General features: G+C 38.6%; 2 protein-coding genes across 14 annotated transcripts; both read left to right on the top strand.

The window, feature by feature from the left end:
* Positions 1 to 50315: 50315 nt before the first annotated feature.
* LOC127455959 (myocyte-specific enhancer factor 2A-like) lies at positions 50316 to 203280 on the top strand. Of its 9 annotated transcripts, none has more exons than XM_051724179.1 (11): positions 50316 to 50579; positions 67513 to 67654; positions 101813 to 102022; positions 114376 to 114579; positions 166737 to 166839; positions 166937 to 167070; positions 170152 to 170377; positions 188463 to 188650; positions 192490 to 192616; positions 193810 to 193933; positions 199405 to 203280. In XM_051724179.1, the coding sequence occupies exons 3-11, from the start codon at positions 101969 to 101971 to the stop codon at positions 199745 to 199747; spliced, it is 1503 nt and encodes a 500-aa protein (XP_051580139.1). In that variant the 5' UTR covers positions 50316 to 50579; positions 67513 to 67654; positions 101813 to 101968; the 3' UTR covers positions 199748 to 203280. The 9 variants fall into 9 exon arrangements, with proteins under 9 accessions (XP_051580139.1, XP_051580147.1, XP_051580141.1 ...); XM_051724187.1 differs by lacking the exon at positions 50316 to 50579 and adding an exon at positions 56972 to 57574 and having other exon boundaries at positions 166737 to 166868; positions 166936 to 167070; XM_051724181.1 differs by lacking the exon at positions 50316 to 50579 and adding an exon at positions 56973 to 57574 and having other exon boundaries at positions 188466 to 188650.
* A 4293-nt stretch (positions 203281 to 207573) lies between these two features.
* LOC127455953 (multiple C2 and transmembrane domain-containing protein 2-like) lies at positions 207574 to 285923 on the top strand. 5 transcript variants are annotated; one of them, XM_051724160.1, is made up of 22 exons: positions 207574 to 208296; positions 211251 to 211310; positions 214572 to 214686; positions 221716 to 221858; positions 221973 to 222049; positions 222534 to 222645; positions 222754 to 222789; positions 227807 to 227977; positions 231845 to 231975; positions 232667 to 232853; positions 233199 to 233292; positions 233378 to 233480; positions 233853 to 233955; positions 234266 to 234367; positions 234609 to 234683; positions 234950 to 235069; positions 266918 to 267037; positions 270341 to 270382; positions 275852 to 275961; positions 277201 to 277310; positions 280705 to 280802; positions 285107 to 285923. In XM_051724160.1, exons 1-22 carry the CDS (start codon positions 207613 to 207615, stop codon positions 285173 to 285175), a joined length of 2862 nt encoding a protein of 953 aa, XP_051580120.1. In that variant the 5' UTR covers positions 207574 to 207612; the 3' UTR covers positions 285176 to 285923. The 5 variants fall into 5 exon arrangements, with proteins under 5 accessions (XP_051580120.1, XP_051580122.1, XP_051580123.1 ...); XM_051724162.1 differs by lacking the exons at positions 266918 to 267037; positions 270341 to 270382; positions 275852 to 275961; ... (1 more) ...; positions 280705 to 280802; positions 285107 to 285923 and adding exons at positions 238056 to 238116; positions 240176 to 243508; XM_051724163.1 differs by lacking the exons at positions 266918 to 267037; positions 270341 to 270382; positions 275852 to 275961; ... (1 more) ...; positions 280705 to 280802; positions 285107 to 285923 and adding an exon at positions 249040 to 251521.
* Positions 285924 to 288358: the final 2435 nt, after the last annotated feature.

Here is a 288358-nt window from a genome sequence, read left to right as displayed (position 1 = left end):
GCATTATCAGCACTGAAAGCAGTTTAATTTTCTCAGCTGATATAAGATGTAATGTATGCTTGTGACACAAGGGATCTGACTTCAATATAGCTCTATGTCAACTATGCCAACATAATGCACATTTTGCTGCAGCTCCATCATGTGCCATGTGTAGGTGTGGAGACATCTGCACAACAGACCTTTATCATCTAGCTCTCCCAATTCCCTCTGTTTCAATGGGCTCTTAACAATCATGTCTTTACAGGGCTGGGTAATGATACAGGTTTCCTGATTCGATTTGATTCCGATTCACAAGCTTTTGATTCGATTCCGATCTCAATTTAATTTGATTCATGAGTACATTTCTGTTACAATCAGGGGCGTAGATTCTGGGGTGGGGGGTGTTATGGAGAAGAGGTACCCCCCCCCAAATAATCAAAACAAGCATGTACCACCTATCTCACCCCCCCCCCTCCCCCCGTTTACAATGACATATAAAAGAAAATCTCTCTCAGCTTATGCTCTTAATAATAAAGGAAACTTCTAGGCAACCCTTCTAGGTACAATTAGAAAATATTAATTTTACAATTATATTTTATTATAAATTTTTCATCAAATTGGTCACAAATTCATTCTGTTCCATCAATTAATATCTTGAAATTAGATATATTATGTTGCATACACTCATGAGCCAAAATATTATGACCACCTGCCTAATATTCTGTTAGTCCCTAACTGCACCTTGAACACACCTTGAACACTTCATCATGTTCCTCAAACCATTCCCAAACAATGTGTGCAATGTGGTAGGGCGCATTATCCTACTGAAAGAGGCCACTGCTGTCACGGTTTTTGAGGAAGGACCCAAACGCAAGAGGCAAGTGAAAAGGGCTTTATTTATAAAATAAAGAATATAAACAAAAACTCTCACAGGGAGAACAAGCAGAAAGCAAAAACATAAACCGACTCAAGACAGGACAGAAGAGGAACTGACTGACTATGGTTAGCACAAAAACAATCTGGCACAAGACTGAAAATGAAAGGGGTTTAAAAAGGAAAAAAGGAGATAGAAGACAGGTGCCACCGATCTATTAACGAGCAGCATGATTGCGCTGCTGAGCGGCACCTGAGGGAGACACGAAGGAGAGAGAAAACACAAGCACATGTACAAACTTAACCAATGGGCTGAGGAGACTGTCATGATCCCGCCATAACAAGAATAAACTAAGACTAAAGTAGCAGGATCATGACACACTGCCATCAGGTAATACCATTGCCATGAAGGGGTGTACCTGGTCACCTGGTCCTAGGTGGCACATGCCAAATTGACGTCCACATGAATGGCCGGATCCAGGGTTTCCCAGCAGAACACTGCCCAGAGCATCACACTCCCTCAACCGGCTTGTTGTCTTCCCACAGTGCATCCTGGTGCCATCACTTCTCCATGTAAACAGCTCACACATACATGGCCTTTCACATGATGTAAAATAAAATGGGACTCATCAGACCTGGCAACCTTCTTCCACTGCTCCAAGGTCCAGTTCTCACGCTTGCGTGCCCATTGAAGGCGCTTTCGATGGTGGACAGGGGTCATCATGGCCATTGCCATCAGGGAATACCATTGCCATGAAGGGGTGTACCTGGTCTCCAATGATGTTTAGGTAGGTGGCACATGTCAAATTGATGTCCACATGAAAGGCTGAACCCAGGGTTTTCCAGTAGAACATTGCCCAGAGCATCACACTCCTTCAACTGGCTTGTCATCTTCCCACAGTGCATCCTGGTACCATCACTTCCCCAGGGAAACAGCGCACATGTGCATGGCTGTCCACGTGATGTAAAAGAAAACGGGACTCATCGTTCCAGGCAACCTTCTTCCACTGCTCCAAGGTCCAGACCTGATGGTCGCGTGCCCATTTCAGGCACTTTTGACGGTGTACAGGAGTCATCATGGGCACTCTGACCGGTCTGCAGCTACACGGCCCCATCACTCTGACCGGTCTGCGGCTACACGGCCCCATACGTAGCAGGGTGCAATGCACTGTGTGTTGTGACACATTCCTCCCGTAACCATCATTAACATTTTCTGTGACTTGTGCCACAGTAGACCTTATGTCGGTTCGGATCAAACCTCCGTTACCCCTGTGCATCGATGAGCCTTGGGCACCCAACATCCTGTCGCCGGTTTGTGGTTTTTCCCTCCTCGTACCACTGTCGGTAAGTACTCACCACTTCTGACCGGGGCACCCCACAAACCTTGCTGTTTCAGATATGCTCTGACCCAGATGTCTGGTCATAACAATTTGGCCCTTGTCAAAGACGCTCAAGTCTTTACTCCTGCCCATTTGTCCTGCATACATCATATTGACTATGAGAACTGATTGTTCACTTACCATTTAATCTAAACAGACCTTGACATGTGGCCTTGTCAGGAGATGATCAGTGTTATCTGTTTCACCTGTGAGTGGTCATAATGTTTTGGCTTATCATTGTATATATTTTTGTTAAATTTGTATTGTTTAATTGGATAATTTGTACTATTTACAAGTATTTACACTGATATGTAGAACACATGCTTAATCGGTACTGTCTCTTTAAGACTAGCGGCATAAGCCATTAAGTGCATATAACGAGAGAAGACATGTGTGAGTTCCTTAGTGCATACATGTGTGATTAAAATTAAATGATTCTTTTTGTTGTTTTTAATCAACAACTGACTGTAAAAAACAGAAAGGGTATTAAAATTGACATAATTCAATGACATATGGATCCATGGATCTCGTCTTTGGACACAGAATGAGTTAAACCAAACTTTTACTCTCAACATGCAGAGAAAGGACCTCTGTGCTAATAACTTCTCCACTATACTACTCAATCACTGGTGAGTGAAATCGGAACATTTACTTGCCAGTGGCTAATCATAGACATTTTAAGTCACATAGTGTGAGATTTGGTTGCATATGTAAGTGATTTACTTGCACTATAAAGGGTTGCCACATAGTGTGAATGACTGATCTTGGGATTTAAGAATCGATATTGAGATTGTTAAAACGAAGATCGCGATACATCAGAAAATCGATATTTTTACACAGCCCTATTTACCAGCCTGATACCATGGATGATTTTATAATGAAGAATATACATGACCCACAGTATTTACAGTGTAGTGTTTAATAGTTTTATAAGTAAATCACTTTCAAATATTTTAACAGCTCATATAAACGGAGCCCAAGTCAAATATGACGACACATCAATAACATTAATCCTCATTGAGGTTAACCAGTGTGGTTTGATGTTATTGGCTTATCTCCATATTTGATTTGGACTCTGTATTAGAGTTGATCAATGATTTGGTTTGATTTGAGAGAGAATAATGACTTAAATATCAGTCTGTTCATCACGCAAAGTGATTGTATGCCTTCAGAAGACTTGGACTATTATGAATGTTATGAGTCGCATGAACTACTTCTATGACACATTTCTTTTTCAAGAAATTATAATTTTTTTAAAGTTTTAAAGCGAGGCACTATCCACTGCCATTGTATGGAAATCAGTGATTGCAGCATTCCTTAAAATATATCCTTATGTGTTCCAGAAAAAGTTATGTGGGTTTGGAAACCTGTGAGGATGAGTGAACTATTCCTTTAACTTGTCATTACTGTATGCATTTTGATCTGATTTTCCATGATTTTGATTTATTTTTTTTTGTTTTTGAATGATTTGCTTCTTTACACTATATGCTTCTACATGCTTTTCATTCATAATAAGAGGAGCATTTAACCCCTTTTGTACTACTATGAAATGCTTATGGTGGAGAAAATAAGTAAATGTGATGAGAGGAATGTAAAGTATTGAGCTTAATCTAACAATGGTGGTTAAGTCTTAAATTAATAATTGCAAAGCAGAAACACTCCAAGTTAATGTTCGACATTTATGTGAAATAATTATGCCGATATTATGTAAACACAGCTCATCTTAATAGATCTTATACACATCTGTTCCTAATTTTCATAAGGCCACAGACACTTAATAAACAAGTAAAAAGTATCTTGGGAAATATAATGTGAAATATAGAGGCAAGTTCAATATACATAGACAGAGGGGGCCTGGGTAGCTCAGTGAGTAAAGACGCTGACTACCAAACTGGAGTCGCGAGTTTGAATCCAGGGCATGCTGAGTAACTCCAGCCAGGTCTCCTAAGCAACCAAATTGGCCTGGTTGCTAGGGAGGTTAGAGTCACATGGGGTAACCTCCTTGTGGTCACTATAATGTGGTTCTCGCTCTCGGTGGGACATGTGTTGAGTTGTGCATGGATGCTGCAGAGAATAGCATGAAGCCTCCACTCTGCTCCATGGTAATGCGCTCAACAAGCCATGTGATAAGATGTGCAGATTGATGGTCTCAGATGTGGAGGCAACTGAGATTCGTCCTCCACCACCCAGATTGAGGTGATTCACTACACCACAATGAGGACATAGAGCATTAGAGGGAATTGGGCATTCCAAATTGGGGAGAAAAGGGGAGGAAAAAAAATATATATATATATAGGTGCATCTCAATAAATTAGAATGTTGTGGAAAAGTTCATTTATTTCAGTAATTCAACTCAAATTGTGAAACTCGTGTATTAATAAATTCAATGCACACAGACTGAAGTAGTTTAAGTCTTTGGTTCTTTTAATTGTGATGATTTTGGCTCACATTTAACAAAAACCCACCAATTCACTATCTCAACAAATTAGAATACATCATAAGACCAATAAAAAAACATTTTTAGTGAATTGTTGGCCTTCTGGAAAGTATGTTCATTTACTGTATATGTCCTCAATACTTGGTAGGGGCTCCTTTTGCTTTAATTACTGCCTCAATTCGGCGTGGCATGGAGGTGATCAGTTTGTGGCACTGCTGAGGTGGTATGGAAGCCCAGGTTTCTTTGACAGTGGCCTTCAGCTCATCTGCATTTTTTGGTCTCTTGTTCCTCATTTTCCTCTTGACAATACCCCATAGATTCTCTATGGGGTTCATGTCTGGTGAGTTTGCTGGCCAGTCAAGCACACCAACACCATGGTCATTTAACCAACTTTTGGTGCTTTTGGCAGTGTGGGCAGGTGCCAAATCCTGCTGGAAAATGAAATCAGCATCTTTAAAAAGCTGGTCAGCAGAAGGAAGCATGAAGTGCTTCAAAATTTCTTGGTAAACGGGTGCAGTGACTTTGGTTTTCAAAAAACACAATGGACCAACCCCAGCAGATGACATTGCACCCCAAATCATCACAGACTGTGGAAACTTAACACTGGACTTCAAGCAACTTGGGCTATGAGCTTCTCCACCCTTCCTCCAGACTCTAGGACCTTGGTTTCCAAATGAAATACAAAACTTGCTCTCATCTGAAAAGAGGACTTTGGACCACTGGGCAACAGTCCAGTTCTTCTTCTCCTTAGCCCAGGTAAGACGCCTCTGACATTGTCTGTGGTTCAGCAGTGGCTTAACAAGAGGAATACGACAACTGTAGCCAAATTCCTTGACACGTCTGTGTGTGGTGGCTCTTGATGCCTTGACCCCAGCCTCAGTCCATTCCTTGTGAAGTTCACCCAAATTCTTGAATCGATTTTGCTTGACAATCCTCATAAGGCTGCGGTTCTCTCGGTTGGTTGTGCATCTTTTTCTTCCACACTTTTTCCTTCCACTCAACTTTCTGTTAACATGCTTGGATACAGCACTCTGTGAACAGCCAGCTTCTTTGGCAATGAATGTTTGTAGCTTACCCTCCTTGTGAAGGGTGTCAATGATTGTCTTCTGGACAACTGTCAGATCAGCAGTCTTCCCCATGATTGTGTAGCCTAGTGAACCAAACTGAGAGACCATTTTGAAGGCTCAGGAAACCTTTGCAGGTGTTTTGAGTTGATTAGCTGATTGGCATGTCACCATATTCTAATTTGTTGAGATAGTGAATTGGTGGGTTTTTGTTAAATGTGAGCCAAAATCATCACAATTAAAAGAACCAAAGACTTAAACTACTTCAGTCTGTGTGCATTGAATTTATTTAATACACGAGTTTCACAATTTGAGTTGAATTACTGAAATAAATTAACTTTTCCACAACATTCTAATTTATTGAGATGCACCTGTATATATATAAACATAGACAGAAAAAGAACTGCAAGACTAAAAAGAGCAGTTCAGACTGAAAAAAAAGCAAGACACAGCACAATGAATTGAACAGAACACACGTCTCAAGATGCATTTTTAAAAGTTTAAGTTCGTTTAACTTGACACGGCATCTAAAAAATGCAGGGCTCCTGCACGAGATGCTGAAAAATCAGCAAGACATGGCACAGTGGTCAAAGAAGTCCGTCTAGCGCATCATAGAATAAAAGTGGAAAAACAGCGCAGATAGATGCAAAAACACTTTTGATGTAAGCTGCCCCTTAATTTGCTAATGCAAACATATGCCACTTTGTTTTTGTTTATATTTAACGGAATTATATTTCATTTATTAACAAGGTTTTCACAAAGTAACAGGTTTACATTAGCTATGTATTACATTATTTATGATTTTTGCGAGTTCTAATCCTTGAAAGAAAACTTAAATATTTTTGCTGGCTTCAAACTTAAAAGATTTTGGTATATTTACTCATGTAGTATATGTTGTAGATGGTATTGTTGTATTTTGGTGTACTGATATTTAACAATTGTATTTTGTTAAGCTCGTACAAAATGTTTTCATTTTACAACATTTATGAATTTTAAAACAGCAGTAAGAGGCATCTGGACTGAATCTGAATTATTTTCTGGCCTGAAGCAAAACAAAAGCAAGGGCAGGAAAAATATCTCCAACTCGCTAAAATACAATGACCTCGTATCACTCCATCAATCCCCCTGTTCCGTGTCTATCTCCATCTTATGATTATTCATAATGAACTGCGACCAAATTTTGGAAGAGAGAGAGCAGTTAGTTGGCTGTAAAATTGCATAAGTGGTTTAACACTTCAACAAAGGTGGCTTATTCTGACTCACAGCACGTATGCTAATGCATTCACAGCTGCCGCACTTCTGATAAATTCTATTCACAGAGCGAGTACGCAACGTTTCCCCTATGTTTTAAACAAGGTGTTTGTACAAGTGATGGGGTAGTTAAGAAGAACAAAATCAGCCAAACACTTAAGCCATGGGCTGTCACCAACCCTCCCAGAATGCTGCAAGTAATGGTTGTGATAGCTACAAAGAGATAAGCTGTGTTTTCGCCATGCAAAGCCAGAATTCCATTCCAGCTTGAAAGCTTTGCAATAGTTCAACATTCAAACTTGAATTGTGTTTTGCATTGCCCAAATCTTAGATTGCTTGGAGTGGTGTTTATCTCCTAAAACCATATCCTACATTTTGAAACATAAGCTGAGAACAAATACCTGATTGTTTCTGAACCAAAGCTTCTAACTCCATCTCTTGGTTCATGTCAGAATAGAAGATTAGAGTAAGCTTTCAAGGTGCCATTGTCTTCCCGTACACCGACAATGGTGCAATAAACCATCCACCATGTTTTGTTCATTCTCTGTATGTAAATGCTCTTGTAAAGAAATACTTCAACATGCTTGGAGGAGTGCACATGTGAACATCTTGTCAGCAAGGCGATGGTTGTTTACTAAAGCAGGGCTTTGTTGCGCGTGCCAGCCAGCTGATTCAACACCTCAGGCATGTCTAGCGGCAACATCAGCACAGAGTGGAGCTCTTCACTTTTCAGTGTTTGTTCTTCTGATTCCTTGTCGAGGCAGGCATCCAGGAAAGGGCAGGTCAGTTCTGTGTCATTGTGCACCTTGGTCTTTTTAATGGCCCTGTGTCGTTTTGGTGTTAACCACAGGCAAATGTGAGTGATGCTAAAGGAACCAGGAATTTGCAGTTTATTGTGCTTGTGCCTCACCAAAAGCCGTCCATCAACATGCCATAAGTCTGGCTCATAGAGCTTCGTTTGTTTGGCCTGGGTTGTGGAAATGTGCTGGAATTCTCTTAGGTGGAAAAATAAAGATATTTTTTTCCCTCTTTTCTCTTTGGACGACGCTCTCTGCAACCACTCTAGATTTACACTCAGTTTGTTTAACAAGATCTGTGAAAGAGGTGAAATTTTGTTTAAGAAGATCTGAAAGAGAGAGAGAGGTGAAATTAGGACCCCCTAAGCATAGCAGCAAAGCAGAGTTGCAACTGCATCTGGCTTACTCGAGCATCTGGTTTCATTTGTTACCTTGGAGAAAACAGCATGCTTTTTCAGATAATATGCCAGGTCCAAGGGCTGGTGAGCGATACACTTCTACAGGATTTCATGCAGCCCTTTGAGATGTAGCATCGCTTGTAATGCGCACCTTAATTCCACATCTTTTACAAAACCAAGAGAAATTATTGATTGCATGATAAACTTGTTTTTTTTTTTACGTTTTTGATGTTTAGCTAATTGTTTCCAGGGGTCTTAGGTCCCTTTACATGCATTACCTATGGTACCTTACTTGTGGCTGAGAACAGATATTAATTATTACATGGGGATTCAGTATTTACTTTGAAAAGTTTTGAAAAACAGAATGACCATATTAACCATAGAATGGACCAATTTTGGTACATTTTTACCAAACAAATAAAAATGATGGTCGCTATGTCTCTGCTATCGTTTACAATCAATAAAATGACTTTTTATTCTGATCATGTCACTGCGTTGCAACTCTGCTCTAAAGTGGGGGAGAGATGATGCTGCTGCGATAGGTAAGAGAGAAAAAGCATGAAAGAATCTGGTTCCGAGGTAGAGAAAAATAATTCTGAGCTAACCATGCTTGACTGTTTCCCTAAGTTATGACATCATAGAAATAAATGAATGCATAAGATATTTGGAAATAACATCATTTCATTTTAGCCGAACAGGAAAAAAGAAGCTTGATTTTAAAAGTCTTAAAACTATATTTTATCATCCAAAATAATTTATTTCAGAGTAGCTTAATTTATGCCATCACAAGCTGCTTTTGATGCAATGAACAGAAGTTATAATGAATAAAATTAATAATCAATTCATACATATGACATTTGTAATTAACATTATTTTATTATTTTCATTTTAACATCTAAATTTATTTAATTCAGCATCTTATGTCAATTCGGTCTAGTCGAGGAAAATAAAGTGGTTGGAGCCGCTGCATGATAAGGGATGTCCATCAACTGAACGTGCATCTCATCGCTGCATTGAGTGTTTTTATTGTAAATAGCTTTGTTGAAATGAGAGCGATCTAGTTTTGTTGTTTGAGCTGCTGATGTTTTGAAAGCTTTGAATTCTGACATTATCCAGCCTCTGACGTTAGCGTTTCGTGGTTCAAGGCGAGCAAGCTTTTGACTTTTGCTGGAATAGGGGCATAAGACAATGATTAGGTGGGCTTGAATGACAATGGGTGGCACCGGCCCACCCAGACCCACCCATGGCTATGCTAGTTGTCACCACTCACTTTTTTTATATTTTCTTTGTTCCATAAAATGAAAGTGAATGGTGACTGAGTCTAACATTCTGCCTAAGAACCCCTTTGGTGTTCCACAGAAGAAAGCCTACAGATTTGAAACAACATATGGGTGACAAAATGATGCCTGAATTTACATATTTGGGGGATCTATCCCTTTAAGTCATGTGGTCAATGGGTGAGACTTCCAGACTAAAAGTCTGCATGGGGTTCTCTGACCTTTCAGGGTCCTCTGCCGTGGTGCTGGATGTAAGCTGGAGTTGTGTGATGCAGAGGTATCAATAATAGAAAAAAGGGGCCTCCCTGCTGTAGGGCTGCTATGTGGGTCAGTGTAGGCTCTCTACGGACAGGGGGAGATTGATGAGGAGCACCAGGGAGAGCGCCCGAGCACCAGCCCCAGTGTCACACATTCACAGCCAGACTCCCTGCACGCTTTCCCCCAGCTCCCCTCTAGCACCACACAGCCTGATGCTCTTTAAACGACCTTCAAATTACCCTTGTTTTACTGGGCCTGAAATACCTGCAGGGCCTTCCTAGAGAGCCACTTTTTGGTCCTTTTGTCGGTTTGTTCCTTTGTGCCATTCTGTCTTACTGTCCATTGGCTTTCTGCTCTCTGTTTTGTAAAGAGGCTGACTGGGAGGAGGTTATGTTAAAGATCTGATACTAAATTATGGCGTATTTACACAGTCACTTCATGAATCTTGATTGATCACATTGCTTTCCGAATGTTGTTTGCACATACCAAAAATGTGTCTCCTCAAAACAGATATAAATATGATCTACTATTCCTGTGCTATCCACAGTTTTCTCTGACCAACCACAAGGCACCGTCCTGATGATTTTATTGCCTTTGCTAAGATTTGCCTTTGCAAACAGTGTGGGCATTTAAGAACAAAATGTATAAGCTTGATCTTTTGTCAAGACTGTAACTGGTACACTGACACATGGACCTTTATGTCCGTGTTGCAGGCTATGTTAGTCCACTGTCCAGGTCAGTGCATATACAGGGTATACTGTAAGCAAAGTCCCTTTCAAGGCATGTCAGTCCACTTGGCGTCCATCTTTGGAACGCTCTCGTGCAGCTATTTTCTATGGATACAAGTGGCATAAAAGGACAGCTCCCATCTACTTGAATGGGGAAAGAATGAAATCTCTAAAACAGTTGGTCAAAATTACAATAAAAAAACATGTTTTAAATCAGCAGTTAAATCTGACAACAATGGTATCATAAATTGACTTTTGCTCAGATCACACTAAAAACGCTATTGTTAAGGCTGGTCCAGCTAAAGCCAAGCGTCATTACACGACTTGAAGTCGGCACCCTGCGACTCACAGTCTTGTTTTTCGTTGTGCTGGTGCACACACTACAAGACTGTAGTGTATCATCTACACAAACTTTCATCCATGACTGAGGCCATGTATACACTGGTATTAAGATGTGTTTTGGTTGATCCGATAACAATGTACAAGCGAGACACATCATCGTTACACTTTGTCATCTCTTTTGGCCACTTGTGTTTGGATTTTGAGGAGAGAGCCTCTGATTTCATGAGGACATACATCAATCATTACGTTTGTGTTTTACTAAATGATAACAAAGAACAAAAAAGTAAAAGACAAGAAAGAAAGCACAGTTTCTCTTAATTTTTCACAACATGACATTTAGAGCAGAATTCTGAGTCATTTTAATACATTTTAATGTGCCTGCTGCTCATATACAGGTGCATCTCAATAAATTAGAATGTCATGGAAAAGTTCATTTATTTCAGTAATTCAACTCAAATTGTGAAACTCGTGTATTAAATAAATTCAATGCACACAGACTGAAGTAGTTTAAGTCTTTGGTTCTTTTAATTGTGATGATTTTGGCTCACATTTAACAAAAACCCACCAATTCACTATCTCAAAAAATTAGAATATGGTGACATGCCAATCAGCTAATCAACTCAAAACACCTGCAAAGTTTTCCTGAGCCTTCAAAATGGCCTCTCAGTTTGGTTCACTAGGCTACACAATCATGGGGAAGACTGCTGATCTGACAGTTGTCCAGAAGACAATCATTGACACCCTTCACAAGGAGGGTAAGCCACAAACATTCATTGCCAAAGAAGCTGGCTGTTCACAGAGTGCTGTATCCAAGCATGTTAACAGAAAGTTGAGTGGAAGGAAAAAGTGTGGAAGAAAAAGATGCACAACCAACCGAGAGAACCGCAGCCTTATGATTGTCAAGCAAAATTGATTCAAGAATTTGGGTGAACTTCACAAGGAATGGACTGAGGCTGGGGTCAAGGCATCAAGAGCCACCACACACAGACGTGTCAAGGAATTTGGCTACAGTTGTCGTATTCCTCTTGTTAAGCCACTCCTGAACCACAGACAACGTCAGAGGCGTCTTACCTGGGCTAAGGAGAAGAAGAACTGGACTGTTGCCCAGTGGTCCAAAGTCCTCTTTTCAGATGAGAGCAAGTTTTGTATTTCATTTGGAAACCAAGGTCCTAGAGTCTGGAGGAAGGGTGGAGAAGATCATAGCCCAAGTTGCTTGAAGTCCAGTGTTAAGTTTCCACAGTCTGTGATGATTTGGGGTGCAATGTCATCTACTGGTGTTGGTCCATTGTGTTTTTTGAAAACCAAAGTCACTGCACCCGTTTACCAAGACATTTTGGAGCACTTCATGCTTCCTTCTGCTGACCAGCTTTTTAAAGATGCTGATTTCATTTTCCAGCAGGATTTGGCACCTGCCCACACTGCCAAAAGCACCAAAAGTTGGTTAAATGACCATGGTGTTGGTGTGCTTGACTGGCCAGCAAACTCACCAGACCTGAACCCCATAGAGAATCTATGGGGTATTGTCAAGAGGAAAATGAGAAACAAGAGACCAAAAAATGCAGATGAGCTGAAGGCCACTGTCAAAGAAACCTGGGCATCCATACCACCTCAGTAGTGCCACAAAATGATCACCTCCATGCCATGCCGAGTTGAGGCAGTAATTAAAGCAAAAGGAGCCCCTACCAAGTATTGAGTACATGTACAGTAAATGAACATACTTTCCAGAAGGCCAACAATTCACTAAAAATGTTTTTTTTATTGGTCTTATGATGTATTCTAATTTTTTGAGATAGTGAATTGGTGGGTTTTTGTTAAATGTGAGCCAAAATCATCACAATTAAAAGAACCAAAGACTTAAACTACTTCAGTCTGTGTGCATTGAATTTATTTAATACACGAGTTTCACAATTTGAGTTGAATTACTGAAATAAATGAACTTTTCTACGACATTCTAATTTATTGAGATGCACCTGTATGTGTCCCTATTGTGCATGTTCATGCATTCGCTTTTTTAAATTTTCTGATCGTCAAACGGATCGCCCAAAATGCATCTTAAAATTAAGTTAATGAAATGTTTTCACAACCTTGTGCAGTTTATTCTTGATAACATGTCAACAAATGAAAAAGAACGGCTCTCGTCCGCACCCATTTTTACGCTTATTTGTGCTAATTTGCAAAGGAAGACAGACAGCTAATTATTTATTATTTTCTAATTATTTTTTGTCTCCTGCTACCTAAACCTTGCTCTCCTCTTTTAACAAACATGAAAGAACGGCTTGCACCCATTTAGCTATTTGCAAAAGGAAACATTTAAGAAAAACAACTGAAAATAATAAAGTCAGTGAGTTGGGAGATGTGGGTGAAATTGTATTTTATTTTTTAATAATTTTATTGTCTTCTGCTCCCTGCCCTCCTTTTGCGCTCTTTCTCTATATTTCATTGGCTGTAGCTCTCGCTCGTCGGGACAGTGCGCACACAAGACAACAAGACATTTAGATATCAAGCTGTTTTGAAAACTGTTGTAGCGTCTGGGACTACTCTCGGCATGTCGCAGGAATGCGCACCCAAGAAGACCATTGTCATGAGATCTGAGACTCCTCCTCACAGACCAGTCACCGTCTGGTGTAGTGTACACTAGGCTTAAGGCACATGCGCGTTTTCAAGTTGACTGACAGGCGATGTCGGTACCTACAGTTAAAGACAATTGACTCTTTTACCTGAAAGGCGGGACTTCCTTTTTCTACATCCGCCATGTTGGGCGTTCCAATTTCTCCCATTCATTGATACAAGTGGTCCATCTTGGGCTAAACAGTCTTTTGTATAATGCAACTTTTTTAACATATGACTCAAAGCAGTGTTTTCCCTCAATAAGACCACAATAGGTCCCTCCCTCTGTTTGTCCCAGTATTCCCACACATTCCAGAGAAATGACTGAAACCCAGTTAAATTTGAACTCCGGTATCTGTGCATTTTATTAATCAGCCCAGTAAACTTCACAGCTTCATCAATCAGGCAATACAGACTAAAAAATTGGATTCTCCATGGAAACAGTGAGGGCTGTTTGCTTTTTAAAAAATGTCTTGTTATTCACTTCAGCTCTCAGTAGTAAAGTACCTTTATGCCATCACTGTAATATTACCTCGGGTCTTCTAGCACATCTAAGGTGGTAATCATTGTCTTTGCTGAAGCGTACCTCACAGTTTTTGGATGGATAATTGTGTGTGAAACCACTGAGAAGCTCCTCTCCTCACCCACTGTTAGCTTCAACAAAAACACCCTAAAATGTAACTTATTTCTCCATCTCCAGAGGTGTTTTGATAAGGCAGATGTTTTTTCTGTCAGGATGAATATTATGGTAGAGGCCTATTGGAGGGAGAAATTAGGATTCAACGCCCTCTGTGTGCCAAGCTTGCTTTCAAGGTTTCTCTGCTGCCTGAGTCTACGGCAGACATTTGGAGCTAATTCTCCGGCTATTGAGATGGAAAAATCAGAAGCAAGCTATCGTTACTCTCCATCAAGAAAAGGGAAAGTGAAAACAATCAGAAGAGGAAATCGAGCTGTTGAAAAACATAAGTCATCATGTAGCAGAGGAGTGAGAGGAATGTTGTGAAAAGAGCCAAGCAGAGGCAGTCTGTAGGGAAACTGGGCTTGTCTCTCCAGAAGGGCAAACCTGGTCTGATTGATTAGAACGTCTTTTGAAAAAGGCTTAATGCCCTCCATTAATGTCTTCCTGAGGCATCTTACAAATGCTCTCTTGATTTTTGAGAAGCTTTCCATATGAAATAATGATAACAGTAGTTTAGGGTTGGTTAGTGATTTTCATGACTAAAATACTTTTGACAGTATTTTCTGTACTGCTGTTCAGCAGTGCTGTAAAATCCACTCCAAATCTGCCTTCTTTTTTTAATTGTATTTTTATATTTTTGTTTGTATTTAAATTGTATTACATTTATTTCAGATTTTTTATATATATATATATATATCTGTTCTGTTAATATCTGAAGTATTCTCATTATTTGGCAACAGCCTGCTTTGGCCAAGAAATGTAATAAAAATTGCATTTTTATTTTCAAATATTTCCTCAAAAATAAAGTGGGGTCGGACTATATGAGTGTTTGAACAACTGCAGGCAAGGGGCATATTCAGTAAACTGTTTTGAAAACAAAGTTACATTTTTCAGTTCTGTTTGGTGGCACTAGTGTTGCAGAAATTACATACTTCAGCTTTAAGGGGAATAAGAATTGGAACCAGAATTGTTAAAGGCACAATAGACCTTATTCACAGTAGCGCTGTCTTTAATTTTTGACGGGAATAATAACAAGGCTGTGAGGAATAGACTTGCAGTATCTTCAATGGGTTGTACTGTTGTTTAAAGTGTATTGGATTGTTCCACTCACGAAACATATAAATAAAATAAAAAAATTCAAGAAATTTCAGTTGTCAAAAAACATGAGACTCCAAAACATTCCTTTTGAAAATAGAATAGAATAGAAGAATGGGGAGCCCTGCAGCAGATGGCATGGCCCCTACAGAGCCCCTCACTGAACATCGAGTCTAATTAAAATCATGTTATTAAAATCACGTTATGTCATAGTGAGATTATTTAACCGCAAAAGCTGCAATTTACTGAGATAAATATATTGATTGCATGTGCTGCGCGCTTCAAATAAGAGCACTCGTGAATGTGTGGAGCCAGTGTTGTGCTGATGTAAAGACACAAAGTGCTTATACCTTTTAGAGATCCTTGGCTCATACACGGAAAACACCATCATGAGCATGGCAGCAGGCAGAGCGCTAATTCATTTTGTAGCATGAGACAAAAACAGACTACATATTTATTTAATTAAATAGCAGCCTGGGGGCTTGGGTAGCTCAGCGCGTATTGACGCTGACTACCTCCCTTGGAGTTGCAAGTTCGAATCCACGGTGTGCTGAGTGACTCCAGCCAGGTCTCCTAAGCAATCAAATTGGCCCAGCTGCTAGGGAGGGTAAAGTCACATGGGGTAACCTCCTCATGGTCGTGATTAAGTGGTTCTTGCTCTCAATGGGGCGTGTGGTAAGTTGTGCGTGGATCGTGGAGAGTAGCATGAGCCTCCACATGTTGTGAGTCTCTGCGGTGTCATGCACAGCAAACCATGTGATAAAATGGATTGACGGTCTCAGAAGCGGAGGCAACTGCGACTTGTCCTCCGCAACCTGGATTGAGGTGAGTAACCGCGCCACCACTAGGACCTACTAAGTAGATGGAATTGGGCATTCCAAATTGGGAAAAAAGAGGATAAAAAATGTGTTTTTAATTAAATAGCAGCCTTTTGCAGTTTAGTTGTCACTTTGAGTCACGTAGCAACTGGCTTTTCTGGACTGAGAACCTACCATCATAGCAACACAGAAACACTTCAAAATAAATGCTCCGCCAAAATAAAAGTTCAATTTCAATGGAAAAAAGCACAACAAAAATAGATGACTACTGTAAAGTCAATAAATCAATAGTAATTGTATTGTATTTAAGCAATATCTCATATATGTTCTGTAATGCAGCACTTTATTTGACAAAATATAAATCCAATGTTGTATTTTGGATTGTGCTGTGAGGTTCTGTATAAAAGCACTTACTTCAATAAAAATTATACAATATTATGTTGAAAATGAATTATTATATTTATTTTTGATTAAAGTTTTAATGAATGCATTTATTTTAACACTATTTTGATGATAAAATTGAAATAAACTGTTGGTATGGAATTTCAGAAAAAATAAAACAAAAAACAGGTATCAGACTCAGTATCGGCAAGTACCAAAAAGGAAGTATCGGTACTCGTACTCGTTCTAAAAACAAAAATGATATCGGGACATCCCTGATATACAGGGTTTAAAATTACCTTTTTATTTTTAATTTTAGTTTTAATTTGTTTTTTTTTGTTTTTTTCAGCCTATTTGGCTACACATTTTTTAAGTTACCAGCCATTCAGAAGATATCCTAGCCAACCAAAATCTCACAGCATAGATTTAAGTATATTTATTATTAAATCTGTATTTTATATTATTCAAAAGTGACAGGCACCCTGTTTCCCCTCCCGTCCTCTTTCATCCTTCTTCCTACTATGGTTAGGGTTAGGGGTGGGGGTGGTTTCAAACCCTTAATGCAGTATATTATATATTATATTATATATAACATCAAATCTCCTTGTGATCACGAAATTCTTTAAAATATATCCTTTTGAAAAAGAAAGTCATATGGGTTTGGAACAACATGAGGATGAGTAAATAACCAGAATTACATTTTGGGTGAACATTTATTAAATTCTTTACTATTCCCATCCCTACAGTACAAGCAACACTACTAGTAATACTAATTACTATACAGTAGTAAAATTGATGATTATGGAAAGTTATTTCCTGACTTGGAAGGAATACACCTAAAGGAAATGATAAAAATGTATCCTGTAAGTCAAGTATTTATGAGCTTTGCACAAAATTGGCAAATCTTAATCATTCTGCTTCCAATTCACACCATTTCCCTCTCAGTCTGCTCAAGGTGTAAATGTATTCAACTCTCTTCCCCTTCGAAACATGTGCATGGATGCCCTTTGCCTATATGAAGATGTATGTCACATGTAGTTCTGGTTACACCGAGGAGCTCGTAGCCTTAGATGATCTTATTGTAAGCTAAGCTGACGTTAACACATGTGACATAAGCCTCCAGTGTACGGACCTCTACAGGGTCGTGTCCAAATCCTGACTTCAAGCAGCTTCACTCCACCCAGGGACGTAACTGTTTGCAGTTCTGATCTCATCTTTACAGCGTATCTGCTTCTTAAGACCTATTGATAAAGATGAGACCCTATTGATTTAGACAGCGCTCACTTATTTAAACGCCCACCTTTACCCGCTCTCATTATAATACAAGAGCATTATAGTTATGTGCTCAAAAGGTTATGATTTATTGGCTCTTTCACACTTGATTAAGTTTTTTCTTTGAGTTTTGTGTTTAATCTGTTCAAACTTTCTTGATTACTGTACAGTACTGCTCCAGGCTGACTATCTGTGTGCTAGACTATCTTTGTCATCCTGGGAAAACATTTCTGCTTTTTAAGAACCCACAACTACTTTTCCCATTAGGCTAAGTGGGATTTTCAGGTTTTGAAATTACAGTGAAACCTGAGGTACATCTGAGCAGTTATTTGAGAATGGAAAATAACTTTCTTTTCACCGACAGTTGCTTTTCACAGGCTGTTTGCGTGGTACCATGCACTTCCAAAGCGAACACGCTCACATAATCATGACTTTCTATTCAGATGGTTCTTTGATTCCAAGAGTTGGCTCACTGTGGAAAATCTATTTACTCTGAACGTCTCTTCTGTGCATAAGGGTTAGGAGATTTTTGGTCTACAGTACAACATTTTCCTCTTCTGTTCTCAAGGGGAGGTGTGTGTGTGTGTGTGTGTGTGTGTGTGTGTGTGTGTGTGTATGTGTGTGTGTGTGTGTGTGTGTGTGTGTGTGTGTTTGGCTTGTTAAATGGGTTGCTTCCACATTGTACTGTAAATCCACACTCATTCCTTTTGAAGCAACTTCAAACAAAAGCACGAGTCGACTACAGTGAGTTTTTTGTTCTGTGCCAGCCATGTGGATGGCATATGCTAATGGTATGAGTTGAAGAAGTAGTGTTTTGTAAGAATGAATCCAGTAGCTGCTAGTCATAGCCCAGGGGCATGGAGGTCTTTGAGTGGCATGTGATGACTGCAGAAAAAAAAGGGAAAATGGACATTCTTGTGAGTGGTGGTTTTAACAGACGCCAAATAAAATGCAAAAAGGCAGTCCTCTGAGATGGACAGCTTCTGTCTGGTATACAGTAATCATAAAAAAGCCTCTTCCTGTCCAGATGTGAAAGTTGTTTTGCAGAGTAACAAAAGGATGGGACCCTTTAGGTTTTGACTGTGAAAAATTAGGTCTCTTCACCACACAAAGTGAGTGCTAAGGACACCTTGCTTATTCCAGTTTATTCCAGTGACATAAAGTCAGATCATTAATTTTTTCTGTGTTCTTATTATTTTCAGGTTGCAGGATAAGTTTCGTGAGGAGAGGGATCACATTACATGCAAATGGTGATTAACCTAAACTAAAAGGAACACAAACTCCAAAGTGTTAGAATAAACTGCTAAAGTGTTTGTATTCATCCAATTTTAAGGAATAGAATAGTGTGTTTTGTACCTGTCACTGCCTGTGGAACTTGCATGAAGCCCAACGAATGTCTTGTTTCAAAAAATGGGTGAGTATTTTGCTACAGTATTTTATGTTGCTTCAAAAACCTTAACATTGCCAAAGATTATGTGGTTAAATATGTTTGTAGTTTCTCTTGCAAAGCTATCATATGTCTTCAGAAGACTTGGAATATAGCATCGTATTTGCACTATGCAACAACTCGAGTTGCATAGATTACTTTTAGTGTGCGTTTTATTTTTCGTTTTGAAGCTTGAGAACCATTGTTCACTATTTCATTGTATGGAAAAAAGCAAAATGAACATTTTTCAAAACATATTTTTTTATGTTCCACAAAAGAAAGACAGGGTTGAAAATGAGTAAATGGTGACAGAATTTAATTGGTAACACTTAATAAGGTTGTATTTTTTAAAATTAATTAATGCATTCGGTATCATGAATTAACAATGAACAATATTTTTAACTGCCATTATTCATCTTGGTAAATGATGATTTACTATAAAGCTGCTTTGAAACAATGTGTATTATGAAAAGAACAATACAAATAAAAATGTCTTGAAATGACTATTATATATGTTGAGATTAACTAGGGGTGAGTAAAAATATTGATTTTCTGATGCATCATGATGATTTTGAACTACCTCGATAGCGATTCTATAATCCCAAAATCGATCTCTTAATCTGTGCGCAACCCTCCACTACAATGAGAGAAAATCGCATTTGCAACCAAATTTCACGCTATGCGAGTAAAATGTATATATTTTGCAACTGGCTGGTAAATGTTTAGATTTCACTCACCAGTGATTGTGTAGTATAGTGCTGGAATATTCATCAGCAAGATCCTTTCACTGCGCTTTGAGAGTAAAAGTTGTTCTGTGTAATGCATGTCCAAAGACAAGATCCATGCGACCCATTTGTCAATGAATACTGTCTCTTTAAATACCTTTCTGTTCTCTAAAGTCAGCTGTTGATCAAAAACAACAAACAAATAAACATTTAATTCTAATCATGCATGACACAGATGAGATAAACCATTATAGTCTTTCTTGTTATTATGCGCTCATCTACAGACACTCTTTACAGAAATGGTGTCAGTACCAGTTTTAGCATGTGTTCAATAAATCAATGTAAATACATGTAAATAGTACAAATTATGCAATTAAACAATAAACATGTAACAAAAATTATATATATATATATATATATATATATATATATACACAGTAATATCTTATTTATTGATTAAATACAAAGGTTTGTTAATTTTAAAAAAGTCAATATGTGACCAAAAGGATAAAAAACTAATGATGATGATTATTTCTCTTTGAGTTTTCTGATTAACTGGTTAAATGTAAATAGCAATTATACTGCCCTTCAAAGGCAAAAGGCAAAATTTGTGCCTTTTGTAAAGAGTTATGACTGAAATCAGGTCTTTAAGACTATAAGCTGTCCTGTGACAGACGAGTTTGGCTCATATGCTAAGATTCAGAGACAGCTTGATGTGAAAATGCAGTAACTACAAAATCCACATCAAAATAATTAGATGGATGGATGGATGGAAAGTAATGCCATGTCAGCACCAAAGGTTATTTTCATGGCAAAAACAGAGTAGTTTAAAGCGTAATTACAAAAAACAACAAAATATGTAAATAAAAGATGTAAATAAAAGAGATGTAAGATGCGAGGTAAAGAAATACCATTGGCACCAACAGTACCATCAGCTAATATTGGCGGGTATGGTGCTTTACAATTCAGGTCTAATATTTTGCGAACACCCGCAGCATGATTTTGGGGAACTGAGGTGGAGGGAGAGGGAGATATTTGATGAGCGGGAAGAGGGAAGAGCCTGTGGTACATTAACATAAACCACATAGTCACTGCTAGAGACACTACCAGGCTTCTTTACTGGCACTAGAAACCTATGCATTGCACAAAAATATCTCATATTACCGTTCTTGCTCGCATGACGTCTCTGACTCTCTGGTTTGCAGCAGCTTCTTGAGTGTTTCGTTGCTTTCATCCAATGAATAAATTAGAAAAACACTACAAATTTCTGGTGCTATTTTGTGATTGGTTGGGGCGGTCTACAGCCCACCCTCAGTGCGTGCAACACATAGCCCAACTGTATTTCTTTTAACCAATGCACAAATCGTAAAAATATTTCAAATATTTTATTTAACGTTGTGTTTGCCAATCGTTTGATTGGGTGGGCAAGATTGACATTTGAGTGGGCTCAGCCCACCCCTGCCCATGCCTGCATCTGGCCCTGGTACGATTTAGGGGAGCTGTGCTCCTTTGCCATGACACTAAATCTGACAACCAAGTGATAATAGTCCAAAATGTCCCTATTATGGCCTTTAATTTTTATCCTCCTTAGATTTTATGTAACACCAGAGGCAATGAAGCATCTAATTGCCTTACCTTCACCTCATGAGAAATGGCTTGACTTGAATACACAGTTTCACGGCACCCTCCCCTCTTATTGCCTGTCCACCAAAGCATATAGTTTTCTCAGATCCTGGATGAACCGCTGCCTCCCTGAGCTGGGATAATTGACTGTGTGGCTTAACAGCTTAATGTAGAGTGGGGACATTGAAGGCAGTTACTCATGTGAAACTCGGGGAGCTTTGCCCTGTAGTGTGCTACAGGTCATCCTAGTTTGTGCAGCTGAAAAGGGTGGGTTGAGGGAAAGATATGGAGAGGCGAGGGGGTGAGGTGTGCTTACTGTAGATCGGGAGGGTAAGATTTCAGAGTAAGATTGCTTTATTCTCTCCCAGGGGTCTTTGCCTGTGGGATGCTAATGAGTCTGATATGCTAATAGGGGTGGAGCTTTTGAGCAGTCTCCCCCAACAGCTCACTTTGCCTCCATCTTCCCGTCCTTGTCAACCATCCCTACATCCCTGTACTTCAAAGGCGTTCCTACCCATACTTTTTCTTCACCTTTGCATTACGCTAACACTAATTCTCAAGTGAAATGGGACGCCTCGTCAACAAATAAAGAGTCAGCAGTTTACTGTTTGACATTTATCGTAGGATTAGTGAATTTCACACCTCCTGAGGTGTGAGGTATTGCGCTTCACTGTACACGCGGCGAGTGCTTGAGAGTGGCATCAAGGAGAACATCATTAATGGACACCTGGAGATGAACAGCTTGTGGTTGCTGGTTGGTGTGACCCCGAGCAGGGTGCAGGCTGGCTCGGAGAATCAAATGAGGTGACTGATGTAGGGGGATAATTTGTCAGATCTGGGGCACTCCCAAGAGCTGCAGTTTGTCTCTGTTGACAACTGCGCTCACCTGAAGGGCTACTCATCCTGTGTATGCCGTAATGTGATCGCACAGTAAAGAAGACTGATGTCCTCTGCCGTGTCTACCCCACTGTCCTCTAGAGCGTCCTCTTCTTTTTTTTTTTTTGTCTTTCATCACTTTCACTGATAGGGATTCTCTCTTCGTTTGTGTCCTCTCTTGTCCCTTTTTTGCTTTTCCACCTTTTCTCACAAAATTTTCCACATTAATTCCATGTGGATTCTGGACAGGGATGTACTGGATTGGTATTGGCTCCGATACTGACCTTTATAAATGGATTGGATATCGGAAAGACAAGACTGATCCAAATCTGATACTGCGTAATAGACATGGCCGCAACTGTCAAGCTCTACAAATGACTTAAAAGAACCATAAAACCATTAAAGTAGTCAGTATGACTTGTGCATCATATTCCAAGTCCCTGAAGCCAAATGACAGCTTTGTAAATCACAAAGGGTTGCAATTTAATTCAATAAATATATTGTCTAGTATGTCTACACATGCTCCATTTCAAAGTCAGTGAGCGCTCTGTTGTGTCAGGCACTAATAGCATGCACTTAATCTCGGGAGACACACCAAATTCAGTTCGCTTATAACATGCACTATTGTTATTATTATTATTATTTATTTTTATGTATTTTTTTATGTAGAATTGTTTTCTTTTCCACTGTAGATTTTCAGGAATAGGTATTAGGTACCAAAATTAGTATCCCGAGAATTAGGTACTGTTAATTTTGCAGCTGCATTGTCCAGTTGACTAGTTAACAGTATAAATAGGATATGCATTTTCTATGTCATTGTTTTTCTGTTTTTTTTTATTTTATATTGAAATGTGTAATTAGAGGTTTGTGTTTCTTTTATATAAAACAGTGAGGTATATTTTAAATTGGTAAAGAAAAGAAAAACACTGGTATCAGGTCGGTAGTGGTCAATAGTATCGGCTGATACCAAGATTAGAGACCACAAGAGAAAAGTTGTATCTATTCATCCTTATTCCTGGAGTGTTTCTTTGATATGCATACATTTGTGAGGGATCTTAAAATTTTTGCTTTCATTTTAAGCCAAAATATGTACGCACATGTCCACAAACTTTGTATCGCTGTTCACCATTCTAAAATCCATTTCACTCCTTTAACGGATTCCAAACCGGATATGAGAACCATCTCTATACTAATAGCTAATGGCCAATGGATTGAACCTTGAATGCTGCACAATCAACGTTCAGTGGCTGGGGAACAAAGTGAATGAGAGATGATATGAAGGACACATGGATCCAACAGGATGCATATGGAACAGGACTGTAGAAAGGGTACATGTGTTTTGGCTCAGGCACACATCCTTTGGAACTGAAAGATGATCATATGTGTACCACTCATAACAACAATGGAATGATGTAAACCATTGAGGCTAGGCCTCAGAACGATGACTATTATAGCAAGTTACCATTTTGTGCAATATGCTCTTTGACCTTCCTTTTATGTTCTCTCACTAGTAAGTTCCCCATTAAGCAGTGTGTTCATACAGTCAGGACATATTATTTATATCACATGTGGGAATCAAGCACAAAGGTTGTTTTATTTAAGAGAATGAGGAATGAGCCTTAAATGCACCATCACTGCACATATTGGGATTCACACAGGGAATACTGCTCTTGGTGTAATGTTTATTGTCCCTTCAGGCAACCATCTTAACAGGATAAAATGGCGTGAAATGAAAACTCCAGGCGGACTGAGTTTTTTAACACATGTTGCCTCAATATGGGTTTTGCAGGTGGCAGATAGTAGATCTTTGGCCACAGTGCTGGTACAATGGTCTTCTGTAGCCTTGCCAACCACAAGGAGCTCGTTACAGTGGAACATCTATCTCATCTTCTATTGGAGGAAGATTGTCTGGGAACACATTGGAACAGATTCTCTCTTTTTTTATACTGTCTGGTTCTGTGCAAATGACCAATAAAATTGCTTTGCATTGGATTACAACATTTGGGTCTTCTGGTACTTGGTGTTTATCCAGAAAATGTGGTCCCCCATCTTCTACTTATTCCCTCTAGGAGTGTTGTATGTCATTTTGCCCCTGCTTTTTTCTATAGAAGGTATCATCGTCCTATATAACATCTCTTGAAACATTTTCTTTCAAAATATTGACTCTGGATCATATGTATGTCTGTTATATATGTTGAGACACTCTCAATAACACCATTGTTGTCCATAGCTGTCATCAGATGGCTGCTAAAGCTTCTTTAGGGTCTGCTGGGAATGGGATAGCCATGTTTACCACCCTCTACCTCAGGCTCTTCCCCACTGAGAGCTGCATGCCCAACCAGGGTGCAGCACACTGAATCCCCCCTGATTCAGGAGCTCACATAAACAACCTGCGGGCAGCACCTCCTCTCCCCAGACTGTCACCTGCTACTCCATTCTTACACTGGCCTGCTCCCCAAAAGAGCACTTACAAATCAGTGGCAGCTGGTGCTTTTCAAAAGTGGGGAAGCACTGATTGCATGGTTTTTGGTGTTTGCAATGTTGCTCCCAAAAACTGCTCAAACTACTACTCAAATAGTGAAATGTCTTAATGAAAATAATTAACTAAGTTCAGATTTGTTTTTGCAACAAAATAGAACATACACTGTATGAAAGCTGAAATAAATAGGTTACATCAGATTGCTAATAACCAGATTAATAATCAGATTATGTAACCAGATTACTTCAATGATTACTAAATCGAAAAAGCAATCACATTTTAAATTACTTTCTTTTACGCTCAAGAAATTCTAAATAATGTCTTTAATGAATTCATATTTCAAAGAGTTTATACATAAAAAAATTATTTTAGAAATATATGTAACCCAAGTAATGTACTTACCAAGTAATTGCCTTAATTGAAAGTAACTAGTCTGATTATAAGAATTTAAACACTTGAATACACTTTTTTTTAATTAAAATTAAAATTAGATTACTTTTATCAGATTACACCCAACATTGTATTTTATAGTTTTATTCGCTAAATTATTGAAATGCACCAAGAGTGAAATGTAATTTATATACTGTAGATTATTTATACTGCACATACTGTGTATTAAACTTGTGATTGCTGCATTTCTTATAAAGCTTTATGGGAAGCCTTGCTTCCTGTGTAGTCTTAAACAAATATTTTGGGTTCAATATCATTTAAGATCACCATCAACAGCATTTGTGGCATTTTTCTTAAAAATAAAATAAAAAAAAAGCATAAATCTGGTTTCCAGTGAGGCACTTACAATGGAAGCGAATGGGTCCAATCAGTAAATGTTAAAATACTCACTGTTTCAAAAGTTACGCAACAAGACATGCATGTTAACATGATTTTAATGTGATAAAATCACCCGCTAATCTTTTCTGTATAAAGTTAAATCCAATTTTACAACTTCATTGCCATGACGACGTAACACCTTAAACCCTTAAATAATGATTTAACCAACATTACAGCTCAAATAATATACAAGTTTTAACTGAAGAATTAATGATAATTATACATTTCACATTTTTTGCCATTAAACCCTCCAAAAATTGGCCCCATTCACATACATTCACATACATTGTAAGCTCCATTGTAATCTACATTTTTGCTTTTTTAAAGAAATGGAGGGACAAGTAAAAATTATATTTTGTGGTAATCAGCATTATGCCACAAATGCTGTCGATAGAGCTTAACATGTATTGAATATTCCTTTAAAGCAATCACCGCTCCGCTGCTCCTGAGTTGGCGAAATCATATGAAATTCATTCGTATGAATTTGTAAGAATTCTAGACTTGGAAATACCCAGTTGTTTAATGCTTATTAATTTTATTCCCTAACCCAAACCCCATATCTTAACCATAGAGTAGAGTCTGTAAGGATGATTTAAAACATAAAGAGTATATTTTGTATGTTGGAAGAAAGTAGCTAATTGTCTCACTTAAGAAGGAGATGAGGAAGAGTCACCTGATTGGCTGATACAAAAAATCTTACGAATTTGTACAACCCAACTCGTACGATTTCATACGATATAGCCAACTCGTACGAATCTGTACGATATCTCCTAGAGAGTGTGTTGGTTAGACGGCAACCTTACCTTTAAACTTTAGTGGAAACTTTTTTTCTTCAGAGTTACATAATAACCATACAGTTATTGCTTTTCTGCTCTGTCGCAGAGCAAGCATGAGGAGGTCTGGTTATTCAGGAGATTACATGCCTCATTGCTCCTGTCTTCCATCACACACTGAACTTAGTGGCTGCATATGCATGGAGTTGCACTGTGTTTACCACAACCACAGGGCCTCTCTCTGTTACAGAGGAACTCTGTGTTGACAGGCATTTGAGTCCCTGACTTTGAGGCTCATTACGCCATCTCTTCTTCCTTCTCCACCCACCTGCTTCTTAACACCAGTCCTTGATTTAGCGTGCCCATCATGGTGGCTGTCAGTGGCAGATGAGAGCTAATTGAAAGAGAAGGCTGCTCCTCACTGATCTAGACTGAGAGCACCACCTTGCCAGAGGTGACTGTGCCACCCCATGCTGGCAGTTTTCACAGTGAAAGAAAAGTGTGCGGTGGTGAAAAAGGCAGGCTCCGAATACTTGGGCTGCCTGCCAAAGCAAACGGATGAGTTTATTAGAAAAAAAAGTTTAGATCAGCATACGATGTAGGACTGACCCTTGTCATCATGGATTCAAAGATCAAAACAGTGAGACACGGCTTAGGAACGGAGGAACCAGCACAACTCACAATCAAGATAATTTCACATGCTGAGCCTGTCAGGTTTGATGTAATGAGCTCTGATTTTGTCATCTAGTGCTGTGCAGATAGGTTAACCATTTTCATTAACACAACCTCCTCGGAGAGACCTCTTACTCTTCAGAGCTGTCACTGGTGTGTTGACTTGGCGAACACTCAGACTTCAGCGCCCCTCAGATGTGTTAGTCTAGTGCCAGGAAAGACTGAATCGATGCACACAGACAGGCAAGGGCCCCTGAGTGGACAGCTATGATTACTGCTGACAATAATTTATGGGCCTGGCTGATTGAAAACATGAGAGATGTACTGAAGTTAGAGTTGCAAGTGTGATTAGGCACCACCTTAAGATACAAAGATGGAGCCACAGCTGCTAATGGGAAAAAGTCTGCTGCCAAGCACTGCATGCCTTCTGCCCCTGCAGTAAAAGCAGTTTACACTCCATGTCTATGCCCACCACGTCAGGCCTACAGACCAAATAATGTTCCATATTTATTTTCTTCTTGTGCTTTGTGTTGTATTATTTCTCACTCACACACACCTCCTTCTCTTGCATTTCTTTCCCAATCACCATTCAAACCAAATATATTCATTTTGAAGAGAAACAAACATCTTCATTTATTAGGTTGGCTTGAAAAAGCCAACCAACTGATCTACTATTTAGACATATTATTATTATTATTATTCTGAGACTCAACACTACTCCTAGAGATTTCAAGCTACATCCACCAAACTCGGGACATACCTTAAGACTGTTCTGACTCGTTTTGCTATATCCTTTCTAACGGAATTACGGTATTCCCGTAGCACACTTACGAAAAGGCTTGAGTTTATATTGACTCCCATTCAAGGTGTGAAAACTTTTACCTGTAATAACTCCATTAGAGTATTCAAGCTATATTCAAGCTACAGGCATCAAATACATGACAGACTTACTGTCAACACATAGCTACATGTAAAACATGCTAGCAACATGCTAGTGACATGCTAGAAAATGCTAGCAACATTCTAGCGACATGCTAACACATGCTTGCAACACCTTGCTAAGTGCTAAAACATGATAGCAAAGCCTAGCTAAGTGCTAAAACATGTTAGCAATGCCTAGCTAAGTGCTATAACATGCTAGCAACATGCTAGTCACATGCTAAAATGTACCAGCAACAACAAGTAATCTATCTATCTATCTATCTATCTAAACTTTCAGACTAGGATTTTTCAAGCCCACCTAAAGTTTGTCCACAAACGTTTCAATGTAGTTCCTGTTGTTTTAATGAACTCATTCGTTTTCAGCGCTTATTTGCGTAATGTGTGCTTCTCATCATAATCCACAATCCCCAACACGTCGGATCTGCTTTCACTAACACCTCCATCCTTTATATATTCAACTGTTCTTTCTCACCCCCACAGGGGGAATCACTGTTTTACAACAATGCCTGTGCATCTAATACAATTTTGACAATTAGAAATCAGAATTATTTTTTTTCTGGTGTTACTGATTTTGTTTGCATTTTAGAAAGGCCATGAATGAAATCATGTGTATTCATAGGGTGTGATGTAGAGATCTGAAATACAATATATAGTATTACTAAATGTGTTGTTTATTAATATTAAAATCTTAAATATTTAGGCAAATCAAAAATCTGTCATTATTTACTCACCTTATTATTGCAAACCCATATGACTGGTTCTTCCACGTAACACAAAAGGAGGTGTTAGGCAAAGTGTTAGCCTTATTCATCATTCACTTTCATTGTATGGAAAAAAGATGCAATATAAGTGAATGGTGACTTAAGTGAAAGTCATACAGGTTTGGAACAAAGAAAATATTGCCTTTAATGTTGTAATGTTAATCTGTATTCAATAAATCAGTTGGGGTCAAGATATTATGAAGATGCAGATGCAAAATAGTAAAAAATCAGTCTTACACACAAGGGCGTAGATTTGGCTTGAACACTGGGGGTGTTATGTTTCCATTGATCATGGTATAAATATTGGAGGGGGGGTGGAGGGGGGGGCGGTGTAATGGCTTGTTCATTACACTCGTGAATGACAATATGGTGGATTGACAATAAAATGATTTTATTTCATTTGACCTTTAAAAAAGAATCCCATAATGTCATAGATTTTAAATGATTGAATTATTTAAAAATATCTCAATTTAATTCTTATAAACATGTTTTAAACACAAATACTGCCCTATGTTTTGCACTGGAAAACATTTTACATTCCATGGTTAGATTTCATCTACAGACCTTTCAAAGGTCTTTAAAAGTTTGACGTCAGTTACACATCAAAACATGCAGTAACTACTATAGAGCTACCAGTGAATTATGTGTTGTGGAAACAGGAAATAGATTGATCTGGTAGATATAGAAAACAAGACACTTGCGTTTGTTTTGGAGTAGTTCAATCAGGGACAAAAATCATACAGTTTTTATTAATTTATTAAGCATTTTATAAATGTTTACCTAAATATCATTATAACTAACTACAAGTCATGTTAGTTTCCTAAACTGAGTTCTATGCATCTAGTATCTGAGCCTCTTGTTTCTTTCTAAGCATCCATTTTCTGTTCCATTTTTGCAACCTTATCACAAAACACAGTTATCATCAAAAATACGGTCGAGGTGACAAAGTAAACAGTCAGTCCCACCAACTGGAGACAAGTTCAGTTTGTGCAGTCATTTTTTTGTTTTGTTTTGTTTTGTTTTTTCTCCCCAAGCTGAGTGCTTTATCATGCCCTGAGTATTAGTACGTAAACAAATGGTATGTAATTGGGTCATTCATAAGGGTTATTCCCAAGGTGCTAGGCAAGGGATGAGAGATGCTGCATGCACAAATCCCTCTTTATGGTGAAACTCTGTTGGCTTGGGGCAATTTTACCAACCACCCCCTTTTTGTACACACAATGGATTGCATTAAGCTTATATAATAAAAACAACAACATAAATGGTCCTTTAACTAAGAAAGTTAAATCATGTGGTCAAGAGCATAAAGCAAAATTACAGCTATCTGAAGCCATATTGAATCTTTAATCATCTGTGTTTGAGGGAGATAAAAGGGAACATTGCTCCTAAAATGTGAGTTCAACCATCTCCATTTTGGCTTTGTCTTTGAAGTGCACAGACTGGTTGAACTGTATATTTCCTGCTTCCTCTTAATTCAATATCTGCAAGATTGAGTTGTTGCACAATTGAAGCTGAGAATGGTGTGCTCCCAAAGTGAGTGGTGGTCTTGTGTGGGCTTGTAGTTTTCCTTCATGCTTATTCTAGCTAGTTTATCCTGGTCTCCCAACCTGTCCAAGTTGGTCGCTTAGCTGAACAGTGCCCAAAACCCCTCTAAACCAGCCAACAGACCAGTCTGAACAGACTTGGGACAACATGATCACACAGGAACTAGACAAGTTGCTACTGAATGTTCTGGTATCCTGACATTGATCATATTCTGCTGAGTTACCCACAAGCACCATTTCCCATCAGACATCTTTGGATCAATTCAAATGTGTTTGCCTTTTCCTGTGGCGTGAGAGCAGCCTCAGAGACATGGTTTCAAAACCTACAAAAAATAGGAAGTATTTGTGTTCACATAATTAATGATGAACACAATTCATTACATTTACATTTTTACTCTACTGAGGGTTAGGTTTAGTGTTGGGGTTTGGGTTAGGGTGTATGGTTATTAAAATATACATTCCTGTTGACTGTAGTACATCATTTATAACTAAAAAAAAAGCTTAAATTACAACTCGCTTTTGGCGCCACTCTGTGGATATTTCACCCGGACTCTGGAGCTTCAGCAAGTTTAACAACACTTTCAACTTCGGCCACTGGGGCAGTGGTTCACATTTCGCTAAGCACAGTCCGACTTCAGCTGAAGAACTTTTAAAGGCAGTTGCCAAACTCACGGTGAGATCAGTCTGCTGGGGGAACAGCTAAAACCTGCCAGAGAGAAAAAAGGAAAATAAGTTGGTTGTGAATAAAGAAACCCCACTGCACTTTCGTACTGAGCCTTTTAAGCTTGCTCAACCCCATTACCACAGATAATATCACGTCCTTGTCGACCTGAAGATAGAGCCCCCTTTTCTTCCTTGAATACCTGCAGGATTTCCGTCACCTAATCCCCCATGATTAGCCTTTGCCACTGGGTCCAGGTCATTAATCCCATCCCCTACAGTGAGTGACAATAATCTCTGCTCACTGGACAGGGAAGCCAGCTCCATTTGTCACTTTGTCACCCAGTGCCACTCATATGGGAGAGGACAAGGACCATTTATCTACAGAATGTGCTGCAGAAACTGCAGGGCCGGCAAATATTAAAAAATGAAAAAAAAAAAAAAAAAAAAAACTAGCCTTCATCAGGATTGTACTGTAATATGGAACAAAGATAAAGAGCTTGATCTCAAGTGTACTGTCTGATCCTAATATCTGTCATTATAAATGCTCTTATCAGCCATCAATGACTAGACATAGTTTTATATTATACAGCATGTTAACATTTGTTACGGTGAGTAGTTTTTGTGTTCAGAGACACTATTTGTATACCTGTGCTGAGTCATTTATGTGTGCATTTCAGTTATTCAATAAACCCAGAGTGTGTGTCATACCAGGAAACAAATCAGTATAAGCGTGATTGACTCAAGAGGTGTGAGAAGAGCTCGTTAATTCTCTCTCTCTCTCTCTCTCTCTCTCTCTCTCTCTCTCTCTCTCTCTCACACACACACTCTTCCTGCTATAACTGAAACCACAGAGCCTCGCCAGACTTTTAGATGAATACATTTGTATATTTTATAGCATATTCCTCTGTGACCAAGAATTCTCCAGAGGCCTCTTCCTCTTCTCCCGTTGTTTCTCCCAAGTTTGCCTCACACCCTGTGGAGTCATTAGTCTCCTTGCCGTATTGAATCTTTAATCATCTGTGTTTGAGGGAGATAAAAGGGAATATTGCTCCTTAAAATGCAAGTTCAGCCATCTCCACTTTTGCTTTGTCTTTGAAGTTTGCAGACTGGTTGAACTGTATATTTCCTGCACCTCTTAATTCAATATCTGCAAGATTGAGACGTTACACAATTGGAACTGAGAATGGTGTGCTCCCAAATTGAGTGGTGGTCTTGTGTGGCTTGTAGTTTTCCTTCATGTACTGAACAGCCAAACCTGCTGCTATTCTCCAGGCAACAGTCATTTATCCACAGATAGATATTGGCAGAGCTTCTTCAAAAGGACAGCTGGCAGCATTTGTTGAACTCCTCTGCCTGGATACTGGATACAGTGGCACCTTTTCCAGTTCACCCTTATTTCACCTTGGATTATGAAATGTATAGTGCAGCTGACCTAGATAGTCTTCAGCATTGTTGTCTTTTAAATGTGTTCATATAGCTTAATCTCCAGCCAGACACAAAGACATATAAAAAGTCAAACTGTTGATGTATGTCATTCTTTTCAATGTTAAAATTATTTCTCGTCTCCCAGCTAAATATGCAGAGTCAACTATAAGTATGCCATTTTAAGGTTAATATCATCCAAAAGTGTGACGCTGTGGCGTGATCAGAACATTCGCCGATTTGTTTGAGAGGCACATCTGCGAGTTTTTGAAACATGCAATGGTCATTTATATTCATTAGGAAAGCAATACTTGATTGGTTGGGGGAATTGAGTTATAACCTTACCCCTGAACCTAACAAATTGGGCAATGCTTTACTCATAAATATGAATGATTCTTCCCTTGCCATCCTACGTTTCGGAATACTGCAGCCCGTCCAGCCCGACATAGCAATATTGGATTGACCAAAGGTGTGACTTTGGGGTGGGACTGTCTGTTTGTACAACCAATGGAATAGGGGGAGATTTCTGGAATCTATTCGAAAACAGATTTTTTTTATTTTTTTTATTTTTGCAATTCCATTTGGTAACGCTTGGTAATCTTTAAGGAGCTATTTCTACCTGATCTGACCTTTAAATTACTTTTGTCTGTGCTATTTAAAGGGGTCATGACATAAAGAATCAAATTTTCCTTGATCTTTTAGACATATAATAGGTAATTGTACTATAAAATACATACTCCAAGTTTAAGAACTCAAAACTTCCTCCTTACTGCAAAATTGTGATGTAACACTGTGGTAGACATTTGCATCTGACCACCTACACAACAATGCAACAATGCCTACTTTACCTTATCACTTCCGTAACCCCGCCCAGCAGCGGTGAGCAGTGAGATGGCAAGAAGATAGAGCAGGTCAGTCAAGAGCAGAAAGCCAATCATAACAGTGGGCATTTACTGTCAAGTCTTAAAGGAGAAGCAGCACCAAAACTGAGTGTTTCTGACAGAAGGTCAGAATGAGGGTGGAAAATGATCATGTTTTACAAATATATGACTAATATATTACTAATATTATAAGTGAAACTCAAGGAACAAATTAAAATAATAGAAAAAGGCATGTCATGACCCCTTTACTGTAGTCAGGTTGACTTTGTCCAAATAATTTTGTTACCACAGACATAACCTCACATTCTTTTCTATTTTTGTAATCACAGATGTCAGGGATACACAAGCATAATGTGTGACCTCATTTGAGTCTGATCTTACTAAACAATGGCACCACAATAGAGTAATCTAAGCATTCCCATTCTACAGACAAGTCTGGCAGATCTGCCCCAAATGTCACACAGTTGCAAACACAAACAGGATTGTACACAATAGGTTTGAGGTCAAGAGCAGGATTTGTGTCAGGGAATTCAGCTTACAAGAATAACCTGTAGTTGTCTGATAAAGTTTGAACTGCTTCACATTGTACATTCATGACAATGCCTGTCCAGATGTTTTGTTTACAGTGCCCTCCTCTGCCATATTCTTCTCTTTCATGATTAATAATCAAAGTCTATTATATATTCAGCATTATATTACAATATTTCATTGATTATTTATGAATAATAGACCTCATTAGTATTGTTACCTGGGAGGTCTGAGATAAAATAATCTGTGTGGGGAGATTAACATTGGCCGTTATCTTGAATAAGAGCGAAAATAATATTTCAGAAGTTAATGCTGCAACTTTGTTGAAAGAAAAAACTTAGGATATTTAGCTCAATATCAGGCCTTTTATATAGCAGAACTGAATCACATCAAGCCGTGACATTCTCTGGTTCCATAGGTTATTGTAGTTATTGCCGTGGAGACCCCGGCCCCTGTCTCTCAGCGCTGTCTCTGTGGCAATCCTGTTTCCCTTATCTGTGTACAGTTTTGCTCTGCTCATTACACAGAGCAAGAGAGGGAGACAGAGAGAGAAACAGAGAGCACACAATCCATTTTCAACACTTGTGCCCTGAGCTTGTTGAGCTTCAGACATGACATTTCTACTTTTGACCAGAAATGTAAGCCCATTTTCATCTACCACAGCACATTTGCAGTTTAAAATCAGCTTATGGCACACAGGATATTGTGAACAATTTAAAAATGGCTTGCATTCCGCATAAACTGCACTCACAATTGACAGATATGTTGCAGAACATAACGAAACAACTCGCAAGGCTATAATTGTGTACACGCGTCTCAAATTGCCACACTAATAGGCCCATCTTAATGCAGAAACTTGGCCTGCCAAGCAACCTTGGCAGCTAACTCAAGACCCCACATGCCCTCTGTGATAGTCCTAATTTAGCTTCCGAGTTTGATATAGCGCTGCAAATATTTGCTCGTGAAAACATTAAATCTGTTTGCCTGGGATGTTTCAACAAACAAACCGCAATGGTATATTAAATTAGGTAAATGTTCAACAGTGCATGCGATTATGTACTACATATATCTGACCCTCCTCCGTGAAAGAGTTTCTTTGTGGTCTCGGGTCTTGTTTGGACAGATGGTTATTCTTCTAGTCTTGATGTTAAGATAATTTTTCTTGTGTTAAAAGCCTTAAATTATTTATTTACACCCTGTCGCGCTATAACCTGTAAAAAAAAAACAAAAAAAAAACAAAAAAAAAGAATCCTGCAGTATTCATCAGGAACATTTTGAATACTTTGAACTGCTGCCTTGGTTTCTGCTGTGCAAAAGAGGCTCATTTTAGGAGGGTTTATAAGGCCTTCACCTAGGTAGAAAATGAGTTTCCTATCATTGTCACAGACTTCCTTCCTGCTAATATTCATCTTTAACAATCTATATTCATTTATTTCCTGCTCAAGGGTCCGCTATCAAGAGTCAAAGATGAGCTAAATCAAGTAGGTACTGTACAATTCATTTCAACCTTGGGTAACCATAGCAGTTTCATGGTTCTGGGGTTATTTGAAACACTATTGTGTGTATTTGAATTTTTGTGATGTATGTTATGTTGCCCTCATAATTTTCTAATAATTTCTTTTTACATATTAAAAAAGGATAGTTTGTTGAATTTATGCAGGACTGTGTGTGAAGTTGGAAGGAACTTATTGAAACAAGCATTTTGTAGTCTGTGCAATCCACCGTTGACATCTTCTGCATTTTACAATCCAGAAATGTAATTTGTAAACATTTTAAAGGAATATTCTGGGTTCAATACAAGTTAAGCTCAGTCGAGAGCATTTGTTGCATAATGTTGATTACCACAAAAAATAATTTAGACTTGTCTGTCCTTTTCTTAAAAAAAAAAAAAAAAAAAAAGCATACATCAATGTTATAGTGAGGCACTTACAATGGAAGTAAATGGGGCCAATTTTTTAGAGGGTTTAAAGACAGAAATGTTTAGCTTATAAATTTATAAAAGTACTAACATTAATTCGTCCTTTAAAACTCATGTATTATTTGAGCTGTAAAGTTGTTTAAATCGTCATTTTTACAGCCATTTTAGGGTTTGTTGATATTATATTATCATGCAAAGAAGTTGTAAAATTGGCTATTACTTTACACAGAAAAGGTTAGTAAGCGATTTTATCACACTAAAATCATGTTAACATGCATATTGTTTACATCTTGTGGCTATACTTTTGAAACAGTGTGTATTTTAACGTTTACGGATTGGCCCCATTCACTTCCATTGTAAGTGCCTCACTGGAACCCAGATATTTGCTTTTTTTTTTAAAGAAAAGGAGGGATGAGTCAAAATTTATTTTTGTGGTAATCAATATTATGCCACAAATGCTGTTGATTGAGCTTAACTTGTATTGAACCCGAAATATTCCATTAAGAGTGTTCAGTTTAGCCACAAAGTGACAAGTTCCATATGAATAAATTGCTGGATTTTTTTTTTTTTTTTTTTAAGAAGACAGGCATGAAAAGTGAGGTAACACTTCAATGTGAAGTGTCCTTTTGACTTGATGAGAATATAATTAAATATTTGTAACAAATGGCAGCTTAAAGAGAAATCTAAGAATAGAATAGAAAACAGTTTTTACAAGTAGTACGTTTATTGTTTCATAGACCACATTTAGGCCATGATACATGTATAGTAATACAGTTCCACAACCGACAAAATTTTCAACTCATGTGAAATCATTTTCACCTCCAGAATCATGTGACCGTCATCTTGCCTCCCCAGCATTCATCCTAAAGTTTCCATGGTCAAGGGATCTTCACTGATTTGGAGCTACAAAGAAATACTGGCTAATGTGGATTGCCAAGAACTTTGCCCTAATACCCTTAAAGGATTAGTTCACACAAAAATGAAAATTATGCCATCGTTTTGCCTAGTCTCTTGTTGTTGGAACACAAAATGAGATGTTAGGCAGAATATTAGCCTCAGTCACCATTCACTTTCATTGCATTTTTTTCAACACAATGAAAGTGAAAAGGGAATGAGGTTGTCATTCGGCCTGTGCTGAAAGTCATACAGATTACAGAATATTCATCTCTTTAAATGCATTGAAATGATAAAATCTTTTTGCGATCTTTGGTATTAAATATGTTCATTTATGCTGACTCTTTAAAATAAAATCCATGATTTCTCTATGTTTGCTATTTTTTAAAATAATAAACAAATTATTTGCCAAATTTGTTCCCACATTTTAGACAAATATAAATTAAAAACCTGTAATTAAAAACAAAATAAAAACACGTTTGCCTAAATCCATGTGCATAACAGAAATCAAAATAAGAAACAGTCAACACAACATTTACAGCACAACTTAAAAATAAAGTATCATGATTGCTTTGGCTCCAGAATGACATAACTTTAAAGCTTGGGTATGTTGAGGTTTTAATTAGATATGTTACACATGAATAAGTAAAAGTTGTATGCCAGCCAAAGTGGGGAGGACTGGGTGTTTTTTAAAGACATGCCATTCATTATATAAAAAGCATGCTCATATCATAGTCATATGATGTCTGCCTCCTTTGTGGGTCCATGAACAATGTCAGCCCCAAGGACTCCTTTTCAGCTTTCCAATCTCAGACAACACAAGAGGATATCTTGAGACACTCTAGCCCGGAAATACAGAAGAGCCTGAAACAAAAGTGGCACACACAGGGGCCCTGGATACCAATCTAGAGCTACTGCAATTGGTCAAGTTTATTGAGTTTAGAATATGACATACCTTGTGCTGATAACTCCTGCTGAGCCAAGAGTTTAAGGGAAGAGTGAATTATTTTAATCTTGTGAAACCAGAAGACCCTTCACAGATGGAAGACAGAGGTGGGATAGCGTGATACATTTGTGGGGGGCGGGGCAAGGGAAGGGTTAACTTCATTTTAATATATGATGTTACATTTCTCAGGGTGTCTAGTGTTATTGCTACCTAGAATCATTTTCTTGTTTAATGGCAGGCTTTATAGGTTTCAGATTTTATAATATAACTGTCAAAAATCAGCTTTTTCAAAAAACAAATCAAAACAGACAATGTATGAAACACACATCTACATGAGATTTGAAAACAATAGATTATTCTCTGCTTTTGACGTCAAACCTTAAACAATCATGCGCACAACACATTGGATAACCTGGTAAGATCGGCTGAAAAGTGTGTACAGTACATGCAGAGCAAAATCGGGATACTGGGCAAAAATCTATGTGTGTCGATCTGTGTTTGCTTAAACCGTTTATGAACTTAGCCCAATAAAGGAACACCATTTAAGGCGTTTACATAGGGTGGCCAGATGTCCCGTTTTTCCCAGGACAGTCCTGTATTTAAGCACTTTTTCTAGTGTCCCGACTTATTCTGAAAAATCGTGTTTTGTCCTGTATTTCCCCTCTCCTAAAATGTCTCTATTGCCTATGCGGTTTCTCAGTCACGTGAGTATTCTAATCAAAGGTAGCCAAGGATATGGCTTGTAAAATCAATAAAATCACACTGTGTTATTTGAAGTACATGATTGGATTAAACTATCACAATCCCTTATCAATAGATGTCCAGTTAGTGAACTGATTAAAGAGTCAGTTTGAAAAAGCACACAGATGAAATTGCGGCTGGAAAAATGTCAAGGAAGCGTGCATGTACATTTAATAAGTATCTTCAAAAAGAGTTTACATTTCTAAAAAAGGAATCACAGACAGAGCCTAGTAAAGTGAGGTGTGAGATTTGTGGAGCTTGCTTTTCCATCGCCCATGGAGGCTGCACCAACATCGTGCAGCATGTTCATACAAAAAAGCATGTGGATGCTGCTAAAAGTAAGACACCAAGCGTTAGTGATTTTTTTGTGAAGCAGATTTCAGAATGCAAGTGAAGGACTTTTTGCTTATCAATCTGTTGTGCAAGGCCATAGTTTTTGGTCAGCTGACTTCACTGCAAAATTGATCAAGAAAATGTATGATCCGAAATTTTCTTCTGCCCGCACCAAATCTGAAGCTGTCATATGCAACGTACTCACTTTTGTGCAACTGGACTATCAAAAATTACTGCAGCATGGCAAAACACGTTTTCTGTCTCTTGGTCCAGCTCTTGAATACTACACATTTTCAATGGTCTGTGTGCATACTTTCTTTCTCAAGAAAAATGCCCAAAGTTTCTACGAGACATTTTCAGCAATCCTTGCACTGGATTGGCTTCGCACTCAAGCAAACAGCCACTTTTAACTGTGCACTGGAGATAGTAGAGCAAGCCTACATATCAGCCACAGAAGTGACTTTGCACATTCATGACCTGAGAAAAGTCTTGCAGGCCAGGCTGGAGGAATCATTCATACCCTTTGACATTAAAAAACATTGTTACTCGTCGCATCACTGAGTGGAACATGAACAAGACGGCCGTGTCTGAGAGATGGACAGTTGTTTTTCGTGAGCTGGAGAGCAAGACCATCACCTTTGGAGTCTTAGCCAAGGTCGTGGAGTTTGTTTTATGCCTGCCTGGGACATCTGCATCTGTGGAGCGTGTGTTCTCATTAATGAACGCAGCATGGACACCAGATAAATCTTGACTTAGTGTAACAGTCATAAAGGCAATGCTTTTCATATGTCTTAATTTTGGACTGGACTGCTGTGCATTTTACAATAAACGCTTGAAAGACAAGCGCACACTGAAAAATTGCTGCCAGCGAAAAGAAAAAGGTGACAACAGTTACAGATGCGGATGCTCCCTCTACTTTGCATTGATCTGTGCCTAGGTAAGAAACCGTCAATTTCATTTTTGCTGGGAGGGGGCTGTCCCAATTTCCACAAGCAGGAATCTGGTCACCTTACATTTACACAACATGTTGCTAGCTTATTAAGCATAAAAATCTTTTCCCTTAGTTTTCATTTCAGTTTTTGTATAACACTCATAACACTAGGCGATGTTGGAGAAAGACCTGTCTCTGCCATTGGCCAACTTGAAATATGAATCTAAGAGGTGGCATTAAATAAAATGAATCATTGCTAATTAACTTTTCAGGCCTAATATACTGTACTTTCCTATTCATTTGCACTGAGTGACAAATACTGGCAGATATTCTGAACGCTACTGATCGCATGTGAGTTGGGGAAAGCCCAGAGGGAGAGACTAGCAAAGGGGCTGCTCTCTCTTGGCCTTACCTCATGTCTGTTATTCTTGTTCACCTGGTGTGTTGAGAGAGAATATCGTAACCATCGTGAGCTGCCCCATCCTGAGGAAGCAGTAAAGGGCTCCCAAATGGCCAAAGAGGGTGATACCAGACTGAAGACTTTGTTGCAGTTTCCAGGCAACATGTAGAATGAGCCTGTGGAGAAAAGGTGGAGGAGGTGCACCACGGGCATGATTAATGGCAGAGGTATGTGCTACAGCAGGCATCCTCCGAGAACCTACAGATCAGTCTTCCTGTAATACAAATCCGACATTCGCTCCCCTCCCCTCTCTTCACCCCACCCCAACCCACCTGCTCCTGCAACACCATCATCAAAACCTCAGCTCCTCACTGCCAAGTGCATCACCGGCATCACACTCATAAATCATTCCCAAACAAAACACGCTTAATCTGTGACGTGCAGGCCTGACACACAAATTTATTACCTATGTGAGATACACATAACATGTTCCAAGCACCTTCTGTCTGTCTGACAAAAAAAAAAATGGATGGAGGGGGGTGGGGGACAATTGCTGTTTGAAACTTCTCTATTGCCGTGTACATGCTAGCTCCTGTTAGTTAAATACGAGAGACAAAGCATTTATAAGACTTGTTAATTTCAATGGGCTTATTACAGCAAAGACAGTGCTTTCATCTGCAGTCTTTGCTCTTGCCAAAGGATTTTCCTCAAGCACATTTGTAAGAGCTGAATGCATAAGTTGTTTTCATGGATTAGGTTGGCAATGTGAAGAATGATGTATGGTAGGAGTCAAATTGGGTGACTGCAACCGGGTATTTTAAAAGGCACCATAGGAGGTTAATGAAACAATAGCGTACCTCTCTGTAATCCCAGAGCAAGGTAACAAGCAAATGTAAACTTGCTTTACAAGATTATCATTCATATTCGGCATGTTCAGCAGCAAGCTCTTCTCCATACAGTAGAAGCGCACTACACAACAAAATCAGGAGGAAAAAAACGACTTGGGTGGGGGAGCATTGGTCTATATTTTTGGAACCTTCGCAAAAAGAAATACAGTGTCTAGTGCTGTCACAAAAAAAGGACATCATTTTTACATCATCACAAATATTAGGCTATTTTAAATACCGCAACGATCAAAACTGTTTTTCCATCAAACGAAAAATGTTATTGTTAATTTGTTAATTTGGCTTGTTAAGCAGGGACATTAAAGAAGTTCAAAAAGTCACTATACGAATAGGACGCAGGTATGTTCTAAGTAACAAAGACTAAGGAAGATCAAAAACGTGAAGGGAACCTGTCTCCATTTAAGTGATAAGACAGCAGAAAACAATTAGGTACTTTATGCAAAAGAAAAAAACATAACCATTGTAGGACAACCTATACATAAAGTACAATAATTATTGAAAATAAATGCAAGATTTGGTAACACTTTATAATACAAAAGGTTGTATTTGTTAACATTAGCAGAGGCATTAAAGATCAGTAACTACTGTAACAATGAACAATAATTATTTATAGCATTTATTCATCTTAGTTAATGAAAAACACACAATTGTTCATTGTAAGATCATAGTTTGCTTTAGTTCATAATGCATTAACTAATGTTAACATATTACTGCTGTCAGTCGAGTAATTTTTTTAATTGCAATTAATCGCATCATTTTTCAGAGTTAATCGCGATTAATCGCAGATTTTGAAAGTGCAGAAATTTGAATATATATTCTTTTTTCTTGTCAAAATGCATTTATTTTCTAACAAAAATTATGTAACAATATAATGCTTTATTAACATTTTCTAAACAAAGCCTTCCATGGTATAAAGATAGAAATGCACTAAAATAGCACCAATTCAAGTAACATTAAACGTTTCTCAAAGTCTAAGTGGAAGGTTGACTAGTCTCCCCATAGGTTAAATATTCATTGCAATGGGCATTAAATCTCTTAAACTCTCATTTTCCTTGGGGCCTGGGTAGCTCAGCAAGTAAAGACGATGACTACTATACCTGGAGTCGCAAGTTCGAATCCAGTGACTCCAGTCAGGCTTCCTAAGCAACCAATTGGCCCAGTTGCTTGGGTGGATAGAGTCATGACCTCCTCGTGGTCGCTATAACGTGGTTCTTGCTCTCGGTGGGACGCATGGTGAGTTGTGCGTGGATGCCTCGGAGAATAGCAAGAAGCCTCCACACGTGCTAGGTCTCCATGGTAACGCGCTCAACAAGCCACATGATAAGATGTGTGGATTGACTGTCTCAGACGCGGAGGTAATTGAGATTTGTCCTCCGCCACCCGGATTGAGGCAAGTCACTACGCCACCACAAGGACTTAGAGCACATTGGGAATCAGGCATTCCATATTGGGGAGAAAAGGGGAGAAAATCCAAAATATTAATCAGCCGGCAGGCTGTGGCTATTCGGTACAGCAATCGTGAAGCCACATTCACGATTCATGTCAGTGTGTCAAAGGCAGCGTCAAGCACCGCTTTGATCTCCACATGAAAAGTGCAGACAGCATCTCATTCTGCATTTTTGTGATAGTTAAGACTTGACCTGCTTCTGTGATAATTAAATTGCACCTTACAGAGGCTGCAAAGTACTTGCTTTCTGTCACAAGTCTTGCTTTGTACATACAAATAGTGTCAAGAGGTCCTTTCCCATCACTGTTGTGGTGTGTGCGTCAGTGTAATGACTCCAGGCGGACACATCGCAAAGGTTCAGCCCTAGTCCCACCAGTGTTTTTACTGGTTTATGCTTTATTAATGGTAAATGTGTTAATCGTGATTAAGAAAAATGAATGTGTTAAACTTTTTTAATTAATCGCATGCGTTAATGCGTATATTTTGATAGCTCTATAACATATATAACTTAAAAACTAAATGTATTATTATATTCAAAATGTAACATTAACAAAGATTAATATGTCCTGTAAAAGCACTGTTCATTGTTAACTAATGTAGTGAACTAATGTTAACAAATACAGTGTTACCCAAAATACTTACAAAAAAGGAGTCAAATCCAACTCTTCATGTAATCCAGAAATTAGTTTTGCCTTTCAGTGAAAAATCCTATAGGCTTTTTTTGTGTGTGTGTGTGTGTGTGTGTGTGTGCACATTTTCTGTTTTTATCCTCCTAATAGTATTTATGTTTAAAAGAGAGATAGAAGAGTGAACTTAAAATTAAAAATATTAAAACTCAACAGAACTCTGAAGGCTGAATCTGAATCTGAAAAGAGAGCACCTGCTGGATTATCAGAGCAATAGTTTATGAGCTGCAGACTACATAATGTAATTATGAGCAATAAATGCCTTGAAGTGTCATTTGAACACCAGTTCACTCAGAAATCTGTACTTCAGGAAAAATTGTGAGATTTGAATTACTCTGTACAATCTTGTGTTAGTTTATTTGTTCTTGACAAGCTCTTCAAGTAGCTAAGCATCAGCATCTTTATGGAGCAGATGTATCATTCTCTAAAGATTCCTGATGCCCTATTTTATTATATATTCCAATCTCATGACAAATAGATGAATCTTTGTAGACAATAGGTTGCCATTGTTTAGAAATTCCCTCTTCGCATTAGAAATGGCATACTAACATTAGAAATGTTAGAAGAGTATGCCATGACAGTTTTGCTTGGCAGGGATTTGGTAAAGCAGTACTTTGTCAGGTGTTCAATGAATATTTCCTCAGCAAATTCTTTGGTCATAATAGGTGTGTTAATGATTTCAGTACAAACACTTTGGTCATAATAGGTGTGTTAATGAGTTCAGTACAAGGTCTTTGTGAAGTGATAAAAGCTTCTGTGTTTTAGTTCTGTATTTGGTCTTATTGATCAAATGCTTTTTATGGTTTCTACCTTACCATCCTAACTAAAGTTACTGCAAAGTGCAGAAGCATATTGATTGTTCATATTACAATTTTTTTTTCTTTTAAAAGGAAGGTGTTCAATATTTTGGTTCGTCACAGATTGCATTAGATAGAGGGCACTTTAATACAAGCAGAGGCCACCTGATCAAAACATTATCACGAAGGTTATGTCAAGGCAAACATGAATGATTTATTAAGTGTAGTAAGTACATTACAGATTAGGTAAAATCTCAAAATAATATAAACAAGCAGTTTTATAATCCGGATGCCTGGAGTTTCTGTGGAAATGTAATTATTAAGCACTTTTACTTTCAGTTTTATTGCATAAATTATAAGTAAATCACATTGTTTGACCAATTGTAAATTATGATATAATTTTCATTTTGGGTGAACTATTAATTTAACTATTTGCGTTAGAGCAAAACATGAGATAAAAATTTCCGGAACCTTACCTAGTTAAACCAGAGAAAATTTCTGTTGATGCTCCTCAGTTTTAATCTTGTTTATTAAGTAGAGCTCAACTCATGCCACTCGACAGCTATGTGTCAAAGTGAATTAATTTGATTCCATTTTGCAAGATTTATTAAATGATTCTTGATATTAAGAACCAAATGAAAAATGGGAAGAACAGTTTCATTTCTGACCTTGATCAATTTTTAATGAACTCGCTATGGTTCATACAAAATGACTCTCTTATAAATGGTGCTGTATAGTAACTTTAACAAATGATGAGGAAATTAAAGATCTTTTATTGTCTGATGGAAGCAGCTGTGTGTAAGTTGTTGAAATAAACTCAGCAAAAAAGAAACGTCCCTTTTTCAGGACACTGTATTTTAAAGATAATTTTGTAAAAATCCAAATAATTTACAGATCTTTATTGTAAAGGGTTTAAATAATGTTTTCCATCTTGTTCAATGAACCATAAACAATTAATGAACATGCACCTGTGGAACAGTCGTTAAGACACCAAAAGAAAGACTCATCTGCGTGAATGTGCCTTAGGCATGTGGCATGGAGGCATGAGAACTGCAGATGTGGCCAGGGCAATAAATTGCAATGTCCATACTGTGAGACGCCTAAGACAGCGCTACAGGGAGACAGGAAGGACAGCTGATCATCCTCGCAGTGGCAGACCACGTGTAACAACACCTGCACAGGATCGGTACATCCGAATATCATACCTGCGGGACAGGTACAGGATGGCAACAACAACTGCCCGATTTACACCAGGAACACACAATCCCTCCATCAGTGCAATGTCTGCAATAGGCTGAGAGAGGCTGGACTGAGGACTTGTAGGCCTGTTGTAAGGCAGGTCCTTACCAGACATCACCGGCAACAATGTCACCTATGGGCACAAACCCACCTTATCTGGACCAGACAGGACTAGCAAAAAGTGCTCTTCACTGACGAGTCGCGGTTTTGTCTCACCAGGGGTGATGGTCGGACTCGCGTTTATCGTTGAAGGAATGAGCGTTACATCGAGGCCTGTACTCTGGAGCAGGATCGATTTGGAAGTGGAGAGTCCGTCATGGTCTGGGGCGGTGTGTCACAGCATCATCGGACTGAGGTTGTTGTCATTGCAGGCAGTCTCAACGCTGTGCGTTACAGGGAAGACATCCTCCTCCCTCGTGTGGTACCCTTCCTGCAGGCTCATCCTGATATGACTCTCTAGCATGACAATGCCACCAGCCATACTGCTTGTTCTGTGCGTGATTTCCTGCAAGACAAGAATGTCAGTGTTCTGCCACGGCCAGCAAAGAGCCCGGATCTCAATCCCATTGAGCACATCTGGGACCTGTTGGATCGGAGGGTGAGGGCTAGGGCCATTCCCCCCAGAAATGTCCGGGAACTTGCAAGTTCCTTGGTGGAAGAATGGGGTAACATCTCACAGCAATAACTGACAAATCTGGTGCAGTCCATGAGGAGGAGATGCACTGCAGTATTTAATGCAGCTGGTGGCCACACCAGATACTGACTGTTACTTTTATTACTGTTACTGTTAATTTTGATCCCCTGCCCCCCCACACACAAATATTTACACACGTTAAGTTTGCTGAAAATAAAAGCAATTGAAAGTGAGAGGACATTTGTTTTTTTGCTGAGTTTAGTATAGACAGAGTATGTGAAGGATAAACTAACTTATTGAATTTATCATTTGAGAGAAAAGAGAAATTGTAAGCCAATGGGTATCAATATCTCAAGACAAACATCATTTCTACACCCCTAAAGCATTCAGATAAACAGGTTTTGCTGTTCATTGGCTACTCATGTGATTATAAAATAAGGATACTTAAGATAGCAAGTTTTAGATATCATTGGGCAGATTAGTGGGGTTTTCTTTACCTTTAAGATATAGACATCACCTGTCAATCAACTTGAGAAAACAAACTCAAGGAAAATAGCGTATTTTAGTGTTATCTAAGGTTTTGTTCCAAAAAGCAAAGACGTCACTTTGAAGACGAAGGTGCGTCTTACCCTGGGCATGATCTTTTTAGTTGCCTCATATGAACAGAATAGATAGAATGTCTTTATTGTCATTACATAAGTACAATTATCATTGCACAAGTACATCGAAATTAGGTTTGCAACTTCCTTACTCAATGCCATAAAACAATAATTAAGGTAAAATAAAACAATAAGATAAAAACAATAAATAGTAATAAAATAATGAACAGTATAAACAAAGTCCGGCAGTTGTAAATATTGCAACAACCCAAATGTATAGTGCAGCAACAGAATCAATACAGTGTGGAAGAGTATCAAATGACAATAGGTAACAGACAGTATACACGATATGCACAGTATGTGCATTATAGACAGTACATAACAATATAGACACTGATCAGCTGTAATATATAAATAATAAATAATGCAGACAGCTCAGCTGTGGCTGTTGCTCATAATTTCCAGACAGAATGAATGAGAGTTGGACCTTGTGTACCGTATGACTTATAGGTGTCATTGTGCATGTATATATGAAGTCAATTTGTACCAGACAGTTCTGTAGAGTACCAGACAGTTCTGTAGACAAACAGTCAGTTTTTGAGGGGGAAATTGGTGGATTGATTCAGGGCAGTTATAGCTCTGGGGAAGAAGCTATTTCTCAGTCTGGAGGTGCGGGCATAAAGGGCCTTATAGCACCTGCCAGATGGAAGGAGCTCAATCAAATGATGGCATGGATGTGTGTAGTCCTTGCAGATACTGATAGCTTTCCTGAGGCAGCATGATCTGTAGATGTCCTCTATGCTTGCTAAAGTTGGTCACTGAAAAAGGAAGAAAGAAGAAGAATTGATGCATTTGAATTGTGGTGTTGGCGAAGAATACTGAAGATACTTTGGACTGCCAAAAGAGCGAACAAATCAGTCCTAGAAGAAATACAACCAGAATTTTCCTTAGAAGCCAGGATGGCGCAGACGACTAGATGGCAATTAACATAACATAACACAAGGTTAAGAAGCACAATTTATAATATCATTGTTGTCAGATTTTACTGCTGATTTGAAATATGTTCTTTGATTATAATCTTGACATAGCGTTCTGGAGATTTTTCCAGAACTTTCCCCATTCAAGTACGTAGATATGAGCTGTAATTTTATGCCACTTGTATCTATAGAAAATAGCTGCCCAGGAGCATTCCAAAGATGGCTGCCGAGTTGACTGACTTGCCGTGAAAAGGACTTTGGTATAAGCTACTTTAAAGAGAACAAATGAAGAAAAAGTAATAGGTTGAAACTTCTGAGGTTTTGATTAGATATGTTACACAGATGCATGGGTATGTGACAGTTGTGTGCGGTGCTTCGCTACTTAGGGCTGGCAGGGCATGCTCAGTGTTAATTGCACGTGGTAATGAGAGAACAGAGCCAGACTGTGAGATACAGGTTATTTTTAGAGCCTCTGCAAAGTTATCTAATGCACAGGCTCAATCTGCACGGAGACAAACTACCATGCCTTTACACTATGTCAGATTCCATTTACCATTCCTACTGTACCTTTAGGCTCTGCTGTGGTAAAGATGATTTTGGCAAGTCTGTGAACAAGTTTTTTTATAAACGTATCTTCTAAAACAAATGCTTAGCAAATAAATCCAAATTCATGTTTATTGCCGAAGTAAGTTGCACTTATGAGGCATTTGACTTGGTGGTTTGCTCCAAGAACACACATTTACACCATTAACAGTGTACAGTATAGGCCTTACACATAAAAAATACAATATAAGATATTTACACAGAATGTGCAACATATAGTATGTAAACCAAAATTATGTATAATACACAATACAATGTACAGTATATATACAGTGCACATATGAGGTTTGTGGTTGGTGCACTGAAAAAATGATGTGTTGGATTTACTTAAAATATATATGTAGCATTTACGTATTGCGGTTTTTAAGTAAATTCAATTTATGGTCATTTTATGTCAGCATATCTAGAAAACCTTTGTTAGATATACACAAATGTATCAGTTCATTACAACTTTATTTACTTAAAGGTATGTCACACGAATAAGATTTAACAACATACACATAGTTTCAAATAAAAAAAAAATCTTGTTTTTTCCTAACTTAATTGGCTCAAAAGGTCAGTCATTAAACTTGATTGCTCAAAGAAGTGCAAATAAAGATGCTCTTCAGCTACGCACATTCACACGTGCACGGAAAAAATATATGGATTGAACAGGATCCAACTTCATTAAAGGGAACACTAATCACCCTAATGCATGGTGACTTTACACAAAACAATTAATTACCGTAAAACAACATTGATAATACTAAAAAGAGCTAAACTCTCTATGAATTCTTAATAACAACTAATTAAATACCCCAATAAGTTTATTTTGATCAAACAAACATGCTTAAATTATTCAAGCACAACTGCTTATGAGTATTCCCCACAACCTTAATTCTGTACTTGATCGTATGAGTTAGTAGAACTTAAAATCTTAATTTAATCTAAATTAATCTTTTACCTCATGTATCACTCTGAGTTCACCTTATAATTTACATTTTGTGCTGTTCTCATTAATGCAAATTAAGTAAAGCTAAAAATGTTATAAATATGTAGGTTTCTGAGTAGAAGCTATTTATTTTCTTACGTTATGGTTTTTGAGCCAACTAATAGTTTTTGCAGTGATAGTGCAAATGTAATAAGCAGAATACATAGAGTAGATAGCAGCAATAAATTGTTGTAAAATCAATGAATGCAATCAACTGCACTACACAACAGGTGTATGTTTTTTTTGTTGTTTTTTTTGTTTGGTGCAGTTCAATTGTTGATTAATTTCATAAAGAATATAGTTATTCTTTTACTCTGATTGTAATACATGAATAACTTATTGTTTTCAGTGATTTAGGAAGTTCAGATCACACTCAACATTCGGTTGGATGACAGAATCTACCTTTGGCGAAATAATCCAATGCACAAGTCTGACAACTGGGAACTGTGGAAGATGAGAGAGAAATTTGAAGGTGTTTGGCTGGCTCTTCTAATTAGCCTATGATAATGATGCACTAATCAAGAATCTACTGTCAAAACAATGACCTTAAATGTGTTTATGAGTGCTATGAGCCTGTTGTTCAAAAATGACAAAGTTCAGGTAGGCAATCTAACCTGACTATGGTGCTGTTACAGTCTGTTATATGAGAGATATGATAAAATCCTTTATTAAATTGGTGGCAAGGTATCTCAGCGGTCTAGAGCTATTTGTGGTCTGGTACAATGTTGAAAATGTCAGCTGTCTTCTATTTGAGTATGTTTCATAAACCCTCTCTGGGTCTTTATGACCTATCAATACTAAACTTAAACTTCAGCTGGCAGAGCCAAATTATGAAATTCTTTTTTACTGGTTTATTTTGTCATTATAATATTGAACCTGAATCTTCCCGGCAATATACAACACAAGAAAGTAAGAAGAATTGAAATTGTACTATGATGTTGGCACTTCATGTCAATATGTCTTCTGTTAACAATTAAAATGAGACTTAAGCTGGTTTGCTGTCTGAACTGGTTTAAGCTGGTCTCCCAGCCTGGCCAAGGTGGTTTTTAGCTGGTCTACCAGCCTGTTGTTTAGCTGTTTGGCCAGCTGGTCTACCTGATCATCTGACAAATGCCCAATACTCCCCTACAATCGGGTAATAGACTTTGCCCAGCTAACCGGTTAAAGTTGGTTTAAGCTGTTTTCCATCATGGTTGGTTATTGGAGGAGAAGCTGACATAGCTTTATTATGATAAAACAAGATGTGATTTTGCATCCTTCTCTCATTCATCTCTTGTGAACCACCAGGGAATGTTGTTCTCCGATCAGAACTATTTTTATTAATAATAATATCACAATACAAATACACAATCATCACCCTCAGTATTGGTGAGTGACAGTGGCGGCTGTACACCACTCCTCTGAGCCAAGCCCTGTCACGTACACGCATGCCCAGTATGTCAGCGTCCATCTGGGATCCTACTCTTCAAACTTCTGTCGCCCAGCTCCCTTCCGGCAGAAAGACCCAGAGACGAGAGTGTGAAGTCAGGCCTCACAGGGGCAAGAAGAAAGCCGTCCAAAGCCAGCTGGTCTGGCTTTGAGGAAAGCAAGAGAGATAGAAAGGGAAAGAGAGAGAGAGAGAGAGAGAGAGAGAGAGAGAGAGAGAGAGAGAGAGAGAGAGACAGAAGAGTAAAGTAATGAAAGGACAATTAAGAAAGTAAGTGTTGCACATCTGAGAGAGACACTATAGGAAGTCCTCAGCAGCGGGTTCTGTAAAGGTGATGGTACACTTCAAGAAACAGGTAAGATACACAGCCATTCACAGAGGGGGAGGGGCAACAACAAAGAACTTGTATTGTTTACAAAATATTAACACATAGCATGACCTGAGTGCTTGTGGATGGTACAAGTAATGGACTAAAACAAGTGGAGAAATCGTACTAGAACAATATCAGATTGGATGATCTAAAAAAATGTTTTAGTATTTTGAGTATACAGTAATATTTCTGTGCCATTCATCCACTGCTCGTCCTGCTTCACATATAATGATATTAAATGTGTCTAATAGAGCTCTGATATCTGATAATACATGCAAAGATGAATTCTGCATTTCATAAAAACAAGTACACTCTACTTACTGGGCAAATTTTCAGTTACAGCTAATTAAATACTAAATTGCTTGGAAGAAGAATAAAATGTTGTGTCTCTTTCTAATCTCTAGACCACAGGTGGCTGGGTGTGCAGTGTGGTTTCTTAGGGTTCTGGTGCCAATGGGTGTTTGCACAGTGGATCCAGAGTATGTGCCTAGCCCTAATGGGACTATTTTTATATATAGCTCCAGCTTTACAAGGCTTCAAATAGAATTTGAAAAAAATGAGAAGTCACAGAGGGCACATAATTTGGGATTTCATCAATAACGATAGCCATTTACCAGGGATTAGTTACAAAAAGTGATAGAACAGATTAGATACTGTTCTATCTTTTGGAACAAGAAAATACAATGTACTTTACAAAGGCATATGAGCAAGTTGTTGAACTTAACATGGTGTTGAATTTTGATCATGCTAGTGTAGCTAAATGCAATATAAGGTTTTACCTTTTGCCACTTTAACCATAGAATGCATATGTAACTTCATCCCTCTAAAATGCTTAAAGGAATGTTCCGGGTTCAATACAAGTTAAAGGAATAGTTCACCCAAAAATGAAAATTTGCTGATAATTTACTCACCCTCAGGCCATCCAAGATATATCTGAGTTTCTTTCTTCATCAAAACAGAATTTAGGACTTTTAGGATTTCATTTCAGGCCTCCTCCTCTAAACAATGCAAGTGAATGTCCTCCATTTTTTGATGGTCCAAAATGCATATTTAGGGTGCATCAAAATAATCCGGGAAGTCGGGAAGTCAGGAAGTCAGGAAGCGCGTCATTGTTTACAAGAGAAACTTGTGCTGTTCACAAACCAAAACAGTCCAAAACAATTTCAAAACAATATAAAATTTCCAAATAATAATAATAAAAAAACAATGTAAACAATGACGCACTTCCTGACTCCTCCTCCACGTGACGCGTGACCTCATGAGCGCACGTCACAGAGATGTACGGAAGCGAACATTTGTAGTTAAAAAGTATATAAGTATTGTTTTGTTTCTAAATATAATCAATATTTTGCATAGAGAAAAACTTTATTTGTCGATATGCATTTTGGACAGTCAAAAAATGGAGTACATTCACTTGCATTGTTTAGAGGAGGAGGCCTGAAATGAAATCCTAAAAGTCTTCAATTCTGTTTTGATGAAGAAAGAAACTCAGATATATCTTGGATGGCCTGAGGGTGAGTACATTTTCAGCAAATTTTCATTTTTGTGTGAACTATTCCTTTAAGGCTGTTAAGCTAAATCGATAGCATTTGTGGCATAACGTTGATTACCACAAAAATTTATTTCCACTCATTCCTCCTTTTCTTTAAAAAAAAAAAAATCAAAAATCGAGGTTACAGTGAGGTCCTTACAATGGAAGTGAATGGGGACAAAAAAGGGAACGTGGCCAATTTTTGGAAGGTTTAAATCACTGATATATATATATATATATATATATATATATATATATATATATATATATATATATATATATATTTATCTGCACCGCCATAATGCTATGCCCAAACATTCTGATGTCCCTAATGACTTTATAGAAAATCATCTAAGTTCAGCGAGTAAACATTAGTCATTCAATCACTGATTTTATATTTGAAATCTGCATGTACATCCCTACAACGCAAATGCTATATACATGTAATGATTTATTTAAAGTCTGTAATTTTTCCTTTTTCTTGAAAGCCCGAGTGAGTTATGTATATCTACTATATATCAAACAGTATCCACCTCTCACAAACTTCATCAGCGAACAGATCAGCTGAATGTAAACAAGTTAACTGAAACTGAGGTAAGATACAAACAGACATTTTCAGACTTATTTATTGTGATAACTGAAGTGTTTCTTCAGAGTTACTTGTTTTATGTTTTAATCAAAAAGTGCCTTGTTCTCACGGTCACTGGAATAAGAGCACGCTCTCTCCTTTTATCACACACAGCGGGTGCACTGAGATTGAGGGAGAGACACACAAAGCAAAGCTGGTTAAAATTAAACTGATATGGGTTTGACTGGAGGACAATGAATTAAACTGACTACAGAGAGCACATCACTATGAAAACAAGCAAATCCTGGGCATTTAAGGCAATTTAGAAATCCTGGTCTGACTTTTTTAAAGTCCCTTTCGGGGGTAAGGACGTGTTGTCACACTAAACAAGCAGATATTACAGCTTTTCCTACATACATTACAACTTGTGGACAGTGTTCCCGCTTCCTTTGGTGATTGTTGTGCTGCACTGATAGACAGAACACTGGGGCAGGTGAATGCTCTGACATCGCGATCCGCATATATCTTCTCCCTCGTAACAAATATTATCCATAACAAGCTAATTAAACATTATTGTCACAAGAGGGAGAATTGCAACTGTCGTATACACAGGTCGGAGACGGTGAAACTGGGGTGTTTTCGCCTGTCAGTCATTGATGCTCTATTAGAGTTTGGGCATACCAAGATGGCCGCTCGAACACTTCCAGTGGCTTCACCTCCTGCTGGCAGTTTAATGTTGCATCAGCGATCCACGGTATATATATATCAGTGGTTTAAATACAGAAATGTGAAGCTTATAATTTTATAAAGCACTTGCATTAATTCTTCTGTTAAAACTTGTGCATTATTTGAGCTATAAAGTTGTTTAAATTGTCATTTTTACAGTCATTTTAGGGTTTGTTGACATTAAATCATCATGGTAATGAAGTTGTAAAATTGTCTTTTTTCAGAAAATGTTTATATGTGATTTTATCACACTAAAATTATGTTTATACACATACCCTTTATGTCATTTGGTTACACTTTTGAAAAAGTGAGTATTTTAATGTTAAAAAATTGGCCCCCATTCCCTTCCATTGTTTGGGCCTCACTGGAATCTCATCATGAGTCAAAATTATTTTTTATAGTAATCAACATTATGCCACAAATGCTTTCGATTGAGCTTAACTTGTATTTAACCCAGAACATTCCTTTAATGTGCGTCAAAGAAGATTTACCCATGGTAAATCTGGATGCTTATTCTTTATAAATCGACTTTTTTTTTTTTTTAAGAAAATTTTAAATGTAATAATAATTGTATTAATAGTTTAAATTTTAAATGGTTGATATATATATATATATATATATATATATATATATATATATATATATATATATATATATATATAATTATTTTTATTTATTTTTTTATTCTGAAGAGTTTCAGACACTTTGAAAATGTAGAAGGAGTTTTAAGAGACAGCTAAAAAAAAACTGTAAAACAAAAATATGTGCAATTTCCATGTTTGGTGATAAAATATGAAATGTCACAACAACTCTACTCACACAAACACACATACACTGGTCAGCCACAACATTAAAACCACCTGCCTAATATTGTGTAGGTTCCCCTCGTACCACCAAATTAGCGCCAACCTGCATCTCAGAATAGCATTCTGAGATGCTATTCTTCTCACCAAAGTAGTTATCTAAGTTATCGTAAACTTTGTCAGTTCAAACCAGTCTGGCCATTCTCTGCTGACCTCTCTCATCAACAAGGCATTTCCGTCCACAGAACTGCTGCTCACTGACACCAACAATCATCCACACATTTATCTAATCAGCCAATCATGTGGCAGCAGTGCAGTGCATAAATTAAGCAGATACGGGTCAGGAGCTTCAGTGTATGTTCATATCAACCATCAGTTTGGGGGAAAAATGTGATCTCGGTGATTTGGACCCTGGCATGATTGTTGGTGCCAGATGGGCTGGTTTGAGTATTTCTGTAACTGCTGATCTCGTGGGATTTTCACATACAACAGTCTCTAGAATTTATTCCGAATGGTGCTAAAAACAAAAAACATCCAGTGAGCAGCAGTTCTGCAGATGGAAACGCCTTGTTTGTGAGAGAGGTCAACAGAGAATAGCCAGACTGGTTTGAACTGACAAAGTCTATGGTAACTCTGATAACTGCTCTGTACAATTGTGGTGAGAAGAATAAAATGACAACCTTATGTACTCTATATTGCTGTATGAAACTTTATATATTTATTTATATATATTCTATATTTCTCAGTGTAGCTATGTTTGTTGTGCAGAGTGGTAAGGGGTACTGAAGAAAGAAAAGTCACAAGTTTAAACATTAACATTAATTAATTTAGCAGATGCTTATTTCCAAAGCCACTTACAAATGAGGAATACAACAGAAGCAATTCCTCCCTGGGAGGCAGTAATAAGATAAGTGCTGTAATACAAAGTTGCAAATTGCTCAGAGAAACACAAGTAGAAGAAGGTGAGAAAGAGTGGTGAGATATATATATATATATATATATATATATATACAGTATATATAATTTATTTATTTATTTTAAGAAAAAAGAAGAGTTGCATTGGTCATTGGGTTAAGTGCTCGCAAAAGAGAAGTGTCTTTAGATGTTTCTTGAAGGTGGCTAAAGAATCAGCTGCTCGGCTGGGGTTCGACAGGTAAAACACACTAAGAAGTTGTTTAGGAGCTATTACCACTGTGCCCTTGCTATGAACTAGTCATCTAAACCTCAGTATAGGAGCTGGAGTTGCAGACCAAAAGACCGCTTAATCTAAAAATGATGTCTTAAAAGTAGATGCTGGGTCATTTTTGACCCACAGATATATGTTCTAGTGCTATTTAAACAAAATAAAAGCAGATGCTGAAACGTATTTAACCTGGACTATTTTTTTTCTTCTTCTATTGATTACACGCAATAACAAAACCTGTCCATTGTATTTGTGGATTACACTAAAGCATGAGGCAGGAAAAGGAAAGTTACTTCATGAAAACAAAACTCCATGGCTTTGTCCTGCCTAAAGTTTGTAATGAAGTCAAACTACCTACAATCTGTTTAAAACAGTCACAGATAAATAATTTTCAAGAAACATTCAATCATGTATACCATAGAACATTAGTAACAAATTGATGTATTTTGTCAATGTATATGAAATTGTATATAGGCACTTTTTGACAAACCTTGGCCAGTGGCTTTTCATATTGAACTGATATCAGTCAATTTTATCTTAACTTATGGCAATGATATACAGTAATACAATTTATCTAATAAATATAAGCATAGGTCAACCTGTTTCACATCCTTCAAAAACAAAAATAAATATTGTTCCAGTAAATATGCTATTAAACTATGTAAGCAAACTACAGAGTTTACTGTATGTTGATAGCAAAGAACAGGGAGGAAAAATCTGAACTTCTTATTTATTCTTTATTTATGGCAGTGAAGTCAAAATCTATTTGATAAAAGCAGCTGCAAAAATGTGTTTGTAGCCTATATTTTAAAACAAATATAGTGTCTACTGTAGGCTGACAATTTTAAATAAATATTTAGCCTGTTGTGACCATCCATCATCCTAGTTGTGTAGCAAAGGATTGCTTAAAATATATTTTAAAAAATGTGTTGACATGTTGACAGTGCATGGTGCATTTTCTAAACAGTTTGTCCAAGTAATCACCTGGAGAAATATTCTGTACCATTACACCACTTTAGAAGTGAAACTGAACTGCAGATCTTTCAGAAAGTTGTTAAATTGGTCAGAGCTGTGGTGCAGTGCATACATTTGCCAGATGTTGGCTCACAGTGACCTAAAAGTCATAAAAGAATGACAGTCACAATGTAGTTTAGATATAAAATGGGCCTTATACAAACACATTATATAAATGTAAATAAAAAGCCATTTTTAAAGCACCATAAATGAGTGTGATAGTTATTTTTCACATTTGTCTTTCTTTGATTTGGATATGCATAAAATTCTGTGAAACTGTCACTCCTTTGATATCCTGCATGTCCCATTTCCATTTGATAAAACAGTGGTAAGACCATTTCACTTTAAGTCCCGGCAAAAACAACTCATGTTCAGTACCACACCTCTTTCACAGATCCTACTTACACGTGACACTGACACATGCAACGTAAAACGCAGCTAGACCCCTTTCTCTGATTGGTCGCTGGCAAACCGCTGAGGTATGCAATTGGATACGAAACGCGTCACTTTAAAATCACTGACACTATTGTTACTGTTGTTTTATAGAACTTACGTCAAACGTCTAAGGTAGTGGCATTCTAACGACCGTAATAAATATGAAACGTGCTCTTTAGAAAACGGGCTCATAACCCACAATCGTTACAGCAGGGGACTTTACCCAACAGTGACGTCTTTCTGAACTTTTCGCGGCAGTGCTTTAAATATCACTTCCTTGATGACTATTCACTTTGTTTCCTCGCTTTCTCTAACTGTAAAACACGGTGATGTCATGATGTGGAACCGTTTCCTCTCCTTCTCTCCTCAAGAGTCGCGCGCTCACTCACTTTGCTGCCTTTGCCGGTTTTTTTTTTTTTTACCATATTTGAGTCGTAGTTTTTTAGTTTTTCTCATTTGTTTTTAAACTGGAGATGAGACACGAGTAGAGTAGGAGGAGGATAAGGAGGCGGCTGACTTTGACTACGTCAAGTTTTCGTCAGAAAGGAGGAGGAGCTTATTGTGCCCTGACAAGAGCCACTGCTGCCTCTTCTGAGTTTGTCAGCTCAGCTCCCGAAAATAGAAGCCGTGTGTCAATGTGACTGAAAATACACAGTGTATCCACGGGAATCACTGATACACAGTATCTATATACAGCGAGGGGGACCGCGAAGAAAAAAGGTGAGTCGCAAAAATAGCAACAATGTTACACAGTAGCGGAGTCTGAGAGAGGGAGAGAGAATGAGAGAGAGAGAGCGAGAGAGAGAGCCCTCCTGAGGGATTTGTGAAGTGAGACAGGAGAAGTACATATTAAAAGCTGTACAATTCGTGGAGTGTGTGAAGATGTTTGCTATATGTGTCTCAATAGACGGCAACATGGATGGATGGATGGATTGTTTGTTGTTGAGTCGCGAGCTTCAGAGTGAAGGACAACAGTGTTTTTCGTGCTCGTGCGCGGGGGTTCAGTCCACTTTGACACTTGGCAAATGCTGAGCTGTAGTCTCCAATCTGTCGATGAAGTTGGTCTTTATTCTTTCTTTTTAGGGCGGTGTAGAAAATCCCTGAAGGGGCGTTTAAAAGTGGACTGATATAGTGAGACATTTAAAGTTTCAAAGTAGAAATGTGTGGGCACTAAACTTTCTAAACCGTTCAGTTTTAGCTTCTGAGTTTTGAGGCGTCAGTGGTTGAAGAGGGCCACCTGTCCCCCTTCAGAGAACTTCAGTCTCTCGCGTTCCTGAAGTTCTGAACCCGACAGGTGCTGCAGGCCAGCGTGACATAACATTTCTGGACTGAGTTACTGAAGACTCTGGTTAAAGTTGAAGGAAATATATTTAATTCTATTATATGACTTTATTTTTTTCTGGACGGAACAGTTGTTCATAGTTGCAAAGCAGCACGGGCGCCTAGATATTCACTTATTGTATTTCTGACTATTTATTCGTTATAAATTGGAATTAAGGTTTTAAGACACATTACTACAGACCTCCAAAGCACGTTCGACCTCTCGTGATTATTTATTTAGCCTTTTGCTGTCGCACTGTTACATACGACTTAATATGCTTAACTTTTCTGTTTGAAATCTAGATGGTGCTGGTCTCTTACGGAGCTTTGAATAGCTGACAGGAACAGCACAAAGTGTCTCAGTGGTTTATTGCAGTCTCTCATGCTGTATGTTAGTGAAATGAAAACAGTTTGACACGTGTAAATTGATGTCCTCAATAACGTCGTAATAAGATTTTAATTTGACTTGATTTAATGTTATTCGTGATGTCATGCTGTCTTTTTACAAACTAGTGAGAGGTCTAGCTATTGTGTGGTACATGGCTGTGACTCATTTACAAGGTCATTAAAGATATTAAATTAAATGTAATTTCATTTTCATTTCTGCTATCTTCAGTTAGTATTGTTAACCAACAATGGGGCCATTGCCTGTTGTCATGCACTGAAAAAAAGAAAATGTGTTTCTTTGATACGAAATTAAAATGTCGGCTCTACTCAAATACTTTGTGAAGTGAAAACCTAAATTAATTTTGTAGCGAAAACCTAAATTAATTGTGTAGTGAAAATGAACTGAGTTAACCTAACTTAAACTTGATCTGTTCTAATAACTCTTTTGAAACTCGCAGCATGTTACTAGCTAGCAACAAACACTAGCATATATATATATATATATATATATATATATATATATATATATATATATATATATATATATAAAACAAGTATGGTGCTGCTGAGAGTTTACAGATCCCCAATCAGTCATTATACTAATGATCCCTCAGTATTTGCTTCATGAGAAAAGCAGAACACATTTTATTTTCAATAGTAACATACACAACCTCAGTTTAACATTAGCTCCACACTTCTCCACAATGGTAACCTCAAAAAAAAAAAAAAATAAAATAAATAAATAAATAAAAAATTCAACATGACAGAAACTCCTCTAAATCCCAACAAAACAGAACATTAAACACTAACAAATCTCCTACTTGTTTTCATTTAGCATAGAAATACATTCAAATACTTAATTTTAAAATGTACTCTCCCAATCCATTCTCATCCAATGGGAACTGGAAATCCCCTGCCCGGCTTCAGCAATACATTGATGCAACAACAAATATTATTCACATTGTCCCAACACAATTGGATTAAGTGAACATAGATGGATTGTACACAATGAAATCAAGCTGAGAGCAAATGCTAAAGAATTGTGTTGCATTAGCTCATTTTAAATAAGTTAATTGAGCATGCAATAAAAATCACGTTGCGTAAACAACATCCATTAGAAGTCTGAATCCATTTGAACATTTCATAGCAATGTGATCATATCACTTTTTGATAACTTTGTTGAAAATCACTTGGACTTTACGCAATATTATTATGTCAAACATAAATGTGTTAAGTTGATCTGAAGTGTTCTTGTTTAGTATTTTCAATAGAGCTGCTTTCCCTTTTTTTCATTGTGTCTTCAGAAAAATTAAAACATAATCTCATACATTCTCACTTTATGCTATTTAAATACTGATTAGTTTAATACAACCCCAATTCCGAAAAATTGGGACAGTATGAAAAATGCTAATTAAAACAAAAAGGAGTGATTTGTAAATTATTTTCACCCTTTGTTAAATTGAAAACAATACAACTACACATAATATGATGTTTTACCTTGTGAATTTCATTTTTTTTTTTCTCTAAATGTACAGTAATTTCAAATCAGACGATTGCGACATGCTCCAAAAAAGTTGAGACAGGGGCAATTTAAGACTATTAACAATTTGATGAGTTGAAATAACAAGGCAATGTGAAACAGGAGATGATAAACAGGTGAGGCAATCATGTCATAGTATAAAAGGAGCCTCCAAAAACAGCCTAGACCTTCAAGAGCAAGGATCATTCGAGACTTGTCAATTTGCCAACAGATGCTTCAGCAAATAATCCAGCACTTTGAGAACAATGTTCCCCAAAGACAAATTGGAATTCGTGTGATCTCTGATCCCTCAGACGTCACTGTCTTAAAAAATATCATTCATCTGTAATAGATATCATGAACATGGGCTTGGGTTAACTTTAGTAAACCTTTGTTAGTCAACACCACTCACCGCTGCATCCACAGATGAAAGTTAAGACTTTGCTATGCAAAGCAAAAGCCCTACATCAACACTGTCCAGAAGTGCTGCCGACTTCTCTGGTCTCGGTATCATCTTAGATGGAAAGTAGTACAGTGGAACTGTGTTTTTTGGCCGAAGAGTCCACATTTCAAATAGTTTTTGAAAAACACAGCCGTCGTGTTCTCTGGGACAAAGAGGAAAAGGGCCATCCAAGCTGTTATTAGCATCAGGTCCAGCCAGTGTCTGTATGGGCCAGGGGTGTGTCAGTGCCCATGGCATGGGTTACTCGCACATCTGTGAGAACTCCATGAATGTAGACAGATATGTACAAATTTTGGAGCAGCATATACTGCCATCCAGCACCACAGTGGTTAACACTGTCCCAACTTTTTTGGAGCGTATTGCAATCATCTGATTTGAAATGACTGTACATTTTCAAAAAACTATGAAATTCACAAGGAAAAACATCATATAATGTGTAGCTGTAGAGCTTTCAATATAGCAAAGGGTGATTATAATTTACAGATCGCTCATTTTTGTTTTTATTAGCCTTTTTCACACTGTCCCAACTTTTTCAGAATTGGGGTAGTACATTTTAATGCATAATTTGATATTTGTCTTAGAAATGCTTGTTTAAAACACTGATTTCAATTTGATACAATTTCAATATGTACTTTGGTTTTCTGTGCAGAAAAATGCACGATCAAATTAGCTTGTGCTTTAAAATAATACCTTGAAACAAATGTTTTATTATAAGTACAGCTTGATTTTTTCTTTTTTGTAATATGTGTCCTCTCAGAGCAGAGCATCTGACTTTGAAATGCCCAGCCTAATCATACACAGGCAAAAAAGTACTTGTGCTTGTAAGATTACACATGCCTCTGTAAATGGCCCTGTACCCTGCCATTTAGTTATCAGTAAAGTGCCTTTGACTCGCCATGATGACTCTCCTTAAACTTGATATGTCATTTTGACTTTCACAAAATGTGTCGATAATACATATTTTACATTGATGAAGAAAAATTAATGAAACAGCATACAAAGTATGACATGTTGTCTTGACCTGTTGTCAAAGGATGAATGGGGCTGTGTTCTTAAGGTTTCTCATTGCTTGTGTCTGACTAGCTTTATAATTACAAGCCACATGAGGCAGGCAATCAAGTCATTGTACATCATCATGAAAATGACCTCAGGAAGCATGTTTGCCTTTCCCACTGATTGTTTGGCCTTTTAGAGGCTTACAACCAATGGTCAAGGGTCCAGCACGCATTAGTTACATGATTGGTTCAATATTTCAAGCTGCTCTAAAAGAGATGGTATAATTGAAAATGAAGTGTTTTGTTTTGTTCCAAAATGGAAAAAAACAAAACAATGTTTTTTGTGCACAAGTGCTTGTTTTTGATTTGGGCTGGAGCAGATGTATTTGATGTGTCCGGGCATGACATTCAAAGTAAACAAGAAGAAAAATCTAGATAAAAATCAAAGCTTTATAATTTCACAAGCTAACATGAAATGTGTGTTTGTGAAGGACAGGGAATTATTCAGTCTTGGTGTTAGAATAGATTTTGTTTAATTATTTGATCCCTCTGCACTCTGACTGAGATATTAGCTTATGAACTGTACGTACAGTACACACTGAATAAGTTTATGGTATGAGCCGCAGTTTTAAATGTTAAAATAAGTTATCTTAATTAAATTTGTTTTACAGCCTTCATTTTCATCTATAGTGAATTGGAAAGAAATCATATTTCAGTCAAGCCTTAAAGGCCATCACCTTTCCCCCCACCATCTGGCCTGCTATTTGACTTCATTATAGTTTAAAAAGCCCAGACTAAAACAGAGTCAGCACTGAAAACATGCTGAAACTCAATAGCTTTCTATTTACACTCTCGACAATGAATTAGTCAGCGAAGGAATTCTTTTAACATTCTGAATGTTTCTGTTCAAATCAGATCATATCCAATAAAGTGACACTTTTGAAATAGCCTAGTGTCTTGTTGTGTTCTGATAATAAAGCATCTTTTTAATAAAGCAACATAAACGGATTGTTTATAGTGTACCTTTATCTCTGTATGTTATGCAGGATTGTCAATTTTACACAACTAAGTCTATGCTTGGAGATTTATGAGTGCAGCAGTGCCATTTATGGTACAGACATCCTGGCACGAGTGTAAAGGGAAGCCTGTGTATTAAGTATCTATTTATTCTTTAGTATTTTTTTGTTTCTTTCATTGGTTGCATTTACATCACTTTCCCATTCGGCCCCAGTCACTGCTAATGCAGTTAAATTAAGTCTCCTCATTTCTCTATTAGGATCTAGACCTAATATGTTTCCCAGATTGGACCCCAACAACACTGGAACATACACTCACTGAGCACTTCATAAGGAAAACTATGGTCCTAATAGAGTTCCCGACGTGGTCTTCTGTTGTTGTAGCCCATCTGCCTCATGGAACGATGTGTTGTGGATTCTGAAATGCTGTTCTGCACATCACAATTGTACAGAGTACTTATCTGAGTTACCGTAGCCTTTCTGTCAGCTCGGACCAGTCTGGCCATTCTCTGTTGACCTCTCTCATCAACAAGGCATTTCTGTCTGCAGAACTGCTGCTCACTGGAAGTTTTTTGTTTTTGGCACCATTCTTAGTAAACTCTAGAAATTGTTATGCGTGAAAATACCAGGGTCTGGTTGCACCAACTATACGTACATTACAACTTAGCTTAGTTGTGGCGTAAATGTGCACTAAGTCACAATTTATGCACTACTAAATATTTGAGCATTGCACTGTTAAATTTAGGTAGGACTAACCCTACCTATAAACTAAGTATTTACGGCAGCCTCCGATCAGGAGTAACTGATGGAATAAAAAAGCAGACTCATTTAATGACATCAATGAGCTCATGTTTTGCGTGACAGGCTTCAATCCTTTCCACATATATGATGATGTTGGCATTTACATTTACGAGAGAGAGAAATTTTTTTTACTTTTAAGTAGGGATGCACCGATCCGATACCTTGATCGGTATCGGCTCCGATACTGAAGCTTTTAAACAGAGCGGGTATCGGTCCGACAAGCCCGATCCAAATCCGATACTGTGTGTTAGTCATATTCGTTACTGTCAAGCTCAAAAAAATTGCATAAAAGAACCATAAAAACACAATTAAAGTAGTTAATATGACTTGTGCATTTTATTCAAAGCCACTTGAAGACGTGCAATAGCTCTGTGAGTCACAAAAGGCTGTGTTTAATAAGTAAATATATAAAATGCATGTGCAGCCCCAGCACGTCAGTGAATGGCACTGCTCTGTTTACACACACACTCGCAGCTATTTTTAGCCTTCATGCGGTGCGCAATATTTAAGCGCTACTCACGAACAACATCTCAGATGTAGATGCTTAGTAGTTCGGTTCACTTATAATATGAATTTAGAATGGCACTGGAGGGGCTTTTTTACCAGAATTTGAATAAGAAGCTAATTAAACTACTGTGAACTTGCCTACAAACAGACACATACAGGACTTCCTGGAGAGTTCAGAATGTCATAATAAAAGCGTGAGGGTTTAAAAGTTTAAAAATGCACGATTGAGATATATTACTATATATTACTATTATATTATTATTATTATTATTATTATTATCTTTTGTTTACAAATTATAATCATATTTAAGTTGAATGGGTTCCAAAAAATAACTGAGTGAATGAAAAGTGGACTGATATCTTACAACTAAATTGAACAAAAAAGAGATCTGAATCCTTTAAAGTCCAGATGCAAGTTGAAACATTTTTTTGGGAAAAAAAAAAAAAAAACACTAGTTTCTATTCTACTGAAGACTTGAAGACTGGAAATACTGTTAATTTTGCTGCTACATTATCCAGTATACTAGTTAACAATAAAGTTTTTCTTAATAAGCTATACATTTATATTGAATTAATGTGTAGTTAGAGGATTGCATTTCTTTACATATTAAAGAGCACACCCAATTAGTTCCACACAATAATGTAAAGGTATTCTAAACTGATTATGCAAAAAAAACAACAACACTGGTATCGGATCGGTATCGGCCGATACTGAGATTTCCGATATCGGAATCGGATTGGATGTGGTATCGGTGCATTCCTACTTTTAAGTAGAGCCTGACCGATATGGGATTTTTGAGACGATACAGATTTTAGAGTGGGAAATTCACTGATTACCGATATGGTGGCCGATATAGTTAATTTTTGAGCTGGAATGAAAACAGACTTTTTCTATGTGGATTGTGCACCGATATAACTATGCAAAGGTACTCAGAAGGCTGTTTTCTTAAATATTTTTATCAAAGAATATTTGACATTTTTATTATACATTGTCAACAAATTCTAGAAATGAACACTGAGAAAATAAAGAATAAATAAAAATACAATAAATAGCTTAAAAAAACATCCGTACTGTATGTTCAGTATCAGTCAGTTGCTGACCATTTAAATAAAGAATAAATATATACAATAAATAGCTAAATAAACATCAATATTGTATTTTTAGTATCAGTCAGTTGCTGACCATTTAAATAAAGAATAAATAAAAATACAATAAATAGCTAAGTAAACATCAGTTCTGTTTAGTGTCAGTCAAATACTGACCATTAAAATAAAGAATACATTCAAATAAAATAAATAGCTAAATAAACATCAGTACTGTTTAGTATCAGTCAAATGCTGACCATTAAAATAAAGAATAAATAAAAATAAAATAAATAGCTAAATAAACATCAGTACTGTTTAGTATCAGTCAAATGCTGACCATTAAAATAAAGAATAAATAAAAATAAAATAAATAGCTAAATAAACATCAGTACTGTTTAGTATCAGTCAAATGCTGTCTATATTAATACTGCCACGACAAGAGAAAACAGCGGCAGCGGTGTTACACCATATTCTGCTATATAAGTTCAGGGGAAACTTTCAACAGTGGAAAACCAGACTTTTAAATATTACATTTTATAAATGCAACGACTGGAATTGTTCGGTTGAAGGGGGTACCAAACTGTGAATCCTGAACAAAACAGTTTGGTGAATACGTTTACAGATTAGCTTCCAATCAGCTGACAAGCAATGAAAGTAGCTACATGGTTAGTTAGTTAGCTATAAGCTCATTGCCACGGAGCGCAAAAGATGGACTTTTATTTACTTTCCAGCATTGCGTCTCATCAAATAGGTAACAACATAGCGTGAAATCAACATTCATCAGACACAATCCACCACCGCACCGTTGTCTGCTGAGCTGCAAAAAGATGCTCTGATGTTTACCTTTCAATCTGCTACATTACTGACTGCACTAACAAACTATAGCTGGCTAACAGCAAACAGATGTGATAAACAGGAGTGACATGGTTGTCAGGACATTATATTAGTTATATTGAAAAGGGAAAATGATGGGGTCATTGTTTATTAATGTATTTCACAAACTAGTTAGCAACTTACAGAGAATACACCGCTTAACTCCGCCCTCTCTGCAGAACCACCATCAGCTCAGCTCTGTAAACAGTGGAATTGGAATGCGCTCTGCTGGACAAACTACGTTATGATACCAATTCTAAAGCATTGTTTTCTGCATTGTATGTTCTGAAAAAGTTTTCATATCTGCGCATATATCGGTCGGGCACTACTTTTAAGCGGCTCTTCAGCATGAAATCGTTGTAACGGTGCAGTTTTCAGGGTGCATCGCCCAGTGTCAAGTTTCAATAAATTCAAAATAAATATATGATATTAAAATGAATAAATGTCTATTTTTCCAGCCTGTTGTATTATTATTTATTTATCACCCCTTATTTATTTTAGATACAGTTTATATTTATTGTTATTTACACAGGGCAAATATACTATTTATCAAACGTAGCTACTTTTATTATGTATCGTATTTTAATGGGGATTTAATTTATTACAGCTGACAGTTACGGGTTACAAGGTTTGAACATCAACCGTAACAAGATAAAACTAAAATGCACAGCTTTTTAATACTTCTGTGTACAAATTTGAAGGCTTCTTATTGGATCAATGTAAACATCATATTATGCAACTACACATTACTTTACGGAGAGCTTACGAACTACTAGTTAAGTCTTGCCTTAAGAAAAGATGGTGCAACCAAATTAAGCACTGACTTAGTTACAAACTGACTAGTAGTTACTAAGCCCTTAGTGTGAACTTTACATCCTAACTTATGTGAGAATTTATGCACAGCTGGTGCAACCCTACCCAGGAGATCAGCAGTTACAGAAATATTCAAACCAGCCCATCTGGCACCAACAATCATGCCACGGTCCAAATCACTGAGATCACATTTTTTCCCTATTCTGTTGGTTGATGTGAACATTAACTGAAGCTCCTGACCCATATCTGTATGATTTTATGCATTGCACTGCTGCCACACGATTGGCTGAATAGATAATCGCATGAATAAATAGGTGTACAGGTGTTCCTAAAGTGCTTAGTGATTGTAAACGTCATTTCCACTATCAAGTGACATCTTGTGTATTACAGCTTAAGTAGTGATATCTGAGAGCAAATGGGCTTTATAAACCTACTCAGGCTTGCTCCTTTGTATTTCTCCCCTATGCTTGTCATATATTAGACTGTAGTTTACAGTTCATTGGGTTTAACATGTGATTCATAGTGTGTGCCATACAGTGCACTTGTACCTCACTGTCAGTATACATCCTCCCATGGGCATCCCGGTGCCGTTCTTGTAAAATAAAGTCAGCCATGGAGAAGTGGAGCTCCAGAGGTAGTGATTGGTGTTGCGCAGGGTGGGGGTTAGAGCGTCTCCCACTGTGCTGTTCATAGCACTCCAATCTCACAGCCTGCTCTCAGCTCCTTCCAGGAGAGAGTGAATAGAGAGAGTCTGGAGTGTGTGGGCGAGTCTGATCTGCAATTAACACTGGTTGTCAGAAAGAGAAAACTGGCGTTTACACCATGCTTCTGAATCACTGAGCGAACACTTTTCCTCTACTCCCTTACCCCTCTTACAGGACATTTTACCCAAGGAGGAGAAAGCACCAAGAAGCTCCAAGTAGAGAGAAGCATTGAAAGCAACGGAAGAAAGAACAAAAATAAGACTTGAGCCAGATATTGTGGGTCCAGGACTGAGGATTGTACTGCTTTGTTTGTTAGGTAAGCCCATCTTTTCTTCTCTTCCTAATAGCCTATTGCATCTTTGTTTTAATTGCAGCAGAGACAAGCTCACTTTCTTGTATTAAATCTAATGAACTAAGCTTTATGTAGTGCCATATGGTCAGTTGACAGCTAATATTAAGTCCCTGCTGTATATGCATAATTTGAAATATATGGAACTCTGACAAGTTGTTTTCATGTTTCAAAAAAGGAGATACACTGGCAATATAAAAGTTTCAGTCTGAAATTACAATCCTCTGCTGAATTTAAAGTGAAACACCCTGTTCTTAAATGTCTTATTTGAGTCAGCTGCAGCTGGCAAAGGATGCATTGTTCAGTCACAAAGTTAGCCACAAATGTTATTTAACAAGTGGAGGGTGGACCTTTTCAAAACAAGAGTATGTAATTTTGGTCTCTGTAGTGTTATGAAATGAAATGTATTCAGTCATTAACAATCACAGACAATATTGTGATGTTGTCTAGTATTTATATATTTACACTATGGAATTCTGTAAAAATATGTAATGTTTCAAAGAACAAATTGCTATGAGGTAGATAGAACAGGGTTATTTGATCTTAAGTGCAATTTTTGGCTTTGGGTTTGTTTTCAACCAACCAAAGCAAGCAAACAAAAATACCACTCAGCCCATCATTTACAAACTTCCTTTAATGATACATTTGTGCAGTCCTTACTGGAAACAAGACGTAATTTACTCCACATTTGACGCGCCATGCTCATTACTTGTTTGAACGCTTCTGTCGCGGGCCCATCCTTGCTCAAGAGTTGAATTTGAAGGGACTTCAGCAGTTCTGTTCTAAATATTTTTCAGATCAGCCCTTAGGAATGTGCCATACATCTGCACCATATCCATTAAATCATGCTTGGTTTTCTTTTTGTTCAACGGCTCTCTTTCACGCTTGCTCAGAGCAGCGTGATTCATTGTTTATTGGAACCCTATCATTAAGCTGGAGATTCCAGCATTCTCCCGTGAGACCTGGAGGCAGGATGCAGAATCTTGAGCCCAGTAGATAATGTTTGAGCCATAGTTTGCTTGTGTGGGCACTTCGGGCTTTTTTCCCTCCTTTGGGAACATCTCAGAGGATTTTGTATTCAATAAAAGGCATATAAATGGAATGCTTTTATCACCATAAAGGGCAGAGTTATGAATATGCATTACATGCATATAGGTCTATTCAGTTGATTTAGTCCATGCTGACTTCCCTCTCTATTATCTGTGGTTTTTGGATCAGCTCACTAGCCCAGCGGAATGTACAATGTCCCAGCGGGGTCACCCATCAATCAGCCATAAGTAGCAGCTCCAAAACCAGAAACCTCTGGCTGCCTCCTGTCCCACCACTGCGCCACATTGCCACACGTTTGATTCTAAATAAGTTACCAAAGGATATGTGAGACATGTTAGGCAAACAGAAAAACCATCATTTAAAATGTGTATCAAAATATTAGCTCCTCATTTAACTCACGTACACACAACTGCGCCTGTTACCAGTCATAAATAGGTTTCCATAGCACTTGCCAAATAAAACGATCTATCAAGTTCTTAGGCTCCTCAATTTTAACTTTATTAGGCAGCTCCTTTATATGTAGCGATGATGACTTCCAAAACATTGGCCTTGGGATTAGCGTCCAAGTTGGCACAGACCACATTAAAATACTACTCACTTTCTGACATGAGGATAAGATTTCAAAGTTTGTTAAATCATATTTAAACACTTATATTCAGTGTTCACAGCGTTCATGAGTGTGTGTAAAAAAAAAAAAAAAAAAAAAAAAAAAAAGCATGCACAAAATTGTTATTAAATAAGACCATTTTAGTGACTTAAAACTGAGAATTATCTGGCTAGATACATGTCAGCTGAATGTATTCTTGCAACTCTGTTTGACACTACCTAGAAAAGCCTTGTGAATAGAAATGCATTGTTGTCTGTGTGAGTCTTGATTTAGAACTGCATTAAGGAAAGCACAAGAGTGTAGATTAAAATCCTTAGTTTCTTATTTGTGAATGTGCAGCAAAAACATAATTAATTTTGTCAACACTCTCCATTAAACTTCTAAGATTCATTAAAGTGTATTAAACATTTATGAATGTCAGAAGTCTAATGCAGACTATGTAGTCTCATAGTGCCACAGTCACACTGTATCAAATGTCAAGCATTAAAAAAAAGAGAGTTGTTGTAGGAAAGAAGCCATAGTTTCCACAGCATACAATAACAACCGGACAAAATATGTTTCTGTTAATTGTTTTAATTAGGGAGTATTCTAGTAATAAAATGCTCCACCACCACGAAAAAGAGACCACTGCATTCTATTTATAATTTTGAACTTGATTCTTAATTCATTGTGTCATACTTTCCTTGCTATAGTACTATTTTAACATAAAGTTTCCCCTGAATATCCACACATGCTCAATGTAACAGCATCCTTGATAGCATTTGACGTCTGCTGTGAATGATCTACCACATTAGTGCTGTGTTGCGGGAAGGTTGCATTTGCATTTTCTAAAGAAACAGCTTACACTGACCTTTCAACTGCCCTTGGGTGCGACCTCTGGTGGTAAGCCACCCCATACGGTCCACTCAGCACATGTGCTGCTGAGCAGAGCAGAGCGGCTTAAGGATCAACAGCCTCTTTCCCTTCTACTGCGCCCTTCCTGAAGACGTGGTCATGTGCGAGGCCCTGGCTTCAAGTGTCCTTACCTCCTTTGCTCTATAGGCCGTGGCTGGGTACTCAGCAGGGGTGAGCCTGAAGCCAGAGCAGCAGCCCAAAGCTGCTAATCCTCTTTCTCTACTGATCCTCTTCCTCTCTGCCTCCTCACCCTGCCACCACACCGCCCTCTCAGGGTTAAGAGGGCAGCTTAGGCAGGAGTCCCATGTTGCTCAACACTAGGTCAAAACAAAACAAAACAAAAACTTTCAAGTGCTGAACACTAATCCATGTAGTCCATGGAGGGTAATTTACTGCAGATTATCTTGTTTTGTGGGTCAGTGATTAGCCTTAACATGAGTTTCATTATGAACTTGATGAGTTCAAGTTTCTCTTGAAGTACCACTAAAGGATTTTGTCTTGTATCTCTTGCGCTTGTCATCAGAGTGAAATTTAACAACTCTTGTTATTGCGTCTGAATGTACAGTATAATTTTTATTTGACTTTTGTAAGCTTTGATGGGAAATGATTTGTACACTTTAACAAGGTTTTCACTTACAGGAACTAGCAATGAACATTTGCATTTCATAAATTAATATTAACCAAGATTAATAAATGCTGTAAAAAATATTTTTCACTGTTAGTTCATCACCTAATGCATCTAATAATGTTAACAAATACAACCTTATTGTGAAGTGTTAACAGGAGATGTTAGGCAGTATGACAGACTCAGTCACCATTTAATTTCATTGCACCTTTTTTTCCATACAGTGAAAGTGAATAGTGACTGAGGCTGTCATTCTGTCATGAGTATGAACACATGATGACAGATTTTCATTTTTGCTGAGCAAACCCTTTAAGGAAAACTTTCCTCCTGCATCCTGGTAAACAATGCACTTAGGAAAGAATAACTTTAAAGCCTGTGAATCTCCACTCTCAGACCCTCATGCAATATCACGTGACATCAGCGAGGGTGCGCGCAAGCGATTGTGGTTTCTGAGGTGGGCTCATGAGAATGTGTGGTGGAGACTGGCATGGCTAATAGCTGATGGCTCGGAGGAGTGACGCAGTCTGCACCTGTGTTCTGCCGACCCCCCCCCCGCCGTCTCTCATCACCTCTGCTCTGTGTGCATTGATATGTTTGCTTTAAACCACAGCCTTGCATTGCTCTGCATGCTCAGGATATCAGCGTTGAATGCTATCATGGACACACCTTATGAGAGAGACATGTCTCAATAGAATCATAATATTGTGCTTGTATTCTTTTAAAACCTGCAGCCCTTCTGCCTTATTGTTTTCCTCTTATATCATAGTGGGTGGGTTTTGAATATGATGTTGTTTTCATGCCACATTATTGTTGTGTATCATCACTGTTTGTAGTCTTAAGGAATGGTTATACGCAAAATGGCACATCATCTGTCATGCGTGACGATGCTGTAATGCCACGGTGTCTGTAATGATTTCAGCTCAAAGACTTGAACTTCTTTTAAAGAGGTACCACTATTTCTTCTATTCCCACTAGTTCTACTTCCTTTGCAACCTATCATGGCAAAACACAAACAAACAAATGGAACAAACCAAAAATTATCATAGTATTTGTTTTGTGGTCACACAGTGGATCAGAGTGAGATTTTATCTGTTGTCTGGGCAAGCTGGTGAACTCTTATATATTCCTGAATTGCAGGCTTATGTCACATTGAGCTGAAAGCATGTTTGGCACGTAAGTCATAATAGCAAAACCATCTACTTGTTCTGGGTGTGTCACTTTAGTTTAACAAGACTTTCCCTATTGCCAGAAGCATAATTCTCTCTTTAAACTCAATTGAACCTGACAGTAAGTAATATAAGGCCAAAAGTAAAGAAACACACCTATGGAGTAGGACTAAAATTTACTATTAAACCCCAAAGTACTGTTTTTTTCTTAAAACAGAATGACAAAATGATAATGCTAGATAGGCTAATGCATACAGTAATGAATGACCGAACTTCTATGATTAATTCATCACAAAGGAATGTTGCATTTTGTCACACTGTATCAGGTAATCATGAATGAGCCAGTAATTGTTGTGGCTCATGTCAAGTCAGAACCTTTGGCAAAGCAGGAGAAGATGCAGCTGTTCTTCATGAACAGGAAAAAAAGGGGCCACATCCATGTTTTCCCCAGGTTTTCCCAGATTCCCTGTTGTCTACCAGAGTTTGTGGCTGCAAAAGGTTGTACAAGAGATGATACATGCCTGTTGACAATAACACATTCTGAAAATTGTTATTGGTTGACTTTTATTATGTTTAGACTTTCCTCCTTTGCTTTTTTATTTTAGATTGAGGTGTCAGTACTAGGAATGGGCAGGGTGGTTGACTACTAGATTACTTAAAGTCAACTCGTTTTTTAGATTTAATAATTTTATAGTATTAAATTTTACAGTTTTTGTAACCAACTAGTCAACTAGTCTAAAGAGAAACCAACCTTCAGAAAACAGTAAAAAAAAAAAAAAAAAAAAAAAAAAAAAAAGTGTTTATGTGCCCCATTTAAAATACTTAATCTATTCCAAATTCGATGCTAAATTACACTGAAAAAGGGCATTTATCAGCGACGTCCTCGCCTTGAATTATGATCATTGTACATTAATATAGAACATGGCACGCATTCACTGAATCAACTTTAGCAAATATTTAACAGGCATATTTATTGAAAACAACTGAATGAATAGTGCAGGATCAATGGAACAACCATTAAAAGCCTGTTCTAAACGGAAATCACAAAGTAAAAGTTACTTAACTCAGAGGATGTTTTTGTAATTGACTGTTATTAAAACAGTAGGACATTGTTGAAAATAATTAACAGGTAGACTAAGCCAAATCTATGAGAGAGAAAAAAATGCTCTAAAAAGTTGCGCATATTTCACGACGTGCAGTCGTGCATTAGCCATTGATCTAATATGACAGCTGTTCAGTAAAGAACGTTAACCAATAAGTTACGATGTAAAAAAAAAAAAAAGTAGCTATAGGATAGAAAGGATAGATAGGCCTGTGATGTAACCTGCAATAAACCTAATGTATTCTAAACATGACGTGCACACAGAATAAAAGATAGTTTAACCCATTCAGCAGTCGGCACCTTGTTGAAAATAGCCTTCTTAATCAGCAGATTAAAAAATGGCATACCTAGCCTAAAACAGTTATTTTCTAGGATACTTACTCAAAAGCTTAAATTTTTGATGAGTAAAATTAACCCGTCGACATGGTCCTGTGAAAGACGGGATTTGACTCACCTGAGGCGTCTATCCTGCGCTTGAAAAAGCCCGCTCAGTGGAAAAATAACGTACAAGCATGCACAGATTTAAAGAAGACTCAAATGTGAAAACATCCATAGGGACTTTCAAATGTCTGGAAAGCCGATTCCCGCACCACTGAAGTGATTTCATTACTACTTTGCTGAGTTTGCTTGTCTAGCGAGAGGACATTTTCCTGCGCGCGCCGCGAGTGAGAGAGGGAAGAAGCACGCGCAGCCTGAGGTGAAATTAAACTCTGTATCTGCTCCAGAAATCCTCTTTTTTTTTTTTTTTTTTTTTTTTTTTTAAATATTTGTATTATTAATTCTATTTAAAATATGTAACATTAATATGACAGTAATTTAAGTGCAGCCTCTGTAAAAATATAAAGCCAAACATAAATGTGTAAAAATTATGATCAGTTTAATGGGGGAAATATTAACCGACTAGTAATTCCAGTGTGGACTAGCAGCATCAGAACAGTTTAGTCGACTAGTCTCGCACATCCCTAATATATACACTATATTGCCAAAAGTATTCGCTCATCTGCCTTTAGACGCATATGAACTTAAGTGACATCCCATTCTTAATCCATAGGGTTTAATATGACGTCGGCCCACCCTTTGCAGCTATAACAGCTTCAACTCTTCTGGGAAGGCTTTTCACAAGGTTTAGGAGTGTGTTTATGGGAATTTTTGACCATTCTTCCAGATGCGCATTTGTGAGGTCAGACACTGATGTTGGACGAGAAGGCCTGGCTCGCAGTCTTCGCTCTAATTCATCCCAAAGGTGCTCTATCGGGTTGAGGTCAGGACTCTGTGCAGGCCAGTCAAGTTCTTCCACACCAAACTCGCTCATCCATGTCTTTATGGACCTTGCTTTGTGCATTGGTGCACAGTCATGTTGGAACAGGAAGGGGCCATCCCCAAACTGTTCCCACGAAGTTGGGAGCATAGAATTATCCAAAATCTCTTGGTATGCTGAAGCATTCAGAGTTCCTTTCACTGGAACTAAGGGGCCAAGTCCAGCTCCTGAAAAACAACCCCACACCATAATCCCCCCTCCACCAAACTTCACAGTTGGCACAATGCAGTCAGACAAGTACCATTCTTCTGGCAACCGCCAAACCCAGACTCGTCCATCAGATTGCCAGATGGAGAAGCGTGATTCGTCACTCCAGAGAACGCGTCTCCACTGCTCTAGAGTCCAGTGGCGGCGTGCTTTACACCACTGCATCCAACGCTTTGCATTGCACTTGGTGATGTATGGCTTGGATGCAGCTGCTCAGCCATGGAAACCCATTCCATGAAGCTCTCTACGCACTGTTCTTGAGCTAATCTGAAGGCCACATGAACTTTGGAGGTCTGTAGCGATTGACTCTGCAGAAAGTTGGCGACCTCTGCGCACTATGCACCTCAGCATCCGCTGACCCCGCTCTGTCATTTTACGTGGCCTACCACTTCGTGGCTGAGTTGCTGTCATTCCCAATCGCTTCCACTTTGTTATAATACCACTGACAGTTGACTGTGGAATACTTAGTAGCGAGGAAATTTCACGACTGGACTTGTTGCACAGGTGGCATCCTATCACAGTACCACGCTGGAATTCACTGAGCTCCTGAGAGTGGCCCATTCTTTCACAAATGTTTGTAGAAGCAGTCTGCATGCCTAGGTGCTTCATTTTATACACCTGCGGCCATGGAAGTGAATGGAACACCTGAATTCAATTATTTGGATGGGTGAGCGAATACTTATCGCAATATAGTGTATATATGTATATATGCCATTTTTGAATGCAGGAATGTGTCCTTTGTGAACACCTCCTGAGAAACATGGCTGTAAATTCTATTTATTTGGGGCTTCCTTATGGCCGACTAGTCAAATAATTGTTTATGCAACCACACAAATTGTCAATTCTGAATATATATATATATATATATATATATATATATATATATATATATATATATATATATATATATATATATTATTATTATTATTATTATTATTATTTTTTTTTCACATCCCTAGTTAGTACTGACTTATTCTGATCATGAGCAATAGAGAAAAACAAAAGAGAAGCATAAAGGAACCAATGCTGCTGATAAGGCCATTAAATCATTGTATTAACAGAAAGATCTGTTCTGATTTTTGTACAGTGTCTTTTGTACAGTGTGATTCCTCTTTAACCCTAAACACATGTCCGATTTGGCTGTGAACCCTGCCGATATACTTTAGGCACACTAGGTCACATCTGACTGCGAGGGAGTTTTAAATTACCCTAATCCTCTGAATTTGCGAAGACGTAATTCCTGTAATATATGACTCTAGTGATTTGTCAAAGCCACCTGGAATACTTTCCATCTTTCCACTGTCTGCAGCACGCTGATAGCAGGATGTCCATATAAAAAGCTCCATCCTGGATGTAAATGGAGCTCTTTGTCTTAACTGTGCTGAGAGGGAAATTACCCATGCTCTTAGATCCATATTCAACACAACACCATTTCAATGGGGGCTTTTATTTTACCAGTGTTCAGTTGAAGAATTCAGCCATAGCCAGGCCCCATCTTCATTTTTATTCTGTTGCCAGATAGAAACAATCTTAAGCTTCAGAGAGATATCAGCCTGTTTTCTCTCAGGCCAAGGGATCCTATTCAAGACTAGTTATGAAAGTTTTCAGTAATTCTGCACATTTAATTGCAGTAGAAGATATGTGATGTCAGGTGGTTGACTAATCGAATAGTCATCTAACAACTGACTAGTCGATTAGTGGGGTCAACTACAAAAATTCTTTAGTGGTGTTGGTCTTAATGGGAGACACAATTCTCAAATTGAGAGACGTAACTTCTTAGAGAGTGTTTTTACATGATTTGTAAAACTTGCTGTGTTTAACAGTGATTAACAGTCAGTACAATAAAGCCCTTTTCAAGAAGTTTCGTCTTTTTAATGCTTTGTTTAATTTTTTAATGCGCTGTTGTTACAGCAAAGCACTGCATTAACAATATATTTCAAGACTATCACTTTCGGACATGAAATCCTCTACTGTGAGTAATATTCCCATATTTGTGAGGTGCTTTGGAGAGATTAACGTATTTTGCTGATTCTGTCTGACACTGCTTAAAAAATAGTTGCAGTAAATAAGGTTTAAACTGCTTGACCTCCAATATTATCTTGCAGTTCTGCGCTTTCGTCTGCACTGCGAGGATCGCCCTGAAGCACCCCAGTTACATTGAAGCGCATCATTCTGCATTCAGGATGTGCATTAGCGGTTTTGGAGCCTTTCTTATTTCTTACTTTTCTTACTTTGATAGTTTTGTGCAGTAATATATTTGTTGAATATCCTATTTGTTACCATGTTGTAGTGCTGTGCCTAGCGTCCGTATATCCTCTAAAAGGCTTCTGATTGGGGTCATGTAAAACATAACGTAGCCTAATTATACATTATTATCCTTAACACTGACTAGTCTACTAGTCGTTCAAACAACTGACCAACAGGTCGATTATGAAAATTGGTAGTTTTGCACATCTCTAAGGATTTTGCCCTGGTCTGAGAGTTTTGCATAGTTAACTGTTGAAAATCTCTATATTATTTGCACATTTTATCTAGTTTTATTTATGTTTCATTTCCCCTTGCTGTTGCACAACATTGATTTTGCACACATCACACAGTGGGTCCGTTCCAAAACCTTAATGAGCTCCCTCCGGAGGCAGCATTTTAAGGCATCATAGGCTCTCTCCCGACAGGAAGACTGTTCCAAAAGGTAGGTATCTTAATTTTGCTGCCTCCTAAGATACCTCATTTTGGCCAAATTCTAAGGTAACATCGTGAGCTGCATGTGATGAGCGCTATTTTAAAGACGGGAAGAGTTTCCGCCTATGTAGAGCGTTCCAAATCGCTCTCTTACTAGGCCCCATTTCAGTTAGGATGCTGCCATAGAAAACAGCTGCCTATGTAGGTAGGAGACAGTGAGGCAGCTCACTAAGTTTTGTAACAGACCCATTGATTAGAGAGATCACAGGTCAGCTTCTGTCTATTTATCTACTGGTTTGCTATGCAGATTCCTTGAAATCATAATAAAACATAGAAAATGTGGTAAAAAAAAAAAGGCTTGTAGGTTTGGGAACTGATATGAAGTAGCTGACCTCTGCCATGTAAGGAGAAAATTAAGGACAGGGAGGTATCAATTTTACAGCCATGACATCACCCTCCCTCTGGTGCTGGCACTTTTCAACAAGGGAAAACATGACGCCACTCCCTCAGTAAAAGTCAGAGCAATTAAAACACAGTGAAGTACACTGGACAAGATGCACATGTGAATATTTTGTTTATAATCTATGCAGAAACGGCATATATAGGCCTGCCGTTAGTATTGGTTTACTTTGTAAAATTTGCTTGCATTGTTGGTCATAAACTAAACATCTGTTAAGGAAAAAGTCAGGAAGGTTCTAAGTTGAGGGCAAATTAAACTGCTCTACAAAGACAAAACACAGTTACTATGCAAACACTTGGCTTCAAATGGCTTCAAATTTACTTGGGTTTGTGTGGATTTTGTTGTAACTCTTGTCTCCACTGTCCGTTTTCTCTGAATCTGAGCATAGTTGATCCAAACCTATCAGTCACAACAACATTTCGACCAAAAGTGTAGTTACTGCATTTTTCCCTTTGCATGGTAGTATACAAAACTATTTTGTGTATATTCCTTTATTTTTACTTTATTTGTAAAGTATTTTCAAACCACGATTTCTTTTTTATTTTTTTTTTTTTGCGATTTTCAAACTGCGAGGGCTGCGATTTAATTAAATAAATAGATAGTCTCAACGCGCTGCCCGCTGTGCTGTGCCTATGTGCATGGCTATTTTGTCTGTAGTCTGTAGTGCTTTCTTAAATACAATGGGATCATTGTTTTACACATGGGGTTTTAGAGAGGTTCTATGTTCCATATAAACAAACTCTATCTATCTGGTGCCCTGATTGACAGATGTGCTCTGAGTTCGGTTAGGTGTGTTATCGTGATCTGAACACATTATTTAAAGCATCCCAGATTTACTTTAATTGCACATTTGTGTAATTTCACATACCTCTGTTTGTCCACTACAATTTAATGAGCAATTGTGTAAAATTCAGATTGTTGCCAGCCTCTCTCTCTCTACTGATCCAGGTGAAACTTTACTCGGGGCCTGGTATCTCAGCTGTTCTGTGGCCATACTTGGCCAGCATCTCTGACTCCCGGGGTCTTATCCCCCCCCCCGTTCACTGATCGTCTGTCTGTCAGTGGCTTAGCTGCTAGCTTGCTTCTGCGCACACATGGAAGGTCAGCTGGCCCATCACTAACCACCCAGTCAGGCCACAGGCTATCAGTGAACAGTTGGGCTGAAAAGATTCCTGGGAAGGCAAACAGCAGGGCCTCACTCTCACTGGCAGTCTCTCATTCCTGTCACAATGTCAGACTAGGTCCCTTTGTCTCTATATTTTATATTTTTGAACTCTCTCTCATTTTTTCCTTTATTTTGTTTTTTTTTACCTTGGTACCAGAAGTATTTTTCTTGTTAATATTCTCCATGGGGACAAAAAAAGTTATGATCAAATCAACCAGCTTCTAGATGAATGACATCATTGTGAACTATGATTTGAAGCAAAAAAACAATAAAAAAAAGAGTTTGAAAATTGTGAAGAAAGACAACGAAAGCAATGCGAGTGATGTAATTGAAAAAGAAAATGATGGTTAAATATATCATTACTTATAATAGGTATGTCTTGGAGGGATTATATGTTATTGTTAAAAATCAATTTCACTATGGAGAAAATTAATGGGATTTTTTTTTTACTATGGGAACCCTACTGTTGCCTGCACTGACAGTGAAAGCAAAGAGGTGAAAGGAAAATATTTTCAGGGAGGAAAGGAATGGGATTGTGACACATTACAGGTCATTTCGAACCTATTTTTCCCTTATGAACATCAAAGCTCAACATGGTATATTTGGTGCTAACCACTATGCCACTGCTCAGATGCATTTTCTCTCCATCATCCGTAGAATGGACCTCAAGTAGCACATGAAGTCAACAGTATGTAAATCCTTTTGGATTCAGTGATGAATTACTCTATCAGCCACTCTCAGAAACAACAGTCTCTTTTTTTAAACAAATGTTTACACTTTGTCTCTCTACATATTTGAGAACTCATTATATGTTCAGAGCGAGGCAACTGAACCTAAAGAAGTTATTGTTTGTTTTGCCCAAACAGACCAAAAATTCTTGCTAACTGAAAACACCACAAATTCAGACAAGGAATATCTGTGCACTTCAAACATTAGTTCATTGTGCTGAGTTAAGAGAGACTGCATTTAAAGTCCATTAGTTAGAGAGCAGCATTTTCTAAAGAAGTGCTTCCATTGTATGGTACATTGCATAAACACCAGTGCAGCTTCAAGCAGACATTTATGTAAGAGCATATATCTATACAGTATTTTAAAATAGTTTTTTGCTGAATGGATGAAGAAATAAAATGTCATGGCAACCTTGTTCAGAACCTTTCTGGAGCAGGGATGCTATGGTGACATTCTTGTCTTTCATAAGGAGGTGTTGTACTGCAAATCAAGGAGTCTATGGTTTGAACCATCTGAAAAATTAACGACATACTCCAGCTAAAGAACACTAAGTAGATTCTATCATTTCAGCCCATAATGAAATTAAAATAATCGTTTGACTTGCCAAATAGATGATGGATTTTTTTTGTGAAAGACTCTTGAAATTGTAGGGTACTTTGTAATTGCATTTTTCTATAAGAGCCCCAGAGAAAGAGATACTAAATGGCTAAAATCGTGAATAATCACGAAAGTTGAAGCATTATATATCCGAACAGCTTTTTGTTTTACATTTCAAGCAAGTGACATACAGCTCCCATGGTGCTTTCTTTTTTTATCCCCTATGCTGTCTGTGTATATCTACTGAGAGATTATTGTGCATCAATCTTTCTATACAAAAATAATAAAAACAATCTCATCAGTTCACAACCTTTCCCAGTTTATGAGTCATTGGCATCTATGCTGCCTGGATTGCATAAACCTTTTATATAATGGAGTATTGTAGAACAGTAGGACTAAAGAGGATTGAAATGTTATGGGGAAGAGCATAGTATCAAATATTTAGTGTAAGCTGTTTTCCTGTAAAAAGCAGAAGTATCTCACAGGTCAGGCATAGGCAGGCATTTGGTGTCTGCCGTGACAGCTGGAGCATTACAAAGAAGGATTTTTTGTTGTATTTGAGTGAAGAGATTACCTTATCATAGTTGGTTTTCCACAGAAAATATAGTTTCTCGTTGTCTTAGTGAGGTTTATGTGAGAAGATATCTATTGTTCACTGTAGAAATTCAACCCACTAAAATGTAATTGCTGCCTTAAGTATTTAAGTAAAAATCAAAGTGCCAAATTTACAACAAGCATTAATAAATTCATGGCACTTTTATTACTGATGAAGAAAATAGAGTAGAAAGGATCGTGACAAGATAAATGGATAGAAGCAAATATGTTATTATAGCATATTGATGATTCTTTTTTTTTTTTTTTTTTTTTTTTACCATCTATGATGTGTGAAATAGCTCTGATTTGAATGTTCAAACATGCCTATGATGGCCAAAAAATCCTGTCTATGTAGGCAGCTCACTTGGTTTTGAGGCACAGTAATAGTCTCATCTCAATTTTCAATTATTTGTTTGTGTAAAGGAACTTTGTGTGTGTGTGTTGTGTATTGACATATTAATGCATGGCATCTTTAATACACTCATGTGCCACACAGTTCCCTGTGGAGGAAAATCTCAATTCATATCCACTGTTTATCATTTCTGAATTGAGATCTGTGCAACATCAAAAGACTGCCATGCGAGTTAACACAGCTCGCAGGGTGGCTCTGGGCAAAATGGGGGGTAGTTCTGGCAGGGGGTGCTGGCACTTTTCAGTGCATCAGTGGGATTAGTTATCTCTAGTGATGACTCTCTTTCTCTCTGTGCTGATGGATAGCCATGCAAAGAGAGCCAGGAACACATGCCATCACTTCAGACAACAAGTAGGAGAATGCTACTCTAGAACATCTAGAGATCACACTGAATGTGTGCATGTATAAAGCTGTTAGCATGTACATCTGTGTGTGAGAGCGGATGAGAAAAAGAAAGGGAAATCTGAGTAAATCTTTGTTTAAATCATGCAATTTAAATGAATTGCTGTAAGAACGTATGATTCATTTATTGACAGATTTATAAAAGTACTTGAGAGACTTCAGCAGTTGAATATGTAAGTTTTGTGCCAAAGGCTCTACATAATGTAACCCAGTGAACTTTATTGTAAATTCACAGTCTTTGACCTGTTTCAGAAAGAATAGTACAGTCAGTGCACATGTTTGTACAAAGGTTTAACAAAAACTAGTCTTGAGGGCTCACCCAAGTGTAAAAACAAAAATCCATGGCTGACTTTTGTGTCAAGACACTATGTCTGTACGTTGACATACTGTCATAATGAATTCTGTTGATGAAAGTGTTTTCGAGACTAGCTCACAGTTCTTTCTATTTTAATTATCTTTTGATGGAGATGTTGAGTGAGCGGGTTTGGCCTTTGCTATAGATATGATGTCAAAGACGATCACATATCAGTCATAGATGCTGATATTTTGGAGAGTTTTTTGCACGGTAAGACCAGGAACATGTAGTAAGCGAGTAAATATGGTCAATTTTGATTTCATGTTAATGAAAATGTGAACTCAAATGTGACACTATTTTCTATCCTAATAAATGTCCCTGGTCATATTGTGCACCATTAATCAGTGCACATTACTCATTTAAAAATAAATAAATTTCTTCGCCACCTGAAATAACTTTTATTTTCTGCTGATGTAACTAAGTCCATATGGGAGGAGAAAAATAATATTAACCAATGATACCATAGCCAACATGTTTCCCCTCCTGATCCCATCCAATCCCAGTGGATAAAATCAAGTCCTTCCATATTACAAAGGTTAAATGTCTTGCAAATGCCATTTCATGTTGTTGTTAAGAAAGATTATGTAAATGGTTACAGAAACTGTAATATCACTAGAGTTTTGAAGGTTGACCATTATAGTTAAACCTTGACCTTTTTCAATGTCTTTCAATTATTCAGTTGTTCAGCATATACCCTTTCAAAGGCATTTTGACTAAACTGATTTCATGGAGTTCCATCATTTTTATTATAGACACCAAAATCCTGGATTAGCCACAATTAACATGGGCAAACGTTCACCCACCCAGCACAGTGGTCTCCCCACATGAAATGGATCTAACTGTTTGGAGAGGGTCATCGCTTTATCCTTGAGAAACTGAGAATCCATTCATCGGCTCGGCTTGGAAACCTGACTGACGCAAATGGATCACTGGGAATACGAGTGTCCCAGCAGTAATTATGTTACAACACTGCTACCGCACACGACCAGAGGGTAGAGGGGGTGGGCGGTGGTGAAGAGAATAGTGATACTTCTCTTGTTTCATTACAAGTTTTTTTTTCCTCCTCTTTTGTCCTTTTCTTATTGCCAGGCTGTCATATTCACACACACAGACAATGCACAACCGGTGCTTACTATACATCAGTCATGACATTTACCATGTGCTGAAGGGTGAACTTCAAAAAGTCATGTCACACCTAACATGCAATCAAAGGGTAGTTTAAGTGAGGCTGGTCTCACTTAATCTTTTTTATCTTTTCTTCTACTTTTGTAGAGTTCTTGTCATTTTTGGCCACCAGAACACTTAGCAATGATTGGATGATCAAGGAGGAAACAGTAATGAGAACAGGAACCATATTGAAGTTTCCACCATGGCTTTTGCAGCACGGCCCCCAAGGCATCTTTTCTGTTCAAAGTCACCTTGAGTAGTTTGCCCCCTCTCCCAGCTCTCAACCTTGCTAAAATCCCTGATTGATTGTGGCTGATTGTCTAGTGTGCACTTGGCATTCTCTCACTCTGCATGTAACATGCATTTTATTGCTTTTAGAAACTGAAGTCTTCAATAGACATTCTAACTATATCTGAATTAGTGTACTGGTGACTGTCTTAAAGTCCCAGTGAACTGGCCTCACAAATGTACTGTCCTGTGTTGATATATCTCATCCCTTTTTTTAAATAGCCAATCTCCTTTAGTATATGTCACAGTCATAAACATGATTTGCAACATGTATCACTAGTCAGAGACAGGTGGTATTGGGGGAGGGACAGTCTCTCATTTGATTGGAGAAAATGAGTCAGTGCTAGGGGAATCAAATAAAAGTGAATTTAGTCAATGTTTAGGAATACACTGGCAAATAGATGGCTTCAAAGTTAACAGACATGAACTAAAAGCCACAAAACTTTGATCTTTTTATTTCATGGTGTCTTTAAAGGGTGTTCATTGCTGTAACAAAGTGGCCTGGAAGTCATTCACTTTCAACAAGAGTTTTGATTTCAGGTGAAATATACTGTATATACACTCACTTAACACTTTATTAGGAACACTATGGTCCTAATAAAGTGCCAGACATGGTCTTCTGCTTTTGTAGCCCATCCACCTCAAGATTTGATGTGTTGTGCATTCTGAGATGCTCTCTACAATTGTACAATTGAGTTACTGTAGCCTTTCTGTCAGCTCAAACCAGTCTTGCTATTCTACGTTGACCCCTCTCATCAACAAGCCATTTCTGTCCGCAGAACTGCCGCTCACGTGATGTTTTTTTTTTTTGGCACCATTCTGCAACTTTTGAGACTGTTGTGCATGAAAATCCCAGGAGATCAGCAGTTACAGAAATACTCAAACCAGTCCGTCTGGCACCAACAATCATGACACCCCATTTTTCCCCATTCTGACGGTTGATGTGAACATTAACTGAAGCTCCTGACCCGTATCTGCATGATTTTATGCATTGCACTGCTGCCACACGTGGTTGGCTGATTAGATAATCGCATGAATAAGTAAGTGTACAGGTGTTCCTGATAAAGTGCTCATTGAGTGTATGTGTATATATATATATATATATATATATATATATATATATATATATATATATATATATATATATATATATATATAACGGATTAATGGTGCATTTTGAGGAGTTTTGTCAGTGCTTTTTGTTTTTGCCCCCTTGCTCTCCTGTGACCATGCCCTGCTATTATTACTACTGTACAATCCCTTAAGAGGCTGATCCTGGGAGAGTTTTGATGTGGTGATGGCATTTTGGAGGTGAGAAATGGCTTTCCCTCACCTCCACTGCAATGACACCAGGCGCAAGCATTATGGAATATCGTCTCGGCTGGCATTGATCTGGCCAGAGAATGTAGCACAATCAGAGGAGAGTTGCTGGATGGAGCATGCGGTCATTAGCAAAGATTAACCACCCAGTTCCTGCATGCTCAGCAGTTTTACAGTCACCCATCAAACAAACAGTATATGAAGATCCATATCACATACACATACCTCAGTCCTAGCTTCTGGTAGCTCTACATCTCAGGGATGCAGAGTCTGATACAAAGGTAATAATTAGACTTATAAGATACAAAGCTAATTTAGACTCAGTGAACATCGGCAGAGTTCAAACTAATTGGCTTACTTATAATGTATTGATATAACATATCATATGCTCAGAATGATGTCTTTTTTTGTTACACAATTCTTTGATTGTCATTATTTCACTGTGCTTCAAGTTTCTTAGAACAGCACTTCCAGTAAAGTTACATATGTGTCTGCTAAGAACAGACAGAAAGTGCCTATATCACACATTTATTTACCATAAGCACTTGTCTTTAGATTATATTTTACAAATATAGTTTAGTATATTTCCCCTCTGAGGAAATATTCACCTAACCATTGACACTGTCACTCTTCGTTTTGACAAATGTCACTTGGTCATTTTTAATCACATCCTTTTTTTTTTTTGTACAAGTGGTAGGTTTCCTTATCCAAACATAACATCAGTTTTCTGAATGACAGCAAGAGTCCTGAATTAGTCACAAGTTTAAGAACATCAGTCACTGACACTGATATAATGCAGAGCTCAAACACATTCTTCAGCATGCAAATGTGGCTTTGGAGCTTTTTTGTGAGCTGACAAATGGTGAAATCTTTCAGATTGATCCAATTGCCCCTAAATAAAAAATATTTCTCCCAGGCTGTACAAGATTTTATGTAGAATCATTCCGTTTTTCTCCTGAAGAATGATCCACAGCCAGCCCTTTTTCTTGCATTCTGTTCTTTTATTATATTTTGCATAATGAAATGCTAAAATATGAATGTAAAAGTTCTCTAGTTCATGCCTGTGTAAGATTCCTCATATTTCAGTCTACCCTCTGGGGCTCTTTTTTTTTGTTGTTGTCATGTACATATGTATCATTTTCCGGAAACAGAACTCATATCCTGAACATTCCAACTTGTGAGGAATGTGTTTCGAAATCATTTGCCCTCATGTGGAACATCACCTTAAGCCATAATTTAAAAAGTAAGTTGACATGGTGTGAAAAGTTTGTTATGAGCGAATGCAGGCAGTCTTTTGCGCTATTCCATTTGCGCTCCCTCTCCGAGCCTCATTTTCACTCATTTCTACACACGCACCCCTTTGCTAGATCTTATTAATTATAGCTCATTAGTTGCCTTGGAAACAGAGGTGAGGGAATGAAGAGTGGAGAGTGGAAATGGAGAGACTTGACAAGTAAAAGAATGAGAAAATGAGAGAAGGAAGAAAGAAAAAGAAAGGAAGACAGACAGCAGAAAAAAAGTGTGAACTGGAAAAGAGGAATTGAGAAAGTGGCGTTGTCAGATTAGCATCAGGAGACATTAACAGCGGTGGAGCTGCTGGGGCTGGACTCTTTACCCTGGGCTGCTGGAGAGGAAGATAAGCACATGCTCACAAAGGCCGTCGGGGTAGTGGCAGACACCAGCACGCCTCCTCCCCATTCAGGCAAGGCTGCTACATCTGCAGGTACACAGCCACCCTTGAGAGCCCAAGAACAAAAGCACCAGCTCTCCCGTTTTCCCCTGTTTTGTCAACGCTTCTCACAAATGAACCTTAGTCCTCCCACCAGCCCTCAACTGTAGCACCACACTATGGAGGAAAAACAGTCCCTTTGTCTTTGTAATATGTTTGTGGTAAACTAAGTCCGGTCATTTGTATTTCAAAGTTCTACAGTTTATATATACTGCGGATCTGTCTGTTTTATGGATTCATCCTTCTTTGGTGTATTATCGAGTGGTGATTCATAGTTATGTAAGCCTGGAAGGTTTGAGCTCCTTATCAGTGGAGGCCAAAAAAAGGGAAGCTTGGTGCTGCTTGTTTAAAAAAGGATTTAAAAAAGGAAAGAATAGAAAGTGAGCAAGAGCTCGAAAGAGTGTGCTGGAGTCATCTGCGAAATGGCCCTGGTTGTAAATATAATAAACATGCTGCTATAATACACAGGAGATGGACTTGTGTAGTTGTTTAGTCTCCAACAGACAGGAAGATAACAAGAGGAAGGATCAGAGCAGTTGCTTGTGCCAGTGGCTCCTTTTTTCCCCTTTATTCTCTCTGTCTCTCTCTTCCTCTTTCCCACCCAGTCTAGCTTTTTCTCTCATGTCTCTGCCTGGCTGCTATTGGTCATCTGAAAGGGTCTGAAAAACAGGAAGTTGAGGAGCAGGATGTAGGGAGTGCTCTCTGCCCACGGCTTGTTCTGGGACGTCGAGCTTTCAGGGCGACTGCGCACAGGAAACAACACTGTCATGGTGGTGCCCGAGATGCTGGACACTGCCTGAAGTCTAAAAAATAATGGCTCTTCCTTTTCAAGTGATGTAACTTGGTTTCACTTTACACCTACAAAATATTTGAAGTAGTTATTGACCGACATGGTTTTTTTAATGGCCGATAACGATATCTAGTGAGCAGGATGGCCGAAAAATGAAATTAACTTTTATTTATCATAATATTTACTAAATTTCACAAAAATGTTCACACAAACTTTGTTAAAAAAATCTGTAAAAAAAGAAAAAAAAGAAAAGATTTTTGTGTTTTAGATAGTACATAGCAGCTTCTCCTGCTTTCTGTTTTGTCATCCCATATACATTATAGAAATTGTTAAAACAAGAAAGAAGGAAAAATAACAACAGTGCACATATTAATGTGAAGTCACTACAGACTGTACAGTATGTGCATATCAACAATCGTGTTTTCTCACTAAAATACCTAATAAAATAATAATAGCTAATAATAATAATAATAATATTTTACACAATAGCTTGCATGCAGCATTGCTATGCAGTCCTGTTAAACCCTTATGCCTTTTTCTGAAAACTGAAGGAAATACTTTTAAGTTTCTGTTTGTAGCTGAGTTGACAATGTCCTTCTAATGCAGTGAAATGCTCTCATTCATTCTTCTGTCCATGACATCCCGGTGCTATGTGGTTATTTTAGATTTGGATAGTAACTATTATCGGCCAAGTGTATTTGGATTTACACAAACATACAATTAGTGAATCTAGAAAGCTGTATTTATAACACACTCAGCGCATGTTGGCACCCAAAAATGAAAAATAATGCACACGACTCCAGTCGACAAATAAAGTTCTTCTGAACCCAAACGATTGATTATTTTTAGAAACAAAACAATACTTATGTACTTTTTAATTACAAATGTTCGCTTTGGTACATCTCTGTGACGTGCGCTCATGAGAGTGATGACGTAAGCTGGTTGTTAAGGTCACGCGTCACATGGAGGAGGAGGCAGGAAGCGGGACATTGTTTACAAGAGAAACTTGCACTGACCAAGCGCCATTCACAAACCAAAACAGTCCAAAATAATTTCAAAACAATATAAAATAAAAAATAATTTCCAAATAATAATAATAAAAAAAACATTACTGCAGTAAATAACCATCCTTTATTTCGGAGCAATGCCGTTGCATTATCTACCTGTGCTTTTTCTTTAGCAGAAATATATAGGCTATATGACTGTCAGGAATTCAAGCCACACAAGTTGTAGTTAGTGAAACCAAGTGTGAGAGCGTTTACTGAGATTCATAGGATTTACACAGTGAGATAGATCAAAGGTGATATCACACAGAAGAGAAGCTTCACAAACTGAAGCAAGTGAATTGAGTGCAGGTGCGGTGAATGACAATTCGGGTGATGAGGAGCGGAGCGCTGAGGGAGGTGCAAAGCCAGAGGGAGGTGTGACAATGACAAAGTTTTCACACATACCTGAGTTTGCTGGAAAAACAGCACGGGCACAGCCGATGAATTCAGATATCGACCCTTTGTTTCTTTCGATGGTCTGAAATCCTCAGGGGTAAAATGTTCAATGCACACCCTCCAATATTTGAGAGGATGTAGGGGTGCACTGATATCCAGGTTCAGCACGTTCAGTATAGGCAATCAATGAAAAGTTTATATTTTTCCCAGTGTGCATTTTCTTTGGGGTTTCTGAAGGTTGAAGCATCCAGGATACACACACCAAATGACCATTTTGAACAATGCACTTATACAAATACAAATCTACAGCAAAGACAATTAAACTTTTGTACAGCGCTGCTCCTCTTGTAAACAATGTCCCACTTCCTGTCTCCTCCTCCACGTTACCTTACCAACCAGCTTACATCATCCCTCTCATGAGCGCACATTCGTAGTTAAAATGTATATAAGTATTGTTTTGTTTCTCAAAATAATCAATCATTTGGGTTCAGAAGAACTTTATTTGTTGACTGGAGTCGTGTGGATTATTTTGATGCACCCTAAATATGCATTTTGGACCGTCAAAAAATGGAGGACATTCACTTGCATTGTTTAAAAGAGGAGGCCTGAAATGAAATCCTAAAAACCCTAAATTCTGTTTTGATGAAGAAAGAAACTCTGATACATCTTGGATGGCCTGAGGGTGAGTAAATTACCAGCAAATTTTCATTTTTGGGTGAACTACTTCTTCAAGCAATTCTGTTAACTCTGAGCACAAAAAGGAATTTGTGTGTTTTTAAGAACAGAACTGCCTTGAAATACTCTCATGATCCTCATACATACACAAAGTATGTGTAATACACTTTAGAGAACAGATCTGCACACATACAATAATCACAGCGAACAACACATGCAGGATATTTGTTCATTTTATTAAATTGCAGCCATTACGGTTTAATAATCACACTTAGTTATTTCGTGATTTCGATTGTTCAGCCCTAAATATGACATTACTAGCAGCTATTTACATAGAGCACACTTGAAGTGCTTTGACTTTAAAGTTGCTCTCTCCAGCAACTGTCAGCTTTCAGTTAACACGGCCTGGATCACTGCCTGCATTTGTCACAGAAAGTTTGGTAAGGTTTGTGAATTAAATCTTTGAAAGATATTCAGTCTGCATTATTGTAGACTGTAGATGATATACAGTATGTTTTTGTATTATTTGCCTTTTTGTCATTAGACAAGACAGAGTGAGAATAAAAGTGCAAGCACATAACATCATAAGGGCTCTCAAGGGTGGCTGTGCACATGCCAATATAGTGACATCATGACATATGTACTGTAATTTAGCGGAATTGACCCTTTGCGTAACCCCACCTCAAGTTTTTTTCATTAGTTTTAAGCAGAATTTTATAGAACACTAGGATACAGTATTTATTTTATCTTTGTTTTTAACCTTTAAATAAATATTGAGAAGAGCTTCCTATGATTAAACTATGTGTCAGCCCTCATTTCCAAATGAACATCAGCAAGGACATCTACATTTGCTCCAAGGTAAATTAACTTAACGTCAATTCATTTAAGTACTGATTTAGGTCATATAAGAGGAGATAATAAAAAAAATAAATAAAAAAAAAATGTTTACAGCACCATAGTGAGTGTGTTGTAGACACTATATTAGCAGTTCTGTTCACTTACACTAATGTTATCAGGTGTGTAATCACTATTAAATTATGCTTTTCTCTTTTCAGGTGACTGTGATAATCTGATTCACAGTCTCCACAGTTTTTAATCACATTACTGTGTAATTTCTTAAAAAAAAAAAAACATCAGATAGAAATGCCACTCTTCTGTCCAGTTTACGTAAGAATAATATCTTTTCAGTTTATGAGAATATATCTTCCATGCCTTCCTTTGGAAAGTAATGAATATTGTTAAGCCTTGTAAATACACAGTACATGAAGTTTTCCATGTTCAGCTCATATTATTAATATGTTTTCAATACAGTTAAGGAAACCCCAGTTTATATAGTTAAGGGATTAGAGGAGCACTCTCCAAAATGATGGGTTTGTGTAAAAGTGAGGTAGTAAAGGTTTAGTGTGAAGATGAGGGAATGTAGTGTGTATATGTGTGTGGTAATTATAGTGGTAGTAGGGCATGTTTTATTGAGTGTGAAAAGACATTACCCCAGCACCAGCCCTCCCACTCTCACATTGGAAAGTTCCAAAGAAAGAGAGAGACGCACACACACACACAGAGAGAGAGAGAGAGAGAGAGAGAGAGAGAGAGAGAGAGAGGCCTACACACTAACACAATGCCTGTTTTTCTCACACACAAACACACACACACACACTGCAATCATTTACATTTTTATAGAACCTCTCATCATTGGATCATCTCAGTTACAATACGCAATCTTCCCGAGTAATGCGAAGGACATGGGAGTCAACTTGTTTATAAGACAAAGGAGTGCTAGTATGTCAGGTGGGGCCTCAAATTTTCACATCTTTAGCTGCATTAGATAAATGCATAGATAAATATCTCATATGGAAACCAAACCTACATTATATTACACAAGAAAATGTTCCTAGAAGTTTTTTTTCTCTGATCCATGTTGGAGTGTGTCGGTGTGTACATGAATGTGTTTGCACATATACGTGTACCTGGGTCGTTCGTGAATGAGAGAACGACCTGTGAACAGTGGGGTCAGGGTCAGCACAGTGAGCACATGGACATGTCTCACTAGAGATCAGCTTGGTGTGCACATTCTGTGGGTCATGTACTCCTATTGATTTTCATGTCAGACACCAGCAGTCTCTCCTATAGAGACATATTACCAGCTTATCGATCATTGTGACTACAAATGTTTGGTAAGCACCTTTCAAAAATCCTGGACTGGTTTATGTCAAAGATATTGTTGACCAAGTGCACTGCATCAAGGACCGCATGTGGAATGCATTATTGCAAAGGCATTATTGCATATTTTACTCAACCACTATGTGTAAATTAAACTCTACTGTTGTTGCCACAAATTGTGCCACATGCCAGTTATTTTAATGTTCACTTAGTTTTACATTTTTCTTTTGTTCTTTGTCTGGGTTAATAGCATGCAGTGAAAGAAAGTGTAATATTCAGGAGAGATAATGTAAACGACAGTGGTCACAGACTGCTGGCTCTGCTGCCCGTGTCCTGGAGCACTGGACTGATCCAACAGGATCCCACCCACAGCCAACAGTTCCCACTGCATCCACCCTACTTTTCTATATTAGAGAGGAGAGCCTTACGCATTCTTGCTTTCTCTTGTGGTTTCACTTTGATTTCAGCTTTTGAAATTATGTTAGACTTCAGTATTTTCAGTTGAAGTCAGAAGTTTACATACACCTTAGCCAAATCCATTTAAACTCAGTTTTTCACAATTCCTGACATTTAATCATAGAAAACATTCCCTGTCTTAGGTCAGTTAGGATCACTACTTTATTTTAATGTGAATTTGAAATGTCAGAATAACAGTAGAGAGAATGATTTATTTCAGCTTTTATTTCTTTCATCACATTCCCAGTGGGTCAGAAGTTTACATACACTTTGTTAGTTTTGGTAGTTGCTCACAATAAGTTGCTGGAATTTTGGCCCATTCCTCCAGACAGAATTGGTGTAACTGAGTCAGGTTTGTAGGCTTCCTTGCTTACACACGCATTTTCAGTTCTGCCCACAAATTATCTATTGAATTGTAGTCAGGGCATTGTGATGGCCACTCCAAAACCTTGACTTTGTTGTCCTTAAGCCATTTTACCACAGCTTTGGAGGTATGCTTGGGGTCATTGTCCATTTGGAAGACCCACTTGCGACCAAGCTTTAACTTCCTGGCTGATGTCTTGAGATGTTGCTTCAATATATCCACATAATTTTCCTTCCTCATGATGCCATCTATTTTGTGAAGTGCACCAGTCCCTCCTGCAGCAAAGCAACATGATGCTGCCACCCCCATGCTTCACGGTTGGGATGGTGTTCTTTGGCTTGCAAGCCTCACCCTTTTTCCTCCAAAAATAACCATGGTCATTATGGCCAAACAGTTCAATTTTTATTTCATTAGACCAGAGGACATTTCTCCAAAAAGTAAGATCTTTGTCCCCATGTGCACTTGCAAATTGTAGTCTGGTTTATTTTTTTGGCAGTTTTGGAGCAGTGGCTTTTTCCTTGCTGAGTAGCCTTTCAGGTTATGTTGATAGAGGACTTGTTTTACTGTGCATATAGATACTTGTCTACCTGTTTCCTCCAGCATCTTCACAAGGTCCTTTGCTTTTTTTCTGGGATTGATTTGCACTTTTCGCACCAAACTACGTTCATCTCTAGGAGACAGAATTAGTCTCCTTCCTGAGCGGTATGATGGCTGCGTGGTCCCATGGTGTTTATACTTGTGTGCTATTGTTTGTACAGATGAACGTGGTACCTTCAGGCATTTGGAAATTGCTTCCAAGGATAAACCAGACTTGTGGAGGTCCACATTTTTTTTCTGAGGTCTTGGCTCATTTCTTTTGATTTTCCCATGATGTCAAGCAAAGAGGCACTGAGTTTGAAGGTAGGCCTTAAAATACATCCATAGGTACACCTCCAATTCAGTACACCTCCTATCAGAAGCTAATTGTCTAAAGGCTTGACATCATTTTCTGGAATTTTACAAGCTGCTTAAAGGCACAGTTAACTTCGTGTATGTAAACTTCTGACCCACTGGAATTGTGGTGTAGTCAATTAAAAGTGAAACAATCTGTCTGTAAACAATTGCTGGAAAAATTACTCGTGTCATGCACAAAGTAGATGTCCTAAACGACTTGCCAAAACTATAGTTTGCTAATATTAAATATGTGGAGTGGTTAAAATATGAGTTTTAATGACTTCAACCTTAGTGTATGTAAACTTCTGACTACAGCTGTATCTGCTCTTTTGCTCCGAGGTAAAGTTGATCACAGTTACATGCAACTTTATTTGGACTAATATGTTTTCATGTTCATATTATCTTTCAAAGTGATTAAAGTAAACAGGTTTTTCTTGTCTGCATGGAGCCCAGTAGTCTTGCGTAGCCAGACCTATGTCAACGGCAAAATAGCAGCTTCAATTGGCCAAGAACCGCCCATTTAGACAGGAAACTTCTAACTGTCATTTTAAGCAAACAATCACAGTCGGTTTTATCATTACTGGGTGTTTAGGTGCGGGGTTATTGGAGATGTATCATACCATAATAAAACACCAACATGGGGAAATAAATAATTTATATAATGGCTCTGTGAGTGATTGCACAGAAAACACATGGGAAAATATCAGAAAATTTGTAGAAAGTCCAGAAAACCTCATTCTAGATTTTTTTTTTTAGATATAACTATGTCAACAAAGCAGAAAATGCAGCTTTGCTAATTTTATATCCACTTACTTTCTGCTACGTGCCTTAAACAAAACTCTGAATATCTTTAAAAGATTTGATGTCACTAACCTAGCAAAATTACAAAACTTTTGTGATTATTATGTCCTCAAAAGTGCTCATTGTATCCACGCAGGACCTTGTGTGCATCTTCTCATGGAAGTTCCGTCGAACCAGCCAGTCAGATTTGCACTGAGTTGATTTAGAAAGAATTTTCCAGTTCCCTGTCTGTCACTCACTCGACGTTGTGTCGATGTAGTGACACTAGGGGGGTCACTCTTGCACCTCTGCTTTTTGAAAAAAGGCCAATGGGAATTGGCGAGTGGAATTTGCATGCCACTCCCCCGGACACATACGGGTTTAAAAGGAGCTGGTATGCAACCACTCATTCAGATTTTCTCTTTGGAGCCGAGCGGTTTGTGTTCAGCGAGCTGAATTACTCTGCCGATCAATTCACCTCGAAAAGCTGTTGGATTTACGACACATTACAGCAGCTTCTCCCCCTCTTGCACTGGTGAAGTGCAGAGAATGCCCCTGGGTGTGTATAAAAGAGTATATTCTTCCTACTGAAAGAGTATATTTTCCCTTCTAAAAGAGTGGCATTAACTGAGAGCGTCTTTTTAAAGATGCCTCTCTGTTTGTGTGTATTTCCTGGTTGCGGTCATTACCTCTCCGCTTCCAATGGCAATGATCGCGGTCTTGCGTGCTTGGGCGCTGCCTACGCGGAGACAGCGTTCGTGGACGGGTCATGTTCTCACTGCGAGAGTGTGACCATGGCAACGTTGCGGTCACGGTTTTTCCTTCGTTAGAGGAAAAGACCACCCCAGCGGCCCCCTGCCTCAGTCCTTCTACCTACGGGTTTGAGGCTGCGTCGGTTAGCACTGGGGGCGATTTGGGGACCCCAATGGGACCCACTCCGCCGGGTAACTCCCCACGGACCTCCCATTTCCCAGTACGCTCGTTTGCCCCGCTGGGATGAGACTGCCAGCTCATCTCAGGGCGAGTTCGCGATCTCGTTTCGGCGCTCACGAAGTGGATGAGCTCTCGATTGCAGCATCGGAGAGCGGCTTTCCAGTCTGAAGCTGAGGACTCGACTGGGTTCCCACCTTCGGGTGCGGTCGCCCAGTTGCAGCCTGACACGCAGCCATGCTTGCCTGGGCGGTTGCGTGTGTCGGGCCGGAGTGGAACCCTCCACCCCCCCGAACCCTCGCAGCCTGACTATTGGTTCCTGGGCCTGGAGTGCCACTCACGGCCATGCCCCGCCTCAGTCCCTTTCTTCCCGGAGGTGCATGAGGAGCCCACGAGGTCACGGCGGGCACGGCGGGCACCTTTCACTGCCCGGACCCAGTCTCTGAGCTTCTCCGCTCTCTCTACCCTCGATGGTGGGGCTGCCAGGGGGTACTCGGTGATTCCCCAGGTGGATAAGGCGGTTGTGGTGCACTTGTGCCCGCAAAATGCCGCCACCTGGCGGGGCCGCCTGAGACCCCCGTCCAGCGCCTGTAGGGTTACGTCGTCTCTGGTGACTAAGGCCTGTGGTGCCGCTGCACAGGCCACCTCCGCCCTGCATGCCATGGCTCTCCTGCAGGTACACCAAGCCAGGGCGCTAAAAGAGCTGCACGAGGGTAGTTCTGACCCGGGATTGATGCAGGAACTGCGCTCGGCGACCGACCTCGCTCTCCGGGCGACGAAGGTCACGGTGAGGTCTCTTGGGCAGGCGATGTCCACCCTGTTGGTCCAGGAACACCACCTTTGGCTCACCCTGGTTGACATGAGAGAGGCTAACAAGGCACATGCCCACACCAGGTTGGTTCCAATGGACTGCGGGGACGATATTCCTCCTTCCCCCTCCTCAACCAACCTTATAGTGGGCGTCAGGAGCCAGGTAAGTGCTTCAATGTCGGGGGTTCGAGCCCCCTCGACGTGGCGCCTCTGGCTCCGCCCCGCCGCGAGGCCCCACCCACTGGTACGTCCGACGTGATTGTCCCCTTGGTCCCCCTCACCTGGAATTTGGACGCGTGGCTCGCGCTTTCCAACCTGTCGCGATGGCTGACCTGGACTGTCCGACTCGACTACGTGATTCAGTTCGCCAGGCGCCTTCCCAGGTTCAGCGGTGTCCGCTTCACCTCGGTGAAGGGCGAGAACGCTGCTACCTTGCATGCGGAGATCGCTACCCTTCTACGGAAGGGTGCGACAGGGCCTGTCCCTCCGGCTGAGATGAAGAAGGGGTTTTACAGCTCCTACTTCATCGTACCGAAGAAAGGCGGTGAGTTGCGGCCAATCTTGGACCTGCGAGTACTGAACCGTGCCTTGCACAGACTCCCGTTCAAGATGCTGACACTAAAACGCATTTTAGAGAGTGTCCGGCATCAAGAATGGTTTGCGGCGTTAGACCTGAAGGACGCGTACTACCATGTCTCGGTCTTACCTCAACACGATCCTTCCTGCCGGCCTGTCCTTGTCCCCTCGCATCTTCACGAAGGTCGCAGAGGCAGCCCTTGCCCCGTTAAGGGAAGTGGGCATCCGCATCCTCAACTATCTCGACGACTGGCTAATCATAGCTCACTCTCGGGATGTGTTGTGTGCACACTGGGACCTGCTGCTCAGCCGACTGGGACTTTGGGTCAGCTGGGAAAAGAGCAAGTTCTCCCCGGTTCAGAGCATCTCCTTTCTCAGCTTGGAGTTGGACTCAGTCTTGATGACGGCGCGCCTCATGAACGAGCACGCACAGTCGGTGCTGAACTGTCTGAAGGTGTTCGGACAGAAGACAGCAGTTCCACTGAAACTTTTTCAGAGGCTCCTGGGGCATATGGCATCCTCAGCAGTGGCCACTCCACTTGGGTTGATGCTTATGAGACCGCTTCAGCACTGGCTTCAGACTCGAGTCCCGAGATGGGCATGATGCCGCGGGACACATCGCGTGGTCGTCACGACGATCTGTCGCCGCTTCTTCAGCCCTTGGACCGACCTTGCATTTCTACAGGCAGGGGTTCCCCTAGAGCAGGTCTCCAGGCGTGTCATGGTTATGACGGACGCCTCCAAGACGGGCTGGGGCGCCGTATGCAATGGGCACACAGCTGCCGGCTCCTGGACTGGCCTTGGCTGCATTGGCACATCAACTGCCTCGAGTTGTTGACAGTACTGTTCACCGGAGGTTCCGGCCGTTGATCCAGGGCAAGCACGTGTTGGTCCAAACGGACAACACGGCGATGGTAGCGTACATCAACCATCAAGGTGGTCTACGCTCCCGTTGCTTGTCAAAACTCGCCCGCCGTCTCCTCCTCTGGAGTCAGCAGCGCCTCAAGTCGCTGCGAGCCACTCACATCCCGGGCGGCCTCAACACCGCAGCGGTTGGCTGCCACGACAGGTTACACTCAGGGAAGAGTGGAGACTCCACCCCCAGGTGGTCCAGCTGATTTGGAGTCGATTCGGTCGAGCACAGGTAGACCTGTTTGCTTCCCGGGAATCCTCCCACTGCCTGCTTTGGTATGCCCTGACCGAAGCACCCCTCGGTATAGATGAGCTGGCACACAGCTGGCACCCGGGATTATGCAAATACACGTTTCCCCCAGTGAGCCTACTTGCACAGACCCTGTGCAAGGTCAGGGAGGACGAGGAGCAGGTCGTCCTAGTAGCACCCTACTGGCCCACCCAGACGTGGTTCTCGGACCTCACACTCCTCTCGACAGGAGAGCGTTGCTGTGTCCGGTGCGAGCTTTACACATCTATTTGGATCGCACGCAGAGCTTTAGAAGCTCTGAGCAGCTCTTTGTCTGCTTTGGTGGATAGCGGAAAGGAAGCGCTGTCTCCAAACAGAGGATCGCCCACTGGGTCGTTGACGCCATCATGAGTTGCATATGGGATACATACCGTGAGAGTTTCTGTACGAATTGTCTCTGAAGCTGTCCAAAATGCTCAAGAATTTTTAAGGAAGTGTGGAGTCTGTCTGATGGATTTTCAAGTTCAGTCCAAATATAAACCTACAAGATACTTCCACTCCACCCAGGTGCAAGAACATCTCAGGAAAACACAAAAAGACTCAGCAAAACATTGGCACTGTAATAGAGTCCTGTATGGCTTGCGTGACACAAGTCATTCAGAGCTTCACCCAGCCTGTCTATGTTGCAGGACCGCAGCTTGTCTATGTCTGTTAACTTGACAGAAATGTCATGACACAATGCATTACGCTTATGGACCTGCAGTCTCCGAAATGGCCATGACAGCTCACAAATGCGATTTAGAGCAACAAGCCTGGATACTTGTAATTATGTCGTGCTATGTTTGGATAAGCAGAACAGGATTGTTATGTGCACACAAACATAGACAAAGCCCTCAACTTCAACTATGTAAATTTTCAATCAAAGATCTTGTAAGCTCCGGATGGTTAATCCCAATGTTTTCATTACAGTTTGAGTGATTAAAAGCAAACAAAGTGATTAAAAGCAAACAAAGAAGTAACTGGATGGTTTTAATCTCTTGGTTTGAAATTGTTCATCTGCAGAGTAGAATGTGTTAGTTGTGTGGGTTTGAGCCAAATTCAGCATTCAATCTGATTTTAGAGTGCATTTGCTGGGGTTGGATATAACGGTGTACTATAAATAAATAATTGCCCTGTTGATCCAGATTTTTGAAATTCTCCACCCACATTAGTTTTACCCCAATGCTAATCACCCCACAAAACTCATAATTCTCATTGTTTTATTTCAAAGGCAGATGAGGTTTCCAAAATATTTTTCCGAGTTGAGGATTTGAATATGCCACGCATTCGAAATAGACAATGCACACATGACGTGAGTGTGAACAGTGAAGGAAGAACAGAGCGTTTTTCCTTCCTGCTGTGGGACATGGTGGCTGAGAAAGAACAGTGTCACTCTAACAGGCCTGCCATGATGCAGTATAGGGAGATGTCTCATTTATCCTGCATGTTGTCAGAGTTTCCTACTGCAGACAGACAGCGTGATCTCACTCCTAATAGAGACCTGCAGACACCTAAATACTCGTTTCTCTTCAGCCAGTAATTATAGTATTTATTTCCTGCGGGTCACTCGCAGCCTCCTGGTCATCAAGTTCCACATGTGATGCGAATCGCTGTCTTTTTGCTGGCATTGTATGGCTACAAAATGTGTCGCACACTTTCCGACTCTCTGGAGGAGAGAGTTTCTGCCCTCCCTCAGCGTCTCTCAGATGTGAGATGTGGTTACATAGGCATTTTCTATTTACGTGTTTGTCTGTGTCCATGCTAGATGATGAATGCTTCCTCTGAGAGGGAGCCGGCTCTTTGTGTGCAGGTTAGCAAGGGGAGAAAGGGACAGAAGAGACAGAGGGTGCGACTTGTAGGCTGTCCGGGGGCAAACTGTGCTCTGAACCCTACTGGCTTGGCTTCCACGCTCTCCCTCACGAGTGAATTGCCTCATCTGGCCCAGAGGATTTAAACTAATGTCAGCTCAAGTCTGGGTGCAATCTTAATCATCTTAGGAGCAAGAGCTGGCAGCAAACGGGGTTACGAGAGGGAGAATGAGGCCTGCTTACTGTCTCCTGAAACACAGTGCAGAGGCAGGGTATGTGTGTATCTGTTATGTGTGCTTGTGTCTTAGGTTGTGTCAGAGAGAGATGCAGACTGAGATATATGTGGGAAGGAGGGAAACAGTAAAGAAAACAAGATGAGATGACCGAAGAGACATTATGCACTGTTTGCATTGTGAAACCAGACAGATGACATAATGACCTGCTTTTTGGTGTCATATTGACTTATCTGCTAAAGATTACTTTATGGCTGAAGTCAGCAGTAACCCACAAGCATCTTTACTTATTAGTCTAGTTACTTTCATTTTGTTGACTGTCTATCACATAGTCATCAATCATCATTAAACAGCCATGTAAATGTAGGGATAGCATTGTGATGTTTATTAAAGGCATTGTTCACACAGACAGAAAATATAAGATTTTTTGGCCTATCTGACTCAAATCCGTTTAGATTTTTGTAGTCTGAATAGGACAAAAACAATTACTACCAATTACTACTTTTTACAAGCCTGATCCAAACCACATTTGTAGGGGTTTTGGAATCCGATAAAAATCAGATTTTTCTTAATGCGTCTCAATCTGAATGGTCAGATCGAATTTTTATGTGTTATATTTTTTGTATTTATTATATTTTTATCAGCATTCATAGTGCGCAACGGGTTGTTTCGTCAAGAACAAATGTACTGCATTCCAAACAGCTTAAATAATGCCTTCACAGGGCACTTCGAAGGGAAACCAATAATGATGACCCCGCTGTAGGATTGTTACAAGAAAATTTTCAATAAAAAATTACTTAAAAAGGGAGTTCAGAATGACCGTTTTATTACACCTTTCAGCTTTCTGACACTGGAAGGTAACGTCATAAGGGGAATGGGGCATTGGGATGATCACTACTCAATAGAATGCACCCATGTGCCATGTATATGTTACTGGGAAGCCAAAGCAGTTCAAACTTCTAAAATAATACAGATATTGGCTTTACTCACCCAAATAGAAGCGCTAAGGTGCGGTAACACACCAGCTGCGAGCCACCTCAGCGCAGTAAGGTATTGAATGACGCGTGCTACCTGCTAAAATACAGAACAACATGGGATAAAATTTGGGACAGATTGGCTAAAACGGGGCCGTTGTAAATCCCAGCAGCAATAAAGATTGCATATGCCACCTCTTCATTTTTTAAGCAGTTGTCTGTGACGAATGTAATATTTGATACTGTCCTCATGAAAACTCTCGCATGGTGAACACATGCAAGTTTGCATCGTTACTATGACAACTAACGTGGACACTGTAGCAAAAGCGACTGCTGTCTGAACAGAAAAAAATCTGATCTGTCCACATATAACCTGCAGTTTGACGGATTTGAGGACAAATCGGATTTTTCCTGCAGTGAGAAAAAGCCAAAGAGTCAGAATTAATGTGCCTACATTTGAGAAAATCTCTGACGGAGCAATTGATGAATAGGAATTCATACAGTAGATGCATTTTGAGGGTTTAGAAAGAGTTGGGCCAGTTTGAAATCAAACACATTGGATTTCCGAAAGCACAGAGGATGTGTACATCAGAGTGTGTTGCAGTAAAACTTTCCATTTTCTCAACTTATGGTCGCATGATGGACTTCACATTCATGTCTTTGCAACGCACCATCCCAACTGTAATCAATGGATCTGCAGTGTTCTCTGATGCAGCATAAACTCCAGTGTGTTGGTGCATATAGTCTGAGTCATGGCCTTGCAGTTAGGACTTATACTGTGTTCTGATGCATTCAACCCTGCATTTCCTTTTATTTGTCATATTTTTATTTCAAATAAAATTTCTAAAATTCCCCCAAAATGAGTTGTTTTAGTTTTTGAGTCTGATAATGAATGTCACGAGTGCGAGCATGCTGATCTCCAGCTGTTGAAGAGAAGCAGGTGGGAAGATAAGAAATCATCGTGGTTCTCAGTCTTATATCCTTCCTGAATGTTCCAGGCAGTCCATCACTTTCATCTGCATCAGATCTCCTCTTTTGAGTTTTCACATTTTTACATGCATTTTTCTCTTTTTGTCTCTCTGTCTGTCTCTTGCATCCTCTTTCTTTCTCTTCTCTCTTTCTCTCGCTCTTCCTCTATTTCTCCACAGATCGTGGTGTGGACACCTCAGGAGAAAGACACAAAGAAAGACAGCGAGATTGAGAAGGAAGAGTGGAGTACAATGTGCTAGGGGAGTGAAAGGAGACAAACTTCTGTGTTTTTCTGATATTCTCTGGGTGTCAGAGAGACCAAGTAGGACTCAAAGATGGGACGGAAGAAGATACAGATCACACGAATCATGGATGAGAGGAACCGGCAGGTCAGTAGCTCAAGTTTACACAAAAATGAAAATTCTGTCATTTCTCACCCTCGTGTTGTTCTAAACCTATGTGACTTTCTTTGTTCTGTTGAACACAAAAGGAGATGTTAGGCAGAATGTCAGTCACCATACCTTTCATTGAATGGAAGAAAAAATGCAATGAAAGTGAATAGTGACCAAGGCTGTCATTCTGCCTAATATCTCTTTTCGTGTTCCACAGAAGAAAGGATGTTTGAGTTTGAACAACATGAGGGTGAGTAAATGATTACAGAATTTTCATTTGTTTGTGAACTATCTCTTTAAAAGGCTGTCTTAAAACTTATTGAGCTAGCCTTCCTAGATAGCAGTTTTCAGCAATATGGGCACGTCTGCAACATTTGAAACCTAGCGTTCCTATGATGCCCAAAAAAGCTGTCTAAGTAGGTGGCTTGACTAGGTTTTGACACGCAGCCATACATTTACAGGGTCATTTGCATGCTCCTTAGAGCAAATGCCCAACTACTGTTATGAATTTTCAGATTTGATTTCCAGAACTATTTTGTGTTTCTGATTGCAATAAAGTATGTCAGTAATGTTCGAGAAGATGTAAAGAATATTACATGTTCCATACAAGTTAATCTCTATTAACAGCATTTGTAGCATAATGTTGATTACCACAAAAATTGCTTTAGCCTTGTCCCTCCTTTTCTTAAAAGAAAAAAGAAAAAGAAAATATGGGTTGCATTGAGGCACTTACAGTGGAAGTGAGTTGGGCCAATCTATACAAACGTTAAAATACTGTTTCAAATGTAACCACAAGATGTAAACAATATGCACATTATCATGATTTTAGTGTGATAAAATCACTTTCAAACTTCTTTTTTGAGTCATAAATGCTAGATGCTATAGAACTTGAATCCCTTAATGATTTTGAAGACCATGGCAAACACAACGGGCTTGAAAGACCATTTAATTATTGCTTAGTTTGGGCTATCTGTTTATTGGCTAAACATGTTGTCCCGGCATTCCTGGATAGACACACACTAAGAGCCATAAAAAGGGACCAGGACACATTTCCAGCCATATTTACAGACACGGCTTCCACACATCACCCTGCAATTTTGGTCCGGAGAAGCTGATGAGGCAGCCAGAGCTGGTGCAAGCCAGTCAATGGCAGCAACACAGAGAAAGGGGTGTCTGGGTTGAACTGGGGTGACTATGGCCTCTCCCTTTTCCCTCTCCCTCTCTCTTCACACTTGTGGGCTTGTACTGGGGCCTGGTGGGGGCTTTTGCTCCCTGCGGTTGCAACTGTTTGGTAGTAATTAGAAGCAGCCACTGCACCACGGCACCCTCTCATTACAGGGAGGGACAGCGGGACACACTGTGCCCTTCTCCTCTCTCTCTTTCTCTCTCTATCGCTCTCTCTCTCTCTCTCTCTCTCACTCTCTCTCTCTCTCACTCTCTCTCTCTCTCTCTCTCTCTCTCTCTCTCTCTCTCTCTCTTTCTCACCCTATCTCTGTCTCTTTCTCTTTATTTCCCCGTCCTTTCCCCAGAAAAGTGCCAGTGCTCTGACCAGCGACAGAGACAGGCTTGAATTCACCCTTGTCTAGTCATGCTAAATATAAATGGCACAACACAACCCATTCTGGTCACTTTATGTGTCACAGACATTTCTTTCTTTCACTGTACCTAACATATGAGGAACAAAATATGTGTATATTGATATCAATTTTAAAATTCATACACAACTTAAAGGAATAGTTCACCCAAAAATGTAAATTTCGTTATCATTTACTCACTCTCATGTTGTTTCAAACCTGTATGACTCATTTTCTTCCGTGGAACACAAAAGGAGATGTTAAGCAGAATGACAGTCGCAGTCACCATTCACTGTAATTTATTCTTTTTTCTATACAATGAAAGTGAATGGTGACTGAGGCTGTCATTTCCAAACATTCTCCTTTTGTGTTCATATACCAATACAATGGACAAAACAGAAGTGTTGCGCATACAGTTTTGCTTCAGTGTACACGGCATGCATAATCTCAGTGTGTAAAGGGTAGTCACTCCATTTCTAAGGTTTAAGGATTTGATAATGAAAAATTATGCATAAGTCCACGTCTCTATAGCTAGACTGGATGCATCCATTCACACCTGCTCAAAATATCTTTTGCACTGTCTCGTCAGTGAAATACATTTTTTGCCATGCTCACGGAAAGCTAATTGAGGTTTTGCTCACTCTTCTGAGGGTGATAACTTAACAGCCTGTGCCCTCCTCCCTTCTTGCCCCCAGCTTTCCTCCCACCTCCCTGACAGTTACTGTGGAGGTAGCAGTTCAGCCGAGTGAGAAACTCTAATTTACAGGACAGGCCAATTATCAGCATAGCACCAGGTCCTGGGTGGGATCCAAATAGGAAGATTGTAAAGAGAGGATGTCTACTAGAAACCTCAGCATCTGCACTCTGTGCCCTAGCCAACAACATCAGCAAAAAAATAAAAAAAATAAAGGAATATATAGAAAGAGAGGAGGAATAATAAAAAAAAAAACAAGAAAGTTATTGTAAAATCACTGGCTGTTGATAAAATGCATTATAGATGGTGACCTTAATGTTAATAAATGACTTAAATGAAAGAGGAAAAGGTTGTGGGGAGAATTTAATAAGAATGAATTCCACACACTGAAAGCTTCTTTCGGTTCTTTAAAATGCCGAAAGTGTGCTTGACTACATCGCACATCTGGATATGTGTCCAGTTATGATGCTCTTCTCCATCATTGGATTAGTTACTGATTCCATGAGAAATAGAAACTGTACATGAACATCTCTAAAAATTAGATAAAAAAAAATGTCTTTCTTAATTATATATATTTTTTTAATTCTGTACATAATTAACGACAGGCAAATAGTGCAGAATTTTGTCAAAGCACAATGTATAATGAGTTTACATCATGGTTCTCATTGGCATTGAAAAACCTGGAAATATCAGGGGATTTTAAAATTGTGAATAGTCATGCAATAAAAATGTTTGTAGTTTTTTCTCTGCTCTAAAATATTTAATGAGCTAGATATTGCTCTTGTGTAGAATAAAACTTGCTCGCAAACCATAGTGATGTCTGATTAGTGTGTGACTCATTCTTTTGAGTCAGTTATTTTTAATGAATTAGACAAAACGGTTCACAAATCAGTCTAAATTATTCATAATCAAATCATTTTGTATCAATATGATTGTAAAAAAATCTTTATCCAGTAATCACAAATGTCTGGAATGGTCATAGTAAAGTCCTGGAAATTCATTGGTCAGAAGAGGTTGGAACCCTGTTACACAGAAAAGTAGCAGGTTAGCACTGAATAGAATGATTGCGTGTGGTTAGTGAATAAGATGCAGGTTTTTGTGCTGAAAAACATTATGAAAGTGGCCCAGCTCTTTAGTTAATTTCCCCCTGTGAGTCTCAGCTCCAAATGTGTCTCAACACTGCTATTTTAGAGCCTTTTCTTTTCTCTGTTGTTATTGGCATAGCTTGAGAGACAGTACACCGCCTGGTAATTAATAGCGCTCTTGTCTGTCAGAATCCGAATTTTATGGTGCTCATCACAGAGAATAGTTATCAGTGGCACACTGGTTCTGGCATGAATGTAGCTTGGCTTTCTCAGCAAAGAGTTTTCAGTGACAAAAATGGAGAAAGATATAAGACGTAAACCCTTCTGACTTCTTTATTTGAACGTTTGCATGCATTCGTACAAAGTTCTTCCCCCCCACATGCGTGAACCCGGTCTTTTGCTCACTGTAGGGTGCTCTCCTCACCCAGGGGAGATGGCCATTAGCATACTGGGCCCGCTGAAAGAAGACAATTAAAATCCTTATCTGCACGGCTGTGCCGGGAGCTATCTTTATTCATTGCATTAGAATGAGAGAATGCCTTAAGTGCCCTAATTAAATACAGTGGCAATACCTCACACTGCACAGGCTTCAGCGGGGGTGTCTCGTATCATAATGAGAAGGGCTCTGGAAAGCCTGTTGACCTATCAGGATTTATTTAGGAGAGCATAGCAGGGGTTGGAAGGTCTACAATTGCGGTATCTATCAAAACAATGGCTTCAGAGGCAAGCTGCAGGATGTTCATTGTGCCATTTCTCAAAAAATTTTAGCCCCGAGAGCTTTGGAAGATCTCGGTAAACGTTTTCTGCTCTTCCATCGATTCGCCAAATAATTTGCCAAAAAAAGACCGAAGGCACAATAGATATTGATTCAAGCATTGATTTAGACCCATCAATGGAAGAAATGTGTTGAGAATACATGTATTATTTTATAAGAATGAAGTAAGAGCATCTCAAGCTCTTATTCGGCTGTTCATGCTCACTCTATGAAATATGGAGGAACTGGAGGTCCTGTCATGCAGGCAGCCCTGTCCTTCTGGAGCTCTGCACCAGAAGCCCCTTAAGTGCGGCCTGTTGGAGATGGAGGAGAGGAGGAGGATGGAATGACAGCAAAAGGAGAAGAAGAGGAGAGGATTCGGTGAGCCTCACTGAACAGCTCAGACATGCTAATTGCAAAGCTGTGTAAGGGGGATGACTGCCATAATAGTGCAGGAGGACAGAATGATCCCTACAGCCCCCCCCCCCCCCCCGATTGTTCCCCACCTGTCCATCGTCCACTCAGTACACGCTCTGATTTGCTCACAGCTCTCCAAGCCTGTAATTATTTGTCCTGATGATGTCATACACCTGTCTTATGATAGTGGTAGTAACATGCTTTTGAATTACTCCCCCTAGTAAAAAAACGTTTAATTACGGTGGTAGACTAAAAGGACCCTAATGAGAGGTGCCTATCTATGTGAAAACAGCGTCACTCCATTGTGGCTCTGATTGTTTGTGACAGCTCTTTGATTCATGGATGATGGAAAGTATTATCCTGAACACTAAAGTAATGACCCAAGGGAACAGTTCTGCAGAAGCATGCAGACGAAAACTCTCCTTGTGAAGCGGAGAGTGAGAATTTGTTGGACATGATTTCATCAGGTACATTTTGGCTCTGTTTCTGTACAGTCGACATGCTCTCTAACAGCTGCGATTGTGTGCCAATGTGTCTTTTATGTCTGTGTGTGTCAGGACGTCTGTGTCTAACGACGTCCGCTGTACGCCATTAAGCAGGCTCACTAGGGGTAATTATCCAAGTCGTTAAAAGTTTGATGATTTCACTGCTGGGTGGAGCGTCGCCCGCCCTTGATTTGGCTTACTTTTGCTTCCACATGTCACATGTTCATGAGCACAGAGTCTCTTGCTCCTTCTTTTTTTATTTCTCGACTCTTTTTTTTATTTTCTTTTTTTTATTTAGCCGCAAAACACTGACACGTATCTCTTCATTTTATCAGACCCCTCTTCTATCGCTCCTAAAAGGTTTTGAGCCAACATTATTATACTTTAATGATTGAAATCATGGTTTAGAAACAGGTATTGGAAAAAAGGTCTCAGTAAAAAAGATGGAGTTCACGTAGCATGGCCTTTCCAATATTGGCCTTCCTTAAATTATACACTATAATGGCAGCTAAAGTGGATTATTAGAGGAAAGGGAGTTTTGTTTTTGGTTTAACTGCATTAGCGTATAGCTGTAGGTTTGTAAGGGGAAATAGTGTGGGTGGTTTTCTGTCTGTAATTCATGTTTGATGACAACAACAATGAAATGCTCTGAATAATGAAAACTCCACCCACCTCCCTGCAGTTATTCATCATGGTGGTGGAACATCAACAACACAGAACGAAAAGTCTTAGTAATGCGCATCATCTTTATATCCAAAAGAATGTGGTCGTTGATGTTTTTTCCTGTCAAGCTTGTTGGCCTCATTATTCACTCAAGAAACCAAATATGGAGTCACAGATCAAGAGTACTTACTCTGAAAGTATGAACAGATTTTTTTTTCTTAATTGCTTTGATAGCTGACTTTGAATAAAATATAAGAGGCCAATTACCACAGGTAAAGTTCATGTTGTGAATGAAAGCAAGAGATAAATGCAAAGAGATCAGTCTAATTACAAGGTCACAATGGCTCAGCCCCAGCTGGTTGGCCCAGCCCTCGGAGTACTTGAAAGCTCGAGACCCAGCAGTGAACTGTGGACCCGGGGCTTCCTGTGTGTCCTGTGAAAGCTGATCCAGCCGGACAGAAGGGAGGGACCACTGTCTGTCTCCCAGGCCTGAGTGCTCTGTGCTGGGAAGCAAGAGCCAGGAGGCTTGGGTCACTCTACCAGCTGGTGCAATGACAGAGACACTCTCTGGACCACATGAACCTCCTGCCACTTGCTCTCAAGATCATTGAAGCTGACATACTGCTACCATGACGTGTCACCAACACGCTTTCTATTAGATAGCAGAGGCATCACCAACAATGCTCGAGAATATTATAGGCCCACATGCTCTTACTAAGGACAGCATATGATGAAGCCCTTGACTGACAAACCAGACCTTGTAATTTTTCAAAGGTGAAAGATACACACAAGCAAATATACGGATGTTCACATACACTCAAAATACCTTATGGTTTAGTTCGTCTTACCACATTCCACAACAAGGAATTCCTCAAAATTCTGGTCACGTAAACGCATTACTCAACACTTTTTTCCCAAACATTTAGCCTATTTCCTCTTTTGTGGGAGCAAGGATTTATTTTTACTTAGTTTTAAGTAACACACAACCGCATTTGCTTTGATGCTTTGGTATCCTGAAATTTTAAGAAGCCACTATGACCATTGGTATGCAAGTTGGCCCAGTGCAGTGCCCTATCAGCAGAAAGAGGTCAAACTCGCATTTGCAAGGTGTTTAGTTAGTTGCTACATTAACCAGTAATTCATATTTTTTTGTTAAGCCAGCATTGTGACCAGGTAGTCCCGCCTCTTCTGCTATGTATTGGATTAAGTGTCCATCAAGTGGTGGCTCAGTGGTTAAGGCTCTGGGTTACTGATCAGAAGGTCGGAGGTTCAAGCCCCAGCACTGCCAAGATGCCACTGTTGGGCCCTTGAGCAAGGCCCTTGACCCTATCTGCTCCAGGGGTGCCGCATCGTGGCTGACCCTGCACTCTGACCCCAGCGTAGCTGGGATATGTGAAAAAAAGAATTTCACTGTATATGTGCAAATGTATAATGTGTGATAAATAAAGAAATAAAATTATTATAATTATTAATTATTATTATTCATGCAACTCTCTGTTTTTTCAGTTGAAGAAGTACATAATTCTGGGTACTCATAGTACCGGTAGTACTCATAGTACTTTTTCTCAATTCATCTTTCATTGTGAACACATTACTAACACTACTTGCATAGAATAGTGCAGAAGTATGCGATTTGGGATGCAGCTTGAGAAAAGTAAGAGATAATGCAAGGAAGAGATGATGGCTGAGCAGTATTAGTGCACCAGTTATTCACCTGATATGCTGAAGAAGTTGTGAAAAGGTCAGTGTTCTTATTCCTGCTGTACAATTAGATGAGAAATGCTAATATAATTATAGGATGGCTGGGATAGAATGACCTTATCAGAAGCTGCCACACGTTGGAGGGACCAAAGAGATGTTTAGAGCAAAAACATGACTCCATAATATCATCTCTTCAAGCATGGACTTAGTTATTTTCGATGCTTTATTGAAGTACTTCCAGGATCTAATTGTGTTGTTCGATTTAGGGATGGATATTATTGCTTTTACCAGGCATAGGAAGGCATAGCATTCAGAATTCATATGTTCATGGCTCATATGACTGTAACTGGATCCGTAAATTACAGTAATATTGAACTGGTACAAAGTCTGAAAGCAGTCACACTCCACCTCAAAATTAAATTGTTCCCCAGTCCTTGATCCACAACTGCTGTGTTTCTCTGTGAGCTAGAGGAAACAAAACCCAGCGACCTCCCACGTGACCTCAGATCAGGCTTTCCACTGTCTCAGCAGTGACCCGGGAGACTGGGATTGTTGTTTGGGGATTCAGCCCAATAGTCCTCGACACAACTAGAGCGCTTATTTGTGGACTTTTGATACTGTGGCTGGTAAAATGCGTTTGTTATCAGTGCAGTCACAGACGTGCATTGTGCTGCCCATGGCTGAGAAGAGTGGAATTGCTCTTTATATGGTAAGTTATGAAGCTGAACATGAGTTAAAGGAATAGTTCACCAAAAAATTGTTGTTCCAGACTTGTAAGAGATCTTTTTTCCATACTATAAAAGTGAATGGTTACTGGGGCTATAATTCTGCTGAGCATCTCCTTTTATGTTCCATTGAAGAGGGAATATCATATGCAATTGGAACAATAGGAGGATTGTCATCATTTTTATTTTTGGGTGATTTAGACCTCTACAACTCTAGTTTGCATGTGAATGGTTTTATGTACGTTTTATGTGTGTGTGTGTTAAAACATGCACACGTACTGCACTGTTCATCAATGCAGCTGGAATAAATCGCTGCTCTGGGTCAGCAAACAACTGCTCTGAGTGCCCTGAACAGCAGTGAGTTGGAACAGTTCCACAGCATACACCGTACAGCAGGGCTGGTCCTGCACTAAAGGTGACATTTTCTTGTGCTGTCTCGGAGGTCAACTCTTTACCAAACAATGCCAAGTTTTAGACTACGGCTACCTTCTATTTTTCCTCTATTGAATGTATAGTTCACCCTAAAATGAAAATTCTGTCATCATTTACTCATCCTGATGTTGTTTCAAACTGATATAACATTCTTGTGTGGAATACAACAGGAGAGGTTAGGCAAAATATTAACCTCATGCAAGATTCCCTTTTTTTGTTTGTGAAAAAGATGCAATGAAAGTGAATGGTGATTGAAGCTCACATTCTGCCTAACCCCTCCTTTTTTGTCCCTTTATGTTGCACAACTAAATCTGCCATTTATGGTGGGAAGGAATATGTAATGATGGCATACTTCGAAAAGGTTTGTAAAAGGTGATTTTGAGGTGTGCTTCGCCTTGTGTTTGTACTGCAAGAGAGGCAACAGGAGTCTAATGACAGCTGGGAGGGAGCTGCTCTCTATGGCTCTGGGAAATTATACTGCTGCCTTAGCTCAACTTACAACTCTCCTTGGACTGCTCAGGTATATAGTCATGTTCCACTGCCACACTTGATTTGCATCCTGTTTATTCATAATGAAAGCTCCAATGTGTCAATGCCCTATGTCATTGGAGGTTGTATGCATTAAGATGAACATCAACGCAACATATGTCTTATACAGATCTGATTAGACTCATGAGAGTTCAACAGATATTTATTGTTGATGGATGTGTAAAGGGGACATATGATGGTAAACAGGATTTTCTTTGGTCTTTTGATATAAAATGATTCAATCTACAATCTACTATGCAGACATAATCGCCCTGGGCTGTGTTTCCCAAAAGCATCACAAGCTTAAGTTGATCATAGAGACCATTAAGGCCAATGGTTTCTACGATCTGTTTAGGCTTACGATGCTTTTGGAAAACATTGCCCAGAACATTTATGGAAGCTCAGCTGCAAAAATGGTTAATTGAGAAATCATCAAATTGCTGTAACAACCATGAGCACATTAACATATGATCACTCACGATTACATATCAACACCTATTCAGTATTCAGCAACTTGGCCTGCCCTGTTTAACAACATTAATAGTGTTGACAGTGGTCATTTACATATTATGTAGACATGAAACGCCATTGACAAACCATTTTACTTCCGTAATATGGTGTATTTAAGAATTCAACAGAATATTTAAGGAGAAAAAAAATATAGGGCAGGGCTTGATTGTATCCATCAGGGACTGATTGTGAAAAATAAACTGGATAACAAAAAATAGGTGTTACATACCAGACTAAACCATGCGGTTGGAGGGAGGGGTTAAAGAGTAAGATGGATTTGTTATTAGCTGAAATGGAAAGTTTTAGAGGGGGAACAAGTTATTTTATATGGTGCCTTGTCCCTGCCACAAGGAAAACAATAATAATAATAAAAAATACAGTATAAAAAGTAATTCTGATTTTAGATCTCTTAATTGTGACATTTTCCCCCTGCAATTGTGACTTCAGTTCTCATAATTTGCTGGTTCATGTCTTGGAATTTTGAGAAGTCACAATAAAGTTACTATTGCGAGTTTCTATAAAGCCACAGTTGTGAGATACATTCACTGAGCACTTTATTAGAAACACCTGTACACCTACTTATTCATGCGATTATCTAATCAGCCAATCATGTGGCAGCACTGCAGTGCATAAAATCATGCAGATATGGGTCAGGAGCTTCAGTTAATGTTGACATCAACCATCAGAATGGGGTAAAAATGTGATCTCAGTGATTTCGACTGTGGCTTGATTGTTAGTGCCAGACGGGCTGGTTTGAGTATTTCTGTGATTGCTGATCTCCTGGGATTTTCACACATAACAGACTCTAGAGTTACTCAGAATGGTACCAAAAACAAAAAACATCCAGTGAGCGGCAGTTCTGCAGACAAAAATGCCTTGTTGATGAGAGAGCTCAACAGTAGAATGGCCAGACTGGTTCGAGCTGACAGAAAGGCTGCGGTAACTCAGATAGCCACTCTGTACAATTGTAGTGTGCAGAATAGCATCTCAGAATGCACAACTTGTTGAACCTTGAGGCGGATGGGCTACAACAGCAGAAGACCACGTCGGGCACTTTATTATGACCAAAGTCAGTGAGTGTATAAACACACTTTATAGAAACTCGCAAATGCAACTTTATTTCTTGTAATTGCGAGTTTATATAAAGTCACAGTTGTGAGATAAAAAGTTAGAATAACCTTTTTTATTTTCCTTATCCCTGGTGGGATCTGGCTTCCATGATTACATTTTGTTAAAAGACAATTTATGTATTTTTTATTTGAAACATTATGCACTAATTAACCATGCACAAGAAGACCAGGAATGTGCATTATGAAACTAAATAGGATGAATTTTGTTTTCATGTTGACTTTTATGGTAACGTCACAAAAACAGCCTGTTCAGAGAGATAGTAGAAATTATGCAAGTAAACTATGACTGTTTTAGAGTTTTGGTGCAAGAAACTTAGAGCAACAGTATAAGTGAACAACAGGGGAAAAAAAGAAATGCTTCAAAAGATATGGTCCCTATAGGTTGCAATTTGATTGTGTTTTTATGTGCACAAATTGAATGACCAGAACATGAATTGTATTCAGCTGAAAACACAATTAAAGCACTGTAATCACCTGTAATTTGAAACATGTGAAGCTCCCTCTACACAGCTGGACAGAAGACATTATGGATTCAGAGATACTGTGATGCTCATTGGATTATATAGCATTATAACATTTGAAATGAGGGTTCCTGCAAGCTGTGACCAATTAAAGTTGAACAAAGCCAGCTCATCTGCTCAGCTCTGCTTAGTAGGTCAGTGAAATTGGCGGAAGTAATCGTACAGCTCCCTCTCTCTCTCTTTCTCTCCCTCTCTCGCATACACAGTCTTTCAGACTTCTTTCAGCCTCAGGCCAAGCTTTCCATGGCATCTCTGTAAGTTTTGCCATGTTCACCACTCATCCTGCTCATCTTGAGTGTTCATATGCTCATCCATGTTGTTGTTCTGACACTCCCATATTATGAAAGTAAATCTGCTGCTTTCTTTGCTGTTCAACACTTGTTAAACATGAGAGCTGAACAAATGCATAATTCATTCTCTGGCTCTTGATGGCTCCTGAATGAGTTTCTTGCAGATAATAGAGCACATGCTTGGCTTAGCTCGCTGTATAGCCGCATCAAAAGCAAAGCAAAGACTCTGAGACGTACCATATAGCCGAGTTTGGTTCATAATGGCCGGCCATGTCTTGAAATGTCAGGCTGTTTTGGGTGTAACCTGCAGAAGTGTACAGCTCGGCTCGTGTTACAGCGTTGGCCTTGCAGGAAGAGACTGTCAGAGGATGCAGGCAGGAGTGATGGAGCCTGCTGTCTCCCTAATTGGCTGATTGCACAGGCTGTGGAGCCACTGTTGCGTTTCTCCTTCTGACCTTCTGTCTGACCTGCCATGACATCAGTGTGGCAGCTCTGCCGTCTGCCTGACTCATTATCTCACTGTAACATGGCCCAGGATTGATAAAAACCACTAAAACAATTAGACTTTATCAGATCTTGGAGGACAGTCACAAATTTGTGATGTTCTAACTCTGCATTAGAAATGTAGTGATTTATGGGTACAAGATTCAAGGTGTAGTTTAAATAAGATTTCCTTTTCTTACAAAGAACTGTTGTTGAGCAAAAAACATCGAGCAGTAGGAATTTTCTGTTGGTCGTCTGTTGGCCTTCTTAGAAAAGAATATGAAGGTGATAATACTAGACTGTCTGTGTTACATTTTACCAAACATGTTGTCTACTTGTTTCCCCTCTTTTCTCACAGGTTACCTTCACAAAGCGGAAGTTTGGCTTGATGAAGAAAGCATACGAGCTAAGCGTATTGTGCGACTGTGAGATTGCCCTGATCATATTCAACAGCTCGAACAAACTTTTTCAGTACGCAAGCACTGACATGGACAAAGTCCTGCTTAAATACACAGAGTACAATGAGCCCCACGAGAGCAGAACCAACTCTGACATCATAGAGGTGAGTGGGACCTGCCTCATTGATGAATCAGAACAATGATTGTATGCTTTGTGTCAATTGTAATGTATGGCTATGTTCGGAACAGAATACTACCTTGCATAATGTATATTGTGCTGTATACACAGTACATTGCCTACTGTTTTTATTGATACTGTTTACAGGCATTATGCAACAATAAAGTGGTATGCTGTAGTGGTGTCCAGTTATCATCTTGGAAATTGAAATGGTTATTTTGCATTTTTCATTCAATCTTGTGTAAAAATGTCTTAAATTTTGGCTTTCCGATCAAGTGATGATTCAAGGTAGAACAGTTAAAAATCTTAACTGTAATAATGCCATGCATACAAAATATCTGCACACTGTGCATAGTATACATACTATATACTGCAGAAATAGTAAGAGTTGTATGCTATTCTGAACATAGCCTATATTTTGAGTTGATAGTTATAGTTAAATAAATAGTTATATTTATGTTTAAAACTTTAAACACCTGGTAGCGAACACACAATAGGTCAGAACTCCCACCAAATATTTAGCCATTTTTTTCTAGTAAATGATAATACTAATATACTAATCAGTTTATTAGTATGTTTTTAGCTGGAATTCAGAAATGATCTACACACAAATATTCAGCATGTGTGTTCCATGATTCCATAGAGGATACATGATGTCTGGACATCATATAACAGTTTCCTGCTCATGTGAGCATAGATAGGGCTCAGGATGTATGTAGTCCCTGATAAGTTCAGTTGCACTTAAATATTTCAACTGAAAAAGGGACACATATCTTGCAATGGGCACATGGCACAGAAGATCAATTTTCTTTGTTCACCATTCATGTGTGGCTCAATTAATGAGTGTGTCAAATTTTCCATTTATACACTTTGCAAAAAATTGTTTACTCATCATAAAGCCTCCCCAGCTGGCCATATGAGTGCTGTGTAAACCACAACCATACTGCTATATTGCTCAGTACACAGGAAGCAGAATTTGCCAGGCACACACTGTCCTCATTTGTCAAAGCAACATTCCAGTGTTTTAGGCCAAGACCATCAATGAATGGATTTAAAACTTTCCCTCTGATGTTGTTTAGATTTATTTATTCATTCATTATGCCCTTTCCTGCAGCTAGTGTGCACACTGACTGACAAGCTGACAAAACTGAAAGCAACATGTTAATATGGCAAATTTGGCAATAGTAAAAATTTTGCTAATAAGCATGGAGATTTTTTTGAAAGGTTATATAAAAACTTAAAATACAAATTGGCATATTATACATAAATAATTGTTTCTTTTTTTTTCTTTTCTCAGCTGTCTGTCAGTTTATGTTGTAATGCCTGATTTGACAAATCAGAAGCTCTTGAGTGAGATTTACATTTATGCATTTGGCAGACACTGTTATCCAAATCGACTTAAGCCCCAAGTATACTTAGATTTTGATGCGAACTCTTAGCGTCTGCATAGAGTCGAATGTGAGCCTATCAAATTATGCTCCATATTACTGTGCGCGCATACACAGGCGGTTGGCGCATGCGTGCTATGGCTGCTGTGAGACACAGACTATATCTCTTCAGGAGTTTTGACCCATAAAGATGTCCTTATATTCCTTCAGACTCGAGTTATACAAATGCAGGTATCTCCTGATCTCCTCACACATGCACTCTTGACATGCACATCTACTGTTGTTTTTACCTTTGTCTCCTGATATTTAGCGGCAATTACATGTTCTAGCACTTCTTTGTGACAGCAACCTTGTGGACCACTAATTATTGCAAATAATTCCATGTGCATGCGCATTCTGTGCATTCAAAGACGTGCGGTTAGAAAAATTGGGCAGCACGTGTTCAATGCTCGAGCACTCTGCTGATCATGAGATTTGAGTCACGCATCCGCGTCTGACTGCAGTATACTTTGGGCTTTACAGTGCATTCAAGGTATACATTTTATCAGATTTTTTATTTGCTGGAATCAAACACATGATCTTGGCATTGCTAGCGCCATTCTCTACCAGTTGAGCTACAGAGATGCACAAAATTTTTTGTGCCACTGCCTAAAAGTCTTTTACTAAAATGGTTAAAATTGCATAAAAGGAGTCAGTTGGGCAGAGTTATCTTTTATTCATACTGATGAGACTGCAGTTGAATTACTTGCATGGTAGAGCTGCAGAAGGATGCACGGCCATCCATGAGGCCTGAGCTCTCCATCAGTGGTCCATCTGCTTCTTCCCTGCATCGAGAGGGCCCTCATCTGCATTAAAAATGAATGGACACACTCTCCCCTTATGTAACAGCCAACCCATGTCAGTTTTGTCCTGTTTCAACAACTTTTAAAGAGGATGCTTTGCCCCCTCTCAAAGGCTTTGTGTCTTTCCCTCTGTGATTTAAAGAACTGGGAAATCACAATGTTCTATGTTGCAAAACATTCTCATGCTGTACTAAAGAGCCTCTCTACTGCTGTTGATATCCATTTTATGTCTTTTCTTAAAGAGACAGTTCACCCAAACATGAAAATTCTGTCATAATTTACTCACCCTCCTGTTATTCCAAACCAGTACGACTTCCTTGGAACACAAAAGGCTGAATGACAGCCTCAGTCACCATAAACTTTTATTGCAAGGGAAATGAAAGAGGAAGAAAGAAAGTCATAAGGATTTGGATCAACATGAGAGTGAGTAAATGACAGAATTTAGATTTTTGGGTGAACTATCCCTTTAAGTAAAGCATTGCACCTTGAACTGTCTTGAAGGACACCCACAAACACATGCAAAGAGATGTATGTCCACACAGTCGCCATGTTGCCAGGCATCAGCAGATTTCTTGCGATGCTTACTGAAGTGGAAGGCAAGCTGGTGGCAATCTGCCGCTTTTCCCTCGTCAGCCCTCCGACCACTCTGGAGGAGCCTGACCCAGTGTATGAAGGGCCCCAACAAAGAAGCCTTGTCCTTGCTCAGTGGGCCAGCATCTACTCATTGCTGCAGAAATCGCCCACAGTCAGCTCCTTTTTATTGGCCATGATCAAGAAGTAAAGAAGCAGAGTAGAAATCAGCTATTCAAGCCTCTCACTCTCTTTTCCTGCCTGGCCATATCCAAACCAGTATCAGAGATATCAGCCCTGGATTTCCAACAGCAGGGCTGGAGACTTTGATTCTGGCTAGAGGCAGTATGGCAGTATTCCATCTTGATTCCACTGAGATACATTGTAAGTGTAGGAGTTATACAATAAACCAGTATGGCCAAAGGATATCAGTATTCAGCAATATTGATTTTATTCTTAAAAACACAGACCAGTGTTATCATATTGTACAGTGTGCCACTCTGAAAGAGGATACCATATAGAGATATTATTAATGAAGCTGTATTTACAATGAGGAAGTAACCCAAAGTCCCTTTAAGGCAATTCAGTCCATTTTCCGGCCATCTACGCAATGTTCCCGTGCCCAAATCTCCAAAACCTCAGATTACCAATAAAATCTTACAAAAAAAGAATAATATACACTGGCAGCCAAAACTTTGGAATAATGTACAGATTTTACTCTTATGGAAAGAAATTGGTACTTTTATTCACCAAAGTGGCATTCAACTGATCACAATGTATAGTCATGACATTAATAACATGAAAAATTACTATAACAGTTTGAAAAAAATTTTCAGAACTTCTTAAACTACTTCAAAGGGTTCTCATCAAAAAATCCTCCATGTGCAGCAATGACAGCTTTGCAGGTCCTTGGAATTCTAGCTGTCAGTTTGTCCAGATACTCAGGTGACATTTCACTCCACGCTTCCTGTAGCACTTGCCATAGATGTGACTGTCTTGTCGGGCACTTCTCATGCACCTTACAGTCTAGCTGATCCCACAAAAGCTCAATGTGGTTAAGATCCATAACACTCTTTTACAATTATCTGTTGTCCAATGTCTGTGTTTCTTTGCCAATTCTAACCTTTTCTTTTTGATTTCTGTTTCAAAAGTGGCTTTTTCTTTGCAATTCTTCCCATAAGGCATGCACCCCTGAGTCTTCTCTTTACTGGTGTTGAGCGGGTAGAATTCAATGAAGCTGTCAGCTGAGGAAATGTGAGGTGTCTATTTCTCAAACTAGAGACTTTAGTTGTACATCTGGCCTTTCACATCTCTTTCTGTCCTTGTTAGAGCCAGTTGTCCTTTGTTTTTGAAGACTGTAGTGTACACCTTTGTGTGAAATCTTCAGTTTTTTGGCAATTTCAAGCATTTTATAGCCTTCATTCCTCAAAAAAATTATTGACTGATGAGTTTATAGAGAAAGCTGTTTCTTTTTTGCCATTTTTGACATAATATTGACCTTAAGACATACCAGTCTATTGCATACAGTGGCAACTAAAAAACAAACACAAAGACAATGTTAAGCTTCATTTAACAAAGCAAATAGCTTTCAGCAGTGTTTGATATAATAGCAAATGATTTTCTAGTACCAAATTAGCAATTTAGCATGATTACTCAAGGATAAGGTGTTGGAGTGATGGCTGCTGGAAGTGGGGCCTGTCTAGATTTGATCAAAAATGACTTTTTTCAAATAGTGATGCTGCTGTTTTTTGCATCAGTAATGTCCTGACTATACATTGTGATCAGCTGAATGCCACTTTGGTGAATTAAAGTACCAGTTTCCTTCCGAAACAGCAAAATCTGTACATTATTCCAAACATTTGGCTGCCAGTGTATGTTGATTTTTTTTTTTTTTTTTTTTTAGCTGACACCAGGCAAAAATGTTTTCAGGTTGATCCAGCCAATGTGCACACATGATCTAGAGCAGTAATTAGAAGTTGCATTGCCTTTACATGTAAGGCAGTTGACTCTTTTTACTGAAAGCCGCAATCATGAGCGTTACAATTTCTCCCATTCATTATTCTACAAGTGGTCTGTCTCTTTCTTCTTACTCTGTCTCTGAAATAACCTCAGCAGACTATCTGTCTGGCTGTTTAGAAACTGCTTTCCTGTAGATCTAATGTTTTTTGAATCCTTGCTTTTTTTGCCTTTGCTCTGCACTTAATGTAGCTTGTCTTAAAAGAGTGTGAACAATTATTTAATGAATCAGTACTCCACTCTATCAACCGCTTTCCCTTGTTCTCATTCTTTACAGCTCTCCTTGACTTTTCTTCTAGTGAAATGTGCTTCGCATGGAGACACTTACACGTGCACTTATCTAAATAAATTGCACTAAAGCGATACATGCCATACAAAGAATCACACATTTTCTAATTTGTGCTTTCACCACCCTCTAGTAGAGCAAACACATCCTTTGCTGATTTTTCATTGGGCAGCATAAATTCCCATTCCAAGTGAAAAGCCAAATCAAAAGTCGTTTCAGGGGAACAGATGTATTGTTTTCCACAGATGAATATGTGACTGGGTCACAGTCTGATGACCAAGCTCAGGGCTATGGACTTTTTCTTAATTCTGGCCTACAGACAGTACCGGTACACTAGACTGAGACCACCTCACCTGCGCGAAGAGTTGCATGTGTGCTTTTAATGTGTGCACGCGTCTGGCGCTCAGTGGTTCAACTGCTGTAACACTCCAGGCGACAGGTGAAGCGTTGCATGAAATCTCCCTTTGTGGATCCTGTCCACTTCTCTATCTGATTAAAAGTTGCCGTGATTCCATCTGTGTCTCCCTTTTCAAAGGCTGTGGGATTGAAATAAGCCCTTTTATTTACTGAGCACCGCAGAATTGATGGAGTATCTCCTTAGAGGTTACTGCACAAACATTCAGTAGCTCGAAGGAGTCTTTTTGGACCATTGGTGTTCCACAGTATCGGGTCTCCACAGCACACTTTGTCCTTGTTCTCACCTTTTGCATTGCTCTAAGAAATGTGAAAGGAAGTAGAGATGAAAAGCCTATTCATGTATGATGGACCTCAGTTCAGGGTTTGTGTATAAAAGCACAGCCACACACATTTTACTTTTATTAGACTGTGTGGAAAAAAAAAAAAGGTCTCACCTTTTTTCAAAGCATAAGTTAGGATATGGATGGTTTTTAAGCCATATTAACTGTGTTCATGTTTATACTGTAGTGAAAAAAGTGGTTTAAAAGAATGTTCCAGGTTCAAAACAAACAGCTCGTATTTTTGTGCATAAATTATTTTTTCCACACATAAATGTTTAATTATAGCTTTAAATTTGTCTAAATTGTTTTTAAGAGATTGAACTATTGTTCTTGGTGGATGAACTGCGGGTTACAACTGTTGGCCGAACAGTCCCTTTCTGGTATCCTTACGTGCATCATGTGAAAGTTGCAATGCTTACCAGATTTACATAGTTATGAAAGATTTGAACTGTGAATAGGTCTCATGGTAACATAGGGCCTATAATTTTATAAACTGAAGGACAGGTCTAAAGTATTTTCTGAGGCAATCGGCAAAATGTCACAGATGCTAGACCGAAAGACCTTAACTTGTATTGAACTCGGAACATTCCTTTAATTTCTTTTAATTTGATTTGATACGGCATTTCTTCTTGTACGTTTTCAATTAATATAAAGGTAGATAAACAAAGGTGATTGAAAAATCTGTACAGATGTACTGCATGAAGAAAGTCCTTATAGTTCCTGTTGTGTTTTAAATTGAATTCTATTTGTGTTCCAAATGAAAAAGCTGCTGCAGGTAATTAAAATAATTAAATCATCCTTCCTCTTATTCCACTCCAACTGGAGGTAATGAAATCTTCCAAAGTAGCCCTACACTGGTATTCTGAATACAGGCCTCTCAGTGTGCATGTAGGATTCCTTGAAATCAGATATCAACTTCACAGCAGATATGTGGCATCCATTTGCCCCTTATTCCTCTTTGCCTCTCTTAGATGCTCTTAACAGCATCACTCAGCCATGCTCATATCGGTCCATTCTCATTAGCCCAAATTATCATGGTTTGAACACATTAGCAGATCCAACTAACAGCTATTCTATTGAAAGCCAGTAGAAGTGTTTAGGCTACAGACCTTCAGTCACATGGCGAATGCTTGCTTTAAATAGATTCACAGGTATTCACAGGTAAACTGGTGTGTGTGTGTGTGTGCGTTTTGTTGTCAGTGGCTGGCTGACCTTTTGCAATACACTGGTTGTTGTCTGTTGTCATTTACCTGGCTCAAATAGTAAGCAAATCAGGGAGTGATTCAGGCAAATGTTGTCTGCTTTCAGGCCTCCATAAGAGGCTTGCATTGTTGTGTGTGGTTTTTAAAAGCAAATGCTTTTTTCTTCCCTGAAATGTATTCAAAGGCAGAACAGTGCAGTAGATAGAGCTCTGGAACCAGGTGCACCAGAACTGGGGCAGGGGGTTTTAGACCCCCATTTACCTACTCAACCGTACATGGTCTATTTTAATTCAAATATGTAATTATTTTGACTTGCATTAAAAATGCAGTTCTGTTTACATGATAATTAATTGTAGTTTTAGCACCCAATATTTCAAACAGGTAAATAATTTTCCAAAATGTCTTGGTAAGCTGAGGCATTAACATTTCGGGAAATTCAATGCTTCCAAATTTGTGGAAACATTTTGGGAAAGCCCTTTTCTATTCCAGCATGACTGTGCCCCAGTGCACAAAGCAAGGTCCATAAAGGCATGGTTGGATGAGTTTGGTGTGGAAGAACTTGACTGGCCCGCACAGAGCCCTGACCTCAACCCTATCGAACACCTTTGGGATGAACTAGAATGGAGATTGCGAGCCAGGCCCTCTCATCCAACATCAGGCAAAATTCCAACAGACACACTCCAAAATCTTGTAGAAAGCCTTCCCAGAAGAGTGGAAGCTCTTACCGCTGCAAAGGGGGGACCAACTCGATATTAATGCCTATGGATTTAGAATGGGATGTCATAAAAGCTCCTGTAGGTGTAATGTGTAGGTGTCCCAATACTTTTGTCCATATAGTGTATTTAACATACTGATGCCAACTTTATATTTGAGTTTGCATATTCTTGAAGGTGCCATGATTAAGTTCACATATAAAATGTGTGTCACTCATGGCCTTAAATTGAGTTAAAATAATGAATGCCCCTACACTTAAAGAGAGTTTAAAAAAAATCCTCATAAACCATAGCAGGTCTCGATAAATTATTTTGGGAATTATTAGCTGGCAAAGAAATAATCAAGAGTTTGTTGGATATGTAAATCTTGACCATTTCGAAATGTCAGCCCTTCTTTAGTCCTTTTTCCATGAGATTCCTGTTTTGTTCCATGTGAATAACACCATTGTCTTATCAGAAGCACGGGACAAAAAGCAGTTACTCTGGCTTTCATCTGAACCTTTGAAGCTGCACGCTACAATCGGCATATGAGTGCCTCCAAACAGCCGTGCAACTGTATTAGCTATGCTCTGCATATTCATGTTCATACAAAAGCACTTGAGCTCATAACAAGAGCTCAATCTCAGTTTCTATTGGCCCTGGTTGTGGAAGTAGTAAGGAGCTGGTGTCTGGGGTGGAGAGGAAGGAAATGAGGCTATGCTGTGGGACTGGGGGAGGGAGATATTTTCGATAAGGGATTCTTATTCATCATTCTGGTTTAGGGGAAGGTGGGAAAGAGGGGATGGATGATGTCATTTGGTCTGGGGATTTTTGGGACATCCACTACAATAAACAACATGCATAAATGTCTTATGTGTGTAATGTAGCTGGGGCAGGGGGGTCATGTCATACATTTTCTTTTTTACTTCATTATTTTCTTGATGTTCACTTAAAAACCTCGGTTTTCTCTGCTGTCCCCTTTAAGACTTCAATATACACAACCACTGTGTAATGACTGGCTAATATTTTTGAAGCGCAAACACTCCGCCAACACTCGTGGGGCTGTTTTTTCCAAGAATAAAAGAATGAAAATGCGATTTACAAATATTCATTTGGCCAAAATACAAGAAGTCATGGCTAATACGAGACAGATGAGATGGCCGCGACTAGCGTGCACTACACCACTGTCTTTCGTTGCACTCCGCGCTATGTGTTCTTACATAAAAAAATTTTTTTTTATCTCGCATCAATATTTTGTGAGCAATTATGTATTTCTTTGGTAAGTAACTGTGTAGTAAGAACGATCTGCTCCAAGTTGGAGTCCTGATCATTATTTTTTGGTCAAAAATGGCTGACTATTCCTTACATATAAAGCAAACTTAGACAGATGAAACAGTAGTATTAAATTTGTTTCTCACCAGCATTACTGTCATGTCAATATCATTCACAAGGCTCCATCTTTCATTACAAGTTTCATTGCAAAATGGTTCTCAAAAGAATCCTTACAGACATTTGCTGAACAAAGGTAATTCCTCATTCCTAATGTTGGGATCCTTCAGAAGGACATGCAGAAAATGTTCCACAACCAGGAAAACAGCAACATCTGGGGACCTTACTCGACATCTTAATCTTTTTGTTGGTTAAAAGCAAACTGCAGTAACAATAGTACAATAGCAACAAAAAATACTCTTTTCGGACTGGAGAAGACATCTTGATTTCTGAAACTTATATAGTACATGGTCCTCTAATGTGTCAAAATATCAAGGAAAATGTTATTCCTCATAACATGACCCCTGATGTTAGGCAGAATGACCGCCTCAGTCACCATTCACTCTTATTTTATCTTTTTCCATACAGTGAAAGTCAATGGTGGCTGAGGCTTTCATTCTAATTAACATCTCCATTTGTGTTACACAGAAGAAAGACAGTCATGTAGGGTTTAAAACAAGAGAGCGAGCAAATGAATGATCCCTTTAAGTCACTCACCATTTTAAATGAGCGCTTTGGTACCAGTGATTCAACGACTCTGTAAAACTTTTGTATTTCAGTAAAACAAACACACACCTTTTCAGAATATAATTGCATTTATTTTTTACAGCTGTGAAGCTGAATTTTAATGTTTTGTTGGGAGGTTTTGAATTGTTTGTCCTGTCAATCAAAGCTTGAACTGTGATTAAGATCCGACTCTGTCTTAATGAATGCAAATTGGCACATCTGCTTCTGTGAGCTAGCTGGCCAGACTGTTCAGTTAGCGTGACTGATCAATTATCCTCCTCCTGGTGATGTGAGTATTGAGGGAGAGCGGCGGAAACAAAGAAAAGCAACAGTGCAAGAAGGAATAGATGCTTTGGTCCAAATCCCCCTACGTCTGCCTATTAAAATATGTTCTTTAGATTTGATTAGACTAAATTGATTGTGATGGAATGATTTATGATTCTTACACTTCAAACGTCAAAGTTTTAAAATAGATTTTGACAAGACAAATTTAAATCATGGCTATTTTTCAGGAAAATTACAGTATTATGATTTTAAACTGTAGGGATGAAAATGCCCACCATTCATGGGCTTTCAGTGCCCAGATGTTTGTGTAATTTCATTGCACTGAACATACCAATTTGTGAATGGAATTTGCATGTTTGGCTCATTTTATAAATGAAAAGGTTTGTTATAATGCAATCTTACAGCATGTGCATTTACAGTATGGAACAAGCAATATAAATAATCTGTTAATTGTCAATTGTATTGTTGGGTTAATTAAAATATAATTCTGTTATATTATAAAAATAAATATAATTGTAACTAAATTACTAAAATTAAGCAATAAGGTATAAGTGGCCATGTTTTATTATTAATATAATCAAGGCTAAAGGGGTGATTCGCATTAAAACCTGTCAAGAAAATTTCCTAGACCTATTTTACTCCAAAATCAAAAGAAACAAATAATAAATTATATTTTTCATATAGAAAATGAAGCATATTTTTAGGCCAATTAAGATTTTACATTGTGACATTATTTTCATGACATTTACGCACGTTAAACCCCCCCTACCCCCCCCCCCCCCATTATCATTACTGCAATTGGAAAAAAAAGATTGTTCATTATGATATTCTCATTAGCGTTATGTGAAAAAATTATATATTATTTAGATGGTAAAGTATTTATACCTCATAGTAGTACTCTTTTGGTACTACAGTAACTTTCATTGTCGCTGATTTTAATTAAAAAAATCACTGTACTGTTTCCTGCAACAATAAAAAGACGCAGCTTTGAAATATGTATTCTTTGTTGTGATGCATGAAAGGAAACTTCTTGGCTGAAACAGAAAATTCTGGACACACTTGGCCGGAAACCGGAACCAACATTATATCCATTGTTTGAATATAATGCACGAGTCGTATGGACTACTTTAATAGTGGCTTTAAGGTTATTTAATATCATATTGAAGCTTGACAGTGACTGCTATGACATACATTATCGGAGCACTGGAAAATGCTCTTCATTAATGCTCTAATAACCAAGAGAGCGATCACTTCGCTTCTGGGGATGTGGACTTTAATGTGCAACATAAACAATGCTTTTTCTCCATGTGAGTGTTTCTGTTGTGGGGTTTTAAAGTAACAGTTTCCGTTTAGATTTTTGGCCTTTTTTCTCCTTTAGCCGAAAACCAAAAATGGCAATTTTGCTGAAAAGAAAAGTTTGTTTGGTGAGCTCTGACATGCACATTCGGATTCGGAAGACATGTGAGCAATAGAATTTCAAAATGTCGCACCTCTTGGCTCAATACAAAGAATTAGGGATGCACCGGAATTTTGGCCGCCGAACATGGCAATTATATATAGATTTAGGGTTAAATATGACTAGGACATTTTCTTGTTAGGTTTCGTGAGAATCGCCCCAAAGGATGTTCTTAGTCAGCATAGATGTTTGTCCCTGACAAATAACAGATATCATAATAATAGAACGTTATTTTGTGTGTGCTGTGCAGTGACATACACAGTAGCTACTGTTGGTGAATAGTTGTGTTGCATCATAGCTGTACTGGGGCAATATTATGTATCCAGGACCCGGGACTATATATTTTATAGTGCAATTTAAAAAGAACTGCTTCTACGAAATTAAAGCTCTATACTAGTTGTCTCCTAGTATGTGCTGTTAATACCATGAAAATGACAAATTCATCCCTCTCTTAGCAGGCTTAGGTGGCAGTCTAATGGGAGTATTATTTATATGGCCCTGTTGATTAAGACTTAGCTCCTAAGCTCATTTTCCAAACATTAGAGGCAGTATGTCTCAGAGGGGCCTGTCTGGGCTGTTTCAGAGACAGATCAAAGCTGGCGTGCCGGTATCTTTAACAGTGACATATCCAGATAACAGAACTCTGCTAACATGGGGTTGGGACAGGCACCATATTCAGCCCAGAGTGTTATTCCCAATAACATTTACCTAGCCATATGCAGGGAAAACAGACTTAGGGGAAAGTTCATCCAGAAATGAAAATTCAGCCATCATTTACTCTCGTTTTGTTTCAAACCCATATTACTTTCTTTCTTTAGTGGAATACAAAAGGAGATTTTAGGCAGAATGGCAGCCTCAGTCACCATTCACTTGTATTGTATCTTTTTTCCATACATTAAAAGTGAATGGTGACTGAGGCTGTCAAATACCTAACATTTAGTCTAACACTTTCTTTTTTGTTCCACAGAAGAAAGAAAGTCATGCAGGTTTGAAACAAAATGAGTAAATGTTGACAACATGTTCACAAACTCAATGTTGACAAACTACCCCTTTAAATTAGCTCTTTCTATATTGACAGACACACTTGTGGTCTAAAGGTAGCTAGATGTTATCTCTTGATATTATTTGAAAGACACACCAAGTACAAGACCTTATACACTGTAACTTAAAGTATCTTGTTTTGTCCTACTTTGACCTAGACGATCTTTTTAATTTGATCATGTCATTGTTTCAACAGTGTAATGTAAATGAGACCACTTTCAGAGTTCATGCTCAGCTGAAATGCCGTGATAGGGCAAAATCTCCAGCTGAAAGCCGTCATTCCTTGAGGTTTTGGCAGGCTTTGCACTAAGGGATTCACTCACTCGCATATGGATGCCACTCACCTCATGCTCTGGCACGGCCAATGACCCCTACGGTTCTGGACTAATAACCTAGTCTGCAAGGATTAATCTAAAAGGGGTCAGGGGCTTAATTTGCATTTGATATGCACAGACGACAACACCAAAGAAAAAGATAAAATTTTAATTGGCGAGCGCTTAACTTAGTGGCTTGACTTGGCTGGCTAGGGGCTAGATTGAAGCAGTGTTTGACATTTGAAAAAAGCTGAAGGGGAATGCATGGTTAGTTACACTGCTCGGCTCATCCTGGGTGGCTCTTTGAAAGAAACAGACATAGCGTCCTCAGCTTTTCATGAAATACATTGCAAATGATGGCATGGATTTTTTAAATGGTCGGTCACTATTAAAGGTTAGACTCTGAGGTCTATCAAAAATGTTGTTCTTGTGTATCTCAGTTTAAGCAAACTGTAAATCAAACTTTTTGACAGGGCTTTTTACTTTACTGTATTAAAAATGCTTCTAATTAAAAAAAAAAGTTTTTTTCTTTCTTTTTTTTTTTGACTAGTAATTTTTCTTCAGTGTCCCTATTTAGCAGCTGTCAGTTCTGTTCAGATCTGATTTTCACACTGTTTTGATAAACTACTTATTAAATCTGGTCTAATTTCCCTCATGATCTGTAACATATTACTTCAGTTCAGCAATCTCTGTTTCTCTCTATTGTCAATTCCCACTGCTCGCTCTTTAATGTCTCATCTACTGCCACTCTCTTTCTTCCTCTCCTCCTTTTTTATGTTTATATATATATATATATATATATATATATATATATATATATATATATATATATATATATATATATATATCATTTTTTATGTTTTTCATTTTGCCGCTTGCTCTCAAGTTGAGCTGCCTTCATATTAAATTGTTTATTTAGTCAAATCAAATGTCAGCAGTATTGACATAAATTAAAGGTGTCCTCTTTAGGATATACTTATATATGTGAAGTATTCCTCCAATATGATTCTTAGTAATAAGATAAACCATGTATTTCTATTTTAATAGTCTGTCATTTTTTATTTTCTCATCATTTTCATACAACAACTCCACAACATGATGCTGTCATCCCCAAACTTCACCTTTGAAATGGTCTTTTCACAAAAGCTCTATCTTGGTCTCATCTGACCACAGAATCTTTGCCCATATTGCATCTGGGTCACAATTATGATTTTTTTTGGCAAATTCTAGATGTGTTTTTACACAGATCTTTTTGAGTAATGACCATTACAGTACAGAGCTCTTGATATGGTTGACAGATGCATCCTTAATCTGTTCTCAGCCACTGAACTCTGGAGGTCCTTCAGAATTATCACTGGCTCCATGTTGTTCATACAGAGCTTTAAAGGGGCATTTTCCTGGCAGCTTCTGAGTGATTTGATGTACTTTCCACTTGCTGATAATTGAATCAATTTGTTTTGTACATGTTTCCCTTCAGTCTCTTTAGTCTACATTTTCACAGCGGTCCTTTAGAATCACAACCTGAATAATGATTTAATTATGTGTTTTTGTCCTGATAATGTGACAATTATTCTAATGCTTCACAGGTAGAGGCAGTTGTAGGGCAATTTTTCCCATCTGTGTAAATGTAGAGCTTTTGTAACACAGTTACTGTATACTTGTGCAAATAAATGTTGTTTTGGTTAACAATGTTTCTTACATGAAGCCACATTAAAATAACATTAAATGTGTCACATTTAGATAGAGAGATGATTGTTAATGCAAGGTTTGTAATAAAAATCAGACAGTTGGGTCTTTAATGCACTAAATTATTTTTGAAAGAAGATTGCAATATATAAATGTGCTGCTTTTATCTATATAACACAGTTTATCTGATTTATATAGAGGTCAAATGGGTAATTACATTAAAAATATTTTTCACAGCAAAATGTGTTTTCAAAATTGTGCCTGCATTTCTACTGTTATTTAGGTTTCTAACAGTGATAGTAGTTATTAGTTAGTACATATTTTTGAATGCATTAAAATACTAGTTCCTGTTCGTGACAAGGAATGCCTTCTGCATTTGACCTTGTAAATGAAAAGTTTTATAAGCACTGTTTGCCTGCATCTTAAAGAACCGGTAAATCAATGACCAGACTGTGGCAACAGTTAACCTCCACCAGTGCTTGCTTGAGTAACCTGTTTTGTTAATCTGCTCACTAAAAACAAACAATCCTCAGAGTTAGTTTTGGAGGAAAGGGCAGTCATTTCTGCTAATTATAATAAAAAGTATCAGAACTGTTAATAGAGGCAAGAACAGAAACACTGTTTTAAGGGTGCAGTAATAATACCAATGACCCTATGGCTGTGTGTACCTCTACTGTGTGAATATATATATATACAGGTGCATCTCAATAAATTAGAATGTCGTGGAAAAGTTCATTTATTTCAGTAATTCAACTCAAATTGTGAAACTCGTGTATTAAATAAATTCAATGCACACAGACTGAAGTAGTTTAAGTCTTTGGTTCTTTTAATTGTGATGATTTTGGCTCACATTTAACAAAAACCCACCAATTCACTATCTCAAAAAATTAGAATACATCATAAGACCAATAAAAAAAACAGTTTTAGTGAATTGTTGGCCTTCTGGAAAGTATGTTCATTTACTGTATATGTACTCAATACTTGGTAGGGGCTCCTTTTGCTTTAATTACTGCCTCAATTCGGCGTGGCATGGAGGTGATCAGTTTGTGGCACTGCTGAGGTGGTATGGAAGCCCAGGTTTCTTTGACAGTGGCCTTCAGCTCATCTGCATTTTTTGGTCTCTTGTTTCTCATTTTCCTCTTGACAATACCCCATAGATTCTCTATGGGGTTCAGGTCTGGTGAGTTTGCTGGCCAGTCAAGCACACCAACACCATGGTCATTTAACCAACTTTTGGTGCTTTTGGCAGTGTGGGCAGGTGCCAAATCCTGCTGGAAAATGAAATCAGCATCTTTAAAAAGCTGGTCAGCAGAAGGAAGCCTGAAGTGCTCCAAAATTTCTTGGTAAACGGGTGCAGTGACTTTGGTTTTCAAAAAACACAATGGACCAACCCCAGCAGATGACATTGCACCCCAAATCATCACAGACTGTGGAAACTTAACACTGGACTTCAAGCAACTTGGGCTATGAGCTTCTCCACCCTTCCTCCAGACGCTAGTACCTTGGTTTCCAAATGAAATACAAAACTTGCTCTCATCTGAAAAGAGGACTTTGGAACACTGGGCAACAGTCCAGTTCTTCTTCTCCTTAGCCCAGGTATGACGCCTCTGACGTTGTCTGTGGTTCAGGAGTGGCTTAACAAGAGGAATACGACAACTGTAGCCAAATTCCTTGACATGTCTGTGTCTTGATGCCTTGACCCCAGCCTCAGTCCATTCCTTGTGAAGTTCACCCAAATTCTTGAATCGATTTTGCTTGACAATCATAAGGCTGCGGTTCTCTCGGTTGGTTGTGCATCTTTTTCTTCCACACTTTTTCCTTCCACTCAACTTTCTGTTAACATGCTTGGATACAGCACTCTGTGAACAGCCAGCTTCTTTGGCAATGAATGTTTGTGGCTTACCCTCCTTGTGAAGGGTGTCAATGATTGTCTTCTGGACAACTGTCAGATCAGCAGTCTTCCCCATGATTGTGTAGCCTAGTGAACCAAACTGAGAGACCATTTTGAAGGCTCAGGAAACCTTTGCAGGTGTTTTGAGTTGATTAACTGATTGGCATGTCACCATATTCTAATTTTTTGAGATAGTGAATTGGTGGGTTTTTGTTAAATGTGAGCCAAAATCATCACAATTAAAAGAACCAAAGACTTAAACTACTTCAATCTGTGTGCATTGAATTTATTTAATACACGAGTTTCACAATTTGAGTTGAATTACTGAAATAAATGAACTTTTCCACGACATTCTAATTTATTGAGATGCACCTGTGTGTATATATATATATATATATATATATATATATATATACACACACACACACACACACACACACACACACACACACACACACACACACACACACACACTAACGGTCAAAAGTTTTGAAACACTTATTCTTTATTATAATTTTTTTTCACATTTTAGAATAATAGTAAAGTCATCAAAACTATGGAATAACATAAATGGAACTATGGGAATTATGTTGTGACTAAACAAAATGCAAAATAAATCAAAACTGTGTTATATTTTAGCATCTTCAAAGTAGTCATCCTTTGCCTAGAATTTGCAGACATGTACTCTTGACATTTTCTCAACCAACTTCTTGAGGTATCACCCTGGGATGCTTTTTAAACAGTATTGAATGAGTTCCCATCTATGTTGGGCACTTATTGGCTGCTTTTCTTTATTATTTGGTCCAGGTCATCAATTTCAAAAAAACTAATTTTATTATTAAATTTAAGTCTTATAATGAAATAAATTAATATGGTGGCACAATGATATTTTTGTCTACAAAACTAATTTCAAACATTTAAGCATACGCCTTCAGATCATAAGATTTTTAAGATCATGAGAAACATTTCAGTCAAGTATTTCAAAACTTTTGACTGGTAGTGTGTGTGTATATATATATATATATATATATATATATATATATATATATATATACAGTATACACCAATCAGCCACAACATTAAAACCACCTGCCTAATATTGTGTAGGTCCCCCTCGTGCCACCAAAACAGCTCTGACCTGTCGAGGCATGGACTCCACAAGACATCTGAAGGTGTCCTGTGGTATCTTGCACCAAGATGTTAGCAGCAGATCCTTTAAGTCCTGTAAGTTGCGAGGTGGGGCCTCCATGGATTGGACTTGTTGGTCCAGCACATCCCATAGATCAGGGCTCTTCAACTATTTTCTTGGGAGGCCAGATTATCCAGATGAAAACGTGGCAGGGGCCAAATTCTTTTCCATATTTATCTTAGCTAACACTTTTATGTTATTAAAAAAACAAAAACTTAATACAGTGCATTTATTTATATAAAAATAGTCACGGGTATTCTGTATATTGAATTATAATTTTTTTAAGGTCTGGCCATAAATTCCTTCATAAGATCTGCCTGAAGAACAAACATGACTGTGGCAGGGCGGAGAGTGGGGCCAGGTTGTGATTCCGCACACCCGGCCCCTAATTAAACTGATGAAGCCCAAGAGGGATAAAGGCGACCGGAGACGGCAGTGCGACAGAGAGAGAGTTATGGGCAGCTGCCCGACACCTGTGTGTGTGTGTCTTTTGGTTCAGTTTATTATTAAACCATTATTTATATTATCAAGCCGGTTCTCACCTCCTCCTTTCCATTGAACGTGTTACAATGACTTATACTCTTAACTAACATATCATTTTTTTATCAAGTTTACTTTGAAAAAAAAAAAAAAAAAAAAACAACAACAAAAAACTAAACATAATAATCATTTTAACATTTTAGGGCTATTACATTATAACATTTAGACCTGCTAAAGCCCTCTCACAATATCAACCCCCATATGAAAACAGTGGTCAAATAAAAATGTCATGTTTACTTAAGAATGCTTTTCAATTAAAAACAAAAAAACAAAACAAAACAAAAAATTAAAGAGAAAAAATGTCTATTCTCCTTTTTCTCTATAAAGTATCATCCTGTTCAGTGAGGAAAAAATTAGTCCTGCAAATGTGAATTTGCACACAATAGCCAGTGCAGGGCCAGATATTTGTGTAGGTAATCATTGGCAAAAGAAAAACAAACTGAGTTAATTTTGTTTGTGATGTATAGAACCAAATATAATCAGGATATTTGCAGGTTCAGTTTCACGTTATAATTTTATTCCAAGCCCTACAGACCCTGAACAGATAAGACATGATCGTTTGACACTTCAGGAATAGTGAATAAAAAACAAATTTTCAGCGCATTTTCTTTGAACGTTCAATTTTCATAATTGATTGCTTTTGTTGCCTGATGTGCATATGTGCTGACAACATTTCTGTCACAACTGCGGTGATAATTTTTTACATCTGTAGATTTGACCACACTCTACACAAATAAGCAATTTTATATAAATACATTTGATTGAAAAAGACACTTTCAAATGCTCACCTAAACGATGTGATCCATATTTAGCAAAGGAGTGTGACTAAACTATTGCCAGAAAAGCTTAAACGCACGCTCCGGTCCGCACAATTGATGATGGCCGAATGCTGTTGCACATGCCAATGAGCGTTGTTATACTCATCGCTGATTGCTGAGACTCGCGCCTATGAACGCTGAGTTTTGCACAAAGAGCACTCTGGTATTTCAGATGGTGAGACAATTTGATAAAAAAATCAGTCGGTGGACCAGACAAAGATGATTGATGGGCCACATTTGGCCCGTGTGCCACCAGTTTACTAGTCCTGCCATAGATGCTCAATCAGATTGAGATCTGGGGAATTTGGAGGCCAAGTCAACACCTTGAACTCTTTGTCATGTTCCTCATACCATTCCTGAACAATTTTTGCAGTGTGGCAGGGCGCATTATCCTGCTGAAAGAGGCCACTGCCATCAGGGAATACTGTTGCCATGAAGGGGTGTACGTGGTCTGCAATAATCTTTAGGTAGGTGGTACATGTCAAGGTAACATCCACATGAATGCCAGGACCCAAGGTTTCCCAGCAGAACATTGCCCAGCACATCACACTGCCTCCGCCGGCTTGCCTTCTTCCCATAGTGCATCCTGCTGCCATCTCTTCCCCAGGTAAATGATGCACACGCATAATCCACATGATCTAAAAGAAAACGTGATTCATCAGACCAGGCCACCTTCTTCCATTGCTCCATGGTCCAGTTCTGACGCTCACGTGCCCATTGTAGGCGCTTTCACGGTTTACAGGGGTCAGCATGGGCACTCTGACTGGCCTGCGGCTACGCAGCCCCATACGCAGCAAGCTACAATGCACTGTGTGTCCTGACACCTTTCTATCATGGCCAGCATTAAGTTTTTCAGCAATTTGTGCTATAGTAGCTCTTCTGTGGGAATTGACCAGACGGGCTAGCCTCACTCACATCAATGAGCCTTGGGCGCCCATGACCCTGTCACCGGTTCACTGGTTGTCCTTCTTTGGACCACTTTTGGTAGGTACTAACCACTGCATACCGGGAACACCCCACTAGACTTGCCGTTTTGGAGATGCTCTAACCCAGTCGCCTAGCCATCACAATTTGGCCCTTGTCAAAGTCGCTCAGATTCTTATGCTTGCCCATTTTTCCTGCTCCCAACACATGAAATTGAAAAACTAACTGTTCATTTGCTGCCTAATATATCCCACCCCTTGACAGGTGCCATTGTAACGATATAATCAATGTTATTCACTTCACCTGTCAGCAGTTTTAATGTTGTGGCTGATCAGTGTGTGTGTATATAAATATATATATACTGTATAATGTGTGTGTGTGTGTGTGTGTGTGTATATATATAAATATACAGTGTGCTCCACTACTCCCCCCCCCCAATCATTGTGACGTCATCGTGAGCAACAACTTTCATCAAATTAATAAATAATTAAATCAGTGACGTCATTTTGTTGTTTACAAAAAGTAATAGAAGTATGCCAAAAATTGAACACCTTTGTGCATTTTTAAGATATGAGCAATCAAACATAGTGGCCCAGTATATAAACTCAGCAAAAAAAAGAAACATCCTCTCAGTTTCAACTGCTTTTATTTTCAGCAAACTTAACATGTGTAAATATTTGTATGAACATAAAAAGTTTCAACAACTAAGACATAAACTGAACAAGTTTCACAGAAATGTGACTAACAGGAATGGAATAATGTGTCCCTGAACAAAGGGGGGGTCAAAATCAAAAGTAACAGTCAGTATCTGGTGTGGCCACCAGCTGCATTAAGTACTGCAGTGCATCTCTTCCTCATGGACTGCACCAGATTTGCCAGTTCTTGCTGTGAAATGTTACCCCACTCTTCCACCAAGGCACTTGCAAGTTCCCGGACATTTCTGGGGGGATTGGCTCTAGCCCTCACCCTCCGATCTAACAGGTCCCAGATGTGCTCAGTGGGATTGAAATCTGGGTTCTTCGCTGGCTATGGCAGAACACTGACATTCCTGTCTTGCAGGAAATCACGCACAGAACGAGCAGTATGGCTGGTGGCATTGTCATGCTGGAGGGTCATGTTAGGATGAGCCTGCAGGAAGGGTTCCACATGAGGGAGGAGGATGCCTTCCCTGTAATGCACAGCATTGAGATTGCCTGCAATGACAACAAGCTTAGTCCGATGATGCTGTGACACACCGCCCCAGACCATGACGGACCCTCCACCTCCAAAGCAATCCCGCTCCAGAGTACAGGCCTCGGTGTAACGCTCATTCCTTCGATGATAACCACGAGTCCGACCATCACCCCTGGTGAGACAAAACCGCGACTCGTCAGTGAAGAGCACTTTTTGCCAGTCCTGTCTGGTCCAGCGAAGGTGGGTTTGTGCCCATAGACGACGTTGTTGCTGGTGATGTCTGGTAAGGACCTGCCTTACAACATGCCTATAACACCTCATTCCAGCCTCTCTCAGCCTATTGCAGACAGTCTGAGCATTGATGGATGGTTTGTGCTTTCCTGGTGTAACTCGGGCAGCTGTTGTTGCCATCCTGTACCTGTCCCGCAGGTGTGATATTCGGATGTGCAGGTGCTGTTACACGTGGTCTGCCACTGCTAGGACGATCAGCTATCCTTCCTGTCTCCCTGTAGTGCTGTCTTAGGCATCTCACAGTATTGACATAGCAATTTATTGCCCTGGTCACATCTGCAGTCCTCATGCCTCCATGCAGCATGCCTAAGGCATGGTCACGCAGCTGAGCAGGGACACTGGGCATTTTTCTTTTGGTGTTTTTAAGAGTCAGTAGAAAGGTCTCTTTAGTGTCCCAAGTTTTTATAACTGTGACCTTAATTGCCTACCGTCTATAAGCAGTTAGTGTCTTAACGACCGTTCCACAGGTGCATGGTCATTAATTGTTTATGGTTCATTGAACAAGCATGGAAAACATTGTTTAAACCCTTTACAATAAATATCTGTAAAGTTGTTTGGATTTTTACAAAATTATCTTTAAAATAGTGTCCTGAAAAAGGGACGTTTCTTTTTTGCTGAGTTTATGTATTTATAAGCCAAATTAAACATGTTTGATACCTAAGAGGGATTGTTTTGACCTAAACAAAATGTTGTACTTTATTGTATGTTTAGTATCTAAGAAGAATAAATGTTATTCAATTGACGTTTACATTTATTAATTTAGCAGATTTTGGTTTTTTTTTACCCAAAACGATGTAAAAATTTGAATAATACAAGCAGAAGCGATTCATTCAGAGAAAACAATACAAGTAGTGCAACCATACCAAAGTAGCTTACCTATTATACCATACCAATAAGTATCCTGAAAGCATTGTGTAATTTTTAGTTACATAATTCACACCTTTTATTTCTGCCTGCAGTTCTTCACAATGCTTTGTGCGAGCGTGTGCAAGTATACAATTTTGTTATTTTGAACAGAAATGATCATTTAATCTTTGATGGCTTGGTGAAGAAGTCACATTTTGTAAATTAATAGATTATACTTGTTCTCTTGTTCTTGGGTGAAGTATACATATCAGATCTTAATATACCACACTGTGTGCTGTTGAATCAAGCCTCCTGCAGCTTTTCAAAGTGCCCTTTTTTATAGGACAAGGACTCCCTTTCCTCTGGGCTTTCAGTCTAGAACAGGAGCACAGCCCCTCTTTGGAACATGCCATTTTCTCTCATTTCTCTCCTTTCTTCTGAAACAAAGAGCTACATTTGGTTCATTCTTTCAGTAGCCACTTTATTAGACCTTGTGTCTCTGACAGCTCTCTGGATATGAGGTCTGAATTCATGGTAATTGTTGTTCTTTTTTTTTCTCTCTCACACGTTAAGTGTGACCGGGTTGCTGTGGAAACACTGTTTGGTGTTTACCTCACAACAGAGACCCAAAGGAATTGGCAGAAACAGAATATTACTCTTTCACTTAAAGTATCACAGCAAAAAAATCCCTCCTGAAAGCTAATGTAAAAAAAGCACAAAGAACATAAAGGATTAAAGGATTTAAAGTAGTGTTGCATGCTACATACTGTATTTCAGACTAAACTTTATGCTGCCAAGCAACCACATAAGTGGAAAAAGGAGTGTACACAACCATATTATCTATGACACATCAGTTAGGAGAGTACATTTTAAAAGACCTTGGGCAGCACTTGGGGTCATGTGTCCTTTGTATGTGTTGATGAGCATTAAGCACTGAAGTGTGTCTCTCTCATAGCCACTCTCACTGTGCTCTTTGAGGACGTCCCTGCTCCCTTTGAGAATGATGCTTGTTACCTGGTTACTGCCAAGAGATCCTTACTTTCAGCACATGTCGTGCCTCATTGACGTCAGAACCTCTTTTCACCCCCCCATGTTTACATGTTTACTTTATCTCTCTTTGTCTCCCACATTTTCAAGCAAGAATGCTATTTTTCATTTCAAAACCAGGCCTTCTTCAAGAGGCTGAAATAAAAAGGAGACTAAGCAACAAAAGGCCCAGAGTGATGTAGGTCTTTGGTAAACATTAGCCTCCAATGAGACTAATGAGGCAGGCTCTAATCTCAAGTGCTTGAACATAGACACGCTGACTTTGAGCAAATAACCCTGGTGCTCATTCACAGTGGAAACAAGTGGGGGACGAATCAAGGCACAAATGAATGACTAATTCTGAACTATAATTTTTGCTCTCAGCTTATTGGATAAATACACTATTTCCCATTAGCATCTTGACACAGTAAATTCGTGCCTCATGAATACACCATTTACGAATGCTTAAAGTAACTGGTGACTGTTCCATTCTTTTTTTATCCCTTTTGTCTACTGAAATTGATAATCATCTGTATGCAATACAAGTATAATTTATGTTACAATCCACAAGGTAGGATTCTTCCAAAATACATTTAGATAGCTGAAACGTCTTGGTTACTGTTGTAATCTCCGTTCCCTGATGGCGGGAATGAGACATTGTGTCGATGTAGTGACACTAGGGGTCGCCCTTGGGATCCCCAAACACCTCTGATATTTGAGAAAAGGCTAATGAAAATTGGCCAGTGGAATTTGCATGCCACTCCCCCGGACATACGGGTATTAAAGGGGCAGGCTTGCAACCACTCATTCAGGTTTGTGCTGAGCAGCCGAGACAGAGTCCCGGCCATTTCAGCGGGTAGTTCAGTGTTGTGGCAAGAGGGACACTACGTCTCGTTACCTCCATCAGGGAACGGAGGTTACAACAGTAACCAAGACATTCCCTGTCTGTCACTCACTCGACGTTGTGTCGATGTAGTAACACTAGGGGTCTCTATACAAAACACCACAACCAGCTGAACTGTGTTACGTGGACTGGCGGTGTAGGCAGGCCACTGCGTGCCTAGTAGCAAGTGCACTCGGCCCCCACGTAACCTTCCCAATGCCCCACGAATGTCACAATGTACCCAAAAAAAGGGGGAGGGGGACTGGATGTACTTACAATGGGAACAGGCCGCGCCAGCCGCTTTGTGCCTTTTCTCCTCTTTTTCTCCCACAAAAATGAAAAATCATTCAGCTGGGGCCAGATGTATTTGCGTCGGGGATGGTGTTCTTTTTCCAAAGGGGAAAAGATACCGCGGAGACCACATCCTGCCCGAAGGCGAGGTTAACATGTGGAGAATATGTCACATGGACTTACAAAACCGGTAGTACACATGTGGAAAGAAGCCCCCACGGTAGGTCCTACCCGGAGGGCAGGAGCTCTACAAACGCGGCAGCTGGGGGCAGAGGAGGCTATAGCGGCCACGTACACCTTCAAGATGGAGGGGGACAGCCGCCTCTCCAACCTCTCTTGCAAGAAGGATAGCACCGACCCGACTGCGCATCTCTGGGGGTCTTCACCTCGGGAAGAACACCAATTCGTGAACAGACGCCAGTTCAAGGCATATAGCTGCCTTGTAGGGGGTCGTGACAACGATGAGGAAACCGCTCTTTTTTTAATGTGTGGGTGCCGCAGCCCCTTGGGCATGTGGCGAAAACAACACAAAAGGGAACAAAGGATTCTCCTCCTGGCCCTCCACCGGGGGATGGAGTGGTCTGTGCACCACCTCCAGACTTACAGCGGGTCTCCTTGCCCCTTGGTCACCTGTCTCAGGGGTGCTTCGAAGACTTCCTGGGGTTCTTGCCACCGGATCGTGGGACGGAGGGGGCGTCAGCTTCCTGTGGGGGGCTCTACGCCAGGGCCGAATGGTTGGCTCAGGCTGTGGCGTAGCCGGTATTGCTGCCACAGGAGGATGCCCTCGGCGACGAGCGGACGGGGTGCGGGATCTTGAACCATGCCAGGGCAGGATGTGCTGGATAGCCTCCGTCTGCTTCTTGACCGTCGAGAACTGCTGGGCAAAGTCCTTGTCGGCATCCTTCATCTCAACCAGGTTAAGCCACAGGTGATGCTCCTGGATCACAATGGTGGACATCATCTGCCCGAGAGTGCACCGCAACCGCCTTATCCACCTGAGGAATATCCGTGTACCCCCTGGCCGCCCCACCATCGAGGATAGTGAGAGCAGAGGAACTCTGAGGCCGGGTCCGGGCAGTGAAAGGTGCCTGCCACGAATTTGTGAGTTCCTCATGCACCTCCGGGAAGAATGGAACTGGGGCAGGGCGCAGCTGTGAGCGGCACTCCGAGCCCAGGAACCAGTCATCAAGCCGGAGGGCTCAGGGCAGGGTGGAGGGTTCCACTCGAGCCCGACACTCCCGGCAGCCCGGGCAAGCATGGCCGCCAGCTCCATGTCGGCCTCAGACTGGGCGGCCACACCTGAAGATGGGAACCCAGCTGAGTCCTCCGCATCTGACCCTACCAGCCCACTCTCCGATGCTGCGATCGAGAGCTCATCCTGCTCTCGGGCCCCAAAAGAGACATTAAACTCGCCCTGGTGCGAGCTGCCAGTCTCATCCTAGAACTCGACCGGGTCAGACGAGTGTACTGGGGAATGGAAGGTCCGTGGGGGTTCACCCGGCAGAACCGCTCCCTTTGGGGTCCCCAAATCACCCCCCAGCGCTAACCGTCGTGGCCTGATACCCGTAGGCAGAAGGACCGGGGTGGGGAGCGGCTGGGGTGGCTTTTCCTCTGAAGAAGGAAAGCCGTGACCACAACTTTGCCAAGGTCATGCTCTCGCAGTGAGAGCATGAACCATCCACGAACGCTGTCTCAGCATGGCTATGGCCCGTACACATGAGGCAGCGATCGTGGCCTTCAGAGGCGGAGAGATAGCGACCGCATCCAGGAACTACACACATCTTTAAAAAGAGGCTTTCCGTCAGTGCTCACTCTTTTAGAGGAAATACTCTTAAGTATATACTCTTTTAGCGTAGCTGCCGAAGCGCCCAGGGGTGTTCTCTGCACTTCTCCGTGTGAGAGGGGGAGAACCCACTGCATTATGCCATATATCCAACAGCTTAGAATACTTTGTTGAGGTGAATGGAACGGCAATGGAATTCATCGACACCGCTCGGCTCAGAAGAACAAATCTGAATGAGTGGTTGCAAGCCAGCTCCTTTTATACCCTTATGTCCGGGGGAGTGGCCTGCAAATTCCACTCGCCAATTATCATTGGCATTTTCTCAAATATCAGAGGTGTTTGAGGCTCACAAGGGCGACCCCTAGTGTCACTACATCGACACAACGTCGAGTGAGTGACAGATAGGGAACCGTCTTTTAGACTTTCGATAATAGCCATCACCAAATAACATTAAGCAAACTGGTACCCACAATATTTCCCTTGGAGCAGCCTAAAAGCCGCAAGTGCCCAGTTGCCCTCCTATGATGACTACTGAACTGATTAAAAAGAGGTTAGCTGTATTTGACTCATAAATGGAAACATTGCAGATTGATTTTAGAGTGACACTAAACCTGAGTTTAGGATTAATATGATTTCAACATAGGAACAGAGCTCTAATAATTTATTGAAGGTAAATTTCTCAGCTAAGCTAATAATTCACTTTAATCTGCTAATAGCTCAGTATAATGAACAGAAATCAATAGTGCCATCTTTCCAGTCCTCCAGGGAAATCAACGGGCTACCAACCCTAAATCTGAATGGTTAGTTCTTAATACACTGTTAGTGTTTTTTGGGAAATTTAAATGATTATTTTATTTATTACAGTGCATATTTTAGTGATTGTAAGGGGAAAAGTTTATGTTATGTTATGTTATGTTTTTGTTATTTGTTATTCATCAGATTTTGCATTTGGTCAGACCATAGATATTGTGGTTTAGAATAGAAGAACTTTATCAGAGATACTGTTTGAGCAGGCACATCTGGCTTCTGTCTTCACCCTTATACTCTCAGCCCTGTTAATTCGTGATAGGTGTGCCCATGACAGATTCCCCACCTGCCCTCTCCTCTCTGGGTCATCTGGATCTTCTCCCCTGTTGGTCCAGACTGTCGCTGTATTGCTGAGGAAATGTCTGGAGAAAAAGAACCATGTTGACTGTGTGTATTTCTCAATCAAACCTTTGTTGTGAGAGAAATAGGATTTAAAAATGTTTTATCATTCCTTGAAAACAAGTAGAAATGGAAATTGTGAAGAATAGATTCTCTTTGTGCATCCAGTTAATGATTTTGATTCCTTAACGGTTCTGTTAAAGTTTTTTTTTTAGTACATTTGAGGAAAAAAATTTATAGTGTTTGGAAAATAGTTTTTATTACATCCATGGTCTCCGAAGCCTGTTGTCAAATAATGAGATAATTTCAGATTTCAGCAGGACAGATATAACAAATGAGAAATAATATAAAAAAGCTGTTCCCATAGGCATATCATTAAACTTTCTTAATCACTCTTAAACCCATACGTTTGGATTTTGTTTTTCTGTGAAGCGTGTAATTTGCACCAAGTCTGTAAAGTGGCATACTGTATATACCTGGAAAAGTTGTTGTGGTGATGTGGGCATGGCCGAGCATGGAGAGCGAGGCCAGGAGAGGAAGAATAATAAGAACAATGACCCATATCTGTAACAGCTGTTCTCTGTTACAGTGAGAGCTGGAGAGGGATAAAAAGGGAGTCCAGACCGCCGGAGGGGAGAGAGAGACGCATGCAGCAGTGTCTATGTGTGTTCGCTGGTTTTGCTGCAAAGCATTAGTTTGTGTGTGTCAGTGAAAAGTGTGCAATAAAAAGGCTAATGTGGATTGTTTATCCAGCCCACGCTTCCTCGTTCAAAGAGAGTTAGTGATTTATCACAGTTGTGTTTAAATAGAATTTTTAATTGCAAGAAACAGTGAACAGAACTTTCACATTCTCGAAAGTTAATTATTGATTCATGTGCACAGCCAACAGAAAATAGGAAGCCGCTGATTGTCATGACAACGGTTCTGATATTACGGTTCCGCATATTGCACATTTTATCATGGTGAATGCACATCTGGAATGCATCACACAACTGAACCAAACCGAATGTCATGAAAATCTTTCTTTTCCTCTCTTTTTATTTATTTTTATACTGGAACTGGTTCTTATTCAGAATTTCAGAACTCGATTTCCAACCCTAATAACAAGCAACAATTCCCAAATATGGGTCTTGCTATGTTTCTTGAATCGCAAGGCTGTAATTGAATCAATAAAGCTTTGCTTTGCTTGGCATTGGTAGTTGAGCCTCCCGGCCATCTCAAGGAAGAGCCTTTCAGTCATTTTTAACACTGTGATGCAGAGCATGGTAGTGTAATGGAAACAAAAATGGAAACAATAAAGGCCCTGCTCCGCACGCCAGTCTACTTGAACTTAACAAACCTCTCTCCTCCCTCCTTTCCTTTTCCTGGTTACCATCAGAACCAGTCCCTAGATAGCAGGCGCAAAAGCTAATGGAACTGTCCTCTTTAGCTATTGATTATGCTCCAACCGGGTGGGGGGAAAAGCATCTACGACACTGGCAAACATGATTGAATGTAATTCAATAAGAACAAGAATGTGGCCCTCTTCTCTCTCTCTCTTCTCTCTACCTCAGGTACTATTGCACGGCTCCCTGCTCAGTGATCTGGCACGTGTTTGCTGATTTCAGTCATGAATTATTCTCAGATGATGTAATCCCAAATAGCCTCTGTAATGATTTCAACACTGATGTGAAAGATCATATGCACTTGCTCAGACTTGATTTATAATGTAGAGGCTACAGGGTTTGGTGAAATTATTATTCCGGCATTCATGAACTGCAGCGACTTTATGCTTTCAATTTAAATTATTTTACTTTCAGTGATGCATTGTTTGTTCTTTGCAGGAGTGGGTTGAATTGATCTCAGTGGTGATGTGGACTGCCTGAGGAAGGATTTCAAATCAGTTGACACTGCTTATGTTGTTTTTTTTTTTTTTTTTTTTTTTTTTGTGCATATGCTTTGATACACAGTGAAAATTTGGCAGCTCACCACGGACCTGACTTCAAATAAAGATTTATGTATAACACATTTCCAAATGCTCAAATGTGTTAGGGTTACATGTACCTAATTTTACAAATAAATTTACAAAACAAGTAATTAGTTATATGCATACAGGCACACTTGAGCAAAGAAATTAACACTTACACACACACACACACACACACACACACACACACACACACCTACTACATTCCTTTCTACTTGAATTTGTGCTGGACAGCAACAGGGGACAAAAGAGAAGAGTTAACACTCAGTTGACAAGTAAAGTGATAACCCCTTCCATTGTGCCCTCCTTTTTTGTTGAAACCAAGAGTTTTTCTCACTCTTAGTCATGTGTAGAAGGGCTTGTCTTCTTCTTTCCATGAAGGACAACAATGCATTTCAGAGCAGAGCATGTGAGCGAAGTGGAGCGGCATGACACTCCGCTCAATAATCCGCTCCATGCGCGTGCACTCCGCTCAACCGTTCATCGCCCAAGCGAACGCTCCGCTCAAGTACCGCTTATGCTCACCGGTAAAAAAAGTTTGCTCAAATCCCTCTCCAACATGACATTTTTCTGTAGTAGGCTATATTTGTTTCCAGGCATGCACACACGCCTGAGCATCTGCCCCTTTGCCCACATGGACTGAGGTGCTCCTCTGGGTGAAATATAGGCTATATGCAGTTATGAAATGCTTAGTAACGTACACATCTGAAATTATGTGATTGTATTGTTGTGTTTTAGTATATAAAATCTCACTGTTTATTTTGTACTAGTTTAAAACAGCTGTTAGATAATCGGGTCAGCCAGACCTTCCTTATCATTTGTAATCAGTCATATATTTCTCTGTTAGCTCAAATGCCATTGAACATCTTCAAATAATGGCATAAAAAATTTTTCAGTTCTAATTACCTTTATTTACTTTAAACAAGTCATCAAACATGCCTCTACAAGTGATAAATCATATGTGCGGTGCAAGGTGCAGAAACTCGCATACGCGCAAATTCGTGCTATTCAGTTTAAACTGGTCCTGAGTGACACAACCGACCCAGAAAACCACAGTCATTTAAACTTTAACGTTTTTTCGAGTCGTTTATGGCAATAATGAAAACATGGACTGGTACATGTTTTCATTATTACAGGTAAAATTGAAATTCCTAATTGTTCTTCAGTTGTCTCCACGGAATGATTATTAGGCTACTGTAGATTTGATTCATTAATAGGTTTCTGATTTAATGCTATCAGACTTTAGTTCTGTAAATTAAAATGAGCAATTCCTCATCCTTTTGTGTTCAGTTTTAAAGGGCGTATTAAGTTATACAGAAAAGAGCAGTGATTTTTTTTTTCTTTTTCAGTATTGTTGCTTGATTAATGTTCCCTTCAATTTTATATGTAGGAATTGTATGCAATCTAAAGGACTGTGGTTATTTATATAATAATTATTATATTATTAAATACCATTTACTAATTTGTTTTTCCTTGATATTTTTAAAGCAGCATAAAGTGAAATCTGGTCAAACGATCATGTGATGTGCATGTGCTCTTTATATGTACAGCAGGGTTTAACCATGGATTTAACAAATAAAAAATATACTGCATAAAGTGAGATTTTGTCCAATATATATATATATATATATATAGAGAGAGAGAGAGAGAGAGAGAGAGAGAGAGAGAGAGAGAGAGAGAGATAAAATAATGTTTAATGATCCCAAAACAAATAAAAAATAGTTAATCCACGAATTACCCTGCCTTCGTTTTAGATTATAATTTTTTTTCTAATGAAGGCTATAATCATTTATGGCTTTGTTTTCCTCTGCGCATGAATGCAGCGAGCGATGTCGGAAGATGTTATCCACAAACACGAATCAAGTGTCAGTGTTTTTTTTTTTAATGTTTCACTAATCGTTAATGTGTGGATTTGGCTTTAGGAAACTGACCAGCAGTTATCCCGGAGCAGAAATCAAAAGCAACAGATAATTCCGCTATGAAATTTTCTATGCGAGAGCGGAAATCTTTACCAATCAAATGCTCAATTGTACAATGAAGGCATGAAAGCAGAATGCTGCGCCTGCCAATTAGGAAACACTGATCCGTAAGATCATATTTGTTTATTAGTTTTGATGCAGGGATTTTTTGTGTGTTCGCCGGGATTCAAGGAAATATGCTTTGCCAATGTATAGTATTATTAAGCTTGCATATTCAATTGAGGGTGCTCTAACGTTCGCACCCCCACACAATTGGGCTTGCGTTTAGCTGGCAGCTGCACTGACATGATTGCAAAACAACAAGATACCTTACTACTTATCTCTTAAGTTATTATCGAATGGTAGTGTAGCCTACTAGCTCACCTTTTGCTGTGCTGCCATGTTCACATAAAACATCCTCGTGCTTTCTGGCAATGTGACGCTTAAGATTCCAAAGGGAATCTTTGCTAACTCTCACAGTCTCTCCACACTCCCTTTCAATTTCTTCTCCTTCCTCGTTCTTAGCTTTGATTTTTATTTTGCATTTATGTATAAGGCTTGCAACTTCACTAAAACAATGTTTGAGCTCCATAACCTCAGGCCTATTGCTTATTTTGCAGGTTCCCAAACCAGCATATCACGAAGTGCATTCTGGGTTGTGCGATTGGCACTGAGCGGCCTGAGCGAGCGGAGAGGAATCTTCAAAAAGACGCTCTCCGCTCAGGTGAAATTATCCACGCTCCGCTCCGCTCACATGCTCTGATTCAGAGTAAAGTTTCATTACAGTACTGGGAAAACTTCTAATTAGCCTTAATAGTCATTACACTTCACTTCACTTAAAGACTTATCAGGATTACCAACACTTGTACTTACATTATGCATATCTTTTTAATCAAATCAGGCGCAGTTAACATTCTTGCATGTCAGCTTTCAAAGTCTTTGTCGACCTAATTTGATTTAGTGGCAGTAATTCATGTCTAGGAGAGTATCCTTCATTGTGTTTATCTGCACAACAATACGCTCATAACTATTAATGTAAACTGACAAAGCAAGAAACCCATGCTTATATTATAATTTAAAAAAAAAAAAAAAAAAAAAAAAAAAAAAAACAGTTTTCAAACAGTTTGTGACCTTTTTACCGATAAAAGAAAACCACTTAAGGTGTTCACATGGTCTTACACATCGTAGGGTTATTAAGCATAATCAGTGTAATCTGCATGCAAACGCACTTAATGTTGATGACCTGAAAAGGTAAAACCACAAAGCCACCCATATATATATATTCCGGGTTTCGGTACCGGTGTAAGGGGGTTCAGTGGAAAGGAGGAGGCTAGAACTGGCTTGACAACTTAAATAATAATTTATTAACCAAAAACACACAACCAAAAACACACAACCAAAAACACAGCACAGCTGCCTGCAATTCTCTCTCTCTCGAACTGTCGTCCCCGGCCACCTTTATCCCTCGCGCGCCCCATCAGGCTGATTGGGGACCGGGTGTGTCTCATTCCAGCCCGGCCCCGCCCTCCTCGGCTCTACAGTCATTAAAAAACTTTCACCTAAATATGAAAATTCTGTCATCATTTACTCACCCTCATTTTTGTACCAAACCGGTATGACTTTCTTTCTTCTGTGGAACACAAAAGGAGATGGTATGCAGAATTACAGACTCCATTCTCTTTTATTGTATTGAAAAATGATGCAATGAAAGTGAATGGCGATTGAGTCTAACATTCTTCCAAACATCATCTGTGTTTCAAAGAAAAAGGAATGTCATACATGTTTAAAACAACATTAGAGAGCAAGTATATGAAGATAGAATTTTCATTTTTGGGTGAACTATAATTTAAATGGTATCAGCTTTACTGTAGATTTCAATGTTAAATAAATGAGATAATTTATTTAGGCCAGTGGAACTGTAGAGCAACATCACTTCATTGGAAGGAAACTTGAGCAATGACTTTGATATGCCTTCACCTCAATTTTGGTTTCAATTCCCAATCTGCTCTTGTGTCTCAAAATACCCTTGATTGTGAAAGCGTTCCTTCACTCGCTGTGGCAGCTAATAGCTTGATCAAGCCCGCCAGTGTACAGTCTGTGAACATCTGCCTGTCTTTGTGGGAAACTATTGCTCCTAGAAGTGTAACACACCAGCTAATATGAAATGCCACATTCATATAAAAACAGCAATGTCAGCGGTCGACCAGTGGTAATTAACTATGATCCATGGCTACATGGTATATTGTTTTTTTTTTAAATATATACAGCAGCACAATGATCATAATTACAAAGTTTTACAATTACAACAAACGTTTAACCAGACTCATTTTCTGAAAATTAGCCCCTGCAGTCTAGCATCCTCTGAGAAGAGCACTCAGACAATAGCACAGAGGCAGGAAGGACATGCATGAAGTCACATCCTGCTTTTTGGCTCAATAGCCCATGGTATGAGATCTGAGAAAGTGCAGTTAGAGTGAGCAATTGCTTAGTATAGCTACTTCTTTAATGCGTAGACATTAATGATATCGGCCATTATGCTATTAGTGGTTTGCTACGTCATGTTGGTCAGCTTGAACTGGCATCACATGGCAAGTCTCTCCTTTCTTTAAGAGCTAGCAAGGGAGTGAAAGAATGATTGAGAGATGGAAAGAGGGAGAGGAGAGCCTTTAAATGTTAAAAAGCCATTTCTAAGATGTTATATAAGGGCAGGTATAGTCCTTAACAGATCAAAGTCTTCCAATCAGGAGTACTGCTCGCACTCAAAAAGCCCTTTTGATAATCACAGTAAACATCACTAAACAGAATGTATTGGACACAGTGGTGATGTCATAAGGATTAGCACGCTGACTTGCTCAATGTTGCAACTGGCACAGCGGCTGCCTCACAACACTGCAGGGCCAAAGTTATGGAGATTTCTGCTGGAAATGAGGTTAGGAGAGATTACAGCAGCCACCCAGAGAGAAAGCATGTCTCCATTTTTTAACAAAAGTAAAGCAATGGGTCCATGTAAAAACTAAAGCAGCAGCAATTGTATATGAAGGTACCTCACAGAGATGTTCACAGGCCACAAGTTGACACAGATCAAGACTCAAGCATTAGTCTTTTGTCGTGAGTCCAAGTCAAGTCTTAAATCTATTTTGGTAAAATTTTTCTAAATGCAGCAGGTTCGTTTTATAAATCCTGCTGCAGGAATATTAATTTCTAGAAGAAATTTATTATTTTTAGGGATTTCCTAGAATAAAGTGAGCAAGTGACCACACATTTTTACTGGAATAAGCAGTCTGAGTCTGAAGCCGGTAAGATTTTGGCCACGGTTCTGCCATCTGATCCTAAAGGATTTCTGTCGTCGTAGTGCAAAATCGACAATCTTACAACGTTCTGTGTGACACGTTCACCGATGGCCGATAAATAGCCTTTGCGATAATCTTTAGCCTCCGACAAAGTTCTGGCAGTGTCAGAAATTTAGCATCGCAGCCGTATAGTGTGACTGCTGTTAGGACGGCCAGATGAGATAGTCCGCTCCTCTCTCACTCCCCTATTCACTTGGAAAGAAACCTGCTCCACGTCTGCACCATAGCAACATTTGTGCCCAGTTATCACTCTAATCAAGCTCTTTCAATATTTTTTTCTTCTTTTTATTTTATATAAATGTTTTAATAAATAAATTTGCAGAAAATATTTGGAAAAAATGTGAAAACATTATTCCCTGAATTAAATAAATACAGAGTGTACAAAACAAAAATAAATAACATGTTTAACATTTCTTAACCGTTTTTTCTTTACATTTATCATGCATTTCCTTTGCAACTTTATTTTAATTATTATTTTAACTTAAAACATCTGTAAACTTTAGTTAAGATTCACATAAAAAAACAAACAAAAAAAAAAAACAATTTAGTTTGAACAATTTATGGTACATTTTAATCCAAATCAGCAGATACAGTTGGATACAATTATAGAAATCTATGTTGTGTTTGTGCATTATCCATAGGGAATTTGCAGGCATGATATATTATCAGCCTATATGAATTTTCAAAATTTTGCGTCATCAATAGGTTACTAAGAGGAGAAAGACATACTAAAGCCCACCTTTTTTGTTTTCCCCAATGTGAACGGAGAAGTTTGTAATTTTTCGGGCCACAAGTCTTTTTATTTCCACAATGAATATTTGCTTGTGGTAGCTAATTATTACTGTAGGCTACCTCCTACACTCGCATTCATTCTCAACATCTGTAATTGTTTTGTATTTGTGATCAAGCTGTCTTATTATAGGCCTATTTGACAAAATCCATCTTTCTTTTTATATGTTAGCCTATGCTCATGATGGAGTGGTATAGGAGCAACAGAAATGCTGACGTCCTGACTTTCAGAGAGAAAAAAAAATGCTCCTCCGTGGCGGGCAAATCTCGACGTTTCGCCTCTATTCCACAACGATCGGCACGATTGGGACCACAGTCGGCTACGATGTATATCATACAGTCTGACATAATGTCGCACAGTGTGCCATGGCGATATCAATATGTTCATATCGTACAGTCTGACAAGCAGCAATCTTAAAGGACTTTAAAAATCCTGCAGTCAATAGCAGGCTTAAGTCAAGTCTCAAGTCAGTTGCCTGTGAGTCTAAATCAAGTCTCATTTTTTTCTGTGACTTAAGAGTGATGGAGTCCAAGTCTCACACTCAAGTTTCCATCTCTAGTATCTCGTAAGGAAACTGGTTACAGACAGCCTTCCAAGGCACCATAACGCCATTCCAGTGAGCTTTACAGATAACCAATCAACTATTCATTAACTACAATGCTGAATTGGTAGAATTGGAGTCATATGTTGAAAAAAGAAAAAAACTGACATTTCTAAACGAATTTATTGCTTTCTACACTCCATCAGACGCTATTTTTATATTGTACAAATATTGGATTTGGATGTCTCTACCTCTGAAATTAGCCTGCTAAGGCTTTCGGACACATCCAATATATTGCTGAACATGTTTGCAGTACTGCATAGAAATATTTTTCACAAAGTTGCATAATTTTATGTAGTTTTACGAAAGCTAATATTTTTCCTTCTTGTTCTCTTTTTCCTTTCTTCTCTCTCCAAATACACACACACAGCTGTGTCACTGTACTGTATGATTTAATCAGAAATTGAGGATAAGCTCTCCACCCTCACTCGACCCATTACACAGCTTGCACTCTGTCATCATCCTTCATTCTTTCTTCTTCTTTCATTTTTTCTCAAACTCCTTAATTTTGAATGCTGGGCTTTTAGGCCTACAATTTCCATCTATATTTGAATATTCCTTTTATCCACGTGCAGCACATGAACAAGTCACATAAAAAAAAAAGACCTTTGACAGAACCAGGGTATAAGTGAAATGGGTTTTCGAGGTATACTCTAAAATGCTTGAGCCATTTCACTGTTGTGTACCTTGAGTTGTAATGTAGAATAAGTAAGGACGGAGACTTATGCAAGATAATTTTTGTTGTTTATTTATTTATTTTTTAATTAATTTTTTTTACCATACCTTGACATCATTCATCGTTTATAATACATTTTTAGCAATTTACTATCTGCAGTAAACATCTTTATTTCTGCAGTCTCGTATTCCTTATAAACCACGCCTGTTTTTGTGTTTAAAGTATTAATCCAGTTCTGCATTCTTATGCAGGATGTTGTATGTGTGTGTGTGTTTGAGTATATGAGTAGGTACTTAGTGATAAAAGAACTACACTTAGCTAAATGTCTCCCTTTGGTGACATTCGGGAACGTCCTCAATTGGAACATTGATTTAAAGTACATAGAACATCAGTTATTTTATTTTTGTCTTAAAAATGAAAAAATCTTTTTTAGGGATTGGGCTACATTTTGAGTTAGGGTTAGTGTATAGTAATTCTAATTAGCTTTATTTGAAAACAAGGGAAGTCTGTTGTATATCTCCATTTATATTGTGTGTGTGTTTCACAGCATTTCGGTCTCAGTAATAGTGGCTATTTGAGGAGTTTCAAAGAGAGGGAAGTACTGTTTTGCAGAAAAGGAGAAAGGTTTTTTTTAAGATGTCTGTTTTCTTAGTATGTGTATCTCTATCCCTCTCTTACTCTTTCACATGTTATTCAGTTCTCCTTTTTCTCACACACACACACACAAACACTCAAATGCTGTCACTACACAGTAATGACGTGCTGGCTTGACGTCAGTCTCTTTTTTTGTGTGCACCGACAAAGTTTTATCAATACAGGTCTGGCAAGCCTTCTATTAAAAAAATTGAATATTAGCACGATTATTGGCAGCTGTCCCACTGTCCTGTCTCCAAACCATGCGGGAGATGCTCAACAGATTACACAATATGAGTTTTCAGCTCCCTCTCCAGAACCGCTTACGCCTGCACTGCCCACACTCCCTTTTTCACACACTAACAATCCAGTCGCTTACACTCACACAGAATGAAGCACGGCCAGCTCCACGCTCTGATAACAAAAACACTCCATTTCCCTGACGACAACTGAACTCACAATATTAGAAGTTCAGTTATGGAAGAATGTTGAATCAAGAAAACGTTTGTTCAACCTGGACGTTTGTGCAATTGGGTTTTACAAGAGTTTAGTTTTAGTTGTTTCAGTGTTTTCTTGTTTAAGTGTAGTTTTAGTTTTTCATTATATTTAGTTTTTATATTTATTTTAATTTTTTAAAGCATTATAATTTAAAAGCATTCTATGCTTTAAAATTTCTCTGGGCTGTCAAATGTTCTCGCTTTCTAGTGCCATATTAATGCTTAATAAAGGCGAGTTGTAAAGTTGTTAAAGTTTTATAAAAAAGTACTGTGTCTCTACAACTAAAGTTAATTCTAATTCATGAATATGTATTTTAGTTTACATTTTTCAGTTAAGTTAGTTTTCCTTTTAGTTTTAGTTAACAATAAAAACACTGGTTCATACATTCTAAACATACATAAGATGCCCAAAAATGCTGTCTAGGTAGGCTCAGGTTTTGAGACACAGCCATCATCATCTTGTCTGGTGTTGTCTTTACAACAAACCCTCAAAATGTAATAACAGTATTTTTTCAGTTGAACGGGGAATACATTCTTCAAACTCTACAGTCACCAGTCTGGCCTCTTGATTAGAGAGCATGGCAGCCGTGCACTTAAAAGTGTAATTAAGAATGCAAATGATCTGGTAATCAAACTTATAAACCTCATGTCCCCACCTGTGCTTGTATTTAATGGATTCACATCCATCCAAGTGCATCACGCATTGGCAGTATATTATAGTAATCCAGCACTTGCGATTTGATCGCACTACATAACGTGCCCCTCTATGGCCATGTTGACATGCAGAGATTCCTGATTGGCTGCTTTTTTAGATGAAGGGGCTGACAGGTGTTGGGGAGTCGGACACCTGTTTGGACATGTGCTGATTTAGTGATCCATTTACTAGAGCTGCAGGCAGTGTCTGTGGGACACCCAAACATGCCAAGCCATTTAAGAAGGATTTACCAGCTTGCCATCCTAGTCCTTCATTCTTTTAAAAGACTGGGGGCATGACGCAGTCTGGGAATCTGGAAATTTTAACTCTTCTGCAAGACAAATGGCCACGCTAGTGTGATTATATGTAAGGTTTGCTTCTTTCTGGCATGTAGCCTATGTCATAAGTGTTCATTTTTCTAACTCACAAACTGTAGGGCTGTGGCAATACAACCATATACTGCTCAATCTGACAAACTGATCACAATGCAAATTTAACAACAGGAGGCTGAAGTTTCTGCTGACCTTCGGTTGAAATTAGCAAAAATGTTAAACCACTGCCCCCTGTGGCAGAAGCTGGAAGTGTTGTTGAGGTGAGTTGTCCATAGGAGAGCTGTACACTCACCAGGGGTGTAAAGTAACAAATTACAAATAATCTCGTTACTGTAAGTAATTTTCCACAGGAATTGTACTTTTTTAAGTAGTTTAAAAATGGTATACTCTTACTTTTACTTGAGTGCATTTCGGTTCTTTGCTGCTCAACTAATTTGTGTTTATTTATTTGCGAATAGTGTTGCGTTGGTTTCGGTTTGGTAATGTGCGCAGATATATTTACAATGCTCCAAATTCACTTTCATTGTTCACTACAAGTTCCTATACAAATCTTAAACAACCATATGACACCAGGTTTTTGTGGACAGAAGAGGAGGTGAGATCATCTTGAGGGTTTAACCAGATCCCATAGCCAGAGGCGGGCCTACAGGACAGGCAAGGCAGGCAGTTGTTCACATCAACGACACTTGAAATCAATTATTGGCAATGCTTAGTAGACTAGAATGACATTTCGGAACCCCCCCCCACAAGGGGGCCCCCATTCCTTTAGCTATGATCAAATTCAAGTAAGAGTGGGATGCAGGCATCATGAATAGGATGTCTGACGTACTAATCTGGGAGTCAGAAGAGGAAAAAAGAAAGAGGAGAAGCAGCATGACAGTGGTGACTGGTACAGAATCTGTAATATTTACTGAATTATTCCTTCTCACGAAAAGATTGCCAACGGCCGTGCCAGTCACGATGGGTATTGCTTACATTCACTTCACGTTATTCTACATACAATTCTTATTTAATCACGACAAAATATAGCTACATCATTAGAAAGGCGTAATCTCCAGCTTTGACATTTCACCACTGTATTATGATAGAAATGTTACAGTGTGAGTAATTCTTTAATTTACATTAGCACTGTAAAAAATAAAAAGTTGACTTCAAATTTCAAGGAAACTTGCTGCACAGCTTTTGAGTTTATTCAACTTTTTGGTCAAGTAGTTCACTTAATTTACAGAGTAGGGTCTCGTGTTCACTACTTTTTTGTTCAGCTGATGGATTTTTTTTAGTTTAGTAAACTCTTAATGTTTTCTTGACATGACTCAAAGTATGTTCTGAGGGTGTGTTTTTCCTTAAAAAGGTACTTAACCTTAAATATGGCAATCAAATAAAGATAAACTGCAGGCTTAAGGTTTTGTTCCAACATTTATTTGAAACCCCAAAACAGCAGCAACCACTCCATCTTTTCACATGTGAAATGTCAAATACCACTATCAAAAACTCAATTCATATAAAATTGTCTGGAATATTGTCCTGGTAAAACAAAGAATAAGTAAATATAATCTGACATTAAAGGGTTAGTTCACCCAAAAATGAAAATTCTCTTATGATTCATTTACTTTTAAGCCATTCCAGATTTGTATGACTCTCCTTCTTCAACAGAAATGAAATGAAAACTTTTATTGGCACATTTCAGCTCTGGATGTCCATACAATGCAAGGAAACAGCTACCAAAGTTTGACGGTCCAAAAGACACATTTAGGCAGAAATTAATCGATAATTAAAATTGTATTAACTTAAAAGTATTGCTTTCTGCCAGCAGTCGACACATCACCTTGCCATCGCGTTGCGCAAGCGCAGTGGTGCGTTTACGTGACAAGTTGGAAGCGCACGCTTTGTTTACAACAGAGGAACGAACGTTGCAAGAGTAAGATCATTTTAAACACCAATCCCGCGCTGGCCAATTTAATGTTAAAATTGTTTTAATTATCGATTTGTTTCTTAGACCAACCTATCGATTTGCTTCAGAAGGCATTAATTTAGTCATGTGGATTATGTCTGCCTTAATGTGACTTTTAGACCGTCGAACAGCCAGCAGCTATATGGGACCTGTTTACTTGCACTGTATGGACAAACAGAGGTGAAATCTGCTTCTACAAATCTTCATTTCAGTTCTGCTGAAGAAGGAAATGTATACACATCTGGCATGGGTTAAAGGTAAATAAATAATGAGAGAATTAAAATTTTTGGGTGAATTAACCCTTTAAATAGCCTAATCTAATAGCAGAATGCAGTATATGTTTACTTACTTAAAATAATGAAGTTCTCTGCCTGGTGTATTGCTGTAGTGTTAGTCTGAAAGTTGAATGTTTATTGCCTCGCCAGGCTTTAGAAGGCCATTTTCAGAAGAGTGTGCAAATTTGCTCATTTTACAATGCATGTGGTTGTACCGTGAAACCCAAAATTAAAAGATTAGGACACTGTAAAACTGGTCTGTGTACATAGCTATAGGGACAAATTTGCACATAAAAGAGAGCAAAATTTGACAAAGCCTCCATTTAGGAACATTTTGACGTCCTCATTTAAAAAAAAAAATGTAAACAATGATTTTTAAAATTCTAACAATGCAAAAAGTTATATTATGGTTAGTTTATTGTAATTATAGTAAGCTTTATATAAAACAATAGTAATCTATATGGTATGTCCCCATTTAAATATGCATGCGTGTGTGTTTACGGGTTTGGGTGGTTTACGAGGACATTTTTTTAGATTACAAACTGGTAATTACAAGGGTATTATGCTATAAATGAGGACATTTCTAGTGTCCCCATAATTCAAATCGCTTACAAAAACATACTAAACGAAGTTTTTTTGAAAATATAAAAATGCAGAAAGGTTTTTTGTGAGGGTTAGGTTTAGGGATAGGGTTAGGGTTAGGGGATAGAATCTATAGTTTGTACAGTATAAAAATCATTATGTCTATGGAGAGTCCTCATAAAGATAGCCACACCAACGTGTGTGTGTGTGTGTGTGTGTGTTCATTCACTAGGTTGAAGATTTGATTTTACAATGTCGTTTCTTCGGTGCAATCAATAACACTATTGCAGATATTTCCATTCCGAAAAAAGGACTTAATTTCTATAACAGTATGTCACAGTTAATTTAAAATATAAAGTTATTTCTAGCTCGTTCCATGACGCTAATCAAATGATTGCCTCTAGCTCTATTGCATGTCATAAACAACTTTGTCCATAAAAGTTCCAAACATGAACAAATAACTGCAGTCTAAATATTTTACTTACTGTAAATGCTGAAGTTAGCAGCTAAGGGATTGTTTTGAGCTCGTTCCTCGATGCTAACTAACTGAATAATTGCTTATGGTTTGCACGTTGTAACAAACGTCGACAACTACACCGATAAAAGTTTAATTTATCAACATTACATTTTAACAAATAATGGAAGTATAAATATGTTAACTTACTTTTAATGATGATGTTTGCTGTCTTCCAGGAAGAAGCACAGTTTTGTTGCCTAGCCAGGATTTAGATTTTCAAAATGGTGTGCGCTCCACATCAAATGCTGCACTACACATGCGTCAACTTCCGAAACGTTATAATGTGCATGCTCTAACCTCCAAACCAACCTGTCTTGCTTGTTAAATTGCAATTTCAGGTACAGTCAACAGTTACAACTAAGTTGATGCAAGGATCTTTGAACCAACTTCTTTTCACTGGTTAAGTCAGCTTTTTCATGTTTACTTGTCCAGTTAACATACAAATGATCATTATTCTAACATTTTGAGGAGTACACATCTGACATGCAAAATCATAATGAGAGTTACAGACACAAACATGTAATAAAGACACACATGCCCATTAAAGCGAGCTCTTGTCTTTTTGTCATTGCGAGGCTTAGCAAACAATATCCATTAGAAGTTGTAGACCAAATATGTGTGCATTTAGAGACAATTTTATGGATTCTCATGTTTACTTCAAATTTCTTAAGAAAAGATTAAGATTGTCATTCAAGGGCAGATTCACTAAGAATGAACTGCGCATGGTAAAAGTGAAGGTTTTTTTGCATGCGCTCTCTGCGCTTGTTTAGTACCCGATTTACAAAATAAATTATGAAGCATCAGGCAACGGCGCAAACATGGCCACAAACTCGCTGTTGAACGCAATTTGCACATGCAATTCTGGTCTTGTGGTCCGATTCTGAGCGCTATATAGCGGAGGACGCCACAGACAACCATATTTGACACACCCTGCCAGGACTGTACATCATCACTGTGATTCAGACACCTGGATCATCTCTAAACATGCAGAACGTGTGCTTGTTGCAGAAGGGCCCACTTTTATTTTTTGCCTAGGGCACCCAGTGTCCCTAGAATCGCCTTATTAAATTATAGTGTCACAGAATGGGATGTTTAAGGAAGGACCCAAGCACAGATGACATCAATGAGCTTTTATTAAATAAAATAGAAAACATACAAAACCAAGACAAAAGACAAAACAAAAACCAGACTAGAAAAAAACACAAGAAGTACTAAACTAAACAAAGCCACACGCTCTCTCAGACACAGCACCCGAATGACATGAGCGCATATCGCCAGAGACAACGGCAACATGCGCTCATGCTAAATGGCAGACAAGGACATTTGTGCGAGGGTTCGGCCACATATAAACAGGCAACCAAGACCGAAGCGGCTGAACCCAGCACAACATGACAACGAATCGAGCGCAATGCAAAGCGCGCCCGAGGTCACGAGAGACAAACACAAAACAACTGACACGAGTGCATGCCGTAAGAATGACATAAGAGCAATGCCAATAACCAACAAATCAAGAGAATGCATGACAGCGCCAAAAAGAGCGAGTCATGCATTCTCACATAAACTAGACAAAAACACTAAACAAGGGATGTCAGAGATCAACCACAAAGACAACAAAACGCAATCAATATAAGTGGCTGAATTTTGACAGTTAGAGAAAACACAACACAAGTTTTACCAAAAAACTAATATTTTTGTCAAATACAGGTGCATCTCAATGAATTAGAATATCGTGGAAAAGTTCATTTATTTCAGTAATTCAACTCAAATTGTGAAACTCGTGTATTAAATAAATTCAATGCACACAGACTGAAGTAGTTTAAGTCTTTGGTTCTTTTAATTGTGATGATTTTGGCTCACATTTAACAAAAACCCATCAATTCACTCTCTCAAAAAATTAGAATATGGTGACATGCCAATCAGTTAATCAACTCAAAACACCTGCAAAGGTTTCCTGAGCCTTCAAAATGGTCTCTCAGTTTGGTTCACTAGGTTACACAATCATGGGGAAGACTGCTGATCTGACAGTTGTCCAGAAGACAATCATTGACACCCTTCACAAGGAGGGTAAGCCACAAACATTCATTGCCAAAGAAGCTGGCTGTTCACAGAGTGCTGTATCCAAGCATGTTAACAGAAAGTTGAGTGGAAGGAAAAAGTGTGGAAGAAAAAGATGCACAACCAACCGAGAGAACCGCAACCTTATGATTGTCAAGCAAAATCGATTCAAGAATTTGGGTGAACTTCACAAGGAATGGACTGAGGCTGGGGTCAAGGCATCAAGAGCCACCACACACAGACATGTCAAGGAATTTGGCTACAGTTGTCGTATTCCTCTTGTTAAGCCACTCCTGAACCACAGACAACGTCAGAGGCGTCTTACCTGGGCTAAGGAGAAGAAGAACTGGACTGTTGCCCAGTGTTCCAAAGTCCTCTTTTCAGATGAGAGCAAGTTTTGTATTTCATTTGGAAACCAAGGTCCTAGAGTCTGGAGGAAGGGTGGAGAAGCTCATAGCCCAAGTTTCTTGAAGTCCAGTGTTAAGTTTCCACAGTCTGTGATGATTTGGGGTGCAATGTCATCTGCTGGTGTTGGTCCATTGTGTTTTTTGAAAACCAAAGTCACTGCACCCGTTTACCAAGAAATTTTGAAGCACTTCATGCTTCCTTCTGCTGACCAGCTTTTTAAAAATGCTGATTTCATTTTCCAGCAGGATTTGGCACCTGCCCACACTGCCAAAAGCACCAAAAGTTGGCTAAATGACCATGGTGTTGGTGTGCTTGACTGGCCATCAAACTCACCAGACCTGAACCCCATAGAGAATCTATGGGGTATTGTCAAGAGGAAAATGAGAAACAAGAGACCAAAAAATGTAGATGAGCTGAAGGCCCAGTGTCAAAGAAACCTGGGCTTCCATACCGCCTCAGCAGTGCCACAAACTGATCACCTCCATGCCACGCCGAATTGAGGCAGTAATTAAAGCAAAAGGAGCCCCTACCAAGTATTGAGGACATATACAGTAAATGAACATACTTTCCAGAAGGCCAACAATTCACTAAAACTGTTTTTTTTATTGGTCTTATGATGTATTCTAATTTTTTGAGATAGTGAATTGGTGGGTTTTTGTTAAATGTGAGCCAAAATCATCACAATTAAAAGAACCAAAGACTTAAACTACTTCAGTCTGTGTGCATTGAATTTATTTAATACACGAGTTTCACAATTTGAGTTGAATTACTGAAATAAATTAACTTTTCCACGACATTCTAATTTATTGAGATGCACCTGTATATGTGTGCCACAATTATTGGCATCATTTTATTAAATACTTTGTGCAACCTCTCTTTGTCAAGATAACAGCTCTTCTCCTATAATGCATAATGATAGGAACATATGGCAAGGGATCTGAGACCATTCGTCCATACAGAATCTCTCCAGATCCTTCAAATTCTGGGGTCCACATGGTGGACTCTCCTCTTCAGTTCACCTCACAGGTTTTCTATGGGGTTCAGGTCAGGAGACTGGGATGGCCATGGCAGAACCTTGATTTTGTGGTCAGTGAACCATTTTTGGAATGATTTTGATGTGTGTTTTGGATCATTGTCTTGATCTGACTGCCATTTTAAGCTTTCTGGCTGAGGCAGTCAGGTTTTGATTTTTTTTATCTGTTGGTATTTGAGTCCATGATGCCATGTATCCGAACAAGATGTCCACGACCTTTGGCATGAAAACAGCCCCACAACGTTAAAGATCCACCACCATATTTAAACGTGGCCATGAGGTACTTTTCCATATGGCTACCTCTCTGTGTGCGCCAAACACATCTCTGGTGTTTGCTGCCAAAAAGCTCTATTTTTGTTTTCTCTGACCATAGAACCTGGTCCCATTTTAAGTTCCAATAGTGTCTGGCAAACTGAAGATGCTTGAATTTGTTGTTGGATGAAAGCAGAGGCTTTTTTCTTGAAACCCTCCCAAACAACTTGTTGTGATATAGGTGACGTCTGATTGTAGTTTTGGAGACTTTCTGACCCCAAGACCCAACACATTTTTGCAATTCTCCAGCCGTGATCCTTGGAGAATGTTTGGCCACTCGATCCATCCTCCTCACCGTGCTTGGAGACAATATAGACAAGTGTCCTCTTCCAGGTCGATTCTTAACATCTCCAGTTGATTGTAACTTCTTATTTATTGCCCTGTTGGTGGAAATGGGTATTTTCAATGCTTTAGCTATTTTCTTATAGCCATTTTCCATTTTGTGAAGCTCAACAATCTTTTGCCACACATCATAACTTTATTCTTTGGTCTTACCCATTGTGATAGATGATTAAGGGAATCTGGCTTGTATGTTACCTAATATTTATACCCCTCTGAAACAGGAAGTCATGGCTGAACAATTTCATGTTCCTAGTCACCCAGGTGTACTAAAAAAATGCAAAAATATGAATGGGAATATAATACAGATATATTTTACTCATAAGAATTTCTAGGGGTGCCAATAATTGTGCCACACATATATATGACAAAAATATTTGTATTTTTGATAAAACGTATGTTGTGTTTGCAACTGTTTGATATCTATATTTACAATATGATCGTTATTGATTATAAACTTTTGAGTAATTTTTTATATTTAGCCTATGTTCTAGGGCTACTGCTTGGTCATTCAGACCAGGGGTGCTCATTACATCGATCGTGATAGCAAGACAACCACTGGTTGATCTCAATAAAATCTAAAAGATTACTTTTTATTTCCTCGCTTCTGTAGCCGCCTGCTGTATGGGAGACAAGTGGCTTATGTATGTGCGCTTTTACATGCGTGTGTTCCGAGAGCACTCGTGCTAATCCGGGTACGCGGCTTAAACAGTCAAATACATTTAATAATTTCGCCAAATTGCCCGTCTTGCCAAGTTATCAATGTAAACACAGTCAGTTATGTCTAAAGAGATTGTAAACAGTGGGATAAAAAGCGGATTTGTATCAAAATGTCAGACTTGAAGTGTACATTTAACCGAATAGAGCACTGTCTAGTGTGTCATTTAAAAGGCTATTGATCAAACAACAATAACAAGAAAATGAGAACCACTCACTGCTTTTGGCTGAACAACTTTAGTAGTTGTAAAAGTATTAATGCGATATAATAAAACAGTGACATTTGTAATAAAAATATTTGTATATATATATATATATATAATTTTTTAATAATAACGATCTCTGATGAAGTTAGTGAATTTGAATAATACATTTCCTGGGAAGTAGAGATGATAAAATAATTTATAATTATGCTCAGACTTTATCAAGTTTTTCTAATGCCTTATAGAAAAGTAAAATTTTCCCATCAGTCACAAATAAACTTCAGAAAACTGTGCATTATGCATTAGAATGGGTGCACAACTATTTCTGGGCTTACAAGATACAAGAACTAAATCAATGCTGAACATTGTATCTCGAAAGGAATACAATGTGACCCCCCATGTACTACTTGAAGCCCGATGTGGCCCCTGCCCTGTACCAAAAAACTTTGCACAGCCCTGCTCTATACCCCCTCTATTATGCGGGACCGGATTTATTTTTTTATTTTTTTATTTTTATTTTTTATTTAGTTTTTTTGCATTCTTTGCATTGTTTTGAGCATAATGTTTTATGCGCAACAATAAATCGCTCTGTCGCCATTAAGGGCAATTTAGACCCTTCACATAAACTGATTTTATTGTAATTGTTTCATACATTACGAATTAAAATGGTAATCAGTGTACTGAAAATAACTTTTTCATCATTTCATCTTTGTAATCATGTCTCCCTGTTATCTTTTTGGAATCAGATACATGTAGCATTTATCATAGATAAGTGATGTATTTTAAAAGATGGCAGTCAAAAATAAAAATTTTGGAGGATACCTAGATTTTTCTTTCTTTCTGACAAACAGCCATAAAAGGGAATGTGAATTACGGTATGTATGTATGCTACATTTTTGAATTGCAGCATACAGTGTTTATCATAAAAAGCATATACTTTAGCTTTCGCAACCCTAAACTCACTACTCACTACTCATGAGTACTTTTAAATGAGCTACTCTTTTACTATTACTTGAGTAGTTTTTCGACAGGTACTTTTACTCTACTCACACAAATGTTTTTGGGAAGTAACAGTACTTTTGCTTTAGTTGGATTTTTCAGTACTCTTTCCACCCCTGACACTCACTGAGCACTTTATAAGGAACACTATGGTCCTAATAAAGTACCCGAAGTGGTCTTCTGCTATTGTAGCTCATCCGCCTCTACAATTGTACAGAGTGGTTATCTGAGTTACCGTAGCCCTTCTGTCTTCTCGAACCAGTCTGGCCATTCTCCGTTGATCTCTCTCATCAACAAGGCATTTCCATCCGCAGAACTGCCGCTCACCAGATGTTTTTTGTTTTTGGCACCATTCTGAGTAAACTCTGTTGTGTGTGAAAATCTCAGATCAGCAGTTACAGAAATACTCAAACCAGCCCTTTTGGCACCAACAATCATGCACTGTCGAAATCACTGAGATCACATTTTTTCCCCATTCTGATGGTTGACATGAAGATTAACTTAAGCTCCTGACCCGTTTCTGCATGATTTTATGCATTGCACTGCTGCCATATGTAGATAATCACATGAATAAGTAGGTGTACAGGTCTTCCTAATAAAGTGTTTAGTGAGTGTAAATAACACAATACAATCAACAGGAATGCATATTTATTAACCCTACTCCCTAACCCAAACCCTAAACTTAATCGTCAGTGGAGTAAACATTTTATTTTTTACGACAAAAAGGCAACCTCTATTTTTTATTTGAATGTAATTACTTCCTGGTTTCCACTGGGTACATAACCTGTGTCTCTGAGTTAATTAAACAGCTTTTGATTCCATGCACAATAATACAGTTCCATCGCACAAATTCTTTGTACATTCACATAGCTCTACACATTGAGACTGATATTTTTGTTTGGATATGTTATTGTGCTCATCAGCAGCTCTGTGTGCCCATGAGCAGACCGTCCTGGCAGCCATGCTATCCACATGGGCCCCTCCCTGCTGACTCAGGCCCCAGCGGACGGGTGTGTCCCTGGGGTTACTGTGGAACTCAACAGCCCTGCCCTGCTCACACAGACCTTGCTGCCCAGCTCCAGCCACAGCACTTGCCACATAATGAGCAGGTTGGGACTATAATTTGCAGTTCCTGATGGAATCTTTGGCACTCTGGGGGAGAAAGTGCATAGTTTCACTGGTAAACACAGTGTTTCAGAGAGCCACATAGGGCCCTGTAAACAGGAAATGACCCGGGAAGGCGTTGCTCAGAACAAGAGAGTGTGAGAGCCACATTCGGCACCGTATTAAATAGCTTTATGGTTGTGGAACGTCCTAGAAAAGCCATATATCTGGAGCCATAAGCTGTATCCAGCTTTTGCATGTGTTTCACTGAGACATTGAACGATTTTATTTGAATACAGTTGTGGTGAGCAGGGCGGAGCCGAGCGGCGTGTGGGCAGAGCGAGGCCGGGAAGATAAGTGGCAAATGACTTTCACCTGCGCGTCACACCGGCCTCGCATTCCAGCGAGGGGAGGCGGGAGTATTTAAGGAGAAGAGACAGCGGCAGACGGGAGAGAGATGCACGAAGCTTGTCTGCGTGTTTGACTGTTTTTATGATTTGACGCAGCTGGCTGAAAAGCAGTGTGTGTTTTTGTTTTATTGTACACTGAAAAGTGTTATTAAATGTCCATGTGTTTGTCAAGCCGGTCCCAGCTTCCTCCTTTGCCATCATTAATAGTTACAACAGTATAGAGCACTGTACATTTGATTGTTCCTGTGCACATGTGCCAATGTGTTATGATGTTGGAGTTCACAGTCAAAGTGCATAGCTCGGTTGCACATGTTGTTAGATAAAGATCAACAAAGATCTCATTCTATAGCTACAGAAATACCAGAGGACAGCAGCTGCACTGCAAAGGCACTCTCACCCACAACCACACTCATACCTACACACTCACACACATCGTGATAGATACAAAGACTAAGGGGCTTGTTAGAGTATATGTGCTGTGCTTCACTTCCTTCACAACATGACTTTTTCATCTGAAAGAACATGTGACCTCTGCTGCCAATGCGCCCTGAGGTAGTCTTATTACAGGAGCTCCATCCAGCAAATAAGCAGACCAGGGCATCAAATGAAGATTTCCCATTTTCAAACCCTGGCATCCTTTAATGTCATCTTGTTAATACGGTTAGTCTGAAGGGTAAAAAGAATACGAAAAATAAAAATAAAAGAATAGCACTTTACTTGAAGCCACTTAATATAATGCTTTAAAAGTAATTTTAATGCATTATAAAGCTTTCTATAAGGCCTTATAACACATATTGTAATGCTTTGTCTTATCTTTTCATTTTTGTATTATATTATATTGTCTTTTCATAAATAATTGTAGCCACACTACAATATAATGCTTACCTATTAATGGTTATGCATTACAATATAATGCACAATATGGTATGAAATTAGGAAAACACTGTTTAAAGGTGTACAGTAACTATGAGTAGGTAAGTTATATGTATAACTGTGGTTACAATTATTTACATGAACATATAACTGATTATAACTAAAGTGTATAATAAAACTTTATTAATGCATTACATTGCATTAAGAATATCTTTATATGGTTATGAGATATTAAAAGGCTTTAAGTAAAGTGTTACAAAAAATCCCTTGTTTTCACAGACAGTTTCATTCAAAACAACTAAAAAGCTTCCACTTTGTCAGTGTTAAATATGGATAATATTGCACCAGTAGTTGTGCCCCTTGCACTTTGCTCTTAAAATAACCAGTCATCTCCACGCTTAAATAAGTTTTAGTGACCGATTATGACAATCCATTCAATTGGTACATTGCTTTCACTCTGATAGGCTCCTGTGAGTGGCAGGCATGCTGAATTACAGGGAGAGAGCTTCTAAAGCACTGCACTGTGGGATTCTTTTATGTGTGTGTGTCTTCCAGCTGGGTGGCTTATGATAACTGAAAGATAATTAAATATGCATCGCAACACACACATGCTGAGGGAAATGTATGTTCTTAAGAGAGGGAGAGGGAGAGGGAGAGGGAGAGGGAGAGAGAGAGAGAGAGAGAGAGAGAGAGAGAGAGAGAGAGAGACGATTTGGTTTCTCCAAAGCCTAATGTTTTTAAAGGAAAGGATAAGGAGTGACAATTCAATTTCCTCCCCACGGACTAATGCAATAGGCATGCTGCAGCCATCAGCGTATTAGCTCTTAATGTATTTGCCAAATTATCCATCCAACTGTTACCAGTGCAATTTCAACATCCTATATGCAGCTCTATTGTGCTTACTGAGCAGATGTTGCAGCAACATACAATTACAGAAAAAAGTTCTTTATTTCTTTACTAGAAGCTTTATATCTACAGTAGGTATACATTTCATCAAAATGTAATGTTCTAGGTTATTTAGGTGGTACTAGCATATTTACATATCAACCTATTGTCTGTTTCAACCAGAGCCTGTGTCCAGTATTACTAACATAACTAGCTATTTGGGGTTTATTTGTAGTGGGGTCCAAAACACCTAAAACCAACTAAGACCAGAATCCTATTTAATGAATAAACAGAATAATAATAATGATAATAATAATAATAATGATAATAATAATAAACAAAGAAATGTTATTATGTAAAATGAAAAAGACATGTTTAAGATTCTGCACTATTTCTAGGTCACTAATAATATGTCAGCAAAATTTGTGACATTAACTCCTTTGTACAAAAAGATACATTTCTCAGATCATACTGGGACAATATGAATCATCAGGTTTACACATTTATTTGGAGTCCATGCCAGTTGAAGTACATGCTTTCACTCAGATTGTTATTCTGATTATATAATTTGCCATGAACGAATTTGTATTAAATGAGTAAAGTGCAAAATAGAAGTATTTTGGACCCCACTGTATGTCTATGTATGTGTGAATTCTCCAATTTTATTTTCAGAAATTAAGAAACAAAGGCCATAATGACTGTGCCAGTCCTGATCCAGATGACTGTTTCGGTCACAGTCCCCTCATGGACGACCGCTTCGGCAAACTAAATGAAGAAAGTGATTTAATGTACAAGCGCTGTGCTGTAAGTACTGCCTCCTCTCCCTGCCTTTTTGTGTTCATCCCTCTTTTTATGTTGATGTTCACTACAGGCGCTTAACAAGAAAGAGCACAGAGGCTGTGATAGCCCGGACCCTGACGCCTCATATGTCCTCACCCCTCACACAGAAGAAAAATATAAAAAAATTAATGAAGAGTTTGATAATATGATGCGAAATCATAAAATCGTAAGTAAATGCAACGTTTTTGCTTGGCTTTGTGGCAGAAAGGACACTCCCCCCCCTTTCCCCCCCTTTTTTATTGCCTCACCCTGCAACCTCTCTCAACAGTTAAGGACGTTGTTTTTTTAACAGCATAATCCTTGTTTTTTTGTCAGTTTAAAGTGCACTTGTTTTTGTTTTTCTTTAATTTTGCAGCTTTTTTTCTCTCTCACCCTAATAAGATCACATTGTTTGGGTATATTGAACTTTTTTTCAAAGAATGTTTCATGGCAGCTTTTAATAGTCCATAATACAAATTTCAGATCAAGTTCTCATTTAAAGGAGTAGTTCAACCAAAAAAGGACTGTCACAGTTTCCTCACCCTAATGTCACTCCAAACCTGTATGACTTTCTTTCTTCCGTGCAACACCAAAGTTGAATTTCTTCACAGGGTTTATTTGCCATATAATGTAAGTGAATAGAGACTCAAAAACACTATAAATCTAAAGAAAATGTAACCGATACGACTCATGCACTATATTCCAAGATATATGATCACAATTTAAGTTGTTATTTACTCTCAAATCAAATAAAGTCATTGATAAACTCTGTAAAACAAATATGGCAGCTATGTCAATAACAATCCTCATTATTTCTCATCTCGTCTCATGACCAAACGTCATGACATCGCAAGAACCAATAAGGTTTGATGTTATACAGTAGATATAGTCTCATTTTTATTTTTTATGGAATTTATTAATTATTTAATTTGAGAGTGAATAATGACTTGAATTTCATTTTGAAAGTGATTGTATGGTTTAAGACTTTGAATGTAGTTCTTGGGTCAATTACTTTAACTGAGGTTTTAGGGTGGCTTTTTGGGGTTTGTCAGTACTGACTCATTATTCACTTACATTATTTGGCAAATAAACCCTGTGAAGACTTTTAAAAAATTCACCTTTTGTGTTCCAGGATAGTACAGGTTTGGAGCAACATTAGGGCGAGTGTATATATATATATATATATATATATATATATATATATATATATATATATATATATATATATATATATATAAGCAACTCTTCATCTAAATGTGTGACGTTTGCGAGGCCATCCACATTATTTATTCTAATAGAATGCCTCCTGGTCCTCCTACTGGCTAGGATACTGACATATTCATTGGCTAAAGTAATTGATGTGTTCTTCCCAGCACTCACCTCCACAGATCTGAAAATGTAATATATATATTTTTTTTCTTCAGTGCTACACTCTGTCCAGGTCATGTGATAAAAATATTTTCCATTGTGTAAAGACAGAGAGCCTCTCTCTCTCTTTCTCACTCACTGTTTCTCCACTCATTAGAACCAATTTGTTTTAGTCTCATTCCTTCTGGTGAGTGGTAACACCTGGGTTTGTTTGTTCATCTCCCTGGACAATTTCTTTAGTCTTTCCAGAGCCCAGAATCCAAGCACAATCAGACAAGGGAACCCTTTTACAAGCCGTACGGATAGCAAACAAAGCTGGAGGCTTTTTAATCACACAATATCATAGCTAAATCCTGTTTTGTGTATTTTTATACTAAGACAATAGTGATCTTATTGGGTGGTGATCATAACATTGTGCACCTGATAGTGGTTGCCAGGCGATTGTTTTCACTGCACCGAATGGACATGAACAAAGCTCCAGTTCTTTATGTCATTAACACACTAATATTCTCACTAACTGGCACGCCACACTGTTACTTGAATGGAGTGGCCTCTCACTGTCCCCACTCACACTCACTCTGAGAAAAACTCTGTGGAAAGTCAGCAATGCACTCCCTATGCTACTGATGAAATCATATAATTACCTGAAGTTATTTCAGCTTATTAGACCAGAATGGGCTTTTCGTCCATATTGAAATGTACATACATTGATTCGACTTGATAGGTAAACACTGCAAAGCTGTCTTTTTTAAACAAAAACCCCCAAAACAAAACAAAACAAAAAAAAACACTACAAGTACATATGTGTTTTTGCGTGTTTTATTTGTCTGTTTTGTGAAAACAACCAAGTGCAGTGCTGGCTATAGCCATGCTTGACTGGAGAGCTATTTGAAGATATAACCCAAATTTGCATGCCTTTGTAATATATCTCATCTCAAGATGTTGTTTGATGTATTGAACCTGGGTCAAAATTGGTGTTCCAAGCACAAATTAATTCCAGGAGTATTTCTCACTTTATGCTGGGCTTTTTTGACAGCCCAAGGTGATCCGGAGATCTCCCTCCTGAGATTACATTTGTCCACCAGGCAATCTGTCTTCTGTTTTACTCCATTGTATGATAAAAGCACCAAAGCTCAGGGGTCATCTTTCACTCCTGCAAGAGGCCTGAAGATATGTGCAATGCACCATTAAGGGCCATTCAACCAGAATATTCAGGATAAATGAATTCGAGCACTGCAAAGAACCAACTCGCCACCTTTTTATGATTGCATTGTTTCTTTTTGTGTAGTTTCTGTTGAGAAATGAATCAGTTGTATGTGTGAATGTCAATTTTGATCGTGGGATATTTTGATTATACTATGGCCCCAAAAAGTATTTGGTCTCTTAAGCCACACTTAAAAATATTTGAATGTCTCTGTTTTATCTAACAAAATATCGTGCCATTTATTTTAAAGAAAAATAGCACAAACACACTTTTTAACCAAAACATTTTACAAAAAGACATTTGTTATGTTTTAAATTATAAAACAATAGATATTTTGTTCAGACTCTGGTTGTCAAACCTTAGTGGAACATGTCCATATACTGTATAGGGCAACTAATGTCATATATCCAGTAAAAATTACCTTGAGGCCTGTTAAAATTAATAAAAATAAATAAATAAATAAATAAATAAATAAAAAATGGCTAAGAAAGGTCTAACATCATTTGTTTGCAGATGCCACTTCATTTGATATTTTGTATCTGATTCAATTAGATTTATGCATTTTTAAGAGTAAGTTAAGTGCTTAAAAGTGTCCAAATACTTTTTGGGGGGCCACTGTATATCAACTTGATAATTTGCTTTATGATTATTTGATCTCCCCTACATAAAGCTGTGTATGTGTTTTCTCTCTTCCAGCCTACAGGCTTGCCTCCGCAGAACTTCTCCATGCATGTGGCTGTGCCAGTGACAAACCCCAATGCCATGTCCTACAACCCCGGGGCCTCTTTGAGCAGCCAGAGCCTGTCGGCTGCAACTGCCTCTCTGAGTGATGGTGCCATGCTGTCTCCTCCTCAGGGTTCCCTGCACAGAAACGTAGTGTCTGGCGGGCCCCAACAGAGGCCTCCCAGTACAGGCAGTGCAGGTTAGTTCAATTCCCTTGACATATTTAAAAGGAATAGTTCACCCAAAAATGAAAATTCTGTCTAATTTACTTGGTGTTGTTCTAAACCCCTGTATGACTTACTTTCTTCTGTGGAACACAAAAGGAGATAATAGGTAGAATGTTAGCCTCAGTCAACATTAAATTTCATTGTATGGTAAAAGATACAGTGAAAGCGAATAGTGTCTGAAGCTAACATTCTAGCTAACATCTCCTTTTAATTTCTACTAAGAGAAGTGGGGCAGATTTAGTGCCGTCACATCCTGGGATTTTTTTAGTGACTTTTAAATCAAGAGATGTGTTTTCTGTCTCATTGCTCTACTTTCAAACTTCAGTACAGATGTTGCTTTTCAGTCTCAAATTAAGAGCTCTGTTAGAGGAAATAATAATGAAACAATAATGTTTTTTCCCCAGCTGTTGTGCACAGACATCTATACAGTATGTTGCTTGTCATGCTTTGTGTTTCACACCTTCTCAGCACTGGCATGAGTTGAACGGAAGTAAGATCAATTAGCAGTCTCCTGGAAGTGGTCTCCATGACGACAGCATGCTCTAATGCTGTCTGATCTGCTCTTAAAGCTGGTCTGACAGCACTGGGCTCTGTGGCTGGGCTACACCAGCCCTAGTGTGAAGTGTGAGAGACAGACAGACAGATCGAAAACAGAATGACTGTTATAAAAATAGTGAATACATTTGAGTTCTTTATTGTCATGTGCAGAGTAGCAGTTTACACTGTAACCAGTTACAGATAGAATAGAGAAATAGCTAAATGAAATTTAGAAAAAAAGACATTTAGACATGTACAGCATGAAAATGAAAAGAAAATGGTAAATATGTAACTACATTTATGTACGTCTCTGTGTTTGTAAACTGTCCACAAGTTGTTAGGTAGTGTGGTAGTGTGGTTTTTTTGATATGTGCTATCTGTTCTAAGCCTTTGTAGTGTAAGTGATCATGTACTGTATAGAATGTGTTTCAACATTTTCTCATATCAGTACATGAAAGTGCAATGGAAATATACAGAAAATGAAATCATTTTAGCTTGATACTGACATTTTTTAAAGAGCCTTGCAAACTTAAACCAGAAAATCCATAAATAGCTGTTTTGAATTTGCCCCTTATGTAACTTATACATCTTCAAGTTATAACACGAATGTGTAACGCATGTTTTTCTTGTACTGGACACATAAGTCATCCATTTATCTCTGTTGTGATGTAAAAGGGAGACATGATCATAGTAGAGTGCATAAGCGCTGCATCGCAGTTTTTGATGGTGTAACAACACCCATTACTGACCTCAACAAAACCTGAATGTTCACCCTCCACAGGCCTGCACATGCTCTCTGGACTCAACAGTACAAATGCTGCCTGAAATCATGATGGGAAGATTTAAAATAAATAAATAAATAAATAATAATAATAATAATTTAGTGAAAGATTCAGATTAGATTTTATGTAAATGTTTATACTTTGATGGTAGTTTGCTGTGATCACTTGCCCTTTGATTGATTTGGAGATAAACGAGATGTGAGATATATGTAATCTAACCAATATATACAGTGCAGAAAATGCTTGCTGATGGAAAATAAGAAGGAAGTAAAACTAGAGTGGTGCTTGCCCTTTGTTTTGCAAAAGTCTCTTCCATAGTGCTAGAGTGTTGTGGGTGGTTGCCAGGATATTGTTGTGTGGTTACTAAGATGTTCTGAGTGGTTTTAACACCTTGCCGTGCAGTTTATTGGGTGTTCTGGGTGATTTCTAGGTGGTTGCTTACTGGCCCAAGTCAAAAGAGCTTGGGCCAGTAAGATCTCCAAAGCTTTTTTGATGTTCTAGTCCCTAGATATGACTCATGTGCTTTCTTCAGTTAATGTTTATGCAACTTTTTAACCAATTTTATAATCCAATTGGCCAAAATTTTAAGTCCAATCTTTTAAAACTGGAACAGCATACCTCTCTTCAACAAACCACTAGAGGTCTGCACAGGCCTTAAAATGAAATTCGACCTGTACCCAAGACTTGTGACCCAACCCTAACCAACCCAAATGGTACCGTCAGATTTTAAAGCTGAACCCGACAGTAAACATACCAAGTTTTAACAAGGCACGGTGGCCTCTCAGCACACTAGAGCAGAAGGGAAATAACATTCAATCTCTGTTTATCAGGAGCTGAAACTTTGCTTGGTGCATAACAATCTGGAATCCTGTGTAACAATGTAACAGTTACATAAAGTCTTCCTTGCAGCCTGAACTTCTTTAGAACGTTGAATCTTTGTGACACCTGCACTAAAAAAGCTAGATTGCATTGAATGAAACAGAACGCAGGTGGCTCAACATGCGTTTTTGAAAGGTAAAGTTTGTTTTAACTTGTCACTGTGTCTAACCAATGTGGCAGTTCTGTGCGAGAAACTGAAGAGACAGCGAAGCACAAGAGTCAAAGATGTCCATCCAGTAGGTGTTTACATTGGAAAACAGTGGAAAAACAGAGCTGAGTTGCCCAAAAACATGTTCAGTGTGAACGGCACCTTACTCGTCCGTTCGCACGCTGTGAGAGTGCATGCGCAAAACAAGTTAGTTAGGCCTGTTTATTTTTCATTAATTACAAACCCATAACTTACACAAACCTAACTCGAACCCAAAGTCAGAATTGAAAAACTGACCTGAACCTGGCCTGAAACCCGGCGGTACTGTTGGGCCTAAGTCGTGTTGCAGACCTCTGCAAACCACATGAATTGAGGCGATGAGTTTCGTGCCATACTTTACAACTTAAGTTCAAATCCCTAAGTATGAATAAATTAATTGAGGTTTATGCTTAAAACAAGTGAAAAGAGTCAACTTATTATATGTATTTTGGATTTTGCAACGAGACAGAATACACTTGAATATACATTATCTGAAAACTAGCCTTAATAAAGATTTCTTGCTGTATGTACTGATTACTCCGCACATATCAGAGCACCAAATTGAATTACTTGCTGAATTTGTTTTCTACAAATCAGTACTCCAAGGCTTATCACTTTTACTCCTGAAAATGCTGGGAAATTAACATTTGTTTGACACACTAAAGAGAGCACAGCGCTGCATGTGAGGGCTGGCCTGTTGCACACATACTCGCACTTGGAGATGAAAGATGCAGATGGTTAATCATCTCATTTTGTGCATCTCATTCAGTGTCACGCTGGGTACCCCAGAGCTCGCAGTGCCAAACGGTGTAGCTCCAGCCCTGCCGGTAAGTCCTCTGGGGTGACTGAGCTCCTGTGTCAATAAATGTTGTGCTTTGGTGGGGTTTCTGGATCCAGTTTTGAAGTTTCTCTTTTAATGATTAAATGATCGATAGTTTGATCTGTAATAGGGATCCCCCCCACTACACACACATTACTTTTAACAGAGAAATCTATCTATCTTCTCCCCTGCTTTTAATGTGATCAGATAGTTGAGTCTCTCTTGATCGTTTCTGCTCTGCTAAGAGAATACTGGTGTGTAACAGTAGAGCACACCACCCCCTCTTCTCCCTTGATATTTGGAAATCTAGGCCAAACTGTTATAAGCCAGTGAGGGATGTTGAAGTGACTCTGCCCTTTATGAGTACATCAGAAGGATATTATCAAGGGTTTTTCTTTGGCTTCTCATGAAAAAAAAATTAAAAATAAAAAAATAGCATCCCAGCTGGAAAATCTAGCTTGAGCTGGTAGCTGGTTTCTAGCTGGTCCAAGATGGTTATTTGCTAAGATGGTCATTATCTTGTTGACCAACTACAATGTTCCAAAATCCAGCTACCATAAGCTGGTATGACAAACTGATAGGTACTTTGTTGCAGGTAAAAGGTGACCTACCAACTTGGACTAGATAATGACCAGCTAGAAACCAGTTACCATTTTCCAAAACACAGCTAGCAGCTTAAAGGGATAGTTCACCCAAAAATATTGAAACACAAAAACAGTCACCATTTATTTTCTTTGAATCTTTTTTTCTATACAATAAAAGTTAATGGTGACTAAGGCTAATCATTCTGCCTAAAATCTCCACAGTAGAAAAAAAAAATGGTCATATGGGTTTGGAACAATATGAGGATGATGTTTTTTTTTTTTTTTTTTTTTTCCCAGCAGTGACATTACAATTATTATTAAAAGAAAACCTCAAAAGTTGTGACACAGGCCTCAGAGCTGCATTTCCCATGCAAATGGACGAAAGTTAAGCTATTTTAGTGGTGTTGTGTCTAACTGACTTGTTGGTTTGGTGGGTGATGGGAGGCGTTTTATTGAGCGGGCGTAAACAGTCATGTGATGACTGAAAATGGCGGCAGCTGCTAGCTTCTCTGCCCTGCTTCATGTGTGTATACACACTGTCAAGTCACCAAGGACACACGCAAGGTCATGTGTCCAGCTGTTCCTCCCTGACAGTTACAAATACAAGGGTTGCCTCCACTCTCTAGTGGGCTGCTCTGTCTATGTCAGCGGAGAAGTAGGGCTACTTTTTCAACATTACAAAGCACCCCAGCACAAGAGTATGACTGCTGGAACAACAGGCTATGAGATTCATGCTCTCTCACTCTCATATGAACTTGAAGGCTCCTCCTGCCTTCATTTACTGGTTTTTCTTGAAATTACTCCGGTGGTGCGCATAAAGATGATTTGGCCTGTTTCACACCCAATGCGTTAAGCAAAAGCAGGCGTGCTTAGAGCTTTTACACTGATAAAGTTTCTGCTGCGTAAGAGTGCTACCCAGAAAGTGATTCCTGAGTTACTACGTTAAGTATTTAGTAAACTCTAGACTGATTATTATACATGTCATTGTGAAATCTGATTTACTTGAGGAGGTTGATGACATTTACATCCAAATAGTAATGAATTTACACAGAACAGAACCCAAACCCCAATAGTGTATCAACAGACTTGCATCAAGGCCAACAGATGTCTTTTTTTAATTTATTTTTTACATTTACATTTAGTCACTTAGCAGACGCTTTTATCCAAAGCGATATACAAATGAAGAACATAAACAATTTGTCATACCCATATTTGTTATGGAGTAGTCAACTCCATTTTTATGTTGCTTCATAGAAGCCTACAGTATATTGCAAGAGAGCATATTGATAAATATGTTAATAGAGCATTTTCTGAGTGTTTTTTTCTCAGTTCAGCACGCTAAGCTTAGCAAAAATGGGCTCCGTGCTCTTTTTACTTGCAGCTATGCTTCTGCTACACAGCACAGTGCTGCGTATGCGCACACTGTTAAAGCTCCAACCTGTTAATGTGGGTGGTGAAATAAACATGCAGTGTGAAACTTAGTCTTAGTGTAGGTGCATATTTGAGCAGTTTTGTGCTACAAGTAGCTCAGGAAGAGGTTCCTTTGTGTCTCTGTATTTGTGTTGTTTGGTGTACGAAACAGTTAACTGTGTTCCAGCAGCTGATTCAGGCAGGTAAATAAACTCAACATTTCCTTTAAAATCTCGGCCCCCTGCCTCCGTCGCTCCTATCCCGCTTGAGTTTCCTTCCCCCAATTGACAGGTGCATCTGTTTTCCTGGTACTGTGGCAGTCCTTATACGGCTGGTGTAAGCCTGCTAAATGTCTAACACAGCAAAACCCTGCAAGCATTCAGACCATGACATTCCTCTAATACTGTTGTGCACAATGACCAGGCAACCTGTCATAACCATTCTGTGGTGGTGAGAGGCAGAGACAGGTGGGATTTAACCATCTTTTTGCCAACTACACTTACACACACACACACACACACACACACACACACACACACACACACATAGACATTGGCTAACTAAGTGTGACTGACTCACATGATTGAATGCACACAGTGAGACAAAATATTGGCTTTTGAGTCTCATATGAGGTAATATATAACACTCTATGGTATTCCATACTGTACCTCTGTGCATATTTTCATAGGCATAGTAACATGGTGCAAAATTCATTGGCATTATGCACCCAGTGCCTTTCATTCACGTTAGTGAATTCTTTTAATAATTGGCGGAAATGTATGAGCCAGTCCCCACTAACATATTCCCCTTGGGGCTTGTATTAGGCCTTGGTGATATATCGAATATTCATAATTTTTGGCAATGATTTTTGCTGACAACATTGTGTATATTGTGCTAATTGTATTTGGCTTTTAAGTTTCCTAAAGATTGTGTTGTTATACTAGTTTTGCGACTCATGAGTATGAGAGTGTTTTAATAGCATCTCTGATATAAACTACAATAGTAAAAATACAGTTAGATTTGGTAAGTCAAATTCATTTTCTTGAATCAGTTGAAACTTTCAGTTTTGGATTAATCAGTTTTCATCTATTATTATATTTTTTGTAGTGCTGGTGGAAGACATTATGGTGAGACCAGCACCAAGAATTGTATCAATGTAGCACAGCGGTAGAACATGCCCGCAAAGCATAGATGGAGCTCTTAACATTGTAACATCATGGCAGCGGTAAGACAGCTGCCATTTGAACACCAACATTGTTCTGCATGGCGCATTACGAGCATGAGGCAAAAGTTGCAAGGCGCGGTCCGAGCGCGAAGTGAAATTGCGAGTGCGAGGCGATCGTCTGTGTTCCGCGACTGCTACCGGGTCCTTGAATAACATATAACGTGCGAGTAAGGGCAGCAGTGAAACAATTGAAATGATTCATATTTAAAAATGCTTCTGTCCACCAAATCAAATTCATTTGGTGTAACCAACATGCAGGTAGCCATTTTGTTGTTTATGTTGACCATAAAAACCACAAAACAGAGCATAACAACTTAGACCCTCAAGACCGAGCGTGAAGTTTTAAAACATTTTATGAAAAGGAACATTTTGTTCAAGTTATTTGGTGGAACCCTGCCAAAACTTCTTGACATTTTTATTAAATAGCATTCTTTATTTAGTCAAAGACATTTGAAAACGTGCCTTGAGTATTTTAATTACGTTTTTACTAGGGATGCACTGATATTATTGGTCAATTACTGACCAAAAATAAGAACACTGAAACATAATACTTTTTTCTGTTTGTAATCTAAAGAAATACCTACCAAAATAAATGAAAACCAGAAAAATTAAAATCATGTCAAACATATGCATGCAATATGAATTTTTAAATCATATTAAGTGAAATCTTATTTATTTTATTATTAGTTATTTTGCTTAGAACTGCTAAAGCAGAAGCACAAAAATGTTTTAGAAGTGCAAAATAACCTCTTTTCTATATCAGTTGTCATGTTTAATTAATTAATTAATTTTTTAATGTATATTTCATTGTGGCTCTAATTTAAAAAATGTAAAGTAATACTGAGATATTTATTGAATGTTATGAATAGGCTTACAAATATCAAGATATAATTTTCTAGGTATATCTCCTAGCACTAGACATTAGCATGTTTAAAGCGCTGAAATAAAAAGGCACACTTGCCCAGTGTGTGTGTGGTAGGGACAAAAAACTGTATTTTTTCATTCCGGTTCAGAAGTTCTGCAGCCTCCTTTCCAAAAGGTTACCGGTTAGAACAAAATAAAAGTACGGTTAATAACGTTCTTTTTAAAATGACAGTACTCTGAGCTAAGTGGAGAGTGAAATACCAGTTGCAGAGTTGCCAGATCTCGCAACCCGGTCTGGAAAAACAAGCCCAAAATAAGCCACTTGCCTCACCAAAATAAGTGAAAATTAGCAATGAATTTTTTTTCCTGTGTGGTGGATTTATCAGCATAGAAATCATAACAAGCAGTTAATTAAATGTTAAGTATAATTTCAAAGCACATGTTTCATTTTGGGCAACATGAAGTGGTGAAGAAAATGTATTGCGATTAACCCTTTGGCCTTTAGTTTCATGAAAAAAAAATTATCGGAACAAAATTAAACAGTTATAACCGGTTTCCAGCATTTAAAAATAAAGTTTTCACTCCGGAACAATTGAAAATCACTTTGTTCCATTTTTCGATTATGTTCTGCTAAAAACTTAGTTCGTTTTTGTTTTTCGTTTTCGTTCCTTGAACCATTTTTAGTCCCTGGTGTGTGTGGGGAGTTGGGGGGGTGGGGGGGGTTTAAGGAACTGGATGTACAGCTCCTAGTTGACAGTGGCATTACGGGGTGTGGCGAGGAGCGTGTGCCCAAGGGTCTCAAGCCTTTGGCTCCCTAGTCACATAGTGCAGCTGTTGTTTGTACCAAACAGCCCAGACCAGCATGGCTGCCTTGGAGAGGAACCACTTAAGTGCTCCTGTCAGATGGCCATTCCTTGCATACCTCTGATTTTTCACAAGCAGAAGGCACTAGGAAAGCAGGGACATCTCAGAGCAGAGCCGGGAGGAATTCAGCTTGCGGCACTCTTCCTCTGCTCTCTACCCTATGTAGAGCGACTTCATATTGGCCTGTTCAAAGGAATGCTCTGATCACCATTTAAGCCAAAGGAATGATGAAGAGCATCCAAGTGTTAATCCAAGCACACACCGGCTCTCCACTTCAGGGAAAGATAGCTTTTTCTTCGTGTTGACATGCCCAGCTGGGATGCAAATGAATCTTTTTGTTTGTCAAATATCAAGCTCTTTTTGAAGCACGATTCGTTTTTTTGAAGCAGTTCAGTGTGTTACCTAACCGTGTACAGTTGCTGGAGGTCAAAATAACTCATCAGCACTCTGGAACAAAATGGCTTAGTTTCCTCTCAGAGTTCTCCTGATATGGTAGAACAGCACGGTTCCAAAAGAATGTTTGGTTTCGGATCATCTTCGTTTCAGATTTTATTTTGTTGACTTGTGTGGGGACCAGCAGGCCTAGTTTCTGTCAGTTCAGTCAGATCCTATTGTTGACTAACAAATCATGGCATGGTTTTTCTATTGACACAAGAAAAAGTCTCTTCCCACATGGTGTAATTTTTAAACCAAACCCAGCCTTTAGCAGTCATTATACTAATTATAACACTTGAGCAATCCAGACGCTTACAGCTGTACTTAGACACTAGTTTAGTCTAACTGTGAATGTACAATTTTCTTGGCATACATTGAGACCTACATTCTCTCCTTTTGACTTTGTTTTTAGCACAAATATACAGTGTATTGATTTAATATCCTACAAGAGCTCATGTACTGCCTTAATATTAGTTGTATATTTGCTATACAGTTGGATGACTGCCTTTCTGATATCTGAAAGTTCAAAAGTTTAGTACATTCTAGGTCGGAATGAGGCAACTGGCAGCACTAGCTGGACATTGACAATTCTATGTCTGGTTGCAGACAGTATTCTGTAGGCTGATTTAGTTTAGTTTAGTTTTTCCCAGCTGAGTGCAGCATCTGTCCTGGTTCCTTAAGAACAGTATGTGTGTGTGTGTGTGTGTGTGTGTGTGTGTGTGTGTGTGTGTGTGTGTGTGTGTGTGTGCATTTGTGTTAAAACAGAAAGAAAAAAGCCTAGCACAAACCACTTGTGGCTGAAGAGCCCACAGCTCCAGAAGGTGAACCAGTCCTTGATGCTTTGTGTCTCTATCTCCTTAAAGAATTTATTTTTTTATTTTTTTATTTTTTTATCATCTCTGTCTTAACAGCATCACTTCTAAGGTCTGTCTCAGGATTTGTGTCATCAATCACAAATCATATCTTGAATCCTGAGAACATTTTAGGACATCATTATTTAGTATTGAATATGTAAATTCCCATATACTGTATATATTCAAGCAACAAATTTACTAATAAAGCTGCTGTCTTTATTAAATTAGAAATGAAACAATGTCAAGTTTAGTAAACTTAGAAGTGGTTTTGTCTTGGAATTGCTGAGGTGTGGCTGAAATATTGGAAGAGCAGATCCCACACCTTCAATTAGTGAATTACAATAACATTGGCACTACCAGGAATGTGTCAAAATCACCTTGTTCAAGTTGACAAGAGCAGGCTCTCAATTTTGCAGATTACCCCAAAGTTCACAATGCATGATTGTGCATGAAGAGGAAGTGATGCAAACTTAATTATTCCAGAAATACACCATTCGTGTTTTGATGAGCACCAATTAGCAATCTAATGAGCCGATTTTTCAAATTCAGTTTTGAGTACGACGCAGCGTGCACAGATGTGCTTTTTTGCTGTTCAACAACTTCCCTAGTTTTTGCATTAAAAACGAGGGGATTGTTGGAGAGAGCTCCGAGTCGTATCTCCATTATGCAATGTGCCTGGAAGCTGCACAGCTTCCTTCATTAATACTGAAGAATTACAGGCTGTTGAGGAGTAATTACAAACCTGTTTGCGTGTCAGAAGAATGTTTTTTCTAAAGAGCGTTTACGTGCCAGTTACTTTACCACATGTTCAGGTCCACGGCATTTCCCTCCAGTGCACCTAAAGGATACTATTTTTTTTGAGTCCTCATAGAGGCATTATAAATGATATTTAATAATAGTAAAATATTAATTGGAACTTTCTTGGCACAGGCATTTGGAATTCTCTTCCCAGCTCAAATTGTTCCTGTGCATGGTATATGGAGACAAAACAATATGGCTGGACCCGCTAAAGAGGTACTGTTCAGCCTCATTAATTAAGACTATAATTAGAATTTGGACTCTTTTCCTCTTAATCTATTAGGGAGGTGAAACTTTGATTCTGAAATCCATTAGTCTTTTCTCATTCATGCATACTTTGCCCCATCAAAGACACTATGCTTGCCCAAGATAGCAATGACTTACTAATCGTTAAGACTTTTCTTGTGCTTTTTGTCAAAATAGCCTTCCTCTAAAAAGAAAACAAATTATTTGTTTCGTAAAAGCTGGTCATTATGTAACCAAGCTCCCAAAGGATCATGCATTACTCTGAGTGAGAGACTTTAAGAAAGTAAGTGGCCCCAGCAAGGTAATAAGACATCACTTTTCTGTATTCGGATAATTTTGGAATTTTGATGCTTTTGTCATTGTGCTTGGTATGAAAAGATGTGGGACTTACACAGACATGATCTTTTGAGAGCGAAAGGGTGAGGGGGAGGCTGCTAAAAGCTCAGAACCAGAGCAGCTTATGTCTCAGTAGGGCCTCGGTTACACATTCTGGCTCAGAACAGGCACTTTTTTACAGCAATTGGGAGAATTTTAACATAATGATATCATACTCCCTCCTTTTGATCATTATCAGAGTAATGTACTGCTGCTGTGCCTTTTTACAGTAATTAGATCATATTTTCCTCCCTCCTGCTACAGGTGCACACACTCCAGTGCTCACATTCATGTTATATTTCCTGTTAATCAAATAAACATTTACAGTTCCAGTCAAAAGACACATCTACAATTTATTTATTATTATTATTATTTTCCACATTAGAATGATGTTAAAATCATCAAAACTATGAAATAGCACAATCAGAAGTATTGGTATTATGCAGGATCCACATTTTTTTAAACAAATACATCTTATATTTTAGCTTCTTCAAACTAGCCACTCTTTGATCATGCTCTTGGTATACTCTTAACTAACTTCATGAGATAACTACTTTTTTAAAGCTGTCTTAAAGGAGTTCCCAAATATCTGGTGCAACTAATCTATTAAAATATATATATATATATATATATATATATATATAACAGTCATAGAGTACACAAAAAGTTTTATTTTTTTATTTTAATGTGTTGATCCAAGTCAGATAGATGATTGAAAGTTAGTTTACATGCACAACTACATTAAGACTTAGCTACAGCTGAGATGAAAATGTTGATTTTCTGGGGTGCGTTTCCCAAAAGCATCGTTAGCCATATATGGTAGCAAGTTCCATTGTTACCAACATAGTTCAACGATTTGGTGTTTCCCGAAAACATAGTTCCAAAGAACATTTGCAAACAGCATCGCAAAGTTGTGTGGTTGGAACTTAGTTTTCTATTTGGATATTATTTCACTTCTCTGAGGCTTCTATATCTTTTATTCCATATACTGTATATCTTTCATTCTGCCAATACTTTGGTTTACGTTTACATGCATTTAAGAAAATGACTTATTCTGGGGTTTCGCAGAAAGCGGCGTTCTGAAACATCATGCAAATGCGAATGCAGCCGTTTAAGGGATTAAAGGCTGTGAAGAGAAAGTGCTTTAACGCACGCAGTTTCTGTTGGAGAACACAGCTTCTGTGTCCATGTTAATGCACAAGTGGCATGTTTTGGCGGTGTTCTAAATGGGATAAATCAGTCTCCGAAGGGCACTTCAAAGGGAGAACAATCATAATAGGTATGCTGTAAGATAGTTTCAAACTAAATAAAAACAAAAATGGCTTGAAAAGGTCAGTTCCAAATTACTGTTGTTTTGGAGGCCCTCAGCTCGCCACTGCTCTCACAGTGGATGGTAAAGACTTTGAAAGGGATAGAGCATTGGGAAGATCACTTCTGAATGGAATGCACCCATTTGAAGAGTGCACATATGCGTGTGCGCTTAAGCACAAAACTCCACTATTGCAGTGAAATGTATCATATGTCTCATTACAGGGTGCATGCTGTCTTCTGCAGCTTTCTCGCATTAAACGTTTTCCTGGTGAACGTGTAAATGAGCTATTAAAATTGAATATCCGCAGAAGTTATTTCTCCACCTCCTGCATTACATCATTAAAGACAGTTCTATTTTGTTGAACCAGTGTGGTTCGAACGTTGGATGTGCAACATAGCCTAGTTACTACGGTTTCGGGAAACAGTTGTGACTAGCTAGTATATCTCGTCAACGATGCATCGTATTATGGTGGTTAAGCAGTGAGTTACATCGTTGTATGGGAAATGCACACCTGGTTGGTAGTGCACTTGCTTTGCCGTGGTGTGCGGTGGCAAACTACAACAGCTACAGCTACTATAACACTATCTCTATAGAACACACTATCTTTAAAAATGTAAAATTGCCAAAAACAGGATTATAGAACATATATGTGCCACTCTCTGCAGAGAGAATTAAGCAGACACACAGAAAGAGCAGCTTTCTGATGATGGCCTTCTCTTTCTCTCATTGTCCCACAGCAAGCCACACAGGAAATGAACACTGGATGGGGGGTAGAAAAAGCCCCATAACTAACCCTGTGTCTTATTCAGCTCCCTAGCTCCCTTTGTCGTGAATCAGTATTTCGTAAGCACGAATTCAGGCACTGGTAAGGGTACTGATCCACTGAACATTGGGACACTTATGACTCAATCACCTGCGACATGTTTACGAGCTCGCGCATAGAAGCACAGCTGTTATTAATCAGTATCATTGCTGAATAAATACAATACAATACAATTTTATTTCTATAGCATATTTAAAACAACAGCAGTTGACCAAAGTGCTTTCCAAAACTAGTACAATTAAAATAGTAAAACAGCACAAGAGCATTCACACAACACATTAAGAACAATAACTTTACTCCACCTCAAATGCCAAACTAAAAAGAGGTGTCTTTAAGCAAGACTTAAAAATCTCCACTGTAGGAGAAAGTCTAATGTTTAAGGGAAGAGTATTCCAGAGTCGGGGAGCTACAGCGGAAAAAGCACGGTCACCCTTAGATTTTAATCTTGTCTTTGGAACAAACAGGAGCATCTGGTTAGAGGATCTCAGATTTCTTGTAGTTTGATGAGGATGTAATTGATCAGCAATATATTGAGGAGCTATACTTTGAAAGCCTTGAATACAAGCAGAAGGATCTTAAACAGTATCCTGAACTTGACTGGCAGCCAGTGTAAAGATGCCAGAACTGGGGTTATATTTTCCCACTTCATTGTGCCTGTCAAAAGCCTGGCTGCTGCATTTTGAACGAGCTGAAGATGGGAGAGATGATACTGAGAAATGCCCATGTATAATGAATTACAATAGTCAATACGTTAAGATATAAATGCATGTATAACAGTTTTCAGATCTTTGCCAGATAGCATCGCCTATAATTTAGAGATAGCTCTAAGTTGGAAAAAACTTGTTTCAATGACATGTTTTATTTGCTTGTCGAATTTCAATGCCAAATCATAGATGACACAGAGGTTTTTAACATGGTCAGATACATTTAATGAGATAGAGGTTAGTCTGTTAGTGATCACATTGGTGGCCGGAGAAGAACCAAAAACAATACATTCCGTTTTATCACTGTTAAGCTGAAGAAAGTTACTTGCCAACCAAGACTTAACCTCATCAAGGCAGTGTGTTAGTGAACAATAATTATTATTAGTATTATCTGTTTTGAAAGGAATGTACAACATGGTGTCATCAGCCATAAAAATTTTACCTAACGTGCACATGTATAAAGAAAATAGAATTGGACCGAGAATAGATCCTTTTGGAACACCGCAACATATTGATGCTGATGAGGAAAACAGGTTTCCAATACAGACTAAGAAGGATCTATTGCTTAAATATGATTTAAACCACTTCAAGGCTGTACCCTTGATACCCACCTCCTCTTTCAGGCGCCGTAATAGGATCTCATGATCAATAGTGTCAAAAGCGGCTGTTAGATCGAGCAGGATAAGACCCACAGTATTCCCAGATTCGACAGAAATCATAATGTCGTTAAATACCTTGATCAGAGCGGCCTCTGTGCTGTGATAGGTCCTAAACCCAGATTGAAATGTGTCTATAATATCATTCTCAGTTAAAAACTTTTCGATAAAAACAGTCATTTTGAAATAGGCCGATCGGATCTTAATTTGTTTTTTTGATGAGAGGCCGCACTACTGCATGTTTAAAACTAGTTAGAACAAGGTTTAACAGCAGCCGAGGAGGAATAGAATCAAAGGGACTAGTGACAGGTCTCGTATGAGTAATTATATTTACCAACTGAGCAAGAGAAACAGGTTCAAAATTACGAATTCTACTGAGACTTTGAGGTATCTTCAGAGAGTCATACAGAGAGTCCTGAGGTTCTTAATTTTGTTCAAGAAAAATTGCAAAAAATCTTCACAAGTTTATGAATTATCCTTAAGGCAATTTGTGACTAAAGGAGATAACATTGTATTAATTGTATTAAACAGAATATTAGGCTTACGGAAAATCTTTCTAATTATATCCGAAAAATAACTTGGTCTCACTGCTTTCAGTGTACGCTGAAAATTAGACAAAGATTCCTTTAAAATTTCAAAAGAAACTTGCAATTTATCCTTTTTCCATTTTCGTTCCGCTTTACGGCGGACTTGTCTAAGGGCACGAACTTCATTAGTCTTCCATGACTGAGAATGATTATTTTGTTTTCTATGCTTAAAAGGAGAAATAACATCCAGTATGTTTGTACAAATATAGTTAAATTGATTCAAATGCTCTTCTATACATAAATCAGAAGGCAGCTGATCTGATAAGCAAATATCATCCATAACAACATTTATAATAGGAAAGCCCAAGGTTAAGACAAGATCAAGAGTATGGCCATTTCTATAAGTAGGTTCTTATACAAACTGAGTCAAATTAAAAGAATCAATAAGCTCTAAAACTCTCTAACCAATGGTTTTGAGGGACAGCACACATGGATATTAAAATCCCCAAGAATAAGAAAATTGTCCGTAGTGGGGACAGTAAGAGATACAAAATCAGAAAATTCTTGAATAAACTCTTTGTTGTATTTTGGGGGCCAATAAATAAGTGCACAGAGCATTGGAGAAGTTAGTTCCATCTTACTTAATTGCAACTCAAAGTTTCTGTTGACAATTGGTGACGTTTAAAACAGTTCTTATAAAATGCTGCTACACCTCCACCCCGTCCAGAGAGTCTAGGGGAACAAAAAAATTTGCAGTTACTGGGAGAAAGTTCTGATAAAGGACTCAAGTCCACAGCATCAAGCCAAGTCTCAGTCACAGACAATTTATGAGGTGTAAAATTTATGAGGTGTAAAATAGTCTGTAAGATGAAAGTTTTATTCACCAAGGACCTTGTGTTGACTAGAGCCATCTTAACAGAGATGAAATTTGTGATTTGAGATCAATCCGATGATTTAGCCCATTCCAGTGGCCAAGGATTTGATCTTCTAGTCTGGGAACATGATCTCCTCCAAACACTCTAACGTGAAGGAAAGCGCTGAAACAACGGAGCATTTTTATACGAAGGAAGCCGCTGATCCAGAGCAACAGGGACTAGCCATGAGCATCTTATCTCCATGGAATCGTGATATAATACTCGCAATGAAGGGAAACTTGAAGACTCAACCATACTGCAGCCACACTGGGAAGTGGCCGATCGAGCGGCCCAGTCTTTCTTTATCCTTATTGAAACACCTCCTCGCTTTCCGCATTTTCTGAGGCATTTTTTCAACAGTGCAGTCGAAGGAGCTCTGCCAGTATAGACAGGAGAGATCCAAGATGGATGAAATTCCAGCCACTAGTGTCCCGGCGGCCCAGTGTCAGCATGGAAGTTTGAATGCTAATAAGTGTTTGGTGATTATACAGTATGATAGCATAGTGCTACCAAATGTCGATAGAGTGCCCAAGGCAAATAAATGCGTAGCAAACATACACAAGGACATACACAGACAAATCTAACATATGCAAACAACTGCTAAGACCCGACGGCTTGCCAACATACATACTGGCACCATCTTGGAAATGGACACTATCGTTCATTTTCGTTGAAGATATTCAAACGTTCAGTATTATAACAGATAATTGGCATAAATGGGATAAATAAAATATATATTGGAGTGCATTTTAAACCTTTTAACAATTCAGATATTTAAAAGATTGTTTCACTTTCATGGTAATTATGAATGAAACAACATCTCTTTTAAATTGAAAATAAGGCTTGGACTTCATAGTTTTACACTTGTGCTCGTCTTCTAACGACTTGTGAGACTTCAGAGGACATGACGATGTTTCCGGTAAGGGAACATAGTGAGCAACAATGCTCACTGGTTTTTACGGTGCATTGTGGGATTTTTTAGGGTGCGAAAGATTCAGTGCATTGGAACGATTTTGCGAATGAGACAGCCCAAAAATGGTGGACTCCCAGATCAGTGCCCTGACTACTGAAATAGGGAACTGATTTTGACATTTAATCAAGCTGCTATTATGTAGAAAAACACACAGAAATGACATTTCGTGTATGCACAGTTACAAGCAAATGGAAGTGAAATAGACCTTTTCTCAAAAGCAGAGCAGATTGCACTTGTTTGCTTGAAGGCTACTTGTTTAGTTACTCAGCATTTTTCATACTGATGAGAGAAAACATTGAAGACCTTTGGAGCGATTGTACTTTCGTGTTTGAACGCTGGCCAATTGTAATTCCTGTGTTTGTCTATGGAGGTTACACATTGTGTGGGTAAATGACCCATGATTGTTTGAGAATATTTCAGATTGTTGTGTGAAGGAACTTGCTAACAATGTGCACCAGCAGATGGTAAAAGACATTTTTGTAATCCGCTGATGTTCACATAAAACCAGAGACACACAATATATAGTACACGGGTGTGAGCTCAGTCAGGTGCAGTCCTGATAGATAAGTCTGTTCTTTCTCACATAATGACATCATTCTCATACAAGGTTTTCAGTATTTGTTGTTGATGTTCTGCAGACTGACTTATAGTGATTTGCAATACATTGTGTCCTCTCACTGAACTTTTTTGGGTCATTACAGCATTTGCTAACATTTAGCATGCTGGTTTCTAATGTACTGTATTGTTTGTTCTAGATTCAGCAAGAGCAAGTAAAAAAAAACTAAATAGCTTTGATTAAGACAGTGGGTTCAGTTTAAAACTAGAAATGGCAAAGTACACCAGATGTAAACATACAATTGACACCCCACCAAAGTTTTTAGATTTCTCCTCCAAAATGGTACTTTAATTGTCTTTGATAATGGTAAATGGCTGCACTCAGTTGTAATGACTTTAGCCATTCCCTTCTTAAAGAGCTCAAGTCACACTACATTTGTTAAACTGAATTGCTTTTCTCATCCTGGGATGCAGCTTTGATTCCACTGTACACCAACACAACCAAAGGCTCATCAATTGTAAAATTTATGTTTTATTTTCGTAAATGTGCGAGATAATTACCAGAGTCTTATTAGAACTTTCCCAGAGGGTTGGGAACACTTAACGTTGCGTGCTATGAGATGCTACGATTGCTGCTGGGAAATGGCATGGCGTCGATTCGACTGAAAGCTGTTGGGGATTGGTCGATTAGAGCGCAATCCCATGATGCTTTATGCCTGTATGTTTGTCTCAGCAGGAAATGGCTTCATTAACCCGAGGGGCTCACCGGGGCTTCTGGGTACACCCAGCGGGAACGGACTGGGTAAAGTTATGCCTGCCAAGTCACCACCACCACCGGGGGGCAACATGGGCATTGGCAGCCGCAAGCCAGACTTGAGAGTTGTCATTCCCCCATCCAACAAGGGCATGATGCCACCTCTGGTGAGTTTGAAAAACTACAACTCCACTTTCACATCATCTCAAAGCTGTCTCCAAATCATATTGATTATTCAATTCCCCCCAAAAAACAACAACGCTGTCCTTTTAAAAAGATGTGGATCAGTACTCACAAGGCCTCAAGTGAAATAATGGTCATTATTTGTTTGGCAGTAGATGATCACATAGTGTAATATCCCAAAGTGTATTATTCTGTAGAGAGTAGGGTTGCCATGATACCAAAAAAAGAAGTAGTCGATATCAAACCAGTGAAACTGAATGCTTAATATATTCAGTAGCAACTAATATGCTATTCAACACCATTTAATTTAAGTGAAATATTAAATACATTTTAACAAAGGTCACGTACACACTACAGAATTTCGGCAGAGACATAATAATACACAGATACAATATTTTGTTACAAATCTGATTCTGTTTACATTAACTTGAGACATATTAATGATGTTTATATTAATACCTTGCGAAGATGGGCATTTTGGCCAATAAGCGTATTTGACCAATAGTATCAACTTGTACTGAAGAAACGGTACTTTTCTATTAGAGCGTTTGATCAATGACAGTGAAATTAAGCTAAAAATAGTATCAGTTACACAACAAGCAAAGTAGTGGAGCAAAATATCTCTGAGATCTAGGTACCATCAATCCCTCTATTATTCATATAGAAATTAGAGGGCCACTCAAATGATTATAATTAAGGTGCAGAGCTCTGGCCACATTCAGCACCTCAGGCTACACCCAGCTGTCAGTCTCATAAATCACTTAAATATAAAATGGGAAGCGAAAAAAAGAATATTATTATTATATTTAAAAATGGTCAATAATTTGTTCATTTTTACTGTAGAATCAGCTCGGTTTCTTCCACACTAGGGCTCGTGTACAGTGTACAGAATCTTATTTGGTAAATAATGTTGGGGGTTACACAGGGTTTGCTCAGCTCAGCATACAGTATATATATGCCAGAATCTGAAAGTGGTACCCTTTCTTACCCATCATAAATCAAAACAAATTCCACATGCTAAGATAGTGGCATCTCAAGTAATCACAAATAAGCCCAGAGGATTGTTCATTTGTGTATATTTGCGAGTGTCCTTTCAATGTGTGTGCGTGCGCGTGCGTGCGTGTGCGTGTGCATGTGTGTGTGTGTGTGTGTGTGTGAATGATCTGCCTCAGACAGACAGACTGAGGCAGGGCCTGTGAGTGTGCCTGCAGACAGGCTGTCGTTAGAACATAATGGTATTAAATTAATCACATCGCGGTGTGACAGAGTGGGTATGAAGGCTTAATCAGAAGCCCAGTGTGTGAGCCAGATAATATCTTGTCGCCCTTGTCGTGTCTCCCCACTGTTATTGATTGGGAGCTGGTATTAAGACAGTACTGGCCCAGCACCACAGAGAAGAGAACTCACTGTCTTCAATACTGTACAACTCTGCACAGTCAGCCAGCCAGATCTGAACAAAGAAATATATGCTAACGATAAGAAACTACGAAGACCCATAAAATCGAAATGATCAGGTTTTTCTGACATTTGAAATTAAAAGAAAACTGAGAACAGCTGGTTATCAATGGGAGTAGATTTGTGCCAAAAGTATTGCACATAATTTTAAGATATGGAACAAAAATATTAATTTAGAGGGAAGACAAAACACTTCTTCAAATAAACAGCATCCGTTTTTTATTTATTTTTTACTGGCAGAGATTTAATTTACGCTTAACAATTTTTTTGTTTGCAGCTCTGATACAAACCTCTCATGTGAGCGGCACGTACAGTGTAAAGTTCTCATTGGCGAGTGAGTTTTGAAGTGATAGCTCAATGACCTAGAAATATATTGTTTATGTCCGTCAATTTATATTTCTGTTTGATATTTGAAAAGCAACCTAAATTTCAGAAAAAAAAGTAATGTTAAACACAAATCTAATCGCATAGTTCCTCGTTAAATGTACAACATCTCATTTAGCCTAGTGTTTATTTTCCCCCTTTTGTAAATAATCAATTAAAGCAGGAGGACAGTGCCAATGAAAGCAAAATGATTGATGGAGCTATTTAGACTCATAAGCTCATGTATAGAATCTCTTGAGGTGAACATTTAAGCACATCTTAGCTGTAAGGTCAAGATAAATTATTATTTCTTTTTTTATTAAAAAATCTCTATTATTCTCCTCTACTCTCCCTTTGTTTAACATTTTGCACTGGAAGTAGTTTTACATTTACCTAATTGCTGCATGTCAGACAAAGCACATGGCCATGAGGAATGAAAACGGTGAGCACATTTAGTGGCTGTGAATTTGACTTTTCTTTTGAATTTGACTCTCTGAATTTGAATTTTCAGTTTTGTTCCAAGTAACCTGAAGCAGCGTTTGGTTCACGCTTCAGTCTCTTAATTTGAATAAGTTACTTTAAAGGCACGTCCTGGTTAGAACGGTGGGTTGACGACACTGAAATTTGGTTTAGTTTAGCCACCTGGCTTTGTACTGAGAGTGACACCATCATGGGTTTTTTTTCTGTTGGAAGCAGTCAGAGGAGGAAGAGATGGAGTTGGTGAGTTTTACTAAATACCTTGGAAAGGCAATAGCTGATAAGCTTTTGGGTTTGGGTTTAAAATCACACTGCTTTAACTAGCAGAGGTGCACTAAGCTTACAGACATGATTCTTAAGCAACCCACCTCTTGAGCTGAAAATCTACTAAACCCAAGATGAACTCATGAGTGTTGTGTGGAAGTCTGGTCTGTGTTGTGTGTGACTCACACTGCATTTTCTAAATCCTTTTTTTTTTTTTGTTTTTTTTTGGAGAAGTTTGAAAGAGTTGTTTCTACATGTGTGTAGACATATATATATATATATATATATATATATATATATATATATATATATATATAATTTTTTTCTTTATTTTTTGTTTCAGCACATTTGAGTATTTTCCAAGTTCTTATCCTCTCTTGATTGTTGTTTTTTGTTTTTGGCCCGGAGAGTGATTACTTTACTAATGATGATGTCATTGACCTACAGTTGAGTCCAGAATGATATCATTAGATGAGGAGAACGGCCAACTACAGTGAGAGAGAATGTTAGAAATGTTCCACTAGTAGAAAGATTCTAAAGAGATGGATAAACTAGTACTTAAGAAGACCCACTGATCTTCAATGTAAACATGAAGTTTATTTATTTAAATTTGTTTTTATTTATTTTATTATTTATTTAAATATATTTATTTATTTATTTTGAAGTAGGCTACTTCACATAGAGCAAAATATCTCTCAGAATCTTTCTTTGTGGATATGTTTTTTAATAATGAGTGCAATTTATGCTCTTTAGTATACACTGGGGTACACCCAACTTGATATTGTAGATATTTTTAGAGATTTTATATAATGTCCCTCTTGAACAAAATTGCTTTGAATTGGAGATTGTGAAAAAAGCTTTTGCTTTCTCTGAGAGTGTGCATATGTGTGTGGCTTGAGGTGAATATGTATGTGCACTGCATGCTGGTTGCTGCAATGATTTATTAAAATGAGTACATGGCATTTTATGATGTAATTTTTCAAGTAGATATGCCACTTATTTAGGAGGCATTCTGAAGTGTGCCAGTTTTAATTGTCAAAGATGTTTTAATTCAAGCTGTTAAACTGACGGCAACCTGCAAAGCAATGAGAATAATTCTAGAATGAATCTGCAGCGCCCCTTATTGGTACTCAAATGATATTACTGCACAATTTCTACCAAATTAGAATATTCTAATGAAAATATTTCACATCATAGTGTTTATATGTGTGTCTTTGGTGGGATTTCTCTTTTATTAACTTTGTGTAATTAATCCTGTGTACAGAACCCCCAGAGGATAAGCAGCTCTCAGTCCACCCAGCCTCTGGCCACACCGGTGGTCTCTGTCACCACCCCCAGTCTGCCATCACAAGGCCTGGTCTACTCAGGCATGCCCACTGCCTACAATTCTGGTAGGTCTAAAAACAGACACTCATGAAGTCATTCATTTCGTTATCATGCCATTCTTAGATTTAATTTAGTTTTAATTAGTCATATCAGATTTTTCATCCTTTCATTCTTATTCAACTGTTTGCCAATGTATTTTCAATCAATTTCCACTCCTAATTCATCTACAAATGGATAGCAAAAAACCAAAAAGTTTACCCAATCAGAATTTATTCCTTGATGCTTACAAGCGAAGTGTGACAGCTGTTTCACAAACCGCATGCCCGAAGCCGAGCTCGTAAGTCGAAGCAGCGCTTGTGTCTGAGTGCCACCCAGTGAAGCCTTCAAAATTTCCACTGAATCCCTCAACAGTGCAATAAATGGGCATCTAATGTCAGATAGTCAGATTCATCAGCCAATCAGATTGATTTATTTGTTCTTGGTGGGAGTAGCCTTTTAGATAAGTCCCAGTCAAGGCCTTCTAGCTGGCCTTGAGCGACGCAATCACACATTAATTAATGTACGTAATTTGAAAGCGAAGAGTGCGAGTGGCGAGATCAAGACTGAGACGGCTGTCATCACTCACTACCGTTATCGCCATTGAGAATGAGATCCTTATGTATTTCTATACCCGAGACGTTCTGCATGACCATGTGATCGCTTAATTTATTAAACAGGAAAGGAAGGCTGATTTTGACTTCAATTAAATTAGTAAGTGCTTTTTGCATTAAATTAGAATAAAGTGTAAATTAGTATGTCTTGAGCATTCAGTGAAATTTATTGCAAGCAACATTTAAATCGCAAATATTATCAGATAGCTTTTTCCAAGTCTAACTCTATCTAACTATTTATTTAATCATTTATTTCACAAAGCAATCATGCTGCAGTTACAATTAGGCTACCTTGAGCATTCATTGTCCTTTCAAGTTTTGACTTTCGTTTGTGAAGTTTTTAAAATGTCAGTTGGTATTATTAGTTGGCTGCAATGTTATGTATGATGTCCATAAGGTGTCTTAATCATTGTGAAACAATGTTTTCTTAATGACATGAATTGCACTGAAGGCCTGGACTTAAAATACACGGGCCACCACTGAGTTTAACAGACACTTAGGCTCATAACAAATGTATTTGAAACACTTGACTGCATGACTGCTGTGCAGAGGTGTTTGTGTGACTCATAAACTCTGTTGTTGATTGTTGTTGTGTTTTTTTGCTCTAGAATACTCCCTGAGCAGTGCTGAGCTCGCTTCTCTGCAAGGCTTTTGCTCCCCAGGCCTCTCTATAGGCTCAGTGTCGGCATGGCAACAGCATCAATTAGGCCAGGCAGCTCTCAGCTCACTGGTGTAAGTAACATAGATGTGTGCAGGCACACACAAGCATGCATGTGCACTTAGGTTTGCAGAACACTTAGGGTCATCTAATGCATTCTTATTTGCCATACCTTTTCAGTTTTTTATTTTGTAGAAAGCAGTGATAGATGAATGGATCTCACAAAATCTGTCAAGAACCTTCCCAGGTCATACAATATTTCTCCCCAAAAGTCAAAAGAAAGAAAGAACTTATATTTTGGTTAAAGAAAATTAAGTCTTTTTTTAGAACATTAAGATTTTTTATTATATGTCATTTAAATTGTAGTATTTATTTAGTATTTATAGGTAAAACATGGTAGTTTCTGCTGTAATGCCCTTACATTTATGCTTATTTAAATGTAAAAAAGTCAGTATGTTACAGGAATGAGAATCACCATCAAGAATAATGAGAATTACAAATTAAAGGGGTTTATTGTCATGAAAATAATGCAAATTCAGTACAAATAATCTTAACTCGCCGATGGGCCCACCAAGAAAAAAAAATATCAAAACATTATTAACTACAGTCTTGACCAACACAACATAGATATAATTTTAAAGCCTAGAAACTGTCCTTTACAGTGCATGTAGGCATTATGACCAAAACTGAACAAGTACTTTGAAATTTGCAGACAAATCAGAAGTGTTCTGTTTTGATAATTTAGTAATAATTTTGCACTGTACTTATTAGAATCGGTAAAAACATCAAACTGATCAGATAGCCATGTGCCATACAGTATGTCATTGGAAAGCTCTCAAAAAGTAAAATACAACCAGCCTATTTGTTTTACTTACAGACAAAAACACATCTAGTAATAGCTAAGTTTATGTCTTTGACATTGTTACATAAGCCGCATTTTTGCTTAAAACTTCATGAAAAATAAACAGAGCAGACATTATCACATGCCATTACTTAGAGGAGGGGATTCCCATTAAAACGAGCCCACACACAACATAATCGGATGCATAGATCATTAGATAATCCACATGAAGCACAATGTGCACACAGCACACACTGTAATGTGCTCCTGGCTAAAAACACCTTTCCTGGATCAGATGACTTCATCTGAAATAATGTAGTACATTGTCCAGCGTCATGGAACGCTTAACCAATGTATAATTACATGTGGCCACCAAGATATGGCACCAAGTACATGACACACACTCAATGATGGCTCAAATGACACAGAATGGAACTGAAAGAGATCACGTTACTCATGCCTGCATGCAATGGAGTCATTGTTGTATTTGCATGTGTAAGTTAGTTCTTATGTACAGTTATTATTTTTTATTTGTTTGGAGAGGTTTTGGACACTTGGAGACATTTTTGGACACTAAGATAAATTATATTTGTATTGCTATAACTTTTGATTGCTTTGTCGTATCAACACAAAATTTTACTCTGGTACAGGTGACATAATTGGGAACAAAACATACATAATTTATTATAATCTATATCATTAAACATTTTGAAAAGTTTTCTTTAAAATGATACCAAACATCTGAACCTTTTTTTTTTTCTTTCATTTTGGCCATGCCTCTGAAACAGGAAGTCTTTAAAACACCTTCAGAGCTTAAAGGGTTAATAGCCCAAAATATACTTTATTTTCATACACACACACACACACACACACACACACACACACACGCATATATATATATATATATATATATACACACACACACACACACACACACACACACACATATATATATATATATATATATATATATATATATACACACACACACACACACACACACACACACACACACACACATATTTTGGGGCTGTCAATCAATTAACATTTTTTATCAAATTAATTACATGGTATGCTGATTAATTATTTGAATTAATCGCATACATAAATATTTGCTGAGAAAGCTGCTCAAATAACAATAATTCAATGTATAATGACTAAATAAATATAATAGTTATATTTAAATAATTATAAATAATATACATGTATATATTCTAAAAAATAGTAATAATAAAGACAATTAAAATGCATTACATAATTTTGGTACAAGTGAAGCATTAAAAAAAAGACAGTACAAAAAGTGGCTTTAGAATGCAATGTATTGTTTGTTTCCATATTATTTAACATAAGCCTATCATTGGCCACAGTTCACAGCAATCCATTTTGCAATTGAATTTGTCAGTCAGTCGGGGATTTATTATAAGGGCTTGTCTAAGGACGCGTCAATGTACACCTACATCAGACGGACACTTTTTGAGTGTCTTGGTTGCGTCTCGTCATAAACATAACATTTTTAGGTCGCTGTGTCAAGTTAAACAAAGTTTCAAACATAGAAAAACACATCTTGAGATCCCTGCCTTTCGGTTTTGCACTACATCAAGCTGTGATGGTACGCAAAAATGTGTTCTCATCTTTTGTTGTCTTCTCTTGGTAAGTGTAGTTTGTTCTCTGTCTGTATTAGCTGCGCGTTGCCTATACAGCGAGTTTCACTTACTGCCCCCAGGAGAAAACAGGTGGTACTTTAAGCTTGAATTGATCAGATGGAAGCAATATTCCCTATTATGGTCCAGGGACATGATTAATTGTGTACATTTTTTTTAACGTGTTATTTCTCAAAAGAAAGAAAGGAAAAAAAAAAAAAAAGAAAAAAAAAACTATATATATATATATATATATATATATATATATACACAGTTTTGAAACACTTGACTGAAATGTTTCTCGTGATCTTAAAAATCTTTTGATCTGAAAGTGTATGCTTAAATGTTTGAAATTCGTTTTGTAGGCAAAAATATATATTTTTTTTAATAATTATTATTTAAAAAAAAATGTATTTCATTATAAAGCTAACATTTAATAAAAAAAATAAAATAAAAAATAATAAACATTTTTGAAATTGATGACTTGGACCAAATAATAAAGAAAATCAGCCAATAAGTGCCCAACATAGATGGGAACTCATTCAATACTGTTTAAAAAGCATCCCAGGGTGATACCTCAAGAAGTTGGTTGAGAAAATGTCAAGAGTACATTTCTGCAAATTCTAGGCAAAGGGTGACTACTTTAAACAAAATCCAAAATAAATCAAAATTGTGTTATATTTTAGCATCTTCAGTCACAACATAATTCCCATAGTTCCATTTATGTTATTCCATAGTTTTGATGACTTAACTATTATTCTAAAATGTGAAAATTGTTTTAATAAAGAATGAGTAAGTGTTTCCAAACTTTTGACCGATAGTGTATATATATAATAAAGAATGAGTAAATGTTTCAAAACGTTTGACCGGTAGTGTGTTTGTGTGTGTGTATATATATATATATATATACAGGTGCATCTCAATAAATTAGAATGTCGTGGAAAAGTTCATTTATTTCAGTAATTCAACTCAAATTGTGAAACTCGTGTATTAAAGAAATTCAATGCACACAGACTGAAGTAGTTTAAGTCTTTGGTTCTTTTAATTGTGATGATTTTGGCTCACATTTAACAAAAACCCACCAATTCACTATCTCAAAAAATTAGAATATAGTTACATGCCAATCAGCTAATCAACTCAAAACACCTGCAAAGATTTCCTAAGCCTTCAAAATGGTCTCTCAGTTTGGTTCACTAGGCTACACAGTTATGGGGAAGACTGCTGATCTGACAGTTGTCCAGAGAACAATAATTGACACCCTTCACAAGGAGGGTAAGCCACAAACATTAATTGCCAAAGAAGCTGGCTGTTCACAGAGTGCTGTATCCAAGCATGTTAACAGAAAGTTGAGTGGAAGGAAAAAGTGTGGAAGAAAAAGATGCACAACCAACCGAGAGAACCGCAGCCTTATGAGGATTGTCAAGCAAAATCGATTCAAGAATTTGGGTGAACTTCACAAGGAATGGACTGAGGCTGGGGTCAAGGCATCAAGAGCCACCATACACAGACGTGTCAAGGAATTTGGCTACAGTTGTCGTATTCCTCTTGTTAAGCCACTCCTGAACCACAGACAACGTCAGAGTCTTACCTGGGCTAAGGAGAAGAAGAACTGGACTGTTGCCCAGTGGTCCAAAGTCCTCTTTTCAGATGAGAGCAAGTTTTGTATTTCATTTGGAAACCAAGGTCCTAGAGTCTGGAGGAAGGGTGGAGAAGCTCATAGCCCAAGTCGCTTGAAGTCCAGTGTTAAGTTTCCACAGTCTGTGATGATTTGGGGTGCAATGTCATCTGCTGGTGTTGGTCCATTGTGTTTTTTGAAAACCAAAGTCACTGCACCCGTTTACCAAGAAATTTTGGAGCATTTCATGCTTCCTTCTGCTAACCAGTTTTTTAAAGATGCTGATTTCATTTTCCAGCAGGATTTGGCACCTGCCCACACTGCCAAAAGCACCAAAAGTTGGTTAAATGACCATGGTGTTGGTGTGCTTGACTGGCCAGCAAACTCACCAGACCTGAACCCCATAGAGAATCTGTGGGGTATTGTCAAGAGGAAAATGAGAAACAAGAGACCAAAAAATGCAGATGAGCTGAAGGCCACTGTCAAAGAAACCTGGGCTTCCATACCACCTTGGCAGTGCCACAAACTGATCACCTCCATGCCACACCAAATTGAGGCAGTAATTAAAGCAAAAGGAGCCCCTACCAAGTATTGAGTACATATACAGTAAATGAACATACTTTCCAGAAGGCCAACAATTCACTAAAACTGTTTTTTTTATTGGTCTTATGATGTATTCTAATTTTTTGAGATAGTGAATTGGTGGGTTTTTGTTAAATGTGAGCCAAAATCATCACAATTAAAAGAACCAAAGACTTAAACTACTTCAGTCTGTGTGCATTGAATTTCTTTAATACACGAGTTTCACAATTTGAGTTGAATTACTGAAATAAATGAACTTTTCCACGACATTCTAATTTATTGAGATGCACCTGTATATATATAGGCTTGTTTTTGCTCCAAGGGCCATTCAGTAAACAGATGGATGGGGGTAAATCATAATTAAAGGGATAGTTCACCCAGAAATGAAGATTCTGTCATCTTTTACTCACCCACATATTGTTCCAAACCCATAATACTTTATTTTTTCTGTGGAACAAATAAGATGTTAGACACAATGTTATGCTTATTCACAATTTATTTTGATTGTGTGGTGAAAAGATACAATGAAAGTAAATGGTAACTAAGGCCAACATTCTCCCTAAAGTCTCATTTTGTGTTCCACAGTTAGAAGAAAAAAAAAGTGATTTGGGTTTGGAACAAGCAAATAATAACAGAATTTTAATTTTTGGTTGAACTATTCCTTTAAATTTGCTGGGTCTCTGTTTAGCATCAACTCTGCAGCATATATTAGTTTTTTCATAGGAAAACAATTGAAAACCAGCACAAAATGTGTTCGGTGTGAACAGCCAGATATACTGTATTATTGTTTATATTTATATTTATAAATCAAATAACTGTATTCGGAGGAGCAGTGGTTAATGTCTCTCTCCCCTCCTCCTCCTTCAGAGGTGGCGGTCACTTACCTCAGGGCTCGAATCTCTCCATCAACACCAGCCAGAATATCAACATTAAATCCGAGCCCATCTCTCCTCCACGCGAACGCGTCACCCCATCTGGCTTCCCGCCCCAGCAGCAGCAGCAGCAGCCTCCCTCTGGTCGCCCAGACATGGGCCGCTCGCCTGTCGACAGCCTCAGCTCATCTTGCTCCTCCTACGACGGTAGCGACCGAGAGGATCACAGGCCTGATTTTCACTCCCCACTCGGCCTGGGTCGACTCCCTGCCACCGGGGCCGAAGAAAGGGAAAGCCCCACGGTCAAGCGCATGCGCATGGACACCTGGGTGACATAAAGCTGTCTGGAGCCCGACCCCCAGTCAGTCACTCGCAGGGGTGGGCAGGGGAAACAGAGAGAGAGAGACAGCAGGGAGGGTCATTATTGTTATTATTCTATTGTTATTATTTAACGTCATTTCACTTTTTTTGTAAGTAGGTGGACGGTGACAGAAATGCAAGATGTCCTGACATATCGAAATTAAGCACCTAAGTGGAAAGAGAGAGAGAGAGAGAGAGAGAGAGAGAGAGGGAGAAAAACAATCTCAAGTCAAGCAGTCAGACTGAATGGTATACTCAAAACAGGTGTTATCAGGTACTTGATGCAAATTGCATTGTGCAAGAGTCCAATGTTTTAAAGACGACAAGAGTTTTGTAGATTATTGTAGTCTCTGGTGCAGTTTGACACTTGTAGCTGTTTCTGCTGTTCAATTTGCAAGTTTCAAACAATCAAAGAAAGTGTAGGGGCAGCTTCTGCTAGAAGGGTCCTGCCTGCTGGGCTCATGTATTAAAACAATCTGTATCTGCACTCGCTCTTATGAAGTATGTCACTTATTAATTTATTTATGCTAACTGACAATAGATCATAGGTTTGGATCAGTTTTTATGAGGGAAGGCTTGTATCTAAAATGAGATCACATTCCACCTCAGTTTAGACATTAAGTGAAAAATGAAAATGTCTCTAAATTGAATGTGTTCTTTTAATCAAAGAATTAGAAATTATTGGTGACAAATCTGAGATTTAAATTAATGGAAATTGAAAAGGTAGCCCAGTCCATTTAAAAACAATAGCAAGTCATTGTATATTCATGCAGCGCCAACAACTCAGTGGTAACGCAAGCCAAAACCTCTGTCATTTTGTTGTACTGTAGGTTGGGAGTTTTCAGCATTTCTCTCTCGATATTCGTTTAATATTAGTTCTGTCATAGTGTGCGTTGTTACAAACATTGGAAAACTATAAACATGCAAAGCAGATCTTGAAACAATATCTAAAGCCATGAACAACTGTTGTTCTGTTTATAAATGAAAGATTTGAGCCAAACCTTTTCTTTTGTTATGTATATAGCAACTTTAATATATATCACTTTTGGTGTAAGTACGTATGTATTGTACCTTCACCAGATTCAAGAAAAAAGTATATTTTTGTGGATTACTGCCAAGTTTACAAGGCGAGATCCTTATTAAGTAGAGTATTCACTGGTTAATATTTACTATTTTGTTAACTATACTGTACTTTCTTCAAAATCTGACTATTATTGGTAATAAATAAAGTGTTTTTTTGTTTGTTTATTTTTTTCTCTCAAGAAGGTCGTTTTTGGGTCGTTTACCCTTTAATGGTGGTGAATGTCTGTCCATAAGAAATTGTAACAACAGAGCTGAATGATTCAAGCTCAGATGTCTTTTCTTTCTTGTTTTGTAAATTGATAATTGTCATGCTAAGAAAAAAAAATGGTTGCTTTTCTTACAACTGTTTTGTGAGGGATTAGCCTGCAGCTGCTGAATACACTGCCTACTTTAAATCCCAGTTTAGATGCACTATTCATTCATTTCAATCTCTTTAGAGACCTTGTATAGAAAGTTAATTTCGTTGAATCCCTATTACTAAATTAATTTGAATTGAATCCCTCTTCAAATGCACACATGCTCATGTTAATAAAGATATTGTAAATATCATAACTGTAGGTAACCCTAATATATACATACAAGCATACTATGTACAGAACACCTTCCCTTCCCACTTATTTTGTGAACTGGCTCATCTACAGATTTCCTAATATTAGGAGGCATCAGTCGCTCTGTATTGCTGGACATGGGAGGGCGCCGTAGCTCTCTCTGCTGTTGCGTTTCGCTCTGTGTGTGCATATCCCTTCATTGTGGGGCTCTTCATGTATGGCTGTTTGTTTGTGCAGCACAAACGTCTGGTAGCTGCAGTGGCCTCCGGCTTGCATCACACCTCACTGCCCCTCAGGCGGCAAAACGTCAGGGGATTCAGCAGCTAAATATGAAAATGCTAGACAATGCAAACAGACTTGGACATGATCTCTCTACTGGATTACACAAAAGTTTGTATGTTCAAGTTTGCAATTGGAAAAAGGATGCTTTCCTCTTTAGATTTGTTATGTATTTGGTTGATGTGTACACCAGTCACTTTTAGATACCTCCTGGCCCTCTTGAGCAAAATAGCAGCTGACAATGAGCTGATATTAATCTATGCAGTCCCCAACCCACGCATAGCCAAGAACACAAAGCATTCACATTTCAAGGATCACTGATAAATTGAGTGAATATATATATATATATATGTCACATGCCCATTTATCATACAAATGTTGCCTAGTTCATGAATAAAGTGCTCTTTGTTGAGCAGGTGAGAAAATGACTGTTAACCCTTTGTCCTTAAGTGCTTGCACATTAAGGTTACGTATAATGGCACACTTACTAAATATGGAAACCACAAGAGCCATGCAGACACTGCTTTAGGTGTAGCTTTAGATTTAATCTCAGATGTGCAAGCTTTGTTGTCTCAGCTAAATTTTAAAACTTAGAAACACATAGAAAGTTGTATGATATCTGTTGAAAAGTGTTCATCATTTGAAGTTGATCGCAATCAAAGCTTTTCAGGGTAGACAAGCAATAATGCCAGCCCAGTGCTATAATTGCACTGTGGATTTAAGACATGCAGGATGTTAATACTGCAATGCACACACACCACACACAACATTAGTGCTTGATTAGGAATCAGGGAATTTTTTTGAGTTTCTCTGCTACATGCACAATTAGAGCCTTATTCCAAAGAGTTGCTGGTTTTCCAAATCAAATATGATATCCCTCATCATATTTTTCACTGAAATAAAATCACCCTCACATCAGGAGTTGGGTGCTTTGTCCATCGACCCTTACAATGCACAGAAGAAATGCATAACAAATCTAAAGAGGGGGAGCTGTTCCTTTGGTGCAAAATGCTGCGTCTGAAATCACAAACTGTTGAATGTGAAAGGAAGGGATAAAGAGAAAACAACAATTATTTTTTGCATACTTCACTTTGCTGTGCAAGAATACACTGCTTTGCTTTATGGCTTTTCTAAAACAGAATTATGTATTTGGTAATTGTTTGTAGTTACTAGTTCATTTCAAGAAGCTGTTTGCGGTTTGGATACTAGAACCGCTTGGCGGCACAAGCTGGACTTTGTTGCCATAATTGAAACAAGATGTTTAAAAAAAAAAAGAAAAAAAGAAAAACATGAGAGTGAAATTTAAGTTAATCAGCATTATATTTCCCTTGAATGTGTTGTTTTATCTTCATTATACAATAAATATTCTAGTGAACTTTTTATTGAATTACTAAGATATTATGCTAGAGATTGTTGTACAAATTTGTATTCTGCATTCACTAAAGTAAAGATATTGGCTTTTATTGTGTAACAGGTTCTCTTGCTTATTCTGTGCAAAATGAAGTGAACAATTCTCTGAATTTGAGTAGACTTTGTCCACATGTGAAGTCCCAAACATTAGAATCTGTCCGCTTTATTAAAAACCTCAATGTACCCTCAAATACTCACTCTATGTGCCTTCATACTGCATCACTGAGAAACACACATCATACACAAAAGAGCTTAGTGTAGATGTAGGTTGTTGCCCAGAACTTCTAGTTTAAAAAAGGGTTAATAACATGTTATAATGAAGGCTTATGTAGAAATAAAATATAAGCATACAGAAACTGTTATTAATTAATGATAACTATCTCATATTTACCACATTTGTTTTTATAAAGTCACTTGTCATATAGTAGGGAGTAACCTGAATTAAACTCGTGGAGATTTGCATGTTCATGTAATATGTAATGCTGCCAGCAAGTGGCACTAAATTTGCATGGAAACGAATGCCTCATGTGGCCATGATGATACAATTTTAGCAATATATCAGCAGTAAAAAAAAAAAAATAAATAGTTCTGGTTGTAGTAGTTAGGCTCTGGGCAAATGAATCCAACGTCTAACAACGTTTTTATTTTTTTTATTTTTTTTATTTTTATTGTAGTCTAATAAAAAGCATTAGCAAAATGACAGATAACCAAAACAGTAATTTAACTATTTGAGTGTGTTTAGTAACATTTCAGTTAAACACTGTAATGGAGCTGGCAAAATTATGTACTCAAGTCAAGAGTAGTGATTTTGTTTTATTTATTTATATATATATATATATATATATATATATATATATATATATATATATATATATATATATATATATATCCTTTAAAAACATGCAGGGGTAGGCAAAATAATATCACAGATGAAAGAAAGAAGAAGAAGAAAATGAAAATTAGTATGTAAAAACAGCAATCGGTTATGAAACTTAATAATAAAATAATAATTATTATAATAATTGTACTAATCATATTTTCTTAAAGACATTTAAGCTAAACTAAACTCATACATACATAAAAACTATTGCATAGATATTAACAGGTAAATGAAGGACCCTCCTTCATGACCAAAATGGTATAGTCCAATTTCCTGTTGGAGTGGTATAAAATGTGTGGCCAAACCATTACTTCCACCTGAATCGGATCAGGGCATACTGCAGCAAAGTCTTTCTAGCAAGTCAGTCCACATCATATTTCCATTCTATCTCCCTCAAATGAGAGAGACCAACATCTCAAAAATGGTTGGTCAAGATTACGATCAAAGAACATATTTCAAATCAACAATAAAATCTGACAATATTGGTATCATAAATTGTGATTCTTTACCTCATATTAAGCTAATATTACCCGGCTTGTATAGCTAATGCGCATACACGTACTAGAGTTGATTGACAGGTGATGTCTGTATCCAAAAGGTGATTGGCTCTTTTAACTGTAAGGCGGGACTTCCTTTCTATATCCGTTGACCATTGGGCGCTCAGAGCTCCTTGGTTGACCGTTCCAATTTCTTCCATTCATTTTAATAGAAGTGGCCAATCTCTGCTAAATGATCTCTGGCTGCAGTCAATCCTGCTGTTTTGGACTCCAAAATCTTAACTGGTATCATTAAACCAGAAGTGTGCACCCTTCAGTACTAGTTCTTAAAAAGTTAGTTGATCCAAAAATGAAAATTGTCTCATTTACTCACCCGTGAATGGCCATGTCAGATGTGTATGACTTTGTTTTAAAGAATATTTCTGCTCTGTTGGTCCATACAGTGCAAGTGAATGGTGACCAGACCTTTGAAGCTCCAAAAATCACATATAGGCCACATAAAAGTAATCCATAAAACTCCAGTGGTTAAATACATGTCTTTAGAAGTGATATGATAGGTGTGGGTGAGAAACATAAAAAAAAAAAAAAAAAAAAAATTATTTTTTATTTTTTTACTGATCTTCACTTTCAATATGTTAAACAATGTTAAAGTGAAAGTGGAGATTTATAGTAAAAATATTGATCTGTTTCTCATCCACATCTATTATATTGCTTCTGAATATATGGATTGGAGTCATATGGATTACTTTTATGTGGCCTTTATATGATTTTTGGAGCTTCAAAGTTCTGTTCACCATTGTATGGACCTACAGAGCTGAGATATTCTTCTAAACAATTTTGTGTTCTGCAGAAGAAAGAAAGTCATACCCATCTGGGATATGTGAGTAAATGATGAGAGCATTTTCATTTTTGGGTGAACCCTTTAATAAACCGTTTAAATCTGCCTTGTCCTTTGTGATTATAATGAAACTGATTGAAGTTGCATACATTTACATAACTTTAACACAACATTTAACGGGGGAAAAACAGAAGCAGAGTTAGTCATTAACATTAAAAGGTCACGTACGGTCACGATTTAAACACATGTTAGACAAGAGCACGCGCAAACTACAGAAACTCTAGATACTGTTTCATTGATGATACTCACCATCACCCCACCCTGCAAAGACAAACCGGTCCAAGGAGAAAGATCTCGACAGACATGACAACTGTCGCTTATATGTGGAAGTGAAAAGTTCACTTCAGTTGTCAGTGATGGCATCTACAAGAAATAACGTAAAGTAATTATTCGGAAAGAGGTAAGATTCCACGATATCTTGTTGTCAAGTACTTTACCATGTTGTGCTAAAATCTCTGGGAAGATACCGATTTTTTTTTTTTATTTTAATTTTTTAATTTTTTTTTAAATTTTTTTTATTGTAATAATGCTGCCTGTGTAACAATGTACCAACTTTTCTGTATTTTCTTCAAGCAAAAAAAGCTCTCTCTCTCTCTCTCTCTCTCTCTCTCTCTCTCTCTCTCTCTGTCTCTCTGGTGACGAATGTATTAAGTTAACAAACAAGAGTTTTTGAGATTTAAAGTGAATTTGCAATGAAGAAAATTATAATAACTGGTTGAAATGATTGATAAATGATAATACTGTACCTTATGTCAAACGTAAACTGTGCTTAACTTGTAAACCGGTCAGTAGCTACTGTATGAAAATATTTACTGTTGTAATGAATAGGAGGTGTCATCAGATTTAACCAATAATCCTTTGAGCTGCCAAAAATTACAAGTACATGAACAAGTCCAACACACCTCCTTGAAATATTTGCTTAGCTGTGTTGCTTTTGTTGTTGATGTGTTTTAATGGAGTTTAGTGTCATAATGGTTTACAAGGTTAGCTTTATAGTGAGATGCATGGATAAAATCAGAGGGGAATTGATACAGTGACACCCAGGATAGAGAGGTGCGGCGACCTTGGTGTGTGCACATGTTAAGTCTCCTGTGTGTTGCGGTTGTACAGAGACAACTAAATTGTGCCCAAGACAAAAAATGACCAAAACGACAATTGCGAGTGGGGTGGCCAATGGGGTGGCCAGGCTTCGGTCCATGGTGGCCTTGGTCACCCCCCTAGCTCCGCCACTGACTGACATACACTGATTTTTCTGAACGAAAATACATGTGTTCTGCTTAAACTCATTAATGCCTTGCTGTGGAATGATGCAGATTTGTACTCTGAAAGGTTGAATGGTCTGCATGTTACAGTCTCCAGTTCTCATCTTCTATGTTGACACTTGTATAAATATTTAATAGTTATATTGTTTGTGCTAAAGTTTGTAAATTGACTAAAGCATAGTGAAATAAAATTCACTAGAGTGGCTGTTTTTGAGCACTGCAGTTCCACCACAAAGACGACCTCATGGTCTGAAATGTGAAAATGTAACCAGCATTTTTTCTTGTGTACTTTGCAGTTGATGTGTGCTGTTATGCTCAATGCACGCACTCTTACAACTTTCTTCCTGCTCTGTCTTGACCTAAAATTAGCAGATGACCGGACTTTACAGGCTACCCTAAAAAAATTCACAATGATCTCAGGTTAACCTGCTGCTGTGGCATTTATGATTAAATAATCTCAAAGGTGTTATGATATATGATTCTGCTTTATTCACAGCTTCAAACAGATGCTAATACAGAGACTGCACAAAATTCTGTATGACTTTCATTTTCAGTAGGAACACCCACATGGTCATGCTATGTGAATTACAAATACTTCAACTATTTCAGTTTTGAGTGGCTGGAAGTGCCCGCATAAAATATCTCAAACAACTGGTAATGCCTGTTGTCTGTATGCAGGCCCCCTATTTAAATTTGGTAAACAAGTTAATCTTTTTCTTTAGCTGTTAACTGTATTTCCTCATTGTCATAACAGACCGTTGGTTGAGAGTAGTTTTCTTTGTACTGCTTCTCACTTAGGTCAGGGGTTCCTTGAACAATGTGTGTTGAAATGCATGTGTGTTGAAATTTGCAGGTGTTCCTAATAAAGTGCTCAGTGAGTGTATGCCAAAACGTTTTTTGAAATGTTCACTGTCTAACAGTTTGATTGCCTTTTGTCTGGCAGTTGTTTTAAATTCAGCTAAAGTACAGTATCTTTTGCCAACACAATGGAACACAAGAAGAGAGTCTGGCACAAGCTGAAGATAGGGAAGAAGGGCCTTGGGAAGAAGAAGAAGACTCCTTTGAAACACAGGAGGAGTATGTCAGTACCAGACCTCAGGTTAACTCCGCACAAGGTTTCTGCTTTGGAGGATGATACCAGGACACCTGATCAAGACATCTTTGGAAACCTGATGGCTCTTGATAATAGAGATGAAATAAATGAAACCTTCAGTGTTGCCTTTTCTGATCAGTTTACGGTCACTGACACACCATACTCATACAGCCCAGCACCATCAGAGAGATCAATGCCTGCAGACTTTCCCGTTTCAGCCAAGACCACAATGGATAAAAACTTATACCAGCCAAGACCCTCCACATGGTACATAGAGGATTTAGAAGCAGTAACTTCACCTCTGTCTAAAACTCCTGCACCTACAAAATGGGCCTCTGTGCCAGCAGAGAGAACACCACCTGCTCTCAGACAAAAAGATCCCAAAGTGGTTGCAGCCCTTAATAGAGCCATTGCAGGAAGACAAATGCCTACTGCCCATGTCTCAGAGAGTGAAATGTCTGCAATGGCCTCCACAGAGTTAGTCAGCACTACTTCTGAGAAGCAGGTTTGGCACAGTGACCAAGAGTCATCTCCATTGGAAATGTTCATTATCGGGTCGGCTGAAGACATGGAAGAGGTCAGTAATCACAAAGTTCTCTATTCATTCTGTAGTCATACCTCATAGTCAAGCGGTTTTCTTTGAATATGGCATTGTGCCAAAGGTTTTAATTTAATAGCATATCATTATGTTAAATTGGACACTAATGATGAAACAAAAACCTTACAGATATGATGTTAATATATATACCTTATTCACATCAGTGCTATCTTTGATTTTTGACGGGAATGACAACAAGACTGTGAGGGATAGACATACAGTCTCTTCAATGGGTTGTACAGTTGTTTAAAGTGTTTTGGATTGTTCTGCTGATTAAACATTGAAAAATGAAGTGGATGTCATTGTGTAAGTGAATGTCATCCCTCACAGTCTTTTTTCATTCCCATCAAAAATCAAAGATGAGGGGGCCTGGGTAGCTCAGCAAGTAAAGATGCTGACTACCACCTCTGGTGTCGCGATTTCGAATCCAGGGCTTGCTGAGTGACTACAGCCAGGTCTCCTAAGCAACCAAATTGGCCCGGTTGCTAGGGAGGGTAGAGTCACATGGGGTAACCTCCTCGTGGCCGCTATAATGTGTGGTTCTCGCTCTCGGTGGGGCACGTGGTGAGTTGTGCGTGGATGCTGCGGAGAATAGTGTGAAGCCTCCACACATGCTATGTCTCCACAGTAACGCGCTAAACAAGCCACGTGATTGGATGCGCAGATTGACGGTCTCAGACGTGGAGGCAACTGATTGGGGCGAGTCACTACACCACCACTAGGACTTAGAGCACATTTGGCATTCCAAATTGGGGAGAAAAAAAAAAAAAATCAAAGATGGTGCTACTGTTAATATGGTCTATTGATCTCCAAGAAGTGGATTTTGAGCTTTAAATAACCTGTGGTTGACCAATGTGGGTTTTTCAAAAGGTTGATGTCGATATTGATGCTAATTAGGGGAATTTGGGCAAGGTGTTTTCTGACTAATTTCAGATGGGGTGAGAGTTTAGGAAACCTGTTTGAAAACAATCAGTTCACTTCACCTTTAAACCTTAAATGCATGATAAATTTCCCAAACACTCTTACATATTCAAGTCTTTAGAGATCCGGCACTTATATCTATCAAAAATGGATGTACAAAATGCAACTGGCTGTCAAACACATATTGAGCTACACGTAACACATAAGATACACATGTGTAATGCATGTGTAACTTATGTGTAGCTTATATGTCATATGTGTATTTTCTCAGGCACTTGTTTAGTCTAAATAGATGCACAACTTACAGTATTTCAGTACTACACCCAAATGACAATAGTCACATCATACTTGTCATGTGTTGCACTTGCTAAAAGTTTACTTTGATGTTGTTTCTTAAAACAACATCATAAAAATATACTTTATAAAATATACTTTATTAAACATGAAAATAATATGCTTAAAAATGCAATATAACAGTTAACAGTTATAAGTCATGTTTATATTAGTAAACATGTCACAGTGACTTTCCCCGACAAAGTAGATACATCGCGATCAGTAAACACACAAGCAATATTAGCTTCAACAACGCTATCAGAAAACATATCCAATTATTATAGCAGGTAAACAACTTCGCCGAATGGATAACAGATAAACATCCATCCAGATTGTTGCGATGCTGTCCAGAACAGTGTGACTGAACTGAGCTGTAGTTTCTTAATTTTTTTAACGGCTACTCGCAAACTAAAATAGTGCATTACCGCCATCTACTGTTTACATGGGAATGAGACAGCCGGCTCTTCTTTCCTATGTTCACGGACATGATGTAATGACGCAAGGATGTAAGTCATAAGCCAGCGATTTCAAATAATTTTTATAGGCTTACCGTAGTGAATCGGGGTAAGGTAAGAACATTGTTTTGAACGCTGGTTGTTTATGTACTAAATCAGTAATGGCCCAAATATTTTTAACCAAAAATCTTACATAGTGCAGCTTTAAAATGAAAAAACGAAGCGTTCAGCGCTTTATACGCTTCTTATCTGAGACGGGCGTTTGTTTTCAGGAGAGCGTGGTGCGACTCGCGCAAGGGAACCACTCTGCTTTGACATGCGCCAAAATCATAAAAAAAAAAATACAAATCATCATCCTTACTAAAATTAATCATGATTTTACAGCAGTAACACTAACTCTGATATTTTGACAAAAATATTGCAGTTTCATGTTAAATGTGCTTATCTATTAGGTGGAATCTTTTAGATTTCTTTTTTTTTGTGTGTGTGTGTGACAACTGTGGTAGTTGTGGTTACATTTTCTAAATGCGTTTAGGCCACTATTTTTCATAAATAATTTTCAGCATAATAAATATTTTCATAAATTATAAATAAATTCAGTAAGACTAGTTATTATATTCTAACTGTTCCAATGAAAAGAACAGTTTACTGTGACTAGTGAAAATATTTGTTTCCTGCTTCATAACAGATATTGTTTTCCTTTCATGAGGTTCTTAATAATTTAAGTAATCTTCAGGAGTATCTGGAGGCAAACAAGCCCAGTTTATTTCCTAATATCAAACATCATTCGAACAAAACATATAGTAGACATGAGGAAAACTTTGTCTATAATTTGTCGATAAGTCTCAGAGGTCCAGGCTTTAAACCCCTTAATGTATATATAGATATCCAAATGTAAATATTAAATGCAGCTATGTTAAATATGTAATTAAATGCAATTATGCAATAAACCAACTTCGAGAATGTGAATGACCGTATACGTCAGTCACCACCGAAGACCATTTATGACCCTTGAAAAACCTTGGAATGCATAGAACTTTCAAATATTCTATAATTAGGGAATCAAAAAAAAAAGCCTTTAGAACATCAGTATTAATGCATGACTGATAATTGGCAAACATTACTTTGCCTCTACTACAGGTGTACTCAAAAGCAGGCCTAAAATAGTGTGGGCAGAGTGATATAGAACTTTCTCATTCAAGGCATCTTAATCTCTTCCTTCAGGACATTCCGAATGAAACCAGTGACTTCGATACTCTTTCCCTTCAAGAACAAGAACAGAACGTGAGTACAGTATTATAATAAAAATGTGCTGTCTTGATGAATGGAAAAATAGCTAGGATTGTCAATTCTGTCTAAAGATTTATCAATTTTAATCCAGTGTTTTTATTTCCATTATGTAGTTTCTCCACAAGAACTTTGCTTACTTGCTTATTCCCTTAAATTCCTCGTGGAATATAGGGCCTCTGCAACAGTCCTCCAGCACACTCGGTTCTGGGCGACCTTCTTCAGTTCACCCCACGATAGTCCGCATTTCTTAATTTCCTCCTCACAGGATCGTCTCCACATTGTCTTCGGATGGCCAACCTGTCTATTTCCCTGTGGGTTCCATTGTATAGCTTGTCGTGTGATGTTTTCTTTAGGCTTTCTCAAGGTATGTCCAATCCAACTTCATTTATGCCTTGCGATCTGTTGGTTGATAGGGTCTTGATTTGCTCGCCTCCACAAGTCAACATTCCATTTGATATTGAGAATACGGCGAAGACAGTTGTTGGTGAAGGTTTGGAGTTTGTTGGTCAAAGTGTCGGTGACTCTCCAGGTCTCCGAACCATATTGAAGGACAGACTTGACATTGCTGTTGAGGATCCATAGTTTATTACATGTGGACAGGGCTGTTGAGCTCCATACTGCCTTCAAAGTGATGAAAGCATGTCTTGCTTTCCCAATTCTAGCCTTGATGTCCTCATCTGTCCCACCCGTGACTGAGACGACACTGCCTAGGTATGTGAATGAGTTGACTTCTTTCAAGTTATTGCCTCCCAGGGTGATCGGCATCTGTTGCTTCCTGAGTAAGGTTATCGTTTCAGTGTTGATTCATAGTCCAGTCTTAATTGCTTCTTGGGCCAGTTTGTCTGTTTTCTGCTGCATATGTTGGTGTTTCTGGGACAGCAGACATAGATCATCGGCAAAGTCAAGGTCTTTTAGATTCTGCGTCAAAGTCCACCGGATTCCGGTATTGTCACTTTTGATTGTTTCACGCATGATCCAGTCCGCTACCATCAGAAACATCATCGGTGAAAGCAGGCAGCCCTGTCTGACCCCTGTCTTCAGCTCAAAGTCCTTCGACAACTTGCCGTTATGGATCACTTGGCATGTGGCACCGTCATACAGTTGCTGGATCAGGTTGATGAAGCTTTGAGGGATTCCATAGTGGTGTAGTAGTTTCCAGATGGTGTCTCTATCCACACTATCAAAAGCCTGCTGTAAGTCGATGAAGTTCAAATACAGGGTTGACTGCCACTCCAAGGACTGTTCGATGATAATTCGAAGTGTGGCAATTTGGTCTGTACAGGATTTGTCCATTCTGAAGCCAGCTTGTTCTGGTCAGAGCCTTTCATCAATGGCATCTTTCTGTTGCTCCAGGATGATGCGGGTCAACACTTTACTTGGTATAGACAATAGCATTATGCCGCGCCAATTCTTGCAAAGTCCTAGGTCTCCTTTCTTTGGAAGCTTCACTAGGTGGCCCTTTTTCCAGTCTGATGGTATACTTTCCTCTTTCCAAATTTTCAGTATTCAGCCCAGCGTTTCCTCTGGTCTGGTTCCTTGGTGATGGGGCATCCTTCGTTATCTTTGACAGGTTTGTCATGGTTTGACTTTTTCATGGACAAGGTTCTGGTGACTTTATACAAAGTATTAAGGTCTCTCTTCTCCATTGCTTCCTCCGCTTCCGTCACTAGCGCATCATGGAAGAGTCTCTTGTCTTTCCTAGCACTTTTTTTACTTCTTTATTTAGTGTAGAGTACTTATCTCTAAGCCCTTGTTTCTCCTGTTCATTTCTGCAATTATTCATCTGTTGTTTTATGTTTCTTCTGTCTTGTATCAGTTTCCAGGTGTTGCCAGATAGCCATTCTTTATCTGTCCTCCCTCTCTTCCCTAACACTTCTTGACAGGTGTCTTTCCACACATCCCTCAGTGAGTTCCACTGCTCTTCCATAGGTGTTTCCTCAGCGACAATATTTAAAGCTTCAGACCTATTCTTAAGAGAAGTCGAGAATGCCTCTCTGGTGTCCTGCTCCTTCAGTCTCTGAGTGTTGAACTTAATGAAGGGTCTATCAGATGTGTCCTTAAATGTGCTCAGTTTAATTTTAATTGTTCCTACAACCAGGTGGTGATCAGAAGCTACATCAGTTCCTCTTCTCGATCTTGTATCAAGCAGGCTACGTCTCCATTTCTTTGAAATAGTAATGAAGTCTATCTGGTTTTTAGTATTGCCGTCGGGCGAGATCCAGGTTTCTTTGTGGATGTCCTTGTGCTTATATACACTGCCTCCTATGACCATGTCATTAAAAGCACAAAAGCCTGTGAAGAGTTCTCCATTTTCATTCATGACTCCGAGTGCTTGCTTACCCATGATAAGTTCCTTTCCTGAATTGTCTTTTCCTATCATGGCATTCATATCTCCCATCAGGATTTTGATGTCTCTCTTGGGTGCCTTATCAAGTGCAGACTGTAATGTAGCATAGAAAGTTTCTTTTTCGCCTACCTCTGCGTTGTTTGTAGGGGCGTAACATTGAATAATTGTCGCTTTCCTTCCTTTTGAGTTGAATCTTGCTGTCATAATTCTTGAAGAGATGGGTTGCCATTCCAGAAGGGCTCTGGCTGCTCTGCATGACATGATGATGGCAACTCCTTCAGTGTGGATGTGGGTTTCATCTGGATGCCCAGAATAAATTACCTTCTCTCCACTAGCGAGTGTTGTCACGCCGGATCCATTCAATCTGCTCTCGCAAATCCCTAATACTTGTATATCATACCTCTTCATTTCTTTTACTACTTGAGCTGTTTTTCCCACTTCGTACATTGTGCGGACGTTCCAAGTTCCAATTTTTGTTTTGCTTTCATCGTTAGAAGGTTCATCGGCTGGCTGGCTTCCAAGGGGCTTTCACCAACCCGCGTCATATGTTCCTCAGTTGAGGCGACTTCTTGAGTCAAGTGCTGAATTGAGATCAGCGTTTTGTCTGTTGCTTTGGTTTCTGTAGCAATGTTCTTTTTTTTTTATAGGGTGGGGTTGCTAGCCCCACGCCCAACCCTCCTCCTTTCTAATCCAGGTTTGGGACCGGCAATGGCGGAGTTCCACTAGAACTGTACTCCTGAATAATTTTACCCAAGGCTTATCAGCTGTTCTCTGTTTCTTGCTTTCTAGAATTTTGTCTCTCTTCCCCTTTTCTGTTGTTCTGTTTAATTCACATATATCATTATGCAGTGTTCAAACAGTCCCTCAAACACATGTACATACTAAAGTCTTTACATTCTACTTTTCAGATAATCTCAGGGGGATTAAATGACTGTCAGATTGCCCTAGCACAGCAGAAAGTCCAGTATCTCCTCACTATCAACCTAAAAGAAGGCAGGAACCTGGTTGTCAGAGACCGCTCAGGTATTGTCCTCTGAAACACTTACTAATACAGATGATTAAACTATTGTTACACTGGGTGGTGTCATTTACTCATTGCCATTTTAAGATCTAGGCATTAAATGCCTTTCTCCAATTTAAGGCTGCAGTCTTGCAATAAAATATAATTAGTATGTTATTAGTAGACCGAAATATTTGGTGTAGTTTACACCTGATTTAACAGTACGCATTGTTTTAAAAATCTTTTATACAGTAGATTATTGTAACCACTGACCACCAGACATCTGAGTTGTGATGATTACTGTTTTTTGTTCTGGGAGATTAAAGTGATTTGTTGCCAAAGTGCGTTGGTGTTGTGCTGAATCTCTCCCATATATTGTTCTAGTATTGTTACGTTTCGGCTCATGGTGGGACAGCTAAAGGACTCTGTGGGTCTAAAACATGAATACACTTTGAATAGCTCCTTAAAATTATTGTATTTCTTAGACTTTGCTTCACCTTTGCATTGTTTTGTAGTGTCCAGGACTCAGTCAGTCATTTTATTTTATTAAGTCTCCAGGTGCTGTCCTTGATCTTTAGGCTACTCCACGTTTTGCAGTTTAGCCATCTTGCTAACTTTGCTCAGTGTAGTCTCTGTTTTGATTTCCAGCCTTTGTTTGTTTGTTTTTTTTGGAACTTTGATTGTCTGTTGTTTCTTTAGACTAGCATCTGGATCATCTAAAAACAGGCATATATGTTTATTGGTTTCTATAATGATTGAAATTGAACCTAGTGCTGCATTGATGTTTTCTAGCACTAGCATGTTGTGGCAAATGGTAGCTAGTTGCTAGCCTAGTTTGCTGGCTTGTAGATATCAACTGCTACCATAAAAAATATGATGAGTCAACATAATTTCCACATTTAGTACTCAACTGGGGGGACAATTTAAATGCCGAACTTTGCTGAAGCAGTTTATTTTGTCCATAGTGTTCCAGGCATAAGCTAAGCATTAAAGTTTGCTGATGATCTTGCATAGCAGCATTCTTATTGTTAAATTCTGACAATCAGATGAAAACTTTCCATAAATCATATCTTATCCTATTTAATTGTGATTACTGATTCCTAATTTGCTTCCAGAACAAAAACTGAAGGTTCAGTCCCGCATGTGCGTGACTGAAACTAAAGAGTTTCCGTGAAAGAGATTACAGTTCTGCACTAATACCACTGATAAAGACACTCCTTCAGGTTCAGGAAACCAGTCTATTATAACCATGTGAATGTAACCAATGTAACTTCTATATTGTGAATTCTATATTCGTCAAATTGTTAAGGTTGGTAAAATGGCAAATTCTTGAGTGTAAATGGAAAGAATCCACTAAACAGGCATCACACAATAAGTCATTTGCTTGTATACATTGAATGCAAAAATTATGCGTGACACAACACAATCACAGCAAAATAAGCAATTATTTGATGTTTAATATACAGCTACATGTACAGCTTTATGTATGTGTACAGGGATAAAGATGTTTTTGGTTTGAATTAGAGTATGTAATGCAGCGTTAAATGAAAGAAAAGTGGTCCCTATCCCTCACATGTGTGCTCATTCTCACAACATAATTTCTGTTTGTGGTTCTTATGAATGGACTACAGCAGGGATGACTAAACCCATTAAAGAAGGAATGTTAAGGAGTTACTCCAGCTTGTCTGGTCTTCCCAAAGGCGGTCAGACCAGAATGCCATTCTTTCTCTTTAACATGTCTGACATGCTCCTTTCCATGACCTTGTTACATGAGTAAAACAGGAAACTTTCATTAAGGAAGTATTCAAATCAAATCAAATCACTTTTATTGTTTGGATCTATCATTAAGTAATTTGCTTTCTTCCATTCAGTTGTTGTGGTGTCTAGATAAATACAATGACATTACGTCTACCATGCAAGCATTGAGAAACAAATGTGCTCCTGTTGTTTTTTGTTTTGGGGTTTTTTTCTACTATGGTGCCAACGCAAATAGTCTTAGTGAAGTGTTGTTTCCTGGAGGCTGTAAAAAATTCCTTGTGCCACGTTGCAAAATGACTTAACGTGTTTTCTGCTGTATTCCTTACATTTTTGTTTATTAGAGAGAGAAGAGGGATTGAGTCTACCAAGCTTTACTAAAACACTACAGGCAAATGATATTGACTAAATTTCCATTTGATACCCAGAGCAGTTCTTCAGACGTAATGCCAGTGTATACCTGGCAGGACCAATCAAGCTTATTGGGCTGCTCATTCTCATGTTCAAAGTCACAGGTGTATGTCCAGAGGCTATTAATTACCATCTCTACCTCATTATTTTTCATAATTAGAAAATATTCCAGTGATATTCCTCTTCCAAATTAATCTGATCAAATGTTCATGCTTTTTTTGGAGGCAAAAAGCAGACCAGATATTGTGTGTAGAATGTGGACATTTACTTTCTCATGTTGCGAAACTCAATTTCTTTCATTTTTCCTTTTGAAAGGTTGTTTATTGCAATGCAATTATCTTTGTATAGCAAAATGGAATATATCGCCACCTGCTGGAATGAGTGGAGTACAATGGGGCTAAAGGCCTGTAGGGGTAAAAGGCTCCTTTGATTTGATTTTCTTCCAAAACACTAAATAGCAACAAAATTTACCACAGTACTTTCCTTAACATTTGTTTGTCACTATACACTGCTATATTTTCCTGATCCGTGAGATCATTGTGTGTGTTGTCTAATGTTTGATTTTTTAAATGTTGCAAATTAATGTAGCTAATGGAAATCCCTGAAATTTACACATTTAATTTGAGTCAAAATGTATCATTTTCAGTTTTTTCTTAAATGCCATTAAATTAAAAGTTGAAAGGATGGTATTTGGGGTAAAAAGCCCCACTGTTGCAGGGGCTAAAGGCCCCAATAATAATAATAATAATAATAAAAAAGTAATAATAATTTTGTATCTTGATACATTTTGTGACCAGAAAAAAGTTTCCTTAAGGTGTGTTTTTGCCCCGTTGTACCCTATCAAGAAATCTATTAAAATGAACTATTAGTGAATGTCAATATGGCCGACATTATTGCCTCAATATGGCATCCCGGTCAGACTTTACCTTATTGTGTCCAACTGTCCATATTGTAGTATGAAAATAAGTATGGGGAAAGCCTACCATTATTAATATTATTTTTTTTTTTCTGTGTGTATTTTGGACGCTGTTATGACATTTTACCTATACCTTCAAACTGAGCTATGACTAAACATGATTTATAAGTGCAACTTCTTTTATACATTTTTTTTTTTTTTTTTTGGTTTAGTGGGTATTTGGAATTCCAACTAATATATCTGAAGGAAATTATGAGAAATATGAAAGGTTGGTGGTCTAACCTCCAATCAGAGCACATCACACTCTATATCCACAAGTCTTCTTTATTCTGTGAGGGGTTTTGTTACTGTACCTTGACCAGATTTAGTGGAAACTTTTTTTTTATTTTTTATTTTTTTTGACAAACATAAATAGAAGACCTAGCAGGTATTTAAAGAGCCAAACCTTTGTTTAATGTTTAATGATGTGGCTTAAGATAACTGTTCAGAGCTCATATATCATTCAAAAAGATATTATATTTAAAAATGAAAACTGAAACTAACATATAGGGCTGAACAATAAAAAAAAACAAACAAAAAAATAATTGAGATTACAATTACAGTTACCACAATTAACTAATCGTGAAGTGTCCGTTACAGCATATTTTGTACGTCTACTCCAGTTGTGTCAAAATTTTCTATTTACAATGTGATTTTTTTTAAGTGACTGAGCATTGTAACTAATCACAGATTTCTGTGTAATTTATTCTGAATTTGAAGAACTGAAGAGTTTTTTTCATGCTGCTAAAATGACCAATGTGAAGTTGTCTCTTTAGGCAATCTCTTAAATTAGTGATGTATAAAACAGCAATTAAGTAATTCTGGGACACAGTTTTCAGTTTGTTTTGGATGTGTAGCCGACTTAACCTGTTGATGCTCATTGACCCCACCCATGGGTTTGACTTTACTTTGCTTAAATTAGTTCACATTTACCATATAGTGTGCTGTTCAAAATTGTTCATAATGTTGACAAATTATACATCTTTATAATATATCAACATTATTAACTCTAATTTAACTAGACTATATAGTATATGTGAACTAATTTAAGGAAAGTGACATCATGAATGAGGCATGCACATCAACAGGTTAAAGAATATGGCCTACAGATACCCCAGACAAAAGACATATTTTAATGTAAATTCTATTAACTAAAACTAATCAGAATTACAATATAAATTGGAATAACAGACAATTATTATTATTTTTCCTCATAATCGTGCAGCCCTACTATCATAAATGGCTTATCATTTTAAGATGCACACAGACTTTGAGCTCGGTTTCATTACCACGTATATATATATAAAAAAAAAAAAAAAAAAAAAAAAAAAAGCTTAATTTGATTTTAGGGGAAATTGCGACCTCGTGTGGTGTTCTTTGAGAATTACACACATCCTCTGCGTTACAGATTGCTGATCTAGGCACTTTACCAACAGCAAATAAAAATTAATACAGCTTTTGAATTGTCGTGTTCATATTTTAATATTTTCCCTCGAATATTCCCATCAAGGAAATATTCAAATGTACAGTCTGAATTTTGTCATTTTTGTTTCATGCCTTCTAGGTCACTGTCACTGAAAATTTGCCATAATTGGAGATTTTCCTTAGAAAGTCATTTTTTGTATTGTTCTATAGCCTAGTCCTTCATTTTAATACTTTTATATATAGAAAAACAAAATGAATAAATAAATAAATAAATCAATCAATATGGCGGCTAGGATTTACCATTTGTATGTTCTCTATTGTAAACTGATGATTCAGGTATTGTCTGAATTAAAGAGAGTTCACACAAAATTGAAAATTCTGTCATCATTTACTTGCCCTCATGTTGTTCCAAAACTATATGACTTTCTTTTCTCCATGGAGAAAATAATGACAGAACTATCCCTTGGATGAACTATACCTTTAAAGGGACGGTTCAAACAAAAATTTAAATTCTCTCATCGTTTACTCACCCTCATGCCATCCCAGATGTGAATGACTTTTTCTTCTGCTGATGGTGACCAGAACTTTGAAGCTCCAAAATCACAAAGGCCACATAAAAGTAATCAATAAGACTCCAGTGGTTAAATCCATATCTTCAGAAGTGATATGATAGGTGTGGGTGGGAAACAGATCAATATTTGAGTCATATTGTTTTTTTTTTTTTTTTTTTACTATAAATCTCCACTTTAACTTTCGTAGTCTGAAAGTGAAAGTGGAGATTTATTATAAAAGTATTTAAATATTGATCTGTTTCTCACCCACACCTATCATATCACTTCTGAATATGTGGATTTAACCATTGGAGTCTTATTGATTACTTTTATGTTGCCTTTATGTGATTTTTGGAGCTTCAAAGTTCTAGTCACCATTCACTTGCATTGTATGGACATATAAAGCTGAGATATTCTTCTAAAAATATTTGTTTGTGTTCTCCAGAAGAAAGTAATTCATACACATCTGGGATGGTATGAAAGTGAGTAAATGATGAGAGAATTTTCATTTTGGGTGAACTATCCCTTTAAGTCTCTACTGGTCTGCAGCCATTTGCATTCTCCCTTCTTCTTACTAGTTGATTCTTCAATGTGTCTGACAGGACAGCATGACGGAGATGATGCAGTCTCCCTCTCGTGCCTTTTCCACTATCTATATTTGCCTAACAATTAACGCCCAGCCCGCTCCACGAATGACACCACATCTGAAAAGCCTCCTGTAACTCCCCTCCTTCCAGTTTTACGCAATCCTCCATTTTCTTTCTGTTAATTTCCGCCGTCACTTTTCTCAGTCACGCCGAAGCTCTTCTCCTGGCTGTTTGAGCCCCTTTCCTCCTGTCAAGCTGCCTGGAGGTTTCCTTGTCAGCGGCTGGAAGGGAGGAGCTGCCTCCTGGAGATGTTCATTTGGAGAGGCGAGCTGACAGCCCTGACAGCCCGTCCCCACGGGGCTTTTGTCATGTGATTCCAGGCTCCCTGCCGGTTCTCTCAAGCACCCCTTTATCTATCCATACAAATGAAGCGATGGACTCTTTTTCTCTCATATGTTTTTTCTTCTTTTTACCAGCCAATCTGCATACCACAGCATAGATAAAGACAGACCGCTCTCCCTCCCCTCTAGAACAGACAGACTTTCTTAACAGGCTTTGGAGATTAACACTGCTTGCTCCCGGTTACTGGGGTATTAAAGCAAAAGCTTTAAATTAACAGATTCACGCTGGCTATCATTTTTAGAAACGTGATGTCCACCCTTCCTGTGCCCACTAGAAAAGTCCTCTAAATACAAAGTCTTTTAGATTATTCAGTGTCTGGTAGATGTGTACTGTATGTGTGGGGATATCTGTGTTCATACAGTTTGGGTGTGAAGATTTGATGATCTGCACCAGTTTCCACTGCATGCTTTGTCATTTGCAATGCTAAATTTTTTTCTTATAACATTTACATTTATGCATTTGGCAGACGCTTTTATCCAAAGCAACTTACAGTGCCCTTATTACAGGGACAATCCCCCTGGAGCAACCTGGAGTTAAGTGCCTTGCTCAAGGACACAGTGATGGTGGCTGTGGGGATTGAACCAACAATCTTTTGCTTACCAGTTCAGTGCTTTAGTCCACTACGCTACCACCATTTCATTCATTTAACATGTCACAATTTCTGTCATTTCTACTCGATTTTATGATTTTTCTTGGTTTTTATCATCAGCAATTATATTCAAAGTGGTCAAAAAAGTCACTGGAAGTTGTAACTTTGGCACCACTTTGAGCAATTAAACTTGCGTTTTCAATTTTATTGATTTGAAATTAAGTCATTAATGCCAGGTTTTTCAAGATAGGTCTTGATGCTTAAATTACAGCACTGTAATTTTTTTTCCATCATTATATGATAACAGCTTCTTTGGTTCTATCCACTGAACTTGTCTCAATTTCTTTTACAATGGGGCAACTGTTTGTTTTCAACAGGTACAAGTGACCCGTTTGTCAAATTCAAATTAGATGGCAAAAACATCTACAAAAGCAAAGTTGTGAACAAGAATCTGAACCCCACCTGGAATGAATCATTTTCCTTTCCCATCAGAGACCTTGATCAGACTGTTCATGTCAAGGTTTGAGAACAATTTGAAACATAATCAAATAAATAAATCTAATTGATAAATTGTGAACTGTTAATAACAACAGCAACACTAACAGTCATCATTTCACAATTATGATTGATGCAGGTGTACGATCGTGACATAAGATCCAATGACTTCATGGGGTCAAGCAGCTTTGCTCTATATAAACTGGAGTTGGACAAGTGAGAAAAGCTTTTATTAAATAGTTTACCATTTCATACTGTAGTTCCCATTGTATCACACTGTCAAATAATCCCTCTCATGATCAAATCAAAGTTTTTCTTGATTATTCAGAGGGGAACGCTTTACAATAATATTGTATATGTAAAATAGGTTAACACAATAATTTACATGAATTAACAATAAACAATACTTAACAATTTTTTTTTTTTTTACTTGGTTAATTTTAATTTCTACATATCCATTTTAAACATGTTAGTTAATGCATTATGAACTAACATGAACTAACGATGAACAATAGTTTATTTATAAAATATCCAAAATTGAAAAAATAAATACATAAATGCTTTGAAACGTTGGTCATAGTAAGTTTATGATACCTAATGCAATAACTAATGTTCACATATACACTTTTATTATAAAGTATTACCATTCAAAGTTATTTCTTTGAAAACCAAAGTATTTTGTGGATTTTCTTTCTTGCAGAACGATTCCATTTACACTGTGTTTGGAGGATCCAAACAGTGTAGAGGACGATATGGGAGTGATCATTATAGAGGCCTCTCTGTCCATACGAGAAGAACCTGCCAAACGAAATGTATGACTCCTAAATACAGACAACGTTTTAGTGGGAAAATGCAATTAGACAGTGCATCAACATACTATGTTTTTCTAACATAATTTCCGTTTTGCACCCATTTTTCAGAAGTGGATACTGAGGAGAAAGGGAAGCTTCAATAAGGTATGTCATTAAAACATGCTCATCCCTTTTTATTTCAACGGTCGAATACCTGATAGAGTACATGTTTCCCGTTCTAGATCTGTTCAAGTATTCCCGCACCCTGAAAGAAAGAAAAGCAGCCACACACTGCATACATCTTGCCTTAATTTTTTGGTTCAAATGCACTATAAGCCACAAAATCACTGTATTCTGAATCATAAAGGATTTCACAGCAGTAACTTTATTCATGTGTATCATGTATAAGTCCACTGGAGGGCAGTAGATCCCCACCATCTTTCGCACAAAGATACTTATAATTTACATTTATGCAAGTCTCTTGACTTTACCTTATATCCACCTTCACTTATAGTCAGTACATTTCAGAACTTCAACAGACTAACTTTTCTTTATGCCTGCAATTGTCCGATGCGATGTACTAATCCAGGAAATACATCATCATGATCTAAACAAAGCATTTCCTTTCATATTGTGGATGTCAGTTTCTAATTGAGAGTTTATTTACCTCACAGCAGTAGGAAATAGCTAAAAAAAAATCTTTCTGAACAAAATCTCTTTTGCATAGTAGAATGGCACGCCATCACAGTGAATTTACTTTGTTTTATTAACGATTGCCACTGAATTTCAAGTCAGTTAAATTAAAGTCGTACGGATGCAAGGCAAAGCTGTGTATTTTAAGGTATAGCTGGTTCGGAACATCTATATGTTGAGTTTAAAATAAGTGGATAAAACTGGGATAAAATCATTAACAAGAATTCTCTCTACAAGTTTAGATATGACTCTTGTTAGATTTGTAGATTGCCTTTAATGGGCGAATCCTTCACAGAAATGCCAAAGTAATTTTCATCTCAATATATTATTATTTATTTTAAGTATGTTTTAATTATACATTTAATTTTTATTCAATTTAATTTAATTTAATTCAATACAAAAATACTACCAGGATTTATACTTATAATTGTATTTTACAAGTGCACTAAATCTTCTTAATCTTTTTTTTTTCTTTTTTTTTTTTTTCATAAGAGTAATGAGAATGAGATTTTTTCCTTAAAATTCCCTTTTCATGAAAATAATGTCATAATGCAAAAATCCTAGTTAGGCTTAATCTTTGCTCAAAATATAATATCTTATTTCTTTTTTTATTATTATTATTTTTGGAGTGAAATCAACCCACACATTTCTTGACAGTTTTCATGAGACCCAAATAGACACCTGCTATATTATGTGGTCAGGTATAGATAGATCAGTATGTGTTTTTGGAGTGCTGGTGTTAGTGTTTATACTATAGTGTGTATCCTCCACCCAAACAGTTCTAGTTGACACCTATCAGTCGAGGCAGAACATTTCTCAATTCTTACCTCTCCTCCTCTCTCACACTCCCTCCATCACAGCCATGCTACAGTGCATCATCTTTGTGATGGAGTTGGGCCGAAGTAATTGCACATAGCATGTGGTTCCTCTGCTTTCTGATGAAGTCTTAAGTGTGTGTGTTTGTGAGCTCTTTGAGGCTCCATGCCAGTGTAAGATGCTGAAGATATGTGTGATGGCTCATTCCCAGACATGGTGAGCTATAACCCAGATGTTAGGATGTAATATCACAGCTGTGGACGGACAGGACTGAAGATCCAGCCAAATGGGTATGGCTTTGGGCTCGTCCCAGTGTCTCCATGCTGCTTTACCATATGGAGGCAATCCCCTAGCTCTTTTAGCACCAAGAATAGCCTCTCTTTAGGGGCCACTTACTCTTATGCGGAATTGTTTTATTGGCCATGCCGATCACAAATTTGTCCAAAATAAACACTTGGGAAGAATTGGCTCTGATGAACATTATATTTCTCTCTGCGCTCCTTCTGTAACTCCCCCTGTTATCTCTCTCTCTCTCTTTTAAAGAGGCTTGTTTATGAGGATGTGGCCATTACATTAAATGTTAATGCTGGTTTGTCTGCTGTGCCATGTATGTGTGTGAGTGTACAGTGTGTGTGTGTGTGTGTGTGTGTGATTCTAATGGAGCAAAGGCTCAGTCACACTCTCTGAGCAGACAGGTGGGAAAACAGCTCTCTGGTCTGTGATTACTGGAAGAACAGACCAGCCTCTTCCTGGTGCTGTGTTTTTTGAAAGTGCAGGGCTATCAACCCACAAGTTATCTTTGTACTGTGTACTTATCCATCTGCAGTCTTGTTGATGGACCTGTTTTCTCTCTCCAAGATGCCAGAATCACCTGCACATTTCAACTGGTGTGTTTTGGAAGCTTTCTTTTCCATAATGTATTTTGTTACAAATAAAGAAATAAGACTTTTCATTTTAAATGTGATTTTTTTTGTTTTTTTTTTTTCTTAAAGGGGCCACCTTCTAATATAATATCCAGCATGGGAATCTAAAGCTAGTTGCAGATAGTTCACTCAGAAGTGAAAATTTGTCATAATTTACTCACCCTCATGTTATTACAAACCCATATGACTTTAAAATGAGACTAGCCTTCTGCCTAATCTTTTGTGGTCCACGGAAGTAAAAATGTCATACAGGTTTGGAACAACATTTGGGTGAGTAACTTTTACTCCCTCTCTTTGACTGGCTTGGTTCGATTGCTTGGTCTGAACTAAATTCGATTCCACCTCTCCCTCTGCCCCTACAGGTCTCTTTTGACATAGTAATATTTGATTCCACACCACAGTACTGTTCGTTTGCATCATTAACATGCGTACTAGTGGCAGCTGTTTACCACTGTAGCTAGGTGACGACTCTGGAAGAGAGGGCGCCTACTTCACTGTTTTATTCATGTTTTGTGCTTTTACTACCAAAACCTAACACTTTATCTGTCTGCCACGGATGAGACTCAAAGAATGCAAGCTGATCGCTAAAGTCACTTTCTGTGGAGACGAGAAGTAATGTGAAAGGCATTATACTACAACAGGCACATTTTAGCAGTTCTCTTTTGCAAGTTAGGCTAAATTGTGTTTTTATCTATAGTGAACCATACTGGAGTCCTCATGAACCATAGCCCAGACCATAAACATGAACAGGTGTGGTTTGTATGCTCCCAAGTTTGAAAAACAGCTTTCCCTCCAACACTGTAAATAGTAATATAATCTCAAATTGTAAAAAAAAATAGTTTACTCAATTTAAGCTTAAAGGAATAGTTCACCCAAAAATGAAATTTTGCTAATAATTTACTCTCCCTCAGGCCATCCAAGATGTATCTGAGATTCTTTCTTCATCAAAACAGAATTTAAGACTTTTAATTTAAGGTCACGCGTCACGTGGAGGAGGAGCCAGGAGTGCGTCATTGTTTACAAGAGAAACTGGTGCTGTTCATAAACCAAAACAGTCCAAAACAATTTCAAAACATAAATAAATAAACAATAAAAAAGTATTTCCAAATAATAATAATAAAAAAAAACAATGTAAACAATGACGCGCTTCCTGACTCCTCCTCCACGTGACGCGTGACCTTACCAACGAGCTTACGTCATCCCTCTTATGAGCGCAAATCACAGAGATGTACGAAAGTGAACATTTGTAGTTAAAAAGTATATAAGTGTTGTTTTGTTTCTAAAAATAATCAATCATTTGGGTTCAGAAGAGCTTTATTTGTCGACTGGAGTTGTGTGGATTATTTTGATGCACCCTAAATATGCATTTTGGACCGTCAAAAAATGGAGGACATTCACTTGCATTGTTTAAAAGAGGAGGCCTGAAATGAAATCCTAAAAACCTTAAATTTTGTTTTGAAGAAGAAAGAAACTCAGATACATTTTGGATGGCCTGAGGGTGAGTAAATTATCAGCAAATTTTCATTTTTGGGTGAACTATTCCTTTAAGTTTTTACTATTCTGACTAGTTTTAATTAATTTACCGTTACTCTCCAAATCCTAAAATTGTCATTAATAAAAACATTTAAGTGGTCCTATAAACAGTACTTACGTACTTATTTATTTACGTTCTTTAAACTTTGGCTTCGAGTACTGCAAACTTAAAATTATCAAGAACAAAATTGTGGCTGTGTGGAATACCCATAAGCCCTTGCTCTTAAATAATTAATGTATATTTGGTCAGAAAAAGGGAACTTATGTAGAAAAATAATGATTTTTTCTTCTAAAATGAATGTAATCTTATCACTATTGTTGTTGTATTGTAGCTGGTTGATAATTGAGATTTTTGTGAAGTCACCATGAGGGTGATTAATGTTGCCTGGGGTGAAACTGGAGCCTGTTAAGTTTAAGCCATTTTTCTTTACTCAATTGTACTTTACAAAAGTGCAGATTTATGTGCACTAAGAAGTACTGAGTAGAATCCAATGTGCCATATGGCTAACCTAGAGTCCAGTCATAATTTCCTTTACACTGTATAAGACATGTTATAACCCAATTTAAATAATTAAATCAAAACAATGATACTTTAATCACAGATGAGTTAAGTTTACTTGTAACTAATCAACATTACTTAAAAAATTAAGTTTAGTTTACTCGAGCCAAATAAGTACATTAACTTAGAAAAAGCATGCAAACCGAGGTCAACTAATTAGAATTTACAGTGAACCAAATGAACTGGATTCGGATGTCAAACAGACCCGGGGGTACACAAAAGCTTTAGTGTAAACACGTCCTTGGAATGAAACAGGCTGTTTTTGCTACTGTAGATTTCTACAGGTAAATGTAAAGGATCTCTGCTCTGATTGGTTAACTTCTTCAAACGCGAAAGTAGGCGAATACTGAATAGGTGTGAAAATGTAAACTTGAGGTGGCTTGGCCATATGTTAATCATGCTCATGTTAATACCATCGTCTATACCATCACAATTTTCAAATAAACCATTTTTTGCAACTTTGTTTTAAATAAATGGTGTGGCTGGACTGTAAAGTATGTCTGCATCATGTACTCTCAAATCAAAAGTAAAATCATGTTATCTGTGTATATGTGTTATATGTATCAGCACTGTTTTTCTTTGTCACACCTGCTTAGAATTTAAGTGAAATAAACGTTACAATGTCTTATGCACAAATGTCGATGTTCCGCTGTTCCAGGGTCAGCCAATAAACCAGGCACATGCTGCACGACTCGTGGGAGGACAGAAGAATCAGGTGTGGAGTGGGGTTTATTCCGTCATCCTGGTCGAAGGCCAAGATATGCCTGACTGTGGTCAGGGAGACATCTATGTACGCTTTAGAGTGGGAGACCAGAAAGTCAGGAGCAAGGTGAGATCATTATTCACCCTACCTCTTCTTTTTACATCTCATACTTTCTCTGTTTCATGTAGTCATTATATTATCACAGATTCACACATCTCTTTCTTTGTTTCTAAACCTCTGCCCTCTGTTTTTCAAAACACGTCATTATACCCTTCTCTACTTTCTCCTCCCATACTTTCTTAGTATGTTCACACCTTGAGGAAAATTGTTTTGTTTAGAGGGATTGGTCTTTCATAGCTCAGCAGACGTAATGGTATGTATTTAAGGATAAACCTAATCTCACGTTTCTCCTAAAATAAAAATAGACACAAATTAGTCAATTGTTGAAATACAGTAACATTAAAAATGTACAATTTGTACAATTTATGTGAATTATAGCTCAGATAATTTGGTTCTGGTAGAATTTGAACAGAAATGTTTGAGTTCATATTGAAATCTCTGACTTCTGATGGCAGGCTTTGGGATCTTTGTAAATCCGAGCACAGTAGCACAGTGAAACATAGATGAGATCTCTTTTAAAACTCTAAAGGAGACCCTTGTGAGATCACTAGGGTGTATCTGTCAGGAGACCATTCTGTAATCATTAGTGCTATCAGTCGTTTAAAATTTCACAATTAATCGCACCAATTTTGGTAGTTAATCGCGATTAATCGCAGATTTGGAAAGTGCTGAAATGTTATACTATATATACTTCTTTTCCTGTCAAATTGCATTTATTTCCATCTTAGGAAAGAAAAGAAAACAAAATGTAACAATATAATGCTTTATTAACATTTTCCAAACAAAGCCTTCCACAGTATAAAGAAAGAAATGCAGTAAAATAGCACCAATTCAAGTAACATTAAACATTTCCCAAAGTCTAAGTCAGAGGTTGACTAATTGAAAGAATTAGTCCCCACATAGGTTGAATTTTTATTGCAATGGGTATTAAATCTCTTAAACTCAAATACCCCACAGTCTGCCGGTAGACTGTGGCTATCCGCTTTCCTACAGCAATTGTGAAGCCGCATTCATGATTCGAGTCAGGGCATCAACATCAGTGCCACTTTGAACTTCACAGGAAGAGCGCTTGCAAACAAAAACAAAAACATTTTGTGTTTTGGTGATCAGTGTTTCTCACAGGTCTGAAATATACTTGTGGTGGTAGCTGGTGGAAAAGGCTGGCATTACCTGCCGGCACAAAAATGTTCTACTACATGTGACAAACAACAAATAACGTGTGACCTTTAACACAATATTTTGATTTATTGAATATTTCTATTAATTTCACATAATATATTTCACAAACATGGGAAGAGTAAGACAAAGTAAAAAAAAAAAAAAAAAAAAAACACTCTTTAGCGTGCACAGAGATGGCACTGTTTGTCAGAGCACTTAATCATTCTAAGTTTTTCAAAGAAGAGCTCCAATGCCTGTGCATATGGGAATGCCTCTGGTGCTGGTCCATTTATCGATATTCGCAGACATGCAGCCAGGTGCTCCCCTTTCAGTCTGTTTCTCAGGTCAGTTTTGACCTGAAAAACAGATAAAAAACTCTCACTACTTGTGCCAGCAGCTTCACAGACCGACCGGAATTGAGAACAAGCTTGAATCTTAGTTTGGTCTCTGCATTTCTTTTCATTGTTGACTGCAATTGTAATTTCACATCAGATTAACTGACACTCATAATTATTGAGGTATATGCATTTATTTATTGCCATTTCACGCTAAATGCTAATGTTGGCTAAGTTACCTGTGGTGCTGTGCATCTCTCTTCCTCATCCTCAAGCCGTATTCTCTTAAAATATTTGTGAATACTCATATCTGCTGAGTAAATGCATGAAAAATTAGTAGTCTAACTGTAGTTAAAGTTAATCTGTCTTTCTAACTGCCTTAGCTACAACTTTGCTACATGTTGTGCATGTTACATGTGCTGAATGCATTGTCTTGTAGCTACCAAGGCAGCAAAGTTGCCACTTTCTTTCATAGAATTCGAAGCTACTACCAAAGTCAGAACAATTACACAATAAGGAGAAAAGGAGTCTCTTTACCTGGTCCGTGCTTGTAAAATATCCACCGTGTCTGCATCTTCTAACGTAATACCAGACAACGTCTCTCTCTCTCTGTGTTTCTCTGCAGCGCATGTGCGATTGTCAGTAGACCCTTCTCACGATAGCAACCTCTGTGTTTCAATCATAGGAGAGAGCATAACAGTCAACTAGCATGTTACGACCAAGGAGCTATAAAATAACGACAGCACTGCCCATAGAATGTCTATAGAACTGCTGCATTGTGCTGTTTTATGCTAAGCTTGTTGGCTCACCTTGGTAGAAGGTGTTGCTGGTTTATGTTGTATTAACGGTTAATGCGTTAATCGCGATTAAGAAAAATTAACACGTTCAACTTTTTTCATCGTGTGCATTAACGTGTTATTGTATGTATTTACTCTCATGTTGTTCCAAAACCGTATGAATTTCTTTTGTCTGTGAAACACAAAGGGAGATATTTGGCAGAATTGTAGAAACTAACACCCTCAAGCCCAAAGTATACTTCGGTCAGACGCGGACGTACAGGACGCATGACACAAATCTCGTCATCAGCAGATTATTGGAGCACTGAACGTGCACAGCCTGATTTTTCTAACCGTGCGTCTTAGAATGCGCCTGAAATTATTTGCACTAATTAGTGGGTCCACAAGGTAGCAACACTCACATTTGAGCCGTTGCTGTCATGAAGAAGCGCTTGAAGATGTAATCACCGCTAAACGACAGGGGACGAAGGTTAAAACAACAACAGTGGGTCTACATGTCAAGAATGCATGTGTAAGGAGGTCAGGAGATACCTGCATTGTATAACTCGAGTCTGAAGGACTATGAAGACACCTTTATGGGCCTAACCTGAAGAATATAGAAATAATCCTGTATCTCATAGCAGTCGTAGTCATATGAAGTAAATTTTGACAGGCTTGCCTTTGACTGTATGTAGACGCTGAGCGTTTGTGAAATTTGAGTATACTTTGGGCTTCAGTCACCATTCACCTTAATTTGTTTTGGAAAAAAGATACAATGACAATGAATATTGACTAAAGCTGTCAGTCCCTATCATTTGGCCTGAAGGAAAGCCGTACGGGTTTGGAATAATGAGAGGTTGAGTAAATATTAAGAATTTTAAAGAATTTTAAAACTATCTGTTTAAGCAAAGTCTACATTTGCCCTCCATTTAATCTCATTGCTGTCTAGGGGAAACAATTGAGACAATAAATATATCTCCTTTGTGTCATCTTTTTCTTATGTGCTTACCTTCTCTCTCTCTCTCTCTCTCTCTCTCTCTCTCTCTCTCCTGCTTTAGATTTTCCTGTCCGCTTTAGACACCTCTATCCCCCTACCTTCCTCTCTCCTCCCCCTCTCTTGGATCACTTCTCTCAGGCTTCACTGCTTTGCTGACAGAAGAGGCTACTCATTAGATTGGCCATATCTGGCAGGGCTGCTCTCCTGATGCTTCTGTTACTGCGTCTTGTTCATCTCATTTGCATACCCAGAATGCCTTGCTCATCTACCTCTGCAAGCTGCCCCCCTACTTCCACCTCAACCGTTCCAACCAGCTAGTCTTGTGTTCTCATGTCATCTTTTTTATTGAGCCCCTCAGGCTCTGTTTGAGCATGTTTGCTTGTTGAACAAAACTAGTTCTAATTGGATGCTGTCAGAGTTTATAATCTCAGTGAGAGGAAACGATATGTTCTCCAAAAAGACGGTCGCCCCTCCTCCACCATATCTTATTGAAGTTTTACTGAATAAGGCTTAATACACCTGTCATGTTAGCTGTCTCTGTTTTGAGATTACCTTAAAACTGCCACAGCTTACTCTCTTTCTGTCTCCTACTTGTCTGTCTCCTCAGAATCTCTGTATTAAGGCAAACCCGCAGTGGAAAGAGTCTTTCGACTTTAACCAGTTCCAAGATGCGCAGGAGAGTTTGGTGGTTGAAGTTTGTTGCAAGAAGGGCAGGAAGTCAGAGGAGTGCTGGGGAGTGTAAGTCTGCTAGAGTGACATACTGTAACATGCCACCTTAACTAAAACTGAAAGAAAAGTTTTTAAAAGTTAGGAAAAGTAATACAGTGATCTATAGCAGTGGTTCTCAACTGGTTTTGCTTCAGGACTCAGATTTTACATTAGACATCAAGTAGCGACTTAACACTACCAAACGTATCCTGTACTAAATGTTGTATGGGTTGTATTTTCTTTTACCTTGCATAGTTTTTTTCATGGTTTTCAAGGATGGGAGCATGTCAACTATCCTGTCCATGTGGACATCTGCTTAATTTGGCTGACAGATGAATTTGCATCAATATAATGTAGAGTTTGATTGGATGCTTTAATTTAATGAAAGGTTTCTCTTTGCTTTTAAAAGTTGATAAGCCTATTTATTTTGCTCTCCTAAATATGCACAGCTATATTGTCAGTTACATTTTATTATTTACATTTAGCATTGCTTTTTCCCTGCTGTCTGTGACCCAATCAGATCATACCGGTGACCCATTTTTGGATTGTGAGTGACCCAGCAGTTGAGAACCACTGATCTACAGCACATAACCCAAAGTTGACAGTGTTGCTCAAAACCACAAATTTAAGTTGTGTCCTTTGAAAACCATTACTGATGTAAATCGGTGCATTATCATCATCTATCCACTGCCCAAATACTGGTAACTTCTACTATTCTCAGGCTGGATATCGACTTGACGAAGATTCCTGTCAATCAGAGGCAGTTATATACTCGTGTGCTGGACCCAGGGAAGGGCCGACTGGTTTTCTTGGTCACACTGACCCCCTGTTCTGGTGCATCCATCTCAGACATGCAGTCCGCTCCATTAGAGAATCCCAGGACCTATAAGAGGATGCTAAAACAATATGTCAGTATTACAGTTAGCTAATTTACTTAGCTTTTATTTTTTTTCAACAACTACCTCATTTATAGTGAGTTTTATAGACTCACAAAACAATTAAAATGAAAGCAAATTATGTTCGGGTTGAGTATTCATTAAAAATTCTGACCTGACTGTTTACACTGGAGCTATATTACAAAAATCAGATACATATCCAATTTATTCCCACAAATGAAAGTGGCCTAGATTAGAATTGAAAATGGCATATTGTATGATTTTTTTGTCATCCAAAAACATCTGTGTCAGAGAAAAAAAAAAAAAAAAAATGGTATGAATGTAGCTTTAGTTTCTAAATACCAGTTGTATTTACAGAGTCTGAGCAAATCTCTGGGAGACTTGAAGGATGTCGGCTATCTTCAAATCAAGTTAATTAAGGCCACAGATCTTTCATCAACAGATATAAGTGGTACTTATCAGCCTTAAATACAGCATGGTAAAATATTGAATTATAAATATTCATTCAGTAATATTTAAATATCTAATTTTATCAGGTAAAAGTGACCCCTTCTGTACGCTTGAGCTTGGTAATAGCAAACTGCAAACCCAGACAATATCCAAAACTCTGAACCCTGAGTGGAGGACAGCCCTGACATTGTAAGTAACACTGATGAACACTGCTGAAAAGACCAGCTTAACCAGCATGCAATTCCCATGCTGGTCTAGGCTGATTTATGATGGTTAGTGCTGGTTTGGTGCTTGTCTAGCTGGTTGACCAGCAGAGCCATGCTTTTCACCAGCTAAACCATGCCGTTGAAGCTTGTTGACCAGCATTTTCTTTCTGATGAAGCTGGTTAAGCTAGTTTAAAAGCCTGGTGGGGATACCAGCATCCCATGCTGGGGGACCAGCACCCAAAACAAAACATAAGCCGGTGACCAGCAATGCTGGTCTTTTCAGGAGGGAAGACAGTTATAGATGTCTCTGTGTATCACTATGCATGATTCACATTTATTTTGACATGTCTGCAGCCCCATTAAGGACATGCATGATATCTTGGTGGTGACAGTCTATCATGATGATGGGGACAAAGCTCCAGACTTCTTGGGGAAAGTTGCCATTCCTTTGCTGAGTGTAAGTACCACACTAAACATTTTCAAGAAATTAAAATTTCCAGGCCTTATGAAATCTTAAAAAGCCATGGCAGTTACTAGAGTCAATATTCATTTTTCTAGTTATGCTCAGCAAATATTTAATTGGCTAGAAATCTCTCTTTTTGAGTGTAATCTCTATAAAATAAATGTTAAGAATCCTATCCAGTAATAACAATCAACCGAAAAAGTCATGGAACTTTTTTGATTAAATTGTGTGGAAACACTGATGTATCTATTACTGATGTCATTGCTGTCCAATTTTCATCAGTGTCACCTCAACTTTACCGTAGGTTTCGAATGGCCAACAAATAACCAGAATGTTGAAGAATAATAATTTATCCAGGGCAGCTAAAGGAAGCATCACACTGGAGCTGGATGTGATCTACAACCCTGTAAGTGCACAGAGAGCATTGCATGAGAGACTGCTTACCAATATATTTATATTATGATTCATAAAGCATTCAGTAGATTCAACAAACCATTCAATTTAAGAGTACTTTAATGAAATAATAAAATAAAAATCATACAAACCACATCGAACTTTCCACTGAGACTACATGTGTGTTCTTAAAAGTGTTTGTAAGTGAAAATACAGTATAATCTGTGATTGTGTTGATACTTTGTCTCTCTCAGATCAGAGCAAGCGTCAAAACATTCCAACCTAAAGAAACAAAGTTTGCAGAGGACAACCCAAAGTTTAACAAAAAGGTGAGCTTTATCGCCAACGATTACAGCATAATTTGGCATCATATTTTCCACATTCTTTTAATATTAGGTTTGTTGTTCGCACCTTTAGAGACTCATTATTCTCCTCCAGCACCGCCTGAAGCTCTTTAGACACCAACGATGACTTGACTTAATATTTATCACCAATGAACCTTCAGTTTAAAAGCCTCTTTACACCTGGTGAATGTCATGTTATGAGCATCATGTTCTCAGGCACATTTTGCTAACTACTGCTTTGTCCCCATTAGCTTTTAGCACGTAATATCTATAGAGTGAGGAAGATCAGCATGGCCATCCTCTATACGCTGCAGTATATTAAAAGCTGCTTCCAGTGGGAGAACACACAGAGGAGTATTACAGCTTTCCTGGTAAGTCTTCATACTGTTGTTTACAAACTCTTTGGCCTTTTTAGTAACCTGAGGTCACTGAAAGCCATCTGTATCTGTGTAATGCCTCTTTGAAGAAAACGGTCTGCTCCTTAATTGCAACTTTTCACAAGATGGAAAACAGGCTGAGTTCATGCAGCCCTGCCTTGTCAGGGTGCAATATTTTTTATTGATTTATTTTTTAAATAAATAACACCCACCAAAACTTAATCCATAATTTTTTTCTTCCCCCCCCCTTTTTCAAGATTTCCTAAAACATAGTTTGTTATCCAGTACCATATTTGTGATCGTATAGTTGGAGCTGAGGCTCAGGATCAGAGTGTGTGTTTCACATGTGTCCTGACCAGCCTAAAAAGCTATAAACGTGAAAATGTGATGTGGAAAATCGCTAATCAAAACAGTGATGGCGAATTCTCTGTTTGCACACTCTCTCACACTTGAAATGCACTACACAGCAGAATATTGTAAAACTAAGAATAGATACCTTGTATTTTCATGACTTCCTTAAGATGGCATAGGCTTTTATGGTTTTCCTTGATGAACTTCAGGGATTTGTCAAATAATATCCAATGTTTCTCAAGTTCGACATCTCTCGTCTATTTTTTATTTTTAATATACACTCATTGAGCACTTTGGTAGGAACACTATGGTCCTTAAAAAGTTCCCCACATGGTCTTCTGCTGTTGTAGCCCATCCGCCTCAAGGTTTGACATGTTGTGCATTTTGAGATGCTATTCTGCTCTCTACAATTGTACAGAGTGGTTATCTAAGTTATCGTAGCCTTTCTGTCAGCTCGAACTAATCTGGCCATTCTCTGTTGACCTCTCTCATCAACACGGCATTTCCATCTGCAGAACTGCCGCTCACTTGATGTTTTTTGTTTTTATTTTTTGGCACCATTCTGAGTAATCTAGAGACTGTTGTGCGTGAAAATCCTAGGAGATCAGCAGTTACAGAAATAATCAAACCAGCCCATCTGGCATGGTCAAAATCATTGAGATCACATTTTTTCCCCATTCTGAAGGTTGATGTGAACATTAACTGAAGCTCCTGACCCATATCTGAATGATTTTATGCATTGCACTGCTGCCACATGATTGGCTGATTACACGAGTGTACACGAGGAGCAGGATTTTGGTCCAATGAGTTTTTGTTGTTGGTGGGCAGTGTTGAGTAAGTTACTAAATAAGTAATCCATTACTAAATTATTCTCTAACATTTTAATCAGATTAATGACTTTACTGATTATTTAAAAGTAATCACATCGCTAATTAGTTTTACATTATATTTGAACTTTCTAAAACACTTCACAGAAAAGTTTTTATTTTGAATTTGTTGGGTGGAAAAAGAAAAATTGTGTATCCTCCATTGTCACACACAAGTCTTACACTCAGCACGTTTTTCAATTACAATAACTCATTATAGGGTGCACACTCTTCAGCTGTCACAGAAATGCAAACAGGTGAACATATGAGCATAATTCATGATTTAAAAGTATTCTACATAAATAACATTATTTTAGTTGTAAAACCCAAGTAATGTACTTAGCCACCAATATGATTACAATAATTGAAAATGTAATACATTTTTGTACAAAAAAATTTATTAGATTACAGTAAAAAATTATTTTGTAATCAGATTACAACACACTGCAAAAATAGAATCGAACAACAAAAAGTATAATTACATTATTTTTGTTGCTGTTGTGGCTGGATACAACAGAAACGTGAATAACTTTTATCGCTTGTTGCTGTGGTGCTTATGGTTTGGCCTGGGACGTGTCCCAGTCCCATTTCTCAATCTCCCCAATCATTTCCTGTCTTTTCTGTACAGTTTATGTGAATTAAAAAGTGACAAAAAGTCCAGAACAGTGTGATGAAGTAAATCAGCTTTGCTGTTGCCTATTTTCACCTGTTGTTTGGTGAGTTTCATATACCGTCATGCACACCAGCAACAAATCGAGTAAACTTTAATATATGCGCCCTTCCAGTGTGTGTTCCATTATGCTGCACTGTGTTTTATTGTAGCCAAGTAGAAAGCATTATAAGCCATGCTGTAACACACAGGTAGTTGTTTTTAGAGGCAGTGCATTCTGGGCACAATAGCATAATCTGCAGTCTCCCGCGCTGCTGTGCCTCGCTGCAGAAATGAGCAGTGCCACTGAAGGGGAGTCCTTGGAGGTGTGCACGCCCATCCACCTGAGAAGACGGGTTGTCAGGCTGGGGAGTTGCGTGGGACATCCTATTGCTGGTTCTAATGCTGTCTGTACATGCAGGGTTGAGAATGGAAAGATTAGCAGCTAGCATGTGGCCTGTTTCCACACCACTGCATTGAGAACTGTGCAGGTGATGCTGAGATATGGATATGACAGGAGAAATGAAAATGGGGCACCTGTGTAAATTGTGCATGCTTTGATACATAGGCCGGAGGGGTGAATCTAACCATACAGTGTTGTTCTGTTTTATGGCTTTTTAGACCAGCTGCATCTGTTCTTGTACAGTCTCATAATATGTAATAATCATACGTTGCACAATGTCTATAAAACAGCATGTAACCCTCAAGGGTTAACAAACATGTATCCGTCTCTCTCTCTCAAGCTCTTGGGGTATAAGTGTATAGGTAGGTTGCGGTAATAAGGTAAATGAGTTAGACATTGACAGATGTTTGCCTTTCAGAAGAGCCTAATTAGAGGAGGCCATGCCTTCCTTTACATTTTCTTTACCGATCCATGTCATCGTAATCTTCTGCAATATGTTGCCTGTTTAATTTATAATGTAGGCCTGTGCGCTTTATATATACAGTAGTGTATAAAGTAGAGCGTGGAGAGAGGATACTATTTACTTTATAAACATATATTTAAAATACATTACTATACATTATTCATTGAGTCAGTAGAGCCTCTGTCCTTGAGCTTTTACACTTTGCACAACTTATAATGCATTTGTGGCAATGCGGTTTCTATGTCCAGGTTGCCCAGGCAGCGCCTGTTCCAGGAACGCATTCCCACCCCAGTGCTGGAAATCCCAGAGGTCAGCACCCCAACCTGCACACAGCAGAACACTTATACAAACGTTCTCTCTCGCAAAACACAGCTTTCATCTGTAGAGAGTGGGAAACGTGTGTGGGTGCATGTGATTTAGTTTAAACCCACTGCTTTATGTGTATTTATATGCAGAAAAAACTTTTCTGTATTGTGTTGTCGTTTATTCCTTGTTGGATGATTCTCACAAAACCGGTTAAGAAAATGTCCTGGTCCTATTTTTGACTCCAAATTCAAAATAAACAAATAAGAAATTTTATTTTGCATGTAGAAAATTAAGGCTAATATTAGGGCCATTATGATTTTTTACATATGTGATATTATTTTTATGAAAGTTACACACATTTTACCTCCCATTTCTCATTACCACAATGCAAAAGTAAATAGTCATTACGATATTCTCCTTACACCAACATATTTTTTTTTTAAATAAATAAATAAATAATATATATATATATATATATATATATATATATATATATATATATATATATATATATAAACTTTTAAGTCAGAAGTTTACGTACACTTCGTTTTTAACCACTCCACAGATTTCATATTAGCAAACTATAGTTTTAAACTATAATCATTTAGGACATCTACTTTGTGCATGACATGAGTAATTTTTCCAACAGCTGTTTACAGACAGATTGTTTCACTTTTAATTGACTATATTACAATTCTAGCGGGTCAGAAATTTACATACACTAAGCTAACTGTGCCTTGAAGCAGCTTGGAAAATGATGTCTAGCCTTTAGGCAGTTCGCCAGTTAACTTCTGATAGACTAATTGGCTAATTGGAGTCAATACCTGTGGATGTATTTTAAGGCCTACCTTCAAACTCAGTGCCTCTTTGCTTGAAATCATGGGAAAATCTAAAGAAATCAGCCAAGACCTCAGAAAAAAAAATGGTGGACCTCCACAAGTCTGGTTCATCCTTGGGAGCAATTTCCAAATGCCTGAAGGTACCACATCCATCTGTACAAACAATATTATGCAAGTATAAACACCATGGGACCATGCAGCCATCATACCCTCAGGAAGAAGATGCATTCTGTATCCTAGAGATGAACATAGTTTGGTGAGAAAAGTGCAAATCAGTCCCAGAAAAACAGCAAAGGACCTTGTGAAGATGCTGGAGGAAACAGGTAGACAAGTAACTATATCCACAGTAAAACGAGCCCTATATCAACATAACCTGAAAGGCTGCTTAGCAAGGAAGAAGCCACTGCTCCAAAAACGGCATAAAAAAAGCCAGACTACAGTTTGCAAATGCACAAGGGGACAAATATCTTACTTTCTGGATAAATGTCCTCTGGTCTGATGAAACAAAAATTGAACTGTTTGGCCATAATGACCATTGTTATGTTTGGAGGAAAAAGGGTGAGGCTTGCAAGCCAAAGAACACCATCCCAACTGTGAAGCATGGGGGTGGCAGCATCATGTTGTGGGGGTGCTTTGCTGCAGGAGGGACTGGTGCACTTCACAAAATAGATGGCATCATGAGGAAGGAAAATTATGTGGATATATTGAAGCAACATCTCAAGACATCAGCCAGGAAGTTAAAGCTCGGTCACAAATGGGTCTTCCAAATGGACAATGATCCCAAGCATACCTCCATAGTTGTGGCAAAATGGCTTAAGGACAACAAAGTCAAGGTATTGGAGTGGCTATCACAAAGTTCTGACCTCAATCTGATAGAAAATTTGTGGGCAGAACTGAAAAAGCATGTGCGAGCAAGGAGGCCTACAAACCTGACTCAGTTACACCAGTTCTGTCTGGAAGAATGGGCCAAAATTCCAGCAACTTATTGTGAGGAGGTTGTTTAAGGCTACCCAAAATGTTTGACCCAAGTAAAACAATTTAAAGTCAGTGCTACCAAATACTAACAAAGTGTATTTAAACTTCTGACCCACTGGGAATGTGATGAAAGAAATAAAAGCTGAAATAATTAATTCTCTCTACTATTATTCTGACATTTCACATTTGTTTTTTCTCTCTCACCTTTTCTCTCCAATTTGGCATGCCCAATTTCCAATGCGCTCTAGGTCCTCGTGGTGGCGTACTGACTCGCCTCAATCTGGGAGGCGGAGAATGAATCTCAGTTACTTCCACGTCTGAGACCGTCAATCCGCGCATCTTATCACGTGGCTTGTTGAGCACATTACCACGGAGACCTAGCGTGTGTGGAGGCTTCACACTATTCTTCATGGCATCCACACACAACTCACCACGCGCCCCACCGAGAGCGAGAACCACATTATGGAGACCATGAGGAGGTTAACCAACGTGACTCTACCCACCCTTTCACATTCTTAAAATAAAGTAGTGATCCTAACTGACCTAAGACAGGGAATGTTTTCTACGATTAAATGTCAGGAACTGTGAAAAACTGTATTTGGCTAAGGCGTATGTAAACTTCTGACTTCAACTGTATAAGCTATATCACACAAGCAAGAGTGCGATATGGCCCCACATCAGCACTGCTGTGATTCGTAGGTGCCATAGGTAATCACAGCAGTGCTGATTTAGGGCCATATAGCACGATTGTGAGTGTGATATTGCTTATATACAACAGTTCAATGAACAAGTAAATAAAAAATAAAAAAAAAGATAAAACTTTGAGAATCTGCCGTTGCTAGTTCAAACCAAATGATGCGTCCAAGCCTTCGTTAGTAATTCAAAAATGTAACTTTAGAAATAGTATCACGGCTTGGGCTGTTTCTAACAAGTTATTAGAGAAACAAGGGTGTGTGTGTGTGTGTGTGTGTGTGTGTGTGTGTGTGTGTGAGAGAGAGAGAGAGAGAGAGAGATGGAGTGTGTGCGTTCACCTGTCTCTCCAAAGCAGAGATGCTGTAGTGTCTTAGTCAGCTTTCTGAAGATGTCATTTTGGTAAAATTCATCCAATTTTCTCAGTGGAAAAATAGCTGTCCAATCAGGGGTATTCCTCCCTATTTTGCGGTAGCCGGTGCACAAGAGTCATACAGTATAGAAACTGCAATCTCCTCCACCATTTTGAACAGTATGTCGTCTCCAATGTGGAAACTCTGGTAAGAGGTAAACGCCTTGAGTTTGTGTAATTAATCAGTCTGTTGTGTCTGTCAGCTGTGATGAGCCTTTATGCTGAAGTTGTAAGTTTAAAGCCATTTAAAGCTATTTCCTAGCTTTAGTAGTGTAGTAGTAATACAGTCGATCACAGAGTGCTGATGAATAAAAACACTGATGCCGACTTCACGTCACCTGTCTCATGTTACACACAAAAATGGTCCTTTGCTTCCACCTGCTGGCTAAAATATGTAATGTCACAAAATTAAATGTAAAGAAACAGATAGCTCTTAACACATCTGCACTGCTCTTACACTTTAGTTTAGAAAGGCACGAACACAAACAGTAAAGCGTCCAAGTGCTTATGGTGTGAAACCATCAGTACTAGAACGTCTCTCGTCCATCAGTGAATTAAAGTACCAATTATATATATATATATATATATATATATATAATTGGTACTTTAATTCATTAAAGTGGCATTCAACTACTCACAAAGTATAGTCAGGACATTACTAATGTAAAAAACAGCAGCATCACTATTTGAAAAAGTAATTTTTGATCAAATCTAGACAGGCCCCATTTCCAGCAGCCATCACTCCAACACCTTATCCTTGAGTAATCATGCTAAATTGCTAATTTGGTACACAAAATCACTTGCCATTATATCAAACACAGCTGAAAGCTATTTGGTTTGTTAAATGAAGCTTAACATTGTCTTTGTGTTTGTTTTTGAGTTGCCACAGTATGCAATAGACTGGCATGTCTTAAGGTCAATATTAGGTAAAAAATGTCAAAAAAGAAACCGCTTTCTCTAGAAACTTGTCAGTCAATCATTGTTTTGAGATTTTATACAAAGGTGTACACTACAGTCTTCAAAGACAAAGGACAACTGGCTCTAACAAGGACAGAAAGAGATGTGGAAGGCCAGATGTACAACTAAACAAAAGGATAAGTAAATCAGAGTCTCTAGTTTGAGAAATAGATGCCTCACATATCCACATATTGAATTCTACCCGCTCAACACCAGTAACGAGAAGACTCGGGTGCACGCCTTATGGGAAGAATAGGACAACAGATAATTGGAGAAGAGTGTTATGGATCTTAACCCCACTGAGCTTCTTTGGGATCAGCTAGACTGTAAGGTGCGTGAGAAGTGCCCGACAAGACAGTCACATCTACGGCAAGTGCTATAGGAAGCGTGGGATGAAATGCCACCTGAATATCTGGACAAACTGACAGCTAGAATGCCAAGGATCTGCAAAGCTGTCATTGCTGCACGTGGAGGATTTTTTGATGAGAACTCTTTGAAGTAGTTATTAATGTCCTGACTATACACTGTGACCAGTTGAATGCCACTTTGGTGAATAAAAGTACCAATTTCTTTCCATAAGAGCTAAATCTGTACATTATTCCAAACTTTTGGCCACTAGTGTATATATAAAGTATTTATACATCACAGTAGTACTCTCTTGGTACTGATTTTTATTATCAACATATAATTTCATATATGTATTATTATTATTATTATTTTATTGATTTGGGGTTAAATATGACCAGGACATTTTCTTGACAGGTTTTGTTAAAATCACCCTGTTATATGAAGAAGCACTCCATGAACTATGCAAATGCTTTATGAACTACACTGTATATTAAGTCAACTCTCTAAACTGGTCTTTACATATGTTTGTGGCACTTTCTTAGTTAAAGGGTGTTTTTGTACAGGGGCATTATGCATTATTCAGCAAGCTGAAACACAAAAGTCAAAAGTGGCGAGCTTTTGTTTCTTATTGCGTAATCTTCCCTATACATGGTTCTTTGAAGTTTTCGTTCACATGCACCAAAGGCACTGTTTGTAAGAACCACCACTCTCATTAGGGGAATCTTCATATGCATTTAAGGAGAAACTCATGATATATCTTCCGAAACCGTGAGCAGCTGTGCTCTCGTAACTTGCCCGAGAGCTTACATATTTGGGTATTTTTTATTGCCTGTTTATGCAGTAATGAGGCCAGAAACAGCACTTACAAAGTCTGACAACTGCAGTGAGTCCGAGAGAAGGGCTGTGATAGATAAAATCTTTATAAAATATCACCTTTTACATGTGGCTTGCACTTAGACGGAGAAACATGAATGTGGCATACATCAGTGGAGACTTCCGAAGGGGTCACACAGAGTTCTTTGCTGCATGTTTCGCTCCAACCTGTAGATGGAGCTATAGCACTGTCGAAACACAAATATATACGCACGAAGAGACCGTGGACAAGAACAGGTATTTGTTGAGAGAAGAAGCATTAAGCTAAAGGAATTTCTTACACTACATTACACAGAGCAAATCAGACTCCAAAAAGTTTCTACAACATGTTAAATGAGCATTACCTAGCCACGCATTAACTGGCCAAATTTACTGTGGTTCTGAACTCTTTAGTTTCAAGCATTTTCAGTAAAGATGGAAGGGATCTAAGGGTGAGGAAAAATGGATTATTTACACATGAAAGCTGTTTGGAGCTTTGCTGTCATTAGTGTATTAAGTATTTAAGTAGAAATAATATTTTAACATATGAGCTTGCTTCGTCTGCCAGTAGTCTGTACTAGAAAGGAGAACCGGTGTGTGTTTGTGCTTGTGAGTGTGTGTTTGAGATCTCTCTCCACCACCCCCCACCCCTCTCCACCCCTTTTTTGACACTGCCAGGTAGCAAGCGGTTTGGACATCATTTGACAGCCTGTGAAATGCTGATTGCTTCACATCACAGACTGTAAAGATGGCATCTGATGAATGTTTGATGCCGTGCAGCTGTAAACACAGTTGGCAGGTGTGACGGAGCGTTCTCTCTCTCTCTCTCTCTCTCTCATTCTCATTTCTGTCTAGCAGAATGGCCAGCGCCACATGATAGCAGGACAGGGTCTGCGCGGGTCCTGGGTCCTGAGGGATTGCTATAAAATGCTGGGCACAGTCTAGGCAATTAACTGGCTTACTTTAGACTGATTATTTGATTCCACTACCTGATTTGTTATTCTGTTGAACTTGTGTAATTTCCTCTGGAAAACGCAATAATATTGATATTCTTTTTTTTTTTTTTTTGAATATTTCAGGTGCAAGTTGAGCTCAATCGACAGAATTGGTTGCATAATGTTGATTACAAAAAACAAAACAACAACAACAAAAAAAAAAACTAACATTTAGACTCGTCCCTCCCTTAATTAAAAGAGAGAGAGAGAGAGAGAGAGAGAGAGAGAGAGAGCAGAAATCGAGGTTACAGTAAGTGAATGAAAGTGAATTGGGCCAATGGAGGGTTGGAGGGTTTTAGGCAGAAACGTGACTTATAATTTTATAAAATCACTTACATTAATTCTTATGTTAAAACTTGTGTATTATTTGAGCAATAAAGTTGTCTAAATGGTTGTTTACTGGGATTACCGGGTTTATGGCATTACATAATCATATCAAAAAAGCTTTAAAATTGGATATAACTTTAACAAATGGTTAGTAAGCAATTTTAATCACACTAAAATGTTAACACACATATTGTTCATGTCTTTTGGCTATACTTTTGAAACAGTGAGTATTTTAACATTGATTGACTAGCCTCATTCACTTTCATTGTAAGTGTCTCACTGTAACCCAGATTTGGTCTTTTCTTAAAGAAAAGGAGGCACAAGTCAAAATCATTTTTTGTGGTAATCGACATTATGCTATAAATGCTGTAAATTCAGTGATATATATTTAATCTTCTTATTAGATTCCTGTAAGACTTCAGAAGACTTGGAATACAGTGCTTGAGTCATATCAGTTACTTGTACTATGTGGTTTTATGGTGTTTTTTTCTTTTTTTTTTTCTTCTTCTTCAAACTTGACAGACCAGAGTCAGTATTCAGTAATGTTATGGCAAATAAACTCTTTGAGGACTAAAAATTAACCTTTTTTGTTCTACTGAATAAAGTTATTGTGGTGACATTAAGGTGAGAAAATAATCACAGAATTTTCATTTTAGGGTGAACTATCCTTTAAAATCTAGCTTTGCCAGCACGGTTTCCTTGGTCAATCTGGTTTACCAGCATTTATTTTTTTAATTTATAAATGTATTTATTTTTTGCTGGTAAGCAGCATGGCTATGCTGGTCTACCAGCACCAAACCACCATAAATCAGCATGGAAATGCATACTTGTCTGAGCTGGTCTTTTCAGTAGGGGTCAGAGTTTCTTTTGCCTTACTTATTTTTCACATCAGTCTGAAAGTTTCCTTGGATAACAACATTGAAATGATTGTGTGTGCATGTGTGTGAGTCCCTCTATGTGCCTCGTGGGCTTTAAGGAACTGTCAGGGAGTTTTTTTGCTATGAATATGACAGGAGGACAAACCCTTTATAGTGATATACGTGCTGTTACTGAAACTCTTGAGGAAGGAATGAATAATTAAAGAGGTGGATTTGAGCGGCCGCTAACAGTGCAGTGATGGTTGGAGATTTGACAGTGTCGGTGTTGTTATTGAGATGTGTATGCTCCGTGTCATCGTAGCACTCCTGGGGCTCAACGCTGTGGCTGCTGTGACCTCGCACACCTTCCCTCTTATCCGTCACACTGACAATACTGGCAGTGACAGCTCCTCCATTCACACCCGGTGTCCATTTACCAATTATTATTTTCATATATGCATATATGTATTCTACAAATGTATACATTTTTTTGACCCCCCCTTTATAAATGTATTGATATTAGAGATCAGTACTGTTGTTTATGGGTGATAATTATTTTCAAATATCTATATACCCAGTGTTGGGTGTTATTTAATTAACATGTAATTAATTACAGTAATATAATTACTTTTTAGTATAAAAAGTCGTGCAGCACATTACATTTCAGATTCTTGTAATCAGATTACAGTTACAGACTTCCAAATAAATAAAATAATTTTAATTACTTGGGTTACACATATTTCCAATATAATACATTATATGTAGAACACGTCAATCAACAAGGAGGATAAATAGACATTATTTTGAATTCGTTTAGTGAAAAAAACAAGCTTTTCTGTGAAAAGTGTTTTAGGAAGTAACTTAAAGGTACTTAGTAATGTGATTACTTCTTTGATGAAGTCAGTAATCTAGTTACAATATTAAAGTAGCAGTTTGTAATGAATTACTTATTTTGAGTAACTTACCCACCATGTAATATACCTATACAAATTATTTGTAGCATTCCCTACATGTTGATATTTTTAAGTACAAATTAGTTTTTTTAATTGTCCGATAGTTGATATGCACCATTTTTATTTTTATTGTTTAATGTCTGCTTTTTTAATATATACAATAATAATAACTAAATGTATCAATAACATCTGAAGGTTAACAGCCTGCTGTACACTAATATTGGATTAAATAATAATAAAAAGTAATTAATTAAAATAATTTATAAAAAAATATATACTTTTTAAAATATAACATTTTAGCATTAAAAAAGTTAATCAAAATAAAATAATTACAATTTATGCAAGTGATACATTAAAATAGTAAGTTTACCTGTGAGCACTGTTGTTTCCTGCTAAATGGTGATGTAATGCCATTGTTGGGTGCTATTTATAGAAACCTACCAGATATCGGCTATTTATCGGTAAACCTGATATTTGAGAATAGAAAACCAATTAAGTGGAAAAGTGTGACTATAAGTTAAAAAATGTTGGTCAATGTGATTAACTGTCTATCTCTAATGCATAAACTGTACATATCGGTCAACCTGATTATCGTTTTTTCTTTAATGAATATACATCCATATATGTATACACTTTCATTCTTATTTGTACACTGCATTTTTACATATGCATTGTTTTTCTTTTGCATAATTTATATATAGTGTAACATCCTTGTTCCATCTTTGCACAATGTGCTGTAAACATGTTTTAGCATAAACATCTTGCATTCCGCTCTCGTTTCTTTACCAATTACTGCCGCTGAACAAACGCGCTCCGTCTTTAACCCTGATGCACATGTCTGTGTGTGTGTGTGTGTGTGTGTGTGAGTGTGTTTGCATGTCTGTGCGGTTGCAATGACCAGCACTAACACGCTCACCCTAGTCACAGAGGACAGCTCTCCTCGGGCGCCTGTGCCGCAGCCTCGTCCGCTGGCCATGACGTATGTGTGAGCCGAGCTGACACTTGGGGTGCAGCCTGCCTCGGGGGAGAAGGCTCGCATGGCAGATCTGTCACCCAGGAGGTCGCTGAATGTTAACGCTCCCAACATGGATTAAACACTGGTGGCCAGTGCGGCGAGGTGGGGTCGGTATGCCGGTCGCTGATAGGCACCACTGGGCTCTCTACACTGCCCTCGACACCGCCGGTGACAGAGACTTTATCTCTCCCTCTCTTGCTTTCTCTCTCTCTTTCCCTCTGGGCGCACAGTCCACTCTAGCAGTACGCTGATAAGGACACAAGCCACAGTCAGCCACTGAGAATCACAAACACAGATCTTACACTCACAGCCTGCAGCTTTACAATCAGAACACGCATTCCAACACGCACACATAGTATTCACCGGCCTCAGTTAATCTGTTTCAATAGGATCACATTGAGAATGATTTGATTTTTAGAAGAAATACAATGCAAAAAGTGTTTTGTCTTGTTTCCCAGTAAAAAAAATGTGGCTATCTTCATTGAAAAGCAATATTTTAATTGTTAATTTTTCTTAACTATTTTTTTTAATAAAGTTTTTTCTTTGTTTTAAGAATAAATGTAACTTAGTGAGGTTTATGCTTCAAACACAGTTTTCTTTCAATTTCAGAATTTTTCTTCATATTTATATTACAAATTTGTAGAAGTACCAGTCCATTATATAAAACAACCTTATAAAAAAAAAAAATAATAAAAATAAATAAAAATAAACATTCATTATGTTTAGGAGAGTTGAGATTACTTGTTTGAATTAATAAGATAAATATATTTTGCAAAAAAATATAAGCTTGACCCTCACACCCTCCGAAATCCTGAAAGATTAATTGGTCTACACTTACTACAGTTTTAATACATGACACTTACAACCTTCCCCAGTGCATCTCATGCACTCTTTATGTCCCTATTTCTCTCTCTGTCTCTCGCTGTTGCCTATTACAGACATGCTTGATTGTAACATCCACTGGGGCCTTTGATTCACTATAAATATTGTCATTTTTTTCTGTATTTTAATGAAGACACCAATGTAGGTTACATGCATCACCCTCCATTTCACCTTGGAAAAAAAAGAAAAATAAAAAAACAGAAAGAGGGAAAAGTGTGGCAATGCCAAGGATCCTCTTTACATATTAAAGTTGCCCTGTTTCATCGGCTCTCTCTAACACACATACACATTAAGCCTGCAGCCAATAGTCAGCCTTGTTAGATTTGCACAGATATGTTCATGTAATCTGGCATCCATCCACAGCCCTCTGTCTGACCCTCATAAGGCAGACTGGCACTGCTGCCGCTGTTTGTGTCTCTGCGAGTGCTGCGGAAGATAAATGCATGAGAGGGACTCAAACTTCCCCTCATGGTCTAGTTAGTGCTCACATGCTCTGAGAGGGTGCGCACACATAATAGATTTCCTCATGTCAAAATGCACAAATCTGAAATGTTAATGCTCTGAGTGACATAACAAAGTTAACCATGTAAAGTGCTTCTTTAAAAAATGTGTTCATCAAAAGAGATCACTTAATATGTTTTTCATTGGCTTCAAATCCAAATTGTTGCAGTGCACAGTGAGATTTGGTTTGGCTTCACAATAGATAAAAACACTGTTGCATTTTGCATGCATGTTTAACTTCCCTCTGTGTCCCATTCTTACAGCAGTCCTTGTTCTTGAATGCTTAATGTTATCTACCTAATTTTCACCATGTCCCCATCCAGCACTGGTTCTCAAGTATTTATGGACTCCTGACTGCTTCACATTCAAACTCCTTTACAGGACATGCTCCCTACTCAGTTTGTCATTTTCTCCATGTTTATTAACACACTGAATGAATTTATAGATCTCTTGTGAAAATGCTTTTAGCTAAACTAATCCCCCTTTATGAACTCTGGGATATTTTAGCCTGTCAGCATTGTGTCCTTTTGTATACCTAAGGTAGCTGATGTACAGTGGGGTCCAAAAGTTTGAGACCATATTGAAAATCTGGGATTCAAAATGTAATGAAGCCTATAACTGGTAATATGTAGAAAGTTTTAGAATTTTGAGCATTTCTAAAACAAAGAAACATTGTGCCCTAAAATTAATAAGTACAGTATATTCAATTAAGTATATTAACTTAGTTATGAATGTAGATGTAAGATTATGAACTATTTCTTGGTTACTAATCAAATCTAAGCAAATTTGTGATACTGACAATGTTAAATTCTTGGTACAAAATTATACATACAGTATGTGTGTTTGTAGTAAAAAAATGAGATAAAGTGTATAAGAAAAATAAAAACATCTTTTGCAGTAGTCTCACTTTAGGACCCCACTGTATACAGTATATTTTATATGTACACTTTTTCTTAAAATAAATGTTCTGACTTTGATTTTCAGATGGATGGAGATTTTTGTACTCCCACAGCAATGCGTGTTTACATTTAGCAGTAGCTGTGGAGTGTTTTTTTCCAGCCCTCCACACCACTTGTGTTTAGTCTGTCAGAAAGTAGTCTGGATTGGTAGCCTCTCTCCACCCCTTTGCCGTTTAATCAATTTGCAGGATTGTATAAACTCTTAGTGAGGGCGTCTTTGTCCTTTTGTTCCTACTGTGGCTCTCCTCCCCCCTCCCAGGAGAGCGTGGGTGGTGTACTGCTGCCAGCCTGGCTTCAGTTCCAGGATTTTATTCACACTTTTAATCGCTGAGTGCTTTATTATTAGGTATAGGAATTCCTCCGACCAGGGGATCGTCTCGAGAAGCCTCAGAAATGCATTTAGTGGAATCATATTAGCTGCACGGTAAAACAAATCCATCAGGTGGTTCTTAACCCTGCTGGTAGAGTCGCCCTGGTGATCCTTACACGTGCCTGAGGAGAGTGTATGTCTATCACCTAGTCCACTCCAACACACCGTTAGTTATTATTATTACAAATAATTTTGCTAACACTTTACAATAGGGCTGGGTATTGATAAAGATTGCCCAAATCAATTCCAATTCACAAGCTCCCGATTAGATTAGATTCATATGGGTATATTTCAGTTATAATGTCCCTTTTGCTTATATATGAAAGCAACTATTTCCCAGCTAATGCTGTTAATTATACAGGGAACCTTCTAACTTGGTAAATTGTGAAAATATTAATTTGACTAATCATATATTTTTATTTTATTTTATTTATTTTTTTGGTAACATTTTGGCTTTAAAAAAAAAATCAATCAATATAATATTATACTTCATAGATAATTTTTTGTTATTTATTTTTATTTTTTATTTTTTTGTATTTACATTGATTTCTTTAACGTGTTTAAACAGGTACTGTCTGTTATTTCTGTAAAAAGTGTCTGTAAATGAGCGCAAGTTAACGAGAGAGGACTCGAATGGCTTTATCTCATCTGTGCAATGCATGATTACAATTAAATGATTTTTTTAAATTTTTTTTTATCAATAACTGACTGTAGAGAACAGAAAGGGTATTAAGAGACATTATTCAATGGCATATGTGTCACGTGGATCTCGTCTTTGGACACGCATTACACAGAACAAATTTTACCCTCAACACAGAGTGAAAGGATCTCGCTGCTGAATACTCCAGCACTATTCTACACAATTACTGATAAGTGAAATCTAAACATTTACCAGTCAGTTGCCAAATATATACATTTTAGTCATATAGCAAGGAATTTTGTTGCAAATTCACTAATGTAAGCCTATAAAAATGATTTGTATTTTGAGCTATTGGGTTCGATTTGGCGTGAAATCGCTGGCTTATGATGTACATCCTTGAGTCATTACATCATGTCCGTGAACATAGGAAAGAAGAGCCGGCTGTCTCATTCCCATGTAAACAGTAGATAGCGCTAATGCACTGTTTTAGTTTGTGAGTAGCCATTAAAACAATTAAGAAACTACAGTTCAGTTCAGTCTCACAGTTCCGGACAGCATCGCAACAATCTGGATGGATGCTTATCTGTTATCCATTTGGTGAAGTTGTTTACCCGCTATAATACTTGGATATGTTGTCTGGTAGGGTTGTTGAAGCTTATATTGCTTGTATGAATCGAACATTATTTGTGTGTTTACCGTTCGTGATGTACCTATGTTGTCGGGGGAAGAGTTACTGTGACATGTTTACTAATATTTATGACTTCTAAAATTGACTGTTAACTGTTACATTGCATTTTTAAGCATATTATTTTCATGTTTAATAAAGTATATTTTATCCCCATCATTACTGAATCCTCGTTTTATGTTTTTAATTTACTGTGTTATTGTGTACATTCACAGACATACTATTTTAGTATTACGGTTCACTTGCATTATAAACTGAGACTGTACAATATAATATAAAAATTATAAACACTTCCACTGAACTCGTATCAGCCATATCACGAGTATCACCTCTTAAATGGATAAGTGTAGTACAATACAAACATTAATAGTAGATAAAACACTTGAAAAATTACATTAAAATATACTAGTAATGATTGTAGTGTCAGAAAAGCGCTATGTGTAAAATTCATCATTCAAAATATGGGAATACGAGTATTGTTTATCTTCATCAAAGCAAGTAATATATTAGTTTTAAATGTTTAATCGTATAACATTATATCAACATGAAAATAGCACGTTATGACTCCAGCTCTGAATATCTCCAGTCATGATTGTACACAGGCAAAGCTCAAATCATGAGATTCATCCGCCAGAAGAGCTGAGCCCAAACACAAATCATTAGTGTTCCCCTTCTGTCACTCACTCGACGTTGTGTCGATGTAGTGACACTAGAGGTTGCCCTTGGGAGCCCCAAACACCTCAGATCTTTGAGAAAAGGCCAATGAGAATTGGCAAGTGGAATTTGCATGCCACTCCCCCAGACATCCGGGTATAAAAGGAGCTGGCTCGCAACCACTCATTCAGATTTTTTTTTCGGAGCCGAGCGGTTGTGTGTCAGCAAGCTGTCTTCCACTACCGGTCCATTCACCTCCCAAGAAGCGTTTGCTGTTGGATATATGGCGCATTCCAGCGGCTTTTCTCTCCTTCTGCACAGATCTGTGCAGATTACGCCCCTGGGCGCTCTGACAGCGCTAAGAGAGTTTATATTCCTGCAAAGAGTATATTTTCTCTATTAGAGCAAACACATTGACGTGAACGTCTTTTTAAAGAAGCATCCTTTTCAAGATGTCTTTCCGTCGGCCTGTGTAGCTCAGTGGTAAAAGACACTGGCAACCACCCCTAGAATTCGCTAGTTTCAATCCCAGGGCGTGCTGAGTGACTCCAGCCAGGCCTCCTAAGCAACCAAATTGGCCCGGTTGCTAGGGAGGGTAGAGTCACATGGGGTAACCTCCTCGTGGTCGCTATAATGTGGTTCGTTCTCGGTGCGGCATGTGGTGAGTAGAGCGCGGATGCTGCGGTGGATGGCGTGAAGCCTCCACATGCACTATGTTTCCGTGGCAACGCGCTCAACAAGCCACGTGATAAGATGCGCAGGTTGATGGTCTCAGATGTGGAGGCAACTGGGATTCACCCTCCGCCACCCGGATTGAGGTGAATCACTACGCGACCACGAGGACTTAAAAAGCGCACTGGGAATTGGGCATTCCAAATTGGGTGAAAAAGGGGAAAAATAAAAAAAAAAAAGATGCCTTTCCGTCTTTGTGTGATTCCTGGATGCGGTCATTATCTCTCCGCTTCTGACGGCCACGGGCGCTGCCTCACGTGTCTTGGTCGTAATCACACTGAGGCAGCGTTCGTGGATGGTTCATGTTCTCATTGCAAGAATATGACCATGGCAATGTTGCGGTCGCGGCTTTCCTTCTTCTGGGGGAAAGCCACTCTAGCCGCTCCCCGCGCTGTGCCTTCTACCTCCAGGTATGAGGCCAGCCCGGCTGGCCCTGGAGGCGATTTGGGGGCTTTAATGGGCGCGGCTCCGCCGGGTGAATCCCCGCCCACCTCCCATTCCCCAGCATGCTCGTTTGCCCCCGGCGATTTCCGAGAGGAGACCAGCTCGCCCCAGGGCCAGCTTAGTGTCCCTTTTGGAGCTCCGGAACGGGATGAGTGCTCGATCGCTGCATCGGAGAGCATACTGGCGATATCAGATGCCAAGGACTCAACTGGGCTGCCACCTTTGTGTCGGCCCGCCCAGTCTGAGGCTGATGGTGAGATGACCGCCATGCTTGCCCGGGCCACCGCGTGTGTCGGGTTGGAGTGGAACCTTCCACCCTCCCCTGAGCCCTCGCGGCTAGATGATTGGTTCCTGGGTTCGGGGTGCCACTCACAGCCACGCCCCCCACCCATTCCCTTTCTTCCCGGAAGTGCATGATGAGCTGTAGAGGTCGTAGAGGGCACCTTTTTCTGCCCGAAACTGACCTCCCAGCTCATCTGCTCTCACTACCCTCGGAGCGGCCCACGGGTATCTCACTATGGCAGAGCGGCCCATGGGTATACGGAGGTCCCTCAGGTGGATAAGGCGGTTGCGGAGCACCTGTGCCCGCAAAGCGCAGCCACCTGGCGGGATTACCCGGCACTCCCTTCCAAGGCCTGTAGGACAACGTCGTCTCTGATGGCCAAAGCCTACAGCGCCGCTGGTCAAGCCGCCTCTGCCCTGCATGCCATGGCCCTCCTGCAAGTACACCAGGCCAAGGCACTAAAGGAACTGCACATGGGTAGTCATGATCCCGATGTGATGCAGGAGCTGCGCTCGGTGACCAACCTCGCCCTCCGGGCGATGAAGGTCATGGCACGAGCACTCAGGCAGGCGATGTCCACCCTCGTGGTCCAAGAACACCACCTGTGACTGAATCTGTTTGAGATGAGGGATGCGGACAAGGTTTGCTTTCTCAACGCCCCATCTCCCAGATTGGCCTATCCGGTGACACCGTCGAGGACTTCGCCCAGCAGTTCTCGGTGGTGAGGAAGCAGATGGAGGCTATACAACACATCTTGCCCCGGCGTGGCTCATCCCGTATCCCGTCTGCTCGCCGAGGGCGTCCCCCTGCGGCAGCGAAAGCTCAGGCGGCTCTGAGCCCAGTTCTCGGTCCCAGCGTAGAGCCCCCCGCAAGAAGGTGATGTCCCCCACCCCCAGGTGGTCCAGCTAATATGGAGTCGGTTCGGCAAAGCACAAGTAGACCTATTTGCCTCCTGAGAAACCTCCCACCACCCTCTCTGGTATTCTCCGACGGGGGCCCCCCTTGACCTAGACGCACTGGTACACAGCTGGCCCTGGTGGCTGCGCAAGTATGCGTTCCCCCCAGTGAGCCTACTTGCACAGGCCCTGTGCAAGGTCAGGGAGGACGAGGATCAGGTCACCCTCATGGCCCCGTATTGGCCCACCCAGACTTGGTTCTCAGACCTCACGCTACTCGCGACAGCCCCTCCCTGGCGAGTTTCCCTGAGGAAGGACCTTCTTTCTCAGGGACGGTGCACCATCTGGCATCCATGCCCAGACCTCTGGAACCTCCACGACTGGCCCTTGGATGGGACGCAGAAGACCTAAGTGGCCTACCACCAGCAGTGATAGACACGATCACTCAGGCCAGAGCTCCCTCCACGAGGCAGCTTTATACCCTGAAGTGGCATCAGTTCGCGAATTGGTGTTCTTCCTGAGCTGAAGACCCTCAGAGATGCACAGTCGGATCAGTGCTTTCCTTCCTGCAGGAAAGGCTGGAGGAATGGCTGTCCCCCTCCACCTTGAAGGTGTATGTGGCCGCCAAAGCGGCACACCATGGTACAGTGGATGGTAAGTCCTTAGGGAAGCACAACCTGATCATCAGGTTCCTGGGAGGCGCCCGGAGGCTGAATCCTCCTAGGTCACGCCTGTTCCCCTCATGGGATCTCTCCGTGGTCCTCCTGGGCCTTTGCGGAGCCCCCTTTGAGCAGCTAGAGTCAGTCGAGTTGAAAGCCCTCTCCTTGAAGACGGCCCTCCTGATTGCGCTCACCTCCATCAAGAGGGTCGGGGACCTTCAAGCATTCTCTGCCAGCGATACCTGCCTGGAGTTTGGTCCGGTTGACTCTCACGTAATCCTGAGACCCCGGCCGGGCTATGTGCCCAAGGTTCCCACAACCCCCTTCAGGGATCATGTGGTGAACCTGCAAGTGCTGCCCCAGGAGGAGGCAGACCCAGCCCTGTCATTGCTGTGTCCAGTGTATACTTTGCGCATCTACTTGGATCGTACGCAGAGCTTTAGACACTCTGAGCAGCTCTTTGTCTGCTTTGGCGGACAGCGGAAAGGGAACGCTGTCTCCAACAGAGGCTTGCCTACTGGATCGTGGATGCCATCGCTATGGCATACCAGGCCCAGGCTGTGCCCGCCCCTTCGGGAATACGAGCACACTCCACAAGGAGTGGGCACTGGCCCATGGCACCTCTCTAGCAGACATCTGCAGGGCAGCGGGCTGGGTGACACCCAATACCTTCGCAAGATTTTACAATCTCTGGGTTGAGCTGGTTTCGTCCCGTGTTCTGTCAGGTACGAACAGGTAAGTTAGGGAATACGGACAGCTGGCCAGGTGTATCGCTTGCGTATAGTACCTTTGCCCTCCAAAGAGGCAAAGATGTGTGCTTCTTTTCCCATGTGAGTTCACGAACCCTTGAACCCTGGATGTCCTTCCTCCCTAGCCCTGTGGCTCGCGAATTCAGCGGAGGAATTCACAGCCGGAACCAGTATGTTTGCTAATATGCCCATACTGAGGTAGGTGCTCCACAGGTGCCGGTTACTCCGGTAACCCCCTGTGATGTATTTTCCGCAGTACGGTCTCCCTGTCGGCAGACCTGCATCTCCCTTCGACAGAGCCCTCACTGTAGAGCTCCTCCCCTTTCAGGCAGGACCTAACACTGCTCCTCTTCCATGTGCGGCTCTGAGCCCACATGACATGCTTGCCATATGTTACCTCCCCTCTGGGCAGGATGTGGTCTCCACGGGGTCTTTTACCCCTGAAAGAATAGGATGGGAAAAGAACACCTTCCCCAGTGCAAATATTGAGTGTTAAAATGGCCCCAGCCGAATAACTGAATACTCTGTGGAGAGAAAACATAGAGAGAAAAGGCCACAGTTGGCAAGGCCTGCTCCCATACTAGATACATCTCTTCCCCCCTAGGGATGTGGGGAACTATATGACGTTTTTTGGGGTATTGGGGGAGGCTACATGCAGACGGTGCACTTGCTACTACACATACACTGCCGTAACCTCCGTTCCCTGATGGAGGGAACGAGACGTTGTGTCCCCCCTGCCACAACGCTGTACTACCTGCTGAAATGGCCGGGACCCTGTCTTGGCTCCTCAGCACAAAACCTGAATGAGTGGTTGCGAGCCAGCTCCTTTTATACCCGTATGTCCGGGGGAGTGGCATGCAAATTCCACTTGCCAATTCTCATTGGCCTTTTCTCAAAGATCTGAAGTGTTTGGGGCTCCCAAGGGCGACCCCTAGTGTCACTACATCAACACAACGTCTCATTCCCTCCATCAGGGAACAGAGGTTACGACAGTAACCGAGACATTCTTCCACAAATTGCTTGCAATTTTAAGTTTCAACCACAGATGTCGCTAGAGAGCACAAAGTTACATTGCAGTGGACTTACAGTTGAAGCCAGAAGTTTACATACAACTTAGCCAAATATGTTAAAATTCAGTTTTTCACAATTCCTGACATTTAATTGTAGGATTGGTGTTAGGATTACTACTTTATTTTAAGAATGTGAAATGTCACAATAATAGTAGAGAGAATGATTTATTTCAGCTTTTATTTATTTCATCACATTCCCAGTGGGTCAGAAGTTTACATACAGTTTGTAAGTATTTGGTAGCATTGCCGTTAAATTGTTTAACTTGAGTCAAATTTTTTGGGTAGCCTTCCACAAGCTTCTCACAATAAGTTGCTGGAATTTTGGCCCATTCCTCCAGACAGAACTGGATCAGGTTTGTAGGCCTCCTTACTCACACATGCTCACACATTGAGGTCAGGGCTTTGTGATGACACTCCAATACCTTGACTTTGTTGTCCTTAAGCCATTTTGCCACAACTCTTTTGCCACAAGAGGTATGCTTGTGATCATTGTCCATTTAGAAGACCCATTTGCGACTGAGATTTAACTTCATGGCTGATGTCTTGATGCTGCTTTAATAAATCCAAATAATTTTCCTTCCTCATGATGCCATCTATTTTGTGAAGTGCACCAGTTCCTCCTGCAGCAAATCACCCCCACAACATGATGCTGCCACCCCCATGCTTCACGGTTGGGATAGTGTTCTTCGGCTTGCAGGCCTCACCCTTTATCCTTCAAACATAACGATGGTCATTATGGCCAAAAAAGTTTCATTTTTATTTCATCAGATCAGAGGAAATTTCTTCAAAAAGTAAGATCTTTGTCCCCATGTGCGCTTGCAAACTGTAGTCTGGATTTTTTATGGCGGTTTTGGAGCATTGGCTTCTTCCTTGCTGAGCAGCCTTTCAGGTTATGTCGATATAGGACTCGTTTTACTGTGGATATAGATACTGGTTTACCTGTTTCCTCCAGCATCTTCACACGGTCCTTTGCTGTTGTTTTGTGATTGATTTGCATTCTGAAGATTGCACATCTCTAGGAGACAGTATGCGTCTCCTTCCTGAGCAGTATGATGGCTGTGTGGTTCCATGGTGTTTATACTTGCGTACTATTGTTTGTACAGATGAACATGGTACCTTCAGGCATTTGGAAATTGCTCCCAAGGATGAACCAGACTTGTGGAGGTCCACAATTTGTTTTCTGAGGTCTTGGCTGATTTCTTTAGATTTTCCCATGATGTCAAGCAAAGAGGCACTGAGTTTGAAGGTAGGCCTTAAAATACATCCACAGGTACATCTCCAATTCAGTACACCTACTATCAGAAGCTAATTGTCTAAAGGTTTGATCATTTTCTAGAATTTTGCAAGCTGCTTAAAGGCACAGTTAACATAGTGGATGTAAACTTCTGACCCACTGGAATTGTGATATAGTCAATTAAAAGTGAAACAATCTGTCTGTAAACAATTGTTGGAAAAATAGATGACCTAAACGACTTGCCTAAACTATAGTTTGCTAATATTAAATCTGTGGAGTGGTTAAAAAAATTGTTTTAATGACTTCAACCTAAGTGTATGTAAACTTATGACTTCAACTGTACATTTAAAGTACATGCATTTAATTACATCTGTAGTTACACTTTTAACCTTACCCTCTAATCCTATACCTAACCCTACCCAAGCCCTTACCCTAAACCTTAACCCTAAACCTACCCATACCTCAACCTCAGTAGCAGAAAATGTGAATCTAGTGAGAATTTTGCAGAACAACATGTAGTTTCACAATAAGCACATTGTATTGTTTGTATTTTAATGTTAGTAGAGAGTAGTTAAAGACAACTAATATAAAGTGGGACCATTATAACAAAACAATTAATGCACTTGATGAACAGTAAAATGTCACTGCTCACCCTTGATGTCTGTAAGGAAAACAAGTTGTACAGCTGGATTTATTTTTCAGTGTGAATTAAATCCAAAGTATGGTAGGTTTTACTTTGTCCTCCGTCTCTTTTAATCACTGCTCAGCACTAATAACATAAACCACTTAGCGAAGAATAAGTTTGTTTAGCAGGAGCAATGCTGAATTTGAGGAGACTGAAAGGAAGAAGACTAACTCTGCTTATTACAAGGCTCTCAGGAATACTTGATTCTGATTGGTCATTTCAGCATTCTACACTCATATTTGTGTATAATGATGAAACTTTTTTATTTAACCGTTGTCCCTGGCAACCGATCGCCTACACTGATAGTTTTATATCTCTTGTATACTCTGCTCTGTCTTCTCACATAATAAAACAATTGTGAGTCAAATCAAAATTCCATATCTATTTATTAACTTATTTGTTAGAAGCCATATAATAAGTGGGATAATATGCAGTAAGCCAGTCATTGTCACAAAATAACCCCCTTCAGGATTAAATTAGACCTCTCCGCTTCGCATTGGGGTCCTGATCACCTTGTCAGGGTTTATTTTGCAATAATGACTGGCTGACTGTACATTATCCTTTACTTATTAACTAGAGGCCATCTGAAGTCCCGGAAACCATCTTTATGTCTGAATGAAGGATTCAGAACTGCTTTCACAGATGTTCTGTTACATTTTATTAGCACTGGGGAAAACGGCATATAAATCACGCTTCCACACACGCGCACACTGGTGGGGACAAAATGAGGACATTTCTGGCAGTTTTTGTTTATGCAGTCATTTAGACACAAGGCATTATATTTCCATGCACTTTTATCTTGTCCACCAAGCCTGTGAGCAGTTGAGTGGAAATGTGTATTAGTGGATGATTATGAATACCTGTGACAGATTCTCTCTCTACTGTATACTCCCAGGCTGCAAATGAATGGTACCCTACTGTTGACTCGCATGGGAAGACAAGAGACCAGACAATTAGACTTTAGTAGTTAATGTAGAGGCTTCTGCAGGCAGGGCAAGCAGGTTCAACATTCCTGCTGGGCTCATGCCAGTTTTCCAGTCTCTCTCATGTTCTTTCTAACTTGCTCAATTTCTACCTCTTCTTCTTTTGGAAAGTATCACTTATGACAGCTCACATGTTGATGAGCCTGTAGAGTTTATCTGAGGGTTTGGATCGAGGGGGGTAGTGGCCCCTTAGCAAGGGCTCACAGAAGTGAAGTGACTACAGTATGATGCCGTTCACTCCCAAATATTCATATAAGTTCTCTCAGTCAGTGTTTGGGAATGACAAACGTATTTACAAACAGGTATGACTCTCAAACTGTCCTGTTCTTATGAATAACCAAAGTCAAGACTTTGAATAACAATGAACCATATTTGCAGTAACTAAAGTAAATATTAAATATCATAGCACCAGAAAGTCTTATCACTAAAAAGGTCCTGGGCTCATTGCAGCTTAAACTGGTCAAGAACCTCCCACTTAGACAGGAAGGTCCTTCTGACTGACCAGTTAAGCATTCAATCACAGTTAGTTTTGTTATTGTGCACCGCTTAGGGGAGGAGTTATGTGAGATATATTATGCCTTAATATAGACCAGTGTAAAAAAATAAAATAAAAAATATGGTGTGGCAATCTCTGTGAGAAATTGCACAGAAAACAAATGGTGGAAAATGTGTAGAAAGTCTATGTACAGTACATTTCAGAGTATTTCAGAGAAGTTTTGCTTGTGGATATCCAGTTTACTTGCTACTATGTGCCTCAAATGAAATTCTGATTATCTTCCCAAATTTTGGCAAATGCAGTCCTCAAATTTTATCCTCAAAATTTTATCCTCAAAAGCACTTGTTTTATCAACTCTGCACTTTATAAGCACAACTCTGTTTCCAGGTAAACTGATAAAAAGGTCTGGTTTCTTTTTACTCTCGGAACTTGCATCAAACCAGTCAATCAGATTAGCACTTATTGGATCGAGAAAGTGTTTTCAGGCTGTGTGAAACAGGAGATGTTAAACAGGTGAGGCAATCATGTCATATTATAAAAGGAGCCTCCAAAAACAGCCTAGACCTTCAAGAGCAAGGATCATTCGAGACTTGTCAATTTGCCAACAGATGCTTCAGCAAATAATCTGCACTTTGAGAACAATGTTCCCCCAAGAAAAATTGGAAGGATTTTGGGCATTTCACCCTCTACAGTGCACAATACAGTTAAAAGATTCAAGGAATATGGTCAAATCTCGGTGCGTAAAGGGCGAGATGAAAACCACTTCTGAATGTGTGTCATCTCTGATCCCACAGACATCACTGTCATAAAAAAATATCATTCATATTTAATGGATATCATGAACATGGGCTTGGGATAACTTTAGTAAACCTTTGTTGATCAACACCATTCACCGCTGCATCCACAGATGCAAGTTAAGATTTAACTATACAAAGCAAATGCCTTACATCAACATTGTCCAGAAGCGCTGCCAACTTCTCTGGGCTCGGTCTCATCTTAAATAGAAAGCAGAACAGTAGAACTGTGTTTTTTGGTCCGATGAGTCCACACTTCAGATAGTTTTTGAAAAACACAGCTGTTGTGTTCTCCGGGCCAAAGAGGAAAAGGACCAGCCAAGCTGTTATTAGCGTCAGGTCAAAAAGCCAGTGTCTGTATAGGCCAGGGCTGTGTCAGTGCCCATGGCATGGGTAACTCACACTTCTGTGAGGGTACCATTAATGCAGACAGATATGTACAAATTTTGGAGCAGCATATACTGCCATCCAGCACTGTCTTTTCCAGGGACGTCCTGGAATTTTCAGCAGGACAACTTCAAACCATATACTGGGCGAATATCAGAGAGTGCGGGTGCTAGATTGGCCTGCCTGCAGTCCTGACCATTTGCAATTGAGAATGTTTGGCGCATTATGAAGCGCACAATACGGCAATGAAGACCCTGTACAATTGTGCAGCTGAAGACCTGCATAATGGATGAATGGGGGAAAATCAAGCCACAGTTCATCTGTGTGCAGAATATAATGGCTATCACATTGTATGAAGTGACACAACTAGTTGTCCAATGCGGTTCCATTCACACAGCACAGGCTAACCGATCTCACGCTTTTAACTTGTACATTTGTCACTTTGGTTACAGAAAGCATTGTCACTCTCGTTCATATTCAAATTGTGTCTGAAGAAAACTGTATGCAGCACTCTGAAACAGGACTAACAGCCTTATTCAACTGGCGCACTATGGCTGCCGTCGCATCATCCAAGCGGATGCTGCACACAGGCGGTGGTTGAGGAGAGTCCCCCTATACTATGTTAAGCGCTTTGAGTGCCTAGAAAAGTGCTATATAAATGTAAGGAATTAATTTATTATTATTCTGCTGCTCTTTAAACAGTTATTTTCATCCTATCTGTGTGCTGGCTTGGCTACAAGTATTCACATTGAATTTTTACAGTTTTCACTTTGAATCTTTACTCTAGCACTGATTGAATAAGGAGTTAAGAGATGCAAACTAAATTTGTAATGAATTATTAAAGACAGACCCAGATGTGTACACTGTTGTTGTTATGCCTAGGGGGGTTGTTTTCCAAGTGCTTTGTGCATTAAGCATGATTCACATATCCCTGGTGTGTGTGTGTGTGTGTGTGCGTGTGTGTGTAGGCAAGTGTGAAAGTGAACCTAGCATGGGAGTGGCGGTAGGTAGACTGCCCCCAGAGCATGATGTCTGGCCACTGGCTGATATGACAGGAACATGCTGGCACTGTACTTAGCTAAAGTAAGGCCTACAGGCCCAGTCTAACTTACTAACTCAAGCTTGTCAAAGACTTAGGTCAAACATATTGTCTCTAACAAGCCTCCAGCTTGCCACGTAAACTTGAGCCTGATGTTCTGATTAGAGGTGCAATGTTACAAGCCCTTTCCTATGAGCTTATATGGACAAATTCAACTAAAAAAGGCCTAGGAATTTATATACAGTTGAAGTCAGATGTTTACATACAACTTAGCCAAATACATTTAAACTCAGCTTTTCACAATTCCTGACATTTAATCGTAGAAAACATTCCATCTTTGGTCACTATTTTAAGAATGTGAAATGTCACAATAATAGTAGAGAGAATGATTTATTTCAGCTTTTATTTATTTCATCACATTCCCAGTGGGTCAGAAGTTTACATACAGTTTGTAAGTATTTGGTAGCATTGCCTTTAAATTGTTTAACTTGAGTCAAACCTTTTGGGTAGCCTTCCACAAGCTTCTCACAATAAGTTGCTGGAATTTTGGCCCATTCCTCCAGACAGAACTGGATCAGGTTTGTAGGCCTCCTTGCTCACACATGCTTTTTTAGTTCTGCCCACAAATCAGATTGAGGTCAGGGCTTTGTGATAGCCACTCCAATACCTTGACTTTGTTGTCCTTAAGCTATTTTGCCACAACTTTGTTTTTGTTTTTTTGCTTGGGGTCATTGTCCATTTGGAAGACCCATTTGCGACTGAGCTTTAAATTCCTGGCTGATGTCTTGAGATTTTGCATCAATATATCCACATCATTTTCCTTCCTCATGATGCCATCTATTTTGTGAAGTACACCAGTCCCTCCTGCATCAGAGCACCCCCACAACATGATGCTGCCACCCCCATGCTTCACGGTTGGGATGGTGTTCTTTGGCTTGCAAGCCTCACCCTTTTTCCTCCAAACATAACGATGGTCATTATGGCCAAACAGTTCAATTTTTGTTTCATTAGACCAGAGGACATTTATCCAGAAAGTAAGATCTTTGTCCCTATGTGCACTTGCAAACTGTAGTCTGGCTTTTTATGGCAGTTTTGGAGCAGTGGCTTCTTTCTTGCTGAACAGCCTTTCAGGTTATCTTGATATAGTACTCGTTTTACTGTGGATATAGAGACTTGTCTAACTGTTTCCTCCAGCATTTTCACAAGGGCCTTTGCTGTTGTTCTGGGATTGATTTGCACCAAACTACGTCTGGGAGACAGAATGTGTCTCCTTCCTGAGCAGTATGATGGCTGCGTGGTCCCATGGTGTTTATACTTGTGTACTATTGTTTGTACAGATGAATGTGGTACCTTCAGGTGTTTGGAAATTGTTCCCAAGGATGAACCAGACTTGTGGAGGTCCACAGTTTTTTTTTCTGAGGCTAATTTATTTTTATTTTCCCATGATGTCAAGCAAAGATGCACTAAGTTTGAAGGTAGGCCTTAAAATACATCCACAGGTACATGTCCAATTCAGTACACCTCCTATTAGAAGCTAATTGGCTAATTGTCTAAAGGCTTGACATCATTTTGTGGAATTTTTCAAGCTGCTTAAAGGCACAGTTAACTTAGTGTATGTAAACTTCTGAGCCAATGGAACTGTGATATAGTCAGTTAAAAGTGAAACAATTTGTCTGTAAATGATTGTTGAAAAAATGACTTGTGTCATGCACAAAGTAGATGTCCTAAAAGACTTGCCAAAACTATAGTTTGTTAATATTAAATCCGTAGAATGTTTAAAAAATGAGTTTTAATTACTTCAACCTAAGTGTATTTAAACTTCTGAATTCAACTGTATATTTATTCACAATAATGTTACATACAGTACATGCTGTGCTTTATAGTAGCATTTTATTGTGGAAATAACCTAATGAAATGCAATTATTATTTAATAGGTTGGCAGATGATAGATACTGTTCATAACACATTAGTGATGGACTGATGTATTGGCCACGCCGACTAATTGGATGATATCTGGCCATTTTGGGATTATTAAGCAGGCATGATAACCCTGCAGACTGTCATTTTTTCTGTGTCATCATCTACTGACAGTGTTGTCAAAGTATAATGAGTAATTCAACTACCTCAGATACTAATACAATGCATTATATTTTCTTCTCAGGGAGAGATCCTAATTTACTTTAGCATGTTATAGCAATGTAATACCTTTTTTTAACTGTAAAAGTTAATACAAATTTAAAGCTACACTATGTAACTTTTTTCTTTTTTTTTTAAACAACAAAATATTATTAATGTGAGGGTGCAACAAAAATACATCTTCCTAAGATAAACCTATAATAATGATTTACATTTTAGAGCTGTCGGGACGGATTTCGTGAGAAACTGCATACATATGTCATTCACCCGTGCGTGTTGACGTCATATCCGTACACAGAGAAAATAAGATCCGACTAAAGCACGTGTAGCGCGTGTGTGGGAGTAGCTGAAGTTGAAAGTTTGTTGTCACAACGAACAAAACAAATTGACCATGGATCATTCAAAATGGCAAACCTCCGGGGAATCACCGGTTGTAAAAACAAAGAAACCCCGAACAGAGCAGAGCCTTCAAGCAAAAAGAGTCCATAATAAAACCCGAATCAACATCGGCTTGGCTTTTCAGAGGTGGCGACAACTGAAAGGATTTAAAAGCGACCCAGAGATGGCTTTTTTCTTACTTAACAGGTAAGATATTTTATTGATATGGTTTATGTATAGTTGTGTAATCACACGCACTCACGTCTGTGTGTATGTATTGAAGTACAATAGTTACACTGTAATCAGTGCAGAACATTTCACTTGCTAGCACACGTGTGTATTTTTCTTTATAACGGCAATAATTTATATAAATAAATCCTTTAGTCCTAGGCTTGCCAAGGACATCTGAGTCTTGAAATGATGTTGACCACTGGTTGTTAACAATGACAACCTATATTAGTTACTATCGTGGTCTATTTGGCCAGAATATCCTGCAGTTATAAAAACTTTACAACGCTTGACCTTATCAGACTAGCAATTGTTATGTCTAATGTTAACGAACGTTGCCTAAATTTTGTAAATACATTTATTTCAAAACATCAATGTTTCCAATAAGTCAAAACATCAGCATAAGATATGGCACTTACCTGCTCAGATGACACGTTTTTGGATATCTGTCTTTTCCTTTCTTTCGTTATTTATTTGTCCATTTGCTCTGATAAGATGTCCTGTATTCATGTGTACACTGGTGCCTTGAACCACATTCATCCACGCAGAGGAGCAGAGCTGAAGCACAACCAAAACAATGTTCTTCTGCAAGACACATGCAGTTTTATTTTTTAACCGCTAGAGGGCCAAAAGTTACATAGTGTAGCTTTTAATTGTAAGTTATGGTTTATAGTTTAAAAAGGGGTTATTTTGCTTACTAATAGACTGCTATGCAACCCTTAATTTGTGCTGTCCACTACAGTGGACAATGTAACTTTCTCAAAATACATCATTTTGAATTATTATATTCTTCTTTTGGAGTCCAAAGAAACATTAAGATATTGTTTTTCTTTGTGATTTAATAATTCATGCATCAGAGGGTTGTTTACTGTGCTGGAAGCAGTACATTGATCAAATTTGTTGACGTAAGTACATAACCACAAAATGGACTGCTCAGATGCAGATGTTATATTACAGATTTGTTTAATTGTAATGTGCAGAGTGCATTTTTATAATTGTTTCCTCTGAATGTCTTGTTTTACAGTCATCTCTGTACATATCGTCTGATTATTCCTCAGACTCATTAAGTTGCTGCTAGCTGGGTTTAAATTCAGCTGCCCATTTAGTGGCGTGCTACGCTGTGCTGTGGGTGTCGTGCTCTAAAAGGTGCCTATTTCTCTTATGGAATTTGGAAGGATTATTCATCATATTTCTACCAGGGGTCTTCAGTGTCCGCAGTCTCTCTGCGGTGGATTAAAGTAAAACGCTAGCTACATCTCTCCTGCAGCCATATTTGCTTGCTATTGGTCAGGCAGCAGGAATTCAGCACAGTCAGGAAGCATTTGAAATGTAGTACATCAGAGCAAGTGTGTAGGCCGCTCCTGTCACACGCGCTGTTCTGTCCCATCCAAATTATATGCCACCAGCACAGTGTTAACTGATGAAATCCATTATATATTGCAATATATATATAATATATTGGGGATAGTTTACTCCAAAATTTTGATTCCATCGTCATTTACTCACTCGTGTTGTTCAAAACCCACGTGCGTGTACTAACCCTGAGGATTTCCACCCCCCCAATGTAAACTCTTGGAAATGCATGCTAGAGAAAATGCATACTGTGTGTGTGTGTGTGTGTGTGTGGGCAGCATTGCCAACTGTGCTGTTTGTGATTCTCATACCCTGTTTGATACCCTCTATCTCTCTTTCTTTCTTAGATATTTGTGATGACAGTATGGCTTTGGGAGCTGTTCATGTTGCCTCTCTTCCTCCTCCTGCTCATTGGCTGGAACTATTTCCACATCACGCCAGGCATGGCCAGCTACAGTCAGGACTTGGTGAGTGCTGCGATCTTGCCCACTTAGCTGCATGGAAAATGGTCCCTAATAATTTAGAGTAAGTGCTTGTGACTCAGTGGATTTAGAATTAACAAGCATCAGTTTTAAACTTCACAGATTCTATTGAAGAATGATTAGGAATTATCAAAAAGACAACAATAGATAATAGTATATTTCTGATAGAATTTTGATGTGTGTGTGTGTGTGTGTGTGTGTGTGTGTGTGTGTGTGTGTGTGTGTGTGTGTGTGTGTGTGTAATGGATAATGAGCTGGGGTTTATGGCAAAATAAACCCAAACAGGGTCTTGTATCATCCTGAAGGGTTTTATTTCGCTATAATGACCGGCTGACTATACATAATCTCGCTTATTTCTTGACTACTTACCAAATCAATCAATCAATCAATAAATGGAATAAATTATTTTATTATGTTAGAAGAAAGAAACTGCAGAGTGATACAAGAGACATCGGGGGGACAACAGCAAATTATACAGTTGTCGTTATGAAAAAAACATTTGACTGCAGAATGTAGTGACCGACCTATCAGAATCAGTATTCAAGAGAGCCATGTAATAAATAGGAATAATTTATCGCACATTATCTATTTTACACGACCAAACACGGGTGATATCACTAATGTGCCTTTTATGCACAGTCTTTCTACAGTATTAGTAAAGAACATTAATTTGGTAAATACAGTTGCAATCAAAATTATTAAACCCCCCTGACCAGCAATACATTCTGGTGATGTGAATTAAAACGCATAAACTAAAACCTCAGTAAATAGTCAAAGTAAGTTTTTAATAAACATTTGAGTGATTTTGAGAACAAAGAGTTCAGTTTACCCAAATTTTAAAATAAAAAATAACTAATTCTCTCCACAAATGTCATGTCAAAAATATTCAACCCCCAAAGTCAATCATTTGTGGAGCATCCTTTATCCTTTATAAATGTTTCAGGTAAGTGTTCTCAGGCTTCGGACACCTCTCTATTAGAATTTTTACACATTTCTCATGAGCAAAAGCTTCCAGCTCATTGACATTCTTTGGTTTCTGTGCTGCCACTGCTTCCTTGAAATCCAAACAAAGGTTTGCAATGGGATTTTAATGATGGACTGAAAGGGCCATTTAAGGACATTCCACAACCTATCCCTGAACCAGATTTTGGACAAATTGGATGTATCCTTGGTGTTATTGTCTTGCTGGAAAGTCCAGTGATCACCGAGCTTCAATTTACACACTGAAGGCATCACATTTTTCATGCCAAAATGGCCTGATACCTGAAAGAATCTATGGTGTCAGTCACATAGTCAGGATAGCCGTAATTTCGATTGCAACTGTAGATCCATATTGCCAATGAATACAGCATTTACTAAGGTTAACCCTTTAAGCTTGGATCGGCCCAACAAAAATAATTATCAAAATATCAATAACTACAGTCTTGACACAAAATAGGTATCGTTTTAAAGCTTAGAAGCTGTACTTTACAATGCATGTAGGCATTGTGGCCAAAACTGAACAAGTGCTTTGAAATTTGCAGACAAGTCAGAAGTATTCTTTTTTGAGAATTTATCAAAAAAAAAAAAAAATTGCACTGCACATTTTATTGTAATCTGAAAAAAACAAAATAAAAAAAAATAAATAAAAACTGATCAAATAGTCATGTCATATGTTGTTGGAAAGCTCACAATGAGTATAATACAACCAGCCTTTGTTTTTGTCACAGACAAAAATATAGTGAGGAAATAGCTAAGTACATGTCTTTGACATGCATGTTACATGTAAACAGGTGTTGCTTATAAACCGTGTTTTCGCTTATAACTTAATGAAAAATATACAGAACATAAAATATCACATACCATTACTTAAAGGAGGGGATTCCCATTAAAACGAGTCAACACACAACATTATCAGATGCATAGATCATTAGATAATCTGCACAAAGCACAATGTGTACACAGCACATATTGTGCTATCTGGCTAAAAACACGTCAGCTTTCCTGGATCAAATTACTTCATCAGAAATGACGTAGTATGTTGTCCAGCGTCATGGAATGCTAAACCAATCATATTAGGATTCAGATCACTGCAACCAGAGGTGGAAGTCATCCAGATATGGGCAGAGAGGATTGTTCACTCTAATTACATATGGCCACCAGGAGATGGCGCCAAGTACATGACACAGACACAGTGATGGCTCAAATGACACAGAATGGAACTGAATGAGATCTCGTTACTGTTCTGCATGCTTTGGTGAGAGAGAGCATACCTTTAGTCATTGCTGTATTTGCATGTGTAATTAGTTCTTATGTACAGTTATTATGTTTCATTTGTTTGGAGAGGCTTTTGGACACTTGGATACATTTTTTTTTGCAATGCTATAATGTTTGATTGCTTTGTCGTATCAACACAAAATTGTACTCGGTTACAGTTTTTCAGAGCTACCTTATATGCACTCTGAGATATATAATGTAAAATCAGATTTAAAAAATAATAATAACAATAATAGTTTCTTAGGCTGAGAGTCTCATAATTTATCATAATATATATCATTAAACAATTTGAAAACTTTTCTTTAAAATGATACCAAACAATTGACCCACTTTGTAGAATTTTGTGCATGCCACTGAAACAGGAAATCTTTAAAAACACCTTCAGAGCTTAAAGGGTTAAGGTGTCTGAGATGCCCCTATCTTCTTGTAGTGAGAGTTAACATTGCGGTCATAGTTTGAGCGACCTCCATCTCCACTGGGTTGTATAAACCACATTTGTCGCACAAGTCCTTACCCAAAATTCATCAGCTCTTTGTGCACCAATAGCCCATCTCACTGCCATATCTCAGGCTTGGGGCAGGGCTGTTCTCTCTGGCAATGTTAAAGCCTACACCACCTTGTGCTCACCCCACGGCCTAGCAGAAACAGAGTGCTGCTTTATGCCAGAGCTACATTCAATATCTAGAAAGGGTCAGGGATGACTTGATAGGAAGTGATCTAGGCACCCAGACAACTAAGATTAAATGTTTTCATTTTGGTTTTAGGTGCATGTGTGATTGTGTGTATGTGTTTATGTTGGGTAGAAATGAGATTGCTTCGTTGTGACATTGCTCTTGTAAGGAAGGCTCCTCTCATTCACCTCCTTTTGTGCGAGGTCACCCAAGAGGCAGTTGCCACGGCAACAGGGCCTCTCCCAATGGGGGTGTATATATACAAGCGAAGGTTTCATTACGAGGTGTTTGTTTAAAAAATGCTCCGTTACCCACGTGTGTCTCATTTTAACTCTCTCTCTAACTCGTTCTTCTTTTGCAGGAGAACATCTCCATGGTGGTGGACGAGGATGAGGATGAAAAGGTATTTGACTGGTTTTGTGTGTGGTTTTTTTATTAACCACTGACTTTTATAGAACTCCCTGTGCTGCATAGCTGGACTATACACTGTGCCTTTTAATACTGTATTTAACTCAGGACTGCAACTTAAATACCTTCAAAATGAGGACAGGCGATTCAGCAAGCACATTTTCCCTCTAGTACTTTCACACCAGTCCTGTGGGAATTCTGTCTCATACGACAAATGGATTAGGTTGATTTGCTGTGGTCCTTTGAAATGCAGAAATAAGCACAGAACGGCATCATTAATTGAAGTTTGTCTTCCACTGGGGAATAGAGGCATTGTAAGGATTTTGCAGCAGGCATTGCTAAATAGGGAGGCTGGACTGTAGTTGAACTTCCTCTTTTAGCATTTAATTTTGTAATGCTTAAGATGAGTCATTAGACTAATTATAAATTCTCACAAATCTTCTTAGATCCATTATTCACAAAATATTCAGTCATTAGGGGGAAGAAAATAGTACAAACATCTTTACTTTTTTTTTTTTTTTTTAATACAGTTTAAAAAAAAAGTTCATTTGGTTTAGAGTTGCAAAGACTAAATCATGATAATCAAAAATGAAAATAATCGACAACAAATTGTATTATTGATTAGTATTAGTAGATATGCACTGTGGCAAAGAGAACCTCCAACACTGGCATCACTACAGTAGTGCAAAATGTGTTTGTTTAATAGAACTCATTTGAAAAATGGTGTGTGTGTGTGTGTGTGTGTGTGAATGGTTCCCTGACAGTGGTCACAATGGTCAAACTCTGAATGCTGAGTGTTGAATAAATTCATAATGAAGTATGACAGGCTCATAATCATTTACGCTGTCTATTCCAGAGAAGAATGGGTTAACAGGAAGATAATGTGTTATTGCTTTCTGTCTCGGATGTGCGGAAGTGCGGAGCTCTAAGCCTCCGAGCGCTGACCCCTGCACTGTACGGCTAGGGCCTAGGATTCATATCCATAATGTGCTCAATATATTCTGCAATGATGACCGCAGGCTAGCTTCATCTGTTGAGAGGAACCCCACTGTTAAAAACAGCTCCCTCTTCCAAATCCTGTCCAAGCCAAGCAGATAATTCTCAGATGAAACATGATATGTGTGTGCAAGCACATTAGCTTACGCCCAGCAGCTAAACAATTGTAATATACCTTGGAGGGAAAATGACTTCATGGTCAAAGAAAAAAAGCAATGATAAGGCAATTACATATGAATCTTATAAATATATGCATTGTGAAATGCCTGTGTTTAAATTAAGCTAATGTCATAAAAATTATATTAGTTTCATTTAAATCATTCTCCTGTATAATCAGTTTTATTTGTATAATCAGCTTAGAATTTCAAATTTTAAGCAGTAAGGTTGCAAGTCCATTCTTGGGCTGCATGTGCATTAATTTGTGCTTTATTTATTTTTATTTTTTTAATGATTATTACCATATGTATTTTATAATATTTTTTTATCAAAACAATTATTATAATATTTTAAAGTTTATTTTTTTATAAACATATCACATTTATATTAACAGATATAACAATATTGTTTTTTCTGACATGTATTATGTTGACACCCTATCACGGATTATGTAAATGAAATATCTTCTTTCATATACTTAATTAACCAGATGTCCATGTTTATTTTATGTTGTCAGCTCTAATTTAAGGTGGCTTGTTTCATAGTCCTGCTATGTTTTTTTCACTTTGACTTTAGAGTTCGGTATCATGCAGGCTGATCAAACAGTGTAGCTTTACACTTCCTATTAAAGTCATCTCAGCTAATGTTTTGGGGTTGAAGAATGACCAGTGAAGAGTTACTATTACCGCTCGTTTTCTGTGTGTTTTCCCCTGGAGGAAGAGAATATGTAAACCTGCAGCTGAGCGGCACGGATGCGATGGAATGAAGCTAAAGAGAGCCGATAGGAGAGGCAGCGATACAGCAGAAATAATACACAACAGATCTGCTCCATGAGCACGAATCTGTCCTGGGGGAGAAAGAGAACTTTACAAATCATGCATTGCAATGTAACGTATCATTGGCCTTCAGTATCAATTGTGTCGAGCACAGACGCTGGTTTAATCACATCAGAAAACGAGAGGATAGAATAGAGAAAACAACCCCCTGGAACTGTGTCCCATATGACCGAGAGGCCCTGTTCATTTGGTCCTGGGCACAGGGTCACCTAACGCTCTCTGGTCTGGAGAGAGACCCCACACTTTGGGTAGACATAAAGATAGCTGGACCCCCCTTTCACCGTACCCCAGGGTACCATCATGGTAGTCCTTTAACCCTCAACCCTGCCCCCTGGCATCTAACATATCACCTTCAGCACATACCAAAAGACAGAGTGTTGATGTCATAATCATTTCCATTCCAAAGTGCACAAACCTGTGGCATATCCATTTGAGAGCGTTGGATGTTTTGAGCTTGTTTGTACTGCGGTTGACGGCTTCAACAAACCCATTTGCTGCACATTTGGCCAATAACGCAGGTGTTTTATTTAGGTGTATTCCTCTGGTTATTTTGTTGTGGAATAAGTGAGTTGCGAATATTTGCACTAGCTTTGAATGAATATTCAAATTTTACGCCATTTAGTAAATTAAAGGAATGTTAAATGAACCCTGCCTTTGCGGCGTTTTGATTGTGCTGAGCATCCCTGTGAAACTACATTTTCTGTTTACCTTTGTGCAATCTGTTCCCTATTATGCCAACATAAAAGTTACGTGACAATTTCATCTGAATTGAGAATATGATCTGACACAGGTTTTCTAATCAGTAGACATGTAGCTAGGATAGTTTATTTCTGCTAAAATTCACCTCAGAGGCACACAAGAAAAAAAGATGTCTGACTTCAAGGCGGTTTAGGGAGATGAATTGCAATAATCCAGAGAACTTGTATATCTCGTTTCTATGTATGCTTTCACTGTTGTAATTTTGATATCCAATAATTTGAAGATTTCATGTTGATCTTTTTAAGATCTTGCCAAAAGCAATCTGTGACGCAGTTTGCTTCACATGCATGTTCTATAAGGAGCTGTTCACACAGGACTCATTTTGAATACGTCTGTGTTGTTTTGTTTATTATTTTTGTATGTAAATGTTTACTTGATGGCCATATTTGATCGTTGTGACATGTCTTACTGTTTTTCAGCGTCTTGCGCCATGAGTGCCACATTTTTAGAGCACTGTGGGGGGAATTGTCTAAGAATGAATTGTGCCTGGTAAAAGGATGTGCTCTCTGTGCTGGTTTAGTGCCCGGTTCATTAAAGGAATTATGCAGATCAGGCAACGGCACAAATGCGGCCACAAAATCTGTGTTGAACCAGTTTGCACGGTGCAATTCCAAACTTGCATGTCGGTGCATGACTGAACACCATCACTCTACTACTGTCAAACAACACCTGAATCATCTCTTTAACACGGCAAAAGTGCACGTGAATACACGTTGCATCTAGATATATGCCAAATTATAACACTCTTCATCATTTGATCATTATTTGATGAATTACTGCTGCCATGATCAATAGAAAATTTTCACAAATGTATTGTATTGTATTTGTAGTAAAAATTTATTTTTATTTTGGTAAAAATAACATTCAGTTTACTGCCTCCTTTTCTCAGCTGATAATTGCTTGATTCAAATTGCACCTGGCAAATAGCGAATAGAGTTTTTTTTGTTTTTTTTTATAAAGCGCAATCTATATAGAATGGCAACAACTTAAATACATAAGACGTAGCACTATTTCAGTGCTGATTGCACCTTCCTAAACTAGATTGTAGGTGGTTAGTGTATAAGTTGAAATACCTTGTGCAAAAGTGGCAGTTTAGTGAATTAATGTAAAAACTGTTTTGAAATTTTTTGAAAGTGTCTCGAGACACCTGCGTTGCTTCCATTTGTCTGCATCTAGCGGTTTCTTAATGCAAGAACGTGACCTGTGTGAATGCCCCCTGAATGGGCTTCTTCTTTTTTTCTTTTTTTTTTCTTCAATTCATGATATCAGAGTTTAAGGAAGTTTATATTAAGTTATGATGGGTGGTGAGGACAATCATTCCAATAATCTGTGAAAAGTTCCCCAGCATTCACACACACTGTTGGTAGGCAGTCATGCTGTTCATTGAGCAAAGAAACACTAAGGATATTTGAGCTGATATCAGATACAGTTGATACACTGAAAGAATAAATCTTCTTCTTTACTTTATCCTACTTTGACACTTTCTTCACAAAGCAGGGATTTTAACTGACTCATAATAGGAGTCATGTTGATTTTTGCTTGATTGATATCCTAGTCTCTGTGTTAGGACATGTTGCACGGTGCTGGATTAGACAGGGTGTGCTGAGCAGAGGAATGAATGGTTTCCTATGGTTTGCTGTGTCTGGGGCCGATTGGAAAGTGACAGTGGGGAGTCTGGGTAGAGCTTTCCCAGTGGCCGACTCACCAGGGCTGATAAAGGCTCTCTCAGCTTGCTGTCTGGGGACGGTCGCTTACACAAACATATACACCACTCTATCACACATTTCTCTCTTTCTCACCACCCCCCATACTGCCTTTCTGTCATTATTCCATCCTTTTGATGTACTGTAAGGGCTTCTTGTTTCTCTCTCTTTCTCTCTCTCTCCTCTTTCCCCTTTTGGAGAACTATACTCATGGGCTCTTATGCCGAAGGAATCTCTGATGTGATCATGTTGCTTTGGACGTTAGATTACCTTAGCAATCTTCTTTAAGTAAAATGGAATAGAATTTATCTTTTTTCATAGAAAGTCCATTTAGCCCATGTCTCTGAATTACAAGGCAACCCAATACTGTGTGATGCATCAAATACAAAAAGACAATGGGATTTCCCATCTCCCTTACAAGAAGTAAAAACATTGCTCGGCATAACAGGATTACACTCAGACAATGCAAGCTTTCTCCCATGAGCTCGGATATAGAAAATGATAAATCCAATGATTTCAAGCATGCACTCAATCTTGCCATAAGGTGGGCAACTCTTAGCTTTCATATGCCAAGAAGTGGTACTCAAAAAAGCTTGCACCCCAGGAAACGAGCCAAGACTCGTCCAGCAGAGACTTGCGGATCAGACAACCTCACAAGTTGGCATCTTACGCCGTCTGTGTTCTCATACTCCTCGGTCCCCCTCTCCCTCTATGCTTCCTGATTGCCATTTTTACATCTTTTTTTCCCCCTCTCCGCTTAATCTTTGATTGTGATGCACCTTTATTGTTTGCGCCTGACGAATGCTGCAATACTCTGAGCTCTGTGACAGCTCTTGGAGTAGAGGCTGACACATTTTCAAGTCTGAGGAGATGTTACAGAAGCTCATTACAGGCCATTGACTAGATGAAACACTGGTGATGGCACTCTAGAAATAAACTGCTCTTCCTCCGCCAGCTTCCAGCTGCTGACTTCCCTCATCAGTCTCTGTCGTTTTCCCCCCCCTTTCTCTTCAGGAATCAGAGAAAAGAGGACTGATGGAAAAATTCCACATGGTTCAGGAAATTGTGCTTACAGTTCAAAACACTTTAGATGAAGTGGCTTGCATTGGGGAAAGAGTAAAAAAGTAAGAGCATTTTATACCTCTTGTCAAGCAACTTGTATATACACTGTATAATCTATAGTCACATACATGACACTTTTGGAAACTTCAGTCACTTTAAAATGTAGGATTTTCATTGTATTAGGTAGCAAAATATCAAACCAAGTGGCATCTGTAAACAAATAATGCTAAACCTTTTCTCAGAACTTACTTACATTTTCTGCCAGTTTTGCAATCACTTTTAAAGGGATAGTTCACACAAAAATGAAAATTCTCTCATCTTTTACTCACTCTCATGCCATCCCAGATATGTATGACTTTCTTTCTTCCGCTGAACTACAAACAAAGATTTTTAGAAAAATATCTCAGCTCTGTAGGTCCTTACAATGCAAGTATATGGTGATCAGACATTTGAAGCACTAAAAATCACAATAAGAAGTAATTCATAAGACTCCAGTTGTTAAATCCATGTCTTCGGAAGCGATGTAATAGGTGTGGGTGAGAAACAGATTCATATTTAAGTTATTTTTTTACTTTAAATCTCCACTTTCAAGTGAAACTAAACAGGCACCACATGTGATTTTCAGATGGGAAAGTGAAAGTGGAGATTTAGAGTAAAAAATTACTAAAATAATGATCTGTTTCTCACCCACACCTATTGAATCACTTCTGAAGATATACTGTAGATTTAACCAATGGAGTCATATGGATTACTTTCATGTTGCCTTTGTGCTTTTTGGAGCTTTAAATGTCTGGCCATCATTCACTTGCATTGAAATGACCTACAGAGCTGAGATATTCTTCTAAAAATATTTGCGTTCTGCAGAAGAAAGAAAATCGTACATATTTTGGTTGAACTATCCCTTTAACAAACTGGTCCCAATTTTATTTTTAGTGGATGAGTGAAGTCAGTTCCCCTCAAGCTCACACAGGTTTTCTAGTAGAGTAATCATGTAGTTGACTGCATTAACTATGTTTCACTATGTTTGACAACCAGGAAGTCTCCAAATAAGTTTTTTTGCCTTAATTTTGAACAATTTCTGTTGTTTTATTATTTAAAACCTTATTTTTGGTAAAATATTTGCTTGAAATGCTGCCTTAAAAATTAGTGTCACTTGGTTTGATATTTTGTCATATAACGCAAAGACATTCATGCATTTTTAAGTGTGGCTTAAAGCGATAGTTCACCCAAAAACGGTAACTCACCCTATGTATATAATGTATTTATGTGTGTTCATTAACTGGAATTGTCTCTATTGACAGCACATTCAACTGGTCAGTACCGTTCTTGTCCTTTCTGGCCTGCCTGGTTCTGTTTCTTTCCACCACTGCCTTGTACTTCATCCCACTGCGGTACATAGTTTTACTATGGGGTAAGTAATGAGACACCATGTGTAGCCCTTTCACCCAATCACGCATGATACTCCAATGCTGCTGTTAAGCTGTCTGCACTTTCCTGTAAATGGAAGTCATGAAGAGGTATTTCAGAAAGAATCACACTTTACTGTCTCCGAGCTTTGAGCTTTAACTCTTTTACTGATGCCTGACGAAAGCTATTTAAAAAGTGCTCAATTTCCACAGTTCTACCTATGACAGCTGATCAGTAACTGTATTCTAATTACAAATGAAACTGTAGTGGAATACAGTTACTTATATTTAGTATTTTAAAAATGTAATCCTGTTACATGTATTCCGTTACTCCCCAACCCTGACTGTATGTTTGGAGAGAGAGAGAGAGCAAAGGCATTTTTCAGCAGTTTTAATGCCCCTAAGGTCAATTAGAGGTTAATGATTCACACCTATGACAATTACTTTTACAGTATGCACTAGGGCTGAAACGATTAGTCGACGTTATCAACAACGTCGACAATAAAAAATAGTCAACAACAGTTTTGTTGTCGAATAGTTGTTTGATCTCATTTAAGATCACATTAAACTCTAATGATGATGCACGAGAGCAGCACTGCAGTTCGCACCTCACTGAGGAGAGGAAGAAAACACAGCTCACAGATGCACTCTAAACTTTCCAAACAGCTTCAGGTGATGTAGATTGCAAAGTATGATGGAATTACAATGCAAAAATACAAAAGTCAATACAGAAGCACTCTAGTTGTGGAATAAGCAGAGCCGGAGCTCTTTAAAGGAAACACCCTGGCATTACATCTTAAATGCAGTTATATTTAATGCGTTATAGCTTTATTCAAGTTCAAATAATACGGAAGCAGATCATGTAAATAACTACAAACTCTGAAACTGACATTCCTCTGTGTGGTCAGCGCCTCTTGTGTGAATTTCCCGATCTAAGGGGGAGAGATTGAAACTGCACCCTGCTGAGGCACACTCTCGCGGGGACACTCGTCCCTCGAGCGTGTGCGCTTGCTGCAGCTAGATTATAATGTGATGGCTCGTGACTTATTAAATCATAATATGTCACTGTGTGATCCTTATCGTGAAGAAAATTGGCAATATGCAGCTTTATTAATAAGAGAGAGTTTGTTTTTTTTGTGAGTTAAAGATGGATTGAAGTGAACAGAAAGGTGAGAGAGGTAGTCTTCGCCCCATTATACACTGCAAAAAAATACGCTTTTGATTTGTTTTGTTTTGGCTTGTTTTCCAATATAAATATCTAAAACTCCTTAAAAACAACATACATTTTCTTTAGCAGCTATACTGAAGAAGAAAAAATTGTTGTCTGAGAATGTTGAATATAATATTAAAAATACAAATATTTTAAAATATCTAAAAATCCTTAAAAAATAGATGCATTCACCTGAGAAGCAGCATATAAGATATTTAGACTTGCTTTTAGAAAATAGATCTTGAATATAAGTAAATTTTGTCTTTACTGCACTCGCAGACGTATAACCAAGTGAAAAAATACACTTATATACGAAATACATTTATATTTAAGATACATTCTCTTAAAGCAAGTCTAAATATCTTATATGTTGCTTCTCAAGTAAATGCATCTTGTTTTAAGGATTTTTAGACCATTTTAAATGGAAAACAAGTAAAAAACACTTGATAACAATTGGATATTGTGCAGTGAATTTCTTTACTGAATTAAACTTAATAAAAGTATTTTTTGGCCTTTAATTCAGTGAATGTCATTTAGAGGTATTTTTAAAAGATGATTTTGTCCTGTTTATTGTTAGTAAGCACGTTAAATACAGCCTTTTAAGTCGGGGCACAAGCTGAATAATCGGTTAAGAGCTAATGATTGCAATAATTGCAGAATAGCCGAATAATCATTCTAATAATCATTAGATTAATCGATTATCATAATAATCAACAGTTGCAGCCCTAGTATGCACAGCAGAAAAAAGACCCGTACTGACAGTCAAATATAATAGCTTATATTCATATGAATATTTGAATTGAATGGCTTGATGAATGAATTTAACATTTTACATTGTCATAAATTCATTTAAATAAAGTCCCACACAAAAGCTTTTGTCTATAAGTACTGTGTGCAAATAATATAAAATTTATTGAATTTATTTTATCTTCATACAAACAAATGTTTGTTTCCTCATAAATGACAAACAAGTTAACTTATCGCCTGTCTCAAATGCGATCGGTGGACGTTTTTTCTGCATTCTCTCCACTGATTGTGGGGAAAAATATGCAGAATGGATTTAAGTATGGTAAAATGTGTTAAACAGAGATGGGCATTTTACATTTTACAAAATAATTTTAGCCAAAGTATATAATAATTGAGCACAAAAGAGGCAGCAAACATGTAGAACTTTGCAATGACAGGCGTTTCTGTAAAGTTGTGTGGGCGTAGATTCCATGTGGGCCTGCTAATCGTCAATGTTATCAATAGGCATGCGAATCGTAAGGAACGATTCTGATCCCTCTTAATGATTCAGTTTCCTTAATGGTTCCATTAATGATTCTTTAACTACTGTACTTTTGAGAAAAAAAATATTTGGAAACAAGAAAACAGTTCTTAATGGATTTACAGCCCTCAATGATGCAGAGATGATTTTTAAACAGAAAATATTATTTTAAAGGTATGTTTACACAGACATTTTAATTAAGATGTTACTAATTCGTTATTTTTATTCATATTAAAATAAAAAACTGAATTACTTAAGACTCATTTGTTTGGGAGGTAGCGCTGTATGTGTTTTTGTTGTAGATTCAAATTAACTGACTTATAAGAGTCATTTGTTTGGGAATCAGGCGACACTGGTCGCACTCTATGTTTCCCACTGTAGATTCAAAAGAACTGATTCATAAGAGTTATTCATTTGGTAATCAGACTACACTGATCACACTGTAGGTTTCGCACCTCTGATTCAATAGTGGTGTTGCAGTGCCGCTGAATGGTACTGCTGAAAACACTTTCAGAGTATTTTATCTTAGTGTCCCATCTGCATAGGCAGAAGAATGCATGTTTAAGAACCATTAGCAGTACCAAAAGTCATGAAAATCATCCGGTTCCTGTATTATTATTATTATTATTATTTTTTTTTTTTAAATGGAAGAACCAATTCTCGGTTTCCAACCCTTAGTTACCAATGTTTCCTCAATGCTATCTTGTTGCAGTCAAGTTTATGTTTAAATTATTATAAAGTATAGCAGCAGTGTGAACCGTATTGTCTTTATAGTAGCTTTGCATTTATATGCTGTTATAATTACATACCAATACACGTTTCATGCAGCTGACAAAGGTGTCAAATGCTTGTTGGGTTTTCAGTAAGATACCTGCAGTTGTGGTGAATAACTTTATTTATTAATGCATGCTTGTTTCCACAGGTGTTAACAAATTTACCAAGAAGCTTCGCAGCCCATATGCCATTGACAATAATGAAATCCTGGATTTTCTCAAGAGGGTGCCTTCTGATGTTCAAAAGGTAAGGGTCCAGTTTTACATTTCGAGAGAGAGGGAGGAACGGAGACAAGGAGGGAATTCCCTGAAGATGTCTGCATTATTTGCTCTAACAGAATTCCCAAGTATTTGCCAGGATATTTCCTCTGGCTGTGTTTGATTATTAATGGACTCGTGCCTTTAAAGGCGGCCCCCGGTCCAATTATTTCCCAGCATGTCTTGATGGAGTCACCGGCTGCCTGGATGGGGTCCGCTCTGATCTGTCCTCAGCCGTATCGCTTCAGCCTTGTCCTTGATTATCAGTTTTGTCGGCCTGTGATAAAAGAAGGATGCTGTTTAGGGTTCAGGGATTGGCTAAGGGGTCGCTGTCTGCACACTGACAGTGTGGTGGCCCCCGTCACATCAGGTTGGAGGACTCGATTAATGAAGTGTTGAGCCAACGCCGTCCTGCTGGGCGCCATATGTGATGAAACATTATCCATGGCTGATATGTCATTCAGGGTTATATCACAAGCCTGCAAATGTGCAGGCAAATGCTGAGAGTCACCGCTCATCTTTCAGATCCTGAGAAAGACCATGGAGTCTGGGTACAAAGCAGGGGCCTCTCTTGCAGCTTTTTTGTAGGATGCTGGTCTTCAAACATGTTTCTCGCCATCACCCAACAATGAAAATTCCCTTTTCATTTACTCACCCTCATGTTGTTTCAAACACATATGACTTACTTCTGTGGAACACAAAAGGCAGAATGACAGCCTCAGTCACCATTTACTTTCTTTTTATTGAAAAAAAGATGCAATGAAAGTGAATGGTGACTGAGACTAACATACTGCCTTTTGTCCTGTTCAAAGACTTGAGCTCAAATATTGGAGAGCTTGAGTGATTGGCTCAGACGAACCTCCTGGGATGAACCTATGCAACTTTACATTAACATATGTCTGTGTGGTTGGATGAAGCCAGCATGACACTCTGGTTTTGGCATGTGGAGCACCAAGTTGGCAAAACAAGATGGAAACCATTGCTGAGTTTTTAAGCCTTTTGAAGAATGTTTTTGTGATTGGATGAACTGCCTGCTGTTCGTTTAAATGAAGCCCACTAAAAATGGAAAGACAACATGATCTTTTGCAAAAAAAGTATGCCACTTTTAAAAAAACAAAATGGCAGTAATGCAGTACAGTTATTGTTCTCTCTGTCATTAACCATACCAATAAAAACCAAAAAAAGTATGCAAATCCACTACAGGGCTGAAGCCGTTTGCCGTAAAGTTTACGTAAAGTGTAAACATTTATGCTAAAAATGGACTGACCAAATAAACGGCACATTACAAAAGATTGAATTGAATCCTGTCGTATGGTTCCGAAAATGACTTGGCAATTAGTGCCCGCGCAGTCCTTCAAATGCAAACCCTCAAAACTTGACTTCACACGGCAGCCCTCTGTCCTGAAATAAGCAGCATCTGTCAGTTCTGAGGACAGTTTCATGTTCTGAGGCAGCAGCGTCTCGCTTTGTTACCTCATGTCCATATCCCATTCTCATAATCAGGGCCTGGTAATTAGTGTGCAGTCACTTCCTTACAGATACACCTCCAGGTTATTGTTTTGGGGAGGGAAAAAAAAAAAAAGAAGGAGAAAGGATCTGGACATATTCTCCATGCTTTTGAGTCCCATCAGCCTCATACCACCTTTAATTATTTGACAAAGCTGTACATAGTTTGGACTGAATGGTGGCTTTGGACAACAGAAGTTGCCTTTAATTACATTTTAAGAGTCTTGTTGCTCTTAGCTGTGAAAAATAAAATCAGAAGGAATGGTTTCGGAGGTTATTGCACTCCAGGAACACTATTGCCTTATAATGTGTGTAAAATTATGTTCATTTATAAAACATGTACTCACTGATACTTGAGCAATATCACAAGCAAGAAAACTCAATATTTTTGTTTTCGGTAAGAAGACATGCACTTAAAATATGATGGCAACACATTTACCAAATATATTCCTATAGAATACACATTTATATAGGAATTTAGATGTGAATCAAAAAAGTCACAGTGACTTTGCCTCAACAAGCCATTTGAATACATAATTTACTCAGAGAAAATCATAAAAATAATTGCATAACATCTCAATGTTGCTCTGGTTATTCTAAATTGCTGAAGCCAAAGCCTGTCATCAAAATGATTAGCTATCTGACATGCTTTCACTGCCAGACATAAGCCATCTACCGTTGAACACTAGCAAACATGAAGTTTGACAGTGTGTTTTGTCTGTGCGCTCTAAACTGCAAGTAATTTATTATATTTAATAAAAGAGCTACAGTGGCTTCAACTTCCATTTTCATTCCTATTTTGCAGCAATTTCCCCAGAAGTGACGATTTTGTTCTCTTAAACACATGGAATGGAAACGCTGCTTTTTTTCCGCTAATTGTTTATAGTCGATTATAGTTATTTCTGCATATGAAGCTGGGATGAAAGAAAGTATTTTAACATAGAAAGAATTACACACTTCACACTAGTAATTTATACTGCAAAAAGCAGAGTGATACAAACTACAATAGGGATGTGCACTATAACCGTTTGTAGTATTCGGATAACCGCGAGGGTTCAGGAAAGGTTATTTGTCAGGACTCTGGAATAAAAAAAATGTGTTTTATTGCAATGGATATGTGTCAAACATTACTCAGAATAGCAGGGAATAAACTGCACAGTGAGCTATGAGCTTAAATATTACAATCCACATTTATTAAAATGATAAAATCACTCACATTAAAGTCAAACAAAAATAATCAAACTGTCACTGCCTGTAACATAGTATTCTTAACTAAAAGAAAACACATAATGTAAGTGACAAACCTGATATGTGCTCTGCCCAGGCAGGTTTACATTTACGTGAGGCAGCAAACACAATTTTTATGTGCATGGAGTTGCACTGCTGTGGTTTAATAGCCCCTTTGGGATGCTTTGATTTTTAAATGGTTTAGCATTTAACTTGAGGAATTATTATCTGCACACCAGAGCAAAAGGGGGGAAAAAAAGCACTGGCTTACCGTTTATCAAGCGCTGAAACTTTTCCGGAGGAAAAACAATCTAAAATCATGTGTAACAGTCACATGAAGTCTTCTTTGCAACCTGATCTTCTTCAGAACATCGAATCTTTGTGACACCTGCCCTAAAAAAGCTAGACACAGCACAACAATTCAAACAGAATGCAGGTGTCTCGAGATGCGTTTATAAAAAAAAGTTCTTGACACAGGGCCTAAAAAAATGCAGCAGTCCTGCGCGAGATGCTGGAAAAAAAATTGCGCCGCAATGGTCAAAGACGTCCAATCAAGCACCAATTCCACATTTACGTAGAAAAACTACTGAAAAACAGTGCATATGCACACAAAAACACGTGTGAACAGGCCCTAACTCGCCCTATACTTTAAAACTGACCTGACGGTTTGTCGGGTCGAAGACCTCTATTGCATGTGTAAAATAACCGAATAGTGATTTCGGTATTCGAATACAGGTGCGTCAAACAGACTATCCGTGCACATTCCTAAAAAACAGTGCAATGTTCCAGTGCTGTTATACTCTCTTTGAACACTGCTTGTCCAATCAAATTAGAGGATCGGAACTATTACATAACAGTGATTGTTGCAGTGAAATTCCTAAACCTATCAAGACATCAGCTCTTATATTACATTTAAAAGTTGAAAAAATCTCAAACAGTTGTCCTTTTTACACTGAAATATCAAATTATGACTAAATCCTGTGCTGAAAGAGAGGGATCGACTGTTCATTTGTGCTTCTAAATTAATTAATTTAGAGTTGTTATGGAGCAATTTCAAATGGAGCTGCCAATTTATATATAAAGTAATTTAACTCCTATATCAGAGGACTTTGAATGCTAGGTTTGAATATGTTTAATTGCAGTCTAATAGCTGTATGTGAATACCGCAGTGCCCCAGTCAGAGCCATGCAGGCACATACTTCTGCCTACAAGCTTCTATAATTATTCTCAAACAAACTTTTCTCAGGAAGGACACAACTCGCAACTCCTTAGTTTGCGAGGAACTAAGACAGCAGCTCAACCAATCCATTTGCGCTTTCAGTATAGGTAGGGATGGTGGTGGGGGTGTAGTCACCACTGTGTCTGTAAGGAACCCTTGACTTTTCAAATCTTTCCTCCTTGTGATTAATCCCCTCTGCTCCTGTGTTTAAAAAATGATTCATTACAGCCGCGCCCGCCTGGCTTTCCCGCAGCACCAGCTCTCCTCAGGGGAGCCATTACCGTGAGCAGGCCTCAGCTCCGATTACCTGCCTCTGACCAAAGAGCTGTTTGTTTTTACAGGTGCAGTACAGCGAGCTGAGAGCTGAGCTCGGCAACCAGGGCCCGGCGAAAAAGAAACGCTTGCGCTGAAACCCAACGGACGTGTTGGATGAAAGGGACGGACAACGTTTCAAGACACGGTCTGTTTAAGTCATAATGCCCCATGCGAGTCAAGGAAACCCCTTGTGCCAAGCCATCCACGTTTCCACTAAGGTGTATTCACTGTTCAACTCTGTGGTTGTGTGTGTATATATTTGTATCCATGTGTGTGTGTGGGTGTGTGTGTGTGAGAGAGAGAGAGAGAGAGAGAGAGAGAGAGAGAGAAAGAGAGAGAGAGAGAGCGAGAGCACAAGTCAAAGAGAAAGGGGCCCCTCTTGACAAGGCCTTTGGCCCTCACTGAATCTCATGGTCACACTGTCTGGGCAAATGAAGGTAAAGTTGGGCTCTAACAGACTCTGCATGTGGCCACACTAAAATGTGCTGAAATACAACAGCCAGCAAACAAATGACTTGTGCCTTCCTATTCATATATTAATGTCTTTTTAGGGACCACATTCTGCTTCATTTAACTAAAGATAAATAGCAAAACATGCTCCCTATTGTTTCTATTTACAGTAGGAAATATTTAAATGAGGGGAAAATATGTGTAATGTATTTCACACAATAGTTTGACTATTAAAGCAATTTAAATGTCATTTAATATGAATTTTCCTTATTGTAAACACAGTTGACTTTTTAAAGAATACATAATGTGTGTTTTGTTTGGTTTTTAAAGGTATAGTTCACACAAGAATTGTTTTTTTTTTTTTTTTTGTCATTTACAGAGCCTCATGTTGTTGCAAACCCATATTATTTTCTTTCTTGCATATGGAACACAAAAGGAGATGTTAGGCAGAATGTGAGTCACAGTCACCATTCACTGTCATTGTATAGAGAAAAAAAAGGTGCAACGAAAGTAAATTGTGACTGAGGCTAACATTCTGCCTAACATCTCCTTTTGTGTTCCACAGAAGAAAGAAAGTCATATAAGTTTGAAACAACATGAGGGTGAGTAAATGCTGGAATAATTTTTATTTTTGGGGTGAATATCCTTTTAACATACAGTTTCCTATCAATCTGCCACTTTTTGTATATTTATGCAGAAAATAAAAATAAAATAAAGATGATAACTAAATGTTTGACTTCTTGAATGTGTTTTTCTTCTCTTGCATCCTTAACACTGTACTACTTGTGAAGGATGCACAGCCGCATTATTACCCAGAAGAGGATGTTGGTCACTATTGAACTCTGCTCATGGAGAACACATCAAAGTATGTGTGTGTCCAGAGCAGTCAGCTAATGCACCACTTTTGTAGTTCGCTGACAATAACAAGGTCCAGATGAGAGAGCTCATCTCACATAAAGAGGGAGAGAGAAAGAGAGAGAGAGGATATACACTCCATACCCCGCACTTAGTGTCTCCCATTTTCATTAAAATCACCTCCAGTGCCTAATGGCTCTCTACTAGACCCATCATTCTGTAGTGTTGCTACCACTGATGGGGCCTCAAGTAGAGCAAATGGAGATTTCCTGCCTCATCAACTTATTTATTCATATTACAGTCATATTCCAGCCTCTCCTCCATCAGAGAGTCATTTTTATAGAAAGCAACATTTCCAACGTGACGCATCTCGAATCTAGGCATTCAAAGCATTAAAATGATTGTTAACAGATTATGAATTAACTTCATAGTAAGTGCTATGTTCATTTGCACCTATTTTTTATTTATTTATTTATTTTTTGTTTTTGTTTACAGTGATAATGACATTTTTTGTCCCTCTTTACAATTTTCAGACAACTTTATCCGAGACAGATGGAGAAGTAAAAGTTTCTTACAAAGAAATGTAAAACTGAGCAAAAAAATGAAAACTTCCTCAGAAGTCATCTGGTTGCCTGCTCTCCCTCAATAATTTAGTGAGCGAGGTAAATAACGGAGCGAACGCTTTGTAAAAATAGCCGTGCTTGGGCTGAGTTCTGTCTGATTCTCGCCATACAGATGAGCCAGAGACCCCAGCTCAGGGAGTTTGCTCAGACTGATTGGAGGGCTCAGCATCCCAGTCTAGCCCCCTCCTTCTCTCCCTCCCTCCCTTCACTCCTCTGCAGTTTGGTACTGGTGAAAGAGCATCAGTTGGTGTAGCGTGAAGAGTTTGATTGGCTCTAAGGGACCTGCTGGAGCCTGGGGCTATCTCTTTTGACAGTCTGATAGAGACATCATGGCACTCTCCCAGGAGCTGCCACCAGGGGTCCGATTCAAAGTGAGGGGGAGTGGAGGTGACCCACAGCCCTCTGACGAGAGAAATCCCACACACAAACTCCATCCCTTCTGCCTGTGCCGACTCAACTGGGGAGCCACAGAGAAAGTGAGAGCAGGGAGGGGAGGGCCAGTGTCCCTTAGCTCAGTAAATGAGACCCCATCAGATGTCTGCGTGAGGTGAAACCAATTAAACAATGCTTGCAGGAAAGCTCTAGTCATTTGGTTGGCACCAAAACTTGAAAGCAAGCCTATAAGTGGATGTGAAGTGTTTGTGCTGGAGGAGAGCAGTGGTCTTCAAATATTCAACACCGTCTCAATAACTCAGATGAAATGAGAGGCTGCCGATTGTAATCTCTCTTAAAGAGAGGGGCGACGTTGCATTTATCACTGAGCTTCTATTGACAGGTGTATTTTAATTATTGTAAACTGCCTTTAGGAAAATCCTATGCTTTGAAGTATCAGCAATATGTAAGTAAGGCAAATAGGCAAAACAGTGCTCCCTCTGTGGAAATTCAGATCGGCAGAACTAATATTACAAATAGACTATCTCTTCTTTAGCTGTCAGGGTAACTCTGCAGTGCTATGACTGTGTAAGATATAATGTGCAGTTAGCCGGTCATTATCGCAAATTATTCAACAGTTTGTTCTGGTCCTTGAATCTGATTGGACGAGAGGTGTTGCAAGAGTGCTGATAGCTTAGACCATCAGCACTGGGAGCTTTACTGTTTGAATCACTCTGCTGAATGTTCGTGACATTCCAAACTAATGTGTAAGAGCAGTGCAGATGTGTGAATTTTCGTTCATCCCTGTGACATTAAAGATTTAAACCAGCAGGTGGTAACAAAAGACCGTCTTGTGTGTGCTGTGTGCGAATTGAGCTGATGTTGACAAACTGTGTTGTCGGTCAGTGTATCGGTTTCTTTGAAGTCATCCAGAATTGTCGCTCACTCCATGATTGCTCAGATTGAGTACTACATTAT

This window comes from Myxocyprinus asiaticus, chromosome 18, assembly GCF_019703515.2.
Source record: "Myxocyprinus asiaticus isolate MX2 ecotype Aquarium Trade chromosome 18, UBuf_Myxa_2, whole genome shotgun sequence".
Lineage (NCBI taxonomy): Eukaryota > Metazoa > Chordata > Actinopteri > Cypriniformes > Catostomidae > Myxocyprinus > Myxocyprinus asiaticus.
The sequence above is the reverse complement of the archived record's forward strand: the minus strand, read 5'-3'. Positions and strand labels throughout refer to the sequence as shown.

Bases quoted from the DNA above. Each gene is read 5' to 3' on its own strand.
- LOC127455959 (XM_051724187.1), top strand. From the start codon at position 101,969: ATGGGACGGAAGAAGATACAGATCACACGAATCATGGATGAGAGGAAC. The intron at 114,580-166,736 runs GTGAGTGGGACC...TTTTATTTTCAG, and splicing joins CCAACTCTGACATCATAGAG to AAATTAAGAAACAAAGGCCA. The intron at 192,617-193,809 runs GTAGGTCTAAAA...TTTTTGCTCTAG, and splicing joins GCCCACTGCCTACAATTCTG to AATACTCCCTGAGCAGTGCT.
- LOC127455953 (XM_051724160.1), top strand. From the start codon at position 207,613: ATGGAACACAAGAAGAGAGTCTGGCACAAGCTGAAGATAGGGAAGAAG. The intron at 233,956-234,265 runs GTAAGTACCACA...ACTTTACCGTAG, and splicing joins TTGCCATTCCTTTGCTGAGT to GTTTCGAATGGCCAACAAAT. The intron at 275,962-277,200 runs GTAAGAGCATTT...CTCTATTGACAG, and splicing joins ATTGGGGAAAGAGTAAAAAA to CACATTCAACTGGTCAGTAC.